The sequence below is a fragment of the Nelumbo lutea genome, chromosome 2, assembly GCF_056320005.1.
Source record: "Nelumbo lutea isolate HS-2025 chromosome 2, American lotus-T2T, whole genome shotgun sequence".
Lineage (NCBI taxonomy): Eukaryota > Viridiplantae > Streptophyta > Magnoliopsida > Proteales > Nelumbonaceae > Nelumbo > Nelumbo lutea.
The window spans coordinates 43,244,154-43,523,188 of NC_142685.1; the positions used below are offsets into that span (position 1 = coordinate 43,244,154).

General features: G+C 39.5%; 8 protein-coding genes and 3 long non-coding RNA genes across 37 annotated transcripts; 3 read left to right on the forward strand and 8 right to left on the reverse strand.

Moving 5' to 3' along the window:
• Positions 1 to 7,162: 7,162 nt before the first annotated feature.
• LOC148870215 (WRKY transcription factor 44-like) lies at positions 7,163 to 15,430 on the reverse strand. 12 transcript variants are annotated; one of them, XR_016107682.1, is made up of 8 exons: positions 14,869 to 15,410; positions 14,540 to 14,631; positions 9,952 to 10,355; positions 9,731 to 9,859; positions 8,833 to 9,551; positions 8,367 to 8,528; positions 7,857 to 8,213; positions 7,163 to 7,587 (listed from the first exon to the last, which is right to left on the reverse strand). XR_016107682.1 is itself a non-coding variant. In XM_088972026.1 (7 exons), exons 3-7 carry the CDS (start codon positions 9,964 to 9,966, stop codon positions 8,030 to 8,032), a joined length of 1,209 nt encoding a protein of 402 aa, XP_088828152.1. In that variant the 5' UTR covers positions 9,967 to 10,102; positions 14,540 to 14,631; positions 14,869 to 15,430; the 3' UTR covers positions 7,682 to 8,029. The 12 variants fall into 12 exon arrangements, 8 of the variants coding, with proteins under 8 accessions (XP_088828152.1, XP_088828146.1, XP_088828150.1 ...); XR_016107684.1 differs by having other exon boundaries at positions 8,367 to 8,525; positions 14,869 to 15,354; XR_016107683.1 differs by having other exon boundaries at positions 8,367 to 8,525; positions 14,531 to 14,631; positions 14,869 to 15,216.
• A 760-nt stretch (positions 15,431 to 16,190) lies between these two features.
• Positions 16,191 to 18,127, forward strand: LOC148870216 (uncharacterized). The gene is made up of 2 exons (XR_016107685.1): positions 16,191 to 17,155; positions 17,862 to 18,127. It is a non-coding gene; the product is annotated as an uncharacterized LOC148870216 (long non-coding RNA).
• A 6,848-nt stretch (positions 18,128 to 24,975) lies between these two features.
• On the reverse strand, positions 24,976 to 81,351 carry LOC148870217 (two-component response regulator-like PRR37). 6 transcript variants are annotated; one of them, XM_088970867.1, is made up of 10 exons: positions 81,039 to 81,351; positions 80,828 to 80,880; positions 80,122 to 80,589; positions 41,860 to 42,021; positions 41,607 to 41,740; positions 41,191 to 41,352; positions 27,996 to 28,176; positions 27,458 to 27,890; positions 26,556 to 27,366; positions 24,976 to 25,307 (listed from the first exon to the last, which is right to left on the reverse strand). In XM_088970867.1, the coding sequence occupies exons 3-10, from the start codon at positions 80,474 to 80,476 to the stop codon at positions 25,200 to 25,202; spliced, it is 2,346 nt and encodes a 781-aa protein (XP_088826993.1). In that variant the 5' UTR covers positions 80,477 to 80,589; positions 80,828 to 80,880; positions 81,039 to 81,351; the 3' UTR covers positions 24,976 to 25,199. The 6 variants fall into 6 exon arrangements, with proteins under 6 accessions (XP_088826993.1, XP_088826996.1, XP_088826995.1 ...); XM_088970870.1 differs by having other exon boundaries at positions 80,728 to 80,880; positions 81,039 to 81,159; XM_088970869.1 differs by having other exon boundaries at positions 80,828 to 80,897; positions 81,039 to 81,147.
• On the reverse strand, positions 72,534 to 73,903 carry LOC148870218 (uncharacterized). Its single transcript, XM_088970873.1, has 3 exons — positions 73,773 to 73,903; positions 73,305 to 73,699; positions 72,534 to 73,230 (listed from the first exon to the last, which is right to left on the reverse strand). The coding sequence occupies exons 2-3, from the start codon at positions 73,692 to 73,694 to the stop codon at positions 72,916 to 72,918; spliced, it is 705 nt and encodes a 234-aa protein (XP_088826999.1). The 5' UTR covers positions 73,695 to 73,699; positions 73,773 to 73,903; the 3' UTR covers positions 72,534 to 72,915.
• A 20,446-nt stretch (positions 81,352 to 101,797) lies between the features above and the next one.
• Positions 101,798 to 110,098, reverse strand: LOC148870219 (adenylate kinase 1, chloroplastic-like). Its single transcript, XM_088970874.1, has 4 exons — positions 109,525 to 110,098; positions 105,590 to 105,730; positions 103,963 to 104,235; positions 101,798 to 102,188 (listed from the first exon to the last, which is right to left on the reverse strand). Exons 1-4 carry the CDS (start codon positions 109,834 to 109,836, stop codon positions 102,045 to 102,047), a joined length of 870 nt encoding a protein of 289 aa, XP_088827000.1. The 5' UTR covers positions 109,837 to 110,098; the 3' UTR covers positions 101,798 to 102,044.
• A 2,001-nt stretch (positions 110,099 to 112,099) lies between these two features.
• On the reverse strand, positions 112,100 to 165,151 carry LOC148870220 (protein TONNEAU 1a-like). 7 transcript variants are annotated; one of them, XM_088970876.1, is made up of 8 exons: positions 164,638 to 165,151; positions 163,460 to 163,592; positions 140,136 to 140,224; positions 139,902 to 140,024; positions 120,134 to 120,270; positions 119,998 to 120,023; positions 119,759 to 119,912; positions 112,100 to 112,307 (listed from the first exon to the last, which is right to left on the reverse strand). In XM_088970876.1, the coding sequence occupies exons 1-8, from the start codon at positions 164,722 to 164,724 to the stop codon at positions 112,256 to 112,258; spliced, it is 801 nt and encodes a 266-aa protein (XP_088827002.1). In that variant the 5' UTR covers positions 164,725 to 165,151; the 3' UTR covers positions 112,100 to 112,255. The 7 variants fall into 7 exon arrangements, with proteins under 7 accessions (XP_088827002.1, XP_088827003.1, XP_088827001.1 ...); XM_088970877.1 differs by having other exon boundaries at positions 112,100 to 112,829; XM_088970875.1 differs by having other exon boundaries at positions 112,100 to 112,954.
• A 17,249-nt stretch (positions 165,152 to 182,400) lies between these two features.
• Positions 182,401 to 188,255, forward strand: LOC148870221 (peptidase M1 family protein). The gene is made up of 4 exons (XM_088969725.1): positions 182,401 to 183,578; positions 184,075 to 184,308; positions 184,395 to 184,721; positions 187,838 to 188,255. Exons 1-4 carry the CDS (start codon positions 182,598 to 182,600, stop codon positions 188,132 to 188,134), a joined length of 1,839 nt encoding a protein of 612 aa, XP_088825851.1. The 5' UTR covers positions 182,401 to 182,597; the 3' UTR covers positions 188,135 to 188,255.
• A 1,983-nt stretch (positions 188,256 to 190,238) lies between these two features.
• Positions 190,239 to 193,423, reverse strand: LOC148870222 (uncharacterized). Its single transcript, XR_016107227.1, has 2 exons — positions 193,229 to 193,423; positions 190,239 to 192,524 (listed from the first exon to the last, which is right to left on the reverse strand). It is a non-coding gene; the product is annotated as an uncharacterized LOC148870222 (long non-coding RNA).
• Positions 193,424 to 197,322: 3,899 nt separating this feature from the next.
• On the reverse strand, positions 197,323 to 227,871 carry LOC148870223 (Tetratricopeptide repeat (TPR)-like superfamily protein). 2 transcript variants are annotated; one of them, XM_088969726.1, is made up of 12 exons: positions 225,898 to 227,871; positions 225,351 to 225,438; positions 216,936 to 217,140; positions 215,554 to 215,661; positions 204,711 to 204,875; positions 203,949 to 204,536; positions 202,713 to 202,778; positions 202,452 to 202,532; positions 202,070 to 202,167; positions 199,718 to 199,937; positions 198,345 to 198,405; positions 197,323 to 197,880 (listed from the first exon to the last, which is right to left on the reverse strand). In XM_088969726.1, exons 1-12 carry the CDS (start codon positions 226,448 to 226,450, stop codon positions 197,540 to 197,542), a joined length of 2,574 nt encoding a protein of 857 aa, XP_088825852.1. In that variant the 5' UTR covers positions 226,451 to 227,871; the 3' UTR covers positions 197,323 to 197,539. The 2 variants fall into 2 exon arrangements, with proteins under 2 accessions (XP_088825852.1, XP_088825853.1); XM_088969727.1 differs by lacking the exon at positions 198,345 to 198,405.
• A 24,771-nt stretch (positions 227,872 to 252,642) lies between these two features.
• On the reverse strand, positions 252,643 to 264,608 carry LOC148870224 (protein REVEILLE 8-like). 3 transcript variants are annotated; one of them, XR_016107421.1, is made up of 9 exons: positions 264,002 to 264,608; positions 263,292 to 263,349; positions 262,467 to 262,590; positions 262,220 to 262,363; positions 259,741 to 259,850; positions 254,099 to 254,158; positions 253,581 to 253,722; positions 252,955 to 253,077; positions 252,643 to 252,781 (listed from the first exon to the last, which is right to left on the reverse strand). XR_016107421.1 is itself a non-coding variant. In XM_088970754.1 (8 exons), exons 1-7 carry the CDS (start codon positions 264,157 to 264,159, stop codon positions 252,979 to 252,981), a joined length of 750 nt encoding a protein of 249 aa, XP_088826880.1. In that variant the 5' UTR covers positions 264,160 to 264,608; the 3' UTR covers positions 252,643 to 252,781; positions 252,955 to 252,978. The 3 variants fall into 3 exon arrangements, 2 of the variants coding, with proteins under 2 accessions (XP_088826880.1, XP_088826879.1); XM_088970754.1 differs by lacking the exon at positions 253,581 to 253,722 and having other exon boundaries at positions 252,955 to 253,074; XM_088970753.1 differs by lacking the exon at positions 253,581 to 253,722.
• Positions 264,609 to 265,661: 1,053 nt separating this feature from the next.
• On the forward strand, positions 265,662 to 266,960 carry LOC148870225 (uncharacterized). 2 transcript variants are annotated; one of them, XR_016107857.1, is made up of 2 exons: positions 265,662 to 266,110; positions 266,430 to 266,960. It is a non-coding gene; the product is annotated as an uncharacterized LOC148870225 (long non-coding RNA). The 2 variants fall into 2 exon arrangements; XR_016107858.1 differs by having other exon boundaries at positions 265,662 to 265,808.
• The last annotated feature ends 12,075 nt before the right edge of the window (positions 266,961 to 279,035 follow it).

A 279,035-nucleotide genomic window follows, 5' to 3' on the forward strand; every position in this document is an offset into this window, starting at 1 on the left:
CTTCACTAGTGCCCATTTTGCAAAAGGGTAAAACGGGTATTTGAAAAAGTTTTATGCATAGATTAAACGTTTTCCGTTGGATCAATGATAATGATGAAAGGGAGGTTTTTGTTAATTTTTTAAAAATTTTAAGGAGATTTTTATTAAAATAAAACTATACGAGAGGATTTTATGATTATAAGAAATTTCAAAGGAAGATTTTGTATTCACCCTAAAATATAAAGCGAATTCCTACATATAGGTCTCACCTGAAATTCCTATATTACAGTTGTACATTAAGAAAATCTCTCTTATCATATGTAGGCCCCTCTTTTTGGTACCATATCCCAATACACCGCGGTGGTGTTCGGTGGGTAGCCGATCGAGAGTGGTCAGCTTCATATGTAGGCCCCACTTTTTGGTTCCATATGTTACCATACGTAGATCCCACATGATGGCCATCTATCATAGAGTGAATAAAATTTTTCTATTCTAAATTGAACCTAAGTGTGATGTGATTTTCAACCGTATAAACTTGCTATACAAATGAATCATTTTGGCTCAAATATAGCTTTTTATTCACTGATCTATTTTATTTGATATAATTATTAACTTAAGTGGAGCCTTTATTATTATTATTATTATTATTATTATTACAAATTATTGTAAACGTGTGGCTGATCCAAATAATTTGGCTTTCACTTTATTTATGCACGTTATTTCTGTTGGACTTTGTGTTCATCTTGTTTGTTTAAAATGCAATTTCATTTGCATTAATGAAAAAGCATGGGAGTGCATAATCAGTGGCAAAAGAGGAGGTGATACTTGAAAGTATGTAGGAATGGCAACGGGGTGGGTTTGGGGCAGGGAACCCCCTCCCCATCTCTGCCCCGTCCCCAGTGGCGGGGTGGGGCATCCATTCCTCATAAGGGACAGGGAATTCCTGAATTTTCCCCGCTCTAAGGCAATTACTTAAAAAATATCTATTTTATAGACAATTTATACATATGATATAGGAATTTTGGGGTATTTTAGAATTGAATTATAATACTTTATGAATAATTCAAAAATAAAAATATGGGATCCTAGGATTTTAAAAATTTAGAGAAAACTTAGAGATATTTTAAATATTAATATTAAACCTAGATATATTTTACTAATTTACCTTCAAGTTCGGGGCGGGTTCAGGGAATTATATACAAAACCCGCCCCCGCCCCATACCCGGTTCGGGGAAAAATTATTTTCCCCATCCCCACCCCGTCTTTGTTTAGGGTCGGGGAAAATTCGCCCCGTTCGGGGTGGGGCCCCGGTTTTATGGGGGAAATTGCCATCCCTAAAAGCATGAGAGTGCATAATAAGTGGAAAGAAGGGAGGTGAGGGGTCCTCTCACAGTCTCGCCACAAAAAGCTCACACATGCCTCGTCCTCCTCCTCTCCTTTCTCGCACATGTGCATACTTATTTTTAATGATATAATAAGGCAAAATTAAATGCCCTCAAGGGCCTTCATTGTCTCTCATAAAATTCATATTTATCACTCTCTAATAAGATCATTCTTAAATATCAAAAACAAATAAATAAACAAGACTATTCTTAAGTCTCCCCCCTGTTAATGATCAATGTTTGTAACATCTCCCCTCCCTATTAAATCTCTCTTTTCCTCTTAAATCTTTTTTAATCCCTTTTGGCTCTCTCTAATAAAATAGGAGTGTAAATTAGACGAATTTTTTAGAGGAAATAAATTAAATGGATTAGGCCAAGTTAAAGGTCCACCTTAACATGAACCTTAGCTTTGACCCAAAATAATTCTAGAACCCACCCAAATTTGCCCACCAATACATTTGGGTGAGCCTATTTTCTTCTTATATAGAAGTCTAAAAAAACCAGTGCTCCTTTCCATTGGTTATCAAGATTTTCTCTCTTTTTTATTAATTCAATGTAGATTTACTTCATAGATTGTTTTGATTCAATAATAAAATAAAATAAAAAAGAAAGCACTTAATGTGAACCTTTGGTTATTTTTATAAGTTCAAATTTGAAAGTGCTTTTTAATTTGGTTATTGATCTCATGCTAAGTACATTTTTTGCTGAGCTAGGATTTTTTATTGACGACAGCCAAAAAGTTACAAGTATGGATAGGGGGGAAGCTAGTAAACATAAGAAAATGACCAAAATCTAAGTGGGATTTAAATAGTTAATATGGAGATTTTCGGGCCATGGCTCCCCTCTGCCACCCTGACTCCATCCCTGATTTATAGGGCTACACAATCAGGGTAGCTCATTCCCCAAACCTTTGACCCCCCAACCTTAGTGGTAGCAGGATTTGATCCTAGGCCTTTGCTTTAACTAGTCATAGAACCTATCAACTAAGCCACCCTTAGTTAGTTCTCATGCTAAGAAGTTATATAAAAAGGAATAAATTTGAAGCCCAATAACTAAAAACAAAAAGAAAATTATTTTTTCTACCATTTCATGTGCAAAGAACTAGAAAATATAATCCTACAAAAAAACTAGAAAATATAAAAACTTTGGTAAATCCCCGCTACTTAGGTAAGTGACAGGTCCTAGCTCTCACCTAAATGCTCATATGAGCCTCCTTAAATAAAAAAAAAAACAAAATCTCAAGCCTTAATTCTAAGATTCCATCTAATAATTAAAATCCATCGTAACTCTTTAATGAAATTCTTCTTAACACACCTCAATTGCCAATGTTTGTAATCTCTCATCCCTTGTTAAATCCATCTTTATCTATTAAATCTCTTTGAATTCTTATTTAACTGTGTAATAAAGTAGAGGTACAAATTTGATGGGTTAGGTCAGGTTAAGGTCCAACCCTAAGACATGAACCTCATGCCTAGTACAAAAACCAAGGTTACGTTAAAACCCAAATTTACCAACCCAAGCCCACCTTAATTAGCTAAACATAACACAACTTGTAATGGGTTTGAATGTGTTCGGTTAAGCTTGGGTGGATTGTTCAAATGTGGAAGTTTTGTCACTCATGTGTTCCACTTTTTAGCTTTTATTTTGTCCTTACAGTAAATCTCTTCACCTTTTTTTGGATAGCACCACAGTTTAAAACTAAAGTTATTATATTCATGAAAAATTATGTATTTTCCTTTTGTTTTCAGGTTTTGTTTTAATAAATGTATTAATTATATATCACTTATTTTGCTTCGTATATGTCATAATTATTAATTACCTAAAAACCACAAAACTATTATTGATTGATATTTTATGACTTTTTGTTAAACATTCTAATTTCTTTAAATATATAGTTATTATTAATTGGCATGTATATAAAGTATTTTTTCAGTCTTATCAAATTTCTATTCATTTTTTTTACAAAAAAAAAACTATTCAAATAGGGGGATGAATGGGGGATAGGTTAGGGTATGCTGCAAAGTGAATGTTGCATGCGCATTGATGCATGGGGTACCCTACTTATCATCAATACTAGGGGTGTCCATGAAAAATCGAAAGACCAAAATACTGAATCGGAAAATGTGGTTAATAGAACTGATTGATTCGGTTTCAGTTTGGTATTTTTGAAAAACTGAAGTATCGGTTTGGTTTTTGGTTAACCTACAAAAAATCGGCAATTAATCAAATTGACCGATATATATATTTATATGTATATTTTATATATATTTTTAATATGTGCCACATATTTTTTATATATTTTCTATAAATATATATTCATTATATATATAAATATATACATATATTATATTTATAATAATCTATTTATAAATATATTATATATTATATATTTTTATAATATATTATATATAATTTATTATTTATAGTAAATATTATACATATATTTATATAAATATAAAAACTAAAAAATCGAAGAACTGGACAGGTCAAGAAACTGAAACCAGCAGACTGGTTAACCAGTGATGCCGGTTTGGTTTCAATTGGAGAAATAGAAAACCCAGTGGTACCGGTTCGATTTGCAAAAATTTCCCATAAACCGTCAATGGACCAGATTTGGATCGGACCCAACTCGATTGAATATGATTTAAACGGTCCAAGAAATTGCATATTGAGTCGGACCGGTCCAAACGAGATGGACCGATACAACTAGGTGCAGGTCCCTTAACTTCCAAATTCTCTCCACGCTCCAACCGCCTCTCTCTCTCTCTCTCTCTCTATCTCTCTCTCGGGGAAACTAGAAGAAGAACAAAGAATCAACTACCCAACGTCTCTCTCCTTCCAAGTTCCAACCGAATTGGAGGAATGAAAAGAAGAGGAGGGCAAAAAGGGGCTTTTGGAGGAGGATGAACACGCCATCTGTTCTTCTTATGCATACTCTCAGATGACAGATCTTAGATTGCCTCATTGATTGGATTTCACATCCGTTTTTTTTTAATCGGTGAGATTTTAGCTTTTGTTTTGCTCTGCATCTCTCGTTTCTTTGTCTCTTGATCTTCTCTCAGGAGGCAACAATGGATCTCGGAAAACTCTTCATAGGTGGAATCTCCTGTGACACAAACGAAGATCGTGTCAAGGAGTATTTCAAATTTTATGGAGAAGTAGTGGAAGCTGTGATCGTGAAGGATATGACCACATGTCGTGCCTGTTGTTTTCTGCTGATTCAGCTGTTGCGGGAAGAGTCGTTATGGAGAAACATACTATAGAGTATAGATGGTAGAACAGTGAGTAGATTGTTGGAAATCAATCGCATTTTGATATTTAAAGAAAAAAAGAAAGAATTGCAATTTGGGTTTTGATTTCAAAAGTTTAATTCTAAGAATTCGATTCCTTAAATTTCATTCTGAATTCCATAAATTTCAGTTGATGATTCATCCTCCCGCACACACATTTATGAAATGAGAACATTCCTTCTGTTTCAAGTTTTCAATGTACTACTTGGAATTAAAGCATTTGATCCTAATATTCCATTTTTTATATTCTTGTGATATTTTTAATATATTTCTGTAGTTTTTAAATCTTTTCTGAGTTTTTCATTTAATCTTTTATGTTTCATTCAATTTGGATTAATTTGGACCCTTTGGATCCATTTTTATTTTAATTGAACCTTTTGAACTGGATTAGGTCCAGTCTATTTATAAATGAACCCTTATTATTAGACAGGATCAGGGTTGCAAAATGTGGTGTGGGCATATCAAATTATATCAACTGTGGTGTGCTCATATCAAATTAAATCCGCCTGGTATGCCCAAATCATTTTTGGGTCAAAAGTAAAATCATTTATATGACATTTTGTATCTTCTTTTTGAAGCCCATATGACATTTTGTATGGATTCATAACGTTATAACCAGAAACATAACAAAAACATGGGAAAATATATAATGCAGTAAAGACATGATATTAGAAGAGTTTTGACCAATCAAAACATACCCATGAATTTTGATAAATAACACCTGATTGTCATGTTCATGATATCAGTTGATTGGTCAAAATATTTTTAGATATCATAGTCAAAAAATATTCCTATGTTTACATTGTTTGGACTGATACCAAATGCATTTTCCTTTTTAATTTTTAGCTAAGAGATTAAGATGAGTTCAAATCAGCCCCCCCCCCCCCCCCCCAACGTCCCACAGCATATCCCTGCCGTGTATTGGGAACATCTCACAATGATAATACTAAAAATGATGATGTCATCATTGGGAAATGTTAACAATACACGGAAAGCAATGTTTTATAAATTATTACATATAATTTTTAAATTAGTTACTATCTGTTGAACTGCAATTTATATAAAGGAATATAACCTCTAACATTGAAAACACGCGGCTTAGTGGGTTAGTTGATTTTTTTTTTAATTAGCGATTAGGGCTAATGCACTGGAACAAATAAAATGATTCACTATGTAAATTTATTAATTTAAAGAATTTCAAATTTCAAACGGCTCTATGGAGCAGCTGGTGTGGGTTCGGACATTGGGCGCAACAGATGATTAAAACAAGATTGGCTTCAGTCAGCGGAAGGCCATTCAAACACCTTCAAACAACCTTTTCAGCCTTGCATTAGAAATATCTCTGTACCTATATACTATATTTCATGGGGCGATATTCCCAATGCAAGGCCATAAAGGCTGTTTGAACAGACCTTGCACTAACTGAAGCCGAACTCAATTAAAGCACAACAGATGATGATGATTAAAATGAGATTGACTTCAGTCAGTGGAAGGCCATTCAAACACCGTTCAAACAACCTTTACAGCCTTGCATTGGAAATATCTCTGTACCTATATACTTTATTTCATGGGCTGATATTCCCAATGCAAGGCCATAAAGGCTGTTCGAACAAACCTTGCACTAACGGAAGCTGAGTTCGATCAAAACATGGTCACACAGATAGATGTTATGCCAAGATTTCATGATCAAAATGGTGGCCATATACATGTGAAGAAGTTCAAGGGGGCCGTTTCTGTAATAGTGGGACTACTTGGTTTGGCATCAATTGGACATGTAGAGGAGTTAACTAATCACTATGGCTGTATAGTGGGCTGTGGAATGGTAATAGGGCAAGGTGCCCCAATAGGGCTAGAAATTTCAATATCTTCCCCATTCCTCCGTGGGGTTGGGATTCTTGAATTTTCCCCACCTCACCTCAATATTCCTACATACAAATTTATATATATTTTTTGATAACTAATCTAAACTATAATATGTCAGGATCCCTGAATTTGCCCCATCCCGCTTCAATATTAATACATACAAACTAATTATTTATTTAAAAACTTATCTAAACTCTCTCTCTCTCTCTATATATATACACACTTTTAGTTGGAGTGCATTTAGGGTCTAGGCCAAGGCAGGATGGAGAAATACCATTCTCGGCCCATCCCCGGTCACCAGAGTTTCAGGGAAAACCACCCAAACCCGATCATGGTAAAAAAACCCACCCCAACCAGGGTGGGGTGGATGTCAGTGGGTCAAATACCATTCTGTGCTTACGTGTTACCATTAATGTTCCCAATGTACATCTGTAGTGTCCTGTGGGTGGTTGTTGGTAGGAGATCCAAGCTCAGATGGCTCTTGGGTGCCAGAAACTTTTTCATGTTTGTGGTTCTTTCCGCGCGAATCTATCGTTCGGATCAATATTGATAGATGCTAGATGCATTTTTAAGTACTTCAGAAGCATGATGATTTTCATTTTAGGCCGGAAGAAATTTGTTGTAACTTGTAAATCAATGGGGCTCGTCTTTTCCTTGAAAAAATCTGCCATTTTCTCTGGGTTTTCACAGGGTTTATTATGCAGGATTATTCCCAGTAATGACAGAACCATGAATAAAGTATTCATCTTCGATCTACAAACAGCAAATCATCTTAGTTGTAGCTCCAGCTTCATATGTTACAGAGCCTCTCGGTTTTGGAGACACAAACGCTTGACCATGGTATGTAGCTTGAAAAGCTATTCAGCACATCTAAACAGGATACTTGCCTGCGTTCTGATATGGGAATATGGTATATTTTTGAAAAACATGCAGCACATTGATGATGAATAGTATACGTAAGAAGAGCTTTTATCAATCAAACTATCCACATCTGAAATGCCATCCAGAAGAAAGCGAATAGTGACCCGGGTAATCACAGGAAGAATTTGATCTGCTGTACTGAAGTACTGAGCCTGAAAAAGGTAAAATGGTTGATGTAGAAAACCTCCGGTTAGAAATGCAGAATACAAAACCAGAAACCTGTATATTAAAGTGCTCCAAGGAGGGTAGTGAAAGATATTATATCACAGTAAACAATAAATCCTTGCATCAGATAAATAGTCAGGTGCCCAAAAACTAGAGAAGCAGCAAAAATACTTCATCTATTTGATGAATCTATAATTCTAATATAACCATCTTCATATAAGGAGAAAAATTAAATATAGAACAGTAAAAAGATTACGATATCGAACTAAACGGCAAGCACGATGGTCATCCGGATAGTAACATGTATTCTACATCTGTAAGAAGATGATGGATGGACAATTGTAGATTTCCGATGCCTTCAAATGCTTCCTGACATGGCTTTTCATGTCGGATTACTGATAGCTAAATTATAGCCATCATCTGTATAAGTCATGGCCTTATGTTAGGAGGCAACATATCTGGTTCAGAAGCCACTGGATTCAGGTTCCTGGCAATGGGCATCTCGTGGTTATGCTTTCCCTCGTATGTTGTGATAAAAGATTTTGGATCATCCAATGCCCTTTCAACATACTTGCGCACATTGCACTTGAGACTGGTGCATCTATAGTAACTTCTGCAAGATCAATATCTCAACAAGCGTTAGTGGAATGGATGACAGCAGAAATTGTGTTCAACTTGGAAGGAGAAATAGAAGAAAGGAAAACCTAGCAATTTTATGTCAGCACAGAATAAGCATCTTAAGAAAATCAGAAGTTTAAGTACTAACCTAGGATATGGATTTCCCTTCACAACCTTCTGGCCATATTTTCGCCAGCGAAAGCCATCACCTAGGATCTCAGAATCTGTGGAACTCTGCATCCCAACATTGGGGTCTCTTACCTTTTCACCTGGTATACCTATTTCGTTGGCTTGAGAACCATTCTTCCTGCTGGAAGGAGAGAACAATCAACACCAGTAATAGTATTCACCCACAGAAAATGGAAGGTGCAATTTTTTATCATGATCATCAATAGGAGATATAATGAGGAAATTGATTCATTGCCATAAATGAGAAAAGCAACAGATTAACTTGTGCTTATAGAGCATAATAATATAACCTTTTAACAAGACTACTGAATTTAAATTTCTCGAACTAGCAGAACCTGCTATGAGGAAGCAAGCAGTCTTGCACCATGAGAAGACACTGTATATAACTCCTATGCCAGTTTTTAAGAATTTAGTTGAAATCTTACCGTCGCTTACACCTAGGTTCATTGTCCTCTGCATCCATTCCCCTGCTTCCTTCCTCACAGTCCCCACTAAGGCCATAAGAATTATCAGGAGTCCCAACACCACTACTAAGTGGATTATTAGCGGTCACAACTTTTCCTAGACAAGTAGAATGCACTGACAATCCTACTTCATTCTGGTTCTCTGTTCTACCTTCAGATCCTTCCGTCCTTTCATTATGGGTGTTACTCCATAAATGATAGCTGGTGTCATGACCAGTCCCATCAGAAACAAATTCTTGCCCTTGCCCCCCTGATGATTGCCGTTTTGGAGGCTGAGGCTTTGGATGATTGTGTTCACTTTTGTATACAATTTCTGCAATCTGTCCATCAAATGATCTTTCAACCTTCTTTTTCACAGGGCAGTTTGGGTGTGTACACTTGTAGTAACTTCTTGGGTACTCACTACCTTTCACTTGCTTTTGCCCATACTTTCTCCAATTATAGCCGTCATAAGAAGGACGATCCCCACTAGTTGTTGCAGGCAGAGCTCTCTGATTCTCTTCTGGGTTCTGCGAAACCATCTTTGAGGGCTCAACTATCTCTCTTTCCAACTGTGATGGCAATTTCAGGTAAGGATTTGAAGTAAGATGATTTTCTGAAGGGTGATTTGCTTTCTCTCCATGCTGAGTCTGGGCCTGGATCTCTGATGGGGTTTGTTGGTGACTGACATAGAAGTTTCCCTGGCCAGGACAAACTCTAATTTATTAACAATTAATCTCTCAAACTGGGAAGCAAATTCTATTTCTGTTGTGTTTTTGGCAGGGGATTAATTAAACAAAAACACAAAGAACCTGAAGTATAGGACTAATCCAAACCAACTCTAAAGGAAAATCAGATGTCTAATAAATAGCATACTGACCAGGTTTGCCAAGAGAGAAGCAGTTGTCCTTGAAACAAACTTTGCCAAAGGTTTGTATACCACAGTAGATTTACTCTCCGGTTTTGAAACCTTTTCAGATGAACAAACCGCTGTTCCAGATATCTCACCCTGCAAAAGGTCAAAATCTAAACACATTAGTAGAGCTGATCATTTGATAGGCAACAACATCCAAAAGGAAGCCAAGAAACTAAAAAGACCACCTGGGGTGGAACCATCCCAATTGGAGCACGATTTGCCACTGGCTTGAATCTCACTGTCTTGGGCCTAATGGCAGCAACTACTGTTTCAGGATATGCACCAGAAGGTGACGCATTAATTGCACTGGTAAGCAGCTCTGAAAAGGACCTGAAACTGGAACAAGAAGGTCTTGAAGCAACAGGTTTAGCTATCACCACCCTCTCTGAATCTTTAACTTCCATTTCAGCAGACATGACAGATCAGTCTTCAAGAGTTTTTTCAGTCAAGGTATGCAACTAAACCGACGTGTTTAAGAAAACCAGTTAGATTGAGAAATTATAGGGGAGGAGGAACTTGATATAAAAAAGTACTAGAGCCCTTCAGGAAGTTGATTCTGGTTTTGTTGGCTCTGACAATTCCATCAATCCTGCCAAATAGTAACGTTAGACCCTAATAAAAAGAAGACCAGCATCGAAGGGCTAAAAAGAGCATTACCAAAAGAACAAAGTATTTACATTTTCAGGCCCAAAACTCAGGTTGGGAGTGCTGCCTCAAATACTCACATGGACTTAATTGGGCTTACCTCAGGGAACCTTTTACAGAGGTGAATGGCCAGTCTCTTAGATTAGGAATACAAGATGTTTGACATCACACTATGCAAATGGGACGCAAATAAACACATTGAAAGTTTTACATGCTTGAATTGTTGAGTGGTTGAAGCACTTCGGTACAATCCACATATGTTTGCTTTCACTTCCACATTTTCACTTCAAAACATTTGATTCGTTTTAAATTCAAGTTGTCATCTTTTTTATATATTATCATCATTATTATTGTTATTAGTATTATTATTAGTTATAATATTTTTACTATTTTGTTTTTTTATAAATTGCACCTTGCACCTTGGGTACTAGAAGGCCCTTGTGCTTTTAAAACACTACCTATGATGCAGTCACCTAAAACTAAGTGTCAACCAGGTCAACTAGACTGACTAATGACTAGTTCTATCGATATGGCAAGCCAACCAGTTAATTCCATCAATGTGGTAGGAAAGATCTAGTGAAGAAATCTAAATGGCTAGCATTTTTCTAGAAGCTTATCTTGTTTTAGCTACATGGAGAATGGTCAATCCAGGTAATCCATCAGATAGAAATGCTCATGTGCACAGACAAAGTGTTAATACAAGTTATGCACATCTCTCAATCTTGTAAAGAACCTCAACAAGGTAAAATACCAAGAAAAGTTCACAAGAAGACAGATTTTACATGGCTCAGCCTCGAGCCTACATCCACGGGAGAGATTGACATGTTTTTTGTTATGATAAAACAATGGAGGAAAATACAAGATTTTTTTGAAGGTAAATAAAAAATAAAATTTATTGAAGAAAAAGAAGATAGAGATTACAAAAGGTGATAAGTAACCACCCAGCAAAGGAAAAAACAAAACATACAGCCCACACCCTTAAACATAACCTTCCGGATCCCACAAGAAACAACACAAAGAGGCCCCAACCCACCACTAAAACCAGGGACCCAAACAATGATACACAATGAAATTGACCCCCCAAACCCCAATAAAAACACCAAATCCACCCTGAATTTGCCTCAAAACATAAAAAAAAAAAAACACAACACTTCCAATGGTTGAATCGCACGCCTCTTTTATTTTCTAGATAACTTTCTTTGTCTTCTTCACCCTCTTTTTTGGTCCGACCCCAAATAAACCTACCTTCAATCTAGCAAAACTACAAGATTCCCTTTGGATTTAAATCTCAAAATTAGCCTTAACTCTCCCTTTCTTCTCTATTAAAACTCAAAGAATGAACCTAACAAAAACTAAAAATAATTTTAACAAAACCACTCTCACTCCCTTTGTATGGTAACTATGCATATGAGGCTTCCTCACTCCATCAGTTTTACTCTTTCACCCCTTTTTATAACAGTTAAGAATATTATTTTTAGAAACCCAAAGATGATGCAATTACAAAATAAGCTTACAATTATGCAAGTCCACAGCTTATTCTCCTTTACGGAAAAGGAAACCATAGCTGACATATGAGAAACAAGAGACTAACTCCAACAATCTCCACCTTAGTTTCTTTTGTAAACACCTTGAAGATCTCCATTTACCATCCCCAGCTCTTTGTTAACACCCATTAGCCTTAAAAACACCGTTGCAGCTAAATACAACTTCAAATTACTGAGCCCTAATTTTACCTGATTCAGTAAACACAAATACACATTTAGCTGCTTTGAGTCAACTTTGTTAGTCACATCCAAAGAGAGACCTTGAACCTTTTTCTCTACCAACAGGATTTATTACCTCATCATTCTCTGACCCAACTATGAAAGATACCTTATGTAGGGTCATACAATTCCATTCACACCAGTTCCAGTCACCCATCAAGGTCTTGGGAATAACTTCATTCTCAACTAGAAAAACAAGCCCTCTAAGCCCTTCTCTCTCTTTAAGACCATACAACCGCATATGCTTTCATGGATCCCCATTTAGCTAAATATCACAATCATGGGAATTCAAAATGGTTTAGGAGTGGTTTTAAAATAAAAAATGGTTTTCACATTTTGATTGTCACATTTTTTGGATTTTGAGCGAGATAAAAGGGAGATAGGTGTACAAAGGCTTTAGGAGTGGTTTTAAAATTCAAAATCACAAGAAATCTTGTTTTGGTTTTATTCCTTCCCATAGAGAAGAATAAGTTGATCTCTCTTATGTATACAGGCACAAGGCCAAACCATGTAAAATTTGTATCCTTGTGTGGTACTGTGGTTCTATTTTCTTGGTGGCTTTCTTTGTTGAGGTCCTCTGCTCTGCAGGGTTGAGTGATATGCTATAACTAGTAGCAATACCCCGCATATGCACATCATGAATCCTCTAGTCCACATGATTCTGTGCTGTAACACTTAATTGAAGCTTTTCTCAACCAATGCCAGTTATTGAAAGCTGATTTTTTTAGTTAAAATAATACATTAAAAATGGCTCTAGTTTACCCTGGTGGCATGGGTTCACAGGTTGCTGGGATAAAACTTGTTCCATGAACAGCAAATGAACATGTAGAGCCCTTTTCTGCAACCATCATAACATGTAAGGATTCGTGGGTAATCTAGCCATATGCAAGCCCAGAAAGGATGCAGTATTCTTCTTGCACTCTGCTTTGGGACAAGACTGCCCGAGAAAAACAGCATCCCAGTCATCTAGATTTCAAATTCAGACTGCCTATCTAACTCCATGCTCAAACATCCCCATTGTCATTCATCCATCACTTCAAGACCGGACAACTTCCCATCCACAACTACAACTGACATCCAACAAGCTTCCCAAAGGTTATTAATCCACTACAACACAAAGCAACTTCATTCACAACCAGAATGGTGTCCCTTTTGTTACAAGTTCTTGCATCTCTACTTTACTTGTCTCCAATCTCTAAAAACATTGAATACCAAAAATTTGACTTGTTATTTCAACTTGCAAGTCCTTCCGAGGAGACTTGAATAGTTAAGGGTGCAATAGTAAGCATCCGACCAAACTGATTTTGAAGGATAGATGATTCTATTTCTCAACCAACAAATAGGAAAGAAATAACCAAATCCATCAACTTCCAACCTAAAAAATGTTACAGGAAATGCATTAAAGACAAAAATAGCACCTTAAATGGTTAGGGTTGAATCAACATCCTAAATGATCCTGACCAATAATAGATATAAACAAGTAAATATATCAAGCCACCAACCTAAGTTGGCATCATACGAATTGTCTGAAAGCAAGTTTCAAACCCTTGTGTCATACCACTTGTGCTCACTTGTTGGTGCAAGACTGTATAGGAAAAACAAAATCCAGCTCTTCAAATTTATTTTCCTATTTGCCCCATGTTTGCTAACAAGCATCTCGTAGGTTGTTCATTGCCTACATGAGCCAACTTTCTGTTACAACTATAGCTATCTCCTCTTTGTTGCAAACTCTTACATCCTTCTTCTAGTTCTCCTTGATACTTCTCTCGGACATCAATGAATATCAGCAATAGGAAACTTTTTCTGTCATTCAACTTCCAAGTCCCTTTCCTAGGTCACTTGAATAGTGAAGGATGCAGCAAGCTAGCAATCACCAGTCACTGAAGTTGAAGTATGTGCAGCCTCCTCAACCAAAAGAATACATTAGTTATATGCCAACCTAAACAGGGTAAACATTTCAAATCTATTAATCCCATGTTTTACGCACAAAATAATACTTCAAATTATTAGGGTCGAATAGATTTTCCAATGATTTTGCACCCATCGATGGATACAACAGAAAAATGCACTAACCTGTGTGACCTGACCACAATCCAAAAAGAAGACAAGAAAATGAAACTGAACGCTTTACTTTTCTTCTGAAAGTAAGGCTAGAAATTGATTTTAACTGCAACGGCAAGAGTAAGCACGTAACCCCAGATACAAAAACTGAAAGTTTAGCAAACTGAATCACCTAAGAGAAGTCCCTAAATTAGTTCAGCAACTAGAAATTCATCATCAGTAGATTCAGTACATTCAAATTTCAGTCAAACAGAAGATAACACGATAAGTCGCAAGAGAAGAAGTGTTCACTAACCAGACTTACAATAACTAATAATCTCTTCCATTGATTGGTTTCCATGAAACTGGATTTGCAAACTCATTTTATAGCTTCCGGGCCCTCTGCATTACCAAAACCTGCAAGAAGACAAAGAAGGTACGATAAGAGAAGATGATAAATCTGATAAAGATAGAATCTTTTTGAGCCAACCAGCTGAACATATTGAAACCAGCTAAGCTTACAACAGAGGTTTCGTCGCGTTTGTTTAAGAAAACAGTGCCTTAAAATTGAGATAGAAGGAGAAAAGTCACTGAAGTAGTACGGCTTTAGGCACAAAATTTATAAGAAAAAAGTGCATGAAATAGAAGCCATACCTCTGGTTATGTGGTTCTGGTTTCTGGCTTTCTTAATGCAAAGAGAGAAGAAAAAGGCAGCTGGAGAAGAAGAAAACAAGGTATTCCAAACGATTCTATCTTTATTTTGTTATTGTTTATCTGTAGCGGAGTTGCTCGAGAGTGGAGAAAACCTTTTAAATGAAAAAAAAAAATAAAAGAAAAGAAAGAGGAGATCAAAAGAATATAAGAATCCCAAAAAAGTTTAGAAAAAAGGGTTTGAACAGAAAAGTGATCTGGGCAATGGGCATCATTATTGAATAATTTTTTCCCCTCTTTTTGCCCTCAAAACGAGACCATGAGAGTGTGCATTTGGCTTTGTTGGACACCGGGCAACTAACTGTCTCTGCGTCTCTTTGACTGCTAGTTTTCTGAAATCAAGCTGAAATTACAATTCTAGGCTCCTTTGTCGGCCGAACAAAACGCTCACCACGCGGGATAAAGCTGTAAATTCATCCGAACCGTTCTGCCTCGACTTCTTCCACGTTCGGATAACTACTCGGTAGTTGAGCTTTGGGCTTTGCCTTGAGACTGAGCCAGCAACCTGGAGTACGGGATTTTTATGAATGTCCTAAAAAAATCAAATTAAATACTCTGTAAAAATAGCAAAAACGAATTACCCGACCCGCTTTTCGCATACGGATTTCTGCTTCAAAGTTGTTAAACCCGACCCGAACATTTTTTTGGGGTTGGGGGGAGGGGGACTGCGATTGTGTCAGGTGGATTCAATTCAGAAAAGCGGATTCGTCGCTACGGAAAGAAATGCTCTGAAATTATTATTAGAAAAAAATATAAATATAAAAATAAATAAATAAATGAGAGATGGGTGGAGGGTTTGTCATGTAGCTAAGATTGGAGAAGTAGGTAGGGAGTGGAAGGTTTGTTGGGACGTGAGGGAGTGTGATGGCAGCACGTGGGGTGGGGAGGAGGGCGTCCCTCTCCCTTTTCAACCCCCTCGCTCCCGGTGGATTGATTCAGCCAACCCCTCGAACCGATGTTCCACGCATGCAACGTGGACTGGTAGCTGCGCGTGTAGTGTCTGACTGTCGAGTGTGTGCGCTTGTTTCGTGAATGCTGCCGTGTATCTGGTCCGGTTTTTCTTGTCTCCTAGGTTGACGTTGATGTAGAATTTTAATTTTTTTTTTATAGATGATTAAAATTTAGGAAAATTTTCACTTTAATATCCTGAAATTTGGGTAGTGTCAAGTAGTAGTCACTACCGTTAACAATTCATTAGTTATCTTATCACATATGTAATTTAAAATTTTTTAAAATGTAAAAACTATTCTTGAAAACAAAACACTGTTTATTATCTTCTAACTTGAAAACAAAATACTGTTCATTGTCACCTTTTCCCATCTCCTCTATCCCTTCCCCTTCCTCCCACTACCACCACCACTACAACCATCGCAAGCGTAGCGCGTCATCTTCGGGCAGCGTTGCGACTTCCTGTGTCACTACGGCTTTGCCTCCACCTGAGCAGCCACATGTGATGTTATCGGGCCGGAAATTAAGGAGGACTTGGTGCTCTCGCTATACTGGAAGACAGTAAAGAAGCTCAAGAGTCCCAAGGCGTTTCTCAGCCTGACGCTTAGCGAGAACTAGATTGACTCCGCCTTCGGCCTCCTCGCCGACTGGCTCTACGAGTCATGCGGTGCTGTCTCCTTCTCTAGTCTCAAGCACCCCAAGTTCCGGGCTTTCCTTAACCAGGTAGGCCTGCCTCCGGTATCCAGCCGAGAGTTTGCAAGGTCCAGGCTCAATGCCAGGTTTGAAGAAGCCAAGGTCGAGTCAGGAGCGAGAATTAAGGACTCCATGTTCTTTCAGGTTACGTCTAATGGGTGGAAGCCAAAGGTTTTCGGCAGTTATGGTGGAGAAAACGTGTGGTGAATTTGATAGTAAACCTCTCAAGTCCCAATAGCCCCATTCCGTCCAAGTACGTAGAGGAGATCCTCTAGGAGACGATCACCGGCATATGTGGGAGTGTGGTGCAGCGGAGATCCTCTAGGCACAGAGAGGATATTAATCAGAGGAAGTAGCAGTCGTACCTGAGTTGGAACTCAAAGACCGTCATTCAGAAGTGCCCAGATGTATGAGTTGGAGCCACCCAGTAGAACGAGTTTGTTCCAGAGGGTGTTTCTCACCAACGGCCCCGTTCCGCACAAGTACGCAGAGCAGATCCTCTGGGAGACGATCACCGGCATATGTGGGAGTGTGGTGTGGTGCAACGGAGATCCTCTGGCGAGGCCTACCGGTGAAAATTAGATGACAGGTGAATGGTATTTTTGTCCTTTTATTTAATAATTAACGCCGGTCAACGTTTGGACAGTGATACATTTGAAAGTTTAAGTACTAACTTGACACTACCCTTAAAATTCAGAGTAATAAAGTAGAACTTTTCTTAAAATTTATCATCTAAATATCCATTAAAAATTTATCATCTAATTATCCATTAAAAACTAACCAAACCGAAGGTGACAGTTAGCCTATTGGTAAAATCAATGTTTCAAAAACTGATCCGAAACCCAATCACTTTGGTCACCAGTTTTTGGGTTCTGTTTGATTTGAACAGATGACCTATTTTAAGTTTAAAAAATTAATTAAAATAAAAAATGATCAAAAACCATCATCGGAATCAAATGGATCAACAGTTTTATCGTTTGGGTCAATGGATCATTGATCAACTCAATAATTATTGGCCAAAAACGGGTTAAGAAAAAAACAGAACCAATTGTCTAGCCCTGGGGAAAATCTCTAATTGGTTGTAGTGGATTGAATGAGGGGCCTATGGCTTTGGAGGAGATCTACCCTTTATTATGTAACCCATTTGTCTACCAAAAAAAATCTAACCCAATCAGTAACGACTTGCATAGAGGCCCATTGTCAGTGGGTGTTTGCCATGGCTGCATTCTATAGCTTCAGTAGTGTTTTGGTAAATGATAAAATACATAATAATTTATTATTTGTTTTGAATGCAGAGATGCGACCGGCCTTATTACACCCAAAGATGTCTCTATGTTGGGGAGACAACTTTTTTGAAGCTTCCTCCGAAGCCTCTATGCACATAATTCTATTGTACCACCATTTAAATAGCATAGATGGATGCACCATATATAATTTATACAATCACAAGTCTCTGTGCAAATAATTTTATGCAACTGTTTCTATATTAAAGCATATTTGTATTAGTATTCATATTCGAATTATTCGATATAATATCCGATATCGATATTTTCATCTTTAAGCTTAGGTTGGTATATACCATTAGTCTTAGCCCAACCCATTTTTATATCAAATTAACAATTTTCAGCCCAACGCCCCTCTATCTCTCTCACTGCCAAATCGGATTTGGTTCTTATAAAATTGTCCTTACACTATTTTTACGGTCTTTGCAGTCATGCATTGGGAATATTTTCGCATGAACGAAAAGATATAATTAATATAGGGCTGAAAATGGTTGTGAAAACGGTGTGAGCAATATTGAGTCCGCCCTGCTCTTTTGCCTCGGTTAAACATCTATACATGTCAAAATGAACTATGTGAGAGTTAAACATAATGCATCTATAATATTGACCCCAAACTGTTATCTTACCCAAAATCATTAAATTAGCCACTGATCTGCTGATTCAGAACCGTCGATCCGAATAATGGTTTTGGACTTTTTTTTATTTAATTAATTTTCTGATATTTTAAATTGTCATGGATCGATTCATTTGGCATTTGGACCGAACGGTCCAATCGGTGGTCAAATCGATTCAGATTTAAGTCAGTTTTTAAAACATTGATTCAAACTATATAAAGTAGGATCTACAATTCTCCATGTTGTGTATCAGTGGATCCCGTGTGTGTCCTATTACTAACCCTTGCACTTGGCCCTTCTAGGGGGCTAAAGCCGCATTATTGATACCCCCTACCGAGTATCAACCAAAAAGAAAACATAAATATACCTATTTGTGTGTATGTGCAAACAATATTCATTTATCTTCATGACTACATCCCTACTTTACATGCATTCTACGTAATTTGTGCAATGTTTTGAAATTGTCATTGATTTAGACAATTCAGGAATTATTCAGGCAATTGATTCTGTTTTATCTAAAATTTGATTTTTGGCTAAAAACCGTAAAATTGGTCAATATCAATGACCTGCTGCTCCGGGTAATTGAACCATCGGCGTGTTCAATGATTTAGGCTGTTTTTAATTTTTTGTTAGAATGGGATGTCTATTCAAACCAGATGTTTTAACTGTTGACCTAGAAGCCAAAATGGTTCCTTTCCAGATCATTTTTTAAAACCTTGACTATGTGTTTTTGCCAAAAACCCCCTGTTTTAGGGTTCAATGACACAATTGATTTTGCTTTTGAAAACAAAAACAATTGTGACATCATCAAGAGCATAGATAAAAAAAAATGTTGTTTAATTAACATGATTGGTTTTGTTTTCAAAAAACAAAGTCAACCAAACACCCCAGATAAATAAAAGGTTGTTTCATTAATCTATAAATATTTTTACATGAAAGGCCTTATTGATTACAGTTTGAATGTAATCCAAAATGCTAGGTTTGGTTCGCCAAAATAGGAGTGTTTGGTTCGCTATAAAGAAGCAACTTTTGTACTGATATCGACTAATCATCAATAGAAAACTGAAGTAAAAAAGTTCGGGTTTTTAATCTTTTGAACTGTACAGCTGAAGAGGCCCAAGCCTCTGCATTCTTAGAAGACCTCCATTTCTATGAGTGTCAATTGGATCAGATTTGGTCTAATCCGATCTGGTTTAATGTGAGTCTATTACAGATAGACCAGGTTAAATCTAATCCCATAAATACTTGGACCATTTTGGGCTGGTCCAATTCAATGTCTGGACTATTTAGTCTCTCAAATTGGTTGCAATTCAAATCTGGTCCATTGACACCCGTATTCTTATCCTCTATCAATAGATTAGATATTGGTTCAACCCGATCTAATCCAATATAAATCTATTACAAATGGGCTAGGTCCAATCCAATCCAATAAATTCTTTAGAGGATTAGTTTGGACTGGTCCAATTTAATATCTTATTGATCTAACCAATCCGTCCAAATTGATTTTGATTTTGAACAGAGTCCAACACAAAACTGGTCCATTGACACCCCTATCCATGTTGTCCTCAACGTGGGGATTAACAAACTTAGTTATTAAGAAAATAACTGATTTCTGTTGGAAGCTTCAATGGAGCCCCCTTAAGGCCTTAATTAGCGAATTAGAATGAGTGAATGACAATCGCCTATTGCATAAGCTTATTAGAGAAATTCAATCACGTCTCAGTTACGTATTCTCCTCGTTCCTGTATTGAGGTTGGTAATAAGCTAGCTCTTTATGGTGCAATCATAATCATATTATTTGGTCTAATCCTCCTAATTTTCTAATTTCTACTTTGGAGGAAGATTCTTTATACCCAATTTGATGAATTTGATTAATGATATATGAGCTTTAAAAAAGGGAAATTTATTTATGTTAATGAGTAACTTAATATGATGAGTTACTTCTCATAAATCAAGAGCACATCCATTTTCTTAAGCTTAAAAATGTGAAAATCTTTCATTTACACTCAGCATTCAATTCAAGCAGCAGCAGCCGACAAGATAAAGCAAAACGGCAAGAAGGTAAACAGAGGACTAGGAGTCTGAAATGCCAAAAATAAAGGGAAAAAAATCCTCCATTAGAGATGGAATTCAATCAGCCAAACTCCCAGATGAAAGAGAGAGATTTCCAAAACTCCATAACTAAATAGAAAGGGGGCTTTTTGAGCCATAAGCTCTGCAACCTCCCTTGTGATGATTCCCCCAATAAAATACAGAGAAGTCAGTAATGGAAATAAATTCAAAGCATCACGTGAAGTTCCTTTTAATTTCCATTGCTGGCATTCTTGTGTTTCATTTGGGGGTTGAAGTGCTGTGACAACAGTAACAACAAATGTGGACCATGTAGTTTCTGATCGATAAATCTACTGACAAATCAAACCCAGCCAAAAAGACTAGTTTTGGAAACCCACAAAGCAATCTTAATTCAGTTTTTATTGACAATAGAAAGACTATAAGATTAGGGTAGCTAAGCATTGAAAAATCAAAGCAAAATCACTTCTATGCAGCTTCCAGATAATGACCTTATCATTCATTAGTGGTGTAATTCAATAGAGGCATTTAACCTGCTCCCATTGAGGCTTTCCACCCACCCCACCTCAGTTAGGGTGCTTCTTTAACTATTGGCCGGTTTATGGTGGGTTTCGGGGGATATCTGAAACTCTGGTGATTGGTGACAAAGGTGGGGGTGTTAATTGTCTACCCCGCCCCAAACTCTGTGTATGTATTTATAATATATTTTTCTCAAAAAACAGGTCTGCACAGTTGCATGTAAGAATGGCCGGAGTGAGGCAAATTTTGGAAATCCTTTTTCCATGGGGACAAGGATGGGATTGGAAAAATAATAATATAATTCTTAATTTTTATATATCAAATAAAAAATATTTTTATATATAATTTTTTTATTTTTATAAAATATATTTTTTTCAAAATCGAGTTCAAGCCAAGCCAAATTCAAACTTATAAAGTTTTTACTCGAGCTGAGCTCGAATTCAAACTTGATTCGAGCCTTATAGAACAGTCTCGAGCCGAGCTTAAACCTTGTACTATTCAACTCAGCTTGACTCGAATCCACACCTAAACAGTTTTAATATAGCATTTTTAAGGCCATATTGTTCTGTTGGTTTCTGTTGTACATTCACTAAGATACCTCCTGAAGAAGACCTACTGCATTGTCCTTAGCGTTTTGTTGTCATATTATTTGCACCGTCATCCTTTGGCAAGTTTCGCAGTACAATAGCGACAGAACAAATTTGTAATAGGAATTTTTGTGGTGGTCACACGTAGACCAAAACCTTCTTCACAAAGGATCTTAACAGCTCAGCCTTTCCCAACCTTATATCTAATCCTCTTGTCCAAATGTGATTGTACCATTGGGCTCTAGGCTGTGTCTCATGGTCATTGGTACTGAATGTTGTTGCATCTGAGACAAAAATGGACAGCATAGAATATTACCTTGGATGAGGCCCCGAGGAAAGTACTCTCTTAAGCGCATATCCTTGAATCTTGATTATTGTTGTACTCATATTTGCTACAGCCATGGTTGCAGGATTTCCTTCCGACTCTTCAATAGAAAGAAAGACATAATCGTAATATGCTTAAATTCTGAAGACCAGGTGTGACCTGCTTTTTGATTGGATAACTAATGTGTCTTTATCTGTTTGTTTATTTATTTATTTATTTTTGAGAGCGGGGGTTCTTGGGTTTTGAGTATATGGTATTCCAGACTAGTATGTATTATAAGGAAAATACTAGTAAATAGAAATTAGATCATGATATGGGAATGAACTGTAAGTTTGGATTAGGTGGTTACGACGTTGTAATCACGTTCAATGAGTATTTAAGAAATTTTTTTACACCTATTCTTTAAAATACCTCGAACCTATCTTTCAAAAAGATTAAAAACCATTTTTAACAGTTGTCAAAATATTTATCAAGTACTCTTCCAGCATTGCTTACTGTCTTGTGCCTAGTAGATCCGGTCCCACTGTCACAACAAAACCCCCTTTGTATTGACATACATCCCACCTTATAACACTAGGTCCCACGAAGGTAGAATAGAGGCTGAGGTCTTTCACTTGTAGTACAAGAAATTGTTCATTTCACAAGGTAAGCTAGTAGGATTCTAACTTCAGAAGCTCAACTGGTTGAATTGTATAGGGGAATCCAACCAAGTAGATGCATTACCTGAGAAAAGCATGAAGCCTACTTCCATTATGATAGATGATGCAGCTGCTATGGAGGAAAGCATGAAGTAGATGCCTTTCAGTAATTCCTTGCTCTTCATTAGTTATACGAATCCAGATTAGCTAAATGCTTTGGCTGTTTAGTGGGTTGTGGAACCAATGATAAGGTTTCAGGTCAGTAATAAATTCATGGGCCCTACTGTAAAAGATGCGGGCCCTATATATTTTACTGGCATGGAATCTTATCATTGGTTCCACAACCCGCTAAACAGCTAAACCTTAAATCATGATGACATCTGTGTTCAATCATAACAGAGCCCTATACTTTAGAGATGGAATATGAGACATGGTTTTTAAAACCGAACCGGTCAGGGGTTTGGTTATCGATTCAAACGGTCCAACCGTTCAACCCAAACAATCGGCCTGTTCTGACAAAAAAATTAAAAAAATTGAAAAGTGGTCAAAACCGTTCGAACGGTTAACCGGCCGGTTCAGCAAATTTCTGACCAAAATCAATGGTTTTGAGAAAAAAAAAATGGTTCTGGGGGAAAATGGAATTGACTGATTCCCGGTTTTCCGGTCTGACCGTCCGGTCCGGTCCAGCAAGGTTTTGAAAACCATGACATGAGATATCTTGTCAAAATTGCGGTAAAGGGAGAGCTCCTAGCGACTGGCTTAGCTTCTGATGTGTAGAAGAATGGCCACTTCTGCCCGTGGACACACGAGTTTATATATAAAGCATTCTTTCTCTACGAATTTTTCAAAGGGTGCATCTTCTCTCGTGTTTCTTTTCTTCTCTTTCTTTGTTCGTTGCTTTACCTGTTAAAGTTAAAGTTGATGGATTATAATTTCATGAGCAATTTATTTAGTGCTGATCTCCACATTTTTTTTGACCAAGAAAGAATAATGTGGTAATGTCAATTAGTTATTATCTTTATTTTCATTTAAGCAGTGCCGTGATAGGCTGATGGCTCCTTTGTCAAATTAATCTATAACAGTGACAAACTCTTCCTACCATGAAGGAAAATACCAATCAAATTTTTGGAGGATTTGATGGGTTTGATAACCAGATCTTTGCCTACATCCAAAGAATGTCCCAACCGTTGGGCATATCCATAATGTGACTTGTATTTTATGGAATGCTTCCACCACTAGACAAGTTCCAGGAATCGATACTATGAACTTGGGTTACCACATTTTCTCATCCATACCCTGCAAATCGAGATCTACTTCATAAAAGTTGGCAGAATATCCAGATGCGGCAGTTAAATTCAAATACAATACCACAAAAAACTAACCGTCGCATCCCTACTTGAGTTTCATCTATTCAACTAAAAAATTGAACTAGTAAGCCCCTGTGTACGAACGTTTATTTTTGAGCACTTATTTTAAGCCGGGATCACACCAATGAGCAGTTATATGCATTTCGGAAATAAGCCCAAACTAACAGGCTATTTAAAAAAAAAAAATGAAGTGGCAGTGATTCATCAAAGTTTTTATATATTTCTAGTTCATTACATATAAAATAGTAGAACAAATAAATTTAGTTTTTTTTCCCTTTTAGCCATTAAGCTTCAAACTTACCACTTAGAATGGCAACCAACTGATGTAGCTTTAGTTTAGTTGATAGGTTCTTTGGCTAGTTGTTGAAGAGACCTGGATCAAATCCCACTGTCACCAAGGTTGGGGGTTAAGAAAATTAGTCCACCCCATGTATTGGGTGGGCAAATTTGATTTCTGACATTAGTTTGAACCAAAGCTAGGATTCATATTTAGGTTGGCCCTTAACCTAACTCAACTCATCTAATTGATACCCCTACTTTATTATATAGAGCCAAGAAAGAGTTCAAAGAAATTTAAGAAGAAAAAAGGAATTTAATGGGGGAGGGGAGAAAATACATAAAGATTTAAATTTTGCTCTGATAACATTTAATGATTTCATTTAAAAATAAACATGTACATGTGCAAGAAATGAAGAGTAGGAAAAGACACCTGATTTCTGTGGGAGAGTAGAGGACCCCTCACTTCTCTTCTTTACTCTTTCTCTTTCTATTATATATAGATAACCACTTTTTTCAGGAAACATGCCCGTTTTGAATAATTTTCAAAATTTTGGCTTTTAAGCATTTTTTAAGAAAGTGCTTATAGAATTTCTGGCCCATATTGACCCACACATAATTTTTAAAATACCCATATTACCCCATCAGAAAGAAACACTTTTTCACCAAACACTGATAAGCACTCCCAGGCGACCACTATCCGAGGTTCCATGAAATGGAAGTTATAAAGTTCCACAAACCATACGGAGCGTTTCAATATGTCTTTTAAGTTTTAGTTTTCGCATCAAAGTGTTTGATTTCTGCATATACTAAAGCAATAATAAATTAGTCCCGTCACACGCCCCCCACATCCTAAAGCACAACATCTAAAAGACCAGAACTGATCCCTACATAAACAGCTGGGTGCTAATTTCATGTACATAATTCCACATGCACCACAAGCACACAGGTAGGTTAGCAACCAACGTTTCGGTTTGTCTTTTCATGTGCTGCCTGTCGCACAAATTGCCCCCGAACACGTGGTCGCTGTTCTGCCAATCTTTTCCTACTCTGGTATCGTACCTGACAAAATACATAAGAGATAATAACAAAAAAAAAAAAACAAAAAATAAGGATAGAAACACCATGTGAAAGCATAAGTACAAATCCGCTATCCTAGAATGATTTAGCTGACTTTGATCACATCAAATTAATAAATGTATGGACTCTCAGAAGGTGGAAAAGTAAAAGAATGATTGGTTGTGTCAGTTCTTGTGGTGAGTTAATCCAGGTTGTGTTAGAAGTGTCCAACTCAAGTTCAAACTTTGTAACTGTCAAGGGTAGTTAATCCTTTTGTAAAATCGAGGTTGAGTTTTGATATTTTGATATTTTTGCTGACATGAGAAGAGGAAATTTTCCAACATGTCCCATTATGTAAAATCTCAGTACGCTTCTGCAATATGGATTGCTTTATTTCCAATTCACGAGTATCTATGCTGTATAACTTTGTTGTTTGGTATCATCTATGCTGTATGACGGTTCAAATACTTTTAGTGACTTGTAACAATTATTATTAATAGGGCATTTGGAAATGAAATGGGTCATTTTGTTTTTTCATTCTGCTTGAGTCATCATCAACTGAGCCTTCTTCCAACTGTACGGAATCTGCACATGAATCCTGTTTTGCCATTCCATTCTGTTTAGTTCTATATTTTCAAATGCATCATGCAATGGAGTCATTATGACTATGTTTGGTTTAAAGGAAAAGGTAAGGAAAGGAAGGGAAAGGTAGGAAAACCTTTACAGACCTTGTATGGGTTTCCCTGCCTTTCCTTTCCTTTCCCTATTTTTTGTTTCAAACCAAACACAACCTAAGTGAATGCTAATAAAATATGAACAGGGCCACTTGGGCTGTCTTAGACCCTAAGTTACTTCGAAAACAAGTGAAGGGAATCTTGTGGAAAAAGGCAACCAAAAACAGCGGTAAAGTTTCAAGAAAACTAATTCTTAATTTTCATCAACATTTTAGTAATAGCTCCAGTCTAGATGAGAACGGTCTTCAAACATTATGAAAATGAAATGATTTCATTTAACAAGGCTTATAAGCACCTCTGATTATCTTAAGTTATGTTGTTGAACTTCCCATGAGGATTACTAATAAGAAAGAACTTGATGGTTTAATATTTTAACAAAAAATGCCTTGGATAGAATGGAATGGAATAGGGTTGTGGAGTTGGTTCCAAATTGTTGGGATAAAACTTAGCTAACTTTGTTGCTGCCATTTTTTGCTGTGCTTTTGTAAGTGTAAATGCATGCCTGAAAGATAGTTACCTTCTTTTCAAAGCATCGCTCTTTCCTCTTCTGACGGAATTTGGTCAAGGCGGCCGCTCTCTGTGCAAAGCGGTTTTGATCCACTCCACTCCCAGTAGCACTACCACTACCATCAGCAGTTCCTTTCCTTCCAACTATTCCATTGTCACTTTCCACATTCATTCCATCTGTCTTTACAGGAGTACTGCTCCCATTCTGCCTGTTGCTACCATGGTTACTCCTTGAAGCGCTCCTATTCAGGCTGTAGTTCCCCACATTGCCTTCAGCAGGCCCACCAAACACATTGGATGACTCACATTGTGGAGTAGTTGCTGCCATATTCTTCAAGGACAAATCATCATGATCTGCTAGTGGCTGCTTTTGCTGGACATTGTGGACATGGTGGTGATGGTGATGGTAGTGGTGATGGTGGTGCTGGACTTGAATCTGATTGAATGAGCCCTTTGCTTGTTCTATATCAATGTTCCCAGCTGCATTATCAGCGCTGTTATGTATGTCTTGATGAGCTGGATAAATGCAAGAGTTCTGCACAGGTTGGAAGGCAGAGGGGTGTATATATTTGGCTGCTGATGTAGATGCCAACTTTTCAGTGAAAACCGTTGGCCTAGTGAAGACATTTTTTGTGGTTGAGCCCATATCATTGTTGTTTCTGCTTCCATTGGACCACTGGTTGGGAGGGGTTGTATTGGATTGAGATTGAATATTGTGTACTGAATTAGTTTTCACTGCATCTGAACTATTGCCGAGAGGAACAGAACAACTTCCTACATTTGCAGTTGCAGTCTGCTTAGCAGTAGAAGCAGTATTGTACCTGCACAGCAACAGACAAATCTCAAGCTTGTTCAGTATCTTGCTTACAACATTAAAAATAGGCAGTATCATATGGCATGGTTTCTCCATACTTTGAGAATGCTGAAAGATCTGAATGCCTCATATTGCGATCACCATGGAAAGTGGTCCCAATATCTCCAACTCCTCCCAACCTCTTTAGGGTCAACTCAAGTGATGGTAACCCTTTAGCATCAGAGATGGTTTTATCTTTGATTTCTGTGGTCTTGGATAGGACATTTGGAGCCTCAGAGACTCCAGTTTCCATCTGACTATCACTATGACTGGTCATCCCACCTATTAGATCAGGAGCATGGACCTTCAATTTGCCAACTTGCTTCTCGCCATTGAGTTCTAGTTGCCTACTGTCATTCTTGCAATCTTCAGATGATGTGCCCTCCTTTGGGCTTGTTAGGTTGGTGGAAACTTTTTCATGTGGACATTTAAGTTGTAACTCTGGATTTCCGGATACTCCAATCTCCAAGTCCTTGCCCATTGCCACACTATCTGAAGAATTGATTAGTGAAATAAAATAACATATATAAGAACAGTCAATCTCAATGAAAATCACAAGCAAAGAGTGATAAATCACTAAATGCAATAGAAGTTTACCAAGTTGTTTGTCCTCTTTCTGGGACTCCATTGCAGTTACATGAAACCACTCATTGTCATGTTCTTCAGGCTTTGGATGGATAACCTGGGCACAAGTAATATCAGGAGGATCAGCTACATGATCCCACGGGGACATTGGTGGTGGGCTGTCAACTTCTACCGCTCGCTTTGTCCAGGAGCTCTGCATAAAGAGAACAATATTCTCAATTCTGCCAGTTATCAAGAATGCCTTCGGTAATGGAGGGGGGGGGGGGGGGGAACAGCAATGGTGAAGTATTTTCAATCTACTCAGGACCTGTAAGAATTGGGAATTCCACTATAGTCCATCTACCCCATTTACATTTTTGGCAGGTAATTTTGCATTCCATGCCTCCTCTATTCCTTCCAACTCCCCCTGGATTATTGAATTAGAGGCTTCCAACCACATGACTAGTAAGCCCTCTCTCTTTATCTCCTATAGTCTTCTCCTTGGTAGAGATAAAGAGAAACTTGCAGATGGATCTTTCTCCACAATTGCTGGACAAGGGTTTATTTATCTCTCCCAGGGTCTTAACCTCTCATGTTTTACATGTTCCTAAATTTCCTATCAACCATTTATCTATTAGTAGCATCACTAAATCTTTGAACTGTTGTGTGACCTATTTCCCCACTTGTGTTTTTCAAGATTTGGCCTTGGGGAAGACAATTGGTAGAAGGAACATGGGCGATGGTCTATACATGTTGGAAACTAAAGCTGGTTTGGAGGCAGCTGCATCTACAAGTTTTTCAAGTTAGTCCTTGGGTTAGTGTAATGAGAGTCAAGTACATTGTGGCATAGTCACCTGGGCCATCTCTCGTTTGAAACTTCAAAGATTCTATTTTCGATTTTTGTTTAAGCCTGTCTTTATCAACATTACAATGTCAAACATGTCAATCAAATAAGTATTTAGTGCACCATTTCCTCTAATTAATAAAAGAGCATCTTTTCCTTTTCACATTGTTCACTCTAATGTGTGGGGGCATTCTTCTGTGACTTCTGAGGGTGGCTAACAATACTCAAGTACTTTATTAGTTTCATTGATGATTTCTCACGATATACATCATTATATCATCTACGTTCAAAAGAGGAAGTACGTAAAGTTGTTAAGGATTTTCATCATATGGTGCTCACACAATTTCATTTTGAAATTCAAATATTTCAATATGACAACGTGAAAGAGTACTTAAAAAACGATATAAATGAATTCTTTGTCGCTTGTGGCTTAATCCATAGAAATTCTTGTTCTAAAACTTCTTAGCAAAATGGAATTGCAGAGAGGAAGAATCACCACTTCTTAGCAAAGCTTAACAGTTTGGAGGAGCAGATTTTTTATTCGTCCCTTCCTGACCCATATCCTCTTCGTGTGTTCCTCTGTAAATGATGTTGTACGGATCAGCCACATTCAAATAGTGTGGATGGTTTGAATGCAACGAACACCTTCATCGGAGAGGCAAACCTGGAAGATAGTATGCCTCTCTCTTAATCAGGTAATCTTGTCTCTATTGACACTTCTTAACCTGTTGATATCATTCTTGTGGATGACCTTGATATTCCTATTACAAAACATAAAGGTGTCCATACTTGTACTACCAAACATCCCATAGCCAATTTTACCTCATGTGAGGATATTTATCTTCCTTTCAATGCTTTTTTCGTTGCTATTTCTAATATCTCTATTCCCAATAATGCAGCAAAAGCCTTGACTATGCTTGGATGGATAGATGCTATAAAGATGAATTCCCTTAAAAAAAACAAAACCTTGGGAACTTGTGGATCTCCTACACCAATTGGACTAGAGACATTCCAACAATACAACTTTCTTCGTTTCTAAGAACAACCCCCACTCCTGTTGGTCCAGGATTCCCCATGCTACTTCCATCAAAATTTAATTTCACAAACCTTGCTTGTGATGGTTCCCAACTCCCAACTCTTGCTTTATTTTTTTGATGAGGATGATGCTACTTCCTGCCATTGTCTTAAAATATCATCCACTAAAAAAGGAAACTCTCCGAAGATTTAATCAAGTCACCCTCATAGATATACATTCAATTATTTCCTCCTTTGTTCTGTCTTTCCCTTCAAATACCCTTAGATTCCTTCTTCTGAAGTGGTCCAAATAATCTCTGCTTTAATGCACCTCCACATTATCCTTCTCCTCTTCTTCCTCCATGCTAGCATTGTAGGAACAAATAGGCTCTGTATGCTGATTGGAGGATTCCATCTGCACCCAAAGAGAGAGAAAAAACAAGCTTTACTGAATCTTTTCCTTTCAACCTTTTCAGATTCATCTTGGTATCGACTATCGACATCCATATCAGCATTCAAAGGTTCCCCCTTATCATTATCATCTTCAGCTAGACTTTTCTCATCAGCTAAACTATCCATTCAATTTTCTAGTTGAATGGAATTTTGAGGGAAATTCAAATTTTAGTGTGCAAATCATTTAATCAAGTGGTAGAATTTCCTTGTCTACTTTGTCCAAGCTTAAAGATACCATCTTCCTTATGCAGTTTGGCAAATTTCTATTGATTGGACCTCTCCATTTTTTTGGTAGTAAAATAAAAATTTTATTAACAGAAAAAGAACAACACAAGAAAGGTGACAATAAGTCACCCGTGGGAAAAAGAAAACCAACACCTGAAACAACAACACACCATCTCTAAATATCCAGACCAATCAAAACCCAGCCAACATCTCCCAAGAAATCAAACAAATAACACCCCTGCAACAAAACTAACCCTCCATTACCTTCACTTACACGATGTTACATTCAAACTAAGCTTTGAGGTAGACAGTACCTGGTTGCATGCCTCTGTTGCTGCTTCAGATGTCGGAAAGAACAGTTGGATCCATATATACTACTTCACTTTCTGTCCAACGGACAGCTACATACTCATGCTAATCTCTTTCAAGATACTAGTGCCACTTCTTTACTACAGTAACATTCTTTTTATAGTAATTTCTGCAACCCACTGTGGTTTTCACACAACTTCTTTCTTTTCTGCATCTTTTAGTTATCTGTTTCTTTTTGTTCCATTTGTGATCCATAAACCTGTATATACCATTATCAACTTTTACACAGCAGTAGCTGCAAGTTGGTAGAAACTTCTCATAAATTACATGAAACCACTTAGTTCTAAGCATATCATATAACATAATACCTAGAAGACAAGGCTTTAGTAAGTTGAATCACAACATAGATCTCTACTCATGCCATGGGAGTAGCGTAAGGGTTGGGATATCATTCTCAAAGTACTTTGTCCACTTCCTCCATGATGGATAAAGTTCTCATTTTATAGGTTCACATGCAGATCAGGAATGCCAATCCAGACAGCAGTTCAATGTAAACCATGACCCTGAGAGCTACCACAACATTAATAGAAGAACCTCACCTGGTAACCAAACAGCAACATGAGCCTGCATCAAAAGTCAGCATGTAATCTGTCAAACCAGATTTGGGTTTTGCATGAGAATGGACCAAATGGGCCTTAGTGGTTTTATCTCTTTTAAGTTATGTTTTAAGTTAATGCTCTTTTAGTTATGGACCTCTTTTGTTTATTTTAGTCTTTAGTGCTGGCCACCCTATTAAGGGCATCTAAGAAATTGTACTCAGTTTTTCATTAAGAAATAAAAGACATCTTGAGGGGACTAGAGAGGGGATTGAACATCTTCTCTTCTCTCATCCTTCCTCTTCTCCTTCCACAAGCTTTTGCTGAAATCTTCCATTCTTTCTTTCTCTTTCCTTTTATATATTTTCTGAATTACTGCAGGTGTATTTCACAACTTGGTATCAAAGTGGGTTCTCACTTTCAACATTTTTCTTCTTTCTTAGCCCATAAACAGTGTGTATGGAGAACTCGACCGATTAATTAGCAGCTTATGTAGTCCAGTTAGGAGGGTTTTTGAAGAGGTTTTGTGGAGTTTTTCATCCTTAGTTGAAGCTCAGGGCAGGTTCTTGGAATTTTTTCCCAAAAACCCTAGATAACTGGAGAAATCTTGTTACAGGTCCTAGAGACACTTTGAAGTTGGCGCTTGAACTTTCTCTCCTCCCATCCGGTTGGTCTTGTGAAACCCTAGTTTTGGGTAATTGAAGAGCAGTTCTTTGCTTGAAACAGCAAATCTAGCCTAGTAAAACCTTATTTTGATTTTCGTTTACATGCTTCACTCAATGGAGCAAATTGGAGAAGCCAAATATCCCACAGATTCCAGGTTTGAACATAGGTAGCCTATGGAGTGTAGTGAGAATGGGTCGAATGGGCTTTAGTGGTTTTATCTCTTTTTAAGTAAAGTTTTAAGTTTAAGTTCTTTTAGTTATGGGCCTCTTTTGTTTATTTTATTAGTTCTTTAGTGTTGGCTGCCCTATTAAGGGAACCCAAGGAATTGTATTCAGTTTTAACCAATGTTTTAAAAGCAAAAGGCGCAAGGGCCATTTTGCGCCTGAGGCGCAAGGCACAAGGCGAGGTGCGTGCCTTTTTTAGGCAAGGCGCAAAAAAAAGCTAAAAAATAAAAAAATTATAAAACATAATATTAATAAAAATATAAACTTAAGTTTTAAAATAACTGTTTTAAAAAACCTATTATCTAAAATTAAAATACATAAACATAATATGCAAAGCATATTCAAATAAGAATTTAAAAATGAAATCAAACATATAAAACATTTTCAAGCATATAAAACCCACAATCTCTTTTTTTTTTCAATTGCATCAAGTAGCTAATGTGACATATTACATTCCTAATTCTACGAGCTGCCTTTATGCCACGCCCCTCGAGGCAAGCCCAAACAAGTCCATGTTAGGGTCTTAAATTCTTAGTTTTCACACATAAAATAATGATTTTATAGTTTTAATTGCTCTTAAGAAGATATTTTATTAGAACGAATGAATGGACAACATTACCAAATAGGGGGTTCTCGAAGCAATTAAAACTTCGAGAACCCCCTATTTGGTAATGTTGTCCATTCATTCATCCTAGTAAAATATCTTCTTAAATGCAATTAAAACTATAAAATAGTTGTTTTTTTGTGTGAAAACTAAGAATTTAAGACCCTAACATGGACTTGTTTGGGCTGGCCTTGAGGGACGTGGCACGGGGGTCCGAGGACGAAGTCCCCGACCCAGCCGCCAGACTCCATAAAAGGAAAAAGCGGCAATTTTTTAAAAGGCGCACCAAGCGCACCAGCCGTGCGCCTTTTGAATGGGCTACGCCTAAGACCTGGGCGAGGCGCCTACCCTAAAATGCGCCTCACCTGTGCACCTAGGTGTGCCTTTTAAATCAGTGGTTTTTACATTAAGAAATAAAAGGCATCTTTAGGGGACTAGAGAGGGGATCGAACATCTTCTCTTCTTTCTTCCTTCCTCTTCTTCTTCCACAAACTTTCGTTGAAACCTTCCATTCTTCTTTCTTTCTCTTTCCTTTTCTATATTTTCTAATTTATTGCAGGTGTGTTTCACAACTGGTTTTTTCTGTTTTATTTCCCATGTTCATTGGAGAACTCCATCACAAATTCATGAGCTGCCTACAATCATGTCTGTTCCATCACAAATTCATGAGTTGCTACAATCATGTCTACCAAAACCATTTGAATCAAAAGACAAAAAACTAATGGAAAATTACATAGCTTACCATCTTGAGAGTATCTAGAGGAAGAAAAATGGAAAATCTTCGAAGGATTCTCAAGGCCACATCACAGAATTTGTAATTGTTTTAGTTAATCCATTATGGATTGAGAATTGATAGGAATTGGAACATTGAAGTAATCTTTCATTCTTTGTCAATATTTAATGCTTTGCACTTAAATTGGAGGTTTTCTTGAATTTGTTTTTTAGCAAAGCATATTTTATAATTAATGATATCATAGAAATAAAAACATAAAGAGAAAATGAATTCAACATGACAAACAAGGGAATTAACAAAATCCTACTTGTTATAGAAATACACCAAAAAACTTCATGGATCAAGTATTAGCTTCTAGGATGAATGCTACATTATCCTGGATTCCTAGATCATTAAACTACATTGCGGATTTTTTAGCTAGAGAGGGGGTCAGTATAAGTCTTTGTATTAGGGTACATACACCCTGGGTTAGTGTTTTTAATCAGGTATGTCTGCTTTGGAGATAAGGTTCTTTTTTGGAAGGACCTTTGGCTTGGTAATTCAACCATGCCCAAAAGATAGAGTTTATGTTCACCCCTTGCCTAGCTAGACCATCTGCCAATGCATTTGCACTTCTCTCTATCCATGTACAACGAATTTCAATATCCTTGGTGAGCCACATGAACTTTTCATTGTTGTATTTCTAGAGCATAGAACTGTCCTCTTTTAGCCAATTCACTACAATTTCAGAATCACCTTTTATGATCAACTTTTTAAAGTTCATTTCTTGGCCCTTTGTATCCCTTCAAGAGCTCCTAGGATCTCAGCCCTCAAGGAATCTCCCACCCCAATTGGACCAGAATACATAGCTAACAAATTCCCTTTATCATCTCTTATCACTCCCCACTCCGGAGGGCCCTGGATTGTCCATGCTGCTGCCATCAAAATTCAGTTTGGTAAACCCATGTGGAGGTATCTAGCAGGAATTTGAGGTATTCTTGATTGAGGCAGACTCTGCAATCTCCTTCCACTTTCTAGTCACCTCATCAACTGAGAACACTACAAACAATTCCAAGGTTTTCAACCAGTGTATCACCCTAATGTGGATAGTCTCCAGGATTATTTCCAAACTTCCCTCCTTATTTGAAAATAACCTTGAATTTCTCTCCTCCCAAACAGTCCAACACACTGCAGACCTACCACATCTCCACATGATCTTGGCCCTTTTGGTTGACCAGTTAGGCATGGAAGTAAATAAGCTTTGCACATTCGAAGGGAGAGTCCACCTGCATCCAAACAAAGAAGTAAACCATTCCCAAATGACTTTAAAAAACTGACAAAAAATTAGTAAGTGACATCCAAACTCAACATTAGATTTACAGAGGACACACCAGTGAGGAGACAAACAACTATTGGGTCTTTTTCTTTGAAGTAGATCCCCTGTATTAACTCTTTCCAAGAAGGCTTCCCAACAGAAGCTCTCAACCTTTGCAGGTATAGGTCGACACTACACTTCTTTAACAAGAAAAGACAATCCAATAGGAGAGGGGGGTAAAAGGGCCTTGAAGAAAGAGGCACAGGTGTAAGAACCCGAGGGGGTGAGTGTCCATATTCTATTATCTAACTTCGATGGCTCAACGAAAACCCCTTCAAGAATGGATAGTAAGGCTGAAATGCAAGCCAACTCTATGTCCCTAACATCTCTTCTCAAGCTCAAGTTCCATCCAAACCCAGAAGGTGAATTAGAAGGTACAAGGAAAGAGGAAACTGATTCATTTTTAAAGGTAGAGATAGCAAAGAGGCCTAGAAATTGATCTTTCAAAGAGGAGTCCCCAACCCACACATGTTCCCAGAATTTAATGAGATTACCTAAATGCAAATCATACCTAACCCATGGATAAAACAAGAGCAAAATGGCTTGAATAGCTTTCCAAGGAGAAGCTCTTGTAGTCCTTGCTAGGATCCCAAAGTCCCGTCCATTGTCTGCCAGCCCATGTATACTTCCCACTATCTTAACCCACAGTCTTTCTTTCTCCAATGAAAATCTCCACAGCCATTAAGTTCCAAAACTGAAACCCTTTGGAATTCCTCCAACCATAATGTTTCGGGGGCTCTGGGGAAACTAGAGAGATGACCGCAAATGATCATAGGAGCTTGGACATAAGTTTAATGGCAGAAAAACTCGACCCTCAAGGAAATCCAACCTGGTTCGAACTTCCTTATAATAGAACAAACAGAGAGAGAGAGAGAGAGAAATACCTGGTTCGGACTTCCTTATAGCAGAACAGAGAGAGAAAGAGGAAGATAACGAGAGGAAATCTAACCTGGTTCGAACCTGGTCACTCACTAGCTGCCACTGCTAGCCTATGCTCGACATTCGTCACCGATTTGCTAGAGACTGCTCGTTCTTTGGTGGCGCTGGTGGCTGCTACTTGCTAGCTATTTTTGGTTAAGCTAGAGAGAGTGAGAAGTCAGATCGACGAAAACTGAAATGAGGGAAAGGGTTAGGGTTTAGAAATTATAGAAAATAATTATATATTTTATATTATGGGAAAAATCGGGCCAAGCTTTTTTGACAAATCCCAAGCCCGGCCCGAATAAGCGAGTTGGTCTTTTAGGCCCAAGGTCAAGCCCACGAGCTAAAAATCATGTCCAAGCCTATCTGGGGACCAGGTCAGGCCGTCAGGCTACCTAGCCCATGAACAGGTCTAATGATATGTGAAGAAAGTGGGAAGTTGTAGCTAGAAATTCTATTATTAGGGGCGAACCAGTTGTTGCTTGGAAACCCTTGGAAGAAGGTTTTATCAAACTGAATTTTGATGGCAGCAGTCTAGGGAACCCAAGTCCAGCTGGCATAGGAGTCTTTAGAAATTTTGAAGGTCATGTTGTTGTATTCTCAGGTCCGGTTGGAGTAGGGGATTTGGTCTTTGTGGAGTTCCAAGCTGTATTGCAAGGTGTATAGATTGCTAGAGAATTAAGTTATGACAGACTGTTAATTAGAGGTAACTCAAAATTGATAATAGGGTCGCTAACAATCCGTTTGGTTCGCGCGACCTGGATGTTCCTATTTTCTCATCTTTGTTTTGGGAGAGATGCTGCAATGGGATGAGAATAGCATTCTCAAAATCTGGGATGTGGGGTCTCACCAAATAGGTGTGACCCCATTGAGAAACGAAAGTCGTGTAACTGCAGTGACGAAATTTTATCGGGGGGTGGACTGTTTTCATCTCCCACCTCTGCAACGGTCCAAACTCCGACCACCTATATCCTTCATCTCCGGCGAAGGTAACGTTTCAGGCAGTTATTGTCTTCGTCTTCTCCAGCGAAGACAGCAAGGACATGTTATTGTCTTCATCTTCTCCAGCAAAGGTAATGTTTCCGGCGGTTATTGTCTTCATCTTCTCCGGCAAAGACAGCAAGGACAGGAAGGGCATGTTATGTCTTCGTTTTCGGCGGTTATTGTCTTCAGATCTCAGACATCAAGGACAGGTGATTGTCTTCGTCTTCTCCAGCGAAGGTAACGTTTCCGGTGGTTTCATTTCTCCAACGAAGGTAAAGACAGGTTATTGTCTTCATCTTCAGATCTCTGGTTTAACTTCGCCACTCTAGATCTGGCCAGAGACATGTGTTTGCTCCAGATCTGGAGTTTTTGCCAAGGATTTGTTCCAAATCTGTTCCTAGCCCCATGGATTTGTTCTAGTTCTGCAGTATTTCTTCATCCCTTCATCTCATCAACCAAATGCTAGAAGCATATTCTGTAGGATAGTAGGTCTCAGCAAACAAACACATGGACCAAAAAATGAGAAAATAAATTCTTCCTTTCTCATCTCATCCCTTCTCATCCCACTGTTTCTCAGAAACCAAACGGACCATAAAGGAACTGGAAACAGTAATAAGGAAATACATGGAAAATATGAAAGATTCAAATGGATGGTTAGAGACATGGCAATATCTGTCCAATGGGAAAGGCAATCAGCCAATGAGATGGCTGATTACTTTGCAGAACCACGGGGGGTATAAGTCTGAACTATTTTGGGCTCAGTTGTAATTCTGATTCTGTTCAGGGCTGCATCTCACGCCACTGTTGGATGCTTCTTGTAATTCTTTGATGTAACCCTTTCTCTGTTTTAATAAAATTCCATCATTTATGTATATATATATATCCAAAGGTCCAAAACCAAAGCAGCTTCCTTTCCAGATATTCTTGATCAAACAAGCATATTAAAAAAGGATTTATTCTCCTATACCCAGAGTGAAAGAAAGCAGATCTATGAAAGACCTATTACTAGGGATAACCAAATCATTTAGACATGATTGCTTTGCTTTCCACCAACCTGTCTTGGAGAATGGTATGCCAAAATCTGTGGTTTTCCATTTACTGATGTAATAAAATCTCTAAGTTTCATTAAAAGCATCCCTAATTCCTACCAAAAGACACTAAGACCAATAAAACACTGGGATGGCAAGCATGAGAAAGCAGGTTTGAATCTGGACAATCAAGTTCACTACACATGGATTGCATAGAAATTTGCATTCATAGCAAGACAAGAAAAGGGGAAAACAAAATATGCTGTATAACAACAGAGAGAAGACTTCCTCAATCAACTATGCACGAGGCAATTTAGGTGCCTAGATACTATTCTTATTGAGAGCACACCTTGCCTCAGGTAAATGGAAGCACCTTAAGACCACCTTGCCCTTTGTGCTTAGGCGCTCATCTAGGATACCTCTGAAAAGATATCCAGGGACAGACTGGCCTTGGACACACTCGATGATAATTCTCCACTAGCCATCTATGGTGAACATTGAAGGATAACAGAAGATTATCTAAAGGCATGATGAGATTCAGTTACCAAATATATAATAGATCTAAGATAATTTCCTTGTGTGATTCAATGTCCTAAAGTAACTCATTTCTCTAAGATGTAAGAAGAAATAGTGGAATTATCATTTATATTTATATGAAAAGTTTCATTTGCCCAGAAGAGCCCTCTATTGGATTCAATTACCAAATACATACCCTTAGTCCCAATCAGATTGATGTACAAATACATTTATTGTAAATGAACAAAAGAACATTATTGTTTCATGTTGATATTGGTATGTTTCTGTGTAATTACCCCTTAAAGTGGACACTTATGAGACTCGTGTTAGTTTAGAATGTTCTCAGTCGTTGGATAGACTTGGAGAATTTATCCTATCAAGGCTGACACTGATGTGCTACCAAAGAAGTTGGGGCAGCTTGTCTCAATTGCTAGGGTTAGACCCGAAGCACATGTAGTGTGTGTTTGGATGAAGAATTGAACCCGAACCATTTTTCTAATTATGCCCTAGACCTTAGAAATTGATGGGCAAAACTGGAAAGTTACACATAACCCCTAGACTTGATTACTTGATTATGGTACTACACTAGGTATTGGATTGGATTGTCTTTGATATGCCAAACAGTGAGATCCATCAAGGGTCAAAACTTGGGTATGTTGGGGTAGTTTGAGAATTCACTTGAGTGGGTGATCATAGTGATAGGATCGGCCCCTTTGTCGAACAAAGTGAATGATAGGGCTTACACTCTCTCTGATAGAAACCTAAACTACCGGCAATGGATTTTAACTGTGTCTAAGATTTGGTATTGCAAAATATATTTATATGATATATATATTGTTTTTTTATCAAAAACGATAACTTTCATTAGAGATAAATTAAACTGAAATACAGAACTCAACCCTTATTAGAAAAGGTAGATCCAATAAACATCAAACATTACAACACTGCCCAATAAACTCTCCCTTACAGTCCCTTGTTTTGCTAGGGCGTCAGCAAAACCATTTGCTATACCTTGTCACCAGGGGAGAGGTCCTTCCCTATCGAGCGATGTTGAGATCATTATGGGCCGAGAGGTAAAGTGTAAAAGACCATTACAGGGTTGATTACCTGATGGGCTTTATCTTAAGTCCATTATCCTTGGATCTTCATAAGATGGCTGAATTCAATGATCATTTAGGTGTAAATGTTGGGCCCATATTGAGCCCATAGTGATGTGCTCAAGGGTTCACTGTGTTTAGCAGTAAATTCGGCTAAGCCTTTTCATAGAGATTGCGCTGAACTCATGTGGACTTATGTGAGGTCCCAAACCATACAAATTAGGCCTAAGTTGGCCATGCAATATCTTGGGTCGCGAGCCTTTGAAGGAAATGAGCCTAAGGCCCATAATTAATAAGATTAAGTAAGTTGTCACATGACAACTTGGATCAAATCTGGATTTGGAAATGGGTATAGAGCACCCATCCTCTTAAGAGGATAAGGCTTATCTCTTAATAGAGTCTAGATCCAAATTAGATTTGGATAATCTCCTAATTTGATTAGGAGAGTGCTCCATAAGGAGATAAAAGGAGAAGATGGCGAACCAGACTGGAAGACCACTCTCTCTTGTTCTCTCTTCTTCTCTTTTGTCTTCCAAGAAACTCTATCACGACCTAGGCTTTCAAGGACTGATAGAGATCAGCCATCTAGCATGATTCGGTCATCCATATATGATGGATCCCAACCCTTCCAACAGACTTCACCTCCTTACCTGTAATGAATCCCAACTTACCTCCCCCTGTGACAGTAAGTTTAGCCGATTGGGACCACTCCAAAATGTTGATCCCAACAAGTTTTACAATGGTTATCATACCACTTTTCCAGGAAACACTTTGGAACCCATCTATACATCTTTTGGTGATTATATACCTCACAATCAACTATTTCAGGAACCAAGAAGCACCCCAACACCCAACCGAAATACAAATAAACCCAAAAGGAAGGGTCAAACTTGGTTAAAGGCTAGAGGGCCAAAAAGTTAGTTGGTGGCAAAATAGAGGGAGAAGAAAAACTCCCAAAAATTTTTAAGGTTTAGAAAAATAGGGGACCACTTCCCATCATTCCCAAAATATAAAACAACCTAGAAGAACCAAGTTTTGCATAACAAAAACCCATGAAACAAGAGAAACAAGCCTCTGAACGAGATTTGGAATTTCTGCGATTTTTCACTTGAAAATTCCACAAAAAATCATAGAAGCATCAAACATAACAAGACATACCAAATTTCATCTAAAATCAGGGCGAATCCAACCATATAATTTTTAGAGATTGTCGCCGCCACCTGTAGGGACTGCTAACATCATTCGGCGGCAGTATGATGTCAACAACTCATCCTCTGAGCAAAAACAAGTAGAGGAAGACTCTTCCACGACCTTCTAGTAGCTCTTATACCAAGTTATATCTAGGTTTTATTGAGAAAGAAAACAAGAAGAAGAAAATTAGAAGAAAAGAGAAGAGAAGAGAAAGGTTTGAATGGAGAAGAGAGAGTCACTATTCAATATTCACTCTCTCAAACTTGGAATTTTATACTATTGAGGGAAATTACAAGAAAGCCCTCATATAGGTGTCCAAATACAAAAGAACAAAAAGACAAGAATACCCTTGCGTCCAAACAATCTCAACAAAAGCCATCTAAACAAAAATGTGGGTAAATCTAGCAACAACTAAAGCATGCAAAAAACTATCCAACATCAGAAGCAGAAATTATTTAGTCCCTTATACCTGTGTGCCACTTCCATTGTCACTTCCATCCCTGGCATTCAAACCAATACTTGCATTATCATCTTCATCATTGCTGCTGGTATTATTGTCAGACTCTTCAGCACTTCTGGATTTGGTAGATTTTTTAATCTGTATACCACTTTCACTGCCACTACCACTAGGCTGAGAAAAGGATGGAATATTAATGCAAAAAAGAACGAAAGAAAAAACCTTAATTAATTCTGCACCAAAAATCAAGTAAACAGTTAGCAATTAAAGAAAAAGATGTAAGAAAATTCTGTGACATCTAAAACAATTATAATTGCAAATGAGAAGTTAAACTTCAAACAAAACAAAGGTACACCAAAGAGAAAAATATAGCTGCAAATGTTCATTCACAGAGATGCACAGCTGAAGAAAATAAATAAACAACTCACACTGTGGAATCTCCTCCAAACATGCTGCCATAGATTTTGAAGCTCATTTTTTCGGATAGGCTTGACTAAAAAGTCAACAGCACCTTTTGATAAGCACTTAAAGACTAAACCAATAGAATCATGAGATGACATCACTGCACAGAAAGCGCATCAGCAGTAGCAGCTAAAAGTAATGACTTCACAAGAGATGATGCAAACAAAACCATTTATAAATTAATAACAATAATGAAATAAATTTATGAAAAGTACTTACTAATCACAGGAATATTCTTGCAAGTCTTGTGGTTCATAATCTTACAGAGAAGACCAATGCCCGATAAACAAGGCATTACTACCTCGGTTAAGACGAGATCGATGTTATTTGTAAGATTTTCTAAGATTTTCCATGCTTGTAGACCATTTGAAGCAGCAGTAACTGCAAAGGCCAATTGAATATGAAGCACAAAATAAAAACTAGAATAAAAACAATATGTCCTACACGCATTTAACTTTATTTTTGTTTTTCAAAGATAAACAGTGTGAACCATATAACAATTTTTTAAGCCCTTAAATTTATTCTAAGAGAAGGAAGAGGACATCTTGAAATGATGTAATCATTTCCAAAGCATCATTTTTATCACTTTACAATGATGTAACTATTTAAAAAGAGTATTCTTTTACAATTTCGAAAAATATTAAATATATTTTCAAAAAATTATATTTACAATGTTGTAAAATTTTAAAAATAAATTTCCAACACTTCCAGCATATTTCTTATTTTTAAGTGGCCAACATTTCCACTAAAACTAACATTTTAAACCTTGGACACAAGTGGTATCTGTTCCTATTGGTATAAATCCTCCAATTCTTGCCACCTCTACCATAGGGTCTTCTACTTACCTTTGCCTACTTAAGTACTCAAACTACTATCGGTCTCAGTGTCTTAAAAGAGCAAGGGGCATTTTGCACCTGAGGCGCAAGGCACAAGGCAAGCTGTGCACCATTTTGAAGCAAGGCACAAAAATGAAAAATGCAAAAAATAAAAATGTTAAACATAATATTAATTAAAAATATTATTTTCCTCCAAGATTTAATAAAAAAGAAAGAAGAGGAATAAGGAAAGAGAGGAGAAGATAAGTAGAAGAAAGAATGTTTTGGGAGCCAAAAATCTAGGTTGGCAGCGCCTAGTCTTCTATTTATAATAGTGTGATAAAAAAAATAAAAAGGCAACTATAGATATACCCTTGGTGGTATATTCTAATAAAAAACAAATAGGAAATAAGTAGAAAAACATGCTGACAGTAATGATAAAGCATCAGTGATCAGTGATCTAACAACACTCCCCCTCAAGTTAGAGACGGCAATTTAGCCCATCTGCATGGGGCTCCACCCCGCCCCACCCCAATCAAGGCAGTTTTTTACCACATTGATCGGGATTCGAAACGGGTTTCAAGGAAACCCAAAACTCTAGGGACAGGGGATAGGGCCGGGATGTAACCAAGTGAAACTTTCTCCACAAGACCCCCCTTTCAACTAGTGCCATGCATTCTTCATTCTTCTTAATATAAAAGATTTTTATTAAAAATAACAAAAAATGAGATCCTCCTTCCTCTTCTTCCTCCTCACCCCCTCCTCTTAAGGAGGCTTTCGCCTCGTGCTAGGGAGGCTTATGCCTCTTACGTTCTAAACTACGCCTTACACCACTAGGTAGTGTAACACCTTGCATCATGCCTCCGCATTTTAAAACATTGATGACTAGACTTGACATTGCTTATGCCATAGGTGTCCTTAGTTCATGCATGCTCTAAGACCACTCATCTGGAGGCTACTGAGAGGATTTTGAGGTATCTCGAAAAGTTTCCAGGAGTAGGATGGTTGTTTCAGAAGCATGGACATTTAAAAGTTGAAGTGTACATAGATTTAGACTGGGTTGGATCAATAGATGATAGGAAATGTATCAATGGATATTGTACCTTTGTGGTGGGAAATCTAGTCATTTGGAGAAGTAAAAAACAAAGTGTTGTAGCTAGATTTAGTGTAGAAGATGAATACAAAGTTATGTCCCATGGAGTTTCTGAAGCTATGTGGATAAAGAACTTGTTGGGTGAACTAGGAATTTACGGTTAATAGTCCCATGTCTCTTTATTGTGACAATAAGGCTACCATCAATATTGCAGCCAATTCAGTCCTCCATGATAAAACAAAACACGTTGAAGTGGAGGAACACTTCATTAGGGAAAAACTTGTAAGTGGAGAAGTGTGTACTCCCTATGTTAGTTCTGAAAAGCAACTTGCAGATATCTTCAAAAGGACCTACACCACTTGTGGTACAATGAATTATGTGACAAGTTGGGCATGATTGGCATTTATGTCCCAACTTGAGGGGGAGTGTTAAATTCTATCAGTTTTTTATGTTTATGTTCTACAAGGGCACTATTTCTTATTGTGTGTTATGTCACCCTACCATAAATAAGGTTGGAGACGCCAGCCCAACTTTTTGACTCCCATTCTCTTCTCTTCTCTCTTCACTCCTCTCCTCTAACTTCTAACACCTTTTACCTAGAAAATAGTAATATAGAGTTTCACACCCTTAGTCCACTCCAAATAATTCAGACAATTTAATGCAGTAATTGGCATAGGAAAGGAGTTCAAATCAGCCCCACACAACATCCCACAGCACATCCCTGCCGTGTATTAGGAACATCTCCCAATGATGACATCATCATTTCTGGTGTTACCATTGGGAGATGTTCCCAATACACAGTGGGGATGTGCTGTGGGACATTGTAGGGGGGCAATCTTGTGGGGGGGCTGATTTAATCTCATAGGAAAGAGCATACTGTCAGCCCCTATACTAGTTGTCCCTCGGGTTGATGTAACCCCAGCCAAGGCAGAATCATCAGTTACCATTAAGACAGGTTCTACAAACACCAAATAGGAAAGTTGATGCAAAAAATTGTCTGCACCCCACTTCTACCACCCACAACCACAGATGGGGGCGCAAAAGACAGGTCAATCTACCTTCTAGGACACTAGAACTCAAACTCTGGTCACCATCAGGTCACACACCACAGGTGGTACTTGTACAAAAGTACCACATCCAAAACACCCCTTTTACAGCATTGACTGTTACCAAAAAAAGGTCTCCTTGGTGTTATGACCAAGGGAGAAAACAAAAAAAAAAAAGAGTAACTGAAGGATTGACCAGTCCGATCAGGTGTTCTCTTCACAGTCCAAGAAAAAAGAGTTCTGGGTGAGAAAAAAAAGATTTCTATCGCCCAGAACCTTGCTCTGGTACCATGTTTTCCTCCAAGATTTAATAAAAAAGTGAGAAGAGGAAGAAGGGAAGAGAGGAGAAGAAGAAAGAATGTTTTGGGAGCCAGAAATCTGGGCTGGCAGCTCCCAGTCTTCTATTTATAATAGTGTGATAAAAAAAATGAAAGGCAATTACAGATATGGCGGCACACACTAATAAGAAATAAATAGAAAATAACTAGAAAAACATGCTGACAGCATTGATAAAGCAACAGTAACCTAACAACAAATATAAACTTAAATTTTAAAATAAATGTTTTAAAAAAACTTACTATCTCAAATTAAAATGCATAAACATGACATGTAAAACATATTCAAGCATGTAAAATTCTCAACCTCTTAGGCAATTCTATTGGTATTCCTTGAATAATTCAACATGGTGCATCTGACCATATAACTGGTGCTTTGTCATTATTTTGTTCATATCAATTGTGTTCTGATATGGTTAAGGTGGCAATTGTTGAATGGTCCCTAAATTCATCATCATAATCATCATGACTTATCCCAACTATATGGGTTCAAGTACATGACTCTTTTTTTGCCATTTCACTCTGTTTAATGCAGTGTCTATTGTTAAGTCATGAGCACTTAAACCTTTTCTTACTACTTTGACCCATGCGCTTAGTCTGCCCTTAGCCCTTCTAGCCCCTTCGACCTGTAACACATCACTTTCTTCTTACGGGTATTGTAGGTGGTCCTCTATGTATGTTCTTAAACAATACACATGAGATCAAAAATAGTGATTGAAGTGTACTCTTATCAGAAGAAGATATTAGGGTGTGTAAGCCCTTGTGGTCGGCCCACCCCTTTGTATAATTAACATGTTTAAGAAAGAAATACTACAAAACTAACCCCTTTAGTAACATAAGGCAGCAGCACATATATTAAGTATTTCTACATTCGCCCCTCAAGTGGAGCATGGATATTTATCACTCTCAACTTGCTCAATACAAAGACTAACTTCTTAATTAACCCCTCAGTCAAAAAATCAGCTAATTGGTCTTCAGTTTTGACAAATGGAAAGCAAACTTCCTTCCTATCATTTTCTCCCTTATGAAATGTCTATCAACTTCTACATGTTTGGCTCTATCATGTTGAACAAGATTGTGAGAAATGTTTATAGCTGCTTTGTTATCACAACGCAGTCTCATGGGTTCTTGAGGCTTAACCCCAAGCATTTTCAAAAGCAATTTCAGCCACAACTCTGATACATCATTAGTTGTAGATCTAAATTCTCCTTCAACACTGGACCTAGCTACTACATTCTGCTTTTTACTCCTCCATATCACTAAATTTCCTTCTAGGAGAGCACATGTTGTGTGACATATAATATAAAATATTATACATTTAATATTTATACATAAAAATCAAGACTAGAACAGCCCAACCCATGATCACCCCTATTAAGGAGGATCTTCTAAGCTCCATGAGGAATTGGCTTGAACAACATGGTAGTGTGTGTTGCACCAATTGAGGGTGTAGATGTTCAAGACTGCTATCAGTCTTGAGCACTAATAAATTCCAGGTTCGAAAAGGAGAGAAAGTATAGAGGAAAGAGGAGAAATAGTAGTGAGAGAGCAGTAGAACACAAACTTTGAAATGAAGGACAGAATCTCAATGTTCTGCTGCCGCCACTTCTATTTAATATTTATAGGTTATGCTAGTTACATGAAAGGACACATCTGCCCTTGGTATTTACATAACACATAACAATATAAAACTGAAAAATAAATAACTAGAATAACAAATTGACCATCAGCTAACCCTAGGATGACTAGTACATTCTACCCTACGAACAGAGTGGGACCACAGCTGTGGGGCCCACATCAGTGTTCTCTACACCCCCCCTCAAGCTGGGAGTAAATGTTTATCATTCCCAACTTGGATAGATCCGCCTCTAGCTTCTTTCTTGATGCGGCTTTAGTGAGGATATCTGCTAGTTGCATTCTGGATGTGATGTAAGGGAGGCATACTTCTTGAGATGAAACTCTCTCTTGTACAAAATGTCAGTCAACTTCAATGTGTTTGGTTCTGTCAAGCTGCACTGGATTATGTGCTATATTAATAGTTGCTTGATTATCATAATACAACATCAGGGGCTTCTCATACTCAATACCCAACTCCTCAAGTAGATCTTAGCCATAGGATTTCAGCCACTCCATTAACCATGGACCTGTATTCTGCTTCAGCACTAGACCGGGAGACAACACTTTGTTTCTTACTTCTCCAAGAGACAAGGTTACCTCCCACAAGGGCACAATATCCTGAGATAGACCTTCTGTCATCAACACTCCCAGCCCTATCGACATCCGTATAGACCTCCACCATCATGTGGTTATTGTTCTTGAACAGTATACCCCTACCTGGGCATCTCTTCAAGTAGGCTAAAATTCTTTCTACCGCAAGAAGATGTGTGGTTCTAGGAGAATGCATGTGTTGGCTGACAACACTAACAGCATAAGTAATATCTGGCCGAGTGAGGCAGAGATATAGGAGCTTTCCTACCAATCGCTGGAACATAACCTTGTTTTCAAGAAGCTCCCCACTCTCTGCACTAATCATGTGGTTCTGTTCAATGGGTGTATCTGTAGGCTTGACACCTAACTTTCCAGCTTCTACCAACAAATCTAGGACATATTTCCTCTAAGAGATAAAGATCCCCTATTTGGATCTAGCAACCTCAATACCCAAAAAATACCGGAGTACACCAAGGTCTTTCACCTCAAATTCTTGATGAATGAGTTGTTTAAGGGACTCAATCTCATGGCTATCATTCCCTGTCACCACAATATCATCAACATATACTGCCAGTAGTGTCAAGGAGGACTCTACCCTCTTAATGAATAGAGTATGATCTGATTGGGCTTGTACGTAACCAAACTTCACAAGGGCTAGTCTGAATCTATCGAACCAAGCCCTACGTGACTGCTTCAAACCATACAAAGCCTTGTTGAGCCGGCAAACCTTCTTACCTGTTTCTGCATCATAGAATTCAGGAGGCAAACGCATGTAAACCTCTTCCTACAGGTCTCCATTCAGAAAAGCATTTTTCACGTCCATTTGGTATAAAGGCCAAGTGTGACTTACTACAAGGGATAATAGGACTCGAATGGTGGTCATCTTGGCTACCGGGGCAAAGGTCTCCAAGTAATCTATGCCATAAGTCTTGTGAACCCTTTTGCAACTAACCGAGCTTTATACCTCTCAATGGATCCATCTGCATTATGCCTCACAATAAATACCCACCTGCATCCAACTGGTTTTTTTCCTTTGGGCAGATCAACTACCTCCCAGGTGTTATTTTTCAACAGGGCATCCATCTCAACCTGCATTGCATCTTTCCATTCTGGAACGGATAGGGCTTCTTGTGTTGTTCTTGGAATAGGGACATTGGAAATGGAACTAAGGTAGGACCTGTAGGTAGGAGATAGGCGATCATAGGATAAAATCTGGGAAATACGGTGGGCTGTAGATGTGGTACAATGGCGTTTCCCTTTACAGACGGCAATCGGAAGGTCAAGGTCATCTGTAGGAGGTGAAATGGCAACAATAGAAGAAGTCTCTATGGGCCCTGTGACTGTAATACCTGGACTTGGAGCTACAGATGAGATTGGAGCTGGCCTGGACTGTTGATGATCGGGATCAACCTGCCTACACCGCATGTGATAGACCCTCAACTCTTGATCCCTCTGACCACCCTCACCATTGCAGCTCTCCCTCAACTCCTGATCCCTCTGACCGCCCTCACCATTGCAACTCTCATCACCCAATGGAATAGGTAAAGGAACTGCCCCACTCTCACTACTCTCCCCCTGAAGACAAGGACTCAAACCCCCACTCTCATTGCTCTCCCCCTGAGGAGAAACCCGAGGATAATAGGGTAACATCCAAGGAGACAAACTTCTTCCCTGAGACAGGATCATAGCAGCAATAACCCTTTTGAGTTTGTGCATAACCAAGGAAGATGCATTTGGAGGCCTTGGAACTTGGAGTGATAGGGTCCGAGAAGCTGAACAAAGCAGGTACAATCGAATGTTTTAAGGGGAACAGAAAACAACTCCTCACTTGGGAATAGAAGGGAAAAAGGAGATCTCATATCAAGGACTCGGGAAGGAACCCGATTAATAAGATATACCGTCGTGAGGATAGCATCACCCAAGAAGCGAATAAGAACAATGGAAGTAAACATGAGACTTCTAGCCACTTCCAAGATGTGTCTATTCTTCCTTTCTGCAACTCTATTATGTTGAGGTGTATAAGAGCAAGAGCTCTAGTGGATAACCCCATGATTAAGAAGGTAAGATGTCAATGGTTTAGCAAACTATTCCTTTGCGTTATCAAATCTAAGAACTTTGATCTTGGCATCAAATTGGGTTAGGATCATTTGGTGAAAGTTTTGGGTCAAGGCAGGTACCTCATCTCGTGAACGCATGAGATAAACCCAAGAAAAACGGATATGGTCATCAACAAATAACAAGAAATATTTGTACCCACCCATGGAAGGGATGTGATAAGGCCCCCAAACATCAGTATGCACAATATCAAAAAAATTATTACTCCTTTTATTGCTCAATAAATAAGGCTTTCTACAATGCTTAGCAAACTCACAACTTTCACACTACAACTGAGACAACTCAATAGACTCAAATAAAGCTGGAAACAGACTCTTTAGAGATCGAAAGGACAAATGACCTAATCGGTTATGCTTTGGCATAACCGGACTCACACTCTGAGAAACAAAAGACATCTTCTCTACTGACTCTTCCTGACAGAACCTCTCCCCGAGCAGATAGATCCCATTCGTCTCACGGCCAGTCCCAATCACCTTCTTCGTCTCCAAGTCCTGAAAAATACATCGGTCAAGGAAGAAGGTTACTGAGCAGTTCATATGCTTGGTAATACTACTGACTGAAAGAAGGTTAGTATCAAGCTTAGGATCATGCAAAACAGATGACAGGGAGATAGTGTCTGATAACTTGATGTCACCCTTCTCAGAAATAGGAACCAGAAAGCCATCAGCAATAGATACTTTATCCCTACCAGAAGACAAATGGTAAGTGGCAAACAGTGAAGGCAAGCTAGTCATGTGGTCGGATGCACTTGAATCTATTACCCAACAAGGTTCAGTAGTACCTAGAGCTGAGGCATGGTAGGCTGAAGCTCGAGTACCTGAACGTGCAAAGGCAAATGTGGCAGGAGCTAATGGTGACCGCGGTAGCTGAGCTGAATTTCTAACTTCCTTTTCTAACTGTATTAGGGCAGCCCGAACTGCAGCTAAGGTCTCTAAAGGTGTTCCTCTTGTGCCAGATGAGGATGCTGAATCAGTGTTCACGGCCACATGAGCAGTGCCCTTCTTGCTTCTCAACTTCGCAGGAACCAAGTGAGGATGCAGTTTCCAACATGTTTCTTTTGTATGTTTGGGTTTCTTACAATGTTCACATACCACATCCTTTTTGTCTTCCTTCCTCCTGTCCTTCTCTGAATCACCCCCTGATTTGGGCGTGACCACTACAAAGGCTGGTGTGAGGGGCTGAGGTTGCATCATAGCTTTCCTTTTTGTCTCTTCATTGTGTACGAATGAGTATGCCTAAGAGAGAGTCACATTGTCTCTAGTCAAAATCTGTTGCCGCACAATATCATACTCTGAATTTAGGCCCGCTAGAAACTCAAACACTCGATTTGTCTCGACCTGCTTTCTATATATCTATGCATCTTTGGGACTCTCCCACTCAAGAGTCTCTAAGTGATCAATCTCACGCCACAGGGACTGCAAGGTAGAGAAATATACTGAAACCGGTTTCTCTCCTTGTTTAAGATTTTTCACTTCACATTTCAATTCATATGCCCTGGCAACATTAAGGGGTTGGGAATAAGTTTCTTTCATAACATCCCATATCTCCTCAGCTGTCTTTGCCCACAAGTAATTTCGGCTAATATGAGGCTGCATAGAATTACACAGCCATGTCATAACCAAGTAGTTTTCTTGGATCCACTTAGTATACCTAGGGTCTCCCTTGGGGGGTTCTTTCACATCTCCCAAGAGGTACCCTAATTTACCTCTTCCCCCAATAGCCATCACGGCTGATTGGGCCCATTCCAAATAGTTTGATCCATCAAACTTTACGGTTGTAATTTGACCACCCGTCTCAAAAACACTACTATAACTGATGTTTCCAAAGCTGCCTTCTACCTGATTTTTAAACTCCATCTCGGTCAAGTCTCAAAAACAGCACTTGGACTACCAATCACAATCAAAACAGTGTAGGACCAATCTGTATTCACAGTGTATGTGCACAAAACTGGGATAACTCTGATCTAAAACCAACTAGCAAACACAATAACAGTTGTCCGTAGAGTTCTCACCCCTTAAGAGAGTTCGAAAACCCCAAAAGACTCTGAAAAAACAGCTTAGAAGTAGGTCTGATATGCTTGGCAGAATTAGGGTTGTAATCAGTTCTTAAAGCGAACAGTTCAGTTGCACAATTCAATCAGTACCGTATAGATAGACTTGTAGTAGGGTTAATATGAAACACTAGAATCTGATCAATGCTAACAACAAACTTGAGGACAGCTCCAGGTAGATCGCAAGGTTCAATCTAACACTAGGGCTTGTCGCAAGATCACTTTCAAACCCTAGAGCAGAGAGAAACAAAGCTAAGGTAGTTCGGCCCAACAGTAGAGTTTGTTGTAAAACCCTAGAGAATCGAAGGGAGAAAACCCTAGAATGGTTTGGCCGCCCTCTCCAGATAGGTCCAACCTATCTTCTCTGATAGAACTTCTCTTAGAAAATAAATAACTTACAAGGAAAAAATGTTCGCTGCCTTCCAAGGTTACCCGAACCCTAGTCTTCTCTAATCCTTCTGACCACCAACACTCTGCAACCGTGACAAGCCTTCAACAGTTGCTAGCCCTTCTGGCGATCTCCAAGAATCAATCTGCGAACTCCACCTTTTCAGCTTCCAGTCCTAGGAGATTCTCATGTGGTCGGCTGGTACTAGACTCACATGAGAAACCCTAACTTGGCTCTGATACCATATAGATGTTCAAGACTGCTATCAGTCTTGAGCACTAATAAATTTCAGGTTCGAAAAGGAGAGGAAGTATAGAGGAAAGAGGAGAAAGAGTAGTGATAGAGCAGTAGAACACAAACTTTCAAAGGATAGAATCTCAATGTTCTACCGCCGCCACTTCTATTTAATATTTATAGGTTATGCTAGTTACATGAAAGGACACATCTGCCCTTGGTATTTACATAACACATAACAATATAAAACTGAAAAATAAATAACTAGAATAACAGATTGACCATCAGCTAACCCTAGGATGACTAGGTACATTCTACTCTATAGACAGAGTGGGACCACAGCTGTGGACCCACATCAATGTTCTCTACAGAGGGAATATCTCTTACTCCTTCCGCATAATTTGTGTACCACAAGTATCAAGCTATCACTTTACATGTGTCCTCCATTCCTTCTAAGTCCCCTTGGGTTATTGACTCAAGAGCTTTGAAGCATGACTGATAAGTAGACTTGTTCACGGGTTGGGCTTCAAACCCAACTTTACACTGTCTCGGGCTCAGGCTTTGGGCCCGGCCCATTAGAATTTTGACAAAAGCCAAGCCTGAGCCCGACCCATGAATAGGTCTACTTATAAGACAAATCTCTTGACTTGGTCTAGTTTGTTTTCTAGTAAAGATGGAGTGTGACTAGCAAATGGATCCTACTTAACCATTCTCTTACTCAGTATTGATCACTCAATACTGTTTTGCATTGATCACTCACCTGTTTTGCCCTTAGCATTGATCACTCACATGTTTTGCATGTCCCCAAGTTACCTATCATTCTCTTACTCAGTATTAGCATTACAAAATCTTCAAATTGTTATGTAGCTTTTTAACCTCATTCTTGCATATTCTAAGATTTTCCCTTAGGAATGATGATTAGTAGAAGGTGCACGGTTGATGGTCCCTACATGTTGGAGAACAAAGCTGGTTTGGAAGCAACCGACACTATTGGTTTCATGAGTTGATGTAATAAAAAACAAGTTAATTTATTGCATAATCATCTTAGCCATTTGTCTTTTGATTCCCTAAAGTTTTATTCCTTAAGTTATTCAAGTCTCTCTCTATGTTCTTTACAATGTTTCGTCAATTAAGCAAGCATTGTAGAGCATCTTTTTCTCCAAATAATAAAACAATAGATCTCTTTCATGTTCATTCTGATTATTGGGGCCCTACATCTGTGATTTCAAAGGGTGCTTATACTTTATTAGTTTCATTGATGATTTTTCAAGATACACATGGATATACTCTCTTCATTCCAAAAAGGAAGTTCTCAAAGTTATACAAGACTTCCATCGTATGGTATTCACACATTCCTATGTGGAAGTGCAGACCTTTCGATCTAATAATGCCAAGGAATATTTCAAAGGAGATTTGAATGAGTTCTTTGTTACTTGTGGTTCTATCCATTGGAGGTCATGTTCTAGAACACCACAACAAAATAGTGTTGCAAAGAGAAAGAATTAACATTTACTTGAAATGGCTCATGGGCTAACACAATACTAACTACTGCCTACTTGATTAACTGAATTCCTTCTCGTTTGTTGCAATAAGGCCCCACACCAGTCGCTATTCCCTTAATCCCCCTTATTTTCCATTTCACTTTGTATCTTTGATTATTGCTACTTTGTTCATAGTTTGCCTCCTTTGTGTGGCAAATTGGAATCTAAATCCATCTCATGTATTTTCCTTCATTATCTGTCCTTTCAAAAGGATTATATGTGTTTTAATCCCGTGTCCTGAAAGTTTCTCGTCTCTATGAATGTGTCCTTTTTTTATGCCAGCTTTCTTCCTTAGGGGGAGCCGAGCACTAGTTTTGATGAGAGACAAGTCTAGCAAGTTCATGTCCCTATCCATATCTCGGTATTATTTTCATCTTCATCTTTGGAGTCTATTCCTCTCCATGTTTACTTGGGTTTCCATTAGGACCAATATATGTCAAAAGATATGGGGAGGCCATAAGCCGAGCAACCAATACCAATAGACTTGCTAGATGCAAACCTAAAGGGCAGTGCATGTCCATTTGAAAAAGGAACTTTGATTCCTATAGTTCCTTCTACTCCTACTAATGCTTCTATTCTTATTGATGATTTTGATATTCTTATTGCTAAGCATAAAGGTGTTCAATCATGTACTACAAAACATCCTGTTCCCCATTGTACTTCTTATAGTTTTCCCTATTTCTTCAATAGTATTGCAGGAACTATAGCTCGAACTACAGATCTTCCCATACCAGATTCAACCTCAATCTCTTCAAAAGGCACCTTCCAAACAGCCCAAATGAGCTTGGCTCCGATACCATGTCACCCTCCTTTGGGAAATGAAAACACATTTCTTCAACCTTGCAACTTCAATCCCAAGAAGGTACTTAAGGGGAAGATAGATCCTTCACTTCAAACTGGGGGGTAAAAATTTGCTTCAACTTCTTAATCTTTGTTTCCCTATCGCTTGTAATAATAATGTCATCAACAAACAATAAGAACTACTTGTTTGTTGTCTCCCCTCTTTATAAACATAGTGTAGAGAACACTGATGTGGGCCCCACTACAGTGGTCCCCACTGTGTTCATAGGACGGTAGTGTAGTTATTTGTTTCAGTTATAGTAGTGTCAGTTTGTTAATTCAGTTGTTATTTATTTCAGCTTTTATTTACTTTATTTATTATGTAAGTACCAAGGGCAGATGTGTCCTTTCCATTATGTACTAAACATAACCTATAAATATTAAGAGAGTGGCGGTGGCAGATCAGTAAGAATCTGTCCCTCCTTTCAACAACTTCTGTTCTCTTGTTTCTCTTCTATTCTCTTTCCTTTCTCCCTCTTTTTTCTTCTGTTTTGCAAACCTAAAACCTATTAGGATTCAAGACTGATTACAGTCTTGATCTTCTACTTGGTATCAGAGCCTATCTAGGGCTTCTCATGTGTGTCTAGTCCAGCCGACCACATGAGGACTAGCTAGGGCTGGAAAATTTGAAGAAGTTTTTCGGTGGCTGAATCTTGGAAATTACCAAGAGAGGTTCACAGCAGTTGAAGACTTGTCGCGGCTTGCAGAGAATTGGTAATCAGGAAGAGGCAGCGAAGGTTAGGGTTTAGGTAACCCTAGAAGACAGTAAATCGAAGTACATAAGTTTTTTTTTACTGAGTTTCATAAACTGCAATCAGTCGAGATAGGTTGGACCTATCTAGAAAGAGGGGTCGAACTGTGCTCAAGTTTGTTCTAGGGTTTGGCTTGCCAAACTGTGTTTAAGTTTGTTTCTAGGGTTTGACTGTTGGGCCGAACCCCCCTCTTCAAAGGTGATTAGTTTTTAGGGTTTCATATTGCCCTACGACAAGTCCCACTTGTGCGAACTGCTTGAAGAGTGCAGCTGAGCACTTACTTCAGACCTACAGTTGAAACCCTAATTTTGCTCTTGCAGCAATGGGCCCCACAATAGTGATTTCAGAAAATAGCATCTCAGATTGATAGGCTGCCTGGTACTGTGCATGCCGATTGATTTCAAATCAGATTTGGGTTGGTTTTAGATCAGATCAGATTTGTGTTGGTTTCGGATCAGATTTCAGACTTGCTTGTTTGACTCTGTTTTCTAGTATAGTTGCTCTAACAGTTTGTAGCCACTGAATCTTGATCAAAGATGGAGTAAGGGTCAGGGAGAAAGTAGTTTTGGAAACCACAGTTATGGTAGTGTATCTGAAACCGGGTTTTAGATTACAACTATGAGATTTGATGGGTCAAATTATTTGGAGTGGGCGCAATCAGCCATGATGGCTATTGGAAGAAGGGGAAAACTGGGTTACCTCTTGGGAGATGTGAAAGAACCTTCCAAAAAGGACCCAACATACACCAAGTGGGTTCAAGAGAACTATTTGGATATGGCATGGCTGTGTAATTCTATGCAGCCACATATCAGCCGAAATTATTTGTGGGCAAAGACAGCCAAAGAGATATGGGATGTTGTGAAAGAAACCTATTCCCAACCCCTTAATGTTGCCAAAGCCTATGAACTGAAGTGTGAGGTGAACAACCTTAAACAAGGAGAGAAGCCAGTTTCTGTCTACTTCTCTACCTTGAAATCCTTGTGGCATGAGATTGACCATCTAGAGACCCTTGAGTGGGAGAATCCCAAAGATGCACAGACTCACAGAAAGCAAGTCGAGACGAATAGGGTATTTGAGTTTCTGGCTGGTTTGAATTCAGAATATGACATTGTGCGACAACAGATATTGACAAGAGATAGTGTGACCCTCTCTCAAGCATACTCCCTGGTGCATAGTGAAGAGACCAGGAGGAAAGTCATGATGCAGCCTCAGCCCTCTTTCCCAGCCTTGACAGCTATTAAACCCAAGCCTGGGGGTGACTCAGAAAGGGACCGGAAGAAGGAAGACAAACAGGATCTGGTATGTGAACACTGCAAGAAACCCAAGCACACAAAAGATACTTGTTGGAAGCTACATCCTCACTTGGTCCCAACAAAACTAAGAAATAAGAAGGGTAATGCTCATATGGCAGTGAACACTGATTCAACATCCTCATCAGGCACATCCCTAGAGACTTTAACTGCTGTTCGGGCTGCCCTCATACAGTTGGAAAAGGAAGCTGGGAGTTCAGCTCAGCTATCTCAGTCACCATCAGCTCCTGCCACATCTGCATTTGCACATTCAGGTACTCGAGCCTCAGCTTACCATGCTTCAGCTCCAGGTAATACTGATCACTGCTGGGTAATAGATTCAGGTGCATCTGACCATATGACTAGCTTGCCATCTTTGTTCACTTCTTATCACTTGTCCTCTGGCTGAGATAGAGTATCCATTGTTGATGGCTCTCTTGTTCCCATTTCGGGCAAGGGGGACATCAAGCTATCAGATACTATCTCTTTATCTTCTGTCTTGCATGTTTCTAAGCTTGATACTAACCTGCTTTCAGTTAGTAGTATTACCAAACACATGAACTGTTCAGTAACATTTTTCCCTGACCGATGTGTTTTTCAGGATTTGGAGACGAGGAAGGTGATTGGGACTGGCCATGAGACAAACGAGATCTATTGGAGAGAGTTCTCGTCGGGAGGAGTCAGTGGATAAGAAGTCTTTTGTTTCCCAGTCTGTGAGTTCGGTTATGCTTTGGCATAACCGCTTAGGTCATTTGTCTTTTAAGTCTTTGAAGAGTCTGTTTCCTGCTTTATTTGAGTCTGTTGAGTTATCAAAGTTGAGGTATGAGAGTTGTAAGTTTGCCAAACATTGTAGAACCTCTTATTATTTAAGTAATAAAAGGAGTAATTCCTCTTTTGATATTGTGCATACTGATGTTTGGGGCCATATCATATCTCTTGTATGGGTGGGTACAGATATTTTCTACTGTTTGTTGATGACCATACCCGGTTTTCTTGGGTCTATCTTATGCGTTCTCGGGATGAGGTTCCTGCTCTAACCCAAAACTTCCATCAAATGGTTTTCACGCAGTTTGGGACCAAAATCAAAGTCCTTAGATCTGATAATGCAAAGGAATACTTTGCTCAGCCATTGAGCTCCTACCTTCTTAGCCATGGAGTTATTCACCAGAGCACTTGCCCTTATACACCACAGCAGAACGGCGTTGCCGAAAGGAAGAATAGGCATATCTTGGAGGTGGCTAGAAGAATTATGTTTACCTCCAATGTACCTATTCGCTTCTGGGGTGATGCTATCCTCGCGGCAGTTTATCTCATTAATCGAGTTCCTTCCCGGGTCCTTGATATGAGAACCCCCTTTTCCCTTCTATACCCAGACAAGGAGTTGTTCATTGTTCCCCTTAAAACCTTTGGTTGTACCTGTTTCGTTCAGCTTCTCGGGCCTCATCATTCCAAATTTGAACCTAAGGCCTTCAAATGCATTTTCCTTGGTTATGACAAACTCAAAAGGGTTATTGCTGCTATGATTCGGTTTCAGGGAAACGGTTTGTCTCCATGGATGTCACCTTCTTTGAGGAGACACCCTATTATCCTAGGGTTTCTCCTCAGGGGGAGAGCAGTGAGAGTGGGGTTGTTTTGAGTTTCTTTCCTCAAGGGGAGAGTAGTGAGAGTGGAAGTAGGGCTAGTAGAAGTGGGGCTGTTCCTTTACCTATTCCACTGGATAATGAAGGTTGTAGTGGTGAGGGTGGTCAGAGGGAGCCGGAGTTGAGAGTCTATCACAGGCGATGCAGGCAGGTTGATCCTAGTCTTCGGCAGTCCCGGCTAGCTCCAGTTCCTTCTGCGCCTCCAGATCCAGAGCCTACTGAGATACCTCTCACTGTTGCCACTTCCCCTCCTGTGGATGACCTTGATCTCCCTATTGCCATTCACAAAGGGAAACGACATTGCACCACTTCTACAGCTCACAGCATCTCACAGTTCTTATCCTATGATCGTCTATCACCATCTTACCGGTCCTATCTCACTTCCACTGCCGATTTCCCTATTCCAAGAATAGTGCAAGAAACCTTATCAGTTCCAGAATGGAAAGATGCAATGCAAGTCGAAATGGATGCCCTGTTGAAGAATAATACTTGGGCACTGGTTGACCCACCAAAAGTAAAGAAACCGGTGGGATGCAAATGGGTGTTCACTGTGAAGCATAATACTGATGGCTCTATTGAAAGGTACAAAGCCCGACTGGTTGCAAAGGGGTTCACTCAGACTTATGGTATAGACTACTTGGAGACCTTTGCCCCAGTAGCCAAGATGACCATCATTCGAGTTTTGTTATCCCTTGCAGCAAATCATTCTTGGCCTTTGTTTCAGATGGATGTTAAAAATGCCTTTCTGAATGGAGATTTACAAGAAGAGGTTTACATGCAGTTGCCTCCTGGATTCTATGATACAGAGACAGGTAAGAAGGTTTGCCGATTGAACAAGGCATTGTATGGTTTGAAGCAGTCACCTAGAGCCTGGTTTGATAGGTTCAGATTAGCCCTTGGAAGGTTTGGTTATGTACAGGCCCAGTCAGATCATACACTATTCATCAAGAGGGTGGAGTCCTCTCTGACACTACTAGCAGTATATGTTTATGATATTGTGGTGACAGGAAATGACAGTCATGAGATTGAGTCCCTCAAACAGCTCCTTCATCAAGAGTTTAAGGTGAAAGATCTTGGTGCACTACGGTATTTTTTGGGTATTGAGGTTGCTAGATCCAAGCAGGGGATTTTTATCTCTCAGAAAAAAATATGTTCTAGATCTATTGGCGGAAACTAGAAAGTTGGGTGTTAAGTCGGCTGATACACCCATCGAAAAAATCACAAAATTAGTGCAGAGGGTGGGGAGCCTCTTGAAGACAAAGTTATGCTCCAACGGTTGGTTGGAAAGCTTCTATATCTCTGCCTCACTCGGCCGGATATCAGCTATGCAGTTAGTGTTGTTAGCCAGTACATGCACTTCCCTAGAACTTCTCATCTTCTTACGGCAGAGAGAATATTAGCATACTTGAAGAGATGCCCGGGTAGAGGTATATTGCTCAAGAACAATAATCACATGAGGGTGGAAGTCTATACAGATGTCGATTGGGCTGGAAGTGTTGATGACAGAAGGTCTATCTCTGGATATTGTGCCCTGGTGGGAGGTAACCTTGTCTCTTGGAGGAGTAAGAAGCAGAGTGTTGTTCCCCGCTCCAGTGCTGAAGCAGAATACAGGTCAATGGCTAATGGAGTGGTTGAAATCTTATGGCTGAGGTCACTACTTGAAGAGTTGGGTATTGACTATGAAAAGCCCTTAATGATGTATTGTGATAATCAGGCAGCTATTAATATAGCCCACAACCCAGTGCAGCATGACAGAACTAAACATATTGAAGTTGATCGACATTTTGTGCGAGAAAGGGTCACATCACAAGAAGTGTGTCTTCCGTACATCACATCTAATATGCAGCTCGCGGATATCCTCACCAAGGTTGTACCAAGGAAGAAGTTAGAGACAGACCTATCCAAGTTGGGCATGATAGATATCTACTCCCAACTTGAGGAGGAGTGTAGAGAACACTGATGTGGGCCCCACTGTGTTCGTAGGACAGCAATGTAGTTATTTGTTTTAGTTATAGTAGTGTCAGTTTGTTAATTCAATTGTTATTTGTTTCAGCTTTTATTTACTTTATTTATTATGTAAGTACCAAGGGCAGATGTGTCCTTTCCATTATGTACTAAACATAACCTATAAATATTAAGAGAGTGGCGGTGGCAGATCAGTAAGAATCTGTCCCTCCTTTCAACAACTTGTGTTCTCTTGTTTCTCTTCTATTCTCTCTCCTTTCTCTCTCTTTTTTCTTCTATTTTGCAAACCTAAAACCTATTAGGATTCAAGACTGATTACAGTCTTGATCTTCTACTCATAGTATGATCAGATTGGCACTATTTGAACCTCATTTGTTAAACTGCCTTGTTAAAACAACCAAACCAAGCTGTTGGTGATTGCTTCAACCCATACAAAGACTTCTTAAGACAGAAAACTTCATTAAGTTGATGAAGATACCAACCTAAGTTGGACGCCAAGTACAATAGCACCCATATGAAGTTCATCTTTGCAATAGAGGCAAAGGTCTCTGTATAATCTACACCATATGTCTGTGTGAAGTCTTTAGCTAGAGGTCTTGCCTTACCTCTCAACAAAACTATTGGCTCTATGCTTCACAATGAAGACCCACTTACACCCAAAGGTTCTTTCCCTTCAGGAAAATTTGCTAGTTCTCATGTGTGGTTCTTGTGTAGGGCATCAATCTTTTCCAGCATAGCTTTTGTCCATTTAGGTGACTTCATGGCTCCTACAAGAGATTTAGGAACAAACACACAAGACACATTAGATTATAAGCACACTATGAGGGAGATAAAGAATCAAGGGAGGTACAAGAAGCAAGTGGGTGCCAAGTAGTACATGAGTGGACACCCTTACAATGGGCAATGGGAATAAAAAGACCATCAATTATAAGAGATGAAGAAACAATACCCGACTCTAAGATGGATTAGTATGTAGATCTGCCTCCTGAGAGTCCATTATGCATTGATTGTACAGATTTTGATTGCTCTACTCCTTAAAATGCATACTAGACCCACTGGCGATGAGGATCACAAGAGAAGACACGAAAAGGAGAAAAAACCTATTAAGGATGTGATGAGCCAACAGCAAGGTGGGTAGAGCTAGTAGGATCTAGAGTAGAAATATGAATGGATATGGGAAACTGAACCTGCCTCTCATCACCATAGATCTCCCCCCAAGGAAAGGCAAGGAAATAAGACTAGGATTTAAAGGTGACATCCAACAAAACATAAGACTTGGAGGTCACAAGATTATAACACTTTTGAGATGAATGATACTCAATAAAAACACAAGGAATAGACTTTGGGCCAAGCTTAACCCATGGAGACAAGTCATGGACAAAGCACTTACACCCAAAGACACAAAAAAGGAATAGAAGTAAGAGGAAATTGTGGATAAAAAAGTTGGCAAGGAACCTCAAGCTAAATAATCCTGCTAGGCATATGATTGATCAAGTTGCAATAAGAACCACATCACCTTAATTTCATCGGCATGTGCATTTGCAACAGCCAACAGTAACCCACAAGCCACTTCCAACAAATTGTTTTTACTTCCACTCAGTGACACCATTTTGTTGAGGTGTCTGAGGACAAGAACTATAACATCCCATTAGTAGTGAAGAATCCAATTAAACCAATCATAAAGTACTCATTAGCATTGTCTGACTAGAAAATTTGAACATCTACATGAAACTAAGTATACATGTTTCAATCAAATAATTGGAAATTTTGATGTTTGTTCATATTATTTGCTTGTTTATTGTTTATATATAATAAGAAGTAATAGGAAACTAGATGTAAGATTTGGACCCGACCCGCCCCACCCTTAAATGCGAGGAGGTTCCAGTAGAGTCGGGAAGGGTTTTGCATTTTCATATGAAAAGAGAAATCAACCTTATAAAACTAAGGATTTTTAATTCTAATCAAAGAGAATGGTATAATTAAAATGGTGCCCTTATAGGGTGGCCAGCTCATAAAACATAAATGAAAGCTAAAACAAGCCCATATAACTAAGGCCCAATAACACAAAAGGAAGTTGTAAACAAGAATAAGTAATAAAAGAAAGATAGGGCCCATTCGGCCCAACCTCTCTACCTCCCCCTCAAGTTGAGCATAGGTGTCAATCATGCCCATCTTGCTTACATAATCTTCTAGCTTCCCCTTGGGAACTCCCCTGGTCAAGACATCATCCAATTGTTCTTCAGAGGCAATAAATCACAAACAAACTTCCCCTTAAGCTACTCTCTCCCATATGAGATGTCTATTCACCTTGATATTCTTTGTTCTGTCACGTTGAACTAGATTGTGATCAAAGTTAATGGTAGCTTGGTTGTCACAATACAACATCATTAGCTAATCCTAGACAATGCCCAACTCTTCCAAGAGAGATCTAAGCCATTGTAACTCAAATACACCATGGGCCATAGATCTATGATACGATGTTCTCTGCCACTATAGTACAATAACCTGAAGTAGACCTTATGTCATCAATACAAATGGCCCAATCGACATCTATATATGCCTCCAACTTTAAATGCCCATGTTTGGCAAAATGAATTCCCTTCCCTTGAGTTCCCTTCAAGTAGCACAAAACCCTTTTAGCAACCCTTCCCTAGAGCATGCATGAATTGGCTAGTTACACTTAAAACATATGAAGTATCTAGATGAGTAATGCAAATATATAATAATTTCCCAAACAGTCTCTGAAGCATTCCCCTATCAGATAAGTCACCATCAATGGCTAAAAGTTTGTAATTCAAATCTAAGGTGTGGGCACAAGTTCAGCTCCACGTTTCCCAATTTCGGTAAGAAGGTCAAGGACATACTTCCTCTAAGAAATAAATACACCCTCAAACTACGCAACTTTTATCCCTAGAAAGTACCTTAACTTCCCAAACCTTTAATTTCAAGCTCAATACTAAGAAACTTCTTGAGGCTGTGAAGTTCATGTACATTGCCAATATCCACAATATCGCCGACATAAACAGTGATCCTCTTGACAAAGGGGGTGTGGTTAGATTTAATGTGTGTATAACCTAAGGTAACAAGAGCAGCCTGAAACCTTTCAAAGCAGCCCTTAAGGGACTGTTTAAGTCCATAAGTGGACTTCTTCAATTTACATACCTTCCCTTGTATTTTCTTCCCACACTTTCCTAGAGGCAGAGATGTATAGATTTCATGCAAATATTCATTCAAGAAAGCATTCTTGACATAAAACTGATAAAGAGCCCAATCAAAGTGAGAAGCCAAGGACGGGAGAACCCAAACAAAGGCAAATATACCCCTTGGCAACCAAGCAAGCCTTAAACCTCTTAATGGCATCGTCAACATGGTACTTGATAGTATACACTCACTTACAACCAACCAATTCCTTCCCCTTAGGCAAATTCACAATGTCCCAAGTGTTGTTTTTATGCAAAGCATTTATTTCAATCCTCATAGCATCCCTCCATTTTGGTTTAAAGGCCTCTAATAGAGATGTTTGGAGATATTGCGAGCTGTACACTTTTGCTTACCCTTTCTTACAGCAATAGATAGGTCCAAGTCTTAGTAAGCAGTGGGGGTAGAGGAGGTCTGGCCCTTTTTTTGGATAACTAACAAAATTTTATTAATGATAGCAAAAAGTACAATATAAGGGGTCGGACCTATCATCTCTTCGGTGATGAGAGATGCAAGAGGCTCAATAGAAGTATGGGAACAACTTGCCCATGCTTGTGCCTATGTCATTGCCACCACCTCTGAACGATAGGATGAGAAACAAAAGTGGAAGGATGAGCAAGAAGAGGAGGAAAAAGAATAGAGGAAGAAGGCAACACAATAGGAGGGGACTATGCAATAGCAAGAAACTCGGCAAAAATAGCAAGGGACTCATCAAGGATAGGAACGGGAAGAGGAAAATCAAACAACTCAACAAAATGCTCCCCTTTTGAAAGAATATTATAGAAAGGAATGGGCTCTACAAAAGTAACATACATAGAAACAAAATAGGTGACACTAATAGGATCATAACAACAATATCCCTTCTATGTGGAGGCATAACCCAAGAAGATACACTTATAAGCCTTAGGTTTAAACTCATGCCTTTAATGGCTAGGAATATGAACATAACAAGTACACCAAAAAACCCAAAGAGGAAGAGAGAAAAGGTCACCATTTGGAAAGAGGAAATTAGAAGGTGACTTGAAATCCAAAGCACAAGAAGGCAGATAATTGATTAAATAGGTAGCAGTAACAATGTCCTCCCAAAATTTTACTAGAAATGAGATGCAAGAGAAAGACTTCCGGAAACTCCAACCACATAATGATTCTTCCTTTCCACCACTCCATTTTTCTACGAAGTGTAGATACATGAGCTCTAATGAATAACCCCAAAGATGTCAAGAAATGATGAGAGATAAGAGATTCTTCTCAAAATATTTCTTAGCATTTTAAAGCGAAATATTTTGTTACGAATACTAATTTAAGGATAAATTCATGAAAACGTTACAAAATGGTTAGGACTTCATTACAAGAAGGCATTAGGTAAATCTAAGTAAATTTGGAAATGTCATCAATAAATAGAATAAAATACTTATAGCCACCCATTATAAGTAAATGGTAAATCCCCCATACATCAGAGTGAACAATATTAAAAGGAGAAACCAATCTTTTATTACTTAATGGATTTGAATTTCTACAATTCTTGGAAAGTTCACTCGACTCACAATGAAGACTAGACAAACTTATTCATTTAAACAATTCCGAGAACATATCACTCAAAGCAAAAAAAGAAAGAAAGAATGACCAAAATGCAAATGGCATAACATGACTCGACTGATAGACTAATGACATAAACTCCAAAACAACTCCTTGAGGTCATACTAGGATTTAGGCAAATCTACTAAATATATCCCATTCGCCTCATGGCCACTCCCAAACATCTTTTGAGACTTCAAGTCCTAAAAAGCACAATGGTTAGAAAAGAAGGTTATACTACAGTTTATCAACTTTGTTCAGCTACTAATAGATAAAAGATTAGTGTTAAGTCTAGAAACATGAAGAACAAAGGATAAAACAAAGGAGCCTAAGGTTCTAATGTCTCCTTTACATGAAATAGGAGCAAGGGAGCCATTAGCAAGGGATATCTTTTCACAGCTAGAAAGAAGTTGGTATTATCTAAAAAGGTTAGACATGTTGGTCATTAAAAGCATTGGAATCTATAATCCAAGGGATTCTATGACTACTTGAAATAGTGGCAAGATTTGCAAATGCACAAATACCTAAGTGAGCAAAGGAAAATGAGAAGGACATTGGGGTCGGGGATTCCCCGCTTTTTGAGGTTTTTCCTTCACTTTTTGCTCTTTCTAGACTCAAGGGAAAATCTATTAGTGATTTTATCAATCCTTCCTCTTCACAATCAAACTTGAGCTGGAATCTGGGTCTTACTAGAAATCTGAGATAATCTGAAATTTCTAGTGTCTCTGCTTTGGTTAATTTGCTGAATTCAGTGGTCTTGGGGGATAGTGGTTCGGACTCTAGAGTTTGGGTACTCAATCAGTCAGGGTCCTTGCAAATCCTTTTTGAATTCTTTTGTTGCCACCTCCTCCTCTCCTTCTTTCCCCATCAAGGAGATTTGGTTTCAGCCCATCCCTCCTAAAGTCAATGCTTTCTATTGGGAAGTGATGAAGGAAGATTTGGCCCGACCTCACAGTTATGTGACACGTGGCGAAGACAACAGCTCGGCACAAAAGCAAGCCTAAAGCGCGAACACCAAGGGGACACCAACGGACTGAACTCCCTACTGGGGGCCCAAACTCACCCTTGGCCCCAAACCAGAAAGTAATCCGAGCTGGCCTACCTTGTAACAGTTCGGGATATACCTCGCCGAACTGGCCAACCTTGTAGCAGTTCGGGATACACCTCGCCGAACTGGCCCGCCCTATACATACCTCCGAACTCAAGACTTCGCCTCGTTCACCACTCCGCATCACCGTCTGGGCACCAAAACCAAACAAGTCGTACCATGCCTGACACTGAGGAAGTTCGTACCCGAGGGCGCCGCACCCGACTGACTTGGGATCTGACACTTGACGGCCGCACTCTAAAACAGCCACCTGCCACCGCCACCTGACACCACCATCTCCAGTTAGAGAGACGGTTAGGCAGTGGCGGTTCTGTCCCAGCAGAAAAGACGACGGTCGAATTGACGAACGCAAGAGTAATCATACCCGACCTGACAAGGGCCTCGGAGCGAGTGCGCGAAGCGATTATAAGAACCCCCTACCCCCAACAAACAAGGTATGTGAACTTTGCACTATCTGGTCTACACTGCCTTTGAGAGATTACTGACTTGAGCTTCGGAGTTATCACACCGGGTTCCCCCCGGAGTCCTCTTCTTTCCCGTTTCAGGCTCCCCGACACTCCAACTCAGAGGCGAGTTCGTTGACAGCTAAGACCGGCCGGATTGCGCCCCATCAACTGGCGCCGTCTGTGGGAAATAGCTTCTAAAAGCCTCCCTCTAAATCTCTTCTACCTACCCCCTTTCAAAAACTCCAACACCCACTCCAACACTGAAATGGCCTCCTCCAGCAGTGCCGGACGTGGAACCGAAACAGCCACTACCGGAGAGCAACTTCATGCTCTGGCGGTGTGCATTGGGCAGTTCACCATCCCCCTTTCAGTGGATGGGATCCCAAGCTTGAATATGCCACACGCGGTGGCACCTCTCCCACTACCCATCGAAACGAACTTCGGGGAAAAAACTGTTGTCCCACTGGCAGCCCGCCAAAACCAGAAAGATGATCTGATGCAGTGCATGCGGGCAATGCAGGCCCAAATGCAGCAGTTCCAGCAGCACCAACTCCAGCAACACTAGGTGTTGCACCACCTCTCCCAACACCATTATCAACAACAATTCCCTCAGCTACCCTTGAACCAGCCGCTCCCCCCCCGACACCCTGTTTCAAAGCCGGTCAAGGCCTCCCCCCAAGGTGGACGACCTCGCCAAGGAGAGGCTTCCCGACCGCAAAACCCCCCTAACAGTCAGGCCTCGTCCCCGGGCCGAAAGCAAAGAAAGATCACCCCCGTCTCGCAGCCCGCGGGTGGGTCAAGAACCTCTCCAACAAAGTCACCTCGATGCTCCAAGCCCGAGTCCCCACTCACGGAGAACCACTTCAGCGCCTTAGCAGCAGGCCAGCAACCCGGGCCCATCGAGCTCGGCAACACGGAGGCAAGCAGTGCCAACACCAGGCCCACTCAAAGAAGGCGCCGGCGAAGTCGCCGAACTGCTACTCGCATGCTACCCGAGCTCAAAGGCAAGGAAGAAACGAGCTCAGGCGAGGTAAAAACCGTCCCCATTCTCTCAGTTCCTTCCCCCCTTTCAGCAGAACTTTTGGCAGTCCCCTTGCCTAGAGATTTCAAACTCCCTTCTCTGGCCAAGTATGATGGGTCCTTCGACCCCAACGACCACGTCGACGCGTTTCAGTCGCAAATGCACCTCGCTAAGGCAAGCGAGTCGTGCATGTGTGTGGTCTTCACCACCACCTTCAGAGGGGTGGTCCGCACCTGGTACCGGAACCTAGCTTCCGGGTCAATAAAAAGCTGGCCCCAGTTCGTGCAGATCTTCACTGCGCACTTTGTCACCAGTAAAAGGTGTCCCAAAACCGAGGAAAGTATCTTCGAGGTAATCCAAAGGGAGGGAGAACCCATTCGGAGCTACATCAAACCGTTCAATGAAGCATGTTTGCAGATCCCTCGGTTAGACCCCGCGGTACAGCTCGTCGCGGCCAAAAGAGGGGTGACGCACAAAGAGTTCAAATGGCACATGGTGGCCAGCCAGCCAGCAACCGTGGCCGACTTCCTCAAGCTCGCGAACAAGTTTATGAGAACAGAGGAAGAGATCAACTAGGGAATCGAAGGCGGGGTGGAAAAAAGAAAAAGGGAGGGAGAGCAACCCTCCAACCCCGGCGACAGAAGAGGCCATAACCGAGAGGCGAAGCCGAGCCAGCCGTCCCGAGATCCCAGTTCGGACGGATTACACGCCATTGAACGCAAGGCGGACCGAGATTCTGATGACGATCAAGGACGCGCCTTACGTAAAGTGGCCACCTCGCTTGAAGAGCAACCCCAACGAGAGGAACAAAAATTTATATTGTAGTTTTCATAAAGATCACGGTCATAGCACCGAGCAATGTAATAATCTCCGTGACGAGATAGAAGGACTCATCCATCGCGGGTACTTAAGAAATTTTGTACACTACGACAATAGTAATAAAGCAGGTCGGCAAGGGGAACACGGGAAGGATGTCCCTGAGCCAAGCAACAGACCGGCCGAAGTATTGCAGCGACCTCTCCTAGAAGAAAGGCCAGTCCGGGGAACCATCCACGTGATAGTGGGCGGTGCGGTGGTGGTAGGATGCACTTCGGCGGCAGCAAGGACGTCAGTTCGCGAAGCAGCCCGAGAGAAGCAGAACCCTCCCAAGAGGCCGAAGAAGGAAGAACCGATCTTTTTTACAGAAGACGATGCGCGAGGTGTTCACTACCCCCACGACGACGCGCTCGTCATAAAGCTAAGGATCAGCGACTTCGAAGTCCGGCGCATGCTGGTCGACTCAAGCAGTTCGGCGGACATACTATTCAAATCGGCGTTCGACCAATTGCAGTTGCAGAAAAGCGATTTGAAACCCGCTCACACTCCTCTGGTAGGCTTCAGCGGAGAGGAAGTCAGGCCCTTGGGAAAAATAACAGTACCTGTGGAAGTCGGCATATGGCCGTGCGCGGTAAGACTCAACCACGATTTCCTAGTGGTCGCAACCCCCTCCCCATACAACGCCATAATAGGGCGACCAATTACGCATATTCTGCGTGCAGTGGTTTCCACCTATTATCTGGCAATGAAGTTCCCCACGGACTTCGGTGTGGGGGTAGCGCGGGGCGACCAACTCGAGTCCCACAAATGCTATGTTGCCGCCCTAAAGGGAAAAAACAAGGCAGCCGAAGACCTCGAACTATAGCGACCTACAGGGCAGGGCGAGGAACGAGCTTTGCCCACTGAGGAAACAGTCGCAGTCCCGACCTCGGCTACAGATTCGACACGAACTCTACAGATCGGCGCCTCCGTCAAGGAGCCTTTGCGAACTGAACTGGTGAGTTTCTTACTCCAAAATTTAGATATTTTTTCATGGTCCACGGCAGATATGCCCGGTATTCACCCTAGCCTCATAACTCACAAGCTTAACACTGACCCTATAGTCAGACCCATTAGACAAAAGAAACGCAACTTAGCCCCGGAGCGCTAGAGGGCGGTCGACGACGAAGTCGAAAAGCTCCTCGCAGTGGACTTCACAAGGGAAGTTCATTACCCGAGCTGGGTAGCCAACCCAGTGCTGGTGAAAAAAGCCAACGGCAAGTGGCGCATATGCGTCGACTACACCGATCTGAACCGAGCTAGCCCAAAAGACTGCTTCCCCCTACCCCGAATTGACCGCCTCGTGGACGCGACCTCGGGACACGAGCTGCTAAGCTTCCTGGACGCCTACTCAGGCTACAACCAGATTAAGATGGACCAGTCCGACCAAGAAAAAACCAGCTTCATTACCGAGTTCGGCCTGTACTGTTACAAGGTCATGCCCTTCGGACTAAAGAATGTTGGCGCAACCTTTCAAAGACTTGTAAATAAACTTTTTCGGCCTTTAATTGGCACGAAAATCGAATGTTATGTAGACGACATGGTCGTCAAAACACAGTTTTCGCGAGAATTAATAAGAGACTTGGATTCTGTCTTCCAAATTCTGCGTCAGTATAACATGAGACTAAACCCAAACAAGCGTGTATTCGGTGTCACCTCGGGTAAGTTCCTAGGGTACATTATCAATCGGCGCGGCATTGAGGCCAACTCGGACAAAATAAAGGCCATCCTTGATATGAGACCACCTCGGAAAGTAGAAGAAGTTCAAAGGCTAAACGGTCGCATAGCCGCTCTGAGCCGCTTCATGTCCAAGTCGGCAGACCGCTGCCTGCCTTTCTTCAAGGCAATCAAAGGCAAAGGGTTCGAATGGACCCGAGATTGCCAGCTCGCGTTCGACGAGCTAAAGACTTACCTCGCCACCGTACCAACCTTAGCCAGACCCGAGGAGGGCGAAGTCCTAGAACTGTACCTCTCGGCAAGCGACGAAGCGATCAGTTCGATATTAGTAAAGCAAGTAGATCGGATCCAGCGGCCCGTCTATAATGTTAGTAAAATTCTGCAGGGAGCAGAAACAAGGTACCCGCAAATAGAAAAAATTGCCTACGCACTGGTGATGTCAGCTCGGAAACTCCGCCCGTACTTCCAAGCTCACACCGTCGTTGTCTTAACCGACAAACCCCTAAGACAAGTTTTGCTGAAGCCCGAGGTCTCTGGTAGGCTGACGAAATGGGCCATCGAACTCAGTGAGTACGATCTCCAATACAAACCCCGAACCGCAATTAAGGCCCAAGCTCTGGCAGATTTTATCGCCGAGTGCACTTTCAGCAACGAAGCCCTACAGGTCGAGCCCGAGGTCCCCAGTTCGGGCAAACCCAGAGCTCCCGAGCCAATAGAGTCTGAACCCCATGAAGTAGCAGCCAGTGTGGCATTTCTCCTGGTCAGGCGAAACGCGAACTGGGATGAGGAGCCCTGGATCCTTCACGTGGATGGTTCCTCGAACCAGCAAGGCAGCGGGACTGGAATAGTCTTATGCGGCCCGGGCGGCACGAAATTAGAATACGCACTACGCTTTGAGTTCGTGGCATCCAACAACGAGGCAGAGTACGAAGCACTGATAGCCGGGCTGAACTTAGCGCGAAAGGTAAAGGCAAAGCACTTGGTCATCTGCAGCGATTCCCAGCTCGTAGTCAACCAAGTTACGGGCGAGTATGAAGCACGCGAGCTCTCCATGATCGCATATTTGGCAAAAGTAAAAGAGGCCCTGCTCAACTTCCAGTCACACTTCATCAGGCAAATCCCAAGGTCAGAGAACACTGAGGTCGACGCTCTGTCCCGGTTAGCCAGCACAAGTCACAACAACGTGAGAACCGTGTACATAGAGGATTTACCTCAGCCTAGTATTCTCGGGGGGGCAGAGGAGGTCACTCCCGTCAGCGAAGCAGAGCCGAGCTGGATCGACCCACTCGCGAGCTTCTTAATAGACGGAACCCTCCCTGCAAAACGCAATACCGCCAAGAGGGTGCAGCACCAGGCAGCCAAATACGTCATAATAGACAAACGGTTATACCGACGGTCCTACACGCTCCCCTACTTGCGTTGCCTGCGACCTGCCGAAGCCGAGTTCGTACTCCGCGACACTCACGAAGGCCTGTGTGGCGGACACTTGGGGGGCAGAGCACTCGCCCAAAAAACACTTCGACAAGGATACTACTGGCCAACGATGAAAGCAGAAGCCGTCGAGCTCGTCAGAAAATGCGACAAGTGTCAGAAACACGCCAATATCCACCACCAGCCTGCTTCCGACCTAAAATACCTCGCCAGCCCGTGGCCCTTTGCACAATGAGGCATCAACCTCCTGGGACCATTCCCGCCAACAACAGGAGGAAGAAAATTCTTAAATGTTGCAGTAGATTACTTCACAAAGTGGATAGAAGCCGAACCTCTGGCAACTGTTACAGCCCGGAACATACAAAACTTCTTTTGGAAGAACATAGTATGTCGTTTCAGGTTACCTCGGGTACTAATTTCCGACAACGGCAAACAGTTCGAGGATATCAAGTTCCAAGAGTGGTGCCAAAACATGGGGATTCGGCAAAACTTCACATCAGTCGCGCACCCGCATGCAAATGGTCAGACGGAAGTAATGAACAGAGCCATCCTGCGCGGACTGAAAGCACGTCTGTATCGAGCTAAGGGGCTGTGGGCCGAAGAGCTACCAAGTATCTTATGGGCCCACCAAACTACAAAAAAAACCGCCACGGGAGAAACCCTCTTCAACCTCACCTACGACACTGAAGCAGTGATCCCGACGGAAATCGAAGTACCAACATTGCGACTAGAAACGTACGACGATCGGACAAATGGAGATGAGTTACGTACCAACCTTGACCTACTGGACGAGGTAAGGGACCTCGCTCATATCCGGACAGCGGCCTACCAGCAGCAAGTAGCTCACTACTACAATGCCAGAGTAAAGCAACGAAGCTTCCGAGTCGGCGACCTGGTCCTTCGTAAGATTATGGTGCCCGAACCCGGCGTGGGCAAACTTGGACCAAACTGGGAAGGGCCCTATAAAGTAAAGAGAGCGCTCGGGGGTGCATACGAGCTCGAAACCTTGGAAGGCAAACAAGTACATCGAGCGTGGAACATCGTGAACTTAAGGCGATACTACCTATAAACCACCAAACGAAGTGGACGAAATCAGGTCCTATGGGCCACGATGCAAAGCCAAGAGGAACATCGGCGTAAACAAGCAAAGAAAATGGCATATTATCAGCTCGGCAAAAAATCAGTTCGCTGCAAAAGACGCGCGGCAAAACAGGTCGCGGAAGTATAATAACCCGGACAAGTGGCATATTATCAGCTCGACAAAGAAACAGTTCGGGAAAAAGGAACACGGGCAAAAAGATTATCTATTCCGTTGCAAGAAACAGTACATTGGCCATCAGATGGCACTTAAAAAAAAAAATAAAAAAAAAATTGTTACATGCCCGGAGCTACTTCTTCGCCATCAGAAGGCATTTCAACAACACCCGAAGGCCCTGCCTCTCCTTCAGAGTCCGACTCGCCATCGGCAGCATTGGCCATCTCTTGAGTTATACGCGAAGTGGATATGGCACTAACATCAAGGTCGGGGTACGTGTTCCGAATCATCCACCGGCTCAGTTTGAACCCCCTCCTGTAAGAATCCACCATCAGATCGTCAAAATGCGGAGAGGCAATGTAGTCTTCAACGGCCTTCTTCTTGGCGTCTTCAATGCCTTAGGAAAAAATCTGCGTTTTCTCCCTGATGTCCTCCTGAAGATATTCGACTTGATGCTGCAAATCCAACTTCAAGTCCACCATGTGCTTGACAACGACCCCCATGGCCTCGACATCACGCTGAGACCTCGCCTGCCTGGCCATTGCGACACGAGCAGCCTCTTCGACAGCATAAGCAGCCGCCTCAGCAGCTCGGGTATTCGCCTCTGCAGCACGGAAAGCCTCTTCAGCAGCATGAGCGGCAGCCTCAACAACTCGCGCCTGTCGCGAGCTTCTCTCCACTTGGGCTGCTAAGGCATGAATTGAAGAATTCACCTACCAAAAGAAATAAGTGAGCAATGACAGCAAAAGCGACAGAAAATGAAAAAGGCAAACGAAATCTGACTTACCACCATAGCATGAGTTACGGCGCGGTAGGCGACCTGGTTCAAAGGAAGATCGGTCCACGTCGCGATCTCCTCAAGAAAAGTAGCCTCCCTACTGAACTCCCCTTGAACTCCCGAACCCGAGGGCCTAGCCTGCGTATGAGCGAACCCAGAGTGAGCAGGAGCACTTGAGTATGCAGGAGCGCCTGTATAAGTGGTCTCAGCGTAAGGCGCCCCGGCAACTTCATGCATCGATGGAGTCACCTCGGGCTCCCTGGACAGATCCTCTGGCGTGTTGTCTGGAACTTGAGGCTCCTCTTCCGGGGGCAGCTCGGTACGAGTTCGCTTGGCGACCCGCTTCCTCCTCTTCATACCTTGGAACAGATGCCCCCCACAAGTTCTCTCCGCGTCCATCACACCTGCAGAAACGAGTTCGACATCAGAAAAAATAAAGGAACAAAGCAACAAGAAACCGCAGAACTAGAAACCTACCCGAACTCAGGCCAATCGCAATGAGCTTGGCCTCCGTTAAGTAGTAATGGCACTTCAAACCTAGTCGTGCCCATTGCCGGAGGCCCTTCACCGTCTCTTTGTCGAGAGTAACACCTGAATCAGGAGCGACCTCACCCCACCCGATCTAAAAGGGCCATCCTTGTGCACTTCGCACACCGAAGTAGTCCTGCTTCCACGCCGAGACTTTATTAGGAAGATCGTGCAGAAGCTTAAAGCCCGGGCAAGGAGAAAGGTAATACGCCCGTCTTCCCCCAGTAAGAGAACCCGCCTGTCTCTTGAGCATCAAGATGGAGGAGAATATCTCTAAGTCTAAAGGGAAATTCTGCTCGCAAAAAAGGGAGACTCCCCACCAGGTTCCGAATAGAGTTTGGATGAAGTTGGCCAATGGTAACACCGAAGTGGTTTATGACTTCGACGAGAAGGGGGTGGAAAGGAAGTCGCAACCCCGCAGCGAGCTGCTCTCGAAAAATCACGATCTCATCAGGACCGTGTTCCCAAGGAAAGCTACCCGAAGGAATAAAATATGTATACCCCCGAGGCAGATTGTAAGACACAAGTATAGATTGAAGCCCCTCAAGCGTCATGGTAGAGGGACCAAACCTGTCTAGCATCCGACCTCGGCAAGAGGTAGACACCAAACTGCCTGAAGCGGCTCGGCCTACTGGTTCATAGTCCTCGGGTTCCACCTCAGGATCACTGAGGCAGTCGGGGGATATGGCTCGGTTTGTAGAACCTATGTCAGTCCTACTTGAAGAGTCGTCTGAGCTATCAAAGCTAGACATTGAGGAAAGGAGGTGGATTCAGGAAAGTACTCACCGGAAAATTTTGAAGGCTCCGGAGACGGGAACAAGCCAAAAGACCTTGGAGGCTATGTAACCAGCCTAGACGCGAGCTGAAAAAACTTGGATGCGAGCTGAAAAGTTGGACGTGAGCTCAATAGGCAAACCGCAGAAGTGACAAATCGACTGGGGTCCCTCACTATTTATAGCTACAGTAACCAAGAACCGACCGTGCAAATCAAAGACGATCCGACGGCCCACATTTGCGCTGACCGCACGTCCCCTGAGGTCGAGATGTGATTGGCGCACGTCTTTCCGAAAAAAGCGAAACGTCAGCACACGTCTTTTTGAAACTAACGTCACGTTGATGCACGTCTTTCTGAAACTGACCGCGCCGCATGTCTCCCTGACAAATGCCAGCGCACGTCCAGCAGTGGCGCGCCTTTTTCTAACCCGCTGTCACGTCCCAACGGCGCAAATTTTTGAAATTCAAAACGCGCTGTCAATTTCCCGCCTTCTCGGAAACCGAAGAACCCTCGCAAAAGCAACTTGCGCAGTCAAGATTCAAAGGACGGGACAAATCCACCTACCACCTCGCAAAACTCCCCGCACCAGGGCAAGACCCTTGGCACGAGGAGTGGGGGGCAATTGATGAAGGAAGATTTGGCCCGACCTCACAGTTATGCGACACGTGGCGAAGACAACAGCTCAGCACAAAAGCAAGCCTAAAGCGCGAACACCAAGGGAACACCAACGGACCGAACTCCCTACTGGGAGCCCGAACTCAGCCTTGGCCCCAAACCAGAAAGTAATCCGAGCTGGCCTACCTTGTAACAATTCGGGATATACCTCGTCAAACTGGCCAACCTTGTAGCAGTTCGGGATACACCTCGCCGAACTGGCCCGCCCTATACATACCTCCGAACTCAAGACTTCGCCTCGTAAACCACTCTGCATCACCGTCTGAGCACCAAAACCAAACAAGTCGTACCATGCCTGACACTGAGGAAGTCCGTACCCGAGGGCGCCGCACCCGACTGACTTGGGATCTGACGCTTGACGGCCGCACTCTAAAACAGCCACCTGCCACCGCCCCCTGACACTGCCATCTCCAGTTAGAGAGGCGGTTAGGCAGTGGCGGTTCTATCCCAGCAGAAATGACGACGGCCGAATTGACGGACGCAAGAGTAATCATACCCGACCTGACAAGGGCCTCGGAGCGAGTGCGCGAAGTGATTATAAGAACCCCCTGCCCCCAACAAACAAGGTATGTGAACTTTGCGCTATCTGGTCTACACTCTGCCTTTGAGAGATTACTGACTTGAGCTTCGGAGTTATCACACCGGGTTCCCCCCGGAGCTCTCTTCTTTCCCGTTTCAGGCTCCCTGACGCTCCAACTCAGAGGCAAGTTCGTTGACAGCTAAGACCGGCCGGATTGCGCCCCATCAGGAAGTATTCCATGGCTCCATTAATACCTATGATCTGCTTTAGAGAAAAAGACCAAATTGGTGCTGCTTATGTAAGTTGCACGGTGAGACTGCCTTTCATCTTTTAATTTATTTTCCTTTTTCTAACTATATTTGGGAGTGGTTTTCCTTTCTGTTTGGATGCAATTGGACTCTTGTTAATCTGGAAGGCTTTTTTAGTTCTCACACTTTCAGTTGATTTCAAAGACGCAGAGTTATGGGAAGATGCTCTAGGGCAACAGTGGCTTGGACAATTTGGGAAGAAAGAAATATGAAGATATTTGATGATAAGGAAAGAAGCAAAGAAGCTGTGGTTGAAGTGATAACTTTAAGGGTGGCACATTGGGTAAAGACATTAAAGCTAATTGCTGATTTTAAGACAAAAGATTTCTTCAGATCATGAGGAACAATTGCAAACACTGCATCTAGAAGATCTATTGTAAATGAATTCTGATCTCCTCCGGATGTTGGGTGCAAGAAACTAAATTTTGATGGCAGCTATTTGGGAAATCCTGGCCCATCGGATATTTGTAGGGTAATAAGGGATGAGAATGGAAATATGTTATCCATGTTCTCAAGTTATATTCAACATGGTCATGTGGTGAGCTCATAATTGATGGCAGCAATATATGGTGTTGAAAAAGATAAAGAATTGGGGATTAATAGGCTGGTTATTGAAGGGGACTCAAAAATTGTTGTAAATTGGCTGAAGAAAGGGGAAGGAGTAATATGGAAGCTATGGAACGAGCTCAAGTGTTTCAAGCAGATTTCTGAAGACATGGTGATTCAAATAAGATGGATTAGGAGATCAGCTAGCAGCATGGTTGATGATCCAGCTAAGCAAGGAGTTCAAAGACAATCTATATTTTGGGTTGTGTTGTAGTTAGTGGGATTTTTCTTTGGGCTCTGTTTGGGGTTGTGTTGTAATTAGTGGAATTTTCCTTTGGGCTATGCTTGGGGTTGTGTTGTAATTAGTGGGATTTTCTTTTGGACTTCTTGTTATACACGATTTTTAAATTTAATGAATCATTTCTGTGTTGCTGATCAAAAAAAAAAATTTTTGAGGAGGTATTGCTTGAAGGGTTCGAAGTGTCAACACCCTTGGCTGAATAGAGAAAAGAACAAAAATAATCTTAGAGGTGTCAAGAATGAATGACCCCCACCTCAAAGAGTCTCTTATATATTAAAAGATATGTACAATTGCAAGAATGCCCATATAGGGCTGAAGGAGAAAAAGAATAAAATATATAAGTAATATACAACAGGGACTATACTACTAAGATACATCAAGTCACAGAATCTCCACATAAAACAACAACTATGGTCTCTAAGTGATTAATCAATCTTTCGTACCTTTCTAACTCTGCTTTTATAGCTGCCAAGTGTTCTATAGTTGATTTCTCATCCCCACAACCTTTCTCACCCTATGTTGCAATAACCACATTTGCATTCCCAGTCTTCCTAGTCTTCTTATTACTATTGTTATTCCAGAAATCTTGTTGGCAAGAGATGTGGATGTATTTCTAGGCTTCCAGCATGTATCCTTTGTATGCTTGGGCTTCTTACAGTACTCACAAAAAACTTTCTTCTCATCAGCCCCCTTTGACTTCACCCCTATATGTGCAAAATGCTCAATATGAAGGTGGTCCCTATAACTATACTTATCGCCTACCCTGCTCAATATTGACCATGGTGTATGCTAGAGAGTGTTACTTTGTCCTTTCCCAATATATTCTGTCTAATTATGTCATACTCAAGGTTAAGTCCAATAAGAAACTCAAAGACCCTATTCCTTTCTACCATCTTCCTAATTTTTTGTGCTTTCTCACAATTGTTTTCATCACATCAATCTCCTACTAAAGAGGCTTCATAACAGAATAGTATACAGTCACAAATTTCTCCCCTATCTTAGATTATTCACATCATTCTTCAATTTATAAGCTTTGGCAACATTCAATTTTTAAGAATATGTTTTTGTAACAATATCCAAGATTTCTTTGACTGAATCCATCCGCAAATAGTGCTGACTAATGGGGGGTTGTGTAGAGCTCACTAACCAACCAATAATAGTGTAATTTTCCCATATCCATTTCTCAAAAGTGGGACAATTTCCCTCTACTGCAAATGCGAATGCACATAGATTGTGACAAAGTAAGATAACTAGTCACATCCAGCTTGATGGTAGTCACAACATTGAGTAAAAGTGTCGACAAACCCTATTGAACCAACTCCGGGGTTACTTCAAAATGCTCTATTGACAAAACGAAAACAAAGAAAAAAAAAAGCAAGCACTACTAGCCAAGAAGCACTGATCTATAACCAAATCAACACCTCAATCTAGGGTTTCACCAAACCTTGCAACCCAAGAGAAAAAGAGAAGTTATAGCTGCCACTTATAGGAACTACAAAAATCTGTCCATGTTAGATCGAAATAGTGCATGCCCTCAACTCCAATCAAACTGATGTATTCTAACATTTATTAATTAATAAAATCAAAACATTATTATTTCATGTATGTTTTGGTATGTTTCTGTATTTACCCCTTAAACTAGACATCTATGAGACTTATGTTAGTTTAGAATGTTCTTAGCCATTTGATAATTTGGGGAGTTTATCTTGCGAAGGCTAACACTATTGTATTGTCAAATTATTATAGTAGCCTATCCCAACTGTTAGGGTTAGACTTGAGGTACAATGAGTGGAGGTTTGCTAAACCACTAAATAGGGACCATTTCCAATCATGCCTTAGACCTTCGAGACAAATGGGCAAAATTGGAAACTTATACACCCCTGACTTGAAAATGGTACCACACCAAGTATATCCTGGTTTACACTCTCTCTTATTGAAACCTCAAACTATTGGTAGTGGATTTCAACATGTTTTGAAATCACTTTGCAAAATTTATTTATACATATAAATAATTTATTTTATGAAACGGTTTGCTAAAGGTTTTAATCCATGACCCATCTGAGCAGAGAGTGTGAAATTGCATTTCATAGTTAAGAAATAGGTCCTTCCCTGTGAGTAGTGTATAAATATTATGGGCTAAGAGGTTGAGAGCAAAAGTCTCTTGGGCTGAAACCTGATGGGCTTATTTCTCACAATAAACCATTGGTTTTGGGCTTCATAGGATGGCTGACACCCAAAGCCCACTTATGTTTTAAGTGTGTAGTAATACAGTGAACCAGGCCTGATAATATTTACTTGCGGTTCCATAAGTTCAGTTTTTGTTGCTTATTTTTTGCTTTATGCTTGCTTTCTTGTACTGTTATAGGTAGCAAGGCAGTCAATCATCTCAGTTCCTTCCACAAGCACCGCAACCAACTTCTGTTCCCTTATCTTCAAGTTAAGTCTTCCTTTAATCCACATTTCTTCAAAGAGAAAATCTTTAGCATCTACCTTCAGAGCTGTTCTCCATTTTGTTTACTCCACAAATCCTTTCTCCATCATTCTCCCCTTCTCACACTCTATTGTGTACAGTAGCTATTCATTTGTGTTGAATAAGCAAGGAGGAAAAAATCTTACAGTAGCTATTCATTTGTGTTGAATAGGCAAATTCCTTCTTTTTCCTTCTCCTTTTGAACTAGTTTGGGCTTTTTAAACCTCCCATGTACATCTTCAATATTTTCTCTCTTACCAGTTTATGCATCTTCAATCTTTAATAAATTTTTATTATCAATCAAAAAAGAAAGATTTTAAATGTCGGGAGATCAAATAAAAATATGCTATTGAAAAACAAATATGCACACAATAAAGAGAAGCATTCAAGAAACTTAAAGTCAAAGTGATCCTGAAGAAACCAATGAGCACTAGGTTGTACATGCATCAAGTTCACTGCATAAATCACTGTATGAACACAATAACCAGAAGCATCCAAGAGTGTCAAAGTCAAAGAAGATTCTAATATAATAAAAGGGAATGTTTCAGATGAGGAAATCATAAATCATTGTATGAACACAATAACCATCTCAACACCCATATACTGATATGTATCATCTTATGTCAAATAAAAATGTCTAATTCAAGTTACAAAACAAATAAAAGTAGCAGTTACTTCATTAGATGAAAAGCAAGGCACAAACCCTCATAACCGCAATTCTGAAGAAGAGCACAGACTACATGGCGTGTTGAATCATCATTTTCCACCAGAAGAATCTTCAGTGGCCTAAAAGGAAGAAACCTCTCCCAACGAACAACTGGCCCTTGAGACTGTTGCTGCGGTCTCTGCAGAGCAGGTTGGGCCTGGCCTGCCCCTTCGCATCCAGCATTTACATATACAGAAGCCCCATTAATCTTCAACTCATCTTCCTCCAAAAGACCCTGCCCTTCACCCACTACTCCATTCCTAACTTCCTTGTGCTCACCCCGTATATGGTGATTCATTTCCGCCAGCCCTCTGTTTCCAGCACTAACATTGTTCACAGGAACTCTCCCCATCTACCAGACTCAAAATGAGCAATTATGAGGGACCCACATTATTGAGACGTTGAGAAACTATGCTTCAATCCACAAAATAACTTGTACATTCCGCTTCCTTCAAGAACCACTCTCTGCAAAGGCAAAAACTTCAATCTACTCGCAGACCTCACAAAACGTGCAAACGCTAGATATTAAATCACACGCAAAACAGATCCGATATCAATCATCTCAAATACAGCTCCAACGGTGTTAACTCCCTAAAACCTTACTTTACCCAGTATGACCGGAGCAGTGCATCAGGCAAACTAATATATCCAAACCCTCATATATATCTACTCAAAAGAGAGAGAAACGGTTTGCAAGTAGAACCTCCAATATTGCAAGGACGCCGATCTAAAACGTTATATAGGGAAACCAGGTACCTTCACAGAACCATTAACTGAGTAATGGATTTAGAATTTTTTAACAACAGAACAAGAAGACATCGGATAGAAAAGAGTTGATTCATCATTCAAGCAAAACCATAATTCATTTTTTTTTTCTGGAAAACAATGATATAAGGTTAGATTGAACAAGATACCTTAGAAGCTCCTCTGATCATAAACAGAGCAGCCAACGTCGAGGTTAATCCTGCAGAAAAAAAAAAAAAAAAAAAAAAAAAAAAAAAAAAACGTAAAGAACAACAAGATCAGAACTAAAACAACGGCAAAACACCGAAGTGTTTCATATCATATGATTCTCAGATCGAAGAGGTTCTTAAATTGCTTAATTAGGGTTTTATTTCTCGTTTTCTTTTGTTCTTCTTCTTCTCGTCCTTCTTTCTTTAAAGCTTTTAATTTTAGTGTTGCAGAACATCTGGACTGGTCGGAAGACAGTGAAGCGGAGGCAAAGAGGAACATATCCACGGCCTTTGAGGAGATATTAGTAGGTCATTCCATGTGGATGACGTGGAACAATGGAGGTCCGTAGAGTTTGCTTAGAGCCACGTAGGATGCTGGACGGCTTACGTGGAGCACATCGAGGCCATGAGATCTTCTGAGTTGAACAAAATCTAAAGCCGGAAGCTCGAGACTTTGTACCGCATCTCAAATGATCTTCCGGATCTAACACGTGACACGTGGCCTCGTAACACTCAGATAAAGGTTTAAAGATGCCTGGAAAGCCCTCCTAAAGCGGGAAACATTGTTTTCGGTCGGTACAAAGTTATGAAATGACTGAGATCGGCTTCGGTCAGGGCATGACCGCGCTCACACCGTCCCAACAGCTTCTTGCAACCTCGCACAGTTGCATCGGGCGTAAAGGTGCTCGAACGGGTTGCCCTGACGGAAGCCGAACTCTACTTGGGAATCGAGGTCTGCTACTCGCATGTCACAAAAAAAGATGCTCATCGGCTGAATGGCATCCTATCATAAAAAAGGTAACGAACGGGATGATCATACTCTATTCACAAAGTCTAACCTATGCCACCCCTCAGTTTTTAACTATGGCTGCGGAAATGGGATTTAGTCGGTGTAAAGCCCGTTCAAATAACCATTATAATCTTGCATTGGGAATATCTCTTCATGAAATAAAGTATATTTGGAAAGTCTTTTCATGAAATATTATGGGATTTGGAATATTTAAAAGACCAAAAATCAGTCTTTTCTGTTTAGGAATCAAAAGCCCGAAAGATGAGAATGTGTGTGTAAAAAGATCCAAAAAGATCAAAGATACCAAATTACGGAAAGCTTCAAGTGAAGATTTCTCGTCATTTTGCATGATATATAGCCTCTAGACACATTTTTAAAAGCCCTTTAACCAAGCCGTTTACCAAACGGTCTTTGTCTTACAAGACTCCAAAAGCTCAATATGTCTTTTGGCCATTTGGGCTACTGGAAGATCTTTTTAAAAATACATGGCAAACGACATCTATATAAATATATAGTTCTCTCTAACCATGAATTAAAGCATGATTTGTATATTGGGGAGAATTGGAGAAGGTTGGAACAAAACTAAATGAGATTAATACAAAATCAAACTAATATTTACAGTCATGAACTCTTAACCACCATAGTATATTGTCCACGTTGTTGATAATTGCATAAGTTTTATTTATTTATTTTTCGGTGTATAATTATGATTGACAATCTTGACTCCAACCCATTTGATCCACCCACCTTGGAACCCACCCACTCTATTGGTGGGTCAATATGGGTTGAGCAACCCATTAGGGTCAGTAAAAAAGGGTTAGGGTGGGTTGGGTCGATAATTTTGCCAAGCCTCACAATAAAAAATGTGTTTGAGGAGACTCAAACTCAAACTCGAGTCCACCTAGCGTGCTAATATTCTCCACCAATTTTAAGCCACCAAGCCAAATGCGATTTTGTGATTAAAACTGATATACAAATTATTTTATTAGCTTTTGTGTTTACATGCAATTTAAAAAAAAAAAAACAAATGTTTATATTTCACAACTCTAACTAAAAATTAAAAAATATTATTTTATAAACTAATAGAATAAATAACCTATCAAATCTATATTTATATAAAAACATGATTTTTAATATCAGGGAATTTATACAAATAGAATACTAATAATAGAATAATTATTTTAAAACTTACAATTTATAAATTTACACATAATATAAATCTTAAATTTTGTATATATTTATATAAATTATTAACTAATATTTTAATTTACATTAATAAGTAATAACAAAATATTTATTATTTACAAAAAATAAAAATATCATAAACAAAAGTATTGAAGAATATAATATTAAATTGAATCTATCAAAGGCACTAATCTACATTTATTTCAAAAAATGATTTTTATTTCATAAAATTTATTTAAATAAAAATATTAATAATGAAATAATTATTTTAGTAATTAAAAACTATGAATTTTCATACTATATGTATCATAGAAATTTTAACAAAATTGATACACTCTGAGTTAAGATTATATTTTTATAAATTTTGAATCCATATTTTAATTTTAGTTGATTTTTTGTTAATTTTAAAAAATTAAAATTGTAAAATAAAACAATAATTGATATAATAATTAAAATATAATAGGTGCATTCATTTAGTGTCTTGGACTCTTGATTGATCCATTATAAATAAAATTATATGATAACTATGCATCCCAATATACTAATTGTAATATATCATTAAAATTTATATTTTCCATGTATTTATATACTATTTTATGAATATTTTGATATTTTGATATTAAATTTAGTGTTATTAATGCATTTATAAAATTTGTATGTATTTTCCTAGCGTATACATACGTTTCCATATTTTTTATCCATATCCATGCATTTTCCAATGTGTGCATGTATCTATGTTATCTAATATAATACCCAATACTCGATACTGATACTTTAATCCTTGGATTTAGTAATTTGAATGTCTCTTTTAAGGTCAAAGGTTTATGAGTAAAGGTTGAGCCTTCCTCTTACGATTTTTTGCCACGTTTTTATGGTATGTTTTCATGTTTTCTAGTGTTTCATGCATTTTCTACAATTCTTTGTTTTTTTTTTCATTTTTTTGATTTTTTCTTTAAAAGTTATACTTTTTTTGCACTTTTGCAAATTTTTTGCTATTTTCTGCATTTTTATATTATTTGGTATTTTTCTGCACAGTTTATACATTTTTTCTGGTGTTTTCATGCATTTTCTAGTATTTTCTTTTTATTTTTCTATTTTTTCTGAATTACCTACAAGTTTTCTACATGATTTCTATAATTTTTAGTGTTTTCATGCATTTTTGCAATTTTCTGGTATTTTCTACAAATTTTCTATTTTTTCTACAATTTTTTTGCATTCTTTTTTTGTTTTTATATTATTTTTTGCAAAATTTTTGCGTTTTCTACAAAATTTTGGTATTTTTATGCATACTTATTTTTCATTTTTGGGTATACAGGTTGACTCGACTTGTTTTTGCCATGTCGTAGACTTAGTGGAGATTATTCTCTCAAAAATGTTATTTTCGGGTATACAAGTTTGTCATCTCATTTTTGTCACGTAGTGGCCTTGAGAGTTGATTCTCTCGAAAAATATTATTTTCGGGTATATGGGTCAACCTAACCCGTTTATAGCACATGGTAGACTCGAGAGAGTTTGTTCTCTCAAAGTATTTTTGAGTATGAGTGACCTGACCTGTTTTTGTATTTATAGGCGAGGGTAGGTGTGTGGGATTAGTATGGGTGATGGTGTGTAAAGATCAATATGGATGGGTCAAGTAGGTCAATAAAGGTGGGTTAGGAACCTTTTAGAAGCACTAATGATGGGCCATGGTGGGTTTGTGGGTCAATATGGGTGGATTGATATTCAACCCTTACCCAAACCAACCATTTGTCACCCCAGTATAATTTCTTTTTATGGGGTGTAATTGAGCGAAGCCAAACTTTATAAAGCCTTTGTTTGGTTCAATTAAAGTACTATTAGGTTTGAGTTCTTTTTTGTTCGATTTGAGCTCAGTTTGGTATTCAATGAGTTCGAGTTCTGCTAAAAAGCTTGAAAATTAATATATTTTATATTTACATATGTTGTATTTTTATAATATATAGTATACTCATACATTATATAGAATATAATGTTTTTTTCATAATATATATCTTTATATTATAATATATGTATATAATTAATATTAATCGAGTTAGACTCGCAAACTTATGAACCAAACTTTTTATTAGTCAAGCTTGAGTTTGAATAGTTAATCGGACTTCCCTGAGATTCAAATTTGATTAGAATTGAACTCGAATTATACATAGTCAAACTCAAAACCAAACCATTCGATTAGAGCTCAACTCGATTGCACCTCTAATTTCTCCAAAACCCCCATACTCTAAGAGATTACAATATGGTTGTGCATTAAATAGTAAAGTATTCTTTTAGCATCCAAAACATCAATGCGTGACCTTCAAAACCACATTTCCTTCATGAACTTTTTTATTGGTAAAAAAAAAAAAAAAAAGAAACTTTGTAGTATGAGATCATGCTTACTCCAACATCAAACAAGGAAAATTCTTGTCAAGCTAAAAACTTCTGCTACACTTTTGGATATTTTATAATGAAAAGTTTGATTTTTTTGTCATTTATCTATAATATTTTAAAATGTACCAATATCCTCAAGAATACTTATAGATTTTTTTAGGACAAAATTTACCCATCTATATTTAAATTGATTGATAAAAAATGAGGGCAAATAGGCTAATCTAGTATTGCTATTTAATGAATTGAAAAGGGGTAATTTTAAGATATTCAATGCATTCAATTCTCTCTCATTAAATCCAACATTTAAGATATTAATTTCCATTCACCTTTATTGAATCATATATTTAAGGCATTTTTGTTTATTCTCATCATTAAATTCTATAATTAAATCCATACATAATAAATTAATAATTCCAATAACATAAAACTTAAACTTTTAAAATCTACATGAAAAAAATAGTGTTTTCATCTAGGTGGTGGTAAGAAATTTAACCATTTTGGGACAAATGGGCCAATCCATGTCGCCACAATTAAATAATAAAATTCAAAAATATGTAGAATGCAAAAATATATAAAAATTAAAAAAATATATATGAACATTTCCAACATCATATATTTGACATAATAAATAATAATAAGTATGATAAACAATGTTTTAAAAACCAGCCCGAAGGCTGACTTGCTTTTGCCTTCGAGTCATAGGTCACCAGTTGAACCGTCAAGGTCGAACAAGTCAAACCACTTTTATTTATAAAAAATATTAAAAATTACAAATTGGGTCTTTTTTTTGAAAAATAGCAATGCAAGATGCTTAGGGCCCTTAGGGCATATAGATCCCAAAAAGTTACTTAAAAAAAAAAGATCACTCCAATCGGACATCAAAGTGCAAAGTTATGGCCTCCAAAAAGTTTGCGCATAATTAGGTGTGCAACCAGTGACCTGGTGACTAGGTCAAAGGGGACAATTATTGAACTGCTCGGGTTAAACGTTTTTTGATTGAAAGGGTGAGCCTCAACATAATCAGGCCCGAAATCAAGGCCGAGTGACAGTTCGAATGATTCAATCGGTCAGATCAACGATGGGTTGAAATACATTGATGATAAATAAGAAATATTTTTATTAATGATTGAATGGAGTGTAAAATTTCAAACCAATTGGAAATAAAATTATTTTCCTATTATCTCTCATTAAATATCATATCTAAGGTATATTCTCTTATTAAATCTCATATTTAAGATATATCATTCTCATCATTAAATTCTACTAATTAAATTCATAATAATAATTTTAATAATATAACAATACATATTTTTAAAAATAATTTGAGAACAAAACCATTTTCTTCCCTTATAATGGTGGGTAAGCAATTTAACCATTTGGGGTCAAATAGGTTAATAAATAATGTCGTAATTATATAATAAATATTAAAATAAGTAAAATATATAATACAAAAAGATAAAAATAATTGAACATGTTTCTAATATTATATGTTCATTATACTAAACAAAAATAAGTATGAAATGTAAGAAGTATTTTTATTAATAGTGAAAATGGAATGCCAAATTTAAAATTCATAATATTATACATTCATATATTTTAAATGAAATACTAATGCCATAGTCAAATACTAATATTTTAAATAAAATAAAATACAAAGAATAAAAAAAATGAAAAAGTGGACACATATCTAGTGTTATATATTTATGAAAAATAAAATATTGGGTACATCTATAATATTATACATTCATATATTGAATAAAAATAAATATTATACATAAGAAATAATTTTATCAATGATGGAAATGTGATACAAAATTTAATGTGGATCTATAAATCATACAATTTTTGTTTTGGGGTGGTGGGATAGTGGTTTTGGTCAAATGGATCAATCGATAATATGATAGTTAAATAATAAATTTTTAAAAAGTAATAAAAAAGTACATGTAATCAAAAGAATATATAAAAATTGCGTTTGAATATGAGTTTGAAAATATATGGTATTTGAATTTTTTACCAATCAACTGGTATAAAAAACGTTGTAGCCAATTAGATGTTATTTATCAAAATTCATGGGTGGGTTTTGATTGGTTAAAACTCTTTGATACCATGTCTTTGCCGCATAATAGATTTTTATATATTAATTATGTCAAACAAAAATTAAGTGTGATAAGTAAAAATTATTTATATAATGTATATGAAGTACATAATTTAAAACTGATATAAAAGCAAAACTATTTTTCTTATTTAAATGGTGGGTCAATGATCCAACTTTTCAAAGAAACTCATGATGTCATAATTAAAAAAAAAGATAGAACACAAAAATTGAAAAAGTATAGAATTTTATCAAAAACATTTAGAAACATTTATAATGTTATATACTCATAATTTTAAATAAAAATATTTGTTACAAATAAAAATTATTTTTATTTATAATAGAAATGGAATACAAAATTTAATAATAATAATAGTTATTGTAATTTAAAATTTCCATTGTAATGCATATGCACATTTATTACAATTATTTAAGTTAATTTTTAATCATATTATTACTTTTGTTAATTTTCAATTCATATCTTAACTATGATATATCTAAAATTCATGTAATTAATATGAAAAAAAAAATTCTTACATGCTTAACTACTGGTATCATAAAAGATAGCATGATGCCCATACAAAAAGTTATAAAATGATCTTTTTGGTGATGGCTATTAATTATTACAAAATGAAACAATTATATGAAAACAAGGAAAACATTTGGAGGTGCTTGTCAATATGTATGATCTTTCTATGACAAAATAAAAAACAACTTCCGAAAAAAAAAAACTTTGTTGATGTGCCTAAAAAAACAAATATTGGATTATTAGGGTTTGTGTACGTTAGTGATGCAACTTTAGCCCCACAGGCAAGGTTTTAAATATCAATACTCTCAATGTGCATAAACATGTATATTAGGTGGTGGTAAGTTCTACTAATTAAATCCATACTTAATAAATTAATAATTCCATTAACATAAATGCTTATACTTTTAAAATCTACCCAGAAAAAATAGTGTTTTCATCTAGGTGGGGGTAAAAAATTAAATCATTTTGGGTCAAATGGGTTAATCCATATTGCCACGACTAAATAATAAAATTAAAAAATAGATAAAATGAAAAATTAAAAATTAAAAAAATTGAAAACATTTTTAAACAATAATAAGCATGATAAATAATAAATATTTTTATTAATGATGGAAATGGAATGTAAAATTTAAAACCAAATGGAAATAAAAATATTTTCCTATTCTCTCTCATTAAATCCTATATTTAAGATATATTTTTCTCATCATTAAATTCTTGTAATTAAATCCATAATATTGTTTTTAATAGTAAAAAAATAAATATTTTGAAAAGTAATTTGAAAACAAAACCATTTTCTTCCCCTCCCCCTAGTGGTAGGTAGCAATTCAACCATTTGGGGTCAAATGGATTAATAAATAATGCCATAATTAAATAAAAAAATTAAAATAAATAACTATGAATTGTAAAAAGTATTTCTGTCAATGATGAAAAATGGAATGCCAAATTAAAAATTTACCTAAAAATTAAATGATACCATAGTCAAATAATAAAATTTGTAATAATAGAAAATACAAAGTATCACAAAAAATAAAGATACAGAAAATTGTAGGCACATATATAGTGCTGTGTATTTATAGAAAATAAAATATTTGGTATATTTCTAATATTGTGCATTCATTATATTGAACAAAAATAAGTTTTATACATAAGAAATAATTTTATCAATAATGAAAATGTAATACAAAATTTAATGCCAACCTAGAAATCAAACAATTTTTATTTTTAGATTGTAGGTTAGTTGTTTGAGTTGAATTATACCATAGACAAACAAAAGTTAAGTGTGATAAGTAAAAAATATTGTGTAAAGTGTAAATGAAATATATAATTTAGAGGGAAAATTATATTCAAATTGGTTGTGCATTTAAAATTAGGTTGAAAGTTGCTATAGAAACCAACAAAACTCTGACAATCGGCTCTACATTTCAAATTATAAAAACCCTTGCCATGTCATCAGAAGCTTATGTGGTTGTTGCCAACATGAGACTCTTACTCCATGTTGGACACAACAAAAAACCTACACCGAAAATAGGTTTTCAGTTTCTCTCCCACTCCCTATGTCTCTCGATCTTCCTCCCTTATCTCTCTGTCAGAGTCATCTCTCAATCTCTAACTGTCCCAGCTTCAGTTTGTAGCCGAATCAAAACCTCTCTCTCTCTCTCTCTATTGTCATCCCTCAATCTTTCTCATTCTTTTCCCTCACTCTCCCTCTCGGTCAACATCTCTTTTTCCCTCAATATCTATCATTCTCCAGTTGGTGTAAATTTCATAGCCAAGAGTTTTTTGTGAATTTTTATCAAATTGGTGTAATAATTTTTTAACCATACCAATTTGGTCTCATATTCTTTTATACGATCTAATTAATACCATATAAGTGCATAAGAAAATAAAAAAAATGAGAGAGGGGGCATGAGAGAAACTGAGGGAGAACAATGGAGATTAAGAGAGAAGGAGAGATCGACCAAGAAAGAGAATAAGAGGGATTGAGGGAGAGCGGTATGTAGAAAGAGAATGAGAGAAACTGATATAGAGAACATAAATACAAAAGCAAAAAACCAATTGTATTTATTTTAAAATCATAAAGTCGTTGAGCTAATAAAGATGATCGTGAGCAAGAGAGTGTGAGGGAGATTGAGAGAGAGAGGGACTAAAAACATTTTTTTTTTAATTTTCTAATCACCCAACATTAAGGCTCAGTTTGGAAGCACTACAAATGCAAATATGTATAGCATAAAATCATATTTGCACTCTACATATTTGCATTTGTACTCCTTCCAAACTCAGCCTAAAGGGCAATTTTAGTATAAGATTTTTGTTGTGTCCAACATGGATTAAAAGTCCCATGTTGGCAACCAATCACATAAGCCTCCGATGACATGGTGAGGGTTTTTATAATTTGAAATGTAGAGTCGTTTGTTGGTTTATGGATCAACTTGTTGCCTATATTAAATGTACAATTAGCTCCGATTATAGTTTTCCTTAATTTAAAACTAATCCAAAAGCAGTGTTATTTTCTTATCTAAATAGTGGGTCAATGGTCAAACTTTTCAAAAAAACCCCATGATATCATAATTGAATAATAAATATTTAAGTTTATTTTTAATCATATTGTTACTTTTATTTTAATTTAAATATATGTGTGTTAGGCTTAGGCCTGGCCATAAAATTTATAGGCTTTATGTAGGCCCGGGCCGGGCCTAGCTGAGCTGGGCTAAAATGATTACCCCTACTAGTTGGTGGGTTAGTGGCAGAATGCATTCTAGGCCTAATGGCACACAATGTAGAGGGCATGCCTACATTTTTTTTATGGATAAATAGCTATAATATTAATAAAAAGAAAAATCATGGAAAGCATTCAACAAAAGACGAATGCGAACTATTTAACCAAATCCCATCCCCCCTAAAGGGATTGGCTTCCCAGCCAACAATGAACAATTACTATTCCTAGTAACATGACAAAAAACAATAGAATTCATACAAGAAGAGCTAAACTGAATATCATCAAATTTTACCACAAACAACATATCATCTGAAATCCCCCACAAGACCAAGGTAGACAGAATTTGGATTCAGTCCTCATAAAACCATCCTCATAGCCTTTCTACAGTCGTACATTAGGATTATCTTTGTATTTGTATGTTTTTATTAATGGTAAGTAGACTTGTTCATGCCCCTCAATATCATCAAAATTTACCACAAACAACATATCATCTGAAATCCCCCACAAGACCAAGGTAGACAGAATTTGGATTCAGTCCTCATAAAACCGTCCTCATAGCCTTTCTACAGTCGTACATTAGGATTATCTTTGTATTTGTATGTTTTTATTAATGGTAAGTAGACTTGTTCATGCCCGACCCCCAGACGGGCTTGAACATGCTTATAGGCCCGCTGGCTTAAATTTGGGCCAAAAGCTCAGCCCGCAATAAATTCAAGCCGGGCTCGGGTTTTGTCAAAATAACTCGACCCGAGCCCATCTCGGCCCGACCTAATATTAAACTTAAAATTAGTTATGTGATTATGTCCATTTGAATAAATTTTTTGATTTAAGAATGTAAAATTGTGTTTTAAAATATAAAAGAAAGGGAAAAATACCATCTTGCAGGCCCATTGTTCATTTAAATAGAAAAAAATACCATATGAATTTTTAATTCTAATTTGAATAGGAAAAATTGTTTTTTTTTTTCAATTAGGTCGGGCTTCGGGCTCGAGCTCTGGTTTCGGGCTTTTTACCAGGGCCGGGCTCGGGCACAAGTTATAGGCCCGTTGGTCAGGCCAAGCTCGGGCTCGGGCCTAATATATTTTCATTAGTGACAAGTGAAAGCCCGACCCAGCTCGGCCCGACCCATGAACATGTCTAATGGTAAGATAATCCCAATGCACAACTAAAAGGGGCTGTGAGAACGGTTTTGTGAGGACTGAATCCAAATTCAGGTAGATACCCCTGGCCTTTCTTTGGCCCACACGTCCATGATACAAGGAATGCTTTACAATTAGTTCAACATCAATGTGTATTGGCTGATTGCTCCAAGGAAAATTGAACCCATACCTCATCTATACTATACCATCATCTATTAAGTACTAAGTAGAAAAGTTGTCTCGTTGTCTAGTTCTAATATCAGCTAATATGTAGTTTGTTTACCAAAGCCTGAAACAAAACAAGGAGACCTTTTAAGGGGGTTTGGCCAATATGTGTGATTTTGTTTTTCAACACAAAAAACAAATGCCATAGCAAAAGTCATACTATTTTGCTGACATAGTAGTTGGTTTGTTTTGGAAAACAAAACCACACATGTAAAAATAAAACACTAAGGCCTTGTTCATTTTTCAGTAAGTTATTTATCTAGGTAAATTTTTTCTAGGAAATACTTACCCGGGTAAGTGCATTTATCAATATTCTTTTATTTCATAGGTAAATAAGGTAATGACCATTTTAGTCATAAAATTCCATTATTGAAAGGGATATTTTTTTTCCCATTCAATAGGTGGGAAAGTTATTTATCCACCTAGGAAATGGGTATCACTTACCCTAGGTAAACTTTCCCTGATCCCCACATAAATATGAAAAATGAACATGAGATTCGTGGTTAATGGGAACCAAAATTCCACTGACCAATTTTTCCCCCTCTTAAAATCCAAAAAAAAAAAAAAAGAATACCCCCTAATTATTATTGAGCGTGAATATGTGCAGGCTGTGGAACAAATGATAACATCCCATGCAAATTGATAAAAATACATATGATCCACAATAAGAGGTTAAATGGTGGTGAGCCCCATGTATTAAAAGACTTGTGTGGGGCATATCATTGATCCTACAACCTGAACCATGGTTTTTAAAACTGACACGGCCGGGGTCCAGTTACCAGATTGAACGGTCTGACTGTTTGAATGAATACTCGACCCATTCTGACAGAAAAATAAAAAATAAATAAAAATTTTCAAAAAAAAAAGATCAAAACCATTCGAACGGTTAACCGACCAGTTCAGCAATTTGCTGACCAAAATCAATGGTTTTGGGGGAAAATTCGTTTTTGGGGGAAAACAGAACTGATCAGGTGACCGATTCTCGATTTTCCAGTCCGGTCCGGTTTTGAAAACTATGACCTGAACAGCTATTGCATTTTGCCAATCCTATCCCAACAAATGGGACTTCAGTGTTCATATTGCATTGCCCCTTATTGCAACTCTATAAATGTAAAAGCCCTCAAGTGGGCAGCCTGCAGCCATGGAGCTTCTTAGCATTCTCCTCGTTGAGAATATTCTAAAATATTAGAAAAGTATTTGTTGCCTAAATCGAAAGATTCTAAGCTGAATCAATTGTGAATGGACCAGTGGAGAATCTAGATGAGCTACACTTGATGGCTGGCTCAAGTATAGTCCACACTTGTGAATGGGCGATATCCCCTCTCCTGGTGTTGGAATTTTTTCTTCACAAAATTGGTCTTCACATCCACCTCACACCCTTTTCAGCCATACAGTAGGAATATCTCCCTACCTGTATGTTTTTATTCATAGAAAAATGTTCCCATCACACGACGGGATTCCAAGTGGATGTGAGGACCAATTTTGTCAATTTGAGTCAGTTGTGGCTAGCACCAACTGAGGGTGGTTCAGTTGCTATATTCGCTAGTTTGTTTCAGTAGAGATGCAAATTTGTTTCTCGTTACCACAGACTTTTGAGGAGGGGGTTGTTAGTATGGTGCTGTTCTATTTAAATTGGTGATTCGGGTGTATCATCCAATATATACCCAAAAAATTCTATTAGGGTAGTATCATGTACATATAAGTAAATATAAAGAACAAAACTCAGTGTTTCCAACCTGTCATTGACCCGATCGATTGAACTATTTGAACCATCAACCAATTAAGATTTAGGGTCCGATTTGAATAAAACCTGGAAAATGTCAAAATATCATTGACTTAGTCAAAATTGTCTGACTTAGACGATTGGACTGTTGACCCATTCGACCAGTCACTGGGTCGTAGGTTGTATATTAACTATGTATGCAAACTTCAATGAGCCATAACTTTGCACTTCGATGTTTGATTGAGGTGCTTTTTTTTTAATTTTTATTTTGGTAACTTTTCGAGATCTATGTATCTTGCCCTGTTATTAAAAAAAAACCCATTTTGACTTCAAATATCATTTTTTAATTTTTTTATAAATAAAAAATAAAAAATATTTCATATATTACATATAAAACACAATTATAGTTATTTGTTAATAAAATACATATTTATACATGTCTATACACATATGATCTGACCCATCTGACATAAACAGGTAAAACTTATAAAGAAGCACTTAAATTTTGATTTTCTTTTTCAGGTTAAAAAAAAGCCCAAGTTGCACTCCTTTTTCTATTATATTTCTTTGAATGTCCCAATTCATTAATTAGACTAAACATTAAAATATTTAAACGACTCCACTTGCAACTATCTATATTATATGACATTATTAAAATATTATAATTTTTAACTTTTATGTCATAGACGTGAACATAAAAGTCAAAAGAAATGGTGTTGTTGGTAGTAGAATTATTTCATTTCCTTGGATCAATAATTAACGTCAAATCCCAACATTCTTGGCTTCACAAGGTTGCCAACGATGTTGATGATGAACAGCAACTTTTATTTCTATTTCAACCTCTCTCTCAACTATTAGTGGTAGTTAGCTGTCTGTTTCATACAGCATTTGAAAAGTAGGGGCGTTACACCTGATTTGGTTGTTAAGTCAATTAAACGCAATGATTGAGTCCAGGGCTAAAGACACCCAAGCAATCTTGTCATCACGACTCAGGAGAAGTAAAATTAAAAGGTGCTTTCATTATTATCCCCCGCCAAAAAAAAAAAAAAAATTTAAAAGGTCCATGTCAAGTCTGGGCTGGTCTATAATAATCCAAGATCAAAGTGGGCACCAGAGGTCGATAACAATGTTTTGATGACGAAGACGTTCAATTGGAGGGTTGATAGCAATTCCTCCTTCTCATAGTTGTTGCTTTAGAGCTTGTTTGGTATGTATTTTCAGGTGGGTTGTCGGTTTTTTAAAAGCTTGAAATTTTGTTTTTTTGGTCTTTCTCTGTTTGGTTAGGTTAAAGTCTTTTTATTGAAAGACTTGCCCCTTAAAAAAATGTGGAAAGTTCGATTTGAGTTTATTTCGTGAAGATATAAATGGAGTTTTTTGTCTTTTTTTCGTTTCATTTTTGCTTGAAAAGACACGCTTCCAACCAAATAATCTTTGGACTGTCAAAGTATCTTCTGGAAGATTTTTCAAAAAAGACTTGTCAAACGGCATCTTAAATAATAGTTAACAGTTATATGTTTGTATTTGCTGCACTTGTTCTATCTCATATGCATAGCTATTATACACGTGTATAAAGAGACATGTAACTTCCATTCCATTCATATATCATCATCAAAGCCTGTCTTGACTGAGTTGTGATCTCCTGCCAATAAAACATGTTCCAACCATCTCCTGCCAATAATACCGCACATCTCCTCATGAGATTGTAACACACCATAAAAGTGGGACTCACCGCCGTGTATGAGATGTGCAGTGTGAGGTCATGTTGGTAGAGGGTTGGAACATGTTTTGTTGGAAGGTGATCTAGACTTGTCTTGACTATATGTGGTCAACAACATGAATCCTTTTTGTCTTTTTTTTTTTTTTTTTTTTTCGTTTCGTTTTTGCTTGAAAAGACACCTCCAACCAAACGATTTTTGGGCTGTCAAAATCATTCTCACTACGTCTTTTGACCATTATATCTTCTAAAAGATTTTTCAAAGAAGACTTGACAAACGGTATCTTAAATAATAGTTAAACAGTTGTATGTTTGTATTTGCTGCACTTGTTCTATCTCATATGCATAGCTATTATACACATGTATAAAGAGACATGTAACTTCCATTCCATGCATATATCATCATCAAAGCTTGTCTTGACTGAGTTGTGATCTCCTGCCATTAAAATGCGTTTCAACCATCTACCAACTTTATATAATACTGCACATCTACTCATGAGATTGTAACCCACCATAAAAGTGGGACTCACTGCCGTGTATGAGATGCGCAATGTGAGATCATGTTGGCAAGGGTTGAAACATGTTTGGTTGGCAGGTCATCCAGATTTGTCCTGACTATATGTGGTCAGCAACATGAATCCTTTTTCATGATTCCATTTTATTCAGTACCGCATAAAAAGTCAAAGCATCATCCATGACAATGAGAACTCCACAAAAGTTTTAGTGCCGGCTACCAACTTAACAATTAGGTTCAAACTTCAAAGCATCCCAAAGCTTTCAACTGATTATTCTTAATTGATACGTTCAAATAAAAACAATAAAGTTGTACTATATATTAGGCCTGTTCACATTCCAGGCTTTGCCTAGTTAGGCCCGAACCTGAGTCTTGCTCAATTATTAAGCCTAAATCTTAAGCCTGAACCCAACCCTCATATAAAGCTCAAAGCTCAGTCTCGACATAAAAAGTCCTACTTACATATTATTTAATAAATTAATATTGATTAATCGGGCCTGATGCTTAAAACCCGAGCCCATTGGACTAAAACATTGTCCAAGCCAGATTAAGAACGGCCAGGCTGGGCCAGCCCATCAGGCTACGTGGCCCATGAACAGTTCTATTTCATATCTCTTAAGTTGAAGATAATGGTTGTGCCCATATAACTATAATACCGTATGACTAGAATTGCTTCAAAGAGAAACACAAAACAGAACGGAAATTGGGGCAAGGGCAATGGTATCCAGTTCTCCACTGGAGTTGGTCAAAGTTATGCATTTTGTAGCAGGTAAAACCAGGGATTTGGTATATTGTGGTGGGCCTAATATTTATTCTCTAACCAAAATTGCGATTCTATGATACCCTTGTCATTTTTTATGGTGGATATATTCAATCCAAACCCGTCATGATCAAATCCCCACGGATAAAACCCAATAAATCTATTCTAGGTAAATGGGCCCATTTAGAGCATCGTTTCATAGATCCATTAGATGGATGGATTACTGTACGAATTCTTTTGAATCCCAGTCATCAAGGTTGTTTGTATTTCTACCAACGTTTTAAAAATCAATCCGGAACGGAGTAGTTATGGGCACCGGTTTCTGGGTTGACGGTTTGATTGTATGCTTTAAAGAAATGGTCTGTTTTGGCAGAAAAAAAAAACTGTTGAATGAATCGATGACTCGACTGCCTAAGTCAATGGGTTATTGACCAATTCAACAATTTTTGGTTAAAGATCAATTTTAAGATAAAATAAAACTGATTGCCTGGATAATTTTCGAGCCAAATGGTCCGACTGTCTGAATCAATGATAATTTAAAAACATTGATTTATACTATACAAATTTGTATTTGCATTCTTGTCCAAACCGAACAAAATTTTGGATTTGCGAATACAACACAAGTTAGGATGTGTAACCGCTTCTAGACATTTCTAAAGGTATATTGTGTCTATCAATGGTTTCCACAGGAAAAATAAAAGGGATGGTGAGTGACTGAGTGGCTATTCTGGCTGTGCCAACGTCTACTTACCTTTGCATCTTTCTTTTTTATTTTTTTTACTTTTAGGGCATCGATTTCGCATCTTCTTCTCACCCAGCCTCCACAAGCTTTATTTTTCTGGCCTGAAACAAGCAAACTCGACCTGACCTTTGTGTATGTGGTTACTACGTGGAGGTTCCGTCTACCTCTTTTTTCACTCTCTCTTCGAATCTTTTCAATTATATTTATTCGTCTATATCTCTTTTCTGGGTTGTTCCACATGCTCTCACATTCACAAGTCGTCCACTAGTCATCTGGAAGCATTCATTCACATGTCGACTCAAGGTCTCTGCTACAACAAGTTAGAGACTTTACAACTTTCAGATAAAGATCATATATGTTATATATCCAGATCCTAGTTTGGGAGTCCAGGAAAATCCACTAGTATGTTGTATTTTTTTTGATAAATCTCATGCATCGCACGGGTTTCAGCTAGTATGTTATATATCTAGATCTTAATTTTGGAGTCTGGATGTAGTAGGTGAAGCATTGTAAGCACAGTGAATGAATACACAATAAATATTCTACGTCTGTATCAAAAGTTGATTTTAATCTTTTCGAGAGTAGGTTGGAGGTATTTTAAGGAACACGAGTTCAAAAAAAAACTTCCAAGTGAATTTGATTATCAGATATCATAAATAAAATGACTTGAGTGTAACCCCCGTAAGATTGAAATATATGACTTTTGTAAATATATAAGATTGATATTTGGATCAGAATGTGGTATAAATGCATGAGATTGCAAACGAAATGAATACACATTCTTATTTAATTTTGTTTTGGATTTTACCTCATTCTGCTTCAGGTCTTATTTTACTTCATTCATTTATGCTGCAATAAAACAAAATAAGATAACTTTTGTAACAAAAATAAATCAGAATTTGCACTACCATAGTTTTGCAACAGTGCAACCAAACACAACCTTAGAATTGAATTGGAATTTGAATGATTCAAATAAACAGAGAACATTTATATATATGGACAAAGGATAAGGTTTTATTTTTTTTCATTAGTGTTGTTTAAACCATAGCTCCAACAACAACCTACCATGAGGCCTGTTCGTTTCCTCTCAACTCTTATTTCTTAAGAGGAATATTTTAATTTTAAGAAAAAAATGGTTGTTCGTTTCCTTTTATTTTTTATTTCTTAAAGTACAATCATACAACTTTTTGTTTTCCATTGATACACTAAAAAAGACAAACAAAAACTTTCATATGTAAAGTCAAAATGGATATTTGATAATTTTCAGAATTAAAAATTTAGAATTCAGAAATACATTCCCTGCATTCAGAGTTCAGAGTAAAAAAAAGTTCACTAATACCAATATATCTTTTAATATAATTATTGCAATTTCAGATATCAGGCTCCAAAACAAACGAACAAACTCACTTCCATCTTTCCGAATGCTAAAATATGAAGCCACTTTGAGTAGCTTTTCCAGAACATTAATGCTCAACCATTCCAGTTCAATTAACACAAGGCACCCCAAATGCAGAAATCTTCCCAAACGGGCTCTAATGATAAAACCACACCCAGCCATAAAAACATGGGATCCACAATCACTCAATCTATGGCATTTATGGCTGATATGGGGCATTATCATTGGTTCCACAATTCACTAAATGGTAATCACGTTCAGTTAATCCAAATTGTCTGTCACATTTGTTTGTGCTTTTTGCAACAATGTAGTTACGTTGTTGTATCTTGCATTTTACGGCTCATTGTTAGGGGGCATCAACTTTGATTGAATTGCTTTTACTGAACCCTTTTGAAGAAACTATTAAAATCAGCATTATCAGAAAGTCAAATTTTCAGCTGAATGAAAGCATAAGTAGGCTTTCCAGGATTCTCACCAAATATAACTTATTGGCTTTCCATGTGAAAATCACATTGTAAAGTTGGAGACCTCTGCATGAAAAGCCCTCCCAAACGGCACTTAGGGGGTGTCCTTTTTCTTGAATTTTGAGAGGGGAGAAAGTTGGTCAATGATATTTTAATTCTTATTGACCAAAAACTTACCTAGATAACTATATTTACCTGGATAAATAACTTACCAAAGAGCGAACAAGACCTTAATTACAAAAAGAATCGGCCAGTAAGAGATACATCTGGTTATCAGATGGTCCACATTTGAGAATTGGAATTCCAGCTTCCCACCACAATCTATCAATCACGATACATATATTCTTCTTTCACTTTCAACGTCGCGAGGCCATGTATGTCTAAATCCAACGAGGGAGGAATGAATGATGCTTCATGATATATTCTCTCACTTCAAGTCCTGTGGTCACAACTAATTAGACCGTAGAGCAAGGAGCCTGAATCTCCTAAAAGTAAAAACACTAAAAGCATGACATCCAGCCTGAGAATATCTTCCTCACAATGTTAAATTCATAAGGAAATGATGTCAACTCAAGGGCTGGATGCTGAATGTGGACAAAAGTATTTATTATAGGAAAAATTTATGATGCAGAAAAGATATGGTATAGGAAGAATTTTGACCAATCAAAACCCACCTATGAATTTTGATAAATAACATCTAATTATCCATCACTTTTATGATTCCAGTTGACTGATGAAAAGTTTTTCAGATATCGTATATTTTCCATATCATAGTCGAATCCTTTATTATTCTTTTTATGCAGAAAATTCTTCATTATTGCACCACCCTAATGTTAAGATTAGATCTCTAATTCTTTTTGTCAGGTAGAATTATAGAAAATTACCAAAAAAAAAGGTATTATAATTTACCACAGTGGATCCGTTAGGCTCAGTTTGGAAGGACTATAAATACAAATATATAACTTGTGCAAAATCTTATTATTTTATATGAAAAAGTACAGACAGGTCCAATGCAGATTTTTGATTTCACTGCAGAACTATAAACATTCAAAATGTCAAAACCCCCATTCTATACGCCAATGCTTGCTGGTGAATTGGCATCAATTCCGAGCTGGCACCTACTCTAACTGTACTTTGGGCCCAGAAATTCTGACCCTGGGCACAACCTTCATTCTCCCTATTTTGTATGTATTTGTACTCTTTCAAAACTGAGCCTTTAGAAACAAAATGTGAAAATCATTTTAAAAACACCAAATTAGAAGTAAACAAATCAGTTGATAATACCTATAGAAACGGTAATAAAACCATGACTTGCAAGGATAATGTAGGATGATACTCTTTACACTATTTTATTTTTATTACAGTTTTTGCTTTATTTGGTTTATATGCATTAAAGGCATGGTTTTCAAAATTAGACCGGAAAAACCAGAAACCCGTCAAGTGATCAGTTCCATTTTCCTCCAAAACCAGATATTTGCAAAAAAACATTGATTTAATCAGCAAATCACTGACTCAAGCAGTTGAACCGTTTGAACCGTTCAACAGTTTTGACCATTTTTAAGCTTATACGATACAATATGTAAAGCACGGATGTATGAATTATATATAAGAAATAAATAGACATTCTTCACATTCCCTTCCAAGAACAGGACAGAGACCAACCTCTGCAAATCAAAAGGTTACAAGTGCTCAAAGAATCCAATCAATGACTGTGAGTGTCTCGTCTACCCACTGGATACATAGCATTTAGTCAATAAACCATTACCGAGCAGTTGAATCATTTGAACCATTCAACGGTTTTGACCATTTTTTAGACATATATTATATATTCCCAATTTGCAATTGGTGAGTCGAGTTTTTACTTGTACGATACAATATCATATCTTTTAGACTTCTTGGAGAACCCTCTTGTTTAATAAAAATTATATAAAAACTAATTAAAAAAAATAAAAGCTTAATACCAATACATAAAGATGTATCGATACTTGAACCTTACCACGCTCAAATAAAATACAATAATGTTCCCTACAAACAAGAACTCTGCACACTCAAAAAGCATAGAAATCCACATTGAGAACATCCCCCCTGAATTTGACATAAATGTGCAAGAGATATTCCCCATGTGCGTTAGAATGCTATGTGAGCATAAATTTTGCTTGTAAGAGATCTGGACATTGCTATCCAGCGAGCTTGAGGTTAGAATAAGCCATACACATCCACATTTTAATTTGCCTTGTGCACTTCAACAAGCACCAAAATAAAATTTCTTGATCAACATCCAAGAATCACATCAAACTTAAATTAGAGAACCCAGTTCCAACATTTAATACCAAACACAGATTCTTTGAAACCCGAAACAATCAACACTAAAATAAATATTGTGATATTTAATGCCGTGTTTTCCAAATAATACACCAGTAGTTCTCTTCTGCTACACATCTCAAAGAGCCGCCTGACTTGACAGGCTCCATTTCATCTATCAAAAAACAGACGGACTGCATTTCAAAGTTTTATTTCAAGGAAAAAGAATGGTTCTTTTATGTCAAAATTACTCGGCATGTTACAGCACAAACATGCGAAGGACCTCATCTCAAGCCGCTGCAGACTGTTTTTCATCATGGTCATCAAGATTCAGAGCTTGCAGCAGCTTTGGCCATGATTCTGGGATCCCTCCTGGTAGATCAAATTCCAACAACTTCCCTCTGTTGCGATAGAACTTCTCCACAGGTTGACTCTGCATGAACAAGACAATTTTGGTCCGTAAATCACCAGGTGAAACTTTCTTAATAATGACGATGATGATACCATATAATTTTCTTTAAAAAAATAGTTAATTATGAGTACATCTGAGTGTTTAAGTGCAGATAACGTCAGTATGAATTCCTCCAAGAGAATACCAAGTTGATTGTCCATTGGCTAAATCATCAGCAGATGCGATACATTTGGAATGCATGTTTCCTTTGGCTGATAATAATGTAAGAGCTGTGCGTGTGTGTGTGTGTGTGTGAGAGAGAGAGAGAGAGAGCGAGCTTTAACATGTGGAAAACTTGATAAATCAGATCATCATGAATGTCCATTCATTTAACTTTTTCAGCTCTGCTCCATTTGGAAGCTGCAAATGACAAATACATCGGCCAGATGGTGTTTATTATGTCAAACTTGTTATTTCATAGATTACTCATAAGTAAATCTAATTTTTCTACTAGGTTGCCGTTTTGGGCAACATATTCCAACCGGTCAGACTGGTCAACCCATCGCCCAGCCAGAGTTCCAGGTTTGTTTCACCCCCAAACCGCTTCCTTGCAAAATAATAATAAGAGTATAAAACTCAGTCAATGACCCAGTGATCTGACCAGATGAACTGCTAGATATTAATTCTCTTTTTCTGTTTTTTATATTTTTTGCCATTTCCATCATTAATAACAATAATTCCCATTTACAACACTAGTTTTTTAATCAGTTTTTATAACACTTGTGATAATTGATGAATATATAATATTAGAGATATGCCCAATTTTTTCTGCATTTTTTTTTGTAATATTATCTATTTTCTATGTTTGAAATATTATATTTATGATGTCACAGATCGTCTCCTTTGACCTAAATAGTTGAATCACTGACCCACCACTCTGATGGAAACGCTGTTCCATTTCTGGATCGTTTCTTAGAACACTAATTTTGGACTTTTGGGGCCTCTTTTCCACTTGAGTTACAAAACTCTTTCTGTTCCATTTTTGTTTTTCTTTAAAATAAATTTTCTTTTAATTAGGAAAAAGAATACAAACACTCCAACAGGCCTGTCTCTCGCCCTTCTCAATACCCTTCACAAGAAACATCTAGCACTTCCCCAAAAACCTATAATAAAAAGAAACTCAGTAGCGCCCCCCCCCCTCCCTGCCAAATAAAACAAAAAAGAGAATGGAAAGTATTCCAACATAAACTGGGGCTTAAATGTGCAACCCATGAGGCCATGATCATCAAAGCAATTGAAGCTACATATTTCCTTTCAACTTTAGTTATGTTCAGATGCTTTTACCCTTTAAAATGTTAAAATATTCTCAAATAAAATGTCCTTTTTTTATTAACGAAATCAAATCCAACCAGCAGGAGAAAAAAGAAGCTAAGGTATCAAAAGCTTCAGAAGTTCTGCAGTTCCAGTAAAAATAGGTTTGAAAATTTGCATAACTTTTTGACCTTTTCTTTTTCCTTTTATCTTTTCTTGTACTGTATTCTTCTTGCTTTTTGTCCCAAATATGCAGTTTCCTTTGAAAGAACAATACACTGTTAGGCTTTCTTTATGATTATTTCATATAAATGAAGTAAAGTAAAAGTTCATCCCAAGCATAACCAAATCTGAGAGTGGAGAAAAAGTTGCTCTCAATAGGAATACAAGATATCACTTTCACACACATGGATCAATTATTGAATAATACCTCAAATTTGCATCAGAGCTATCTTTCAAACTGTAGCATAAGCAGTGATAATACTAGGTTAAGATAGAATAATACCATTTCATTGTACACACGGAGTCGTTCTTTTACAACTTCTTCTGTATCATCAGATCGAGTGATGAGCTTTGAAGCACAACTTGGAGGTGGAAGAAGTGGCGCCATGTATATGCCAGGGTTCCCATTCTCACCCTTGATGTTAATGGAAGCAACATTGAAATTCCCTCCACAATGGCTGCAAATCCTTCTTCCAAGGCATTTTTCGAGCAGTACATCTTCCCGGAGCCTTAGGTTAATCACCAAGTCAATGTCAGTCACTTCCTCCAATATCTCCTACAGAAAAAACAAAGAGAAGTAAGCTAAATAGGCCAACGGAACTTTTACAGTGCATGAAAAATCTTTTTTTAATGAATGAAAGTGCATGATGAATCTTTATTAACAAATTAACAATAATAATTCAAGAATAAGATTTTCTTTTTTCTATGTGCAATTCAAGAACAAGTTCATGGGGTAAATTGTCATATTCCCAGAAAATATAACTACTAAAATTCCTGTTCTCTACAAGATGCATGCTACAAATACTCAATAACAATATAGTCAATCAATGGGTAAACTCTTTAACTAGATTGTGATGTCTATAAACACCTGATCAGTAAATACTGTTATATAAGACTGCTTATGTAAATGCACCGGACAGACAGCAGACAAGCTGATTTACTTTGTTATAGAAAATTTATTTTTTTTGGATATTAATATTGGAATAAATTTACACATAGGTCATTGCATGACTGAAAAGCAAATATCCATTTCCCATCTTCGTTGTGTCCATCTATACCAAGGTCAAAAGTACCAACACATCGTGTCGGATCTTTGTGCCCCAATACACCTGTTTACCGGTGTTTTTACAATCTCCGTTTTTTTTTTTTATATATATATAAGTTATACTTAAAACTAAAATTTGAAAAAGAAAAAACAAAAAAAAAGTGTATCAGTTAAAGTAACGATACACAGAGGTGTATCAATACTTTGAGTCATGATCTATACTAATTGGCAGACCAAATTTGGCTGAGTCCATATCCAAGGATTTTTGTGTAATACAGATCCAACTCCTTGATACCTGCACCCAAACTCATAATTGACAACAAGACAAAAGAATAACTTCTTGATCCATTCTGTTAAGGTTATTAAAAAAAGGTTTTCCTTTTCTCAGGGGAGGGGGGACTTAGAGTACACCTAGACAAGAAGCATCAAATTATGGCCCCTCACCTTCAGCCTAAACATTTACAACAGAAACAGGGACTCTGGCTTATTCACATTCTCTACAAGCCCCTATAACAAGACTTAGCCTACACATTTTACCTATGTTACATGGATATCGGTACAGGTGTCAGAACCTAACCCAGGTACGAAGTGTCAGACTTTGGCAAGTCTAAAAAGAGGGTTAGGGTTTAGGGAGTCAGCTGCTATATTTTAGCTTTAAGTTAGATCTTTTAATGGATGCTATACACAACAGGACAGTTGTTAAAAAGAAAAGTCCCATCAAGTATCATTTTGATGTTAATGTCCACAAATGTCTTATGTGGGTATGGTGTCCATTTAACATAGTGTTTTACCATATTGTGCCTTCAAAGTGGATATTTAATTTAACTTTGCAATGTATGGACTTTATCAACAAAATAGTGCTCACCGCTTGTCTAATTGTTCGTGGGAAACCATCAAGAATAAATCCCGATTCACCTTTAGCTTCCCCAGCTTCAAGCCGTTGAGACAATAACCTTATAATAATTTCATCAGAAACCAATTTCCCTTGATTTACAATCTCTGCAAGCTGCAAAAGGCAACAAAGAAAATAAATAAATACACAAAAGAGAATAACACTAACCGGTAAATCATTAGCTTAAACTAAATATACAATCCTTAATCATCAGTTGGACTAATGAACCCCACAAACCCTTATAATAGTTTAAAGAAAGTATTCCTAATCCATAAGAAGAGAATGCCAAAATTAGATGGGAGGAACAAAGAACTGTTGGCGGTTGTGAACTTGTGATACAGCTTGAAATCAACCAGCTCAGAGAATATCAGAAAAAGCAGTACATTTGTTGCAGACTTCCAACATCCCAAATGAAAGGATAGTTGTAGAGAAGATATACGTCATTCTTCAAAGAGAGTAAACTCAGACTTAACATATCTAGATCTTCTGTTAGATGGAGAACCAATTAGTGGTGGCATCCTAATCATGTGTCTTTATTTCTCACATTCAGTGACATCTATGAGAGCTAAGAACAAATTTACTTATTTTGTGGGTAATGTAACTTGACCATGCACAACCTAAACCTGACTGATCCAATTATATAGTTAGTTGCTAATATCAGTTAGACTAGAATCCAACCTAACTGAACCAGTTGACGCTACATCAATCTGGCTTCACTTCTCTTAATAGATATCTAATGACCCAAGAACAATGAAAACTATACCACTACAAGTCTCCAACTGTGAATCCATACCATCCAAATGAGATACCAAACTTCAAACCTTGGAGAATAGCAAGTAATTCAGCTTTTAAAAGCATTTAGGCCATCTTAGTTTAGAATTATTGTCTCTAGATGGAAATTCACAATTTGACTTTTAAATCTTAAGTTAGATCTATTGGTTTCCTTTTCACAGTCAAATCAAATTTATACTAAAAAGAAGAACGGGGATAGATGTGCTACCTGAGCTTTGCGGTCCAAACAAAAAATGGTAGATGTCTTTATTTGACTTTTTTTTTTTAATCAGCAACACAGAAAAGATTCATTAATTTAAAAAGTCATGTACATGCCTTTATTTGAATTTCTACTACTTTCTTAGACTATGAAAATGTATTCCAATTAATAAGAAGTCATTATTTGAAATTCTTAATTCCCATAAGAGGTCTCATGATGTTCTCTAACCCGTTATGTTAATCAAGACCCTAAATTAAAGATTGACAAGACATAAAGGGAAGTGCATACATGCAGAACTTAAAAGAATTATCTTCCCACAAAAGAGATGTATTTTTTTGTTCCACATTCCTATAGCTTCTGCATCATGGGTTACATCCTAAGTAGCATAATAAATACCTAAGACAAATAGAATTTCTTACATCCTAACCCCATTGCACATTTTCCCATTTCATGTTCCTTTGTATAACTTCCCACTACACAACTTCTGTAAACAAACTGGCCTTCAGATTTGAGAACGAACTCCATCTAAAGTCGCATGTCAAGCAAGACTCATTTTGTGGATGTCTCACCCAGTTATTTATTTATTTATTTTATCAGTACCCAGTTTGTTAATATTGATGAAATAACTTTGAATTTGATGTTTTTTTGATCAATAGCTTTGAAAAGATTTCATTAATTAAAAAACTTTAGGATACAACAGGAAGTTGTGAAAGAAATCAGCTTTAGTAAGCTGACCCGGGACAGAATTACAAATGTGCCCAAAACATATGTGTTCTTTGAACCCCTTGCTTTCCTAAACTATCTGCCAAACTGTTAGCAGATCTCCTAACCTATCCCACCTGGATTGACATGTTCCTTGACATCCATTTAAGTCTTTGGAAATCATTCTTCGACTGCCATGTCACCCCTTCCCCTTTCTGCAACCATTTTATCACAGTTTAGGATTCTCCCCTCGATGATCAGTCTATTAATACCCAACTCTTTAGCCTTCTCAACCCCATATGCTGCAGCTAGAAACTCTGCCCTTGCCACATCACCCCCTTCCACAGGACCGGAGTACAGAGAAATAACGAGTCCATTTTCATCTCTAATGCCCCCCCCCCAATGCTTGAAGGGCCTGGGTTACCCACACAACTCCCATCAAAGTTCAGCTTCTTCCAACCATTTTTTGGAGAAGACCATGCCTCAAAACTATTCTCGTAGATGAGGAGGCAACAATAAGTCCCCAAACCCTGAAAAAGTCTTCGACCTTAAAAGCTGAACACAACTTCAAGCTTTTTACACAATGTGCCACCCTCAATGTTATTGTTTCGACTAAAGCTTCCTTGCATTTTTCTTTTCCTTCAAATATTCTATCATTTCTTTCCTCCCAAACAGTCCCAAGTATTGCTGCTCTAGTACACCTCCATAGAATCCTACCCCTCCTTTTCATGCCACTAATATCATTAGGGCTGAATAAACCTTCCACCTTGTCAGGAGAAGACCACCTGCACCCAAAAAGGGAAGCAAACCAATTCCAAATAAAACTGACAAAAGGGCAAGGTATTAGAAGGTGAAAGGCAGTCTCACCACTCAACTTACACAGGACACACCAGTTGGGGGACAAGCACCAGTTTGGTCTCACCACTCAACTTTGAATTTGATGTTTAATGGGTAATTTATTATATTTCAGGTTGTTCCCATGATATTTGAACAATTTAAACAGTTTAGCATATGTAGGGCCTTAACATTCGAGGCTACAACCTTTGTGTTAGATTCTCTCATTTGTTTCAGAAGGGTGCTTCACCTTGTTTCTTATTTGGGAGGCTGGCTAGCAAGGTTTATTTTGTAGGTGTGCCTCACCTTGTTTGTTTCAGAAGTGGTGCTTCACCTCGTTTCTTATTTGGGAGGCTGACTAGCAAGGTTTATTTTGTAGGTGTGCCTCACCTTGTTTGTTTCAGAAGTGGTGCTTCACCCCAACCAATTAAGCTAACAGGCTTTTTGAAATATACTATTTGTTTCAGAATTTTGATTTTCATGTTCTTGTATATTAAGTTATTCTCTCAATGTTTTTCTCAAAGGTTGTGCTTCACCTTGTTTAGACTAGTGCCTTACCTTGCAGGCTTGCACCTTACACAAAAGCTTGTCAGAGTTGTTTTGACCAAGTTATTTTAGGATTTGCCAAGATGAACCAAGGCAAAATCTGAAGAAGGAAAAAATATATCAATCAAAACAAAAACAAGGAAGAAAAAAAAAGAACGAAAGAAGCTAATAAGGTAAGGATAAGAAACCTATGGAAATACAAAAAAAAAAAGAAAAGACTTTTATGGATATGATGACAATACAAATCCGGGTGCTATAATTATTAATTAAGTTTCCACATACTTCAATGGAAAACAAACTCCTTCCGATTTGAGAAATGACATTTATATTGGCATCCTTTCATGATGATCAAATCAATTCGGATACCATGTAGGCCCACATAGGTCAGTTCATGCCCGTTTCCAAAAAAGAATTGAGTGCGACCCACTGCCAAATGCCAACGTAGTTAGTTTGAGAAAGTGTGCAACACTAAATAGCATCCTAACTCGCAGGATATAATTCTTAAATGTTCTAGGTGATAAAAATTTTGACTCAGCAAGCTCTAGCTCTAACCTCAATTCCACGACATCATTAATTACGTCTCCAGGAAGAACAACTCAATGACCAATTAATGGGGAGATGAGCATAAATCGTTTAATCGATTGATATATGCACTCTCTTCTCTACATAGAAAGCATTTGCAGTGTGCGTTCTTTCTTACCAGCTCCAAAGAGAGCTTAGAGACGGATCCATCGATCCAAGCAAACAGATCTCATCTGCTTATGCTACCAAATTAGAAAGATGAAAAAGAAGAAAATAATAGCAATAACAAAGCGGAAAAGAAACCCTAACTAACCTGTCGTGATAGAGGTCCAGAGGAGGAGAGTTCCTCTCGAACGAGATCCCCGGTGGCGATGTGAGGGGCGCCAAGGAGGTTGGAGAGGCGACTGGCGTAAGTGCCCTTGCCAACGCCGGGGCAGCCGAGGAAGACCCACTGGACGTTCCTGTCGCCGACATCTCGACATAGAGGAAGAGACTTGTGACGGGAGATGGAAGGAGGAACGCGGGGCTGAGACTCGGAAAATACAGCCGAACATAAGCTCCTAACACAAGTCTCAGAACACGAGGGTGAGCCTCTCGCTCTAAGCAGGCGGTTCAAAGCCGCCATGGCAGAACAAATAAGAGCTGCAGACAAACTGAGAGAAGAGAGGTGCAACAGAGATTTTAAGACAGTTGGACGAAGAAAGGGTAGGGAGCGGTCGGCGGGTTTTAATGGCAAGTTAGCAAGTGTTAACCTAGCTGTGAATTTGTGAATTTCTCTGGTCTCTAGCTACCTATTCTAGAATCGGTACTCGGTAGGGTAGGCTCCGTTTGTTTCTCCGTAGAATGCGAGATCGAATCTCCTACCCACTATCTAAACTCTTCCCGCATGCCTAGGAGATGTCATCTCTGGTATAACGTGCATTTAACCGCTCGGATCTCTCAGATCACATCTCGTCCCCATAAGGACCCGCCTCACAATGTTCCACAGCAGATCCCCGCTGTACATTGGAAATATCTCCCGATGATACACCAGAACCGATGATGTAATGGAGATGTTTCCAATAACACCATTGCGTTTTTGGTCAGCAACCAATCAGCATCAGCACATTCAGCAATGCAACGGCTCCGCGTTGGTTAGAGACTGTGCTCGTCTGGCGTTTGCTTTTTCATTAAAATGACTTTTTCTACCAATAAGGCGTGAGTTGACAATTCGCAATTATTATGCTGTTTTACTTTTCACAACCCTTTACTTTATAAACATCATCAAACCCATTGCACTCCAAACACTTTTTTTTTTATTTTTTATTATATATATATATATATATATATATGTGTTTAAGTAACTTTTTGAAATCTATGTGTGCAAAGGGCGATAGGCACTTTTACCCCACTATTTTTTGTGAGAAAAAAATATTTTTTCGGTCTCATATTACAATTTTTAACATTTTTAAAATAAAATGTATAAATTAAATATGTATATATAGTGCTAACATGAAACGGTCTGACCCTCTCCGGTCTGCTTGAGATTTAGGCTTGGTATTTAAGTGGGTTGCAATGTTGCATTACAATACACGCAGTGGGTTTGGGCGTTATTAGAGTAAGAAAAACTAATTTTTTTTGTGTAAATACCATAATTTTCAAAATCAGACCAGATCGGACCAAACAGTCAGACCAGACTGGTTCAGTTCCATTTTCCCTAAAAACCGAATTTATCCCCCAAACCATTGATTTTGATCAGCGAACCATTGAACCAGACAGTTAACCGTTTAAATGATTTTGACAGTTTTTTATTTTTTATTTTTCTATCAGAAAAGACTAAGCGTTCAGTTTGAACGGTCGGACCTTTTAACCTGGTAGCCAGACCCCTGACCAGTTCAGTCACTAAACCATGATAAACACTCGGCAGTTCAAAATACTCCCCTTCTCACCCAGAATTAAACAATGTGGAAGCGGCCGTCTTGATTTTCAGTCCAGATACTTGGGCGTATTGAATTATCAGAATTCATTCCAATTGGGATTTCTAATGCCCTCAAGAAGTTGCTGTCAGGATGTGCGAGCGCCAAGGTTCAAAATATCAATACACCACCGGGCAATATGATAGTTTTTTTTTTTTCTTCCCAAATCTGGGTCAGAGGGACCAATTTAAGATCCATCCACCCTCTAAACTGATCAAAACCCCAAAACACCCCTATAGGAGCATATCAAGAAGACTCCATACGATACGAAGATTGTAAGAAACCAAGTTTGCTTCTGACCGTTCAACATAATTAAAGACTTAACACCCGGGCACTCATTCAAGATACATAGTTCATGGCTTGAAAAGGGCCTCACAATGATTTTTTTTTTTTTTTTTTTTTTTTTTAGAAATAGGAGGAACTACATAAAACGGAGGTAGCTCGGCCCCAAAAACAACTAGCATGATGAAGATTAGCCTCGCAATGATTTTTTTTTTTTTTTTATAGCAGGGAATCCCCAGTTTCAAGAATAAATGTACCTTTCCTATGACCAGGGCCAAAATGGCTAATGACCATTAAAATTTAAAAGAAAATGATAAGTCAGAAATCTAGGATTATCAGCCTATCGGGTGGTTTTCTTTCTCCTTGTTTTAACAACATAGCTCTTCCAAGAGAAGGCATTTGCAATCTTCAACAGCCAGAGTATTTTCATGTCTGGAAGCTACATTTTTTAAACAATTAATGAAACCAAAAGCAGAAGCAATTGTGATTGTGAGGTACAAAACCAAAGCACCAATTCCTCGTTGCTATGGTCTTAGTGAATATTATATGGTAAATTATCCATGGCTGATAAAGGGAGCTCATATGCTAATGCAGTAATGACCCCATAAGCCATCTTATGTCTAAAGTCAGAAAAACTAAACGAACCCACACTTTGGGAAACAGAAAAGCTCAACCAAATTACTAAAATCAAAGGATATAATCATACTTCATACATGACCCGGTTTTTCCCATTTCCATGATAATAAACAATAACGTGGAACCATGAAGATAAACATTCAGAATGCTACAAGTACAGTCACAGAGAAACTAGATATGTTCTGCTTTGCCACCATCATCTGTGATTCCATCCCCAGTATGCCTGAAATCAAGACAACCAACAGTGGGTCCTTAACGAGAAGAACATTCTTGTTCTCTTAATTTCCCTCAAAACACATGCCATATTATATGGTCCAAGAAGATCAAATCACAGTTTGACTGCAATATTCAGCTTCCAACTCACACCCAATTTCCATGCAATGTAACACGGACACTTCAAATGGGAAGAGTTTCCAATGTTGAATACTTGTTCAAATTCTGAGTACGTGTATGCACCTTGTCCTATATGTGATGTAATTTTCCATGATACTGGTAATACGGTACAATAAAATACCTCAAAATGAGATAGAAGTTCCATTTTCCACAAACATTCAAAACCCAGCCACCCCTGAATTTTAGTTGGTTCTGCAAAGCACAGCCCAGAGCAACACAAGCAATGCATTTGGATTAATCCCCCCACCCACCCAGATCTACCAGCTGAGTGTGCCACTCTTATATGATAGATAAATTCCACAGCTGGACAATTTTGAGATTTTCCCCATCAGCTCTTTCGGGATGTCTTCAGCTGCAAGGGTAAAGGAAAGCACGCCTCAAATTTGTTTTGACAAACCTTAGTAAGTGGAAGTGGGGCTCACTAAGGGTAGATAGAGTGCCTGGGTGATAGCTGCAAGTAGTGTGTCCACGGTGATCCTACGGTTCAAAGTCCAAGAACATTAACTAAAAGAAAGTCAATAGTTTCAGAAATTTAATGGTGGAAGGGGATTTGAAAGTAGTGGTGGGATGGATGAATGACAACAGTACAAGTGCTTGGACATATAGGCACATATAACGAGGAGAGTGAAGTTTCTTGCTGAGTTGACAATCTACACTTGGAGTCAAATATCGGCCAACAGTAAGGCATTAGCAAGACAAATGTTTAATAGAAATCAGATGCAGTGGAGGATAATCTATCAGTGGGAACAAAAAAAAAAAAATTAAAAAGTAGGGGGGAGGTAGCAGCTGCTAGTCTACCAAAAAATGGGTGTTCAGTACAATCTCAATCTTGTACATCATTCTTCTATTATAAACTAATAAAGTTCTGTTTGTTACTGATCAAAAAGAAAAGAAAGCCAATGGTAAACCAAGAAGATAGCTCCAAGCTCTGATTATATGGGCTAAAAACTCCCTTCTGGGACAGTAAACAAAGAAGATAACCATTTTGACCATTCAAAATGGGCTCAAGGAATCAGTGGAGATGGCGAACGGTACCAAATTCTGGTTCAGTTCAACGAAGAAAGAAATACAGTTTTTGATTGGCAAGTGTTGACTTTATTACATTATGATAAAAATGGTTAATGCAATCATGCCGAGAATCCACATTTAGGCTGACATTGACCACCTAACCCATTCTTCTTTATAGTTACACTCTATGCCTCAATGATCCCCTAAAAATGTTGCTCCTTATTTAACCCTTGTTTAGATAGTGCATTTGACAAGATGCTTGTTAATCTATGAGTCCAGGAAAAATTAATTTCTATTATCCTCTCAAAAACCAATATCTCCTTGATGATGTTCAGATAGTAAAACAATGTTATACTTTTTTTTTTTTTCTTTTAGCTACCGACTACCACTCTTTAATTGCCTTCCACTATCAGTGATCTCATATTGAAAGACCTTGCCAGCCTGCAATTCTTGTATCACCACCAATAGCTCAGCTCTTTTACTCAAAAAAGAAATGCATTAATAGACTGTGGGCACTCCTCCGAGGATTGAAACTAGATTTCTTATCTGGATGGACTAATTTTGATGGTAAAATGGAGACTGCCAAGTGGTGATTCATTAGTACTTTTCAAGTATAAAAGTAACTTGGGCCCTCAAATTTTTTATTAGACAAGCCAAAGTGATGCAAGATCAACTAGTATTGAAGGTACGGAAACGATGGCTGGGGCAACAAGAGTTTCCTGTGCTGGTGATGACTTAGATGAGAAAATATCACTCAAAGCAATGTCAACATTGATAAAAAAAATCAAGAAATCAAGCCTTGTCTGAGTCAGAGTTAGATCAATGTAGAAAAGGATTATAATCTAATGGAGGTTGTTTCTGAACCTTGTGCAGAGTTGGAATAGGATGATGGCGTTCAAGATGGGGAGATGGAGGAGGCAGTGAATCATTGTGAACTTATTGACTTGCAGGAGAGGTTGAGACAAATACCTGAGAAGATGTTACTGAGGTGGCCGTGGGCAAACTAGGGGTTGATTTGAGATCAAAAAAGTTTTGTGAAAGTAGCTGAAGGGGTTACCGCTGACAACAATTCAGTGGAGAACCTGCAAAAACCTAAAGGAACAAATAACGGAAACTTGACTCATGTCTGAAGACTTTGTTCATCAGTTGAGGGATGGCCTTCTGGGGGTGGGTCCCTGTAATAAATTTAAGAGAGTATTTAAGAAGAAGGGAGCAAAGACCAAAAACAAAAACCAGAAAGGTGATGAAAACAATAATCCCATCAATCGGAGAAAGATTAAGAATAAAATGGAAACGACTTCTGATTCTCAAAGAGAGGGAAATATAGTCTACACCTCCGGGCCTCCCCCCTCCCAAGACCCCAGATAGCTGGGACCAACATTGGGTAACGCCCTTTTTAATAAAACTGTAATTTACTATTGGCGATGAGGTGAAAAAACAAGTTGAAAGTGATGGTTGCAGCTTTGGTTAATCTGGGACCCTCAAGCATTGGTGGTGTGTTCAGGAATAAACATGGAGACATTGTGGTAAAAAAAGAGGGGAAGAATACTGTGGAGATGCACAAGGGCAGTCATGTGTTGGACAATTTAGGAGGAGAGGAATCAAAGGCTTTTCCATTAAAAATCAAGACGTATAGAAGCTATCATTGAAGCTATCACCATCAAGGTAATCCATTGGGTAAAGTCTTTGGATATTTTTAGAGATGTTCCTGGCATTGGTGATGAGTAAGTGGATGTACGTGACTGATTCTACTCCAGCTAAGTAGGTGGTCAGGCCATTGTGGTCCCGACCCTCTAGTGGTTTCATTAAACTTAACTTTGATGGTAGCAGTGAAGGCAATCCAGGTCCTTCTGGCATTGGGGGAGTTTCCAGGAAAGAAGAAGGAAATATCATTGCACTCCTCTCGGGCTCAATTGGTGAAAGGGATTCCTTAAATTGCTGCAAGAGTAGAGGTGTCTTGTAATTGGGCTAAAAGAGATGCAAATGCTGTTGCTGATACACTTGCTAAACAAGGGGTGGGAAGGAATGGGTTATTTTGGGTTGTACTGTAATATTTCTTTTGGGGAGGGTTAAGAGTGTTTATCCCTCCCCCTTCTTTGTACTAAATTTCTTCTTTTAATAAAATTGGTTCTGTTATTGATAACAAAAAAACATTTTATTTGACAAGTAACTGAAGTTTTATTAAAAATAAATAAAAGAGGAGAAAATACAACAAAGCAAGGGGAGGGGTAAAATCTCTTAACCCTCCCCAAGAGGAGAAAATACTCTCAGAACTCAGCATCCATGGCTTCCTCCAGCAATGACGGATGAAGTGCCGACCAAAATGCCTCTGAGGAGCGACCTCAGCTTCCCACTATCTGCATTGGACAGTTCACCATCCCCCTCTCTGCGGACGGAGTTCCCAGCCTGAACGTGCCTCAGATAGTGGCACCTGTGAACACTCCACTTCCTTCCACGATTGGAACAACCTTCACTGAACCCTCCATCGTTCCTCCGGTGACCAGCCAAAACCAGCTTGAAGACCTAATGCAATGCATGCGAGCTAATGCAAGTTCAAATGCAATAGTTCCAGCAGTTTCAACTCTATCAGCAGCAAGTGCTGCATCAAGTTTCCCAGTATCAGTATCAACAGCAGTTTCCTCCATTGCCTCAGGCCCAACAGCCGCTCCCTCCTCGGCATCCGGCCACGCAGCAAGCCAAGCCTCGCCATCGGAACGAACGTCCTTCTCGCCGGGGAGAAACATCGGCATCATCTCACGACAGGAAGGAGAGACCAGCTACCATTGCCTCTCAACCAGTTAGGCCTGTGTCACCTCAGCATTTGCAATTTGAGCTCCCGCTCTCCGAAAACCAGTTCGAGGTACTGGCCGCGGATTTCAGGCAAAGCCCCTCAATTTGTAGCTACCGGCAGCAGTCCGAGCCCCTCCCTGGGCCCATCGAGCTCAGTAACACAGAGGCCGATAGTACAAACGCCAAAACAGCAAAGAAGCAACGGAGGCATCATCGAGCTGCCACTCATGACCTGCCCGAGCTCGGGGGGCATGGCCGGGTCAGCCTTTCCGAGCTCCAGCAGCAGAGAGGACGGACTACACGCCCTTGAACGTGAAGCGGGCCGAGATCCTTATGGCGATCAAGGGCGCCCCGTATGTGAAGTGGCCACCTCGGCTGAAGGCGGATCCTAGTGTAAGAAATAAGAGTTTGTATTGTAATTTCCATAAAGACCACGGTCATAGCACCGAAAATTGTAAAAACCTCTGTGACGAGATAGAGGAGCTCATCTGTCGTGGATACTTAAGAAATTTTGTATAAAATAATAATAATAATAAAGCAGGTCGGCATGGGGAGCAGAGAAGAGATGCTCCCGAATCCAGCAGGCAAGCATAGCAGCCGCAGAGGCAGCCCCCTGAAGAAAGACCAGTTTGGGGAACTATTCATGTGATCGTCGGAGGTTCGATCGTCGCGGGCTGCACCTCGGACATCAGCTCGCGAGGCCGCCAGGGAAGAGCAGAATCCCCCAAAGCGGCCAAGGACGAAAGACTCGATCTTCTTCACAGAAAACGATAAGTGCGGGGTCCACTACCCCCATGATGACGCACTCGTCATAAAGATAAAGATTAATGACTTTGAAGTCAGGCGTGTCCTCGTCGTCTCGGGTGGCTCGACAGATATCCTTTTCAAAGCAGCATTTGACAACCTTTAGCTCCGGGAGAGCGATCTCAAGCCTACAAGCACTCCCTTGGTAGGTTTCAACGAAGAGGAAGTCAGGCCCTTGGGAAGAGTCACCGTACCTGTGGAGGTCGGCACCTGGCCTAGCATGGTAAGGCTCAACCGTGATTTCTTGGTGGTCACGACTCCCTCCCAGTACAATGCCATAGTAGGTCGGCCCATCACCCACGCCTTATGTGCGGTGGTCTCCACCTACTATCTGGCGATGAAGTTCCCTACGGATTTCGGAGTTGGAGTGGCGCAAGGTGATCAACTTAAGTCCTGCAAGTGCTACGTCGCCACCCTCAAAGGAAAAGCCAAGGTGGTAGACGACCTCGAGCTGGAGCGACCTGCGGAGCAGTGCGAGGAGCAAGCTGCACCCACAGAAGAGACTGTCTCCATCCCGGCATCGACAGAAGACCCAACTTGGACACTTCAGATCAACGCTTCTATTGAGGAGCCTCTGCGATCCCAACTAGTAAGTTTCTTACTTGAAAATTTAGATGTTTTTGCATGGTCCGCAGCAGAGATGCCCGACATAGACCCTAGCATCATAACTCACAAGCTTAATACTCCTATAGTTAGGCCCGTTAGACAGAAGAAACACAACTTAGCCCCAGAAAGATGGAGAGCAGTTGACGAGGAGGTTGGGAAGCTCCTCGTAGCTGACTTTATCAGAGAGGTCCATTACCCGAGCCGGGTGGCCAACCCCGTTCTAGTAAAAAAGGCTAACGGTAAATGGCGCATGTGCGTCGATTATACCGACCTGAACTGAGCTTGCCCAAAAGACTGCTTCCCACTCCCCATGATTGATTGTCTGGTGGTAGCGACCTCAGGGCATGAGTTGTTGAGTTTTTTAGACGCCTATTCGAGCTACAACCAGATCAGGATGGACCCAGTTGACGAATAAAAGACTGCCTTCATAACCGAGCTTGGCCTGTACTGTTACAAGGTCATGCCCTTTGGGTTAAAAAATGCTGGGGCAACCTTTCAGAGACTTATAAATAAATTATTTGAGCCATTGATTGGCAGAAAAATAGAATGTTATGTAGACGACATGGTCGTCAAAACCCAATTTTCACATGATTTAATACAAGACTTGCATTCAATTTTTGAAATTCTGCGTAAATTTAACATGAAATTGAACCCGAATAAGTGCGTCTTCGGTGTCACCTCGGGTAAATTCCTAGGGTACATCGTTAACCGGCACGACATTGAGGCTAACCCGAATAAAATTAAGGCTATCATAGATATGAGACCACCCCGAAAATTGAAGGAGGTTCAGAGGTTGAACGACCGCATAGCCGCTTTGAGCCACTTCATGTCCAAATCGGCAGATCGCTGCTTGCCTTTCTTTAAGGAAATTAAAAGCAAAGGCTTTGAGTGGACCGAAGAGTGCCAGTTCGCGTTCGACAAGCTCAAAAGGTACCTCGCCAGTATAGCGGTCTTAACCCGACCCGAGGGTGATGTTTTGGAGCTGTACCTCTCGGCAAGTGACGAGGTGGTTAGCTCGGTACTGATAAAAGAGGTAGATCGGGTCCAACAACCTATTTACTATGTTAGCAAAGTGTTGTAGGGAGCTGAGACGAGATACCCGGAGATCGAAAAATTGGCGTACGCACTAGTCATTGCAGCTCGGAAGCTTCGTCCGTACTTTCAAGCTCATACTGTTGTCATCCTCATCAATAAGCCTCTGAGGCAAGTCTTTCTCAAGCCTGAGGTCTCTGGTAGGTTGAAGTGGGCCATTGAGCTCAGCGAGTACGATCTCCAATACAAGCCGCGAACTACTATCAAGGCCCAAGCCTTGGCAGACTTTGTCGCGAAATGCACTTTCAACTCCGAAGTCCCCAGGCCGGTTGAACACGAGGCCCCCAGTTCGGGCGAACCCGAGGTTCCCAGGCCAGTTAAGCTCGAGCACCATGAAGTAGCAACCAGTACGACATCCCTCCTAGTTAGACTAAGCGCGAACTGGGATGAGGAGCCCTGGATCCTTCACGGAGATGGCTCGTCAAACCAGCAGGGGTGGAGATGGAATCGTTCTATACGGGCCAAGCAGTGTGAAACTGGAGTATGCACTATGTCTGGGTTCTCTTTTCTCATAACCTCCTTTATTAAGGATCTCTTCCTCACATTACCCTCTCACATTCCAGCTTACAATCTTCATTGCTTCAATCCTTTACACCCCTAGCCTCTAGCTCTAACTACCTGCTTCCCTTTCTTTCACTAAACTCCTTATCCCTTTCCTCATCCATTCTTAATAAAAAAAAAAAAAAATTATGGCTATATTTTGAGGAGCTATAGGCTTTGGAGATTCTACTAGGACTGAACCTTTTAGCAATGCTACAAGGCTCTAAAACCCTTCATTACGAAGTGTTTGAGTGAAAGGGGATTCAAAGGTAGTTGTGGACTGGCTTGGGAAGAACAGAAGTAACTTATATTGGGGGATTATTCCCCATCCAGGCTGAATGTAATTATAATAAACAAGCTACAATGGAATCTGTGTAGCTGGAGTTAGCCTTAAATTCACAAAGTTTCTGGTTAACAATAAAAAAAAGTTGGAAGACATACCGCCAAGATGTTAAATTTCGTGCTTTTCTATCCAAGTGGATGTTTTCCAAGGCATCTGAGGCTCGGATTACATCCTCTGAGATTTCATCGTTATCATATCTCCAGTTGTATTCATCCTTCCCATACCCTGGCATGGAGGAACCTGTTCTCCTATCTGGAATTCTAGAAAAGCTCAGGCAAGAAAAATTGCAACCAAGCACACAACAAAATGGAAAAATGATCAATAGTTCACTACTTACCAGATGTTTGGGAAACAGGAATTGGCCTAGCATAAAAGTGAGATGGAACATATAAATAGGAGTCAAAGAAACAATAGTGGGGAGAGTTTAATTTCATGAATTGGGTCTATAATGGCAATAGAAGCTTTTATCATACCTCCCAAGTGGTGGTAATCCTCCAGCAACAGATGATGATGATGATGGTCTTCGGATGTTCCTGAATTCTAGATTGGACAAGGACTCTGTTTCTGGACTGATTATTTTCCTACCAGTAGCCCTTGCTTGAGATAAGTTCTGTGCAACAAATAAATAATTAAGCTTTAAACAAGAATTGTGTAGCAATTTATAATGTAATATGAAGTTAAATCTCTTAAGGCAAACCAACCAGCTACATATAATATTTTTTTTGACAAGTAAATAAAAACTTTCATTAAATCAGAAAAAGGTTACAATCTGATGGGTGATGAGTCATCACCCAGATACAAAACAGATTGAAAATTCAAAGTAAATTTTCCACATTACATATTTTAAAACCCAAAACCTCCCCCAACTTATTCCCCAAGTCCTCCTTATCAATTTGCCCAACTCTGGAAGAACCAAGATCAAATCTGCCACAGATTTGCTAACAGCAGCTACTGTCCTGTCCATACTGCAAGCTTTATCCTGAAATATTCTTCTATTCCCTTATATGCAAGGAACACTTGGTGAAAGAAAAATGGCAAAAGCAGTTGGTATTTAATAATATGTTTTCCTTGGTAACCAGTATCTCATTGTGTTCATGTTTAAAAATGCATGTCAAGAAAAGGCTTTATTGGATGAGAATTTCCCATGCCATTCAAATACACCAGAGTTACACATGCCTGGACACAGATATAGGTGACACGTGTCAATAAGAAAGATTCTGTACACCAAATCTGCAAGCATGGTTTAAAATGTCCATAAAAATTACTAACATTTGAAACACTGACATTTGAAACCTTAGCCACTAGTAACTCCTCCATTAAAAATTACTAAAAGAATTCTTCCATGAATAAAACCATAAAATCAATCAAAGGAAAATATAGTATTACAGATATACCAAGGAAAGAATTTTATCAGTTAGAACAACTTCCTTTATTAATGTTGAAAAGAGAATACCTCCCACATATACATTAGTCAAGCACAAAGGCAGGCAAACAGTTTCATTTCAATACAAGGTATCAAGGGAGAATACCTCCCACACATACATTAGTATATTACCACTGTGGTTGAAACCCTGTATGATCATGTATTAATAACAGACTGAAAAGAACAAGGAATAACCTATTGGCAACCTTAAGTCTAATAAAATATTAAAATGCCACCAATCATCACAGCAAAAGCATAGTGGCAGAGGAGATGGGGCCACGTTTTGTAGTTAAATATGACAGTGAACACATTCTGGGCATCTCTTACTTGGGAAATGAGGTGATCAATAGTTGGAATTTCCTATAAATATGCAGAAATGTAATTTGGCAATAAGTAGCCTCCTGGGAATATCTCCCCCAAAATCAGTCGTTGGAGCTGAGGGATGTCTTGGGCCATAAGCTGGACAATTGACCAATCAAGTAATCTTGATATGTCTTTGGGTGGTAATCCTAAGTCCACTAGCTTTTGGGACACTGTTATAAAGAAATCCGAAAAAAAACTGGGTCAGTGGAAGAAAAACCCCATCTCTAAAGGAGGGAGACTCACCCTTATAAAGGCTTCTCTCCCTAATTGATTAATGAATGAGATCAGGGAGATCTCTTTGGACCTAGAAGAAAAACAGCCTTTTGAGAAGAAATGACTGTTTAGAAAAGTTGCAAAAGTTCAAAAGAAAGTAGCAGTAATCAGAGTTCAAGAGGAGAGAAGAAGAAGAAGAAGAAGGTGGCGGCAACTTGGGTTCAGAGAGAGAGACTTTTGAACATAATCTCTTCACTTACTCCCTTAATTCAATTTCATTAAGTTAAACTTTAGTAATTTACAGAGAAGACCCTAGTTGGGCAGAAATGTAAAAAGACATAACATAAGAAAGAATAAAGCCCAGATTAAGGCCCATTACAGCAAAAAACATAAAAGATAAAAAAGGATAAACAGCCTATAGGCCATTCAACCCATCTTCTCTACACTCCCCCTCAAGCTGAGCATAGATGTCAATCATGACAAGCTTGCCAATACCATGCTGAAGTTTAACTTCGGGAATGCCCTTGGTGAGGAAATCAGCTAATTGTCCTTCAGAGGTGATGAAAGGTACACACTTCTCCAGAAGCCATTCTTTCTCGAATGAAGTGTTTGTCAACTTCAATATGCTTAGTTTTGTCATGTTGCACTGGGTTGTGAGCAATGTTGATGGCGGCATGATTATCACAATATAACATCATTGGCTTATCATGCTTAAAACCCAATTCCTCCACCAAGGATCTAAGCCACAATAGTTCAAAAACTCCATGAGCCATGGCTCTGTATTCTGCTTCGACTGAAGATCGAGCAACAACTGATTGTTTCTTGCTTCTCCAAGAGACAATATTACCTACCACCAAGCTACAGTACCCAAAGGTAAATCTTCTGTCATCAATGTTTCCGGCCTAGTCAGCATCTGTGTAGGCTTCAAGTTTCATATGGCCATGCTTAGCAAATAGAATTCCCTTTCCAGTGGAGCCCTTCAAATAACACAGAATCCACTTTGTTGTTGCAATGTGAGCATCCGTGGGAACATGCATGAACTGACTGATGCAGCTGACAGCATATGCAATGTCTGGCCGAGTCATGCATAAATAAAGAAGTTTTCCAAGTAGTCTCTGAAAGACTCCCTTATCTTCTAACAATATTCCATTTGAAGCAGAGTTTATGGCTCATATCGATAGGAGTAGCAACTGGTCTAGCACCCATATTCCCTGTTTTAGAGAGCAAATCAAGAACATACTTTCTCTGAGAGATAAGGATCCCATCCTTGGATCTAGCAACTTCTATGCCAAGAAAGCATCTCAATTCCCCCAGATCTTTGATCTCGAACTCTATATGAAGAAAAGATTTGAGATCATTAATCCCTGAGACATCATTACTAGTCACAACAATATCATCAACATACACAATCAGGTAAACGGCCAAGGATCCTCTCCTCTTCACAAAGAGGGTTTGATCAGACCGTGTCTATACATAGCCAAAGCTAACAAGAGCAGCCCTAAACCTTTCAAACCATGATCTAGGGGATTGTTCGAGTCCATAAAAAGATTTCTTCAACCTATAGACCTTTCCTTTCATATTTGTTTCATACATCCCTAGAGGAAGAGACAAATAGACCTCCTCATGTAACTCTCCATTCAGAAATGCATTCTTTACATCCAATTGATAAAGTGGTCAGTTTGAGTGTGCAACCAAAGATAGCAAAACTCTCACAGAAGTCATCTTGGCAACATGGGCAAAGGTCTCTAGATAATCAATCCCATATGTTTGTGTACAGCCTTTTGCAACCAGCCTAGCCTTGTACCTTTCAATGGTACCATCAACATGGTATTTGATAGTAAAAAACCCACTTACAGCCCACTGGATCCTTCCCTTCAGGAAAATCAACCACTTCCCAAGTATCATTCTTGTGTAGGGCATCAATTTCTGCTCTCATAGCATCTCTCCATTCTGGAATATTAAGAGTTTCTGACACAGACCTGGGAATTGGGTTAGAAGCAACAGAAGAAAGGTAGGCAAAATATGAAGGAGAGAGCAAACTATAAGAAAGGTGTTTGGAAATAAAATGTGCAGTACACTTCTTTTTTCCTTTCCTAATAGCAATGGGGATATCAAGGTCTAAGAAGAATGGCTCCAAAGGGGCTATAACAGTACCTGTTGTCTCATCTGTAACTGGAAGTGCATGAGGCTCATGTGTTGTAGGGGAAACAATCTGTTCATTTCTAGTTCTCTATTGTTGGTACAACCTGTGATTAAAGGAGGGCGAGGACATAAAGGATGAGGAATAGGAACACTGGAATGGGAGTGAAGTGACAAATCCTTCATTGACTCATTTGAAGGAGGAAGAGACTCGGCAAAAGACTCAACTGGGACATGAAGAGGAAGAGCAAACACCTGTGAAAAATCCTCCCCCTTTGGACAATGTCTCTCTAGAGAAGAACTATAAAAGGAATAAAGCTCATCAAAGGTGACATCCATTGAGACATATCGAGGTCAAGTCTTCGGATCAAAACAACAGTAACCCTTCTGTGTGGGGGAATAACCAAGGAAGATACACTTGTGGGCTTTTGGTTCAAATTTGTCTCTGGACACTTGGGATACGTGCATAACAAATGCAGCTAAAGACACGAAGAGGAATAGGAAAAATATCATTTTCCAGATGAAGAAGACTGAAGGGAGACTTAAACCCTAAAACCCTGAATGGCATACGTTTTATAAGGTAGGTAGCAGTGAGAACAACATCACCCAAAAATTTTGTAGGGACATGTGAGGCAAATAGAACACTTCTTGCAACTTCAACAATATGTCTATTTTTTCTTTCAGCAACTCGATTCTGTTCTGGGGTCTTAGCACAGGAGCTTTGATGAATAACCCCTAAATTAGTGAGATAGCAGGTCAGGTTTTTCTCAAAATATTCTTTTGCATTGTCGAATCTGAAAATTTTAATTCTAGTATCAAACTAGGTTAGGACAAATTCATGGAATTGCCTCACAAGTCTGGGAACTTCATTACGGAACTTCATCAAAAATATCCAAGTGAACCAAGAAAAGTGATCAATGAACAAGATAAAATATTTATAGCCACCCATAGAAGGTAAGTGGTAAGGCCCCCACACATCAGAGTGCACAATATTCAAAGGAGAAGAAGATTTTTTATTACTTAGAGAATAATTGTTTCTACAATGTTTTGATAGTTGGGAAAGTGGTTGTGGAGATTCCCCTTGGAGAAGGAGAAGCTATGGGCTAGAATAGTGGCAAGTATTCATGGGCTGGAGCATAATGGATGAGACGCTGGAATCAGAGCTAGGACCACAAGCAATTCTCCTTGGAAAGCCATTCATGACTTGCTACCAGTTTTCTCCCCAAATATCAGGTATGATTTGAATTCCGGTAACTCCATAAAATTTTGGGAACAAACCTAGGTGGGGAGTGCCCCTCTAAAGGATCGGTTTCCTTCTTTGTTTGCTCTTTCTGTTTTGAAAAATGAGCCAATCTCGTCTTTTACCACCCCGTCCTCTTCCACTTCTGGGATTGAGTGGAACTTGGGTCTAAGAAGGGATTTGAGGGACTCAGACTTTGACAATATTTTGAGCCTTATTGCAATTCTTGATAACGTTGTCTTAGACCTCACTAGGGTAGATTCTAGAATTTGGACACCTCCCAACGACATTTTTTCTTATGCTTCTTTCTTCAAAGTCTTAAGTCAGTCCACCAGTCCTACCTTCCCTCCTTTTCCTGATGATGAGGTTTGGTGCAGAGCAATACCTCCTAGGGTTGGTAGTTTTTGTTGGGAAGCCTATATGGAAAGAATCAACACTGGTGATCTACTCCAAAAGAAGAGACCCAATACTTGTTTGTCACCTCAGTGGTGTGTTCTTTGTAAAGCAGATGGGGAGACTAGTTTTCACATATTGGTGTCTTGCCATTTTGCGAGGTCAATTTGAGAATGGGCTTTGTCCCTATTTGGATGTAATTGGAATACCCCATCAGACTTGCAAGGCCTTTTTTCCCCTTCTCTTTTCAAGTGGCGGATAAAAAGGGGAAGGACAATGTGGAGAGGACTAAGGGCTGCAGTAAGTTGGACACTTTGGGAAGAAAGAAACTCTAGGATATTCTCAGAAGCTCAGAGAGGAGCAGCAAATCTGAGGGCTATCATTCATATTAGAGCGGCACAGTAGCTGAAACCTTTGGAGCTTTTCACAGATTACACTGTGGATGACATGTTGAGGAGGTGGGGTAAAATTGCAAATTGCACACAGACTAAGTCAATAATGAGTGTGGCTTGCACCCCTCCACCTAGTGGATTCGTGAAACTAAACTTTGATGGGTGTAGCAGGGGAAATCCAGGACAATCGGGGATTAGGGGTGTTTTTAGGGATGAAAATGGGGTCATTTCTGCTATGTTCTCAGGCCCAAATGGAGTGGGTGACTCCCTTAGAGTTGAGATCTTTGCAGTTATGGAAGGAGTACAGAAAGCTAAGGAGTTGGACATCAGGAAACTCTTAATTGAAGGGGATTCAGAGGTGGTGATAGGGTGGCTGATTAAAGATCACAATGGCTTATGGAAGTACAATAATGAGAGGAGGAAATTCAAGTGGCTGGTGCGGGAGATGGAAGTTAAGATACTTTGGGTTAAAAGATCGGCTAATTCCCTACTTGACGGTTTAGCTGGACAAGGGGCAAAAAGGGATTCACTTTTTTGGGCTAAGTTGAAGCTATAGTGTGTTTTCTTTCTTTTTTTTCTTTTCTTGAGGTTCTTTGTTGCTCTTGGAAGATAAGCGTGTTTGCCTTCCTATTGTAAATCTTCTTTTGATGAGTTAATGAAAGTGTTATTGATCAAAAAAAAAAAAACAATGTTTTGATAGTTCACAAGACTCACAATGAAGACTGGACAAACTAATTCCCTTAAATATTTCTGGGAATAAATGACTTAGTGCAGAAAAAAAAAGATGACCCAAACGAAAATGACATAACATGACTCGACCGATGGACTCTATAGATGTAGACCCAAAAGCAACTTTTTCAGGTTGTTCATGGCACTGTCCAAGAGTATCCAACAGATATATTCCATTCACCTCACGACCACTCCCAATCGCCTTCGGAGATTCTAGATCCTGAAAAACACAGTAGGAAGGGAAGAAAGTTACACAACAATTTAACGACTTAGTTAAGCTACTTACGGATAACAAGTTTGTATTTAGTCTGGGTACATGAAGAGCAGAAGGAAGAACATAGGAGTCTGTAGCCTTGAAGGTTCCCTTGCCGGAGATAGGAGCAAGAGAGCCATCGGCTAGGGTGATTTTGTCACGTCCAGAAAGTAAATCATATGAAACAAACAAAGTAGAAAGGATAGTCATATGATCAGAAGCACCAGAATCAATAATCCAAGGGATCCTACGATTACCTGAAATGGTTGCATGATTGGTAGAAACCCGTATACCTAAATGAGCAAATGCAGAAGAGGTTACACCTTCTAGGTGACTGATCATCTTCCCAAACTTCTCATATTCTGCCTTCATAGCTACTAACTACTCACTAGCCGTTATCTCTTAAGTTTGATATCTGTCACTATCTAGACCAGCAACAACATTGGCACTCCCTACCTTTATAATATCAGACTTCTTCTGGAACCGAAGTGGTAGGAGCTCAGGATGCAATTTCTAGCACCTGGCTTTAGTGTGTTTTGGCTTTTTACAATACTCACAGATAATCTCTTTCTTCCCTAAGCTACTTGGAGTCCCTACAACCCCCTTGGGTTTCACTCCCATATTAGCAAAGTGATCATTTAGACCAGCCCCTTGGACCTGGACAAGTCTTTTGCTTTCTTCACTACTTACCAAGGCATATGCTTGAGACAATGAGACACTATCGTTGGATAAAATATTTTGCTTTGTAATGTCGTACTATGGATTTAGCCCTATAAAGAACTCAAACACCCTATTTCTCTCAACCAGTTTTCTGTAAGCCTCGACATCATTAGTGGTGTCCCAGGCTACATCTTCTATCAAATCTATTTCTTGCCAAAAAGACTTCAATGTTGAGAAGTATACAACTAATGGTTTCTCCCCCTGTCACAAATTCTTCACATCACTTCTCAACTTGTAAACCCTGGCCACATTTAATTTTTGGGAATAGGTTTTGTAAATAAACCCTATTCAATTCTAGGTTGAAGTAGAGAAGAAAAAAGGAAAGAGAAAGAAGAAGAAGAAGAAGAGTTCGGCCAGACTAGAAGAAAGTAAAAATCACCTCTCCTTAGCCGACCCACTTGTATTTATTCCAAATAATAGAGTTACAAGAAAGACCATATTGTCCCTCATAAGAGATGGGACACATAACTTAAACTTAGATAAAATAGACATTTCACTCTCAATCAGATAAACCAAAATGACCAAAATACCCCTGATTTGAGTATTCTAACACTCCCCCTCAAGATGGAGAGTATATGTCATATAGTCCCAGCTTGTTACAAATATAATCTACTCTGCCCCGAGACAATCCCTTTGTAAAGAGATCTGCCCAATGATTTCCTCAGCTCACATGAGATGTGGTTATCACTCCACTTATCACTTTCTCTCTTACGAAGTGACAATCAATCTCAATATGCTTAGTTCCCTCATGGAAGACTGGGTTTGAAGAAATGTGAACAGCAGCTTGGTTATCACAGAATAGTTTCATGGGCTTATCAACTGAGAATCCCATCTCTTGTAGCAAGTTCTTCAACCATACTAGTTCACATGTGGTATGAGCCATAGCCCTGTATTCAGCTTCTGCACTACTCCTTGCCACCACTGTTTCTTGCTCTTCCAAGTTACAAGATTGCCACCAAGGAAGGTACAATACCATGTAGTTGATCTCTTGTCTGATATAGAACCAGCCCAATCAGCATCTGTGTACCCTACTATCTCAAGGGTCCCTCCACTTCGGTATAGCAAACCACGACCTGGAGCACCCTTCAGGTACCTAACAATCCTCAGAACAGCTTCCCAATGAGGAACCCGAGGATTTTGCATAAACTGATTCACCATACTCACAACAAATGATATATCTGGTCGAGTAATGGTCAGGTAGTTCAACTTTCCCACCAACCTTATGTATCTTCCAGGATCATCAAACTCTTCACCTACATCCACACTCAACTTGGCATTGAGTTCCATAGGAGTCTCTACTGGTTTAGCACCTAACAACCTTGTTTCTTCAAGTAGATCAAGAACATATTTTCTCTGACATAAGTTAATTCCATGTTTTGACCTTGCAACTTCTATTCCCAGGAAATACTTCAGCTTACCCAAACTTTTTGTATTGAAGTGGTCCTGTAAGAATTTCTTCAACCTGTCGATTCCGTTACTGTCACTCCCAGTTATGACAATATCATCCACATACACCACTAGCAAGATTTTCCCATCTTTTGAGTCATGGCTGAACACAGAATGGTCTACCTGACATTGTTTCATCCCAAGGCTTTCACCACTTCATTGAACCTGCCAAACCAAGCACGTGGAGATTGTTTCAGTCCATAAATTGCCTTTTTGAGTCTACAAACCTTACTATCCTCCCCCTGAGCAACAAACCCTGGTGGTTGCTCCATATACACCTCCTCGATGAGATCACCATGTAGGAAGGCATTTTTTATGTCAAGTTGTACAAGAGGCCAATCATGCAATAGCAGCTACTGAAATCAACACCCAAAAAGAACCAATCTTAGCCACAGGAGAAAATGTCTCCATATAGTCCACACCATACAGCTGAGAATATCCCTTGGCCACTAACCTGGCCTTCAATCGCTCCACACTGCCATCAGGAAGATACTTCACTGTGTAGACTCACTTACACCCAACAGCATGCTTACCAGGAGGAAGAGCAGTGAGTTCCCGCATGTGATTGTGTCGTAGAGCAGTGAGTTCCTCTTCCATGGCTTGCCGCCACCCTGGAGAGATAAGGGCTTCCTGGACAGTCTTGGGAATGGAAACAGATGAGATTAATGATATAAAATTGCAATGAGAAGCAGAAAGGTGAGCAATTGAAACATAGTTGGAAATAGGATGAGAAGTACAAGTACATTTACCTTTTCGCAAAGCAATAGGAAAATCAAGATCTAAGGGAGAAGAAGCAGTAGCAGGATCTGTCAACGAGGGTTGAATTGGAGGAGGGTCTGATGCACTTTTGCGGGTATACACTTGTGTGATTGGCGGCCTCTCAGTAGTAACCGGCATGGGATGTGAATTTGCAGCAGGAATAGGAGCCACGGGAAGGGGATCCGCAACAGGGACAAAAAAAGGAACTACGGAGGAAGGAGAAGAACCCACATCATCTGAGAAAAACGGGACTGATTCAAAGAATGTGACATCAAAGCACACAAATGACTTGTGAAATTTAGGGTTATAGCACTTATACCCTTTCTGAGTCCTCAAGTAGCCAAGGAAGATACATTTAGTGGCTCATGCATCTAACTTGTCTAAACCAGGCCCCAAGTGTTGAACAAAACAAACACAGCCAAAGACTCTTTGGGTGAGAGGAAATGGAGACAAGGTGGGAAACAACACCAAAAAGGGGGATTGACTTCCAATGATGAACATGGGCATCCGATTGATCAGAAAACAGGATGTGAAGACAACATCACTCCAAAAATGCTTTGGGGCATTCATATTGATCATCAAGGACAGAGCAGTTTCAATGAAATGTCGACTTTTTCATTCAGCTACATCGTTCTGTTGTGGTGATGAGTTATACTCTTTGGCATTAATATGAACACCAAATTGAGTGCGTATTTCAGCATAAAATTTTTGAAAAATAGAGAACAATTCACTACGGTCTTTCATAAGATAAATCCATGTCATCCTTGAAAAGTCATCAACAAAAATTACAAAATACTTATAGCCATTGTATGACATCACTTTGATTGGACCCCATACATCAGAATGAACTAAAGAAAAAGGACTTGAAACACGGCTATCAACTCTTGGACTAAATGAAACTCTATGATGTTTTCCCAATTGACATGACTCACAATCTAAAGATGAGAGACGACTCAAGGAAGGGACCAGCAACACCAGAGCCTTGAGAGAAGGATGACCAAGTCTGCAGTGCCATTGAAGAGGAGTAAGAGACAACTAAAAAGCTACCAGAGGGCCACCACCATCAAGGTAATACAATCCACCTACTTCATGCCCTCCACCAATCTTCCTCCCTGTCTTGAAATCCTGAAACATACAAGAAGAAGGATAAAAGGTTACAGAACAATTAAGAGCATGGTTAATCTACTAACAAACATAAGGTTAAAGGGGAACTTGGAAACATATAAAACAGATGATAAAGACAAGGAGGAGAGATCAATATCACCAACACCACAGATGGGAGATGTAGAACCATTAGCAAGAGTAACTATTTGAGATGTGGAGGAACGAGAAAGGGAAGAAAATACATCAGGAGTCCCAGACATATGGTCCGAGGCTCCGGAGTCAATGATCCAGTATGAGGCTTTGGAATCTAAGCAAGCCATACACCTGAATGGGCAAGGGTAGCGATATTCTGCTAAGATGTCTCAAGGAACTGCCCATGTACTGCATGTGGTACACTCACCATTTCCTTCCCAGAAGCACCAGTAGATGTGGAGGGGGGGGGGGCAGTTTGCTGGCTTTCAGTAATTGTACCACTACCCTTAGTCATAGCATGGTTAGCCCAAGTGTTGGGTGGACCACGTAAATCATAGCAGAAATTAACTGTGTGTCCCTCTAAACCACAGTGTGTACACTTTCTCCGGGCATTACTTCTTCCTTTACCATGACCTCCCCCGAGTCTCGGCCTCCACTCCAGCCACAAGCGCGGTTAAACATGTGACCATCACGGTTGCCTGGAAGTCCACTACTACCGCCACCACTTCTATTTCCACGGCCACCCCCTTTAGTCACCACCAGACCAGATCTGTCCGAGAGAGAAGAATGCTCTACAGATTCAATATTTGTGCTCTGACAGGCTCATACTCAGCCTTCAAACCCACAAGAAACCTTGTCACATCAAGTTGTTCATGTTGCTGGTGTTGGATCTGAACATCCAATGTTAGAGGATGATACACATTGAGCACATTTCGGATGTTCCTCAAGCTTGCATAGTATTCCTCCAAGATTTGACTTCCTTGTTTCAGATTAAAGTATTCTTGACACAAGTGATACACCCTAGTTGTATTGTCTTGTCCGAAGTATAGCTTCTTAGCATGATCCCAAATTTCTTTAGTTGTATCTAGGAACATAAAGTTCACACTAATCTTTGATTCCATGTTGTTCCATAGCCATGTCATTATTTGTGCATCTTCCTGTTCCCAGCCACTGAACCCCGGAGAATCAGATGAAGGTTTCTCCTTTCTCACATGTTTTACCTTCCTCTTGGCCTTTAAGAACACCTCCACAGATTTTGCCCATGGTACATAATTCTCACCATTCAACTTGACGGATGTCATTTGAACACTTGAGTAGTCTGGAGAAAGCATGACACCTGTTTTATTGTCATTCCCATCTCCAATCAAAGCCATCTTAATTATTTCACCTTCAAATATGCAACACAACCTCACATACTTTCACAAGACTTATCTTACTTACAACACCACCAACTCCAACTTCTTCAAATGCACATTGCACATCAAATACTAAGACTGAAATCACTCAGTCATCACATCAAATACTAAGACTGAAATCACTCAGTCATCACATCAAACACATGTTCTACACACTGCAGAACTGTTTACACACAAGGTCTAAGAGTTCACTTTTAAATATTCAGAATCATAGATACACCAATCAACACGACACAACCACCACCACACCACTGCTGTCGTGAACTTCAGCAGTCGACAACTCTTCTTTCAGCACACATATGAGGTAAAATGAAGGACACGAGTGATATGCATATCAGTCACTCCAAACCTCCACAACAAACAAATTTTGAAGCAAAACACAGCATTCACAGCCCCTTACTTGGGCAAAAGACAGCAGTGTTCATACCTGTCCACATACAGCCCTCTTCGTACACTGAATAGAGGCTGTTTAGTACACCACTTCAACGACCAGAGGCATTCTCACCTCCAGGACCACAAAACGACAGCTCCTTTTCAGCCCCTTGTCGAATTTCCACTCAGGTCAGCCGAAGAATGAAGATGGCTATAATAGTTGGCGGCGAACCCAGAAAAAAAAAACAGCAGCAAGAAAAAATGAGAAAAAAAAGAGAGCAAGATTTTACTGCTCTGATACCATAAAAATAAACCATATTCGATTCTAGGTTGAAGTAGAGAAGAAAGGAAAGAGAAAGAAGAAGAAGAAGAGTTCGGCCAGACTAGAAGAGAGTAAAAATCACCTCTCCCTAGCCGACCCACTTGTATTTATTCCAAATAATAAAGTTATAAGAAAGACCATATTGTCCCTCATAAGAGATGGGACACATAACTTAAACTTAGATAAAATAGACCTTTTACTCTCGACCAGATAAACTAAAATGACCAAAATACCCCTGATTCGAGTATTCTAACAGGTTTCAGCAACACTATCCCAAATTACCTTTGCTGACTAATCTTTGGTTGCATTGAGTTCACAAGCCATCCAATAACAGTATAATTTTCTTGCATCCACTTTTCATATGATGGATCATCTTCCGGATATGCCTTTTTGCTCCCGGAGATAAAACCCCATTTGCCTCTACTACAAATATGAATTTTTACTGATTGTGACCAAGCCAGATAATTAGCTCCATCCAGCTTGACTATGGTCACAACCAGTAGAGAGTCTACAGAGGTTCCCAGAACCTATTCGGATTCAACAACATGCTTGTTTTCAAAGTCTGAGGAGTTCATCTTCTTAAATACTCAAAAAAATGACTTCAAACAACTTCAAATAACAACAAATGAAGACAGAACAAAAACTGTGTTGTGAGCCAACCTCTATGCAGCTGTACCAGTAACCTGCGTCACACCCGAAAGCTAGGAGAAATAGAGAAAACTCAGTCGCTCCTTTTCGTAGAACACCAATCCACTTGATTCGATTTTCAAGAAGAAGAATGAGAAGGCCTTCAGTCACTGAGAAAATTAGGGCATCAAGCAACACACTTGAATCTGCCAAGAGGACGACAAAACCAGTCCCCTTTTCTCCAGAAACCACTAACAACTGGGCTGAAATAGGTTTCTTTAACTATTCATACGATTCGGTTCTCCATACACACTATGTATGGGAAAAAAAAAGGTGAAAAAAGGGAAAAACGAGTCTACTCTGATACCAAGAAGAAGAACAACCTTTTGAGAAGAAATGACTATTTAGAAAATTGCAAAAATTCAAAAGAAAGTGGCAAAAGTCAGAGTTCAAGATGAGAGAAGAAGAAGAAGGTGGCGGCAACTTGGGTTCAGAGAGAGGGATTTTTGAAAATAATCTCTTCTCTTACTCCCTATTCTATTTAATTAAGTTAAACTTTAGTAATTTATAGAGAAGCCCCTAGTGGGGCAGAAAATTAAAAAAACATAACATAAAAAAGCATAAAGCCCATATTAAGGCCCATTACAGCAAAGAACATAAAAGATAAAAAAAGGATAAACAACCTATGGGCCATTCGGCCCATCTTCTCTACATACCCCTCTGGTTCTTTTAGATGGATTCTGTTAGTAAAGGGGTATTTCGGTCTTTGTACCTATTGAGATTGCTGAGTTGTTTTATTATGTTAGTTCGAGTGTCTCTTACTTAAATAAGGGCACTGATGTCTTTTCCTATCATATTAATAATATAATAACAAGTCTGGTCGAAAGTAGGTTTTGAAATTTTTCCTAATTTCGAACCAGACCTTTTCTCTCTTTCTTCCTTCTTCTTGCTTGCTTGCTTTACTTGACTGCTAACAGACAAACAGACTTCTAGGGCAGGCCAAACTTCAACATGGTATTAGAGCCAAATTAAACAAATCGAACTTGACTAGAATTCTGTCTTCTGCACATTCGACCTAGGTTTTTCTTTGATTTCTCAGCCATCGATTGGAGATTGGAAAAAGGGCTGAAAAGGAGTGATCGCCCTCTTCCCTTGGAGGCATCTATGCCTCCGGTTGTGTCGTGTGTGGTCGGTTGCTGGGTTTTCTCAGCCCTCCCCTAATTAATGTAGGGCTGGTACGTGTGGTGTAGTGGGTGTTTTCTTTCTTCGTGTGGTTGTCCTTCAGGCAATGAGGTAAGGAGTTTCTTTTATGCATAATTTCTATTATGAAGCACATAAGAGGTATGGTACAGATCGTATGGAGAGGTTTCAGGTTGTAGTGTGCTAGGGTTTATGCTGGTTTGTGTGTGATTCAAAGGGCAGTGGTGTTCACATAGTGGTGAAACTTCAGGTAGCTGTAGAGTAGGATCTGTGGTGTTGCAAGTGCAACTTTCAGCACTTATTATTGCCGAAATCAGTGTGCAAAATTCGGTGAAGTGTCTGTGTGCAGTGTGCAGAATTCGGTGATAAAAGAATTCAGCAATGGGAGATAACAGTGATAGTAAACCTAATGTGATGATATCTACGAACAACCTAAATGTCCAAATGACCTCCATTAAACTGAATGGAGAGAATTATGTCCCTTGGGCTAGGTCTGTAGAGGTTTATCTGAAGGCAAAGAAGGTGAAGCACATAAGAGAGGAGAAACCATCCACTGCTTTTCATGAATACGAAGATTGGGAACAAGAAGATGCACATATCATCACGTGGTTATGGAAAAGTATGGAACCCAGACATAGTGTGAACATGTTTCTTGACACGGCCAAAGAGGTGTGGGATCATGCTAAGAAATTGTATTCTGGTCAGGACAATACAACCAGGGTATATCAACTGTATCTGGAATACTTCCATCTGCAACAAGGCAATCAGAGTCTTGAGGAGTACTATGCCAGTATGAGAAACATCCGTAATGAGTTGAATGTCTATCACCCTCTCACTCCTGATGTCAAGATTCAACAACAACAGAGGGAGCAGCTTGATGTGACTCGGTTTCTGGTGGGGCTGAAATCCGAGTATGAACCAGTACGAGCCCAGATACTAAGAGGATCATCCCTTCCATCCTTAGAGGAGGTGTTTGCTCGACTTCAGAGGACTTCCATTGGATCTATGGAAAACCCTAATGTCTCAGACAGATCAGCATTTGCAGTGTCGAGAGGTTGAGGTGTTAGAAGTGGGGCTTGAGGAGCCCGTCTGGCCGTGGTGGCAGTAGTGGCTCAGTATATGGCCGGAGTAGTAGTAGTGGATCTACACATACCCCTGGTGGTGGTCGTACTAGAGGCAGAGATTCAAGGGGAGCTCGTGGTAGAGGACGTGGCTCAGGTCCACAGAGTTGTACTCATTGTGGTTTGGATGGACATACTATTAATTACTGCTATGACTTGCATGGTCCACCCTCGACCTAGGCCAATCATGCCATGACTAGCGACACCAGTTCCAGTTTTAGACAGCAGAACCATCCAGCTGATCAGATGCCTCCTACCTCTTCAGATGGTCCAAGCAAGGAGATGGTGAGTGTTCCTCGTGATGAGTATGAAAGGTTTGTTCAATCCATGTCGCAGCAGAACACAACTACTTTTGCACACCCAGGTATGGCTTGTTTGGCATCCACACCCAACCCCTGGATTATTGACTCTGGAGCCTCCAATCACATGACTGAAACTCCAGGTGTGTTTTTTTCTCTCACTCATTGCTCAACATCACAATCTGTTACACTTGCTAATGGCTCCACATCATCTATTTGTGGTGTTGGGAATGTTGACCTGGACCCTATATCCCTATCCTCAGTTTTGTATGTACCTAAGCTTCCATTTAATCTTATGTAAGTTAGTAAGCTGACCAAGTCACTTAATTGCTCCATTACATTTTACCCCTCTATGTGTGTTTTTTAGGATCTCAAGACGGGGATGAAGATTGGTGGAGGGCATGAAGCCGATGGACTGTATTATCTTGATGGTGGTGGAAAAATGTCAACAACCCTTTAGTCATCTATCTCTCCTCTCTAGTGGCATTGTAGATTTGGTCATCCTTAGCTACAAGTGTTAAAGTCTTTGGTCCCTTCGTTGAGTCAACTTTCTGTTCTAGATTGTGAGTCGTGTCAATTTGAGAAACACCATCGTGTTCCTATGGTTGATAATCGTGCATTGAGTCCTTTTTCTTTAATTCACTCAGATGTTTGGGGTCCTTATAAAGTGATGTCATATAATGGGTACAGATATTTTGTTATTTTTGTTGATGATTTTTCAAAGATGACGGGGCTCTATTTAATGAAAGAAAGAAGTGAATTATTTACCATCTTCCAGAAATTTTATGTTGAGATTCGCAATCAGTTTGGTGTTCACATTAAAATTTTCCGTTCTGATAATGGCCATGAATATGTCTTCATCTTTTCAAGAATACTTGGACCAACATGGCATTATACACCAAACTTCATGTACTTACACCCCACAACAAAATGGGGTGACTAAGAGAAAAAACGGGCATCTTTTAGAAATGGCACGCTCCCTCATGCACCACATGAATGTTCCCAAACCCTTTTGGAGTGATGCAACGCTCACCTCTTGTTTCTTAATTAATCGGATGCCCACGTCTATCCTTGATGGTTGTTCTCCATTTAATGTCTTATTTCCCACCATGTCTCAGTTTCCGCTTTCTCCTCGGGTATTTGGGTGTGTATGCTTCGTCCATAATCTAGGTCCCAGGAACGACAAGCTAAATGCACGATCTCTTAAGTGCATATTCCTTGGCTATTCCCGGACTCAAAAAGGGTACAAGTGTTACCATCCCAGTTCTCGTCGTTCCTTGGTATGTGCTGATGTTACCTTCTTTGAGTCTACTACGTTCTTCGTGGGGTCCGGTGATGCTTCTTCCTCCACATCACCTCCTCCTCTTCCCCTTCCTGTGGCTGATCCTCTTCCTCTTGTTCCAGTCGTGCCTACGTCCTTGCCTCCGGTGCCACCGTTCGTTGACCGTCCACCTATCCGTCACGTGTATACACATCGCCCACATGTACCGGATGCGACTCCTCCGACTTCATCACCGTCGACAGATCCAGCTCCAAACCCGCCACTACCACCACCAACCTCCGACTTTGATCTTCCTATTGCCTTACGAAAAGGTAAACGCACTTGTACCCTTCATCCTATTTCCAATCATGTTTCCCTTACCTTTCCGCCTCCTATCGCCAGTTCATCTCTTTGTTATCCTCTGTGGTTGTCCCTAAGAATGCCCAAGAAGCCCTTACTTCTCCAGAGTGGTGTCGTGCTATGGAAGACGAGCTCTATGCTCTCCATCATAATCACACTTGGGACCTCACCGCTCTTCCTCCTGGGAAACAAGCTATCGGTTGTAAGTGGGTTTATACCGTTAAGTACTTGCTTGATGGTCGTGTTGAGCGCCTGAAGATGCGATTGGTAGCAAAAGGGTACCAAACCTATGCTATTGACTACACAGAGACTTTCTCCCCGGTTGCTAAGATAGGGTCAGTTCGCGTTATCATCTCTCTTGCAGCTATGTATGATTGACCCCTATATTAGTTGGATATCAAAAATGCATTTTTGCATGGTGATTTGCTCAAGGAGGTCTACATGGAGCAACCACCAGGGTTTGTTGCTCGGGGAGGATGGTAAGGTATGCAGACTTAAGAAGGCTATATATGGACTTAAACAGTCCCCTCGAGCATGGTTTGGTAGGTTCAGTGAGGTGGTCAAGAAGTTTGGTATGAAACAGTGCCAAGTTAATCATTTTGTCTTCCGTCATGACTCCCCGACAGAAAAAATACTACTAGTGGTATATGTAGATGATATCGTTGTTACTGGGAATGATAAAATGAGCATTGACAGGTTGAAGGCCTTTCTATAGGAACAATTTCAGACAAAAGACCTTGGCAAATTGAAGTACTTCTTGGGCATAGAGGTAGCAAGATCTAAGCACAATATTAATCTGTATCAGAGGAAATATGTGCTTGATTTGTTGAAAGAAACAAGTTTGTTAGGTACGAAACCAACTGAGACACCTATGGAAACAAATATGAGGCTAAGTAGTGATATGGGTGAAGTATTTGAAGACCCTGGCAGATACCGACGACTTGTAGGCAAACTAAACTATCTAACCAGTACTCGACCAGATATTACATTTGCGGTTAGTGTGGTGAGTCAGTTCATGCAGAAACCTTCGGTCCCTCATAGGAATGCAGTGCTAAGGATTGTGAGGTATTTGAAAGGAACTCTTGGTCGTGGTTTGCTATACAAAAGTGGCGGAAAACTGGAAATAAATGATACACCGATGCTAACTGAGCCGGTTCTATGTCTGATAGGCGGTCTACCACAGGCTATTGCACTTTTTTGGGGGGTAACCTGGTGACGTGGAAAAGTAAGAAGCAAACAGTTGTGGCAAGAAGCAATGCAGAAGCAGAATATAGGGCTATGGCACATACTACTTGTGAATTAGTGTGGCTAAGGAACATTCTACAGGAGGTAGGGTATGACATTAGTACTCCAATGAAGCTCTATTGTGACAATCAGGCTATAGTTCATATCTCTTCTAATCCGGTGTTTCATGAAAGAACCAAGCACATTGAGGTTGATTGTTATTTTGTGAGAGAGAAGGTGCTGAATGGAGTAATAGAGACTGCATATGTAAATACGGGAAACCAATGGGCAGACTTGTTTACAAAAGGTTTGAGTCGGAGGAGAGTGGACTACATATGTAACAAGCTAGGATTATATGATATATACTCACCAGCTTGAGGGGGAGTGTTAGTGAAGGGTATTTCGGTCTTTGTACCTGTTGAGATTGCTGAGTTGTTTTATTATATTAGTTCGAGTGCCTCTTACTTAAATAAGGGCACTGATGTCTTTTCCTATCATATTAATAATATAATAACAGGTCTGACCGAAAGTAGGTTTTGAATTTTTTTCCTAATTTCGAACCAGACCTGCTCTCTTTCTTCCTTCTTCTTGCTTGCTTGCTTTACTTGACTGCTAACAGACAAACAAACTTCTAGGGCAGGCCGAACTTCAACGGATTCCAAGAAAGACGAACTCTTTAGCTGATAGTATTTCAAAGTCAAGCGTGGACAAAAGCTTTTTGTATAGTGCTAATACTTTACCTTTGCAAATGATTAGGGCCTTTTGTTTCCTCTATACACCCTTCATGTACATCACCCTCCCAATCCCATTTGAATACAAAGTTGCCCTCAAAAATATATTTCTGAATTATAGTACTAGACTAGATATTGAGGATGGTATTTAGGGCATCAGACCTCAAATTTCAAGTATCCTTCAAGAACATCTAGAAGCAAAGGACCACTTTCTCCATTCCTGTTCAAATCATATTCATTCTTGCCAGAGAAATCCTTCAACTCAGCTTTCCAAAAATCCTTTTGCTGCAAAAGAAAAGTAATTTATAAGCAAACAAGAAAATGTAGCAAAAAAGCATTTTAAGTAAAATCTGAAAATCAATATGCTATCTGAAACAGAAAGAATTACATGATTACCAAATTACATTCAGGCAGAAAAACTTTTAGGGTGTGACCCAGTTGTGCCCAGTCCAGGTATTCACATATCAGTGCTGTTAGTAGCCTTCCTGCACGTAGACATCCCAATCAAAGAAATGAAGAGGTCAGTGGAGGAAATTAACAAAAAGAAACTGAAATTCTTTCAGTATCATATGCAGAGAGATACATGTGTATATATACTCATACATAAAGGAGTGAAGAACTTCTCTTCCATCTTCAACCGTTTACTTCTCTAGCTCAATAGCATACTTGAGAATTGTATGGAAGTTGAAAACAGTGAGAACCTATGCAACCATCCAGAATATGATCCTCTAACTCTTCACAGATGACACTGGGCACCAACTTGGAAGACATCTTTTAAGTTCTTTCAATGATTCTCAATTTACTATTATCTTGTTATCACCTCTAAGCTTACCAGGAGATCTTACCCCTTTATTAGGGAATGGTGGTGTTTGACATGTAAAACTCCTCTAGTTTTTTTTTCTAAACAAAATTTTTAAGTTAATGAAAAAAGACAGGTTATGGATATTCAGTAGAAGTTGTGTGAAGGCACAAACATGAAGAGGATGTTCAGTTCTATACTTCTACTATGGAACATGAAGGATGGAATTAGCCTTTCAAATATCTTGATCTCCTTTTGAGAGGAACTCATAGAAGAAAGGAAATTTAGCCATTTAGGGCTCACTTATCAAAAGATTTATTATGAAAGCATATTGCTTTTGGGGTAAAATCACTCTCACTCTTTTTTTTTATGAAAGAAAATAATTTATTAATTCAGAATATAAGGCAATACAAGAAACCCATGAAGAGGCACGAACTGTTACCTCTTCTAACAAAGTATTACATCATTTAAGAACCGGATAAGCAAAAATAAACAGAAATAAAATTACATAGCAGCCCAAAACAGATGATCCCTTGAAACCCCTTGCTTAGCTAGTCCATCCGCTAAGGAATTTGCTAATCTTTCTACCCAAAGAGAGGTAACTGTCATATTTCTTGTGAGCCAATTGACTTTCCTCAATAAGTCTCTATATCGCCACATAGCTGAAGCTGGCTTTGTCAGCCATCCCACAACAATTTTAGAGTCTCTTTCTACTATCAAGTGTTGAACTCCTAACTGTTCAACAATCTGGATGCCTTGTACAGCCGCTAAGATCTCTGCTCTATTTGAGTCTCCTATTCCCACGGGGCCTGAAAACAAAGCTAAAATGTTGCTCTTTCTATCTCTCAGCACCCCTCCTATCCCTGAAGGGCCTGGGTTTCCTTGGCTACTACCAACAAAATTCAGCTTTGCCCAACCTTCAGGCAGAGGCTTCCACACTGCAGCTGCCTTGTCCCTCCTCGTATGACTAGTAGCTACCGCCTTCCAGTTACTCCAAATGTCATCAAAGGAAAACGTATGAAAGAAGTCCAAAGTTCTTAGCCAATGAATGGCTCTAGTCATTATACAATCCTCAACAGTTTGTAAGCTTCTTTCCTTTTCTTTGAACACCCTAGAATTCCTTTCTTCCCAAATTGTCCACAAGGCTGCTGCTTTAATACATCTCCACATCGTTTTTCCATTTTTTGTAGGCCACACAAAAAAAGAAGGATCGAACAGCTGACTTAAATCTGATGACAGATTCCACCTGCATCCAAACAAAGAACAAATCCAACTCCAAATAGCACTAGAAAAGGAACAAGATACAAATAGGTAGGAGCAATCCTCACCACTAGCCCTGCAAAGTACACACCAGTTAGGGGACAAACACATGAAAGGCCTTTTCTTCTGCAAGCAATCCAAAGTATTGATCTTTCTATAAAACACCTCCTAGCAGAATATTATAAATTTAGGAGGAACAGGTCTGAACCAAATCTCCTTAGAAGGGAAACCCAACTGTCCCATGGAGGGGTAAAGGGTCTTAAAAAAGGAAGCACAAGGGAAAAAACCTTTTGGATGAGGGGACCATAGTCTCACATCCAACCAAAGAGGGTCCAGAAAGACACTGCCAAAAAGAGAGAACAATTCTGAAGCACTACTAAGTTCAACATCCCTCCAACCTCTCCTAAAACCAAAGTCCCAGCTTAAGGAAGAGGGTGAAGTAATAGAAGGAAGAAAATGAGAAACAGTTTTTTCCTTGTAAAGGAAAAGAGAATGAGCCAGGAATCTGTCCTTAAAAGCAACAGTACCCACCAAAGTATCTTCCCAAAATAAAATAGTCACCAGAGTTAACATCATACCTGACCAAGTTGAAAAACTGAGGGACACTTTGAATTGCTTTCCAAGGAGATGCCAACGTAGCTCGGCGTGATACACCCGCATCCCAACCATTTTCCCATCTGCCATGTATACTAGCTATCACTTCATGCCACAATCTCTCCCTTTCTCTAGGCCACCTCCACAACCACTTCCCTAAGAGAGCTTTATTCCTTAGAGCTAACTTTCCTACTCCCAATCCACCCTCCTCTTTACTCCTACAAACTATTTCCCAATTGATTAGATGATCTTTCTTTTCCTCCCCAGGCTCCCACAGAAAAGATCTCATTATCCTCCCCAACTTCTTAGCTTCCCTAATAGAAATCCTAAAGATAGAGAGAAAATAGATCGGTAAATTTGCTAGGATAGCTCTCAATAACGTCACTCGACCCCCTATGGAAATGTAGTTCTTTTTCCAAGAAGCTAATCTTTTCTCAAACTTTTCCAGAATTGGGGTCCAAAATCTACTCTCCTTTGGGTTAGCCAATAGAGGGAGACCTAGATACTGCAAGGGCCAAGAAGAAATGGGACAACCTAAACAATCTGCCACAGACTGAAGAGTCCTCTCATTCAAATTAACCCCTACCACACAACTCTTATCCAGGTTTATCTTCACATTGGAGACATTCTCAAAGTGTTGTAACAATGCTTTGAGGATCCTCACTTCCCGCCTATCACCCCCTTCACAAAAAAGTATGATATCATCGGCAAACTGTAGGTGGGTAAGTTGGACATTGTTCCTTCCAATCCTCTAGCCTCTAACTTCCTCTTCCCTATCTGCTTTAGAGATTAATCTACTGAAGACATCTGCAACCAGGGTGAAAAGAAAAGGAGAGAGAGGGTCACCTTGTCTAAGGCCTCTACAAGCTAGGAAAAAGTCTTTCACCACCCCATTAACCAAAACGGAGTAATGGCAGGAACTAATACAGCCCTTTACCCAATTGCACCATCTAGCTCCAAACCCACAGCTCCCTAGGACCTCTAGTAAAAAACTCCAATCCACAAGATCATAAGCCTTCTCCAAATCTAGTTTACAAACGAAACCTTGAGTTCCTGACTTTCTCATGTCCTCCACGCACTCATTTGCTATTACGATCTGATCTGTTATTTGCCTTCCCTGCATGAAAGCACCTTGTTCTTGACTGATGATGGAGGGTAGTACTACTCGAATTCCCAATGACAACACTTTAGTGGCTTAGTGGATCAAAGTAGTTTTAAGCGATTTGGTGCTAAGGGAAGGTGATAAGGAATAATCCGATTATCACTTGAAAGAGAAAAAGAAACACCCTACACCAAAATCAACACACTCACAACCTACGCAAGGCCCAAACAGAAACAAATGCCTCGCAAGAACAACACAACCCCAACAAAAAAATTAAAATAAAATGCAACTCCAACAGACTCCACTTGAGAACAAAATTAGTCCTCCCCATCAAAATCCTCATCCAAATCTCCCTCAATCGGCGCCTTCCCTCGTTCCATAAATAAGGACTTCTTGCACCTCTCCTCCTTTACTCCTCTTTTTTCAAATTCCTCAAAAGCTCTTCTAGTGAAAGCCTCTCCACCCAAGAAAAACAATCCTAAAGCTTTACCAACCATAACATCTCTATCAGAAGCATCTTCAACTCCATACCACCTTCAAAAATTTCCTCTGGAACAGCGCTTCTCATCTCTCTTGATACTTGACACTCCTTTTCATTGCCTTTTTCCTTAAACCTCTAGTCAATGGCTTTCTTGCTTGCCCCTCTTCTGCTATATACCCTCTTATATTTACTGAAAGGACCAGCACCGTCTAGCCCCTCTTTCAAACGGGAGAAGACCTTCGTAGCATGCACCAGGTGACTAGGACCCTTATGTTTCTTCAAATTCACCACTTCTTCAATAGAGACCACGGAGTTAGATCCTTTCTTCTACCCAAATCAACTCCAATCTTACCCACTATCACTTCTCAACAGCTAAATTCTCCAAGCTCCTCTGAGAAAATGCAGGGCTCCACTTCACACCACTAAGACCAAGCTCAAATGCATAAACAAAGACTTCCAAAACTTGTGGTACCACTACTTGAGGAGACAATCTTGTTTCAATACATGAGGTCATGGGAACCAACGAACTATCCTCTGGACCAATTGAATATTGATCATGATCAGCATTTGAATCTGCTTCACTTGAAGCTTGCTAAGAATCCCCATTTGACCTTTCACCAAACCTTCACCAATAACCATCATCTTCTCCTACAACATCTTCCACAATATGATCATGACTGCTCATTAATACCAACATCAACCCGCTCAACCTTCTCCGAATCAGTCCTCGAAAACTCCTCAGACTCCTCTCCTATTGTTTTTGCTTGGACATAAGCATTAGTTTTTTTTATTTCTTTTGAAGGGCTACACAAAGAGGGGTAGCCCATCCCCCAACCCAAGTGCAAGTGGGATTCGATCCCAAGTCTCCACTACGACCAGCAAGAGACCTTAAAAATCAAATCCAGTCCCCAAACCACCATCGAGACATCCACCCACCACAGCATCATTAATACCAATATTTTCTAAAATACCCTTACCTTCAACCTCTAATCCCCACCTTCCTAACCTTTTGACTTTCCCCAAATCAAATTGATATCTTTCGTCTAGGGGTGGCAAATGGGTGGGTTGGGTTGGGTAAGGGTTGAATACCAGCCAACCCATCTTGACCCACCAACCCACCATGACCCATCATCAGTGCTTGTTAAAGGGTCATAACCTACCCTAACCCTGACCCACCCATATTGACCTACTTGACCCATTCATATATGACCATTGCCCACCCTCACCCATACTAACCCACCTACAATCGTATATAAATACATAAACGGGTCGACCAGAACCATTTACCTTAAACAACATTTTTTGAGAGATTCAACTCTCTCGAGACTGTCAAATGGTATACACGGGTTGGATCGACCCTTGTACCCGAAAATAACATTTTTTATGAAACACCTCTCAATGATCCACATGGCATAAACGAGTCGTGTCAGCCCATATACCCGAAAAATAATAACTTTTTGAGAGAAACAACTCTCCCGATATTGCCGTGTTGTATAAACGGGTCGGGTTGACCCATATACCCGAAATAAAAGAAAATACCAGAAAACACATAAATTAATCAGAAAAAATGCAGAAAAATAAAAAAAAAAGCAGAAATTTGCAAAAAAAAAACAAGAAAATGCAAAAATAGAAGAAATTGCAGAAAAATTTAGAAATTACAGAAAAATAGTAGAAATTTGAAAAAAATAGCAAAAAAAACAGAAAATAGTAGAAAATTGAAGAAATTTCTCAAAAATTGCAGAAAATTGCGAAGAATGCAGAAAATTGCAAAAAAAGCAAAAAAATGCAGAAAAATAATAGAAAATGCAAAAATGTGAAGAAATGTGAAGAAAATAGTAAAACATAGCAGAAAATTCAAAAACATTGCAGAAAATTGCAAAACAAATACCAGAAAATAGCAGAAAATACAGAAAAAATGCAGAAAAACAGCAGAAATTTCAGAAAATACCAGTAAACTGAAAAACTGCCTAGCCTAAACGCCTAGGAGTCCTTGACAACTAATGAGACCCCAGCTACCCATCTCCAGTTTGCGGATGACATATTAATCTTTTGTGAGGGGGCTAAGATTGAGAGGGTGAGAAGTTTAAAGGTGCTGATTAGAAACTTCAAAAGTATTTCCAATTTGAAAATCAATTTTTAAAAGAGTTGCATTGCAGGGGTTAATTTGTAGTCAAGAGAAGTGGAGGCTATTGCTGAGTGCTTAGAGTGTTCTATCTCTACTTGGCCTTTGACCTATTTGGGGCTTCCTTTAGGAGCAAATCCTCGGGAGAGTAGGTTTTGGTGCCCAATTGTAGAGAAGTTTGAGAAGAGATTGGCTTCATGGAAAAAGAACTACATCACTCTAGGGGGAATAATCACCTTAATAAGAGCTATACTTGCAAACCTTCCAGCTTACTATCTCTCTGTCTTTAGGATCCCAACTAGGGAAGCTAAGAAGTTGGAAAAATTAATGAGAAACTTTCTTTGGGAACCAGGGGAAAATAGGAAAGACCAGTTAAATAAGTGGGAGGTGATGTGTAGGAGTAAAGAGTAAGGGGGCTTGGGACTAGGGAACTTAATTCAGAAAAATACAGCCTTACTGGGGAAGTGGCTGTGGAGGTGGCTGTTAGAGAGAGTCAGGTTGTGGCAAGAGGTGATCGGAAGCATACATGGATGCTCAAGGAATAGATGGGATGCTGGTGTATCAAGGCAAGCAACTTCGGCAACCCCTTGGAAGGCAGTGCACAATATTCTTCCTCAGTTCCTCAATCATATCAGGTATGATGTGTGTGATGGCAACTCTGTCCTCTTTTGGGAGGACATTTGGGTTGGAGATGTTCCCCTAAAAACCCTTTTCCCCTCCCTGTTCTCAGTTTCTCGATACAAAAAAAAAGGTGGTTTCCAAATTTTGCTCCTCATTGGAAACCCCTTGGGCTCGTACTTGGGATTTTGGGTTCCGTAGAGGCTTAAGGGATGAGGAGATTGAGTGCTTAGTCAGTTTACTCTGCCTTCTTGAGAAAGTTTGTCTGAACCCCTTTGAACCTGACAAAAGAATTTGGATACCTCAATCGGAAGGATCTTTCTCTTGTGCTTCTTTTTTCAAATCCCTTTGCTGTTCTAACCCTCAACAGGCCTTCCCTGTTAAGGAAGTTTGGTGCAGACCTGTTCCCCCTAAGATTTTGGCATTCTGTTGAGAAGTGTACTATGGGAAAGTAAGTACGATGGATAATCTACAAAAGAGAGGACCCTTTCTTTGTATTTCCCCCAACTGGTGAATCCTGTGCAGATCTCAGAGTGAGGACTGTTATCATTTGTTAATTTCTTGTTCCTTCACTGCAGTGTTATGGGATTGGCTTATCTCTTTGTTTGGGAGTAGTTGGAACGTGCCAGCAGATTTAAGACTGCTTTTTGATCCCCTCTACTTTTGTTTGGCAACAGAAAGAGGTAAAATCGTGTGGAGGTGTGCAAGAGCTGCATTGATATGGACAATCGGGGAAGAAAGGAATGCTAGAACTTTTTTGGAGAAGGAAAGGAACCTTCAAGAGATAAGGGACTGCGTTTTGGTTAGGGTGATTCATTGGCTGAAATCTTTTACTTGTTTCACCAATTCTCCTATAATGACATTTGGAGGGATTAGGCAGCAGTGGCAAGCTGTTCCTCTTCCAAGACTAAAGTGAGAACAAGCTGGTCAGCTCCTCCTGCAGGCTTCTTGAAGTTGAATCTTGACAGAAGCAGTCTAGGAAACCCAGGTCCTTCTGGGTTAGGTGGGGTATTGAGGAATGAAGTCGGGAATGTGATACTTATCTTCTCAGGTCCTTTAGGACTGGGAGACTCTACAATAGCAGAACTGTTTGCTGCCTTGCAAGGTGTACAGTTTGCAGCTCAATTAGGGGTGAACCAGCTAATAGTTGAAGGTGACTCAAAGGTTGTAATAAGCTGGTTGCAGGACCCAGAGTCAGTAGTTTGGTGCTTCAGGAATGAAATTAAAAAGTTCAAGGTGCTGACAAGGAAAATGGACCTAAGAATACAATGGGTGGAGAGATCAGCAAATGCTATGGCGGACTGTCTAGCCAAGCAAGAGGCAGCTAGGGAAGTTCTGTATTGGGCACAACTGTAACTTATTACTTCTGTTTTCTTCTTTAGTGGAGAGATCGCAGCTCATGCCTCTCCAAGGGCTGCTTGTATGTGCTAATATTTCCAAATTAATAAAAAGTTTATTTATTTATCAAAAAAAAATGTTTGGTGTCAGGTAGTCCCCCCTCCCACAAAAAAAAATAAAAAATCACCCTTTTTGTTGGGAAGTAGCTTATGGAAGATTAACACTCTAGACTACTTGCAAAAGAAAAGGCCTTTCTAGTGTATTTCCCTGAACTGGTACACTCTTTGCAAATCCGATGGTCAATCTTGTTATCACTTTCTAATTTCTTGTTCCTTTGCTGCAGACATTTGGGATTGATATTTTCTCTCTATTTGGGTGCAGGTGGAACATGCCAAGGGAGATTAAGTTATTGTTTGACCCTGCTAACTTCGCTTGGCCAGAAAGAAAGGGAAGAATAATGTGGAGGTGTGCTAGAGCAGAAGTGATTTGGACCCTATGGGAAGAATGAAACACAAGAATCTTTCAAGAGAAGGAGAGAAGCAAACAACAGACTTTGGAATGTGTAATGACCAAGGTTATACATTGGCTACTAACTCTGGATTTTTTTAGACAGTTCTCCTTTGGTGATATATAGAGGAATTGGTTATTAGTGGCATCTAGTTCAATGCAAAAGATCAGACCAAAGCCGGCGTGGACACCTCTTTAAGGGTTTCTGAAATTAAACTTTGATGGGAGCAGTCAAGGTAATCCAGGTCCTTCAGGAATTGGAGGAGTCATAAGGAACACAAAAGGGATCACGCTAGTACTTTATTCAGGACCGGTGGGGATTGGAGACTCTTTAAAGGCTAAACTGTTTACAGTGTTACAAGGTGTTCAGATTGCAGAAGACTTAAATTTGGAGAACCCGGTAATTGAAGGAGACTCACAAGGTGGTGGTAGGTTGGTTGAAAGATCCGGACTCGGTGATTTTTTTTTTTATCAGCACCCGGACTCAGTGATTCATTTCTATAACACCAAATCATCCGGACTCAGTGATTTGGTGTTATAGAAATGAAATGAAGAAGTTTTAGTGGTTAATGCAGTAGATGAATCTAAGTATACAGTGGGTGGGGAGAGAGGCTAATGCTTTGGCTGATTCATTAGCTAAGCAAGGGGTGATTAGGGATCAGTTGTATTGGGCACAATTGTAATTCTGTTCTAGCTCTGTTCTAACAGTGAGGCTGCATCTCGCACCTCCCTGTGGGATGCTTGTAACAATGCATATCTTCATGGTTTTCAATAAATTTTAAAGATCTGTTACTTATCAAAAAAAAAAAAAAAACAGCGCTCAGATAACCAACTGCCAACCGCAAATCTCTCACAAAAAAACCCATCTAAATGGGCTTTTACAGAGATAGGCACTAGAAGAAAAAACTTCTGACTTAGACTTAGGCCTGGCAACTGCACCAGAACTTTGTCTTCCACAATAAAGTTCTTGGAATTGGACTCAGGAGACCACCTGGACACAGTAACTGTACCTGAGATCAACTTTAAGCACACAGAATCTAACCCAACCTCTTTTCCTTCCAATTCCAACAGAGCCTTACCGTCTCCAAAGGGTGTTAAAATAATGGTACAGTTCAGTTTCAGCTCCTTTAAGACCTCAGCTACTATCCAATCTATGGGTGGTGCATTAACAGTCAGTATTAAATTCTTCTCCCAATCTTTCTTTGAGGCACATGTGAAAATTTTACCATCACTTGCAGCCTGTCCTACTATCAAGGCTTCCACTTCCTCGCAATGCCTCTGCTCCAATTCGACTGTCTCTTTACCTTTCTCCCGTATTACCTCTGCGCCTCTCCAGGTCTCTTGCACTTGCTTTTGCTAACCAGTGAAGTCCTCCAACAGGCCTGAAACTTCTTTCCAGCCAGCAGCTGACTTTCCTTCTGAGATACATACCATTTATTTTTTCCCAGCTCCGAAAAATTCCACAAGCGCCAGGAATCTTCCCTTCTCATTCTATCTTCTCTCTGCCACATACTTTCTGTCACCTTCTTCTAGTATCCCCTTGCACTCCTGCTTCAACTCACCTGACCTCTTCCCCAACCAAAAGCACCATCGCCCTTTTCATCTCCCTGATCTTGAGTGTCGGTTTCCTTTTCACCCCGATGCTCTCGAGAAGGAACTGCTTTGCTTCAATCTTTACAAGCCTTTTCCAAGTACCATGCTTCACAAACTTACCTTCCTCCATCATTTTAGAAGATGCCTACACTTGGCACCATGAAAACTTCTTTTTATAGTAACATAAAAGAAAATTTTATTAAAAAAATCACAAATTACATCAAGGAGTAGAGATTACACCGTCAGACGTTACAAAAAGCTAATCCAGATTACATTATTGGATCTCAAGAGCATTCCAAAAGGACCCAAAATCTGATTTAGAGGTTTGAAATTTTGAAAGGATGAGCACCCAGCCAGAAATAGCCCTTCCAATAGACTCCACCACCTTCTCTAACTCTCGTTTTTTTATGAGTAATAGTAAAATTTTATAAATTCATAACCTGATTTAGAAATGTAATTTCATACAACAACCCATGCAGAGGCACAAGCTGCAGCCCCTCCTAGAAGCTTACAAGTACACACAAACAAATTACAGAAATCACAGTTGAGCCCAAAACATTTCTTCCCTATTTACCCCTTGTTTGGCTAACACATCAGCCATAGCATTTGCTGATCTCCCCACCCACTGTATAGAAACCAACATATTCCTTCTCAGCCACATAACTTTCTTAATTTCATTCTTGTATCACCAGATGATATCCTCAGGGTTTTTCAGCCAAACCATCACCACCTTGGGATCCCCTTCAGTTATTAACTGCTCTGCCCCCAATTGGTTTGCAAATTGTACCCCTTGTACAGCAGCTAATAGTTCTGCCCTAATAGTCTCTCTTGAGTCCTAAAGCTAAAGGACCCAAATAAAGCAGAACAACCTCTTCACTCTCATTCCTTAGAACACCCCCCATTCCAGAAGGCCCTGGGTTAGCCAAGCTACTTCCATCAAAGTTCAGCTTCAGTAACTCCTGATGACTATCCTCGAATACTCTTCTGTTTCTTTCTCTCCAAATTGACCAACACACAGCAAAAGGAATACAGCTCCACACAATTACAGCTTTTTTGCTGCCCTTATAGGAAGGCCATTTGGAAAAGATTTTTGCCAGGGACTCAGGGAGGAACAGCTGCATGCCAAACAAATCTGAATAACAACTCCAGAAAGTCTCAGCCACTGAACACAAGAAGAACAAATGAAGTACTGTTTCCTCAATTTCTTTGCACATATGGCAAATGTTTGCCATGTGAAAGCCTCTTGACTTCATTATCCATAACCACCAACCACGCAAATGCCTCCACCCTAGGTGGAACAGGACTACCCCACACACCCTTACAACTCTCTTCCCCCAGCTGGTTTTTAATCAGAACTAGATAGAATGACTTTTTTTTATCAGCAACACAGAAAAGATTCATTGATTTAAAAAGTCATGTACAACAAGAAGCTGAGGGCAGACAAGCAGTCCATAGTGTCCCACTAAATACACCGTTGCCACAAACAACCCTAGTGCCAATCCCTTTAATAGATTAATTACAACACAGCCAAAAGGGTAACCCAACATAAACCTCCGCTAACTAAAATATAGCCCAAAACATAGATTGTCTTTGAACTCCTTGTTTAGCTAGTCCATCAGCCATGCTATTAGCTGATCTTCTAATCCACCTTAGTTGAATCACCATGTCTTTAGAAGCCTGTTTGAAGCGCCTGAGCTCGTTCCTTAGTTGCCAACTAATTCCTTCCCCTGTCTTCAACCAGTTCACCACAGTTTTTGAGTCCCCTTCAACAATCAGCCTCTCAATCCCCATTTCTTTAGCTTTCTCAACTCCAAACACTGCAGTCTCACCGTGCAGCTTACATAAGGAGCACCGATTTGGGGGCAAGCACCAAATTGGTCTTTTTCTCTGAAGCAGGTCACAGGTATTGATGGAATCATGGAACACTTCCCAACGGAATGCGCTGACTTTAGGAGGGATGGGGTGAGTCCAAATCTCCTTGACAGGGAAAGAAGGGGAGGAATCAGAAGCAACTTGAGAGTTAAAGAAGGATTTGCAAAAGAAAGACCTTGACTGATTGAGTGCCAAACTCTAGAGTCTAAACCACTGTCCCCCCCAGATTACAGAGTTCAGCAAATTAACCAAAGCAGAGACACTAGACAATTCAGATTCTCTCAAATTTCTAACAAAACCCAGATTTCAATTCAGATTTGAAAGTGAGCAGGAAGAGATAATAAAGTCACTAATGGGTTTTCCTTTGAAGCTGGAGAGAGCAAAAAGGGAAGGGAACACCTCGGACAAGGGGGAATCCCCAATCCAAATGAAAGTATTTCATGGATGGCCTTCCAAGGAGCAGCCAAAGTAGCTCTATGCAAGCAGCCTGCATCCCAGTCATTGCTTGACGACCCATGGATACTTGAAATAACTTTAGTCCATAATTTATCATTTTCTTTAGGGAACCTCCAAAGCCATTTACTTAACAGAGCCACATTTTTCATCTTCACATTTCCTATTTCTAAACCCCCTCCCTCTTTCAACTATCTCACCTTTTCCTACCTAACCAAATGATCTTTTTCCCCTCCCCAAGCTCCCACAAGAAATCCCTCATGATTTTCTCAATTCTTTTAATCACAACTTGTGGCATCCTAAGATCGACATGTAATAGACTGGAAGATTAAAAAAGGCACAAGGGCCATTTTGCACCTGAGGCGCAAGGCACAAGGCAAGGTGCACTATTTAAAAAAAGGCTAAAAAATTAAAAAAAATAACAAAAAAATCAAAAAATTATAAAACATAATATTAATAAAACTATAAACTTAAATTTTAAAATAAATGTTTTAAAAAACCTATTATCTAAAATTAAAATACATAAACATAATATGTAAAGCATATTCAAATGAGAATTTAAAAATGAAATCAAACAGATAAAACCCACAATCTCTTTTTTCTCAATTAAATCAAGTAGCTAATGTAACATTTTGCATTCCTAATTCTACGAGCCACCTCTGTGCCACGCCCCTCGAGGTAAGCCCAAACAAGTCCATGTTAGGGTGTTAAACTCTGAGTTTTCACACAAAAAATAATGATTTTATAGTTTTAATTGCTTTTAAGAAGATACTTTATTAGGATGAATGAATGAACAGCATTACTAAAACAAGTCCATGGACTTGTTCGGGTTGGCATCGAGGGGCGTGGCACGGGGGCCTGAGGGCGGAGCCCCCGTCTCAGCCGCTAGACTCAAAAAAAGAAAAAAGCGTCAAATTTTCAAAAGGTGCACGCCTGGGCTAAGGTGCAAGGCGCACCAGGCATGCACCTTTTGAATGGGTTGTGCCTAGGACCTGGGCAAGGCGCCTACCCTAAAATGCGCCTCACCTGTGCGCCTAGGCATGCCTTTTAAATCACTATAGAGAATCCTTCTCCTTTTCTAATCCAAATCTCCACAACCACTTACCCAGCAAGGCCATATTAAACACTTTCAGCCTTCTAATTCCCAAACCCCCATTCTTCTTTGGTCTACAAACCAAGTCCCAACTCACCAAGTGAAGTTTCTTAGGACCTCCCACCCCTTCACAAAGAAACTCCCTCTGCAGCCTTTCAATTTTCTTAGCCACCTCAGCTGGTATTCTCAAGAGAGAAATATAATACATTGGCAAGCTAGACAAAATGCTTCTAACCAAGGCAATTCTACCCCCCAAGGATAAGTACTTAGCCTTCCACCTATCTAGCTTCTTCTCCACTCTCTCAATGATTGGCCTCCAAATAGATTAAGCGAAGGATTTGGCACCAACCAGCATCCCCAGATACTAAATTGGAAGCTCCCCAACTTGACATTCGAACACTGCAGCACAATTCAACAGCACTTCTCTCTCCACTTCCCCTACCCCAATGATAGTGCTCTTTGTTAGATTCACTTTTAAACCTGTCAACATCTCAGAGTTAGCTAGAATTGCTCTCAGGCTAAGGAATTGGTCAATAGCAGCATCCAAGAAAATCAGCGTGTCATCAGCATATTGCAAGTGTGATATACATGGGCCACCAGACCCAGCTTTGAATCCCTCAACAAATCCATAATAAACGAATTTAGCAAGCAACAAGTTAAGAACCTCCATTACTAATACAAAGAGAAGAGGGGACAAGGGATCTCCCTGCCGCAGTGTCACGGGGCTAATCGACGGGGCCCCGTGCGGCGCTCGATGGGGTCGAGAAAGCCTACAAATGCAAGCAACAACGCACAAAAAGAAACAAGAATGCACACAAATTAGACAAAAGGCAACTTGTATTGCATTAATCAGTGGTAAGCACAAGCACACAGTACAGTGTCAAGGGGATCTCGTGCTTAACCTTTACATGCTTATGAGCTCACTCGACTACCTACCTCCCCTCAAAGAGTATGTTAAGCTTTTGGGGGAGTGACAGAATGATACATCAAAATACTGAATATTCATACTACTATTTACATAATTGACATTGGCATACCCCCCTTTACAAAAAGAGTACAAGGACCCAACCCAAGACATTTAGATGGCATGCTGATGATGTGCTGATGGCGTGTTGATGGCGATGATGGTGGTTGATCCATCACAGTCTCCCCCACTCAATTCAATCTTCGTCCTCGAAGATTCTTCCTCAGGTACTCGTCCAGCTTCACTGCGAACGGAAGGAGGTCTTCTGCAAGCTTCCAGGTGACTTCTTCTGCAAATCCCTTCCACTTCACCAGGTACTCCCATTCTAATGTTTGGGAGGATTGGGACAACCTATGGTTGAGGATGGAGTCAAGGGATCGGTTCTTGGATGGTTGGTAGGATGGATGTGGGCGTTGGCTTTGGTTTCGGAAGGTATCTTGGCTGTCAACATGGTAGGGTTTAAGTTGGCTTACATGAAAGACAGGGTGTATTTTTAGCCAAGGAGGTAGTTTGAGTATGTAGGCTGATGCTCCAACTTTGGCTAGGATTTCACAGGGTCCCTTATATTTTCTCACAAGCCCGGGGTGTACTCTTCGAAAGAACCTGAGGCAATGGGTATGGAGTTTTACTAAGGCCAGATCACCTACTTGGAAGTTCTCGGGTCGTCTACCCAAATCGGCCCATTTCTTCATTCTTTTGGAGGCTTTCTCTAGTGAGGCTCGTGTGATGTCAAGGCATTCTTTCCATTCCCTGGTGAAAGTGAAGGCTCGAGGGCTTCTCCCTTGATGGTCGTTGACGATGCAGTGTGGACATCTTGGTAGTTGGCCGGTGATGACTTCAAAAAAACTCTTATTGATGGAGGACCTCTTCTGGTGTTGACAGAGAACTGTGCAATGTCCTACAATCGAACCCAATTCTTTTGTGTAGCTGATACAAAATGGTGGAGGTACTCTTCAAGGAGGGAGTTCATTCTCTCTATCTGCCCATCTGACTCTGGATGGCTGCTGCTAGAGAAGTTCAAGTTCGAACCAAGAAGCTTGAATAACTCTGTTCAGAAAGCACTAGTAAATCGGGGATCCCGATCACTAACAATGTTCTATGGGACTCCCCAATATTTCACCACGTGCTTGAAGAAAAGGTATGTCGTGTCTTCAGCTGAAAGGTGCTTTTGTGCTGGGATGAAAGTGGCATACTTGGAAAATCTATCAACAACAACAATAATGGATGGCATAGTCTCCCACCTTAGAAAGACCACTGATGAAGTTCATGGAAACACTCTCCCAAAGTTGTGAGGGCGTTGGAAAAAGTTGTAAGAGTCCAAGAAGCTTGGCACGCTCAGGCTTGTCTTGCTGGCAAATCAGGCATGTCCTTGTGTATTCTCGAACATCTTGCTCCATATGAGGCCAATAGTAGGCATGTTGTAGAAGTGCCAAGGTACGCTACCACCCAGGGTGTCCTGCCCATAAGCTGTCATGACATTCACGTAGGAGAGTCTTCCTCAAGTCTTCAACTCTCGGTATAAATATCCGCCTTCCCTTTGTCAAAAGAAGGCCTTCTTCAACCCAAAATCACCTAGTATTCCCTTCACGAGCAACTGTCAATAAGCTCTGAGCAATGGGGTCCTTCTGGAGTCCTTCCTTGATGCGCTCAATGAGGTCCAGTCTAATCTGGCTTTTAGAGGGACCTTCACCTGTGGATAATGCTGCAAGCTCGGCCTTCCTGCTAGTGCATCAGCAACCTTGTTCATCGGCCCTGGCTTGTATTCTAGAGTCATGTCAAACTCCGCTAAGAAATCTTGCTATCGAGCTTGCTCAGGGCTCAGCTTCTTCTGTGACTGAAAGTAACTAGTAGCTATGTTGTCAGTCTTGACCACGAACTTAGAACCAAGCAGGTAGTGTCGCCATGTGTGGAGGCAGTGGACGATGGATGTCATCTCCTTCTCTTGCACAATGTACATCCTCTCTGTATCATTAAATTTGCGGCTCTCATAGGTGATGGGATGTCCTTCTTGCATCAAGACCCCACCAATGGCAAAGTCAAAAGCATCTGTGTGTAGCTCATATGGCTTGCTTGGGTCAGGCAAGTCGATGACAGGTTCTGCCGAGACAACTCTCTTCAAATCCTCAAAAGTTGTTTGGCAACATTCATTCCAGGTCCACGTGCTAGTCTTCTTCAGTAAGTTAGTGAGGAAAGTGGCTCATGCTGAGAATCTATAGATGAATCTTCGATTGTAGTTCACCAGGCCAAGGAAGGAGCGAAGTTCGGTGACCCTGGTGGGAGGTGCCCAATCTTGAATGGCCTTGACTTTAGCTGGATCCATGCTGATTGTTCCTGCTTGAATTATATGGCCGAAGAAAGCCACCTCTTCTATGGCGAAAGAGCATTTCTCCTTCTTAACAAACAGGTCGTTGTCTCGCAAAACCTGGAAAACAGTATGGAGGTGGTCAATATGTTCCTCCAACGTTCTACTGTAAATTACAATATCATCAATATACACAACAACAAATTGGTCCAGGTAGAGATGAAATATTCTATTCATCAATGTACAAAAGGTGGTTGGAGCATTAGTGAGCCCAAAAAGCATGACAAGAAACTCAAATGACCCATATCGGGTAACACAAGTTGTTTTGTGTTCATCCCCTTCGGCTATACACACTTGATAGTACCCCGACCTCAGGTCTAGCTTGGTGAAGTACTTGACCCTGCTGAGCTGGTCAAAGAGGTCGGCCACCAAAGGTATGGGATATTTGTTCTTGATGGTGAGCTTGTTGAGAGCTCGGTAGTCAATACAGAGCTGAAGAGATCCATCATGCTTCTTTTGAAACAGGACTGGTGCTCCAAAAGAGGCCTTAGAAGGCTGAATCAACCCAACATCCAACAACTCACTCAATTGCTTTCGTAGCTCGGCCAGCTCGGGAGGAGACATTCTGCATGGTGGGCATGCTGGTGGTTTGGTTCCAGGCTCCAAATCAATCTTGTGATTAACTTCTCTCCTTGGGGGAATTCTTCTAGCGCCATTGTAATTGCTGGCGAGATATGCTCGGTCGATGGGTCAGGCAGGTCGGAGTCCACCAATGTGGCTAGGTAAGTGGTCTCTCCTTTCCGCACTCCATCCTTGAGTTGCAATGCTGAGAGCATCTTGAAGGTGGACTTGGTCTCTGGCACAACTGGAACCATGCAAGGAGCCTGATCTTCGAATATGCACACTGAGTTGAGGAAGGGCATGGGCACCGCCTTTACTTGAGTCGAAATCCATGCCGACAACAACCTGAAAATCATCCATGGGCACAACTGAGAAGTCTATCATCCATTCCCAATCACCAAGTTGCAAGACCACCCCACGAGCTACACCTTGTATGGGTTTGGCATTAGAGTTCACCGCCTTCAACCATCCGACTTCCTTGGTAGGTGCAAGTTCTACTCGGGATGCCTCCTCCATAGAGATAAAGTTGTGTGCAGCACATGTATCCACCATGGCTCTTGTGGGCTTACCATTCAAGCGAATGTCTACATACATCAGTCCCTTCGGCTTGAACTTCGGTGCTTCTTGCGGGCTCGCCTTCTTCTTCATTGCATTGAGTCTTCATAGAGCCCCCATTCTTGTCTCCTCTATTTCCTTCTCCTCCTCGTTGTGCTCATCATCACTAAGCTTTGCAAGTAAGGCATTGAGCTTCCCCCGACTAGGACAATCCTTGGTCCAATGTTTTCCTTCACAGATGAAGCATGGTGAGGGAGGTGTTCTCTTCACAAATTGGCCACCCCTGTATCCAGAGTCCCCTTCAGGTCTCCTGTAGAACATGAAAGTGTTGGGTTTACTTGGCCCAGAGTCTCCCTTGGGCCCGTAGTAAGATTTCTTATCACCTCCTATCTTCCCTTGGCCCTGATATGAGTTGGATTTGGGGTCGTCTTTGCTTGGTCGCCTGTTGTCTACCAGTTGTTCAGCAACGGCCATGGCTGTGGCGAGGTCCTTCACACCTCGCCTCTGGAGTTCAAGCTCGGCCCATTGTTGCAGGCCGTCCATAAAGTTGAAGAGCAAATCCTTGTCTAACATGTCCGTGATCTCGAGCGATAGTGCGGAGAACTCCTTCACGTACTCATGCAATGAGACCGTGTGCTTTAGGTTCTTGAGCTTCCGACGGGCTTGGTACTCCACGTTCTCTGGATAGAACTGGCGCTTTATCTCGCTCTTGAACACGGACCAGGTATCAATGGAGCATAATCCTTGCTCCGCATCGGCACATCTCCAACGCCACCATAACATAGCAAAACCAGTAAGATACATAACAACAGTACGCACCTTGGCCGCCTCATCAACTAGTTCGGCGGCAGTGAAATATTGTTCCATTTGCCACAGGAAGTTGTCAAGTTCTCGGGCATCACGGGTCCCTGCATATGAGGTACGCTCGCGGACTTTGATCTTTGGAGGGGCTGGAGCAGCAAGTGCACTGGCTGTACTGGCCATCAGCCTCTTCAGAAGGGTCACATCGCCCTTCAAGTCATCGAGTTGAATCTGTAGGCACTTCACCAGGTCTTCTAGTGGGTTGTCTGGCCTATTGGAGCTGTCACTGGACTGGTCCTCCAATCTTCCCACAACCGCTGCCAAGGTCTCAAGGTTGAGTTGAAGCTCGTCCACACGGTCACGAGTTTCACCAACCACTGCTTTACAGCGCATGATGCGCTTGTCCATGGTCGCAAGCTTGTCAACTGACTTGTCACGCTTGCTAGGCTTTGAGTTGACGCCTTTGTCTTTGGGAGAGCTACCTCTAGGCTCGTCCTCATCATAAACCCGTGAGATCCCTTCCTGGATCTCCTCTAGCATATCATGCTTCTTCATCGGGCTGGTGTTGTTGCGGGGCACGACAGGGGCTCGTTGGGCTTGGCAACCGCTAGTGTCAACGAGGCTCTAATACCAACTATGACGTGGGTAGTTCTACAATGGAAGAAACCCGTGCGGCGTTCAGGCCAAGGTAGGCCAGAACAATCCTTTATGTGCTTGGAGGCTAGGAGTTGCCCGATGAGATGGCTCCACTAAGCTCAGTAGCACTGGATCATGACCTCAAGTCGCATGGCCGGGGCACTCGACTGGCTCTGGCCAGTCCATGGGAGGCGCCACTTACGTGCTGAAGGGGGACGACCATAATGCAAGGCGACGGTGCGCCGAATAGGTGACTTGGCACCGATATGAAGGTTCTCTTGTATGCCGATGATGATGGGCACCTGTGTGCCATGTTGATAGGCAACCGCTTGGGCCAGAACACACCCGTGCGCTAGAGGCAACGGAGTAGCTCACTCAGCTTGAGCAAGGGGCTGGCATGGTGAAGGGTCATGCTTGAGCCAGGCCCGCATGCCAAGCCTCCTTGAGTGTCGGTCCATTCACTGTCCCCATGAGCATGTGTGTGCTCATGAGGAACCCTGGTAGCCATACTGGCCATTAACCAGGGCCGCCCGACAAGGGGATGATGGTCTAGGAGTGCCAAGGTTAGGCACCCAAGGAGGTCAACCACCCTTCCTCAAAGAGTGCGTTAAGCTTTTGGTGGTTTGCCTGAACATAACATCAATTCTCCCAAAAATCTTACAGACGAAAATGATAGTGATGTCCCTTAACGTAAGCCTGCCAAGCATAGACAAGGCTAAGCCTGTGTCAGACCATAACAAGCTCCCCCACTCAATCCATTGTCAACCTCGACAATGGTCTTCACGTGAATGAGCGTCTCTGTCCCGCGCCATCCACTTCTCTGCCAATTCCAGGGATCATCTGGCTAGCGCAGGTCTTGCCTATATTGGTGTCCATTTATGGGGACGGAACCACTTCACTGTGCCGGCCTGCCTTGAGTTCACCCCCAATGTTGAGGTTACTCAAACCGCGTAATGGCTATGCTGTTGAACTATGAATGAAGGGCCCTCAAAGAAATTGTGTGTGGTGCTTCGCGGAGGTCCACCCCATGTATCATCTTACCTCAAGGCTTAACCATCTTCTTGGTAGCTTTTCAGTGGTGCTACCGAACACACTGATAGGTCTACTCCTCATGTTGGCGATGTGTCATGGGTACCCTTTCACCATGTTGGCCTGCAGACTTCACCTCATCGGTTCGAGTTACTCAAACCTAGCCATGGCTTATGCTCTCTTGGCCCTTGAAACTACACTTCGCCTCGCCGACTCAGGCTACCTCTTCACTCTAAGGGGGCCCCATTGTTGTTGCCTCAAGGAGACCTGACCGCAATGTGTGCGAGTGTGGCAACTTTTACGCATGATGTTGTCGAACATGCACTCACCTTGTGATGCGCTTTCCCTGTTGCAAGTGATCCACCTGTTTGAACTGAACATGTCCACCTGATACTTTGCCGGTGTAGGGCCGCCATGCTCCAACGGCTAGTGTACCCACATTCCTATCAAGGCCCACGCGTCTGCCCCGCATGAGTACAACAACCAATGTGTCTGCCCCTGCAAAGGAAGCTGTTTTAGGGTCATTGGAATGGGGACACAAACAATGAATGGCCTCTTGCCATGCCTGATCTGAAATTTGCTCGATCCTGGGTGGAAGTGCCTAGGGACCGCACCCCACAAAGTGCTGCTTGTCAAGATGACCGCTTCAACTAGCTCTGGGCTAATCTGCTTGACACCAACTATGGCAGTAATTGGCTCGCTTGCTCTGAAACCAACTGTCACGGGGCTAATCGATAGGGCTCCGTACGGCATTAGATGGGGTCGAGAAAGCCTACAAATGCAAGCAACAACGCACAAAAGGAAACAAGAATGCACACAAATTAGACAAAAGGCAACTTGTATTGCATTAATCAATTGTAAGCACAAGCACACAGTACAGTGTCGAGGGGATCTCGTGCTTAACCTTTACACGCTTATGAGCTCACTCGACTACCTACCTCCCCTCAAAGAGTACGTTAAGCTTTTGGGGGAGTGACAGAATGATACATCAAAATACTGAATATTCATACTACTATTTACATAATTGACATTGGCATACCCCCCTTTACAAAAAGAGTACAAGGATCCAACCCAAGACACTTAGATGGCGTGCTGATGGCGATGATGGTGGCTGATCCGTCACAGCAGACCCCTGGATGCTTGAAAAAAATCTAAAGAAACTATGTTCAATAAAATTGAGAAAGAAACCAAAGAGACACAAGCATAAATCCAACTCCACCATTTTTCCCCGAAACCCATCAATCTTTGAATTTCCTCCAAGAAACCCCATTCCACATTATCATATGCCTTCTCAATATTGATTTTACACACCAGACCTGGCCTACCAGACCTGATCCTAGAGTCAATACATCCGCTTGCTACAAGAACTCCATCCAAAATTTGTCTTCCCTCCACAAAAGCCATTTGAGACTCTCCCACCACTATGAATGAAGGGAATAAGATTTCCAAAGCATGTTGTCTAACATGGTTCATGTTACAAAGGTGTTTCTGAGAGATGGTCTAGTAGGTGTTAAGCCAACCAACAGATACAAAAGCATAATTGTCAAGGCAACGTCTAGGCAACAAGACGCCCTTTGAGGCTCACCCCGCCTAGTCGCCAAGCAGTTTGTATATTTTGTTATAAAATACGTTTATATTCTTACTTTTTTGAGATTATAATTATAAAATAGACAATATTAAACTAAAATATTCATTTTGTGAGTTGAAACCTCAAAGAGTTTAAAACCTAAACCAATAAGTAAGGAAGAACTTAAAATTTCTTCAGCCCCTATATTTTTTTAATTTTATTTTCTTTCTTCTTTTTCTTCCCATGAATATGTTGAATTTTTATACTTTAACATTGTGTATACTTTTTTAAAAAAAATTATGGATAATTTTTAAGGAAATATGGTTATAGAACCTTGAAAACTATGTACAAAAGAATCTATCAAAGAAGAAAACTAAAATCTAGATTTTCTCGTTTTGAAAACCCCCAAGTGGAGAAGTGACCTTTGCAGATTGGACAATGGGAACGAGATTCATTCAGCATTCTCCCAAGATGATGATCTGAGAAAGGTTGGCTTGGGAGAAAGTTTGGTTTGTTCAAATGAAAATAAGAGCTTTGAGTCCTCTTCCAATGTGGATCCGGAGAAGAAGAAAAGGAAAGTGTGGATTTGAAGAGTTCAGTTGATAGAAGGGTGGAAATTGGAAAGTCCCTAGGCTTATTCTTTTTGGGAAGGGAGAGTCTTGTTAGGAAGCCTTTGAAAGAAAGAGGAAGGAAGAAAGTTTGAGGAAGGCAGTTGGTGATCTTGAAAGAGAAAGTTGAGATAAGGAGGGGGGCAGTGAAGAGTTTGGAGAGATTGAAGATTAATTGCGCTTCATGGGTGCAGAATTGCTTATGAAGCACCAGTGCAAATTTGTTTTTCTTTTGAGCTGTTTGGTTGTAGGTTTTGTCTCGGTATGGTTTAGGAGTCTTTCCAAGGTGCTTGTGCAAGTATTTTCTCAACACTTGTTTTGGATGTATCCGGTTTGTTTCTTTAGGTGCCGTTTGGTGCGTCTTTTTTGCATGGTCTTTCGGCTGTTTACAAGCCGGGAAGACCCAAAATCGATCTATTCCTGTTTGGCACGCGAAAGATCTAGCTGCCAAAAGACGCGAGAAGCCCATTTCGGGCTGATTTTCGGAAGCTTCAAATGAAGCTTCTCGCATCTTTCACATTTTAATCTCGTGCAGAAAGACCCGAAAAGATGCATAGAAAGATGCGCACTTGCCAAACGGTCTTCGGGCTGCCCAGATCTTATGTCAAAAGCCCAATGTGTCTATTGGTTGTCAAAGCTACAAGAAGATCGTCTCAAAAAGACTTGCCAAACGGGCCCTTAATAAAATTTTCCTTTTACTTATCAAAAAAAGGCAGTTTTCCAAAATCAAGATCCAACAACCTAGACACGTTAAAGGTAAATCAGCAGTTGGTTTTGTCTTGAGAACAAGGACTTGAAAAGGAACCTGAAGGAGAAACATGAAGTTGTTTTGCACGGTCATTGCAGCTACCCAGTAATGCAGAAGGCACACTATCTTCATTTTCCATTTCCCGATCTTCCGCTTCAATGGCCTCAAAAACACTTGCCCTAAGCTCAGCCTAGCAAAGAAAAAAGTTAATAAAAAAGACTCAGATGCAGAATTAAGGAGGGGGGCTAGGAGTTCTTTTCATTATAAATTTGTGAAACATGACTTTTTGGGGGGATAATTAACAGAATTTTATTAATGATAAAATGAAAGCATAAAGTAGAATAGAAAGGAGGGAGGGGTCAAATCTCTTAACCCTTCCTGAGAGTGAAATACAACAGATCCTGAGGGAATCAAAACAAAAAAGTCAATTTATACCAAGTTAAAACAATACCCTTGTAGTTTATGTAAGAGAATGGGAAAAAAGCACATCCCCTGGGGGCCATGATAAAGGGGGAAATTTGAGTATCTCTATCCTCCTTAGAATATAACCATAAATCTGAGCATGTGCTCGGTCATAAATTATCTAAGAACAATATAAGGGAATCCAAAATATTATAATAAATGAAATAAAAAACAAATCCAATAAAATATAGATTCACGTGTTATCAATCATGAATATGTCCTATAGGACCATTTCAAGTTCTCTCGTGTACAATCTTCCTCTGAATTCCAACCCTGCAAATATTTGAGGCATAAATCTCGTCATTCCAATACATTCTTCCTTTTGGTTTTGCAAGCGGGAGCTCTTGGTTTTGAGGTTACGACTGAACTTTTCTTCCTATAAGTACTCACATCTTATTGTTTGTTTTCAGTCAGCAGAAACATGATCTAGAAACAAATTTAGTAGGCTCACAAATAAAACCGCTCGTTAGCCAGCAAACAGTTACCCGCATAAGTTCATTCTCCAACGACAATTCCGAAAATGTGCTAAGGTTTCGACCAAAACGCAATCAGACTCCTAGATGTAAGGGAAACCCTAGACCAACTACATCGCATAACTCAGCCAACTGAAGCTTCCTAGTACTTTTCCCCATCCAAAAGCAAGCACCCCCGCCCGGTAAATTCCACACGTCACCTATCAAGCTTCCAATTTCCCGCCGAATGCAGCCGGAAGAAAAAAAAGAAACAAAATATGTAAATAGTGACAGATAACAGAAAAGGAATTCAGTAGTTACTCTGATCTTAGCGAGAACACCTTTCTTCTCGAGAGTTCGAGTCACTAGGGTTTTGAGGTCCATCATCTCCCTCGTGTAGTCGTCCATTTCTTTCCTTCTTTTCCTTGCTTGCCGGCTCGCTTCTTTTCAGTTTTCACGCTTCAAAATCCCTGGCCTGGAACCGAAGAAGTGAAGAAGCGGAACAGCGACAGAAAGGAGATTTGAAAAAGATTTTTATTTTACCGGGCGGGGGTTTAGTAAAGTGATTTGATTTGGGAAATATTAATGGGAGACCGGATATGCTCTTCTTCCTAGGCGCTCGCACGCACCTAACATCTCTCATTCTTATTGAGGTAGATGTGTTTGTGAGGCGCCCAGTTGTAAGGAAGAGATCCCGATAGGAAGATGCAAAAATGACGATCAGATGAATGTTATGTTGATTTTTGTTATCCAACCTGTGAATGATTTGGTAATCCTCTTAAATGGCATGTCAAATAATGTAAACTAGCTGAGGGGGCTGTATCAGAGGTGTTGCATTGGAATTCTAACATTATTAATGATATATTAAGATAATGGTTTCTTAATAAAAAACTTGTAATTATAAGTATTTAAGTTTTGAAAATACGTACTCCTTAATTTTTTTTTCTTTTAATGAATATATTCAGTTTATATTACAAAAAAAAAAGTCTTGAAACTCACATAAAACTTAAAAAAAATATCATCATATGCTCGTTTTTTAAATATTGTTTCAACAAAGCATCTCATATAAAAAAAACATGATCATAGAGTGAAAGTTCTAAGTTTTACTTCATATCTGCCGTTTGCTTCACATCTAGAATTCCCAATTGACCAAATGGTAGGCCTATTTGGCCTAGAAACCATCCAAGCAACTGGTTATGTTTTACCCCAAACCTAATCCATGCCCAAAAATCATTGAATCAATCAATGACCAGTTGACTTGGGCAGTCGAATTATCAATCCGTTCAATGGTTTTTTGCCATTTTTTATTTTTAATTTTTGTGTCAGAATGGGCCATCTATTCGAACCGGGCGATCGAACCGTCGACTTGAAAACTGATGACCAATATGGTTCCATTTCTATGTCATTTTTTCTATATGTCAATAATTAGATGAAATAACTTTGTAGTTATATTCATTGAATGGTGGACATTGTAAGGGATTCCCAAACCCTGAAAAATATATCCAAAGTGACCTTAAACACTGAACAAAAAAATTGGTAGTAAATCCATGAAATTGGAAAAAACAAGGAAAAAATCAAAAAAATTGAGTCAAAAGTTCCGCTTTGAGATTGAGATAAACATACATGCAATCAAAAACAGGTCGCCCTGCAAGGAAAAAAAACATTGGACAAGAAAACCCAAAAGAAAAAAACATAAGGGAATAAATAAAATGTAATAAACCCTAAACCGTTTTGGAAGATAAATCCAAACGCATATAAAACCATGGTTTTTGAACCAACGTTGACTAGGATGGATAGACATATCTACCCGGGAACCATCTAGGCAACTAGTTATGTTTTACCCTAATCCAAGTCCTTGGCCAAAAACCATTGAATTGGTCAACTACCCTTTGACCAATGTGGTCAAGCTGTTGACCCATTGACCCATTCAATGTTTTTTGGTCCTTTGTTTTTAATTGGGAACCATCAAGGCAACCGGTTTTGCTTTATCCCAATCCTGATCCATAGCAAAAAACTGTTGAATTAGCCAACGACCCATTGACCCGTTCAATGTTTTTGGCCATTTTTTATATTTTTTAATTTTTGTTGTCAAAACGGGTTGTCTATTTGAACCAAACGATCAAAACTGTTGACTTGAAAACCGGTGGCCATAACGGTTTCGTTTTCGAGTTGTGTAAGTCATACGCTCGAATGACATAACACGTATGATACTACTTAATGGACCTCACACAACTTTTTGCTAGTAATTTTTGTTGTCAGAAAAAGGTCATCTGTTCGAACCGGATGGTCAAACCACTGTTTTATTTTTTTTATTTTTTAATTGATAAACCGTCCAGGCAACCATTGTTATATATATATATATATATATATATATATATATATAATATGCCTTTTGAGTATCCTCTACTTTTCTTTATTAACTAGCCAAATACCTAAATCCAAATGTTTTTAAGGTTCTTCACCATTTGCATTGGTTCAATAAAGGTTTAAAATTTACATACGATATGCATGATACGGAGGATACCGTATCGTATCTTTGAAAAACATATACGAAATACACATGAAAATTGGACATTTTGTCTTTTTCCATGCATATCGGGGGGCATATCGATAGTGTACCGACAAAAAAGATACGACCAAAAACTAAAAAAAAAGGGGAAAAGCAAGTTTCTTTCCCCAAAATAAGCCTTCTTTCACCCCCCTTAAATGACTATAAAACTCAAAACTTCATTTCTAGAGTGTTGTATTTGCAAAAGTTTGCAAGAAACAAGTGTATATCGTTAATTTTTTTTAATAGTTTTCAAAATTTGAAAAAATATGGCAAAAATAGTTAAAGATTTTCAATTTCTATAATATATTGTGATTTCCTTTTTTCCTTAATGTTTAAATTTATGTTGGTCTACATTTCTTACATTCAAAATCATTTTTTTTTTTGTGTTTCAATATATTTATGGAAATTTCATGAAAAAAATTGGGAAAATATAAATTAACTGGAAATTTGAAAATGTAATTTTTTCTCAATATCGGGGTATCTGTTCTGGTTGAATGCTAAAGTCAGTATTCTGTTGTGGTTGCGAGCTAAATTTTGAATTTTAGAGAGCTTGAATGTAAAGTGATTGTGCGTACCTGGGTCCTTGAGGGGTTGATGCCCTTATATAGTTGAGCTGCCGTGGGTCTCACGAAATGGTTATGAGATCTTCGGCCTGAGTAGATGAGGTTCGTTTATGCTTTAGTCAGGGAGTAACGTATCAGTTAATGAAGTCTATCATCTCCGCCTGATCCGAGCGGGGAGAGGACGAGGCTTGCTGTTACGCAGTGTGATCCCGTGAGGTTCAGAGTCCGCTGGGAAGCTTTTGGAGTCGATTACGTGTCACTTCGGTTCCAAGGCCCCGAAGTGTTTGTCTTCATTATGGGCCAATAGTGCCCTTCTCATAAACCTTCGTGGATATCGCAGAGTACAAGTTCAACTTTTGAGGGTCGCAGGCAACGCAGGTAGTGGAGCGTGAAGGATCTCCGGTACAGTTGTCCATCTATGAGGACGTACCAAGGCTGATTGCGCTCTACCCTCCGAACTACATTACGTTCTACAAATAGGGTCCCATGGAGCAGATAATCAACAAGCGGATCAACCCAGCTCAGTTTCGCTTGCAACACAGGAGCAACCTCTTTTGCCCCCTGAGAATGCTAGGCCAAGACAGGTCCTCTATGTTCACTGTTTGCATTGTGTTATTGCTTGTACTTGCTAGTTGTGATAAGGCATCGGCCTCAGCATTCTCGGACCTCTGAATTTTTCTAATGAAACAAGAGCTGAAGCTTGGTAGGATCTCTTTGACTTTGGTCAAACAGGTTGCCATGGCGGAGTCGCGTGCTTCATAGCCACTATTGACTTGGTTAACCACCAGTTGAGAATTGCTGCACATGGTGAGGTGTTTTGTTCTCATTTCCCTTGCTAAGTTCAGCCTAGCAATTAGCGCTTCATACTCCGCCTAGTTGTTTGACGCCTCGAATCCAAACGAGAAAGCGAACTCCAACTTCACCTCGCTTAAGCCATACAACATTAGTCCCGCACCTACTTGGGCTTTGATTGCTGGGCATGGCTCGAATTGGATGTTGTACTCGCTAAGCTCGATGGACCACTTCGTTAATCTTCCTAACACCTCGAGCTTAAGTAGGATGTGCCTCAGAGGTCTATCAGTAAAAACAACAATGGTATGGGCTTGGAAGTATGAAAGTAGTTTCCAAGCTGCCACCACTAGCGCATACGCTAGCTTCTCAATATCGGGGTATCTGGTTTCTGCATCTAACAACAGTTTATTTGCATATAGATGGGTTGTTGAACCTGATATACCTCTATAATTAGTACCGAACTGACCACCCATCACTCGTGGAGAGGTACAACTTCGACTAATCTCCTTCCTCAGATTAGGTTAAAATCGGGGTGGTGCTTAGGTACCTTTTCAACTCATCAAATGCGAGCTGACACTCTTCAGTCCATTTGAAAGTCTCAATCTTTTTAATTGCTTTAAAAAAGGGAAGGCAGCGACTCGCCGATTTAGACATAAATCGGTTTAAGGCAGCTACTCGGCCAGTTAGTCATTGTACTTCCTTGAAATTATGGGGTGGTCGCATTTCTAAGATGGCCTTGATTTTGTCTAGGTTTGCTTCGATGCCAAGTCAGTTCACTATGTAACCGATGAATTTGCTCGACGTGACTCTGAAGACACACATATTTGGGTTTAACTTCATGTTGTATTTCTTTAGAATTTGAAAAACAACATTTAAATCATCAATTAAAGATCTAGAAATTTGGGTCTTCACGACCATATCATCAACATAACATTATACTTTATTGCCAATCAAAGGTTCGAAAATATTGTTTACAAGTCGTTGGAAAGTTGCTCTAGTGTTTTTCAAAACAAAGGGCATAACTTTATAATAGTACAACCTGAATTCAATTACAAAAGCAGTTTTATCTTGGTCAATTGTTTTCATCCTAATTTGATTATAGCTAGAGTAGGCATCCATGAAACTCAACAACTCATGCCCTGAGGTCACGTCTACCAGGCGGTCAATTCTAGGTAGGGGGAAGCAATCATTTAGGCAGGCTCTGTTCAGGTCAGTGTAGTCGATGCACATGCACCACTTGCCATTGGTTTTCTTCACAAGCACGGTATGTGGACCGTCTCTTCTGTCGGGGCAACTCGCTCCTTGGTGTAGTTTGCAGGTCGCTCTAGCTCGACACCTTCTGCCAGTTTTGCCTTTCCCTTGAGGACTGCCACATAACACTTATGAGACTCAAGCTAATTGTCCCGTATCACCCCTACTATGTAGTTCGTCGGGAACTTCATCGCGAGATAGTAAGTTGACACTATCGCGCATAAAACATATGTAATAGGTCGACCTATGATCGCGTTATAGGGGAATGGAGTCGTGACCACCAAAAACGTGTGCTCGAACCGGACAATATTCGGCCACGTGCCTGCCTCCACTGGAATTGTGAGGCGACCTATAGGCCTGACTTCCTCTCTGCTAAACACTACTAGTGGGGGCATCTGCTGGTTTTAGATCGCTCTGTTGTAGTTACAACATATCAAAAGTTTCTTTGAAGAGGATATCAGCCGAACTGCCTGAGTCCACCAAGATCCGCTTCACTTCAAAGTCATTGATGATCATCTTCATGACCAGGGCGTCGTCATAAGGATATTGAATCCCACGACCATCGTCCTTGATAAAGTATATTGGTTCTTTAACCCAAGGTTGCTTGGTTAGGTTCTCTGCTTCATGCTCCAGTTCTCAGACTGACTTTTTCTTGATTGCTGCTGTGCACCTGCTATGATAGATCCTCCAGTAATCATATTATTCACTCTGTGGATCAGCCTTTCTTCTAGTAGCGGGTGAGGTGGCTGCTCGTTCTATCTGCTGCTTTCTGGGGCATCTTTCTTCTGATCTCCCTATTGTTCCCCCTGTCCATTTTCCTCATGCAATATGTACTTCTTCAAATACCTACAGCATATTAGCTCTTTGATCTCATCACAGAGGTTTTGTACAGTTTTTTGTGCTGTGACCATTGTCCCAATGAAAGTGACAATACACGTTCGAATTCCTGGTCAATGGGTCTCCCCGTAGCCTGGGTGGCCATCTCACGATGGAAGAGTCTTTGATGGCCATTAAGATCTCTCCCCGCTTCTTATTAAGGGGAGTATAGTTGGTTCTCTCTACTGGTAGTGGCGGGGTCCTGGAACTCCGACCCGACCTATAACTTCGCGAGGGGGACTTACTCCTTGAGTTCAGGGACTTGCTTCTTCGCTTAGGGGATTTGCTCTTTTTTCTTTTCTTGTTGCTCGTTCCTTCTTCCTCTCTCTTGCTCTTCTCTCCTTGGTTATCCGTTTTTTGGTTTATCTCTTCTTATATAATGATAAACTGATCGTCCGACTTGAGGAACTCGGTGAAACTCTTTGTGAGTGATTCCTTTTCGCACTGCGGTGAGACGTACTGCTTGGTCAAGGTCTGGTATCTGCAGGCATGTCTAGTTGAAGCGCTTGATGTAGCTTCGAATTGACTCTCCTTCCCTCTGCACCACGTTCAAAAAGCTCTCTTGTGACTTCAGGCACTTCTTATTGGTGATAAAGTGAGACGTAAACATATTTGCGAATTGCGCCCAACTTCTAATGGAACCCGGCGTGAGGTTTCTATACAAGGTTTGAACTACTCCTCTGAATGTGGTGGAGAAAGCCACGCACATACAAGCATCATCGGCCCTGGCGAGATGCATCTGGGATTGGAATGCATCTACGTGATCGTTGGGATAAAAGGACTCGTCATACTTGTCTAGCAGCGGTACCTTGAAATCCTTCAGCATTGGGGTCGCTCGGGTGATAGGGGCGATGGCTGGCTCAAGAGAGCAAGCGTTATTCTTGTGGCCACCGAGCTCACCTCCTCTCTTTCCCAACCTTGATCTATTGGATGGTTGGACTTCATGGGTGGATTGTTCCTTGCTGATGAATGGCGAGTCTTGCGGCGGCGCCGCCGCTGCTTCTTTAGTGGTATGACGTTTGTACTAATGGCCTCTGTGTTGTCTGGTACCTCGATCTTACTCCGAATGGTGGGGTGAGGTAGTTTAGGGGTTCTCCTTGCTGCTGCTTCTTCGTTGCTTGTTCGAGGCTAGTTGTCATGGTGAACCAAGGGGTCTCCTCTCGAGCCCGCACCTCGGGCCCCGAGCTAGCGATTTGCGTTACCTTGATGTGGAACTTGCTGCCTGCGCCTTTTGGGTTGGCTGGGTTCGGGCCTACCCCTCGAGCTTTCCCTTCGGGAAGTAGGGGGAGTACATCGGTCGCCTACTGTACCTCATAGCGGGGTTCATCCCGAGGAATAAATTGGTACCCGCGAGGTTCTCTCACCGCAGGGAGGAGACTGGCGGACGTTCTGGTGAGCCCCGTGTTGATTATGGGTATGGGTTTGCCCTTGATGATGGTTCGTCGACTGGTTTGATTATAGTGGTGGAAACTATTGTTGATATCATTGATTGAAGTAGTACTACTGAAACTACTAGAACTGATGGATCTACATCGTTCGGATGCTTTGTACGAGGTCGTTGAACTGGGAGTGCCCGACCCCCGGGGGATCACTGAAGGCTCCGAGAAGGTGGCACTCACTTGGGGGAACGGGACACTCACCTGTTTGATAGTTTGCGACACAGACAATGATGGGACCCCGAAGACAGTCAAGAGAATGGTGAACTGGTCGATTGTCACCGAGGAAACTTGGGGAGTAACCGTTTGCTACTCTTGCCCCCCAATGATGTTCATGTCGCTCTTTCCGTTGTGGCTAGATGATGCCATTAAGGATGAGGTTGAGACTGAGACTGTAGCTAGAACTGGGATGACCTTTCAATCGTATCCCACAGACGGCGTCAATTGATGATGCACGATCTAGAAGCTCCTAACTGGAAGGTTGCTTGGGCGTACTCACGTGGCAAGCTAGATGAAGCTGCAAAACAAGGATCAGAGAGACCGAGGTGGATGACCAGGTGAGGTCGCTCCAATGCTTAAGTTAGTATTCTGTTGTGGTTGCGAGCTAAAGTTTGAATGCTAGAGTGCTTGAATGTAAGTAATCGCATGTACCTTGGTCTCACAAAACGGTTCCAGGATCTTCGGCCTAAGTAGATGAGGTTTGTTTCCGCTTTAGTTGGGGAGTAGCGTATCGGTTAATGAAGTCTATCATGTCCGCCTGATCCGGGCAGGGAGAGGATAATGCCTGTCGTTATGCAGCGTGATCCCGTGAGGTTCGAAGTCCGCTAGGAAGCTTCTGGAATCGATTACGTGTCACTTCAGTTCTAAGGATCCAAACTGGATTAGGTACCTAGATGCCTCTATGCCGAAGTGGCTTTGTACCAAGGTGATCAAACACCCAAGCTCTGAAAACTGTTGACTATGTTCCTTTTGCTAAGTTGTCATCCTTCGGGTATATAGTGTCCACATGACCTTTACTTACTAGGTCGTCCCACCCTTATCAACAACCAAGGCATGAACAATGTATTCATATTGTATAAGCTAATATCATTATTTGAAGTTTAAATAGGTCCATTGTGAGACATTGAAAGTTGTTTTGAACCTTGTTCATACTGTTGAATATTAGTTCCAATAAACTATGGGCATGCCTAGATGCTTGTTTCTTGTGGGATAATTTTTATTGCCTCTTGACATGCAAGGTGAATAATCCATGGATTTTTCAACTTTCCATATGGAATTTGCAAACGTTATTGTATGATTTGATGCTTCGATGTGTAAATTCTTAGATTTGTGCCTTTTAAACATTATTTGACTTTGTTTTCAAGGTGTTTAAATACAAATATGTTACTTGTGATTGCAAGGTTTGTTCATGGCATTTTTCTCGCTAAACATCCATTCCCACGACAAGCTCTTTCATTGATAAGTTGGGTTTTGTTTTCCATGATAATTTGTCCTACTTCATCTAAGGCTAACTTATAGATATAATAGATAGATAGATATAGATATAGATTATGACGAAAAACAAAGGCTAACATATCAATGAAAAAGTCTATCAAGACGCTTGGTATAGAGTCTTCCTGTTACAGAATTCCATCTTTAGACATTCATGATTCATACACTTCTTCAAATATTTTCAAGGCCCATACTCTGACTGGACATATGTTTGGTGGACCTCTTGGGGAGGTTTTGATGATATTTTCCCTCGCCAAGAGCTCATGGACAAATATAGAGCCTTTGGTAAATGATAGCTTATCTAGAATTTGATCATGTAAAATAGTTCGAGTTCTTCAAGACATTTTGTCTCCCTTGGATTCTAGAATGGGGTTATCACTTATATACTTCTTGGTTGCCTCCAACTATTGAAAGAAAAATTGAAATAAAATGATGGGATAAATTTGATCTCACAAATGTCCTCAAACCGACATTGGAAGAAGATGACATTTTTCAGTCCATTTTTGAATCCTACATGGACAAGATTCGAAGTAAGTTCCCAAACTTGGACCCACTAGATCTCGAAAAAATGTCCCTTCGTATGGCCAAAAAGATGAAAGAGAAAAGCAAATGCATCTCAAAGGATCTCAAAACGGAAAGTTTTCGCTCTCTCAGCCCATACTAAGGTCGTGACATTATTTGAAGATTCCATCTTATCAGGAATAGTAAAAGTCTCGACAGTTGTTCCTAATATGACAAAAAGATGATAAGGAGTTATCTCGATAATTAAGATGCACACTAAGAAAATGACAAAAGGCATAAAAGCCTTAAAAATAAGATCGAATAAAGTGGCTTTAAAGTGTTTTGCTCTGGAAGCCTCTGCCAACTCTATATAAATATCTCTTATCTCTTTGAAGAAAAAAATCTTTACAAGTATTGTAATAAGTTTTATTTCAGAGTGAGTGCTTTGTAATAATTTGAGTGTTTTTATTTCTGAGTGATTTTAAATGTGTGCTATTGGTGAACTTTGTAATTTTGTAAGATTGAGTGCTATTAAGAATCTACATGTTTGTTCTAAATCCTTGTAAGTATCAATATTAAAGAATATTTCAAATTCTATTTTCATTATAATTTTTAATCGTTATTTTCAATGTTTTTCTGCATAATATACTCATGTGCATGTTCCCATTTTCATCGACTCCATATCCATCATTTACTATTCATGTTGTTCATCATTTCCGACAAACTTGTCCATCTTTGAATCCTACATGGACAAGATTCGAAGTAAGTTCCCAAACTTAGACCCACTAGATCTCGAAGAAATGTCCCTTCGTATGGCAAAAAAGATGAATGAGAAAAGCAAATGCATCTCAAAGGATCTTGAAATGGAAAGTGTTCGCTCTCTTAGCCCACACCAAGGTCGTACACTATTTGAAGATTCTATATGATCAGAAACAGTAAAAGTCTCAACAACTATTCCTAATATGACAAAAAGGTGATAACGAAGCATTTCAATAATTAAGATGCACACTAAGAAAATGAAAAAATGCATAAAAGCCTTAAAGATAAGATCGAATAAAGTAATTTTAAGGTGTTTTGCTCTTGAAGCCTCCGCCACCTCTATATAATTATCTCTTATCTATTTGAAGAAAAAAATCTTTACAAGTATTGTAATAAGTTTTCTTTCAGAGTGCCTTGAGTGCTTTGTAATAGTTTAAGTGTTTTTCTTTTCGAGTGATCTTAAAAGTGTGCTATTGGTGAGCTTTGTAATTTTGTAAGATTGAGTGGTGTTAAGAATCTACTTGTTTGTTCTAAATCCTTGTAAGTATCAATATTAAAGAATATTTCAATTTTTTTTTCATTATAATTTTTTATCGTTATTTTCAATGTTTTTTGCATAATATACTCATGTGCATGTTCCTATTTTTCATTGACTCCATATCCATCTTTTACTATTCATATTGTTCATCTAACCTATCCATCATAACCCCCTTTAGCACTATTCACTATTATTCATATCACTGACCTATATTTTTTTATCTAATTAGTCTATAAAAAATATAGGTCCACTATGAGACATTGAAAGTTGTTTTGAACCTTGTTCATAAAGTTGAATATTAGTTCCAATAAACCATGGGCATACCTAGATGCTTGTTTCTTGTGGGATAAATTTTCTTGCCTCTTGACATGTAAGGTGAATAATCCATGGCTTTTTCAACTTTCCATATGAATTTGCAAACATTATTGTATGATTTTATGCTTGGAGGTGTAAATTATTGGATTTGTGCCTTTTAAACATTATTTGCCTATGTCTTCAAGGTATTCAAATACAAAAATATGTTACTTGTGATTACAAGGTTTTTTCATGGCATTTTATCGCTGAGCATCCATTCCCACAACCCTATATATGTACGAATAGGGTTTAAGATTTCTAGAATTTTTTAGACAAATATCCCTTTTTTGAAATAGGGTCCTTATCTATTATGAGGGCATAAAATGTAATGTGAATACTATCATTCATTGTATTCAATTACCTCTCATTAAATTTCATTCAAGATATTAATTCTCATTCACCCTCATTTAACCATACATTTAAGGCATTTTTGTTTCTTTTAGTTAATAAATTATACCAATTAAATCCATACATAAATAACTCTAATAACATAAAAATATAAATAATTTTGGGTTAAATAGGCCAACTCGTGTTGCATTGTTGCCACAATTAAATAATAAAAAAGTAAAACTTGATAAAATGCAAAAAATATTGAATTTAAAGAAAATTTTGGGAACATCTTTAATATCATATATTCATCATATTAGACAATAATATGTATGATAAATAAGAAATACTTATATTAATGATGGAATACAAAATTTAAAACCAATTGGAAATAAAATTATTTTCTTATTCTCTCTCAGTAAGTTTCATATCTAAGGTATATTCTCTCATTAAATCCAATATTTAAGATATATTTTTGCTCATCATTAAATACATAATATTGATTTTAAAAGTATAAAAATAATATATTTTGAAAATAAAACCATTTTCTTCCCTCCTGGTGATGGCTAAGCAATTTAACCATTTGGGTCATACGAGTTAACCAATAATGTCATGATTAAATAATAAAAAATCAAAATAAATAATATATAAAAATGCAAAAAAAAAAATTGATCATATCTCTAATATTATATATTCATTATACTAAATAATATTAAGTATGAAATGAAATAAAATTTTTTATTAACAATGATAATGGAGTTACAAATCTAAAATAAACCTTGAAATTAAATTAAATGATGTCATAGTCGAATAATAAAATGTTTAAAATAAAAATACAAAAATAAAGAAAAAATTAGAGAACAATTTGAGCACATATTTGATGTTATATATTTATAAAAAATAAAATATTGGGCCGTCTGTAATATTATACATTCACCATATTGAACAATTATACATAATTTTATAAATGGTGGAAATGCAATAATAAATGGTTTAGGTGATGGGTTGGTGGTTTGGGTTAAATGGATTGATATTATAGTAAATAATAAAATTTTAAAAAATAAAAAAAGGCATAAGGAATATAAAATATAAAGATTATAAAAAAATTGGACACATATCTAATATTATATATTAATTATACTAAATAATAATTATTTAGTATGATAAATAAACATTATTTATATAATGTAGATGAAATATATAATTTAAAATAGATTTGAAAGCAATGCTATTTTTCCTATCTAGATGGTGGGTTAATGATCAAACTTTTCAAATAAACTCATGGTGATGTCATAATTGAATAATATATATTTAAAAAAGATAGAACAAAAAATTGAAAAATATACAATTTTATCGAAAACATTTGGAGACATTTCTAATGTTATATATTCATCGTATTAAATACAAAATTATTAAAATAAAAATTATTTTTATCTATGACGGGAATATAATACAATAATAATAACAATGATAATAATAATAATAATAATGGTGATGATAATTGATGAAGGAAGATTTGGCCCGACCTCTCTATTACGTGACACGTGGCAGAAACAACAGTTCGGCAAAAGGGGCCATGCCTAGGCGGGAACAAGGGGACACGAGCGGACTGAACTCCCTACCGGGGGCCCGAACTGACCCACCTTGTAACAGCTCGGGATACCCTTCGCCGAACTGACCTTGTAACAGCTCGGGATACACTCCGCCGAACTGACCCACCTTGTAACAGCTCGGGATACACTTCGCCGAACTGACCCACCTTGTAACAGCTCGGGATACACTTCGCCGAACTGCCACCTTGTAACAGCTCGGGATACACTTCGCCGAACTGACCCACCTTGTAACAGCTCGGGATACACTTCGCCGAACTGACTTGCCCTATAGATACCTCCGAGCTCAAGACCGCCTCGCTCAGCACTTCGCATCACTTGGCACCGAAACCAAACAAGTCGTACCACGCCTGACACTAAGGAAGTTTGTGCCCAAGGGCGCCGCGCCTGACTAACTTGGGATCTGACGTTTGGCGGTAGCACCCTAAACGGCCACCTGCCACCGCCACTGACACCGCCATCTCCAGTTAGATGACGGTTAGGCAGTGACGGCTCTGTCTCAGCAGAAAGGACGACGGCCGAATTGACAAGCACAAGGGTAATCATACTTGACCTGACAAGGGCCCCGGGACGAGTGCACGAAGTGACTATAAGAGCCACCTGCCCCCCGACAACGGAGGTATGCAAACTTTGCGCTATCTGGTATTACCTTGCTTTTGAAGGATTCTAACTTAAGCTTTGGAGCCTCTACACCGGGTTCCCCCCGGAGCTTCTCCATCTCCTCCGTTTCAGGTTCCCTGCTACCCCGTTCGGAAGCAAGGCAGCGGACAGCTAATACCGGCCGGATCGCGCTCCATTAATAATAATTGTCATTGTAATTTAAATTTTCAACGTGTAATGCACGTCAACATTTACTAGTTTGTCCTAGTCTGTCTAAAGCTCTTTCATAGATAAGTTGGGTTTTCTTTTGAAAGTCTAAATAACAATGAATGGCAAAATCGACTGCAAAATGGTAGTTTTTAAATTAAGAAATTTTATATAAGTCGTGTGACACCACATGCGAACAGATTGAAACGGCATACTAATGGTAGGGAAAATTTTTGTCCTTTGTTAGAAAATTTAAGCATGTACTTTTTCAAACATAGAGTAAATTTGTGTCCATTTTCTAAACCATAAAGGTACTTTAAGTATTTAACCCTTTTATTTTTGAGGGTCCGTTTGGTTTGTTGGAATAGGGGTATGGAACTGGAATCAGAATGGGCTATTTCGATTCCAACTGTTTGGTTGAGCATAATCGAAATACCATTCTCATTCCTGCTGGAATGGCATTCCCCCATTCGAGGGAATTGCCATTCCCTACCCCTCCCTTGGGAATGAAATCCCATTCCTGTTGATTTTAATTCACATTCCCATTCCTGTTTTAGCCAAATAGACAGTGGGAATGGATCATTCCGATTTCGATTACGGTGGATTTCGATTCCGATTCCGACTACAAACCAAACGGACCCTTAGTTACTTTCATTTTTTTATTGGAAAATATTACTTTTATTATGTTATATTCACTATAGTATTTTAGTGAAAAAAAATCCCTTTATAGTTCTTGTCTTTTTTTTTAAATGTTTTCATAAAACATCTCTTATTTTATTGTTTTCTTGTATATTAACAAACATATTAATAATTTTTTTTATTATCTTAGTCTTTTTTAGTGGAAATTTCCCTTAATTGCTCTGTTTGTTCTCAAATTTTTAAAATTGAGATGAATTGATCAAACCAAATCGGCGCAATTTAGTATGGATTGGAAATTGAACCTAGCAGGTAAGTGGATGGTTTTAAAGTATTCAAATTACCTACATTGCTCTTGTTTTTGTCTTGAAAGCTGGGTCGAAACAACCAAACTAGTTTGGTACATATGAATTTGTAATTAAAGCTAGCATTATGGATGACAAATTTCCCCATCCCCGACGAGGACCCAACTTACTTGACTTGGGTTGAGGATGGGATTACTTTGGTGGGGCATGGATAGGAATTAATAGGGATCTCCAATTAGGGTCATGGTTAGGGGGATTGAGGTCCCTACCCCGACCTGACCCTACTTATACATATATTAAATATATTTTGTAATATATGATATTATTTACATTATTTGTATATATTGAAACACATTTAAAATATTGTTTGAATTTAAAAAATTGTATTTATTTTAAGTAAATTTATTTTTTCAAAAAATGTTGTTAACTAAAAACAATTTGAGGATTTGGGTCCCCGTGGGGAACCCGTCCTTGTCAGGGATCGGGGGTGGAGGACAACTTTTATTGCCGACGGGGATTAGGGATGAAGACAGTGATTGATTTCATAATCGGGGTTAGGGTGGGGAATATGGTCCCTGTCCCGTTGCCATTCCTAGCTAGCATGTTGTACAATTTTCGAGTATTCAAATAACCCAACCCAAAAACTTCATATTCTTGATGCTAGTGATTTTTAGGCACCTACAATATTTTATGCCTTTATTTCTTCTAATGGGAAACTAACAAAGGTGGAAAAAAGCACGACTCGATGCTTAAAAAAAGGAGAATGATGGTTCAGCCAAGGGTAGAATTTTTAGGCCCAAAGTACAATTGGGGTAGGTGCCAGCTCATAATTGATGCCAATTCACGGGCAAACATTGGTGTATAGAGTGGGGTTTTTGACATTTTGAATGTTTATAGGTATGTAGTGGAATTCAGAAATCTGCATTGGGCCTGAACGTACTTTTCCATCAAAAATCAAGTTGATCACAATGGAAGAAAATGACAAGGGACAATTCATGTTCATAAATTTTTTGTTTTAGAAGATTATAAATTAAATTTTCACATACTTTATAGGAAAAAAGTTAAGTAAATTACAAAGACTTATTGTACATAAGAGTGTCAATTGGATTGGATTTGATCCAATACGACATGGTTCAATGTTTGTCTATTACAAATGGACTAGGTCCAATCCAGTCCAATCCAACGAATAATTTGGACCATTATGGACCGCTCCAATTCAATGTATGGACTGCCCAATATGCACAATTTGCTTTTAATTTATATTGGTTCTAACCCAAACCTGGTCTATTGACACCTATATTCTCATCTTCTGTAAATGGATTGAATTCTGGATCAATCAAGCCCAATCCAATATAGATTCATTATAGATGGACGAGGTCTGATCCAATCAAATAAATACTTTGGACCATTAAGTAAATGGTCCAATACTTTGGACTGGTCTAATTCAACATCTCTCATTGATATTTCCAATCCGTCTAAATTGATTTTGATTTGAAATGGACCCAATCTAAAGCCCATCGACACCCTACTTATAAATTGTACTATTTAGGGTAAATCTCTTAAACTAGCTTTATGATTTAGCTAATTAACTAAGTGTGCCCTTACTATTTATAACAATTGGCTAAGTGTAACCTTAGTCACTAAACATGGACGGAAAGGTCAATACCTGTTTTACCCCTATGCAAAGTTACATTTTTGTCCTTGATTTTAACTAAACTCATAATCCCTCTCACACACTTGCCCCATCCGTCAAAAGAGAAGAGGGAGGAGCGCCATCGCCATTGCCATTGCCAACGACTGCAGTTGCTACAAATACTTAACGGCGGAAGTCCAACGGAGGTTGGTGAGTTTTTTTTTTTTTTGTTTTTTTTCACCAAGAATAGATCCATGCCTCTTATCTTGCCGATGCAAGTTAAGTTGAGTCCCGAGATTCTGAGGAATGTAGCGGGAACCTGTGATTACATTTCTGATATGCCCGATGAATGCTTGATCTGCATTTTTTAGTCCCTTGGCTCTGACAACCATAAAAGCTGTTTTATAGTCCATCGGCGATGGTTTCGAGTTGAAAGACAAAACCGACACCGTCTATCGCTCAAGGCGGAATCCGATCAACAACTTCTAATTCCCTTTATTTTCTCTCGATTTGATACTATAACCAAACTGGCATTGAAACTTTGTATAACCAAACCGACACCGTCCAAATCTCTTCATGTTGTTGAAACTTTGTATGACTCAAACTTCGCGCTTGCTGTGAATTGACCGGCGCATGCATGGAGGCATTCACTAAGAATTGCAAGGGTTTGAAGAAGCTTTCCTATGACTCTTGCATGTTTGGTTATAAGGGCAGGAATGCCATCGTAAATCACAGTTCTGCTCTTGAAGATATGTCTATGAAGTGCCTCCGTGGCATCATGGATGGGACCGCTGTCAAGCCTATTGGGCCAGGTGCCGCGGCCTCGTTCCTCAGAACTATTTGCTTCAAGGAGCTTTACAGGGGCCAATGCTTTGGACTGCTTATCGTATGTGCCAAGAATCTGATTAGACGACTGTCACTCGTAATAGGTACGTGTGTGGGAGAGTTCATGTCAAATGGCATTTTCGACCTATGAAGGATAAAACGGGTATTATGTAACATTAGTCATATGTATATAGATTTTGGCAGAGAGTTAACGATAAGAATATATTTGGTCTATTGCTAGAAACAGTATAGATATAATTAATCGATTAGCTAAACGGTAAGGGTAATTTAAGAAATTTATATTTGCAATCAGCCATGCTTTACCATGTTGTTTGTGTTCATCTTACTCTTATTCAGACAGTCTTTACACCTTTGTCCCATCCGAGTATGACAATATCAGGTGAATTTTTATTACAATCTGTTGAATTTTGATGAAGTGGCCATACTATTGTAAGCTGTATTGAGCTGTACTACTATTTAGTACATATAAAAGTATTGTTGCATGCAAAGCATAATTTATCATTTATATCAATGGTTCAAAGTACAATTTTTCAAAGTGGAGGGTAAATTAAAGTAATTTTACCTACCACATTTCCCTCCATCAATCCCAAATTTGAAGGAAGAATGCCGGGTACACGGTTTGAGTGGCCGTATATCATACCGTTGCATTAAACACCTTAACTTCGACATGATGGGGTCCCATTTTGTTATGTTTTCAAACATTGGGCCCCATAGAATATACGGTCACGGTGGCCACGGCAACCGTATTCCGTACGGGTTGGTGCAAACGTGTATGATCAACGTTGCAGCATAGAAAGTACGCAAAGCGGGGGGTTCAGTTGGGTCCCACCTCTTTCACCCCCTGATTTTCAGAGAAGTACTCCCGGCAGAGCCTTCTCAGCTGTTCGTCTTGTTTCCGACTTCCTCGATCTCATTCGCTCATCGGCGGTTTCATATACATTGCTTCCCGTCTCAATCCTTCCTTATCATCTACATCTCTTCTCCTGCGTCAGAAACCCAGCTCCAATGGCGCCCGTTGATCCTCATTCCTTCACCGATTCCTCCCACCCTTTCGCCACCCATGTCTCCCTCTCTATGTACTTTGATTTCGCCTCTTCCACCATTCACGCTTCCTCTCTGCTTACCCTCCCAACCCCTTACTCGGGCCCCATCTCCCTCGACGTCCGTTTGCTCTCTATCACCTCTGTCGTTGACCCGCAAACCCTAACCCCTCTCCCATTCTCGCTCTCTACCGTCCCAGAACCGATCAAAGGCCAACACCTCACCGTCTCCCTCTCCAACCAATCGTCATTCCTTGTTGCATTCTCGACAAGCCCGTCTTCATCCGCTCTTCAATGGCTATCGCCGCCTCAGACCTTCAAAAAGACCTTCCCCTTTGTGTACACTCAGTGCCAAGCGATCCACGCTCGTTCCGTGTTCCCATGTCAGGATACTCCGGCCGCACGCCTTCGTTACTCGGCCCGCCTCAATGTACCCCGTCAATTGTCGGCCGTGATGGCAGCACGGCACATCGAACGCCGGTCACCGGTGTCCGGCGAGGCTGCAATGGCATGTGATGATGCATTGTGGTGTGCTGACGGTAGGGTGGTGGAGGAATTTGTGATGGAGCAGCCTGTGCCGCCATATTTGTTTGCCTTCGCGGTGGGGGAGATTGGATTCAGGGAAGTTGGGCCTAGGACGAGGGTTTACTCTGAGTCGGTTCCAGGACTTCTGGATGCTGCGGAAAGGGAGTTTGCGGGGACCGAGGAGATGATTAGGCAGGGAGAGCGACTGTTTGGGCCTTACGAGTGGGAGAGGTTCGACTTGCTTGTGTTGCCACCGAGCTTTCCCTATGGTGGTATGGAGAATCCGAAGATGGTTTTCTTGACACCGACTGTGATTAAGGGTGATGCTAGTGGCGCACAAGTGGTAGCCCATGAGCTTGCTCATAGCTGGACTGGGAATCTGATCACTAACAAAACTAACGAGGATTTCTGGTTGAATGAGGTAAGCTGATTTTTCTCTGGCAGTCTTTATCCATACCGAATCCATTTAGTCGGGTTGCTTGGTTGTTTGTTTGCTTTTCTGTAAGAAGAAGAATTTAGTCGGGTTGCTTGGTTGTTTGTGTTGACTGTGGAAACAAATCCTTTCCAGAAAGTTACGAAAACGACATTTCTTCTGATAATCCGATTTTCCGTAATCACTTTAGGAATAGATTTTTGGTCCTACGGATATATGCTTCTCTACCATTGTTAATTTTCCAAGTTAATCCAAACACCGGGAAAATTAGGAAAATGGTTCCCAATCGTATTGTATAATTTCCGTGGGAATCATTATTTTTCCATTAATTTACATGCAATCTAGCGAAGCACTCCTATAAGGAGTTATCGAAGTGAATTTGAGTTCCCCAGTTATTCCTGGTTAACAAAGTTATCTTGAGGAGCTTTTGTTTCTATTCGGATGCTATGTATAGGTTCTTTTTATGTTTTTGCTCTGATCCTAGGGTTTCACAACATATGCGGAACGGAGAATCGTTGAAGTCGTACAGGGAGAGGAGAGAGCTGCTTTGAGTATTGGAATTGGCTGGAGGGGTTTAAATGAAGAAATGGAGAGGTTCAAGGATAACATGGAGTTTACAAAGCTAAAAACCAAACAGGAAGGGGTGGATCCAGATGATATCTACTCCAGAGTTCCATACGAGAAAGGTTTCCAGTTTCTTTGGCGCATTGAACGTCAGGTAGGTCATGGTTCATAAAGTCATTCAGATGTTATAGAAGGAAGCATGATAGAGTCATATTTATTTATCTATCTTTACTAATTCAGATTGGGCGGCCTGCATTTGATGAATTCATTAAGAAATATATTGCCACATTTAAGTTCCAGTCGATTGATACCGAAACATTTCTCAATTTCCTGAAAGCAAATATTCCTGGAATAGAGACACAGATAGATTTGGTTCTTTGGACTGAGGGTACAAGTATCCCTTCAGATGCCTTTGAGCCTGTGTCCAACATCTATATTAAGATTGTATCACTGGCAAAGGAGTTTAAACTTGGGAGGATGCCAAGAGAGGATGAAGTTGCAGATTGGCAAGGGCAGGAATGGGAACTTTATTTGGAGAATTTGCCCAAGTCTGTTGAAGCTTCGCAGGTACTTCTCCCCTGAAGAATTGTTTGATGTATTTTCTCTATCTGCATTTAACCTTGACTATATGTTATACTGATTGCTCAGCTGAATATTTTCCTTTTTCCCCACCACTCCGTTGTTAATTACATATAATTTTCTCGTTGGCATCTTTAATCCATCTTTTGAATTGTTATGGCTATAAGGCTTTTATTTCCTACTTAGGTTAATATGTTTCAATGTACCAATAACCCCTAAATGTGATGAAAATCCTGCTCATCTTTTTTACCTTTGGTTCCAGATTCTTGAAACGTTTGAGGGATGCTTGAGCTAGAAAAGGTTGTTATTTGGTTGGGAGATGGTGCTTAGAGGAACTAGAGCCTTGGTTTCTGGGGTGAGCATCTTGTTCAGGTGGACCAGCAACTCCATGGTGGTTTGACCCTTATGGTCCGTTTGGTTGCCGGGAAACAGTGGGGTGAGAAGGGATGGGATGGGAAGGAAAAATTTTATTTTCTCATGTTTGGTCACTGTGTTTGTTTGCTGATACCCACCATCCTACAGAATCTGCTTCTAGCATTTGGTTGATGAGAAAATAGATTTATTTGCATTAACAAGATAAGGATCACCATGAAAAAAATAAATACAGATACATGCTTAGAGTAAGATAATAATCAACAGAAAAAAAAAACTAAAAAAAAAAAACTGTTGAAACCTTGGCCTTAGTGTTTTAAAAGTGAAAGGCACAAGGGCCATTTTGCGCCTGAGGCACGTGCCTTTTTGAGGCAAGGTGCACAATTAAAAAAAAGCTAAAAAATAAAAAAATGTAAAAAAATAAAAAAATATTAAACATAATATTAATAAAAATATAAACTTAAATTTTAAAATGAATATTTAAAAAAATATATTATATTAAATTAAAATACATAAGCATAATATGTAAAGCATATTCGAATGAGAATTTAAAAATGAAATCAAACATATAAAACATTTTCAAGCATATAAAACCCACAATCTCTTTTTTCTCAATTAAATCAAGTAGCTAATGTGACATATTACATTCCTAATTCTACAAACCGCCTTTGTGCCACACCCCTCGAGGCAAGCCCAAACAAGTCCATGTTGGGGTCTTAAATTTTGAGTTTTCACACAAAATAATGATTTTATAGTTTTAATTGCTTTTAAGAAGATATTTTGTTAGGATGAATGAATGGACGATATTACCAAATAGGGGGTTCTCAAAGTTTTGGTGAGCGAGCGAAGGTGGGGCCCCCGGCCCAGTTGCTTGATTCAGAAAAAGGAAAACGCGTCAAATTTTCAAAAGGCGCATGCCTGGGCTAAGGCGCACCAGGCGCATGCCTTTTGAATGGGCTGCGCCTAGGACCTGGGCGAGGCGCCTACCCTAAAATGCGCCTTGCCTGTGTGCCTTGGCATGCCTGAGGCGCTCCTTTTAGATCACTGCTCGGCCTAGAAATCAATAGATATCAGGGTGATACCTAATATCAGGGTATGTGATACCTCGGCCTAGAAATCCCCTTTGTTTGCCCTGAGATGACCTGAAACGGAGCAAGAATAAAATAAATACAAATAAATGCAGTTCAATATAACAAAATGCCGAAATCTATCAAAATTACAACACAAAATGGTAGATATTGGTCTCTAAACACAAAGATACGGAAGCTGGAATCGAAATAACAAAATGTTGGCAGCCAGAAGCCAGAAAAGTGGTACCAATAACAGCAGACGCCATACCAGAACAAGTTGGTAGATATTGGAACATTTTGGTACAATGAAAGGAAAACACTAGATCTGGATGGGGCAAATGCCGGAAGCCAGATCTGGAGCTCTGCCATTCAAATGAACACCTTGAACAGCAGTTCAGGTGTTTTCTGGCAATGGAGATTCATCCGGACGAACAGGGATAGAGGTAGAAGACGGTGAGATTCAAATGGAAACTCACTCAATGAAAGGAGATAAAATGGTACCAAAACAAACGGAAATCACGAGAGGAAGCCAGATCTGAGATTACCTTCGAAAGAAGTCGCTGGAGATGGTGCCGGCTAGAAGACTATTGGACAGCGTGAGAGGTAGGTGATGCTTGGAGTTGCTGCTCTTGACAAAGTTTTCTCACCAACTTTCCCTTCTCAGTGGGGTTGCACCATTTTGGTGTGACCCTGCACAAAGAATTTTGAGAATCCGTGTCACATTTCTTTCTCGTCCCATTCCAGCGTTTTCCTCAAAACAAACACAAGAAAACTAGAATATTCCCTAAAGATTCTTCCCATCCTATCCCCTTCTCGGCAACCAAATGGATTGTTAGGTTGGCTAGAATCGGATGTCTCTGTTGCATTGTGGTTTCTCTATCCTGGGATAGTCTTATACTCCTGTTCCTTTTTGGATCCTCAATTTGGATATGGTTCACCTCTTTTTTGTGAGGTGAGCTCAATTGTTTTTAAAACTTAAGTGCTTTTTTCTTAGTTAAACTCAATAACATTTCTTTTGGATTCATTAATCATTACTAATAAAAAAAGAAAGAAATAACACTTCAATGAAAAAAATTGATTGGCTTGATACTTGATCCGTTTTATCACTTGAGAATAAATTAGTTTAACATACCCTTGATGGATGTGCTCAATCCGTTTTATCACTTGTGTATTTAGTTGACTACTTGTGTGATAATTTGGGATGAAAATTGGACAGTGACACGTGGGATGGTTGATAGATGAGAGAAACTTGGGTGTAGTGTAACTTTTACAGTCATTTAAGAGTTCTCTAATAATTTCTACAACTTTTAATTATAAATTTTATGTTTAGTACTGACAAGGATGATATATGAAAACTATGCCAAATTGGTGGCACTTTTCCAGTAAAAAGATCAGTCCTTTTCCTTTGTGTGCTGTACTGGATTATTGGTTACCCGTATCCAATTCGACCCATAGGCTCAGTTTGGAAAGAGTACAAATACAAATGTGTACAGTGCAAATACATACAAAATGCAAGGTTTTGCACTCTACATATTTGTATTTGTATTCCTTCCAAACTGAGCCATAGGAAAAAAACATCTAAATCAGTAGGCTCATTCCAGTTTGTGTGGGGAAGTAAACTTGATCTCATATTCTCAGTACACAATTTGGTTGTTGTTGCAGGTTGTGTCATTGGATGCACGCTACAGCTTGGCAGAATCAAAGGATTATGAGGTGAAGGTGGCATTTCTCCAACTGGCCATTTCGTCTGGCTGCAGAGAATACTATAGTGAAGTGGAGAAAACTTTGAAGGAAGTTGGGAGGATGAAGTACCTTCGCCCCCTATATACTGCACTGGTACAAGGCAGTGGAAAGGAAGAAGAAAAGATATTGGCTAAAAGAGTTTTTGCAGAGGCTCGTGATTGTTATCATCCCATAGCTCAAGGTGTTGTCGAGTCCATCCTTTCCAAGCATCTGTAGCTTGATATACAAATATACTTTAATCATACTAATGAATCTAAACCTAATTTTCTGTTTTTTTGTGAATCTTGCCTTTTCTGATACAATCTTGTTAGAAAGAATATTAATGTTTGCTACTAAATTTTTTGCTTCCCCTATTATTACCACCACAACATCACCTGTAATTACTAGCAACCCTCGCACACTTGCCAGTGACTTCCCACATTGCATGTTATTGGAATTGGCAAGAAAAGCCATTGTTTTGTAATGCTTTTCTGAACTTATTTCCATGTAAAAGGGTTGCAAAACAAATGTTGGCCAGAAAAAAGGAAGAAATACAACAGTGTTTTACAGGTTGAAAAGTTTTAACCTTAAGACTTTACCTTGTTAGATCATGAATACAACGTTTAGCAGCAATTGCCTTGGAGCCTGTAAATTAAAAGACGTGTATAAGTAAGGTCTTTCTGTGCACCAAATTGGAGAGTGGATTTTTTTTTTTAAAGGTCAATTTTTTGGTTTGATAGAAAATAAGATTCTGCAATGGTTAAAAATTCTGTAAAATACGGACAGGCCTAATGCAAATTTTTAAATTTTACTGCAGACTTATAAACATTCAAAATGTCAAAACCCCCCATTCTATACACGGCCAGTGAGCTATGACTTACCCCAACTGTAATTTGGGCTTAAAAATTCTGACCTGGGCTGAACTGCTATTCTCCCTAAATATTTTGGGAATCTTCATTTACCCCACATAGGGGTGGCAAATAAGTGGGTCGGGTTGGGTGTGGCTTGTAAGTACCAAATTACAGGAAAATTCAGAAAAATGCAACAAATTATAGAAAAAATACAAATTTTGCAAAAATAGAAAATGCATAAAAAGCAAGAAAATACAGAAAAAAGCAAAACTTGCAAATAAATAACCAAAAAAATACAAGAAAGTGTAAAAATTGCAAAGAAAAGAATAAAAGGTATAAAAATGTAGGAAAGTTACATAAATAAATAGAAATTATGAAAAAATGCAGAAAACATAGCACAGAACATTATATAAAACTAACAAAACAGAGCATAGAGACACGGAAGATGGTAATATATATATATTGTATATTAGTAGAAATTGTAGAAAAGAGAAAATTATTCAAAAATTAAATAAAACTATATTTAGAAATCATAAAAAATAGAAAATGATAAAAATTTCGTAAGAAATTACGGCTAACAAAACAACAGAAATCGCAAACAATAGAGAAATTATTCAAAATAAATACACATGTTTTATCCAAAAACTAGAAATTGCATAAAATATAAAGATGATTAAAAAATAAAAAATATATTTCAACAAAAAACTGACACAAAATGTTAAAAAGTATATATTTCATCTAAAACGGAAATTGGGAAAGAAAAGTGCTTGATGTAGAAGCTGTAGGCTTCAATGGTTGTATAGGGTGTTCGTTGAAATTTCTTTGCAAGAGGGAGAGATCTTCATCGATGAATACCGTTCGCTGAAAGTTGAAACTTGAGCTCAGGGATTTTGGAGTAGCCGAGTCGACGATTTGGGGGGTTTTGCTTCAGATTGAAAGGGAAAAGCCTTAGATATTGATTATCTTTGTGGTTTGTCTCAAAAGCAGATATATTCCACTGAGGGATTTTGGGTTGAGGTCAAAATTGCTAACCCAACCACCAACTATCCCATTTCTGGTGGTAACAGAGTTCGAGAGAAGCAAAAGCCATGAGATACTTCATTTATGACAAACACTGAAAGAGGAGAAGAAAGTTGAGAAAATTATCAGAGGTGGACAAGATGGGGATGTGTGGATGAAATTCAAGGTGGATAGTGTAGGTAGAGAGTAGTTGGCAGGAAATTCGGCTTTTTATTAGAGAAGAGATGGATTTCGAGAGAATTTTCTCCCAAAATTTGATGGAACGAGGAATTGGGTTCTGCACAGTGGTTATCTACATACAAGAAAAAAAAAATTAATTGAATTAATTTATCCACCAGCTGAAGCCTGAACCTGAGGGCTGATTATAAGTTTTTAGCTTTTTTTAATCCTTTTACATTGTAAACGCCATTTGGATTTTGATTTTTTAAAGAGTGGTTATGAAAATTAATAATTACTATAAGAACACATTTCTTAAATTATCCTTATGATTTAGTTTATTATCGTCTAACACTATTTTTGCAGTTTCAGAAAATTAATATTGTAATTAAAATATTAACTGAATGGCTGAAATGTCTGTTTTGCCTTTCATCATCTTCGGTCTGTCTTCACCGCCGCCCAGGTCCTTTCCCTACTCTTACATTGGAGAAATTGTCGATTACCAAAAGCGGTGGCCATGTTTAAACAAATCGTCTTTTGGTTTTGTATAACGAACAGAATCTAAAGCATCATCTTCTTTGTTTCTGTATAATGAACAGATACCAGAGACGAAGCCTCATTGAATGTAACCGACTGTCATGCGACAATGATTATTAATGATTCCAAGGGGAAGAAAAAGAGGGATCGGAGATTAGCAAGGGAGGACAATGGATTTGGGGAGACGAAGAGCGTGGCGACCGCTTCTGTTGAAAATAGTAGGCCTAGTAGGAAATCGAAGCGGAAGAAACTACAGAGGCGTTTAGAGTGGCGGACGCCGTTAAACAGTAGTGTAGACCGCCAAGGGAGTGGTTGCGGGCAAGTGGGTAGCGAGGTTGTAGATCTTGTTGGGAAGTTGGAGGAGCGGTGAATGAGTCCATGGACCTCATAGTCTGTGAGGTAAGAACCATCCTGACTGGTGATGCCAGCAACCAGGCTATCTTGCGCCCCCGTGGCTGTGAACGGGTTTTCAGCGTAGTGTCTTCGCCATTGATTATTGCAGCGACAGATCCGGATCTGGAGGAGGTGTGGTTTTCGGATGTTCGAGCGGCACTTAGAATCGGTGGTCTCTGACATCCAAATCCGGTTCCGCTCAGAGCTTATTGCTAGGCCAAATAAGAGGGAACGGGATCTGCTCCTCACACGGGGAAGAAGAGTTCGGCTTCAGTGCAGGCACGCTGCGTTCAGGCAAGATTCGTGCATTTGGAGGACGAACCACGTCTCTTCCGAATCGTGTGAAGAGCTGAAGCATGCGAGAAATCTTCAGCCCCGTTAGTTATCACTACCGTCAGTCTGGGTTGAGCAAAACGCGCTCTTCTCTCCCCTTCCCTCCTGTGACGAACCTCACGCTCTCTCTCCTCATCTGCCCGGTGGCGACTGCACAACCATCACCGCCTGGATTGAAGCCGAATCCAAACGTGAGTTTTGCTCCTCTCCTCTCTTCTTCTCTTTTCTCGCAGACGAGACATCTCTCCTCCCTCTCTCTCTCTCTCTCTCTTTATCCGACCGACAGCGAATTAACAACCATCACCGCCGGCGACAAATAACCATAACCTGCGGTGAGATAAACCTCAGAGTATCTCATGATTCTTTGGAGTAGAATCCCGTTTGGGTTTGCCAACTCCTCACAATCCATTCTTTTTCATACAGAATTTCTCATTCGAAAGCGCAGTCCCAAGAAATGAAAAATATCACTTAGATGAGAAGTACTGCAGTTCTGCAAACTCTCTTCCGAAAGGCCACCAGAAAAATTGTTTTTGATAAATCCGGAATCTGAACAGAACTGGAGGAACTGCATATCTTATTGTCGACCTGCCCAGTAAGAGAATTATTGCTCACATTGAAGACAAGAAGATTTCGTAAGTCCCCAAGTTCAACTATATTGCCATCAAAAGAATTGCTAGCTAGAGATATTAATCAAATGGATAGACTTTAAACAACTTAGTGATCCTAAGATAGGGCCCATTAGCATGTTAAAGCTGAGATCAAGAAACTCCAGATGATGCAAATTTGATAGTTCTGTGGGTATTCCTTCTTCCAGAAAATTGTGAGAGAGATCAAGCCATTTTAACTGATCTAGATTACCCAATGATCTTGTTATCATCCCTTTCAGACCTCTGCTTGGCAGCATCAACATAATTACCCTCCTGGCAGCTGAACCATTAATCCAATTCCCACATTTAACACCAACCCATTGACAACAAATCGACTCATTTGCCCATGCCGAGATAATCGACCCATCTGTGAGGTTTCCTGCTAATTCTTTGAGTACCAATAAATCATTTGGATCATAGGTAGCAAACAAGACAGACCGTGAAAACCCATTGTACGAAAATCATCGGAATGAACTCCAACACCGCCATGACCGAAACCGAATGGAGTCCCTACTTCAGATTATAAGGCAACCACCCCATGAACTAAATTCAATCTGATATTATGCTATACACTGCTCCTCATAGAAAGAAGCTCAAATGGACAAAACACCTTCGCAACAACACTTCCAAATGAAGCAACAGTTCGCAACAGTCACCTAAAAAATGAGATTCCTACCTCAAGACAAATCCCTGAATCAGAAACCAACAAATCCATCAGTCTAGTATTGTTTTGTCCTATAGATTGAACCACAGAAAAATATTAGAATTTCAAATGTATGGAATTTCTTCGAACCCATATCCTAAAACACCTCAAAATTAAACCACAAACAAAAACCTTACCAACATTCAATCACTTGCAACAGAAGTAACACCGAGTTGCTGGCCCGTAAACCCAATAACAACTCTTACTACAGTTTTTTTTTTATTTTTTTTCTGTAAATGGTCCTGCTCTATATAAAACAGTATGCCTCGAATTCTTTATTTTTTAAGTATAGAATGCAGGGCAATAAAGAGCAAGAAGAACAAAAAGAAAGATATTTCTAATTAAAGCACATAAACTCATAACACCAGTAACATAGCAAGAAGAACATATGCAAAAAAAAACAATATCTGAGGTTGATCCCGCCGCCGGTGATGGTTGTTAAGTCGCCTCGAATGGGGAGAGAGAGGGAGGAGAGATGTCTCGTCAGCCACAGAAGAGGAGAGGAGCAAAACACTTGTTTTGCTTAAACTTAAAACTAACGGTTAGTCTCGCTTACGGGGTGAAGCATCTTTGCATGCGTCAGCCCTTTACACGATTCGGACTCCCAATGTGCGAACGGTGCCTTGACTAAGGGTGTTGGACTGAAGCCGAACTCAAAGAGAGGGAAAAATATATATATTATTGACGTTACCTTTACACGATTCGGACTCCGAATGCGCGAACGATGCCTGGATTGAAGCCGAACTCAGAGAGGGAAAAATATATATTATTGACGCTACGGCCTGATTGTTTAAATCTGTGATCCAGTTGATTTCTGGTATCCATCGGACAATTCAGCTTTTCCTCGCTGTTGAAAGGAAGAATACAGTGAAAGAGGAGAAAGAAGAAGGGAGAAGGATGAAGGGTAAAATTGGGTTTTAAAACGTATTGCACCGATACAGATGTGTATCGGCATGCAATCGGTCAATACGCACTGGTATGGGGTGATACGTGCAAAATGTTGCATCTTTATATATGTGGCATTTTTTGCTACTCTAAACCATCAAGCTAGGCTTTATCATATGTTATTAGATAGGGTAAAATAAATTATATTATGTTTTTGTATTGACATACAATTTAAATAAAAAATATGTGTTTATATTTAACAATACTAATTATTCCAAGCAATAATATTTACAAATAGTATTTTATAAATTAATATAATAAATAATTTATCAATTCCATATTTATATAAAAAGATAAATTTTAATATCAATAAAATTATACAAATAAAATATTAATAATAAAATAATTATTTTAATATTTAAGTTGCACATGATATGCATTTTAAAATTTTATATATTTTTAAAAATTATTAATTAATATTTTAATTTACATTAATAAGTAATAATGACATATTTATTGTTTAAAAAATATTATTTACAAAATCTTGAAGAATATAATATTAAATTGAATCTATCAAATTTTTTATTTTGAATTATTTATAGAAATAAAAATATTAACAATGGAATAGTTATTTTAGTAAATAAAAATTATGAATTCGTATAGGATATATATCTTATAAATTTTAACAAATTTGATATACTTTAAGTTAAAAAATAAGTTATATAATAATTAAAATATAATATTCACATGTGTTTAGTGTCTTGGGCTCTTGATTGATACATTATAAATAAAATTATATGATATCTAGGCTTCCCTATATATTAATTGTAATATATTTTTTTATATGCATCATTAAAATATATACTATTTGTGACTAATTTGGTTTTAAATTTAGTATTATTGTATTTTGTGGAATTTGTATGTATTTCTCTAACATATCCGTCTATTTTCATATTTTTTGTTTGTATCAATGCATTTCCAAAGCGTATCCGTATCCATATCTGAATTTTCTGATACAATACCTGATACCAATACTTTAATCATTGCCTTGGGGAAAACGGGATTCAATCCCAAGTTTCCTCTTCAACCACTCAAAGAACTTAGTCCTTTACCAACTAAATTGGTACCTTCCAACCTCCACAAGATATGCCAATATAGTTAACAAAACATTCTTTATATTCTTTATACACAATTAGACCTAGCAAAAAGTTCACCCAACCCGCAAACCCGAAAAAACATCATTAGGGTCTCATATTTAGCTACCTGAATTTCAAAATGACTCAACCTGAAATAAAAACTAGGTTTGGTTGGATTGGGCCATGGATCAACCTGCTAACCTGATTGTTGGGTCTAATTGGGACCATTTATATATTGTTAAAAATGTCCACTCTTTAATCATCACTATTTAGTGTTTACTCTTTGAATTGTTAAATATTCAAGTTTTTTTATTTTATCTTTGGAGTTTTAAGGTTAATTCCTTTAATTTTGGCATTTTCCTTGTATTTCTTTTTTATTTTTTAAAAAGTCATTTTTTTTGGATAAACCGAATTGACCCATGGGTCAAACCTAACCCAAACATTTAGGGTTAGAGTTTCGCATTTTCCGACCCAACCTGAAACTCAATCCAATCCGAAACCAACCCAAAGTGTCTTGACCCAACCCACCCAACCCAATTGCCAAGCCTACACACAACTATTCGAGGTAAGGTTCAAAATATCGATATGCTCGATATGTCGATAGGGGCATATCGGGCAAATATATACTGCTTTTTGATGCTTTTTTATTATTTTTTTCACAATTGGTATAGGGGGCCCGGTTTATGGCTCCTCCACCCCCTGAATCGGTTAGACCCCCGATACATCCACTATAGGGGCATATCAGAAGGGTCCCAGAATGATACGTATCAGCTCTGATATGGGCCGATATGTATCAATACTTTGAACCTTGATTCGAGGTTGGTTGCATTTCCCCCATAAACCTATACCAATTAATCTAATATACAAAATTGCCCTTGAGAGATCAGAACATTGTTAGCTGCCTTGCTGGTAAAGTCTCTGGGTGGTTGCAGTGGGGACCCGGGATCAAGTCTTTTCTTCACCCTTACTAGTTGACCCAGGAACTGGTAATGGCTCCAGGTCCAGTTTAAGACCCCAAAACCGTCCGATTGGAATTCAGACCGACAGTCGGACCATTTGACATGGGAACCTGTGGTCTCAGCGGTTTTGTTTCTGACCCAATTTTCAAAACCATGTAGCTGCATTTTGCCAGCATATATTGATCTGAAACTTGATAAATAGAAAAGAATGCTGAATATACCAAAAAGATGATCATTTTTATGCTGCTAAGTAGTAAACAAAACAGTTATATACAACATTTTAATCTTGAGCCATCCTTGCTTGATGCATCGACCTCAATAATGCGATCTAATGGAGAATGCAACCAAAATTCGGAGTTTATTTGAGATGCTTCCATGAAGGATCCTCACACCTTTTTTCTGTTCATGAGGTAAACAAGAGTAGCCCATCTCAAGCCCATTACCTCCCCAACCCTGGTGAAGGTGGTATTTGATCCCAAGTCTCCATCACAAATTTACAACCAGCCAGACGATCTTATCAACTGAGCCAATTGGCACCCTCTCCAAACACCCTGACAGACATGCATCCAATGTTGTATCAAGGCTTGACTTTTTTTTTTTTTAAACTGAAAACTGAACTGTAAAGCTTAAGGCAGTACTGGAGCCATCATAAAAGCTAACTTGCTGCCGATGGCAAAAAATAGATGGAATAAATACGAGATCAAATGCACACTAACACCCCAAAGTTAATTATTGGCAAATTTGTATAAATGGAGGAAAACATGGTTCAAAATATCAATAATCTGGATACACCCAAATCACGTATTCAGAGGTTTCAACAATCGATACTCAGTTTTTTTTTAACCAAACTATATGCACAGATAGATATATTTTAATGTTCATTAATGGTTAAACCTATTAAAAATTTCTAGCTCTCTGCATTTAGAATTTCAGTAATCCTGAAAACCAATTTCTGTCATACGTTATGGTACCATATATATTGATACTTTGAACCATGGAACCAAATCCAGTCTATGACATGGTGCCCAGTGCTGAAATTTCAGGGTCTTCCTGCCCCCAGTTCTAAGATATTTGAGACCAATCTTTACAAGTTATGCCATACTACCTGCAATGGGGCTCCCATAGGATAAAAAACAGGATAGGTTTTCCCCAGGCCATTATATGCTACAAACATCACAGAATTAAGTATTAACTGCATTTTGCACCAAGAACAGTTAAAACATGTTAAAAAATTAAGATAAAAAGCAGGCATTACATAGATAGAGTTTTTTCTCTTTTTTTTTCTCTAGTTTCTCCATGTGAAAAAGATATTATCCAGCTATGTATCCATAGTTGCACAAGCACTTTCCACAAAAACATTGCTGTCAGATGATACTAAATTAGGCAATTAATTTTCATCTGCTAATGATGAATGCTGTCAAGAACATGAATTAGCAATGCACAGGGTCTGCAATCGGTTGATATGCCATTCAATGTCTTTCTCTTTATCCTTTTGGCATTTGTCTTGATTAATCTCTTAGAAATATTTTGTGGTTATTCTTAGGAACCCTACTGATGGGTGTGCCCCCTTTGCAAAAAATGTGATGTGCCTAATCATTCCACCCCACCACACACAGAAGAATAAATAATTAATACTGTTGGAATAATGTTTTCACTTGATATTCAAGTATAGAAAGGTAATAATAAGCAAATTTTTAATGATCGTGTTATATTCACACCAGTTGCCCCATTTATGAAAAGCCAACCAAGTAAAACCAATTTCATATTTACTAAATCTAAATTGAAAGAACAGAACAAAGAAGGAATAAAAAGAAGGGGAAGACTTATTCCATTTTCAGAACTTGCATTTTACACTTTCTAATAGGCTCACACTTTGACTGTATTACAATGTTGATTATTGTGCTTGTATTGACAGCTGCAAAGTGTTCTGCTTTGAAATGAAAAAAAATATATTAAATAAATACATGCATAAGCAATCATGACAGAAAACAAACAAAATTGGGTTGATAAGTTGTGTGATTCTTATCTTCTAGTGGCACCAATGCTTCTCTGTAGCCAATAATACAATGACTTTTTTGTGACTTTCAACCTTTGCAAAACCACAGGTCTTCTGGCCAAAGATTCACATTCCACCAGTAGCCCGTTTTTTCCCAAATTTCCATGGTCTAGATCTATTCTGACAGAGCTTCCAACATCATGTTTAACATGTGGAATTCTAGATCCTGCACCAACAACTTCAAGCCCTAATTCATCTCGAAGAAGTTTGATTATCACATTGCGCACCTCAGCCTCATGGTTGGCAGCACCAACACCTTCCTTCCTGACTCCTAAGATGATAACCATGTCATCCTTGATTGCATGTCCTGCAAACATGCACAATATATAAAACTCTGTGTTTAGACACAAAACAGATACCAAGTCCAACAGCCCCAAAAAACGCCTAAATACAACTTCTCTTGATGAACTTCATCAAAATATCAAAAACATCCAGAAATCACCCAAACTGTTTCTTTTTCCAGTTAAATCAGATGATAAACTGCTCATTATACCATGTGAAAGGTTTCAATCCTATATACCTTCCAGAACTCTGCAATGTACAAAGGTCATCAACATCTATCTATAGCAAGGTTAAAAGACTTATAGATCAAGAAAACCTGTCTAAGTTGAGGAACATCAAATTAATTCTGAGGTAGAGGTAAATCTATTGTATTATCAGTGTTTGGCCTTGGATGTATGTTATTGTTTCTTTTTTCCTACTTTGTGTATATCCATGTGCACATATCAACATATAAGGAACATATTTCTATTACATCTTATAAATGCTGACCTAGGGTGCATCTCTCTTTCATCATCTGCAAAACTGCAAGAATAACAATCCGAGCTTCAACCTGTTGAAACAGAACATGGAAAGACCTGAGGAAGTAGATCGAAAAATAAGAACAATGACAGAAATAGCTGGTTCACTTGGAGGCATGGAAAAGACCAACTGACTGAGTACTGATTTTCAGCAAACCCACCAGCATAGCTTTAAATAGATGTGTTTGTCTGACTTTCTCTCTATATGGAAATAAACACAACATTATGCTTTTCCATTCAAAGGCATTGGAAATGCTATATCTAGCATTTTAAATATTGGGTCCGTACTGTATGTCATACCTATGATGCACCCCTATTTCAATATTCAAATGTTTAAGCCAAGTAGGGCATTCCGTGTTGACATAACACAACATGGATGTTGCTAAGATGTACCTAGATATTTTACAATCAAGAATCTTTATAATCTGACAAATAGAATTTGGAATAAATTAAAGAATTAGGGTAAAACCATATCAATGTGCTCTAAATTATATATCTCCATGTATTTATACCAATGTTTTAAAAACCAACCAAGAGGCTGAACCGTTTTTGGCTCCGGGTCGCGGGTTGACCGTTTGGGTCAAGTGGGTCAGACTGCCCCACATGTATTTAAGGTATATGTGTGTGTGTGTGTGTATAAATATATATTTTATCAATAAATAATGTATAATTCTGTTTTAGATATATATAATTGCAATTTGAGGCCAAAAAAGAGCTTTATTTTTTTTGCGAAAATAGTGGGGCAAGGCACTGTAAGCATAGATCTCGAAAAGTTACCCAAAATAAAAAAAAGGATCACCCCAATTGGACATTGGAGTGCAAAGTTACGGCCTCCGAAAGTTTGCATGCATTGAGTGTGCAACCCACAACCCGGTGACAGGGTCGAATGGGCCAATGGTTGAATCGAATGGGTTATACAGTTCTTGACCAAGTCAACAGTTTTGACCACATAATAGGTTTTGACTGAACTGGACCCGGGATCCTGGCCGGATGACAGTTCGACTGGTTCAACCAGCCGGGTCAATGATGGGTTGAAAAAACTGATTTATACCATGAGATCCTGTAGTCAAGTCCAATACCTTAACCAACATGTGAAACTTACACCATAAAAAACAGTAGATAAATAGTGTCTGCAACCACCAACCCATGTCCAACACTCATATCAAATGTAGTTATGATGTCAGCAACATTACATGCTATTCTACCAGAATTTGCTAGATCAATATATAAATCATGATAGTGTTGTTCCTAATTTAGTTATGAAAACCTTCATTGGCTCTAGTAGTATCTTGTTTCAATTGGTATCAAGCATTGAGTTGGATGTTCTTTATATATGAATTCTACCTTTGTAAGTCCCCGAAGATCAACCACCAGGTTGTCTGCCATGTCCTTTTGTAGGTGTGCTGCAACCACTTCAAGAAGCAGACTTTGGGGTTTCTCTATGCCAGATTTGTTACAAGAACTTCCCAGCCTCAAAAGACTTTGATCTTGATTGTTGTCCTGTATTACTCCTTCACACCATTCCTCAATTAGCTCCTTGAGAAAATAATCATTGGCACTATACCTGCAGTATACATGCTTGTTTTATTAGAAAAGGAAAGAGCAGATCCAACTACACCCCTAACTGTTTGAAATTGTGTCCTACATAGACTTCTTTGAGTACAAATAAGGAACACCATACATCACTAACATTCTGGATACCTTGTAGGTATTGTTGGCAATTTATTGCAATACATCTCACTTGGAAAACAACAAGATTTTAAGTGGCAGAAGCACTTGCACATGTGTCTGTAACAAGTCACAGTTACATGGGTGTGTATGTGTGCATGTGCATGTCAGGAAGCCCTGGAAGCAGTCTTTTCACCTAGGCTATTGATGGGAAAGTACAGAGATGAAGGGCATATCCGTTCGCTAGAAAAACTGCTAAAATTACAAAAACTAGATTTTAGATGGAGTTGCAGGATGAAACTTGGTAGGATGAAACAATGCAAATTGGATACAATGGGAAACTTGTAGGTTTTGATGTAAATCAAAGAAAATTGAACTTGGATCAATTCCAGTTCTTTAAGGATGCTAAAAGAACTCTTTGACAAAAAAATCTGTGGACTGTTGATTGCTATAATGGCTACTTTCCAAGGGGGGTAGAATCACTCTAGGGTGTGGGAATCAGTCACCATTCTTAACATATGCTATAAGAACTCAAGTAAACTCAATTTATTGACATTAAAACATTCTATACACATTTATAGATTGTAGGTTAATAAAACTTCTAAAAGAATTAAGAAATAGAAAATTACAACTAAAATCCTACAATTTAAACAAAACAATAACTCCTACACTACTTATGCAATGACTTTGGAACTTTAAACATATGTTGACTATTACTAAAGTAACTAAGCAAATCTCTCTCTCTCTCTCTCTCTCTCTCTCTCTGGTTCTCTAAAATAGAAAGGTGCTACACAAGAGCCAAGGGGTAGACCATCCTCAATAATCTTCTAATGCAATTCTATCAATGGTTGTGGGAATGTCTTCCCCCTTTTCACCTCTATTTTAATGACCTCTTTTGGCTATTAAGTCTGTTACCTGGTTGTCTTGATGGTAGATGTGGCATGCTTCAACCTCAATTGCTGCAATCCCTGCCACCCTCTGAGTGTCAACTATTGTTGTTTTGATGTGCTATGGGATGTTTTTTGTGCCCATATGACATCCTATAACCAATCGAGAGTCTCCTATCCATTTTTTTTTCATCCCTTGTTCCTATCCATGTTTATTGCTTCTCTAGCTGCCCTTGCTTTTGTTCTGTTATGCCAATGGTTGACAGTATAATCCTAGATATTTCATAGTTTGTACTAAGATCCTTCCTTGATAATCTCTAGCTACATATCCAGTTGTAGTTTCTCTTTGGTTTCCCAAATATGCATCCAAATTGGTTTTTATTATCAGAATGGGTAGGGTTGCCACCTTATTATGATGGTCTCCTTATTTGTTACTTGAAATGCCATCCCATCCAGAGATGGTTCTTGATTAGCATGCTCTACAAATTGTGGTTGGGCCTAGCCTAAGACATTATCTGGTATAGGTTATTTGTTAATTGCTATTTTTACTAGGTTATTCCTACCCGGTCACAATTCAGATGAGGAAAGCTAATTTCTCCCAAATGGGTCCTTCCTATGCAGATTTTGAATCCTGATCCACCAATCAAGAATGGTTCCATCATTTCCATTCAGCCCTAGGCATGTTCTATCTCTGGCATTCCAAATTAGATTAGCTAGATTGCAATTGTGGAAAGTATGTTGTTCATCTTCCCTCCTTTGGCCACAAATCACAAGTTGGGTTGTTTCTTATTCCTCTCTCAACCTGTGAAATAAGGAAAAAAAACTGGTGTCAAATTTAGCTCAAATTACAAGTATCATCATCATCCAATTACAATTTGGGTTGTAATTCTAGAAGCAAGGCTTTCTCACTTCTAGGATAAGTTTTCATGAGTGCTGATTGATCCCTATCACCGTCTCTAAAACATGATATTTCATGTTGGTTCTAAAAAATCTGGCAAATTAATACAAGAGGAAAAATGAAAAAAAAAGCACTTGATTTTCATAAAGGTAATGAAAACCTTTCAAGTTCATAAATACATGCTATAAAGTTCAGTTTACATGGAAGAAGCATCTAAAAAATTGAACCATGCATTTAACACACCCTGCTTTCCGCATGTCTTGATATATAGCTAGGCATTGTTGCACTTCATGCAAGGACCCATATCTTCTACGAGCTCGTAAGAGTGTATTATATGTCACCTGAAATAACAACAATGCAGCATATTTTGATCTTATATTGAAATGGAGATGCGTCAAATACTTATCCATGGATATCTGTGGAAGGGAAACCATTTGTCTAGTAGCATAAGTATCTAAACTATACTAAGAGAGAGACTTTGTACATTAAATTCCCGATAGATGCTTTACAAATATTGAGCATGTCTTCTAATGCATTAAACCAAGTAAATCCTTATCCATGTGATGGGCAAATAGGAGAAGGAAAGGTTTGTACTTTGTAGAGGCCAAGGAAATTTTTAACTCACCAAATTTGGTTTTAATCCATATCTTTTCATTTCTTCAAATAATGAAAATGCTACCTTCAAATTGTTATTCTTTACACAAGCCTGTGGAGAAAAGAGAGAAAACAACAAAAATAACCCTTGCATCAGGTTATGAGGTTGAATATAGTGACAGGCAGGCAGCAACTAAGAAACAACATATGGGCATCTCAGAAATGCAAACATTAAGGATATAGAGGAATACTGAAAAATGACAAAATTTCATGAACTGAGTTATCTGCAAACCTTGATGGCCGTTGTATATGCAATAACATCGGGTTCAGGTCCAGCTTCACGCATAATCTTCAGTGCCTAAATAAGAAGAATGAGAAGTCATGTGAGATTCCTTTTTCAACAGAAAACATCTAAGAATTCAGATCCCACTGTAAACATTTGCTAGATAACAGAAAACTACATAATGCATCAAATCAACCAAGAAGACTTAGTCACAACTATCTTGGGGCACTAAATCAAATACAATGGTGAAACAGGATTCATGTAGCCAACTCCGAATAGACTGGCGAACCACAACTATCTTGGGTTTTCTATGCATAACCGATCAAAAAGAAAAGGAATTTTGGGGAATATAACCAGCAATATACAGTGAACAAGAAGCCACAACTTTGAAAAAAAAAACATGATTTTTATTGGAAACCGTGGAAAAAAAATGATTACACTTCACCAACTAACAAGATTGGTTAAGCTTCCAGAACACAACAACTAATTAGCCACAAATGGGAACTAATATAAAAAAAGGTGTTATTACTAGCACAACATAGTAGATCTATTGTTTTTTAAGAGAAAAATCCAACCTCAAGTTATGGTTCTCACTTCTCGAAACATGTATTCAGTTCAAAATCAATAAAATTGACCTTCTATTCTTGGGAAGAAAGTACATGTTTGACTTCTCCAATGACTCTTTTGAATGGCTAGATATTTTTTTACAAAAAAAAAAGAAGAAAAGAAAAAAGATGGAGGAAGACTAAATAGCATACATCTCTTTTGATGAATCTAAACTTAAAAACCAAGATTCCACCGCAGGAGAGAAGCAATAGAGTAGAATAGTAAATTTCAAATGAGTCTCATTCGTTTCAACAAAACCTGGTACTTGTAGGAATTATTCCATATAAAGTGAAAAATTGAAAAGAAAGAAATAAAGGAGGACCAGAGGGCAAATATGATTCAACTACCTAACACTTCTAGGAATATGTCAGCATACTAATTGACATCTTGGTTGTTCCACAGTATTCAATGGTCCTAATTCACCGAGAACTAAATCTAGTCTATAACAGCTCCAGCCTTGGATCACATATCAGTCACTTTAACTTTGCCAATGTTGTCATCAGCCCCTTACTAACAGAAAGTAACGGTAAATACAGAGTATATTGAAGGTTGACGGTATGAAGAGGTATACATCCAACTGCACAATTTCATGGTACCATTAATTGCAAGTTAAAAGAACACATCTAATTTATATTTTACCTGAAGAGCACCTCCTACATCTCCTGACCTTCCACAAACATCAATCAAAATTGACCAGCTTATGTGATTGGGAGAAAGACCTGCTAACTTCATTTCATCCATCAAATCTTTTGCACGACAATAGTCAGTACCACAAGCCTTCATCAATACATTATATGTAGCAGTTGTGGGTGTAAAAGGAACCACCTTATCTATGCATAAGTGTTCCGTATCAGAGATGTCACTAGGCATATTATAGTTTTCACCTGCACCTTCAGTGACTAGGTTGCCTGTACTCGCACTACTCTCTTTAGACTGGAAAATCTTCTGGATTCCACTTTCCTTCCAGAGCTGGAACATTCGAAAAGCTCTGTCATACTGGTAGGCCTCAACACAGGCATGAAGAAGGATATTGCAACTTTGCGAATTAGGTTCACAACCAGCCTGAAGCATCTCTTCAAATACTTGAACTGCTTTCTCTACAAGACCCACATTGGCACATGCACTTAACAATGATGACCATGTAAACATATTAGGAGTAACACCAGAGCTAAGCATGTCTTCTTTGATTTTCAGTGCCATTTGCCACATTTTTGCATCTGCGAAGGCCTAAAAATTTAATAGTAATTAGTCAATGAGAAAAAAAAAGAGTAAATGGACCCCCACTTTCAATAGCCAGATAAGGAATTACAGGATCTAGAATTCCAGATAATATATGTAGGAGCATTAAGGCTGTTAAAAGATACAAAGAGTCATTGAGAGGCAATCAATACTCAATTTCACCTTAATAATAGTGCTGTATGTGAAGACATCCAACTTCAGTTCCCCTGTTGATGCCTTATGCTCCATTTCAATATAGATTTTTTGTGCCAAGTCAACTCTTTCAGCAAGGCAACATGCTTTCAAGAGAATGTTATAAGATGTCACATCTGCAGAGACACCTAAATTCTGCAAATATTGGTGGAGAGGGTCAGTGATGTTTGATGACACTTGAGCATACATTACCATGTTTAATTTAATACTCAATCAGCAAAACAGGATTCATGTAGCCGACCCCATATGAGACTGGGATAAGGCATGGATGATGATGATGATGATGATGCATTAGATAATTCTTTCTAATATAGTAATTGAAGAGTTATATTATAGAAACGGAGAATAAAAATCACTACAATGGTCAACACCAAATACTTAGAGATAGCAAGATATCAGCAATACCGATTGTAGATACCCTTGGATAGGTGCGTAGCAGCACCACTCAAGAATAAATACTTCCATTAATAGCAGGTATAGGGCCAGGAATCAAGACTCACTTACCATCTATGATATGACCAATCAATTGGGCCCACAGATGGGCCCCAAGTCCATCTGAGCCAAGCAATCAGACATGACCCATAGCAAGTCCAAGCCCACAATGCCAGGCACATATCCACTTGTGTTGTAGAGACTGTAATCAGTCCTACTGTAGATGAGGATTCAACAAGAGAAAGTTCAGAAAATAGAAAGAAATCGTGGAGAGGAGATTTCAGAAAAAAGAGTGTGGGTCAGTTAATGATTGCCACCCCACTCAGTTGCTATTTATATTAATACTTAAAACATAGTATACTTACAATATCGCCCTTACTGTTAACACAAATAAACAGCAGCTAAAATAACTGAAATAACTAACTTTCTAACACTACTAACAGACTAACAGCAACATAAATAACATGCTAACTAACTCTACACTTCCCCTCAAGTTGGGAGTAGATATTAATCATTCCCAACTTGCATATATCTGTCTCCAACTTGGTCTTTGGCACTACTTTAGTGAAAAGATCAGCAAGCTGCAAGTCAAAGGCACTATATGAAAGACACACTTCTTGAGAGGCAATTCTCTTCGATAAAGTGTTGATCCACTTCAATATGCTTAGTTCTGTCATGCTGAATTGAATTATGGGCGATGTTAATAGCGGCCTGATTATCACAGTATAGAATAGGGGCCTCTCATAAGGAATGCCCAATTCCTCAAATAGGGATCTCAACCATAATATTTCTGCCACCCCATTCGCCATAGCCATGTATTCAGATTCAACACTGGAACGGGCAACAACATTTTGCCTCTTGCTTCTCCAAGAGACAAGATTTCCTATCATCAACACTCCCAACCCAATCAGCATCTATATAGACTTCTATTTTCATGTAACCATTATCTTTGAAGAGTATGCCTCTGCCTGGAATCTCTTTAGATAAGCAAGGATCTTCTCAACTACAAGAAGATGAGTGGTTCTGGGGCATATATTGACTAATAATACTAACTGCATAAGAAATGTCTGGTTGTGTGAGGCAAAGATAAAGGAGTTTCCCAACCAATCGTTGAAACTTAACATTGTCTTCAAGGGGTTCTCCCCCTTCTGCACTTATCTTATGATTTTGTTCAATAGGTGTGTCAATAGGCTTAACACCTAGATTCCCAGTTTCTTGCAAAAGGTCGAGAACATATTTCATTTGAGAAACAAAAATCCCATATTTAGACCGTGCTACCTCAATAACATAGCCAAAATTTTCAAGGGCTTGTCTAAATTTGCCAAACCATGCTCTTGGAGATTGTTTCAATCCATATAAGGTTTTATTCAGCTGGCAGACCTTCTTCCTTGCTTCTGTACTATAGAATCCAGGAGGTAACTTCATATATACCTCCTCTTGCAAGTCACCATTAAGGAAGGCATTTTTGGCATCCATTTGAAACAATGGCCATGAGAAATTTTTTGCAAGGGACAGGAAAACTTTGATAGTATTCATCTTGGCCACTGGTGCAAAAGTCTCCAAATAGTTTATGCCATATGTCTGTGTAAGCCCCTTGGCAACTAATCTAGCTTTATATCTTTCAATAGAGCCATTAGCATTATGTTTCACTGTAAACACCCATTTGCACCCAATCAGTTTCTTTCCTTTAGGTTGCTTAACTAACTCCCATGTATTGTTCTTTAGAAGAGCATTCACCTCTACCTTTATTGCATCTTTCCACTTAGGTGCTTAACAAGGCTTCCTGCACTGTTCTGGGAATGGGAATAACAACAATAGAGGCCAAAAAAGACTTGTAAGATGGGGACAAATGATCATAAGATAGAAACTAAGAAATACAATGGGTTGTAGATGAGGTACAACGACGCTTTCCTTTACAGGCTATAATTAGAATATCAAGATCATTGAAAGGAGGAAGAGAAGGCTCAACAATGGAAGGTATGGGAGGTATCTCATTTGTAGTGGAAGATAAAGGAACTGTGGTACTTGGATTTGGAGCCGTAAAGGAAATCGGAGTTGGCCTGGACTGCTAATGATCAAAATCAACCTGCCTCCACCACTTGTGATACACCCTCAAATCCCGACATCTTTGACAACTCTCCTCACTACACTCCCCTTCAGTGGTTGGGACAAATAATGGAATTTTTTATGAACATGACCCCATTTCACTACTCTTCCCCTTAGAAGAAACTCTACGGTAATAGGGTACATTCTCGAAGAACGTAACATCCATAGACACAAATTGTTTCCTATAAATATGTTCATAGCAGCAATATCCTTTTTGATTTTGTGCATACCTAAGAAAAATACATTCTAAGGCTTTAGGATCAAATTTAGAGAGATGAGGCCCAAGAATCTAAACAAAGCAAGTACATCCAAAGGTCTTAAGGGGAATAGTAAACATGTCCTTATCGAGATATAATAGGTTAAATGGAATTTTCATGTCCATGGCCTGTGAAGGAACTTGGTTGATGAGGTACGCAGTAGTGTGGATAGAATCCCCCCATAAACGTGTGGAACATTGAAGTTTAGCATAATACTTATGGCCATCTCCAATATATGCCTATTTTTCCTCTCAGCAACCCCATTTTGTTGAGGTGTACAAGGACAAGTTCTCTGATGGATAACCACATGGTCAAGGAAGTATGAAGTCAATGGTTTTGCAAAGTATTCTTTGGCATTATCAGATCTGAAGACTTTGATTTTGACTCCAAATTGGGTCAAAACCATCTGATGGAAAATTTGAGCCAGGGTAAGGACCTCATCTCGAAAGCACATAAAATAAACCCATGAGAAACAAATGTAGTCATCAACAAATAGCAGGAAATATTTGTACCCCCCATGGCAGTGATGTGATATGGTCCTCAAACATAAGTATGCACAATTTCAAAAAGAATACTACTTCTTTTATTGCTCAAAGAATAGGTTGTTCTACAATGCTTTGCAAGTTCACAACTTTCACACTTTAAACTAGACACTTGGACTGACTCAAACAAACTGGGAAATAAGCTCTTCAAAGACCTGAATGTCAAATGACCTAACCAATTATGCTAGAGCATAACCTGACTCACAGACTAAGAAACTAATGACCTCCCCACTTCTTTATCTTCCCCATGTGAATGCCCTCCAAGCAGATAGATTCCATTCGTCTCACGACCAATCCCAATCACCTTCCTTGTCTCTAGATCTTGAAAAACACACCGATTAGGAAATAAAATCATTGAGCAATTTTGATTTTTAGTAATGCTACTAACTAAAAGTAGGCTAGTACTAAGTTTAGGAACATGCAAAACTAAGGACAAGGAGATGGCATTAGACAGTCTAATGTCTCTCTTGCCAGAGATGGGAACAAGGGATCCATTGGCAATAGACACTTTGTCTCTACCAAAGGATAAGCAATAAGTAGTAAATAATGAGAATAATCCAATCATATGGTTAGATGCACCTGAATCTATAACCCAACACGGTCCATTGTTACCTGGGGCTGAAGCATGATATGTGAAGCTCTTGTACCTGAGTGAGCGGATGCGGAAGTGGTAATAGCTGATGTTGTAGCAGGTAACTGGGATGAGGAGGCTGAAGTGCCAACTTCACCTTCCAGCTGAGTTAGAGCAGCTCGAACAACGGCTAAAGTGTTTAGAGATGTGGCTCTTGTGCTCGAGGATGATACACCATTAGTAGTAATTGCCACATTAGCATTCCCCTTTTTGTTTCGGAGCTTTGCTGGAATTAGATGTGGATACAACTTCCAACAAGTGTCCCTTGTGTGCTTCGGTTTCTTGCAATGATCACAAATTACTTCCCTCTTGTCTTCTTTTCTCATATCCCTCTCCTTGTCACACCCAAACTTTGGTTTCATTACCTGCTAGGGCTGATTCCATAGGCTGATATTGTAGCATAACTTTTCTCCTACTTTCTTCACCGTGCACTAAGGAATAGGCACAAGACAAGGTCACACTCTCCCTAGTAAGAAGTTGTTGCCTCACAATATCATATTCCGGATTCAAACTAGCTAGGAATTCAAAAACTCTATTGGTTTCAACCTGCTTTCTGTATGTTTGTGCATCCTCCTAACTTTCCCACTCAATTGTCTCTAGGTGATCAATTTCATGCCACAAAGACTTCAAAGTAGGAAAATAAACTAAGACCGGTTTTTCTCCCTGCTTAAGATTATTGACTTCACACTTCAGCTCACAGGCCCTAACAACATTAAGTGGCTAGGAATAAGTTTCTCTCATGATGTCCCAAATTTCCTTTGCAGTTTTGGCCCACAAATAATTTTGGTTGATATGAGGCTGCATGGAACTGCACAGCCAAGTCATGACCAAATAGTTCTCCAGAACCCATTTGGCATATAATGGGTCTTCCTTGGCTGGTTTTTTTACATCCCCCATCACATAGCCTAATTTTCCTCTTCCCCCAATAGCCATCATAGCTGATTGAGCCCATTCCAAGTAATTGATCCATCAAATTTGACAGTGGTAATCTGAAAATTATTTTCAGTCATGTTTCCAATCCCCAACACACCTTCCCCTTGGGTCTTTAACTCAGTGTTTGTCATCTCTATCAAGGAATTTATCAAAAAATAAAAAAAACTTCCTCTTATGCTGAAATAAAGGTAATTATCACCCAGAAATTGCTAACAGCAAACTTAGACTGCTGAAAAAGGTCTAGCAAACACCCAAAAATCTTGAAACAGATCTAACAATTTCTCAAAAGTAATTATCAGTCAACCTGAATGCTAAAACAGACCTAACTGTTACCCAGAAATCAATAACAGTCAGGATGTTAGGGTTTAACCAACTAGAACTGACCGTAGGTTTGAGAAAAACCTAAAGAAAGTCCAGAGAAATTAAGAGAAAAACCAGCTGCACCTTCCAGATCACTCTAACCACCTTCTGGTGGCTGTTGATCTCAAAAAGAAACTGAGACTTACCCAAAACAGCCTGGCCGCCACTTCCAATCCTTGGCTGAACCCAAATCTTGAAAATCTTTCCTTCCCTCTGATTCTTCCTGATCATCAAACCCTTTCCAAGGCTCTACAACTTCTTGAAAAGCTGTTGCACTCAATCAATGATCTCCAAGAACCAGCCGATGAACTATTCTTGCTAAAGCTTCCAACCCTAGCAAGTTCTCATTCAGTCAACCTGATCATACTCATATGAGAAACCCCAGGTTGGCTCTATTACCAACTTGTGCTGTAGAGACTGTAATCAGTCCTACTGTAGATGAGGATTCAACAAGAGAAAGTTCAGAAAATAGAAGGGAAAGAAGTGAGAGAGAGAGAGAGAGAGAGAGAGAGAGAGTGTTATGGACGCATTTGTGGGGAAGAAGTACCACCGCCGGCAGTAGCAGTAACTTGGGACCCTCATCAGATTATCTAGGTAGCCACAGTTCATCTTACCTTATCTTATCTGCTTTCTTACTCTTATCTTATCTGTTCCAATAAAGATTAGTATAGAGTCTGATTTATCTTAGGGAGTTTTTATCCTTCTTGAGTAGGGAGTCTTATCTAGGACTCTTATCTATCTTATCTGTAAGCAATTTAGTTAGTCTTATCTAGGAGTCTTATCCATCTTATCTGTAAGCAATTTAGTTATCAAGGAGTCTTCCTACAAGGACGACTCTTACTTCTTGTAATCTCCTATTTAAGGAGCTGAAATTATTGAATAAAGATATCAAATTTCCAGTCAAGAAAGAGAGTAAAAGGAGAGTTCAGTGATCTCTTGGACAAATCACCCTCTAGGACGCCAAGATAGGTTCAGCTAGGAAGGGGAGGAACAAGGGAAAACATGAGCTTTTCCCCGTGGACCGACCCGTGACGAGATCCTATTCCCGGGCCCATAACAACTTGGTATCAGAGCCAACCGTCATGGGAGATCTAGAGCAGCTATCATCCAGGGTCCACGAACTGGAGCATAGGCTTGTGGAAACCAGCGTGGAGGTTCGTGAGGTCAAAGACGATGTCCGGGAGCTGTGACGCTTGCTGAAATCGCATTTCTCTAACAAGGAGAGGAAGCCAGAAGGGGCTGAAACCACAAACAGCCGCCGACCAGACTTGACGGAGTCGTCCAGCGAATAGCAGGTCGTCGCCCCAGTAGCCGCGGTTGTTCCCAAGTACAGCAAGCTGGAGTTCCCTTCATACAACGGCGTCGGAAGATCCTTTGGGATGGCTGTACAGATGCGAGCAGTTCTTTCGCAACCAACGGACAGGGGACAACGACAAGGTAAGCTTGGCCGCATTCCACATGACGGAGGAGGCGCAGCTTTGGTTTTATAAATTGGAGCAGGAGGAACCCGGGCTCAGTTGGACCCAATTCAAATCCTACTGCCTCCTCAGGTTTGGGCTCCCATTGACGAGCAACAAGTTAGGTGAACTGATCAACCTCAAACAGACGGGAATGGTGGCTGAATACCAGCGCCAATTCCAGACCCTCCTTGCCAGAGAAGCTTCGGTACGACCAGACCAGCAGGTAGACATGTTCACCGTAGGGTTAGCAGAACCCTTGAGGGTGGATGTGGAGATGCAACACCCCCCCCCCAACCTGGTTACAACCATGAATCTAGCTCGCGCCTTCGAACGAAAGATGAAGCTCAGCCGCGGAACCTTCAGTATGGGGCGGCCTCCATCCGCATGGGCATCCCCGGAACCACTCGGAATGACTCCATCTTCAGCAGCCAGCCAAGAACGGAAATCACAGACGAGCCACAATTCCAGATCAGCATCCAGTGAGGGAAGCAGCGTTGTTGCACCCCCTATTAAGCACTTGTCCAGGGCTGAGATGGCGGAACGTAGGGCGAGGGGACAGTGTTTTAATTGTGATGAACTATACTCAGCAGGGCACAAGTGCAAGAGATTTTTCTGCCTCCTGGTGGAACAAGAGGACGAAGAGGATGAACCCCCTTCATTGGAACCCGATCCAGGGGGGCTAAATCATTCCACCTATCCTGGATTCCCTTGACTGAACTCCAAGACACATATCCAGATTTCGAGCTTGAGGACAAGCTCGTAGTCCAGGAGGGGAGTAATGTTATGGATGCATTCGTGGGGAAGAAGTACCGCCGCCGGCAGCAGCAGTAACGTGGGACCCTCATCAGATTATCTAGCTACCCACAATGCATCTTACCTTATCCTTATCTTATCTGCTTTCTTACTCTTATCTTATCTGTTCCAATAAGGATTAGTATAGTCTGATTTATCTTAGGGAGTTTTTATCCTTCTTGAGTAGGGAGTCTTATCTATCTTATCTGTAAGCAGTTTAGTTAGTCTTATCTATCTTATCTGTAAGCAGTTTAGTTATCAAGGAGTCTTCCTACAAGGAGGACTCTTACCTCTTGTAATCTCCTATTTAATGAGCTGAAATTATTGAATAAAGATATCAAATTTCCAGTCAAGAAAGAGAGTAAAAGGAGAGTTCGGTGATCTCTTGGACAAATCACCCTCTAGGACGCCAAGATAGGTTCAGCTAGGAAGGGGAGGAACAAGGGAAAACAGAAGCTTTTCCCCGTGGACCGACCCGTGACGAGATCCTATTCGTGGAGAGGGTATTTCAGAAAAAAGAGTGTGGATCAGTTAATGATTGTTGCCCCACTCAGTTGCTATTTATATTAATATTTAAGCATAGTAAACTTACAATATTGCCCCTACTGTTAACACAAATAAACAGCAGCTAACATAACTGAAATAACTAACTTTCTAACACTACTAACATGCTAACAGCAACATAAATAACATGCTAACTAACTCTACATATCCAAACCCAAGCCTAGCCCCAGGCGGGCCTAAGCCAAATTCTACACCCAAACCTTGTATCCAAACTCATTTCCAGAGCAAATTGCTGGCCAATGTATCTAGAAAGTAACCTTCACTAGTAGGGTTGTGAAGTGGCCAAGACAACCAAAAAAATAAAATAAAATAAAGAACTTGCAGAATGTAAGGTTGTTTAAGGTACAACATCAAGAATCATGGAAACATCTAGTTCATGGTTTGAGAAAATGCAAGAATGAACGACAAACTTAAAGTTTTTTCCTATGTTGATTAGCATAGCATTTAGTGGTACAAGTTCTTCCAGGATATTATATGGTGGTATGTCAATGATCTTGCATTAAAGTATTAAGATGAGACCTTCAAAACTGAAAAATCCAGGCTGGGTGACTCAGCTATAACAAGCCTTGACCTTGTGCATTCAAAACAGTTTTATGCTACCCCCTTCATTCGACTTCACTGCATCAACTCATTCTATTAAGGGCTTTTTTCGAAAAGACAATGTGATTGTGCAGGTCTATATGTGTTTGTGTATGTACGAGATAGATAAGACTCCTAGATAAGACCACGGAGGAAAAGTGTTAAAAAATAAAAAGAAAATATGCAAGGAAAGAAGAAAAACAGAATCTGAATGAATGACGAAAACATAACTAACAATGAAGAGAAACAAAATTGGGCCTAAAAATATCTAACTGAAATTAATTAGACACTAATTCAAATGGAATCCAAAGACCAAAACAATGGCAACAAAAGAAGTACAAACCTTAGAAAAAAATCAGAATCCCAAAATAGTGGCCAAAGAAATAACAAGCATTCGAATCTATATTCAATGTTTTAGCATCCTATTCTAAGGGAACCCAGAGTACATATACTATTAGAAAGAGTGTCTAATGTTTTGTGACTTGTGAACATGGGCATGTATGTGTATATAGAAAAAATATGGGAAATACAAGCATGAGCTGCTGCTCAAGTTTAGAACCAGAGGGTAGGTGTTTTCGTGGCATGGACTCTAATTCCATGTGCAAGGATGGTTTTCCCTATATCCATTAGAAATATATTCCCTCCGATCATGAATTAACTTCAAGGTTCAATCCCCACTTTAGTTTTCATTCGGGGAAAGCTTCAAACCCTAGCTGTTATTAGACCCTCTGGAGAAAGTACCTTTTCAGTTTTCAATCATCTTTGATGATCTTAGGTTATCTTTAATCAGCCATACAACTGAATACGACCTATGGGTGCAACTTGGGTGGAGTCAGGTTGAGGACGTGTCACAATTTGAATGGGCTTCTTCAAACCAGGTACCCAACTTGTACCCCTAGTAGAAGATCAAAACTGTAATCAGTCTTGAATCCTAAAAGGTTTTAGGTTTGCAAAACAAAAGAGAAAGTGAGAGAAAGGAGAGAGAATAGAAGAGAAGCAAGATAACAAAAGTCGTTGAAAGGAGGGACAGATTCTAACAGATCTGCCGCTGCCACTCTCTTAATATTTATAGGTTTATGTTTAGTACATAATGGAAAGGACACATCTGCCCTTGGTACTTACATAATAAATAAAGTAAATAAAAACTGAAATAAATAACAACTGAAATAACAAACTGACTCAAACTGACACTACTATAACTGAAACAAATAACTACACTGCTGTCCTACGAACACAGTGGGGACCACTGCAGTGGGGCCCACATCAGTGTTCTCTACACCCCTAATACAACCTGATCAGTCCCAGAGGTTGGGGTAACAAATCTTTCACTCTTGGACAAAGCCTGTAATGTAGTTAAATGGAGATATGAAAAAATTAAAAGCCTGATATTTATCAAGTACAACTGGAATATTTGCAACATACTTCTCTCTCTTTTTTTTTTCAACTAATTTTGTCATTATTTTCTTTTTATAATAACCCTTTTTTCTCCTGATTTCTGTTAACTTGTTGCTTTCATGATTATCACTATAAGTTTGATGAAAAGGTGCCAAGGAGTATTCAATCAACAAAATGACTTCCACAAAGATTCCAAGATTAGTAAGAACAACGAATTATTCTATTTCTTGAGTAAAAGGTGGTTTAGAACTTGGCACCTAAGTCTGCCTAAGACAGAAGTACATGCCTACCTTTATGCCATGAATGCTGGTCCAGGCCAGCTTTTTCTTTTACAGTGTAAAAATCCTGATCTTTCTGAGGTTTAAAACTCAAAATGTTGGTGGAGACCCTGTATTTTATACAAATTCACAACTTCCATTACCAAATCTACTACTTTACTTAAAATTCATAGAGGGTTAAAGGAATCAAGGTTGCATGTCAATCAATGATGAATTATTTATGTGGGAAAGAAACTAATAAGAGCATGACTGGAGAGTAACTTTTTTTTTAAACTGGGAGAGATTCTCAACATAATATATGGCACAGTATCTGTTAACAGTTCTATCATGTTTTTGTTTTAATCAAGTAAATGATATGAAGATCATTTCAGTGAACAACTTTGTGCAAAAAGAAAATATTCTAGTAAGAACAAATATAAAATACATTAACTACAAGGAACAAAGAGTAAACATCAATAAAACATTAAAAAGGAGATAGCATTACTTGCATTTGCTTGTAGACATGCAAGGTGAAACTCAAGTCCTTGGCATTCACATTCATGATACTATTGAAAACGTATATATTTGGGGTGACCTTCTGAGTGAGCAACTCCTGCAATAAAATCCAGATGAAGAGAAAGGGAAAGATCTTATTGCAGCTTGAATGCGTAGGAACTTACAATTAAGAAAGTTTTAACACAAAAAGATTTTTGGAGGGGAAACAAATTGTATCCAAAAGTATCCTGTGTATAATTTGAATGATCAAGAAGTATATGTTTAATAAATTTCAAGAAAGATAGAACATAAACTCTAAATACCTGATTACAATGGTCTTTTGAAAATCAAGGACCAAATGAATGAATAAAGAGCTTTTCATTAATATTGTGTTTGGTGATGACTCCAAGCACATAAAGGTACTGACTCCTAGAGAAAACTATGTTGCCAACTCCAAATACCCTTATTTTTCCATTGCTCTGTTTCTAATTCTGTTACATCTTTATTGCTGTTACAGAATTCTGCTGACATAGTTTCTCATTCTAGTCAATCAATTCCATATTTTCAACCTTAAATCTCTTAGGAACTTTATTGTTTCCCTATTCTGAAGTGAACCTTTTTTCCCATATGAACGATTCAACAAGATCCAATAACCTGGTTTTGACACTTTGTAGACTACTGTAACAATTCTTTGTTCCTGTAGCAGTCCAATCTCAACCCATTATATTTCTCCTTTCATTTTAACTCCTACTTTTTGCTTCCACAGGAACAATTTGTTTACAGCAATCTGCTGTTGCAATTTCAGCCTCTAAAGCTAATATAAACCTGGAGACAGCACCTGGTTCACTACCAGTCCAGCAACAACTTTTTTCCTATTAACCCACAATATTGCAACAAACATGCAAGAAGAAGAAGAATCACTTGTCACATTTTTTTTCTTTACAATTATATATACAATGATAAACACATACATTTATAGCTTGCAAAACACAAGATCACACCTAGGTCTTACTGCCCAGAAGGGAAACCTTTATCATGCCAATTTCATATAGACCTACCTCAGCTTTAATTTTCAAGCATCCCAACATAAATGCATGCAGAAGTGCAGAGGCAAAAGTTTAATGTTACAAGTTGCATAAAGCATCAAATTTGATAAGAATATTTATATAATACTTTGTACAAACAATGTTTATGCAAGGTTGAAAACCATCTGGAAAAAGTGTTAATACTTCATTAACAGTGTACGTGAGAAACAAAGTAAATAACCTTTAGGCCCTCCAAAATTTTATTCTGAAGAAAGTAATCAATTTCATTAAGAAAAGAAACAGGGTGCATGAGAGGATGTACAACTGCAAACAAGAACTCTCTGAAGAGATTTTTGAAGATCATTACCTCATAAATGTATCTAGATTTCAAGTAGTCACCACAATGACCGCAAGCATCAATCATAGCACGCCAAGTATACATGTTTGGACCATTTGAGTTGCACTTGGATGCATCAAACACATTCAAAGCAGACATCAAGTCCCGTTTCTTCCCAAATTCATGAATTGCATAACTGAATATAACATGTGCATGTGGAACAATACATGCATACCTACAGAACCAGAAGAAGCATTAAGGCCATTTAATAACAGCTGAAGTCACAAAAGATCTGTGTATGCTGTACAGACTCACAGTATAGAAAATCACAGAGATTGATCCATGCTTTTTGGGCTGTTTTTGCCAGGAAAGCTTGGCTGTTTGGAAAAAACAGACTGGACTGTTTGAAAGCTTCCTGCACATTTTTTTTTGGGTAACATGATCAATCCAATTTACCCATGACACGTTACCATGGGTTAGTGGTAAAAGAATATTTCCCCCCAATACAAGCAAGGGACTGAGTGGGGTAACGTGCCATACACAAATGCTCCAAACAGCCAAGCTTTCCCCATTTTTGCCTAACAGTAATAAATTTTTACCTTACCATTCTCAAAAGAAAGAAAGAATGAAAGTAACTGAAGTGGATGAACTGAATGATCTGAATGATTTCTTGTTTTATGGCTGAAATTGGATTGATCACTGTACTGTCAAATATTTTATTATTTAATTATTTTATACAGTAAAAGATACGATGTCATTCAGTTCAACCATGTCAGCCATTACCAAACACCCCCTCTAGTTATTCCTTTTTTGCTCATAAAGGCAGCCTGGTCTCTCACTGTGTTTCATTTTCTGCTCATGGGTTGGCTTGGAATATGACGTTAAGGAGATACTTAAGGAACTTCAAGACTCCGGATGTTCTAGCACTACTTGACTCTTTGGATGGTGTTTCCACAGAACCTACTAACCCTAACACCAGGATTTGTACCCTAAATTCCTCGTGATCATTCTATTGTGACTCTTTCTTTGCTTCTCCAGCCAGAAACCCTATCCCTACCCTTGTGCATCCTGTGAGTGCCATATGGAAAGGATCAGTGCAGCCAAATGTTATAGCTTTCAGCTAGGAGAATTTTTTATAATAAAATTAATACCGGTGATAATCTTCAAAGGAGAAGACTCTTCTAGTATTTCACCCAACATTCAAAATACCGATACACCCCAATAACTGGAAGGAGTGTATTTATACTTTTTACCTCAAATTTTTATTTTTTTAGTTTTGCTTTTCAAAATATCAGTTTTTCTATTGTTTAGTCAATAAATAGAACAGGTTCCTGAAAACACCTTTAAATAGGTGTAGAGAACACTGATGTGGGCCCCACAGCTACGGTCCCACTGTGTTCGTAGGGTGGAAGGTGTTCTAGTCTTCCTAGGGTTAGCTATTGGTCATTTAGTTGTTTCAGTTGTTATTTATTTCAGTCTTATTTCTGCTCTATTTGTTATGTAAAGACTAAGGGCAGATCTGTCATTTCCATGCAATGAGCATAACCTATAAATATTAATTAAAGTGGCGGCGGCAGAACATGAAGCTTCTGCTCCTCCTTTTCAGCTCTTGTGTTCTACTGCTTCTCCTCCCTCTTCCTCCTCTTTTCTCTTTATCTTTCTTCTTATTTTCGAACCTGAAATCAATTAGGGTTCAAGACTGATAACAGTCCTGAACTTCTACTATAGGTATATTGGAATCCCAAAGATACAATACAATACACCCTGTATCGGGCAAATTGTATCAAGATTTCAAACCTTGCTTTTACCCTATCTTTGCCTCTTGTGCAAAGCAAATGATAAAAATACTTTCAACCTGTTAACCTCCCATAACTTTGTTTTTTCTATCTGAAAGTTTTCTTTTCTCTATTTTGGTGCAGGTGGACTCCTCCAAGTGATTTGGAAAGTCTGTTTAGTTCCTATAACTTTGTGTTTCCTCTTTCTTCTCCCCTTTAAGGAAGAAGTACAAGGTTTTGTAGATGCATGAATTGAAGTGTTGTGGTGTGTATGGAAAGAAAGATGTGCAAGGATTTTCAAAGACAAGTCCAGGTATATAGAGGACATCATTGAAAGTGTATCTACCAAATTTGCACACCATGTTACTTATCAAGAAAAAAGGTTGCACATAGGGTCAAGACTACGGAGATGTTTAACCCATTTACAACTGATGACATCATTAGAAGTTGGAAACAGGTGATGATTCATCATTATTTAGAGTGCCTCCAACAGTAACTTGGGACCTCCAAGACTTATGTTGAAATGCTGTTATTTTGTATGTTTAGTACCACAGGGGTACTTTAGTCCTTTCAGCCTGTCTTATTTTAAGTTGTGTCACCCTAGTATAAATAACAACAAAGCTGGTGCCGCCAGCAGCTTTCTGAGACTCCAAACTTTTGTCTCTCTTCTCTCTTCTCTCTCTCTCTCTCTCTCTCTCTCTCTCTCTTCCTTCTCCTCTGGATAACATGGTATCAGAGTGGGACTGTTAGGTCCGAAAGAAGAGATCGAGCACACCTTCCCTGTCTTCTCCATTCGCCAGATCCAGATCCAGATCTAGATTCAGATCGGACTGAAGTACTCTCTCTCCCTTCTCTTTTTTTTTTAATTTTTTCTGGACGTGTGCCAGAACAGAACCTGTAATAGGTTCAAACTGTTAATGTGAGGCGAGCAGTCCCTCTACTTTCCTTTTTTGTGGGATCGGCCGATCCCTGTAACAGACTGTAGGTCAGTAATGACCTTTACATGCTGAGACAACAGCTTTTTGGTGAACTTGTAGGTCAGGGGATGACCTGTATATGCTGCAACAGCAGCCAGAATTGACTTGTAGGTCAAGAGAGGACCTGTATATGCTGCTACAGCAGCCATACCTGATTTATGGTAGGCCAGTGATGACCTGTGAGTTCGGTAACATCAGCTAATTTTGGTTGAAGAACTGAGTTTTAAAAGAAGGGAAAGGAGGGGAGTGGTTGTCTCTAATTCTCTAGTGCAAAATATCTTTTTTTGGGTGTTTGGCTGCTTCTTTTTGGCCTTCCTTGTGTTCAGTTGAAGTGTAACCTGAAGTTGTGATTATGAGTGGTGAAGACTCTGCCATATCTAGAGTCTCCTCAATGCAGAATGGAACAAGTGGGGGAACAGATTTACCCTTCCCTATGGCTGTTATACCCCAAAATTATCCAAGATTTCCACCAAGTGATCTTCCCAATTTCAAACTGAGATCCAAATTTTCCAATCCGATAACGTAAAAGAATATTTTCATAATGATCTCATGGAATTCTTTGCTTTGCATGGATCACTTCACCGTAGCTCCTATGCTCAAACACCACAACAAAATGGTGTTGCTGAAAGAAAGAACTGACACCTTCTTGAAGTGGCTAGGGGTTTACTCATGCATATGAATGTCCCAAAACGTTTTTGGCTTGAGGCAGTCCTTTGTGCTACATATCTCATTAACCATATGCCCTCTCGCTGGTTAGAGTGTAAAGCCCCATATCAGCTTCTTTTTCCCAAAGCTCCTCTTCTATCATTTCCTCCTCGTGTGTTTGGTTGTCGTTGCTTTGTTCAAAATCTGGCTCCCACCCATGGAAAATAAGATCCCCGTGCTATTCCTTGCATCTTCTTGTGGTATTCCCTCACTCAAAAGGGGTACCAATGTTTTGATCCCGTCTCCCAGAGATATTATGTTTTTATGGATGTTCTTTCTTTGAGAGTGAGCTTTTCTTCCCTGTTTCTCCTCAGGGAGAGTATAGAAATGAGTAGAAACTAGTTCAACTGCCCCCTATTCCTGATCCTCCTCCCTTTCGTGTTTTCTTTCGATGCCACAAAGGCTAGCCAAGTTCAAGAGTTGTGGAGCATTTAGAAGCTGTAGCACCAATACCATCAAACTCTTCGGGGGTGGATCCTTCCCAACCAGGTACCTTGGTTCCCATTAATGTTCCTGACTCTAATACCTCTATTGCTGATGGCCTTAACCTTCCTATTGCTCATCGGAAAGGTGTTAGGTCTTGTACCACTAAACACCCCATGTCCCACTTTGTTTCCTATGAGAACATTTCATCGTCCTTTCAGGCCTTTCTCTCTTCCATTGATAGTGTTCCTATTCCTAAGAATGTGGCAAAAGTTCTTTTGACACCTGAATGGACAGATGCTATGGAGGAGATTAATGCTTTACATAAGAATAGTACATGGGAATTTGTAGATCTTCTTGAGGGGAAGGAACCAGTTGGGTGTAAATGGGTTTTCACAGTAAAACATAAGGCTGATAGCACAGTGGAATAGTATAAAGCTCGTCTAGTAGCAAAGGGGTTTACACAAGTGTATAGAGTGGATTATGCAGAAACTTTTGCACTTGTTGCTAAGATGAACTCCATTAGAGTTTTTTTCTCCTTAATTGCTAATCTTGACTGGGAGCTTCATCAACTTGATATCAAGAATGCATTCTTGAATGGTGACCTTGAAGAGGAAGTATACATGGTGCAACCTCCTGGTTTCCGAGCTCAAGATAAGGAACAAAAAGCGTGCAAGTTAAAAAAAATCATTATATGGCCTAAAACAATCACCGAGAGCCTGGTTCAATAGATTCCATGTAGCAGTTCAGCAAAAAGGATACAAGCAGTGTCAATTTGATCATACACTATTTGTAAAAAGAGGGGAAGGAAGGATTGCAGCACTGATAGTATATGTTGATGATATAGTTATCACTAGTGATTGGAATGATGAAATTCAAAAGTTGAAAAGCTTCCTTGCTACCCGGTTTGAAGTGAAGGATCTAGGTCCCCTAAGGTACTTCCTTGGGATTGAAGTGGCCCGCTCAAAAAAGGGTATCTTCATTTCCCAAAGAAAGTAGGTCCTAGATCTACTCCAGGATACATGAAAATTGGGAGTGAAGCTCGTTGATTCCCCTATTGATCCTAACCACAAGTTAGGAGACTGTCAAGGTGAACCCGTCGAAGATGTGAAACAGTTTCAGAGACTTGTAGGAAGACTGCTATATTTTTCTATGACTCAACTAGACATTACTTATGCAAAGAGAGTTCTTATCCAGTTCATGCATGCCCCTAAGACTACCCACCTTGAAGCAGCAGAAAGAGTTCTCAAATATCTTAAGAAGTTCCCAGGTGCAGGTTTGTTGTTTCAAAAGCACGGGCATTTGAAAGTTGAAGTGTATACTGATGCTGATTGGGCAGGATCCTTGAATGACCGGAAGTCAACTAGTGGCTATTGTACCTTTATAGGAGGGAACCTAGTTACCTGGAGAAGCAAAAAGCAGAATGTGGTAGCTAGGTCTAGTGCTGAAGCTGAATATCGGGCAATGTCTCATGGAGTGGCAAAAATTATCTGGTTAAAGAATTTGTTGAGTGAGTTGGGCTTTCCAGTTGATGGGCCTATGACTCTTTATTGTGATAACAAAGCAGCCATAAACATCGTTGCTAATCCTGTGCTGCATGATAGAGCTAAGCATATCGAAATTGACAAACATTTCATCAAAGAAAATGTTGTCATAGGGGAAGTGTGTACTCCCTATGTCAGTTCTGAAGACCAACATGCAAACATCTTCACAAAGGGGTTACATCACTTGCGACATTATGATTTATGTGACAAGTTGGGCATGATTGATATCTATGTCCCAACTTGAGGGGGAGTGCTGAAATGCTGTTATTTTGTATGTTTAGTACCGCAGGGGTACTTTGGTCCTTTCAGCCTGTTTTATTTTAAGTTGTCGCCCTAGTATAAATAACAACAAATCTCGCGCCGCCAACAACTTTCTAAGACTCCATACTTTTGCTCTCTCTCTCTCTCTCTCTCTCTCTCTCTCTCTCTCTCTCTCTCTCTCTTCCTTCTTCTCCTCTAGATAACAACTTACAAAGAACTTTGATGGTTGCAGCCTAGGGAATCCAGGCCCTTCTGATATTTGAGAGTTCTTAGATAATTGGAAGGAAATATACTAACTTTATGTTCTGATGGTGTTGGGATTGGTGACTCAACCAAGGCATGGGTTGTGTTGCAAGGACTAAGAAGGATAGAGTCCCCAAACCATACGAACCTTATTATTAAAGGAGATTCATGTGCTACAACAGGGTAGCTGAAGAAAAATCAGGCGGGTTCTTGGAACTTGGGAAGTAAGTACAAACATCCAATCAGGGAGACAAAAGAGCTAATGAAGGAATTGAGAACAAGTGTTGAATGGATACTAGTGTTTTAAAATGTGGAAATGTGACATGAGGTGTTCCACTACCTGGAAGCGTGAGGTGTAGTTCAAAACGTAAGAGGCATAAGCGTCCTAAAGAGGAGGAAGAGGAAGGGGATCTCTTTTTTTTTTTTCATTTCTATGGAAAATGTTTTATATTAATTAGAATGAAAATGCATAACACTAGCTGAAGGGGGGTCTTCCCTTTCTTCCTTTCCTTTCCTTTTTTTCTTTTCTTTTCTTTTCTTTCTTTCTTTACATATGAGGCATGCATGAGGCATATGACTCTTGCACACCTCATGCAAAAGGCATTTGAGATGTACGCCTCAGGTTATTACTCCTCATGCACCTAAGGTGTACACCTCATCAGTGCCCCTGGCATGTGCCTCAAGGCATTTTGGAGCACCTCAAGGCCCTCACCTGGAGGTGTGCCCCCCCCACACCTTTAAATTATTGATAGGTACCTCAATCTGCTTAAATGGTCTGGAAAAATAAGGAGGAGCATTGAGAAATCAGATGTGAGGTAATTGAATATCCTAGAGGTAGTTAATTGAGGCTAGATGCCTCTTTGGGGTGCCGATACTGTACTGATGCACACTGCATAATTCATATTAATAAAACTCATAACAGCTATTGATAAAAAACATATGGAAAACATGACCATAAATGTATGGTGACCCTTTTCTACTCATGCTATTGTTGAGGAATCTCTCCAAGTGCATATTTTTAAAGAGAAAGGGAAAATAAAATAGCATTCTTAAAATGTTGACAGCTCAAAACAGTGACTCTGAATACAGAAACTCACTTTTCTAGAAATGGACACAGAAGAGAAATTCCTCTTACTTAGCATATCAATGGCAAGTTCAGGAAGCATGCCAAAAAGAAAAGGTTGTTGAGCTACGTATTGTTGCATGAAAGAAATCACACCACCATCATCATCCACATTGTCCCACTTAAGTGAGCTCAACTGCATGAATATTTCTCATTCTGCTCTAAAAATGCATATCATCTGCTAGAGAACAAATTATCAAGTCATTTTTCCAGATCTGTACCTAGGTTCCTTTTCTGCCTTTCCCTTTCATTTTAGCACCTTCAACTTGCAAATTGTTGTTCATCCTGACTAGCCTCTTTGTTGATCTTCATTTCACATCACCAAACCATCTTAAACAATGATACTCATGTTCTACCAAATTGGTGCAACTTCTAAGTTTCCTCAGGTACTCATTCCAAATGTTATGCCTCCTAATACTGCTTCTTATCCACTCAACCAAAGTTCAAAATGTTGGTCTGTACTAGTTTTCAACAAGGCTTAAAAACAAAGCTTTGGTGAGATTCAGGGATTTTGGTTAACAAACGAGAAAAAAAGTTAAAGACTAAAAAATCAAATTAGAAAAAAAATGCCTCTCCAAAATTCCTATTTTCTTTAGCTTTTCCTTTTTCTGCATCCTTTGCATATTCCTATTTATTCTTTATTTCTACACATATCCTATGTCATGTCTTCTCCACATGAGATGCAAATTATCTAATATTTTAAGTCACAGCTACTTGGATGGTCTCACTCTAAAGGGAAAAAAAACTATTTGAAGTCCATCACTATGGGCATAAAGATGATGTGTCAAAAGTTGGTTTGTTCAAAGCCAGTATAATTAGAAAGATTGTTCAATTATCTATCTGGTTAAGCCCAAGATCACATGATTCAGACATAACTCAAGTAAGTTATTGCCAATTTACGTAAAAGATCATTGAGATCATTCAAAAAAAATCCACTTAAATTAGATAAACTATTAAGTGAGTTTTTGCCTTGTTTCCTCTTAAAACTCTTGGAGTTGCTTGGTTTAGCATGTAGGAAGTTTTCCTTTGGTTTCCCTTGAAGAGACTAGGCTTTGAGAATGATGATGATCAAAGTAATTCTACATTATCATCCAGCTTTATATCATCACCTTCTCCATGCCCTGCCCTCTCTAGCCAGTAATTGAAAATGATAAGGAATTAACTGAATTGATGAATAAGTTGTTGATCATGGTCATGGCCATTTGTTATAAATTGATAAATACTAAAAGACCTCCAAAAAGGAAAGAAAAGGAAATAGTAATAAAATACACTAAGCAATGTAAACAAAATTTAAAAAACTAAAAAAGAGATAAACAGATGCTCTTAGAGGAAAGATATTACAAGAAAATTTTCCAAAGACTGATTTAAGGAGAGGTACAAAGTATGGATCATACCTTATGGCCATGTCTGGGTCATGCCTCTCAACACACATATTTACAATTCTAAATGGGTCCACAAATTCTTTAATAGAAAATCCAAAACCTATATCAGTAGAAGAATATCCATCACCCATCACAAAATATGTAGAACCAAATAATGTCCAATTTTTAACATTTAAAAAAAATCACATCTTATATATACACAGCATAGTAAAACAAATTGTAAGTTTATACTTAAAGCATCAGCTACTTGGAGCCTGGGCAACACTGATTACCTACTCTAGAAATGTGAAGTTGAATGTATCATCTCTGTTCTCTATATACTATTATTGTTTAGAACTATTTGGAAGAACAAAGTCCAACCTATTGTACTTTAATTTGTACTTAAAGTATTGGTGAAAGAAATAACACAATGTAAAACTATCCATATTTATCGCACACTAAGCACTACTTACAAAAAACTTAACTATAAAATGACCTCAGAAACTACCGCCACGGAACTGACCTTGTTAATAATTTCCAACCAGAAAAACATCGGTAGGAACTCATCTTAGTTTATTACCTGAAAGAATTTCCATCAAACCAACAACATCCTCCAATTTACCATCATCTGCAAGCCGGCGACATTCTCGTGCAAGAAGCTTCCTTCCCGAACCGTCGATCAGAGCCGATGGGCGAAGCCCTAGCTTATCGACCCTATAGAAAAAATCAATGAAAGTCTGTCTCTTGCCATCACGAAGAAAACCTGAAACCCCCGCAGATACAAGTTTCACACTCAGTGAAGCAACAAACTGCCAATGTGGTGTTCCAGAAACCAAAACGGTCTCGGCGATCATCAAGAAATCTTCGAGCTTGCCATCCTCGGCGAGCTTCGAGGCGAGGTTGGCATAGTATTTCAAGCGGTTCCGATGGCGTGGCGTCAGATCCTGACGGACATTCGTGAGCAGAGGTGGACGAGGGGCGGCGGTGGAGTCGACGGATGAGCATGATAATTTGGCGGGAGATGGTCTGGTGGGACTCAGTGACGAGTGCTTTTGCTTGGTGGAATGGTGGGGAGTTGGGCTTGGACTTGGAGGGAGAAGCATGGAAGAGCCAATGATAACCAGCTCTTTCATTCTTGGCCAACCGTTTCTTCTGGTGAGAATTCTGGCTTTTTATACAGCTTTCGAGTTTCGGGTAAAGAACTCGGGATTGAATTTGAAAGGCGGGTCTTTTTTTGTTGAGGTTTGGGTTAGGTTGGTTTCGACGGTTGGACTGTTAAACTGTCGATGTTGAATTACTTTGCCACGCAATCAACGAAAAAAAAAAAAAGTAAATTACAAAGACCCCATGTACTATGGAGTCTGTGATAAAGACCTCCTGTATTTTGTTTTGCGACAAAGGGCCCTCGTACTATAACCGTGATAAAGACCTCCTGTATTCTGTCATTGCAATCCCCGTACCACCGTAGACAATTGGGAAAAACACATTAATCTTCCCCAACTCACGATACACGAACAGCAAATCCACATTTCTCTCTTTCTCCCTCTCTCTCCCCCGATGTCTCTTCTTCCTCTATAGGGAGTGCTCCAAAACCCAAATGCTGCAGATTCTACAGAGTCCTGTTCTATTGTCCATTGGACTGATGAAAGAATGGGCAAAGATGATGGAGATGAACTGGGCTGGGGGTAGCGACTGATTCGGCGGAAGTACAGAGGGGGGCAACAACTGGTTCGGCAGTGACATAGGGCGCGGCAACTGTGGGAAGGAGCATAAATATAAAAAGAAAATGAATAGTAAAAGATGGAGAGAGATGGAGAGAGGCTGGTGGTGGATTCGCTGCCGCTGAGTTCGAATCCGCCGCTGCAATCAATTGCTGCGGTGGAAGTCGGTGATAGGTTTGAAGACGGAGGCGGCGGTGGAAGTGGAGGAGGAGGGGTTGCTCTTCTGGCGGCTATAAGGGAGGAGAGAAAGGGGAGAGAAAGGGAGATCGGCAAGTTCTCTATACCACCGCTTTGCATCGTCACTGAGATATCTTTTCACGACAGGAGGTCCAACCTCGCGGCTGTCCCAGTAGCTGTTAGAACCCAAATCAAACACCAACCCAGTAGAAGATGAAGAGGAAGTAGGTGTTTGGATTTGTGTGGTCAAGGGTTGTTGGATAGTCGAAGTGGAACCTGTATCGACAGTTGGGTTCCTGTCAGTTGTGTTATCGCTGCCAATGTCTGGTTTTGTTGACCAACGAGTGAGAGAGGAAAAACCATTTCTAGATATAGGACTTGGGCACTTGTGGCGAAGAAACACAATACCAGTGTCGGTGATGCCGCATGCATAGAGAGCGAGCATACCTGGTCTGGTGGAGGCCCCTGGAGGAATCAAAGTTGCTGGCTTCGCTGTTTGTCGAGTGGTAGAAGAAGCAAGGACCCTAACGATTTTGAACGTTGCTACTGTTGCCGCTGCAGATGTTGTGTCCATTGTAGAAACAGGGCCACGCAACTGGAGACACTGTTAAAAAGGACGGCCTGCGTCGTCGGAGGCAGCAGTTTCGTTGCCTCTCTTCTTGTCAAATGCAATTTTCCATTCGATAAAAAGTTAAAAAATAGAAAATTAATTTAATTGCAATTTACTTTGAAATGGCCCCATCCCAAAAGTACTTCAACTTACAACTTCAATACTATAGTACATAAAATTTCAACTGAATTCAAGCAAAGGACTAAACAATTGTTTGAAATAATTGGAATTTTTTTTTTCTTTTTTTTGGAGTTTCTCACACCAACCATTTGCTCCCCTTTCATCATCATTATTTTTTTTATGGCCCCACACGGTGGGGCGAATCCATCATCGTCGCTATCCCTAGCCCATACCCAGAGTTGGGTCAAGTCAAATCCCCACCGACAAGGTTCCACATACCCCGATCCTACAATCTTAGGGTTCCTAACGAAGGTTACCCGAACCTACGATCTTAGGGTTTCTGACGAAGGTGACTAGCCATGGACCCTTGATGAGGGGAAAATCTGCGTTTACTAGCATTTTTTAGAGTTTGACTTTAGGTTTTTTCTCTCTTCTTTAGTCTCTAAGATACTAAAGTGGTACGGTATCACTATCAATTAGCTCGTCCCCAACGCCCTTAATACCATAATAGTGATGTTGGTGTGGGCTCGGCTTCGGGATGTGAAACTGATGTCGAAGATGTTCCGTGCCATGTTCACACCGAGGAAGCATGCTTCCAAAGCCAACATGTACTACTTCTCTCCCCGAAGAGGGAATCCGATGCACAACCTTTCATCCGTCCATGGGTGGAAGGATAAATTTTTTTTATGTCTCCTGCCTCGAAGGCTGGAGGTTCAGGTCGAAGTGGGGGGAGGCCTGTGTAGTTGTTAAGAGATGTCCCCCTCTGCTTCGAGATGAGGAGGCCGTTGTCGTGGCTCATTTGCTTGTGATGAGGACAGTCTAGGTGAAGCCGTTTGTGGAGGAGGAGATTTCCCTAGTGTTCGCTGGGATTAGCCCTGCCCCCCTCGGTAGGAGAGGTTTTGTAGTTACTTCAAACGCTTTCTACGTCTTTGGCTGGTTGTGCTGACCATTTTCCTTTGTGTTCGCAAAGATACCAATGGATGCCAGGCAGCAATTGCTCGAGAAGTCTTGCGCGAAGCAGGCTGGGAAGAAAGCAGGGGCACAGACGCTGAAGTGGCCCAGCGAAGAGGTTGCCCCCCTGTCTCAGTAAAGGGGGAAATCAGCACGTTTCCACCAAGGGGAAACGACTAGTGGTGGCACCCCAGGAGCTCGCCGAGGGGGCCGAGGTGCCGAGCCCAAAAAGGGGGGCAGAGATGGGTCGGAAGAGGCCCGCCGAAGACACGTCGAGGGAGGAGCTGCCGCAGAAGGTGGCCAACGCTGAATGCCCGGCCGAAAGATGTGGCGAAGAGACCTGTGTTCGGGGAGCGTCCATCTGGAACTTCTTCGGCTCCGCCATTACTATAGGGGCTCCCCGAGAGAGCCGAGGGGGCCGACAAGGTGTTCCATCCGCAATGGCAGCTTCACGAAGGGGACTCCATTCAAGACGAAGGGGTCAGCCTGGTCTTGGTGAGCGGGGCAACCCTCCCGAGGGATCGTTACCGCTTGTTGCAGAGCAACCCCAAGGACATCTATGACGAGAACTTGTCCATCTGGCAGAGGTAAGATTTTTGGTTTTTTACTTTGTATCTTGTGTATTTCTTTCTCTTCATCCTATTTTTGTTCGCTAACTAGTTCTATTGCAAGCTTGCCAAAACTTCATCGGTTTGGGGGATCGGACGAGGCTGGCAATGTTTCACCTTGACAAGCTGGAGGAGGAGAGGCTCCAGAAGTCTGCCGAGGAGAAGCTTCAAAAGGAGAGGGAGAAGCTTCAGAAGACTATTGTTGCTGCCTAGGAGAAGTACTAAAAATTTAGGAATGCATTCCTCAACGAGCAGTCAGTTCGGGAACGCCTCGAGATACAACTGAAAGAGGCGCGATAGGGTCTCTCCAAGGAGCAAATGGAGAGAGTTCTCCTGGAGAGCATTGTCTCTGAGGCGGAGAAGCGGGCATCCGATGCTGAAGGAAGGGTTGCCAAGGCGGAGAAGAAGGCTATCAAGGCCGCGACATCTGTGGAGCAGGTGAAGAAGGCAGCAGCCAAAGTAGTGGAGGCATTCAAGAAGTCCTCTGAGTATCTAGATGCGCTCGTAGAGTACGCGTTGGCATCCTACCTTGACGGGATTGATGATACGAAGAAGGTGCTCCTATAGGTGATGTTGGACTTTGACGTCAAGGGGATACAGGTGATTCCAGATGCCCCTGACGAAGCCCTGACTGTTGATGACTTCGCTCCTCCTCTTGCCGACAACGAGGCCTAGGCGTGGATTTCCCCCCTTTTATTTTTTTGTTTTGTTTTTTTTTTTTGTGAATGTACATGTGTTCGGCCCAAGAGGCCTTAAATTTTTTTTTTTCTTTTGTAATGGCAGTATAGAAATACAATGATGGATGAAGCCATTTTCTGTATATGATGTGTGTCTTTTGTATGTTGTGTTCTTCTCCTTCTTCTTTATTCTCTTCTTCTTCTTTTTATTTTTTGAGAGGTCCCTGCCCCTCCAAACGACGAGACCACAACACACAAAAACACGTATAGCTCGCTCATAGTTCGTAGTTAGTTTGCTGCAAGCTCACTTTAAGTAGTTAGGGCATTGAGGTTCGAGGCGGGGCCATACGTCCAAAGTGAGGCTCGCTTGGCTCTAGAATTCCTTTAAGTGTTTACTTAGGCAAGGCCAAAGTGACTTGGCACCATAGCCGAGGTCATGGGTTGAGGTACCTAGGGGAATGAGGGGCCGAGATGGAGCGGCACTATTGGGGTGCAACTCACCTGTCTTGTTTTCGCACCAAGTGTTTCCTCGGGGGAGGCCGAGGCGTCACACTAGAAAAGTCGGGGGCTCAAGCCAAGGTAAACCTCTGAGTCAATCGAGGTTGTCATTTTTATTGCACTGAGTATAGGTAGCCGAGGAGGTCACCGTCCACTGAGGAGGTGATGAGGCATGTAGGTCCTCGTCCACCCTGGCGCGCTGAAGGGGTTGCCATCCACTAAGGAGGTGATGAGGCGTGAAGCGCCTAGTTCACCTTGGCGTGCATGTTTCTGACGAGGTGCTCGTCCGAGGGTCATCACAGTCTTCTGCATCGGTCCGTACTGAGCGCTCATCCCTCGGAAGAGGGTTTCACACGTCGGCGGCAAGTAGCAAAGCCGAGGGTTTTTTAGTACTTAGGACACACATTCATTCAACATTTGAGCCAAAGAGGAACTTTTGCTTCCTTCATTCATCACTTAGCCACAGGCAGTTACATTTATTGAAAATACATTCGAAGGTTCTCCAAGTTCCACGTTCGAGGGGGGTCTTCCATCCAAGTATTCCAAGTGAAAGGTTCTGGGGCCGAGGGATGTGTTTGACTCTGTAGGGGCCTTCCCAGTTGGGGCCTAACTTTCCTACTCCGGGTTTGGGGACCATGACCTTTCTGAGGACAAGGTCTCCTTCTTAGAAGTGTGTTTCTTTTACTTTTGAATTGTAGCGAGCCACGCATTGCTGGTAGGCAACTACCTTGATCTGCGCCTGCTCCCGGGCTTCTTCGAATCGGAAAGTTGGCTGGCCAATTTCTACTAGGATTATCGCTTCCGCACCGTAGGTCAAGCCGAAGGGAGTTTCTCCCGTGGTTGTCCGAGGTGTGGTTCAATATGCCTAGAGTACATTGTTCAGCTCGTCGGCCCATAAGCCTTTAGCTCGGTCTAACTTCGTCTTCAGTCCATCTATGATGGTTCTGTTGGTGACCTCGGCTAGGCCATTTGTCTGGGGGTAGCCCACCAAGGTGTACTACTGTTTGATGTCGAAGGAGGCACACCACTCCTGAAATCTGGCATCATCGAACTGATTCCCATTGTCAGTGACTAGCATGTGAGGGAGGCCAAAGCAACAAATGATGTTTTTCCAAAAGAAGCTCTGGATTGCCTAAGCTGTGATAGTGGCTAAGGGCTCGACCTCAACCTACTTGGTGAAGTAGTCCACGGCGATGGCGAGGTAATTCCTGCCCCCCGTTGCTTGTGAGAAAGGGCCGAGGAGGTTCATTCCCCATTTAGTGAAGGGCCAAGGGCTGTTGAGGGCTGAGAGGGTTGTCACAAGTTGATGACATATGTTGGCGTGCCTCTAACACTGATCACATCTTCGCACGAGTTCAGTTGCGTCTTTGTGAAGTGTTTGCTAGAAATATCCCTGTCCCAATGTCTTCTAGGCGAGGACCCTGCCGCCGAGGTGGTTTCCGCATATGCCTTCGTGAATTTCTCTGAGTGCGTACTCCCCTTCTTTGGGGCGGAGGCATCGGAGGTAAGGCAAGGTGAAAGATCTTCTATACAATTTTCCTTCAAGCAAGGTGTAGTGGGCCGCCTGACGTCGGAGTCGTTTGGCATCGTTTCTGTCATCGGACAGTTGTTCCGTCAGAAGGAAATTGATGATGGGGTTCATCCATGATGGCTTGGCCTCTATTGGTAGTACTTGAGCCTCTTAAGTGGACGACCGAGGTAGCTTCTCCATGAGAACTGTGTGGCCGAGGGCCATGCCCGAGGTGCTTGCCAGCTTGGAAAGGGCATCGGCCCTCACGTTGTTAGCTCGTGAGACTTGCTGTAGGGTAAAGCGTTGGAAATGGCTTTGGTGAGGTACTTGGACATGCTTTGTTCTCTGGCTTTGTACTCGTCGTTCACCACCAACTAAGAGTCGCTAAAGGCTTCAACATGTGAGGAGCCAAGGTCCTTGGCCAATTGCAGTCCAGCAAGGAGGGCCTCGTACTCGGCTTCATTATTGGATACTGGGAAGTCGAATCTCAGTGCATATTCGATGGTTGAGTTGTCTGGGGTGAGGAGGATAAGGCTAGCGTCGCTTCCTTTGGCATTGGATGATCCATCCACAAAAAGCTTCCAAGCAGGGGGAGCATCTCCAACTAGATGCTCTTCTGCTGATTCTTGTTCTAGGGCCCGAGGGAGAGCTTGAAGGTGCACTCCATCACAAAATCTGCAAGGGCTTGGGTTTTAATGGTGGACTCGGCTAGTACTATATGTCAAATTTGTAAAGCTCGACGACCCATTTGATCAAACACCTCGAGGTCTCGGGATTGGTGAGGACTGCTTTGATGGGCTGATTTGTCAACACTATGATGGCGTGAGCTTGGAAATACGGCCTAAGCTTCTTGGCTAAAACCATGAGAGCAAAGGCCAACTTCTCCACTTCGGGGCAACTGGTTTTGGTGTCGTACAATACCTTGCCGATGTAGTATATCGATTTCTATGCTCCGTCTTCTTTGATTAGGACTGAGCTGAATGCTTCATCCTTGGTTGACAAGTACAAGTATATAGTTTCTCCTAGGACCGGGCAAGCCAAGAGGGGAGGTGAGGCGAGGTACTCCTTGAGTTTGCCAAAAGCTTGCTGACATTCCTCCATCCAGTGGAAGTGTTTCAGTTTCTTGATGGCTCAGAAGAAGGGAAGACACCAGTCGACTGACTTTGACATGAAGCGGTTGAGTGCCGCCACTTGGCCAGTGAGCTTCTTGGTTTCCTTCACCGATCGAGGAGGTGCCATGTTCAGTATGGCTTGTATCTTCTCAAGGTTGGCCTCTATGTCTCGTTGAGTGATGATGAAGCCTAGAAACTTGCCCGAGGTGACGGTGAAGGCATACTTGTTGGGATTTAGCTTCATATTGAACCTTCGCAAAGTGTTGAAGGTTTCAGTCAGGTCCGAGGTGTGTGCTTCGGCTTTCAGGCTTTTCACCACCATATCATCTACATAGGCTTCAACGTTCCGCCCCATTTGATTCTTGAATACTTTATTAACAAGACGTTGGTAGGTAGCTCCTACGTTTTTAAGCCCAAAGGGCATTACCTTGTAGCAGTATGTACCATGCTCGGTGATGAATGAGGTCTTCTCTTCGTCTTCGGAGTGCATCTTTATTTGATTGTATCCGGAGAAAGAATCCATGAAGCTGAGCAATTCATATCCTGTAATGGTGTTGACAATGTGGTATATTCTTGGCAAAGGAAAACTGTTCTTAGGGCAGGCTAGGTTAAGGTCTGCGAAGTCAATACAGATTTGCCATTTTCCATTAGCTTTCTTAACCAAAACCACATTCGACAGCCAATTAGGATAATATACCTCTTGGATGAATCTGACATCGAGTAGTTTGTCAACTTCCTCTCCTATGGCCTTTCATCGCTCTGGTGCAAAGTTCATATTCTTTCGTCGAATCGGCCTAGAGCTCGGATCCACGCTTAGCTTGTGAGTAACGACCGAAGGGTCAATTCCATGCATGTCAGTGGAGGACCAAGCAAAGACGTCAGCATTAGTTTTAAGGAAACTTACCAGTTCGGATAAGCTCTCCGGGTGAAGGTTGGACCCGATGCGGATTGTCTTCTCGGGCTCGTCCTCGTCCAAGGGAACCGAGATGAGGTCCTCGGCCCGCTGGCTCCTCCCTGAGGTCGAGGCTCAAGTGGCAATGCCTCTTTATTCTTGCCCCTCAGTGCTGCCACATAGCACTGACGAGCGATATGTTGATCCCCCCGAACAACTCTGATGCCATGCTTGGTTGGGAATTTGAGGGCAAGGTGGTGGTGGCTTGCAGTGATGAAGGGTCGGTTTCCCCATGATTGCGTTGTAAGGGGAGCCGATCCTCACGACAAGGAACTCTGTCATCCTCGTCACCTACCAAGGTTCAGTTACCGTGATTGGTAGGGTGATCTTTCCTTTCGGCCTAATGACATTGCCGGAGAAGCCGACCAGTGGGACGTCGGTGGGCTGGAGGTGCTCTGGTGCTATCTTCATCTTTTCAAAAGCTTCATATAAGAAAATGCCTGCCGAGGAGCCACTATCAACGAGAATCCTCTTAATTAGGAAGTTTGTTACTACAACCGAAATCACTAGCGCATCGTCATGGGGGACTGTGATCCCATTAAGGTCCTCACCCCTAAAGGAGAGGTCCTTCTATTGCTTTGGCCTCTTGGGGGCTGGCCCTTGGATGTTTAACTGCCTGGTGTAGGTCTTGCGGGCCGAGGCTGAGTCTCCACCCGAGACCAAGCCCCCGAAAATGACGTCAATGACTCCGGTGACCTGCTGGTGTTGTTGATGCTGTTGGGAGGACGAACCGCCGGCTTCGCCCCCGATGAATTGCTTCAAATGCCCGTGGCGGACACCGCAGTGAAACTTGCAGTACTTTCTGGGGTTCCTCTTCATCTTCTTTGGCCACTTCACGAACTTCTCCTCGCCTGTCTGCATTAGGATTTGGGTCCGAGAGGAGTTGAGTGGCGTTTATTGGCTATAAACCGTGGTCGGGGCTGACGACTTCCTCTTATCTTTGCCACCATCACCTCGGTGGTCTTCATTCTTCCTTTTCTTCCTCGAGGGCCTGCCACTGCGCTCGGCCTCCTTCTCTTGGTGGTCCCTAGCCGAAGCCTCTTTGGCCGCAATGTACTTTGGGGCCTTTTTGAGGAACTCTAGCTTTATCTTCGGTGGGGTTATAGCGATCGAGCACTTGAGGGCAGAGCTAGCTTGGAGCCCGTTGATGGCAGCGTGCATTGAGACTATGGAGTCGAGGTCCCTGACCTTGAGCTCTTCTTTTTTGAAGCAATCGATGTAAGACTACAAGCTTTTGCCCGGTTTCTGCTTAATGCACATGAGTGAGATGACGCTCTTTTGGCACCATCTGCTACTGATGAAGCGGGCGAGGAACATATTGGTGAACTGTTCCCATGAACTGATTGACCTCGGGGGGAGGCTGGAGAACCAGCGGCATGCTGCCCCCTTGAAGGTGGTCTAGAAAGTTGGGCACGTCAAGGTGTCGGAATACCCGTAAGGTATCATGAGAACTCTGAAACTTTCCAGGTGGTCTTCGGGGTCCGAGGAGCCGTCTTACCATCTACTTAGTTTGACATTTGGGGATCTAACCCTTTTCAGTTGGGGCTACATCTCTCTATTGTTGAGTTGTAGTACCCGCCATTTTACCATCTGCTTGGTTTGACAGGACATTGTTGATTATGGATCAGTTCTGAATTAATGATGTAAGTCCTGTTTTGCATGTCATAAGTGGGTGTTACTGGACATTACTGTGTTTATTATGTGTTTAATGGTGAAGTTGTTGTTTACCACTTCACTGTGGTTAGTTTGCTGCTAATAACTGATTAATTGTATTATAAGCAATTACGTGATAGCATTTAATTTCCTATGGAATTGATTAATTGAATTTAAAGATTGAACATGGAGTGAACTAAAACTTTATTTTATCGAGAATAGAACATCTTACTAATAAAATAAAGAATAGAACATCTTTAGTCATTGACCATTCAGCTTTTGGTTTTGTTTCCTTGTGGCAGGATTATATTAAGGAGAACCTCTTGAATAATGAATGGTCCCTCCCAGTTTGGCTGAATTTCTTAGCTAGTTTGCCCTGTCTGACATGTAAAACAGCTTCTAGGACCATATCACCAACTTTAATTGTCTGGCCTGGTTTGTTCCCTTTTTTATCAAGGACATCTAATTGACTGTATATATCTCTATTCATGAGGTTAGTTCGATGTTCCTTGCCTATGTTGCAAGCTATTCTTGTGGACACTAATTGAATTTCTACAGGCAAGGTTTGTTTCCATTGCCCTAATGATAATTAGTGGTAGAAGTGCCTGGTCTTGCTCCATCTTGGCCAAGTAATTCCCTGACTTTACTACTATTAAAGGATAGGGAATTGTCTGTTAAAAATCCTCATTGATATTCCACACTTGTGTATCATGTTCTGTCTGATAAAATTAGCCACATTTGAAGCTGTCATTGAGAGGTAATGTTTCCACCCATTTGGAAAAGTAAACTATGGCTACTAGGAACTAACATTATTCTTTATATTGGTGGTGTGACTTTGCCTATGAGGTCCATCCATCTACCAAGTATGAAAAGGCCATGTGCTGATTATCAGTGGAGTTCCTCGGTATGTCTATGAATCAATGGACCATGGATTTGACATGGTGGGCTAGCAAAACCCTTGTTGAATGGGCTACACTAGCAAAACATTTATTGTGGGATGAAGACCATCAAAAGTAATGCTGAAAAAGCTGTACTAAGTAGGTTACTCGAAAATATCCCTAGATTGTCACTATGGGAATTGAGTACAAGAAGTTGCCTCCATGGGCTGTTGTTCAGTAGAAGTAGACACATCTTTAAGAAATATAACATCTCGGCCATTGTATTGCTCTGCAGGGACAAGTGTGTAGGACTCCCTGGAGGGTCTGATCACTTCACATTTCTGTTTTGTCTTTCTCCTCTTATACTCTGACTTTGCAACAGTTGTTGAGCTCTTGGGTGCATATTGGTTGAGCTGTAGCCTCTACAGTTTGGCCAATTGTGCTTCTCCTTCTGCTGCTACTTCTATGTAGTAAATGGTTGTTATACATGCAAGCCTCTAATTGTTCAAATGGGGCCTAGGTTGCAAGGATGCACACTTGGTTCCCTCTATGGATACAGGATACCCTTGATGTGCTGATGGTATGTAGAAGGTATGAACCTGAATTGATGTATGAAGGGTCAGCTAAGCAGAGCATAATAGATCATCTTTCTTGTCACCACATGAAACTCTTTGTGGCTATGAAATGGGCCAACCTTGACGTGCACCTTTTTTTTCGTTAAGTACCTCAACTTGTACACCTTTTGTGATTGACATATTAGCATTGAAATCTGACTCCCATTGCCTTTATTGTATGGGCGGAGATGACATTCACCAATCTGCCTGGGTCAATCTATACTCATAGGCGTTCATCTTGTCCAGAATATACAATAGGGTGGTTGTGCTGAATTATCTCAACAAACATATCTTCTAGGCTGAACTAGATTTCATGTTGTTTAACGCACAATGATGCCCCAATATTACTGTCTCTTACCTCCACCAAAGCCTGGATCATTGCTTGTTGAGTGTTGTCTTCAATTGCTTATGATTGGAATTTTTTTAGGTGGTTGTTCTGTGTGAAACATGCCACCATGGTATGACACATGCATGGTTGTAGAGGACTAATCAATTCCATGAATGCTTGTTTGTGGTGAGTGGGCTACGAGTGAGTTAACATTTTTTTTATCAATAACAGAAATCAATTTATTAAAGAAAAAGGTAATTACAACATTCTGGGAAGAGATAAAGTGGTTTAACTCTCCCGAAAAGAACATAAATGAAAATTACAATAAAGCCCAAAACATCTATTCCCATCCCACCCCCTGTTTTGCCAAAGTATCTGCAAAAGCATTTGTAGTTCTCTTCACCCACTAAAACTGAACCTCCAACTCCCTAGTTAGCCACTTAGCCTCCCTCCTCTCAGTTGCATATTTCCAAAGTCCATTGTCCTGTAATCAATTTTGAGTCTCCTTCAACAATTAGCCTCTGGATGTTCATCTCCTTTATCTTCCTTAAACCTTACATTAAAGCACACACCTCAGCTCTGAGAGAGTCACCACTCCCAATGGGGCCTGAATACAATGCAATCACCTGCCCATTCTCCTCATCTCTGAACACACCATCAGCACCAGAGGGCTCTCGATTGCCCTCACTGCTGCCATCAAAATTTAGTCTTATAAACCCTGGGGCTGGTAGAGACCACAGAGGATAGGTAATTGATGAAGGGGCAGAATTTGCCACTTTCTGCCAGCAATTCAGTGGCACATCTGTAGAGACATCAGCAAACCAATCTAAGGACTTCAACTAATGCACCACCCTAACCGTTATTACCTCCATGATACGTTCTTTGTTCTTTTCCTTATTAGAAAAGGTCCTTGAGTTCCTTTCTTCCCATAGAGTCCAGAAAATGGCAGCCCTCACACACCTCCACATAGTGCTACCCCTTTTCTTAGGCCATCTAAGGAAAAAAGTAGCAAACAAGCTTTGTATATCCGGTGGAGGGATCCACCTGCAACCAAATAAAGAGAGAAACCAGTCCCATATATCAGAAGCAAAGGGGCAAGAAATTAGTAATTGGTAGGAGCTGTCACCATTAGCCTTGTAGAGGGTGCACCAACTTGGGGATAAGCACTAGGCCTTTTCCTCTGGAGTAAGTCACATATATTACATCTTTTCAGGAAGGCTTCCCAACAAAAAGCTCCAATCCTTGGAGGGATCAGCTCACCCTAGACTTCCTTGACTGGAAAAGATTGTATGAAGCTGTTGGTTTGTTGTGCCTAGGACTTAAAGAAAGAAGCACAATAGCAAGCCCCAAAGGGGGATAAAGTCCAAATTCTACTATCCCTTTTTGAAGGATCCAAAACCACCCCATTCAATATTTGAATTAGGTCACAACAGTTCCAAATTCTGACTCCCTAAGGCCTCTTCTAAAACCCAAATCCCAATTATACCCAAAGTTTGACTCAGAGGGGACCAAAAAATCAGACACACACTTCCCTTTGAAACAGGAGAGGAAAAATAAAGAGGGGAATTGGTCTTTTAGAGGTTCATCCCCCACCCAAAGGTGTTCCTAAAATTTTAACTGATTCCCAGAGCAAAGATCATACCTGATGTACTATAGAAAGGATGGAAGAATGGCATGTGTGGATTTCCAATGAGAGACTAAATTAGTCCTTGCCACAAGCCCAGAATCCTAGCCATCATCTGCCTGTCCATAATTACTCAGGATAACCTTAGTCTACAACTTATCCCTATCCCCTCCAAACCTCCACAACTGTTGGGTGGGGCTGGGCACTTGATCTTGTCATCACTTAATATCTTCATTATTGTTAGTGGTGTTAGTGAAGGGGTATTTCGATCTTTGTACTTGTTGAGAAGGTTGATGTGTATTGTTATGTTAGTTCGAGTGCTTCTTACTTAAAGAAGGGCGCTTAAGTCTTTTTCATTTTAGTTAATAATATAATAACAGGTCTGGCCGAATCTAGGGAGAATAATCTTTTCTAATTCGAACCAGCCTTTCTCTCTTTCCTCATCTTTCTCTCTTCTTCTTTCTTCTCTTACTTTACTTTACTTTACTTTACAGTCAACGAACAAGACAAAATTCTAGGGCAGGTCAAACTTTAACATGGTATCGGAGCGAGGTTCAACAAATCAGACTTGCTAAAATTCTGTCTTTTGCGCATTTGAATTAGGGTTTCTCTTGGGTTTCTCAGCTGTGAGTTGGAGACTGGGAAAAGGGCTGAAAAGGAGTGATTGCCCTCTTCCCTAGGAGGTTCCTATGCCTCCGATTGTGTCGTTGGTGATTGGTTGCTGTGGTTTCTAAACCCTAGTTAGGGCTGATACGTGTGGTGCAGTGGTGTTTCAGCCCTTCGTGTGGTTGGCCTTCAGGCAATGAGGTAAAGTTTTTTATTAATTGTTATGGAATACATGAGAGGTGTAGTATAGTTCGCATGATGAGTTTTCAGATTGCAGTATGCTAGGGTTTATGCTAGGGTTTATTCTGGTTTGTGTGTGAATCGAAGGGCAATAGTGTCTACTTAATGGTGAAACTCTCTATAACTGTGGATTAGGGTTTGTGGTGTTACAAGTGTGGTTTTCAGCATTTGATATCACTGAAACTAGTGTGTAGACTTCGGTGAGTAGGGGTTGTGGTGTTGCAGTTTTTAGCATTTAATACTGCTGAAACCAGTGTGCAGATTTCGGTGAATAGGGTTTGTGGTGTTGCAAGTCTCAGCAGTTATTACTGTTGAAATCAGTGTGCAGATTTCTTGACACAGCCAAAGAGGTGAGGGATCATGCTAAGAAACTGTATTTAGGTCAGGATAATACCACTAGGGTATATCAACTGTATCGGGAATACTTCAATCTGCAACAAGGAAGTCAGAGCCTTGAGGAGTACTATGCCAGTGTAAGGAATATCCGTAATGAGTTAAATGTCTATCATCCTCTCACTTTTGATGTCAAAGTTCAACAGCAACAGTGAGAGTAGCTCGATGTGACACGGTTTCTGGTGGGGTTGAAGTCTGAGTATGAACCAGTACGAGCTCAGATACTAGGGGGATCTGCTCTTCCGTCTTTAGAGGAGGTGTTTGCCCGTCTTTGGAAGGCTTCCATTGGATCTATGGATTCTAATGTCTCCGATAAATCAGCATTTGCAATGTCGAGAGGTCGAGGTGGCAGAAGTGGGGCTCGAGGAGCCCAGCCTGGCAGAAGTGGTAGTGGTGGATCTACACATACCCGTGGTGGTGGTCGTACTAGAGGCATAGATTCAGGGGGAGCTCGTGGTAGAGGACGTGGCTCGGGTCCACAGAAGTGTACTCATTGTGGATTGGATGGACATACCATTAACTACTGCTACGACTTACATGGTCCTCCCTCGATGTGGGCCAATCATGCCATGACTAGTGACACCAGTTTCAGCTCTAGACAGGAGAACCGGTCAGCTGACCCGTTGCCTTATACTCCCTCAGATGGCCCAGGCAAGGAGATGGTGAGTGTTCCTCGGGATGAGTATGAGAGGTTTGTTCAATCCAAGTCGCAGCAGACCACAGCTTCCTTTGCACACTCAGGCATGGCTTGTTTGGCATCCACACCCAACCCCTGGATTATTGATTCTGGAGCCTCTGATCACATGATGGGAACTCCAGGTGTGTTTTCATCTCTCACTCATTGCTCAACATCACAATCTGTTACCCTTGCTAATGGCTCCACATCATCTATCTGTGGTGTTGGTAATGTTGACTTAGACCTTGTATCCCTATCATCTGTTTTATATGTACCTAAGTTTCCATTTAATCTTATGTCTGTTAGTAAGCTGACCAAGTCCCTTAAGTGCTCCATCACATTTTACCATTCTATGTGTGTTTTTCAGGATCTCAAGACGGGGATGAAGATTGGTGGAGGGCATGAAGCCGGTGGACTGTATTATCTTGATGGTGGTGGACGAACGTCGACGGCCCTTCAATCATCCATCTCTCATCTCCAGTGGCATTGTAGATTTGGTCACCCTTCGTTGAAAGTGTTGCAGTCCTTAGTCCCTTTATTGAGTCAGCTTTCTGTTTTAGATTGTGAGTCGTGTCAATTTGGGAAACACCATCGTGCTCCCTTTCGTTCTAGGGTTGATAATCGTGTGTCGAGTTTTTTTTCTTTAATTCATTCAGATGTTTGGGGTCCTTATAAAGTGATGTCATATAATGGATACCGATATTTTGTTATTTTTGTTGATGATTGTTCAAGAATGACGTGACTCTATTTAATGAAAGAAAGAAGTGAATTATTTGCCATATTCTAGAAATTTTATGCTGAGATCCGCAATCAATTTGACGTTCATATCAAAATTTTTCGTTCTGATAATGGACGTGAATACTTGTCTTCATCTTTTCAAGAATACTTGGACCACCATGGCATTATACACCAAACTTCATGTACTTACACTCCGCAACAAAATGGGGTGGCTGAGAGAAAGAACCGTCATCTTGTAGAAATGACACGCTCCCTCATGCACCACATGAATGTTCCCAAAACCTTTTGGAGCGATGCAATGCTCACCTCTTGTTTCTTAATTAATCGGATGCCCACGTCTATCCTTGATGGTCGTTCTCCTTTTGGTGTCTTATTCCCCAACATGTCTCCGTTTCCGCTTCCTCCTCGGGTATTTGGGTGTGTCTGCTTCGTTCATAATCTGGGTCCCGGGACTGACAAGTTAGATGCATGTTCCTTGAAATGTATCTTCTTTGGCTATTCCCGAACTCAGAAAGGGTACAAGTGTTATCATCCCAATTCTCGTCGTTCCTTGGTATGTGCTGATGTTACATTCTTCGAGTCTACTCCGTTCTTCGTCGGGTCCGGTTCTGCTGTTTCCTCCTCATCACCACCTCCTCTTCCTCTTCCCGTGGCTGATCCACCTCCTCTGGTTCCAGTCATGCCTACGTCCTTGCCTCCGGTGCCACCGTCGGTTGACCGTCCACCCATCCGTCACGTGTATACACATCACCCACGTGTACCGGCTGCAGCTCCTCCAGCTTCATCACCGTCGACAGATCCAGCTCCAGCTCCGACACCAGCCTCCGACCTAGATCTCCCTATTGCCTTCCGAAAAGGTAAACGTACTTGCACCCTTCACCCTATTTCCAATTTTGTTTCACTTACCCACCTCTCCGCCTCCCATCGCCAGTTCATCTCTTTGTTATCCTCCGTGGTTGTTCCTAAGGATGTCCAAGAAACCCTTACCTCTCCAGAGTGGTGCCGTGCTATGGAAGAAGAGCTCTCTGCTCTGCATCATAATCACACTTGGGATCTCACCGCTCTTCCTCCTGTGAAGCAGGCTGTCGGCTGTAAGTGGGTGTATAGTGTTAAGTACTTGCCAGATGGTCGTGTTGAGCGCCTGAAGGCGCGACTGGTTGCCAAAGGGTACTCCCAAATCTATGGCATTGACTACACAGAGACATTCTCCCCAGTTGCTAAGATAGGATAAGTTTGGGTCATCATCTCTCTTGCAACTATGTATGATTGGCCTCTCCATCAGCTAGATATCAAAAATGCCTTTTTGCATGGTGATTTGCTCGAGGAGGTCTACATGGAGCAACCACCAGGGTTTATTGCTCAAGGGGAGGATGGTAAGGTATGCAGACTTAAGAAGGCTATTTATGGACTTAAACAGTCCCCTCGAGCATAGTTTGGTAGGTTCAGTGAGGTGGTCAAGAAGTTTGGTATGAAACAGTGCCAAGTCGATCACTTTGTCTTCAGTTTTGACTCTTCAGCAGGCAAAATAATATTGGTGGTGTATGTGGATGATATCATTCTGACTGGGAATGACAAAATGGGCATTGACAGATTGAAGGCATTCCTACAGGAACACTTTCAGACAAAGGACCTTGGCAAGTTGAAATACTTTTTGGGCATAGAGGTAGCAAGATCTAAGCATGGCATTAATTTGTGTCAGAGGAAATATGTGCTTGATTTATTGGAAGAAACATGGTTGTTGGGTACTAAACCGACTGAGACACCTATGGAAACAAATACGAGACTGAGCAGTGATATAAGTGAAGTATTTGAAGACCCTGGCAGATATCGACGACTTGTAGGCAAACTAAACTATCTAACCATTACTCGGCCAGATATTTCATTTGCGGTTAGTGTGGTGAGTCAGTTCATGCAGAAACCTTTGGTCCCACATTGGAATGCAGTGCTAAGGATTGTGAGGTATCTGAAAGGAGCTCCTGGTCATGGTTTGCTGTACAGGAGTGGTGGAAAACTAGTAGTAGAAGGATACACCGATGCTAATTGGGCAGGTTCTATGTCTGACAGACGATCCACCACAGGCTATTGCACCTTTCTGGGGGGTAACCTGGTAATGTGGAAAAGTAAGAAGCAAACAGTTGTGGCAAGAAGCAGTGCAGAAGCAGAATATAGGGCCATGGCACATACTGCTTGTGAATTAGTGTGGCTGAGGAACCTTCTACAGGAGATAGGATATGGCATCAGTAATCCAATGAAGCTCTATTGTGACAATCAGACAGCAGTTCATATCTCTTCCAATCCAGTGTTTCATGAAAGAACCAAGCACATCGAAGTTGACTGTCATTTTGTGAGAGAGAAGGTGCTGAATGGGGTGATAGAAACTGCATATGTTAGTATGGGAAACCAGTGGACAGACTTGTTTACAAAAGGTTTGAGTCGGGAGAGAGTGGACTTCATATGTAACAAGTTGGAATTATATGATATATACTCACCAGCTTGAGGGGGAGTGTTAGTGGTGTTAGTGAAGGGGTATTTCGGTCTTTGTACTTGTTGAGAAGGTTGATGTGTACTGTTATGTTAGTTCGAGTGCTTCTTACTTAAAGAATGGCACTTAGGTCTTTTCCATTTTAGTTAATAATATAATAACAGGTCTAGCCGAATCTAGGGAGAATAATCTTTTCTAATTCGAACCAACCTTTCTCTCTTTCCTCATCTTTCTCTCTTCTTATTTCTTCTCCTACTTTACTTTATAGTCAACGAACAAGACAGAATTCTAGGGCAGGTCAAACTTTAACAATTATTATTAGTACCTCGGACTTTCCACATGGGAATGGTGGGGGGTTGTGGCAGGGTACCTTTTCCACTTCGTGCCATGGGGTGTCTTTGCTTCTTCTCTACCAAGTAAGATTCTGGCCTGGCTTCTGTTGGTGAGCCTTCTGCATCATTTGCCACCTTCTGAGCTTGGCTTGCGAATTGATTTGGCAGTGTGTTCTACACACTCCCACAATCTTGAAAAGTCTTGAATGTTTAAGTTCTCTAGTACTGACCTGTATCTGGGGACTGGGATGCATCCCTTTGATGTATTCATCTACAAAATCTCTTCCCTTAAAATATCCTCATATATTGTCAACGTTGTTTGTTGGAATCTAATCACATAATCTACCAAGTCTTTAGTGCTGTCCTGCCTGACATTTTGCAAGTCTTCCATCGTTGTGCACCTTTCCACCATTTCCCTAGGAACTTATCTAGAAATTCATCCCATGACTAAATATTGTTTTGGAGCTATGTTAACAAACCAAGTATAAGCTCTGCTTGTAAAAGTCTTGCAAAATTCCCTTACATTCAGGTCTCCTTGTGGCACACAGGTCCCAAAGCATCCTTGAACTTGCTCACATGCTCGTGAGTGCTTCCATGCTGTCTATCACAAAGTTGCCAATACTGTGGCGGAACATACCCTTTTGGATGGGGTTTCTAAGCAATATCGAGTGGAAAAGGCTTCTGATGCAGTCCGGTCTTGGGTTTGCCAGCAATTGTATCCCCTAAAACAGAATATAAGTACTCAAAGAGTTCTTCTTTACTCATACTTTGCAACTTCTGTAGCTTTGCTAATTGTCCAATATCTCTAGTTCCAGGGCTTGGCACTAATGTTGAGTGGAAAAGGCTTTTGATACAGTCCGGTCTTGGGTTTTCTGGCAATTGTATCCTCTAAAATAGAATATAAGTACTCAAGGAGTTCTTACTCATACTTTGCAACAGCTCTAGCAATTGTATCCCCTAAAACAATATTGACCGGAAAAGGTTGATACAGTCTGGTCTTTGGTTTGCTGGCAACTGTATCCCCTAAAACAGAAATAAGTACTCAAAGAGTTCTTCCTTACTCATACCTTGCAACTGCTCCCATAGCTGCTCTAGCTTTGCTACTTGTCCAACATCTCTTGCACCATGTCTTGGCGCTAATCTTGGTGCTAAGTGTGGAGTTGTTAGGGATTTGACAATGAGGTGATTCTTGCTCTGTTCCAACCGGCAGTGGTGCAGCAGATCTACCTTTCTACTGCTGCATCCTGTCTTGCTTCACATCTAACCTATCTAACTTTTCATTTCATCCTGTCTAGTTGATCTTTGAGTCTATACACTTTATGCATCAGGATTTCTACGTCCCCACCATCTTCATGGTGGAGATTTTTTTTTTTTTTTTGTTAGCAGTTCTGCTGCCTCCACTGGGACTTCAGTGGCGGTGTTTTCTTTTGCTCCAACTGATGTTGTTTTTCTTGGCAGCATCTCACAACCAGACCAAAGGACAAACCAGAAATTCTTTATTGTAAGGTGATGGGGTTGGTTTCTACCAAAAAAAATGGTGATAGGGTTAGTTAAGGTGTCTTAAGCCTTGGAAAGTGGTTAGATGAGGAATTTGCTGGATCTTCCCGAGTCTGGGGGAGCTAAGCTTCCCTTGGTAATGGTAGTCTGAGAAGGGACCTGAGCAACTGAAGTTGATTAGGGTTTCGGGGAGGAAGAGGCTTGGTTTGGACTGTCTTAGAAGTCTTTATTTTCCTTTAATAAGTGGTGGCTGTATTTACTTTTTATTTCCTTTGGTTCTGTGTCTCTACTTAATGAGGCTCAATAATGTAATTTAACATTTCATTATAATATCGATAAAAGAAGGGCAGCAGTTAAAGAAAAAACTTTTCAGCCACAACTTTGGGAGTCTTGAATGTTATTGTACTATTATTGGTTAAATCTTTATTTTGATTTAATTACATTTTTTTGTAAACAAAAGAAAAAAAGCATTTTATTTACAGTGAACCGCTTATAAGGTGGTGAGCAGCCCCCCTCCATTATCAGCCATTATCAGCCAATACTATTTGCCTCAGTTCCTTAGAGGAGCAACTGACCATACTTTCAGTACCATATTGTTAGCTGCCGATCTAACCAAAATGTCAGTTACATTAGCTCATGGTAAGCATATCCATATGTAACCAGGTTAAAGAAACTAGCAAATCAGAAATTCTCCTTAAATGATAATCTCAGGTTCCAAGGAGCTGGAGCTATGCCTTGACAGCCTGGTGAAGTCATGTCCAATTGGAGCCTTATGATTCCTTGTTGCCTTGCCAGTCTTAAGGTCACATATAATAGACCAGAACCTTGTCGCATTGGTATATCCAAGATGTTTGATGGTTACAACAAGGTTTCCTTATCTTTCTCTGTGACTCTGTCCCTGATTATTCCTCCTGCATCTATAAACCTAATGTTTGGTCATATGAGATCTATCTGTATAATGTACACACTCCTGGTGGTGGTGTCCAAACTATATATTGCTAATCTTCCCCTGTAAGTTGCTTGCCATTGTGTAAGAGTCATTTCATGGGCTTCTGCTAAACCAAAAATTCCTGTTAACCGCAATTTTGCTACGTGCACTGACTACTGTTGAAAGGCTACCATATCCATATGTCTACTCAAGTTTATTGCACTTTTTTGGCTTTAGGACTGAAGCTGTCGACTCATTTTAATTGGAACTTATTCCAGGTCAAGGATGAACCTACAACAGAGGCGGCAAGCACCTCAACTGCCCCAGTTGCTGATGCTGAAGAAATGCTTCCTGATGAGGAGGATGATGATGATGACCTGGACATGGATGAGCTAAATGAGCTAGAAGCGAGCTTGTCAAGAACTTCAATTAAGATCAGTGAACCGGGCATTGAAGCATCATCTTGAGAATGAGAAGTTGATAACCGCCCACACCCAATTATGTCTGCCCATCTTGCCCCTGTTGCATGCCACCGGGAACTATTCTCCCTGCCTAACAAGGATCTTGGAGAAAGAGTACCTGATGATCTTACTATTTACAACAATCCTGTCAAAGAAGTGGAAATGTTTTATAATGCTGTCCGGGTTTGTTTTTGGTTCATGTTGCACTTGAAATGCCATAATACCTGTGAGAAGAGTTTCTGCACTTTCCTGGAGTAACTGAGAAGAGTTTTTCTTCCCTGGAAAAACTTTGTCCATATTTTTCAACCTATCACATGGCAAAAAACAAATTAAAGAAAGCAAGTCAATATCCATTTCGGGCACTATCATTCACAAAAGAAAACGAGAAAACATGGATTCTTGCTGCCCATCTGAAAATTTTCCATGGAGTTGCTAATTAGGAAAGAAAATGCAGATTAAAATGTACTAAGAATTTGCGCTGGAGCTCATTTCCATTGTGCTGCTGGCAGGGACCTCCCTCGCTGGTGCTGATTCTCTCCATGTATTAAAAAAAAAAAAAGGCCATACAGAGGTTTGGCGGTCAGTAGCCTAATAGCTTTACAACTGCAGAGTTTTTCGATTCTCGTTTCTCCAGTGAAACAACATCCAAGGGCATATGGTTGTTCCAGAATCTCATCTCATGGCAACAACAAAATCTCTTTGGTAATGTTTTGGCATGTCGGAGCTAAAAATTCTCCGGTTATAATCGCTTACTGAAGTTGGTCCACAAAATACCGAAATGTTTCCAGCTATATTGAGCTTCCAGTCATTAACATCTTTGCTGATCCATTGGAAACCGGATTCAGTCGGTGCAAACAATCATTATAGTCTTGCATTGGGTAGGGGTGTCCACGGTTCGGTTAACCGAAGCACCGCACTTTTTTTTTAAACCGAACCGGTGGTACCGGTTTTTCCAGTTCTCCAAACGAAACCGAATCGATATTACTGGTTAACCGGTCCACTGGTTTCGGTTTTTAATCAGTTTAGTTTTTCGGTTTTTCAGTTTTTTATATTAATAATATATATTACACAAATATATATATAGTATTATATTATAAATAATAAATGATATATAATATATTATAAATATTTCAAAAATATAATATAAGTATATATTTATATATGTAATGAATATATATTTATATATAATACATAGAAAATATGTGACATATATTAAAAAAATATATAAAATATACATACATACATATATAAATATATATATATATATATATATATATATATATATATATATATATTGGTCGGTTCGGTTAACCATCGATTTTTTTGTAGGTTAATTGAAAATCAAACCGATCCTTCGATTTTTCAAAAATCCTGAACCAAAATCAAACCGATCGGTTTGGTTAACTACATTTTGCGATTTGGTTCGGTTTTTTGGTTTTTCGGTTTTTCATGGATACCCATAGCATTGGGAATATCTCCCCAACACAAAAGTATGGAGATGATCCGTATGCAAGACTGTGAAAGTTGTTCGAACAAGCCTTTGCATTGGTTGAAGCCGATTTCGATCCATTAGCCCATCATTTTATAGGATTGGAACGTATACAAAATTCAATTACACATTGGGTGTGATAACCCAACCTTCTAACCAATGTTTTAAAAACCGACCCAGAGGCTGAACCGTTTTTGCCTCCGGGTCATAGGTCACCAGTTCAACCGACTGGGTTGAACGGTTTGAACCATGCCACATCAGCACATATATATATATATATATATATATATATATATATATATATATTAGATATGCTATATGTATCATTTCATATTTAATTGATCCACACGGTCACCAAGTCAAATGGGTCAACGGTCGAACTAGCCAGGTTGAATGGTTCTTGACCAAGTCAACGATTTTAACTGTCTGATGGGTCTTGAATGAACCAGACCCAAAGTCCTGACCAAATAACGATTCAAACGGTTCAATTGGCTGAATCAACGGCGGGTTGAAAACATTGCTTCTAACCCATGACGACATCACTTGAGGTTGCAGTTTGGGCCATATAGACCGTTGGAACAAGCAGAGGGTCAAAAAGGCAGCAGCCGCAGCACATGAATAATGTTATATGTACTCTTCTGCACTCTGCAGTAGAGAAAAAAATGTGATATGTACTCTAAAAGTGGCAGTTTTTCTGTGCAAGGGCAAAATATGCCACTGCAATAAGAATTCTTCTAATTCTGCAATTAGAATAGACAGGAGATCTTCTTATTAGAGCTTTAATATCACAATTCATGCTACCTCCTTGAGGGAGAACCAGAGAATTAAAAAAAGAAAATGCAACTAAAGATTATGCAGATAAATCCCAGTGGGCAGTGAGTATGAATTCAGTTCTCACAACCGTCTCACAGCCTTTTTGCACCTGTGCATTGGAAACATCTCCGTATTTGTACATAGGGGTGGCAATGAGCTGAATTTTTCATGAATTGCTTGAGCTCGGTTCGGCTCAGTTTCAATCAAACTCAAGCTCAAGCTCAATTTAGTGGCTCGATTATTAAACCAGCTCAAACTCGAGCCCAATTCAGTAGCTCGATTATTAAATGAGCCGAACCAAGCACCAATCATATTCAAGGACCTCATATAGAGATGCCAATGGGTTAGGTTTGGCATGAGTTTGCCTCAACCCTAACCTGACCCAAGTACCCAACCCAGCTTAAAAATGTGACCTAAAATACATTAATTTAAGTTAGAAATTTGTTTTTTATTAAAAGAAAAATGAGGTTGGAAATGTAACCAGCATTGTATTTGAAGCTTGCAATTTTTCTTCAGGCTGACATTCAACTTGATTACTTATCTGTCAGTGGCATGGAAGAAACGAAATTGAAATATGCAATATCTTAATTATTGCCTAAGAGTATATATTTATACCTGTCATGAGTTTCAGATGAAGAAAGGGAAAGGTACAGGAACATGAGCACAATTGGAAAAAACTTGTAAACAACATGAAAGGATGGTGAAGAATGGAAATGCTTAAAATAGTGCAATTGTTCCATCTCTTTTTGGGCAGGAATGTACCATCACAGAACAAGATTACTGAGTAAAGGAAACAGACTTGGTAACTATGGATATATGAAAAAAGACGCATCCTTCTACAGCTGGAAGTGGAACTAGGCTAACCATTTGGAGCTTGCCAATAAAATCCTGCAAATTTGTTTAACCCTTTTCTTTGTTCTGTGGGAGACAGGGACTACTTCAGAAAAACTTGGATCAAAAAGGGATTCTTCGACCAAGTGGTAAGGAGGAAATACAATTAACTGCCACTTCACAGAAGCAGAAAACCAAAATCCCACCATCAGATCCATCACCCACTTTACAGATGGCTTCCAATTCCCCAAGCACATTAGATTTCAGGCCTGTAAAAGAAAATTTCATTTAATTTCTTGATTATTTATACCAATTGATCTTTTAATGCCAATAATCTGTTGCATTTTTAGTTTTCCTTTTACCATATTTTGATTCTAAGCAAAACAGGATAAAACAATATCAGAGGGAGACTGTTATTCTTCTTTGGTAACATTAGGTTCATGCATTCACAATTCTGTGAAAACTCCCTGAAACTGCTGGATTAGTTTCAGAGGAGACTTGATGCCAAGACTAGGGTATGTGTTAGGCAGATTCCAATCTGACGAGAGAATTAGTGGCCTTGTTTTATTTATAGTTTGATACGTGTTCTTCTCCAACGCGTTATGGATCCATAGGGAAAAACTTTGGGTTGTTTGGGAAAACTTTTTATTGATACTTGTCATTCACAGGAAGCTCTCAAACAGCTCAGTGCCTCAGATTGTTTTCTCAGTTTTTCATTGCCTTGTAAGCCTCCAGTTTAATTTCATGATCTTTGCATATTCTATCTCTTTTACAAACAACAATATGAACACAAAATTTGTAGAGATCTCAATTTGTACTCTGAAATTTCCATAGTTTTTAATTATTCAGATACGTCAATAATCTTTGCAGAGAATGAGGAACGAAGATTTTGCAAAGTCATCCACCTCAAATTCTACAATCGCCTGTCAGGCTTGGCCTCATGAACCCTAATTCACCCTCCCTCCGCAACCCAAGCACCCCCTAAGCTTTCTTCAAAAATCCCTCAACACAACACTCTTCACCTCCATCAACAGCAGCAGCAGCAACCACAGTAGGTTCCATCATTGATTACCACGATGTCATCGATACTACTCTCTCCCCTGAGCACAACCCCTCCTTCAAATGGCCTCCCTCACCACCCTAATATTCAAAGTCTCACCTAATTGATCCTTCTGGTTCTCATTCTGCGGCTCCCTCCTAACCAACCTTGTTTCCCAAGCATCCCTCGGTTCCTCTCCTTCCTCCATTAAAGAAATCCCCTCCATTTTCACTTCCTTCCAGACTCAACTTTTCAAAGCTGTCGCTGAACTCTAAACAATTCTCGATCTTCAGAATGACAAACAGAAAATTTCCCATGAATTTCACAACTGCAAGAAAATAGGCATCTCACAACGAGTGCTGTTGATAACTTCTATCAAGCTCTAGATAACTTTCCATATTGAAGGACTATTCCTTGACATGGACTCTCAGCTCTGGAGTCTAACCCAGAAGAATACATGTCCCGATCAAGAACCCCATCTTTCTGAAAATCTATATGCTGGGTGTTGGCCTCCAATATCCATGACAGAAGCGGATTCTTCAAATGCTATGGATCTGATTCATGTTATAAACAGACTGAATTTGGATCGCCTTGATGGAATTCAGACAAATGGATAGTGTTTGCACCAAGGACTGTACATCTTTGTAAACCCATACCGTGAATGCTATTCACCCATCACCCATAAAGAAAAAGCAAGGAAACTATAAATATATAAGCCACAGAAAGCATCAAAAAGGTCCTTTAGGTTAGAGATCAAAACCAGTAAATTATTAGGCAAACATAATTCATTAAGCCACTGGCATCTATGTCCTTATTCTTGGGCTACAAGCTAAGAAATTCTTTCATTAAGTGATCCTTTATAATCACACCCTGGCCGCAGCAATACCGCTGGAGTGAAGATTTGAGCTGCCAAGACAAACAACTGTGTGAGACCCATGAGACCCCATGAATCATCTGCCTTGGTAGATAATGCAGAATAAAGTTAGGCATGTAACCATTACAGAATTTTGAAAAATTGGTATCCCACAGCCTATAAATGATATTCTAGTAAGAAGAACAGGAAAATGTTTCAAGAGAACCTCCGCATCACAATTTGTCGCAGTTCAACATGGGTGAAGATCATTATCCTGGTTTGTAGCAGCACCTCCTGATGCACGTCCTACCATTTTCATATTCACATCGTATGATGACAGAATTTTCTTCTGTACCAACAAGAAGAACCAACTAATAAGCAATACTGAAGTACCACGTTCAGACTTCTAACCATGTAAACAGAGATGACTATGGATTGAACCTGACTTCTGGATTTTGTTTTTTCTTCTTTTTTTCTTGGCGATATTACACATTTTTTACTCAAGTTTTATCAAGAAAGAATTTAAAAAAATAAAAATACATGATAGAACATTTTATACAGTGCAACAAAAAAGAGTGATAGTTTATGTTTTATCTCTCTCATGAATTTTACAGTTCCTCGTAAGAAAGATGGTCGAATCTAAAAATCTCATATGATTAACATGCAAGCAAAGAATGAAGTTCTATTTCTGGGGGTTATGATTAGGATGTTGATAGTGTTTGGTCTAGTTCTGTACCATATGAAAGATTTTCACTGATAGAATTTAAAAACAAGACCCCTCCCCCATTTGTAAATCCTTTAAGCTCAGAAACTATGTACCATATGAAGCATTTTCACTGTCAGAAACTGTACCAGTCCTTTAAAAAGCAGCTTATTGTACATGAGCCAATATTTTGAGACTCAGACCGGAGCAGATATTTGGGCCATTTCAAACTGTCACCTATGCCTCTTACTGAATTGAATGATTTATGAACTATTAGCCCCTTGCACAAAACTATTCAGAGAACAAAAAAAACATCTGATTAGAACAGCCATGGATCAGTTTGAGAACATGGTTAAGTGTAGTGGTGCAAATTATGTGCACAAAGAATGAAAATGTAACAATAGTATGTTATTTATCCCAATTTCTTTTCTTGAATGCACATCTAAATCATTTTCTAGCTTTTTAAAATCTTCATTGCAAGTTTTAACAATGATTCCCCCCAGTAAGTTCACTGATGTATGACGTGAAATGCAGATTTGCTCAACCAAACTGCTGAGATGACTGATTCAGCCAATACCAAAAGGTTTCGAAATTGAATTACTAAGTAAACTTGCCATAGAGGATAGAAGAAACTTGTAGACATGCATTATCAGAACAAAATACTTACAATTGGCTCAAAATCAGGACTAGATAAATTGACTGTAAGGTTCCTCATTAACAATAGGACCTGCAAAAGGTTATTTATGAGAAAACCAAAAGAAACCATGCAATGCTCTAATGGATAATGATTTCATATTGATCAAATTAGAATGCACATGTTGAAAAATGCAATAAAGCAATAACCATGCATTAATAAGTCTGCAACCGAGTCATGTTTTTAAATAGGTACTTAGTTAGCTTTGTATTAAAATGGAGGGAGAGCTACAAAAAAGAAATCATTACATCTGGCAGGGAAACATACTATACCCCTCTAATTACTGTGTGATATATTTATATCAAAATTTACTTGTATTACAAACCTCCCTTATAATCCACTGCCGTTGATTACAAAAATGAAGATAAAAGAAGTCTTCAAATTCCTTATGGTTGTTCGTCCAAAAGATGAGAAGCTTTTCCATCTTCCCAATTACTGCTTTCTTGGAGATACTTCAATTGAAAGATCTGTTGTTGTGTTCAAACCAAACTGACAAGTATAATGCCAAAGGTACGAATTTCTATAAACCTTTGGAAAGCCAATGGGAAATGAGAGTATTGAGATCCCCTGGAACCACCCAAAGCTTTCCAAAATGCTGTAGAAAATGTGTCCACATTCCTCTTGACCATATAAACAACACTGTTTAAACAGCACCATTCCTTTGGATAGAAAATGATTGAAAGTAAATAATTTGTCCAAAAAAAGCAGTCCAAAGGAAGGAAGGAATCCTCAAGGGGGCCTTGGTTTCATGGAATTAGCATGTGGCATCAACACCTCTCAGTTTCAATCAATTGCTTGAAGAAAGGACTGACTGAAAACAAACCAGATTTTTCAACATTCCACCATATCTGATCTTCAGAACTTGGGTGAAGGTGAATCAGAATTTGACTAATTTCCTGGAGCAAAGATACTAATTCTTGAGTCTCGCAATCCTGGGTATTCCTCTTTAATCTCAAGGAACATACAATTTGACCAGAAACAATGCCATAGCATTCTTTGGTCAAGGTATCTATGTTTTGTGTCACATTGTAGATGTGAGGATGAGATTGACACAAGGGTCTCTACCCATAGTGGATATCTTTCCAGAATTGCATGTGTTCACCATTTCCTGGCTTGAAAACAATAAGTTGAGAGTACTCCTCTTTGATTTTCATGATTTCTTTTCTTATGCTCAACCTACAGGATTCTTGAGGCATTGTGGCTTCCCAATCAAGAGTGTTGCTTGCATACTGTGGATCAGATGCCTCCAAAATTACTCCTGATTGGTATTACATCCAGAGCCACTTCCCTGGCCGCTTCTTGTTCAGAACATTTTAAGGGTAGAATGCCAATGCCTACTATGCAACCTAGTTGTTTCGTTTTGTATCTGTCGTTGATACCAATTAGTGTGGCAATGTTCAATTTATAAATGTATACATCACAGTTTATGACAGAGGATCAGCCTTTAATTCGAGCATGCTGCTAGTAGACAGTTTATAACAAAGGATCAGCTTTCATTCAAGCATCTTGCTAGTAGACAGAGTCCTCCAGCTAACCCTGCCTACTGGCCTAGAAACAACCTGGTATAACACCAGGAGAATAGTGCCATGAAGCATGCTCCACTATCCCTGCAATCCTGTCCTATAGCAGACCAAGGCCACTGATTTGGGTGCCTCTGTCTAGAGGAAGCTAATGGTAAGACAACATAAATATTGCCAACATCCCTTCTAATTTCATTCCCACTATTAGTAAACCTTCAAAGAACAAGTACTGTATGCAGGCTTTTTGGAATAAGGCATGGATGATGGTGCAGGCTTTTTTTTTGGTGGGGGCGTATTTAAACATGTATAATTGAAAAATCGGCAAAATTGGGCAAAATTTTCAATTGTATGTTCAACATGTGAACAACAAGAATTGGAACATATGAGCTAAAAAATTATCTATTTATTTTTTAATACATGCATCATAATAAATATAAATACACATATATATGCATATATTCAATACATCATACACATATACATATATAAAAGCAAAAATTTCATCAAAACACATTAAACACAGACATCTATCTGGATGATCTTTGGTCGTAATGCATTAATTTGGCCAAACCTCCTACTGGGATTTGTATTCAAAGAACCCAAACTATGCAGATACTTTTTGAGAGAAAGATTAACTTGTTTAGAAAGAAAAAGAGTACCTGAGATGATGTACAATGGAAACAGGCTACACACAAGTTACAAAGGCATAATTCTGTCTCTGTACAAGTTACCCCTGTGTACACCAGATTTAGCAAAACTATCTGCTACAGAGTTCAACTCCCTAGGAATCCAGCTCATGTTTGCAGTCAAGGATTTCAACAGATCTCAAGCCTCATCCAAATGGTGAGCCAATCTCCAAGGCCGGTCTTCCTTCTCCCCAAGCCACTTTATCGTGTTTCTGGAGTCACCTTTGACTACTAGATCGGTGAAGCCTAGATTCCTTGTGATACAGAGACCTGTTAAAAAGTTAAAACAGCTAGAATTTCAGCCTTTGTGGGGTCTGCAGTTCCAATTGTTCCACCAAAAGCCCACATAGGGCTTCCACCCCTCCTAAACACACTGCCAATTCCTGCTCTTACTGGGTTTCCGATTGCACTTCCATCAAAGTACAGAGTCACCTCCTCCTCTCTTGGTTGGGGGAGACTTTTGACTCTTGAAGGATTGGGTGAAGAAAATAACAATTCCACCATGTTCTGCTGAAGCATATTCATAGTAATTCCTTTGAAACTCTCTTAATTTGGCATCCACAGATTGCACAAGTATATTATATGAGAAATCCGGTCTCCAAAGGTTATAGCTTTGTTGTAAAAAATGCGACTATTTTGTTCTTCCCAAACACCCCACATTACTGCTTGAGCCACTGTGTGCTAGTAGATTCCCCCCCCCCCCCACCCCCCCAACCTTACCTAAACCTCTTCCTTGCCATTGTCTTAAGAAATCTTCAATGTGTTCCAGAAAAACCCAGCTGTAACCAACAAGGTCAATAAAATGAAGCCAGATCTTCCTTGTTTCTGAACAATGTAAAAGAATGTTCATCTGATTCACCACTACTGAGACAAAGGGTGCAGACATGGGGAGAGATTCACAACCTTCCTTTGTGCTTCTTCTGTAATAAATCACAAGTGTTTATTCTTTTCAAGCAAGCCTCCAACACAAAAAAAAAAAAAGAAAAAAAAAAGAAAAAAAGAAACTCTAGGGGGATTTGAGAAATACAAACTCTACAAGGGAACCCTGAGATTGTATCACCCACCACTAAGTCCCTGAAAAAGGATTTAGTTGAGAACTTACTGGCAGGGTGAAGCTTCCAGATTCGTTGGTCTTGGTTTGAGGGGGAAACATAGACCTATCTTAAGGCATGTAATAGATCTTCAAGTTCATCAATCTCTACATCCCTTAAGGGTTTTCTTAAGTTTAGGCTCCAGCTTGATACAGGGGGTGAATCTGATATGCAAGAGAATAAGGCAGCTTTTTGGTTTTGGAACAGGTTAAATAAGTACCGGTAATTGTTAGCCCCAGTGTTTTCTCCCCACCAAAGGTTAGTCCAGACTTTGATTCTACTAGTAATATATCTTTCCGTTTAACATACCTAATGATGATACCATCTATGTGTTGTTGGCTACACAACTCCTATTCCCCTACTCATTAACAGGGCTCTGCATTAGTGCTATAGAAAAGAAGGGTTACAATTTGAAGCTTCTGGAATCAATCCTCTCTAGCATACCTAGGAGAGTGAGTATTAATTGATGGACTATTTATGGAACAAAAGGAAGGGTTACTTCCAAATTCCCTGGTTTGACGGAAGATATGGCCTCAAATAGAGTTGTGCTATAGAAAAAGGATTCATGTAGTTAACCCAAAATAATTGGGATTATAGTAAATACAGTACAGGAAGCATTTTTATACAATTGGGAACCAAGAACAATTAATACAACAAAAAAATTCTGACCCAACTAATATTCACACCCTAACAAAATCACATCCATACTTCATCCCTAATACATGACACCAAATTCAGGCGTCTAGAGTTCTTAACCAAGACTGAAACTCATAAAAACTCCACAAATATACTTTTGTTGTTCGAATTCCTTTCAAATTCTCAAACTCTGTTTCTTTCATCCAATTCCAGAAACACCTTTCTAACAAATTCTTCAACCCCTAGAAGGATTTAACCCAAACTTTTACCTATTTTAACTTCTTTATCATTCAACACACTAATGCCCATATTTTTATCAACCTGAAACAATTTCATTAATTAAAATATCACCTTCAGTATGTTGCTGCTCCACTAGTCCCTTCAACTCTACACCTTTGATATCTTCAGCCTCCTTATCAGTGTCTTTTGAGTTCTCACTAACTGGCTGAGCTCTATATATTTTGATTTTGGAGGTGCTATCCACTTCTGAATTCTACAGAAGCTGACACCAATTCATTCTTCCTAAGCTGGTCATGAGCATTGTCCTTTTCAACGGAACAAATCTCTAAAACCCTTTACACAGATGGATGCCCAAAATGTAATCTATCCATCAATGACCCATCACAACAGAGTTCTACTTTATCTTTACATGAATGTCTGTTTGGCAAGGCAGGAAGAATAAGCTCTTCTCTTATAGATCTCTTTGAACTTTTTACAAGGACCACACCCACACAGGACATTTTTCAAATGTGAATATGTTGGTAAACGTGGCACAAGGGCAATGATGGTAACAATTGACTATGATTGTGAATATTCATCTGAGAAAATCATTTGACAGAGCTTAATTTCCAAAAGGAACAGTTAAAATACATCCCAAAAATTAGAAGGGAAATTGCCAAAGTTGCATTAATAGAAATGGTTGAAGTCTGGATGCAGATCTTTAGAAATATCAGAATAAGAGAGAGCATGTTGATCTAGGACAAAACAAAGAAGTAATCATACTAGTACTAGATGGAAGTTCTTTCATCTTTTTGTTAATATCATTACAAAGATCCCCCAAAGGTTCTAGTCTGGTATGTAAATTGCATAAGTGCATGCATATGTTACACTTGAAGGGAAGTGACAATTCTTGCATGCTACATAAAGATCCTTTTACCAACTTAAGTTCACTACTTATTTGCCAATAACCACTTAAGGACAAGGCAACTCATTCCCTTTGTGTTATTTCATTATAATGGCAGCTATTTTCACATACAAGTCAAGTAAAATTAGTTATCACTACTAGCCACCAAGGACAAACCATTCATGCCCCTTTTGTTATTTGATCATCATATCATATATTTTCACATGCTTTGGAATTATTTATCATTCATGTTTGACCTATTTGCCCTTAAAAAATTAATTTGTTGATAACAAGACATGAGATAAGGTTCATGACTCAATGTTGCCCCTGCCCATCTAACAGGTGGAGTGGTGGACTAGATACAGACCAAACGTTTGGCATTTTTTGCACAATGTGAGTGACCACTCTCAGACTTGAACTTGAATTCTCACGCTAGTCAGCATGAGGTGTTACCATTGCATCAATCAATGGCCCCTAATTTTCTGATAACATGAGATAATCCATTCTAATTCATGGCAGTGCAGATTATAAATCTTGATATAATTTGGAGAGAGCATACAGTTTCAAAATTAATGGGATCCATCTCCTTGAGCTTTTGTAAATGGCCTTTAGTATCTGGATCAAAGACACTCCCAATGAAGCTATACACTTCAGCAAAGTCTGGTATACCTGCAAAATGTAAGCAAAATAGGAGACAGTAAAAAAGACAATACCAGCAACACCAATAGGAGAGAAACTGGAAACTTAATGTCTCTGACTCTCTATGATATAGGTATGATGAACAGATAGGAAGAACAGAAAATGTCACACAAGTGAACAAGAACACAGTACATTATCTTTGACTACTTAATGGTTTTAAGATCTTCTTTTAGTTATTTCTGATGAATACATCTTGAAGGCCAAGGATAGCATAGACATTGAATAATTGATTTGAAGTTTGCAATTCATGTCACAATTCAGAGCAACCACAACTTCCTTTATAGCTCTTATACATAATGCAAATTGTATGAATTATCACAAGTAGAAATTAGGAAAAAATACAGAGCCCAAGGATTGGGGCAGGGGCACCAGATGCAGCTCCAGCCCATTTAGGGGATATTCAATAGTTGGTTGTTTTGTGTACCATCTAGTTTTGGAACACAAACAAAAATTTAGCACTCTCTGACATGGGTTTATGGCTCTGGAACTACAAACACCATGTCTCAGCAATCAGAAATATAGGGTTATTTTGAACACTAGGAATTCAAGTATTCACAACCAGGAAAGAGTTTTGCTGATGTAAGCATGACATCATAGGTAATCTGGTTTGTATCTCAAACACTGGATGATTGTGTATCTCCCCTACTCTATAGTATTAACAAGTGTATTTTTTGCACATATTATATAATAAAGCACATATGGCAAGTTACTTCGTCCCCAACCAAACTCATGCAAGTATCTCTGTTTGATTAAAACCAACCATGATGATTGAGATTTATATCCACATATAACTTACACACAATCATTATAAATATGGTTTTTAAAGAAGTGGAACCTTGTATAGAAACCCTTATTTGGGTTGCATGGTTTAAAACGTCAGTTTTCACTTTGAGAACAGTGGAGCCCAACTTTTTTCAGGCATAGCACAGGTTTTCAACCACCACCCCAGCACCTTCTTAGTTGGGATTTTATTGTACAAAATATACACAAGTGAGAACCCTGTCCCATCAGAAAAGGTCCCCAAAAAGATCGCTTCTTAATGCTCCTACCCTATAAAATGAAGCAATTGTGTAGTTAGTAAATCTACAATCTCAAATTATAAGGAGTTCAGCCTGGAGTTCAAAGGCCTCACTTCTGTAATTGGACTTAGATCTATTCCTCAATCAATTTATTATAGTTTGTGAATCCTTTCTCCATGACAATGGTGAGTCTCTTGAGCTTCATAAACCTTAGACCCACTAATCCTTTTATTTAAAACTTTTACCTATGCCCATATCCACCAGTTGGAAAACTGAGGCAAAAACATTGAATTTTTGAAAAATAAATATTCCCCAAGGACTTTCTTTATCAATAAATAATCGGAGTATGTTTACTAAGAAAAGTAGTAACTAGTAAGTGCCTAGGCTAAGCCGCATGGCTCATCCATAGTCATAACACATATAATAGCCCCACAACTTACTCTGGAAAGGGCAGTGCCCCTAATATAAAAAAACCTTTTTTGGTAATCAATACAAAAAATACCAACTCACCCATTTCTATTGAGAAAATCTGCTAGCTCATTTTCTGATCTTCTAATGCATCTGAATCAGGTGTTCATCCTGGTGGCATGAAAAATGATATTGAGATATTGAAGGATGGGTCCAGTGCATTTTTCTTATTCTCCTTATTCCATGAAAACTAATATATTTTCAACATGATACTATATGATATACTTGATAATACAAGAATTCTCAGTACTTCATCCTGAATAACCTACCTAAAGTTTAAATATAGTCCCTATGCAATTGCAATCCATAACGATGCAATCACAGAGGGAATTCAGCCGAGATTTATGGAAGCTCTTAGTCAACTCAGTGCTCTGTCAGATAGGCACCTAACGACCTTAGAGATCTGGGGCTTTGCTTTGGATACAGAAAAACATAACTGGTATCCATCCTGATAGATGAAAATTCATCCAATGCCACCAATGGTCAAGGACTTCCGGAAAATGCCATCAAAGCTATCTTGCATGCTAAATGATATTAGATAGCTTTTATGTTACTGCATATTGTTGTGTGATGGATCTCTGAGGAGTTGAATGCAGAGAGTAACTCAGCAAGAACATTGTTAATTGGGAAAGAATGTCTAGGGTGTTCTCTTTGTCATAGAAAGCTTGTATACTAAGCTGCTTGCACAATTTTCTTATGGACTATTTTGGGTAGGGATCTATCTTGTGTAACAATTACATGCTTTCTCCACACATCTAATATAAATCTTTTTCACTGTTACCATTCAAAGATATTTGATCTTCAATGAATTGTGAGAAAGGAAGAGAAATTTACAGTCATTAAGAATTGTACCATGAAGAAGAGAACCTTGGGAGGGAGCAGTTCTATTTGATGGAGTACTTGTAAGCACAGATTTGTCATCCCATGGGGAATACCCAGGTGCAACACAATTCGAAGTAGAAGGATAAGCCATGGAGGCCTGCAGTGGCAGTAAAGCTGAAAATTGAACCAAAAGTTTCAAGAGCAGAAGTTAATAGATGAGTGTTTTTATTTCAAATTTCTCCAGAAAAATATCTTGACGTTATTGGGAAAAACAAACCATTTTTAGATGCCTTCTGTGGATAAGGGTAAGCAGCTTTGCGTTTGGGGCGAGGAGGGGGTACATGTGCCACTGTACCAGTTTTTTGGACCTTCAGAAAGTACTTCTGGGCATGACTTCTTATCTGCAAATGGAAAGAAGAGGATCACATGGGAGCACTTTTGAAAAAAAAAATTAAAAGCTAAGCATGAGAAGAATAAGATATGTATATTTTATGGACAAATCATTTACAATGAATTTTTTGAAGCAGTGTTGGCAAAGAACATTTGGACCCAGACCTTGATTAGACAGATGAAAGCTAGGGCATGAAGCTCCAATATAAATATTTAAAGCATTTGGGAAACAAATTGCTCTAGAAGAATGAATAATATGCTAAAGACTAAATCACGGTTCTTCATTAATTCAGTATTAAATGAAATAGATTGGCAATGACATAATCAACAAGAAATACATACAATGATAAGATATGCATTACATAAACATTTTGATAGAATATTTTTGGCACAATAAAGATGCTGGCTTAGATCTGGGTTAATGTGACAACGATCTAAGCTTCAAGAATCATTGGTGTCATATAAAAAACAGTATGTTATTATGTTGTCCAGACAAACTTGATGACCTAGAAAATATTTACAAATATCCATGCACAGCTACCAATTTGTACCCATGTCTATTGCCATTGGCAATAAATTCTATAGTTTCATGGCCCAAGTGACCAAACCGTAAACAGGCAAAAAAGATTGTATTTCCATGACTCAAAGAAAGATAGAAAACCAGTTTACTAGTAATTTTCACGAGACAGGAAAACTATGACAGAACAAGTACCTGAATTACAGTTTTTGAACCAACAAAATCTTCAATTTTCTTCCAATCACGATCAAATCTGTATTAGCCACAAAATAGAACATACGAATCAGATGTCGACATGCATAGGAATTCTGATAAAGAGAACCACTGCCCAAAGGAAATTTTGGCTCCAAGTTAATGGTACGAGTGGCTGAAAGGCTCACAAGGCAGCACCTAATAGAACAAACACTATCTCATTGTGACAAGTTAAATGAATTGATGCACAAACGATTGGCCGAGTTGAAGCTAGTCAAGTAAATTGAGTTTGCACCGGTTAGCAAATACTATCAGAATTCGTCAAAGGATGCACGTTTCTCCAACTATATCTGAACATAGTTCACTGACATGGGACTAGAGATCCCTATGTACACCAAACTCAAAAACCACTCATTCGGTAATCTAACTATCTAAGCTCCAAAGCTAACTGAAACCGTCAAAACAAGGCAAGGCAACAGTTGAGTTTATTTATTTCGTCTGAAATACCAATCCATCTAAGCAAAATAATCAAGAATCAAACCAACAAACACACACACACACACACACAATGAAGAATCAAACACGGCTAACAAAATAAAACCGCAATCCCACAAAAAAATATGTGATGCAGAGAACAATTCATGAAAATGAAAACTCCTCAGAACCAGAATTCAACTGAAATGACCATAAAAGACAAAAGTAAAGGAACTCACAGTTGCAGAGCTTCAAGGAACTTATCATGCTCTTCTTCGGTCCAGCTCTCCCTGGACTTGGTAATGGTATAAGGTTTCCGCACCTTCTTGCCCGAGGCATCTAGAGGCGTCGATGCCGCCATAGATTGAGAATTCGAAGAGGTCGAATTAACATTCATGGCCTAAACACCAACACTCAAAAAGCATTTGAACACAACCAAGCCAGACTAGTCACTAGACTATACAAGACTATATTAGAGAGGGAACATTCTTGAATTTGAGGGGTTGATTTTCTGCTTCATTCAAATTTCGAAGAGAATCGGAGACCGGAGAGACGGAGAACGGAGGACAGCCAGACAGGACAACTCTCGGCTCTGTGTCTGTAACATGCAGAGTGCCTCTACGGTCAATTTCAGCCGTTCAATTTCCTCGCCACCGGAACGTCGATTTTAATCTGCTTTTCTACGAGAGAAAAAATTCCTATATGACTCGCATACTATTTTAGATAAATAAATCCATCAATCAGGCATCAGAAGATAGATAACTTGAATGGGTTGATGTATATTATATATATGCCTTTAAGAATAGGGTAGTAGCTCGCGAAGTTGGGGATCGAAGCTTTCTCGGCAATCCGCCGCCGATGTTTTGGCGAGTTTCTAGGAGGGGGAAATCCACTGTGGCATGGGTCCCACAGAGGATTTAGCTGTGGCACCGAAGTGAAAAGTCGAAAAGGAGACTTGGAATTCAGTTGTCCCACGGTGTCCCAGCTGCTTCTTCATTTGTGGCTGGTATGAGATTTTTCGATTCAATTGATACCTTGTTTATGGTCGGCCAATCTGAGGCCCCTAACTTTCGAGCTCCACCAACCACTAGATTCTGTACGATACTAACCGTCAGATTAATGCGATATAGACCATCTCTAAATTGGAAAGGTGGGATCTTCTCTGGCTGTCCTATATTTGATTGTAGCCAATATAACATGTGGCCTGAAATCCTTGATGATGTTTTCCAACTTTTACCGACGGTGTTTGTCTTTCACGCGGAGGCTTTTGGCTTTACGAAATGGGCCCACTCGAACAGAGTTCATTCGCAATTTTTTGAGAAAATTCCAGGCCAGTTTCTACAGAACCTAACATGGCATTTAAATTCAATTTTTACAATTTAAGACGATTCCCACGTCAACTCGGATTTCCCTTATTTTTTGTAATTTTAAAGTTATTAATTAACCTGTGAAGATTAAAATGACTCTGATGGAGCCCATTCTTTAGATCTTTCTCCCGCTCTCTCCTCTTTCGTTGTCTCTCCCACTCTCAACTCCCCTGTTCATGCAACTTTCTTCCTCCGAAACCCAGAACTCCTCTTTCGTTGTCTCTTCCTCTCTCCCTCTACTGTAACCACTTTCGTTTCTACCGTTGCTCTCACCCGCTTCGACGATACAGGAGAAGACAGAGATGTTTGTGTCATTACCCTTTTTAGGTGGACGTCCAACCATTGTAGATAAATGAAGAAACGATTCAAACATAATATTATACGTGTATCTAACCGTTTTGATCCTTGGGCTCAATCCCAAATGTGTTAGGATTTAACCATGGTTGGAATGGTTTCGGAGCATTGGGCTGGAGTTGGGTTAAACTTGGGTTAGTAGATGGCTTTAAAAGGGAGTGCTCACTACTCTATTTTCGCACCCTTCCCGTCTGCTTTATTCGAAGCCTACCCTCTACTGAAATTGGATGGTGGACACCTCCATTTCCCCTTCCGTTTTTCATTTGTTTTAGGGTTTCATTTTGTTCTTCTTTCTTGTTTCCAGCTTCCAGTTTCTGCCTTTCTAGTGAGCTCCCTCCCTGTTGATCCTATTCCTATGCTTTCGTTTCTGTTTGATGAGCTCTGTGAATCACCCCCCTCCTGTATCTTTAGGGGCATAATCATCTGTCTCAATTTCAACATGTTGCACTGTCAAGCCGCTGGATTTGTTCCTCTGGTTTTTGGTGGTTTTATTGTTTTAAATTTTATTTGCCTTGAACTTAAAGAAGAATTCTACGTGAACTCAGAGACCTCCGACAGAAATAACAATGCCATCGATCGAGAACATTTTCACAGGGAAATTAATATGAGTAAACTATCTAGATCCTTGTATATGGCCCAAACCTTTAAAACTTCAACGCTCATATGCGAGAAGTTCATACACAACTATTTTATAATGTCTGACAAGTACTGGATAGTGTTGTGTTGCATATGAAACAAAAAAATTACATGAAAAACTTATCTCTAAATTATATTAGCTTTTAAAAAATCTGAATTTTCTGAGATTTTTTAAGTCATTTGTCTAGATTTTTTTTTCTATACTTTTGTGATGCTCTATTTGAATCTTCCTATGTATATATTCTTTGAGGATGTTCTTTGCTTGTTCGAGTATCTGAGATTTTATATTTGTTGATCAACCAACAACAAGGTTGCTGAGAGGAGATGGCGGCGAACGGAACCGGAAACGGGAACGAAGAATTCAGCTTCAAGAACGTTGCAGTTGCTGGCAATGGGCTCGTGAGGATCCACAGTTCCCCTCCGGTTAAAGCTCAGACGATCGATGAACTACACGTATAATATTATGTTTGAATTGTTTATTCATTTATCTATAATGGTTGGACTAAGGAGACAAACATCTCTGCCTCCTCCCGTATCGTCGAAGCGGGTGAGAGAAACGGTAGAAACGAAAGCGGTTACAAGAGAGGGAAAGCGGGAGAGCAAAAGCGAAAGAGGAGTTCTGGATTTGGGAGGAAGAAAGTAACAGGAGAGTTGAGAGTGGGAGAGACAACGAAAGAGGAGGGAGAGCGGGTACCATCAGGGTCGTTTTATTCTTCACAAGTTAATTAATAACTTTGAAATTACAAAAGTAAGAGTAATCTGAATTGGCATGGGAATTTGTCTTAAGATTGAAAAAGTTGAATTTGAATGGCATTTTGGGTTCCGTATGGGTTGGCCTGGATTTCAGAATTCTATTTTTTCCTTTTTTTACGTCGGGAGATGTTCTCAATACACGGTTGGGATATGTTGTGGACATTGTAGGTACCCCTTGTGCGGGGCTGAAGTGAACTCCATTTTTTCGTTGGTAAATAAGTGGCAAGTGGTAACAAAGTGGCCACGAGTCGAGCCCTCCACAAGTTATTTGAGCTCGATTAGGTTCGATTTAAACCAAGCTTCGAGTTGAATTCAAACCTAATATATAGTTCATTTGCTAATTGAACCGAGCTCGAGTCAAGTATTAAATAAATAATTTTTATTTTATATAATAATACGCACATATATACATATATACATACGTATAATAAATAATTTTATCATAAATATAATAATATTTTTATTTTTATATATAATAGTAAATTATTTTTATAAATATTTTTGTATATATAATATTAAAAAAAATATAATTCTTAATTTTTTGTCTAAATTTTATAAAATAATAATTTTATTAAACTTAGTATCACTCACCAACAAAACTTCTCAAAGTATCCATTTGAGGAGTCCAAATCACCCACCAACAAAATATGTTCTAACCCTCTATCAACATAATCTCACACCGTACATCTCATGTATGGCGGAACCCAATTTTTATAGTTGGTCGTAGTCCGATTGAGATGATTTTCATACAGGACAAAGCCAGAAAAGCCCTCCCAACATAATTTTGGTAGTTTTTTTTAAGTGCTCAACCAACTCTAAAAGCCTTCTCAAATGGACTTATTGACCTTAAAAGTTAAAACAAACTCAGAGAAAGCGACTAAAGCAAGCACTCCCAAATGGATACTCAAACAATACTACTGTTGAGTGTTGAGAGTAGGGATGATCATACGATGACATTGGCAAAAGCTCAAACCAAGCTCAACGTCCATCAAGGTTTTGATCCCAACGGTTGAATTGTTTGGCCCGGAAATCTTTTAGGCAACCGATTTTGTTTTACCCCAATCCAATCCCTAGCAAAAAAGCTATTAAATTGGTCAATGATCTCTTGACCTGAGTGGTTGAATCGTCAGATCGTTTAATGATTTTTAGCCACTTTATTTTATTTTTTTTTGTCAAAACGAGTAATCTATTCAAACTAAACAATCGAACCATCAACTTAAAAACCAGCGGCTAAAATGATTCCAATTCCGGATCAACTTTTAAAACATTGGGTCCATGATAAAGACTATAGCTTGCGCCCATGCCAGGTTATGGGGCCTATGACTTCAAAATTCAATATATGAAATACTAAATATATATATTTTATATATATTATATCTTATACAATATAAAATATCATATAATATGTATTATATTAGAGATGGTCCATCCACTCGTAACAATTCGAATCAGACAGCTTAAGGTAGGTGGGATAATCTATCTTAGGCTGAGTTTGGTTTGATAGGAAACAGAATTAGTCTATCAAGCCCAAACCTTCTGTCTTTTAACAAAAATGTTAACCTTTTTGCATCAAATATTTCATGTAGTTCCTACTTTTATTTCGATATTGTATATTATACACACTAGGCATGTCAGCGGTACCCGCAAACCGCAACCCGATTAGAATGAGGTAAATGTCATATTGGATTCGGATTTGGATGGCAGAAGTAGAATTCAATTAAAAATCGGATCGAACTTAATTAGATTCACCCGATCCGATTTGATAAAAATCAGAATCAGATATTATATAGATTTATATAATAATGGAATAGATAAAATTTCTTACTTGCAAATGAGGAAATCTGTTACTCAAACCCCTAGTCGGCCAGCCCTAAAATCCTAAACCCTCATTCCATACTTTAACAGTCAACATTTTCTTTTCATTTCTCCTCTCTTGTCATTGCCTAACTCGCCTTGTCATTTGTCAAGTTGCTATCGTTATCTTCTCTGTCAGTCTCACTCTCTGCAACAACCAAGTTGTCGTCGCCGTTCTTTTCTCGCCTAGGTTTTCTTCTTGGCCATAGAACTCTCATGTACTGTTTGCTTCTTAACCATAGGTATTTATTTGTTCTGAATAAATTATAGGTTATTTCAAAATTGTTGAAATAAGAATTTAAATTTTACATATATTATAGAATTGTTTCAAAACTTTTGAATAAAAATTTATTGATTTATAGATTTTGTTTTAATGACTCAGCAATTGTGACCAATTCAACTGTCGAAATAGGTAGCTTCAGTCGGAGTTGGATTAAAATCCGAATTTCGAAAAATCTGATCGGATTCAAACTCGGATTCCCTACACATAATGTGATTGAATTTCAGATTGGAATTCGATGCAACCAACAGCATATCGAATCGAACTCAAATTTAGATGAATCCGATCTGAGTCCGATCCCATGATAAGCCTATTACTTAAGGGGTAGGGATAGAATAGATCCATTTACCTTACTACAGAGAGCCTACAGTAATAGAAGTTTGATCCTGCACCTCCATATATATTGAAGGACACCAAGCGACTATCTTAGCTATTGCCTATTGGGTCATGGATTCATGTGGCTCTTACTAAAAGCCAATAAAATCATGTGACTTTAACGTGTTCCTAATGTTTCAAGGAGGACTTGAGATGCCTTGGCCTTGGAGACCTTCAATCACGATTCTTGAATCCCCCTTCTATGATAATCCTTCTCCCGTAGAACTTGGCTGATACTAAATGGGTTCATAACCTGCCAAAGCTATTCCACCTCGTTAATAGAACAAATATACATGCTCATACTTAGACGATCAGAACTCTCCCCATCTTATCCTTTGCCAAGAAGACAACAATTGCGCAATGGCCATCTGTCTTCATCGAAGCATCAGAGTTGATTTTGAAAGCTTCCGACTAATGTAGGTGCACCCTTCTTGTCTACTGGGCTGCCTTTTTATGATGACAGTGACACGGACGTAGTTTCTAATATATGCTTCGCCTTTTCTCTACGCATGTTGGGGGGAAGGCATTTGTTTTCAAGAATTTTTGAATTTCTTTTTTTCCGGATGCGCCATAAGGTCGCACTAATCTATATATGCATGGAAAAATCTGAAAGATTTAATAATTTTATTTATTATTAATTAATAATTAAAATTTATTGTGAATTAACTCAATGTATTCAAAGTTATTGTTAATATTTAAAATTTTAATAATTGTATTTTTATTTAATGTTGATTTACAGAAAATAATTATTGTTAATTTAATATGAACAACTATTTTTTAATAAATTTAGTTTTATTAATAAATTATAGTAATTTTAATAATTGTTAATATTTTTAAATGAAATTTTGATTAACTTTAAATAAATAAAAATTATTATAAAAATTAATTTTTTTTATTAATTTCACTAATAATTAACAATTATATAGGAATGACAACGAGGTGGGTTCATTCAGGGTGGGGCACCCCATCCCTGTCCCTGCCTCATAGTCAAGACACTCTACCACATCCCCACCCTATCCCCAGTGTCAAGCGGGTTCAAGGCAAGACAACCACTCCTCAATGTTAGGCAAGTTCAGAGGCAAGGCACCCCACTCTGCATCAAGGATGGGGAATCCTCGAATTTCCCCGCCTTGCCCCCAATATTGGGTGGGTTCAAGTAGAGGTGTAAATCAGGTCATGTTGGGCCAAGCCTTGGGCCAGGCCAGGTTGCAGGCTGAGCCAAGCTATGAGATGTCCATTTTTAAAAAAAAATGAAAAAGATGTTTAAATTTTTATTTCATATGATTTTTTATGTATATAATTGTTTATATATACAATTAAACCTATTCATGGGCCAGGTAGCTCAACAGCCTGACCCATTTTTTTTAAGGCTTGAATAAAATTTCAGGCTCGTGGGCTCGAGCTTGGGTTTCTCAAATAAGCCTGGCCTGATACTATTACATATATAAAAAAAAAATACTTATGTTATATATAATAAATATAATATAATATATATTCTTCTTAAATTATTAATAAATATCAATTTACTATTAGAAAATATAAATTAGTTTATTAATTTATTAAATTATTATTAAATTAATATAATATTAGTTTATAAAAGTATACTGAAAATAAGACATTTTGTGTACAGATCAAGGTTCGGGTTCGGGCTCGAGCTTCGAGCTTTATATAAGGGCTGGACTCAGGCTCAAGATCTAGGCCCGATGGTTGGGCTGGGCTCGGGCTTGCACATTTTCTGTTGATAAAGAGGCCCATGTTAATTATAAAACTATGCTTTTTTTATTTAATTCTAGCTTAGTATAAAAATAAATATAGCATCTCTATATATATTAATATAAAATTTGTTATTTAAATATTATATAATAATATTTACCATATATGCATATATCTTTCAAATTGAGCTTATTAGGGGTTCAGGGGTTATTTAGCTTGGGCCCTATCCGCTAAAGCCATCATTGGACTCCAAAAGTTTGATACCCAATTAGACTTCAGATCTGATTATCCCGGATAATGTGTGGGCATGGTGCATATTTCAGCTAGACCTAACTCAAAAGAAAATAGTTGTTTGAACTTGAAAATTTATAGATCTAATCAGGTTAGGTTAAGTTATAAATGCTTTGTTACTTTTTATTATTAATTATTATAATTTTGTTAGCTATTAAATATTATAATTATTAAATTATTACATTTATTTAAAATACAATAATTTATATAAATTATCAAATTCTTATAAATATTGATAATTTCTTGGCTAAAAGTAACTAAATGTAATTTTTTGGTAATTAAATATAACTTTTTGGTAATTAAATGTAATTTTCTACTATTTATAGATTAAATTACAATTACTGTTAATTATATTACTCTCAATCATTAAAATACATTATTTTTTTCATTATTATTCAGTGTTTTTTTTTTGCAATAAAATACAATTAATTTAAATTTTTTTATTATTTTTAGTATTCTAGTTAAGCTTAAGGCTTTTCATAATTTTTGGGTTTTTAATTAATTTTTTGTGTTTTTTCATTATTATTTAGTAATTTTTGCATATGAGTATTTTTTCAATAGTTTTCATTATTTTCATCATTTATTTTTGCATATTAGTCACTACAAAATTAATTGCATTTGCTTTCAGTAAAAATAAATTAAATAACTAAATAAATACCATAGTTAATAAAAAAGATACAACTATTTTTCAATATTTTTCAATAATTTCCGGCTTGGGTATTTTTTTAATAATTTTGTTATTTTTAATAATAAAATTCTATTACTTTACTTTTTAATTATTTTCAATAAATACCCTTATTAATATAAAATATTGTTAATTTTCAATATTTTTAATTATTTTTAGTATTTTAATTATGTTTAGATTTTTCAGAATTTTTTGGATTTTTAATTAATTGTTGGTATTTTAAAACTATCAATTAATATTTTTATATTTAAATTTATTATTTTTATTATCATTTATTAAGTTGGATTTTTAAGTGGAATTGAAACACATTTTTAATATTTACTAAGCTTTGTTACTATTTATTTTTAGTAAAACTTTAGTGGATTTTTAAATTAATAATTTTTTGATTGTTTAACCTCAACCTGTTTATATTATTTGATTTATATCATGGTTTTCAAAATCAGACTAGACCAAAAAAACCGAGAACCAGTCAAGTGGCTGGTTTTGTTTTACCCCAAAACCATTATTTTGCCAAAAACCATTGATTTAGTCAACAAACCATTGATCTGAGTGGTAAAATGGTTTGAACCGTCCAACAATTTTAGTTATTTTTATTTATTTATTTTTTGTCAGAACGGGTCGTTCATTTGGTTCAAATGGTGAAACCGTTTGACCTGGGAATCGGACCTCTCTCTCTCTCTCTTAAATGTAATAATAATATGCGTAAAAATAAGAGGCCTTGGAAAATCCAAAGGTCTCTCTCTAATAGTGTGCAACTTTATTAATCTAATCAAGATAAGCAATGATTATTGTTTTATATTTTTAAAACAAAAGAAAATAAAAAAAAATGCAAAAAATGGAGAAAATAGATAAATAGCATCTCTCAAAGGAGAGACATGTTGACATGGACCATCCAATTTAAATATAACAATAATAATAATAATAATAATAATAATAATAATAATAATAATAATAATATTGTTATTATTATTATTATGCAACTCGTGTAGTACATGGTTTTCTCAACCTACACTGTTATCCGAATAGTATTTTCGAAAGCAGGTGGAAGACAACCCGATTAGATCGTCTTCTTCACTCGCATGCTAAAATGAGTCATGTGATAACCCGATTTTGGTTTTTTTACTTTTTTTTTGCTTTTTTTTCCAGATTTTTGACATCTAGTGAGTTGGTTTGGGTGTCATTTGCAATATGAAATGACAAAACTGACCTAAAGGAAGTTTAATCATACCTGCTTATTGATGTTGTTTCTTCAAGTTTTCAAAGGTCAGAACTGGCTTGAACGAAGAAGTACTATAAAAGGCGCAGCTAAAAATCAAAAGAAAACCTTTCCAAAACTTATCTAAACTAAAAAAAATACCAACCTGAAATGGAAAACCGATGCATTTCAAAAATAGAAGAAGTACTATAAAAAGAAAAACACATGAAAAAAATATACCAACCTAAAACTTATCCCCAATATTCTCAAACTACTGATCTATAAACCTCTCCAAAACTTATCTCTAATGTTCTCAGCCTACTAATCTATAAACCTCTCCAAAACATATCTCCAATGTTCGCAGCCTACTGAAGAAGCTAGAAAGACATTCAAAATATCTCAAACTACTGAAGAAGTTGGAAAGACATTCGAAATACATGTTCTTTGAAAAAAAATCTTATGGCGGGTGTAAGTGGTGTGGTAAGGCTAAGTGTGATGGTTTCCTTGAAGGATGAAGGAAGGTTGGAAGCAAAGGGTAGGCTTAAGGGCTTCTATTGACAGAGTCATATGTTCGTTATGATTCATGCTTCCTTTTATAGGGAGAGATCCCAAGGTCCTGAAAGGAAGGAGTCAAAAGAATTTGATTCCCATCTGGAAAGAGAATCTTTGGTTCCATGTCAGTTGTCAGGGGAACACTGCTAGGAGTTCACCACGTGTCTTATGAGATCTCTCCACAACAAAGTTTCCTTTCGTCTGAGGATTCTCATAATACACATGTGCTACTTCATTTTGCGGGTCTCCTATGCTGATACGACATGGATGATGTCAGGACTGGTCTGACGTGTCCAACTTAATCCTATTGGATGTCCTACTATGAACATTTTTGGCTAACCGTTATTTTTTCATTCATCACCAACCTGCGATGGCTTTGAGCTCATCGCAAGCTCATGATAGCTTTAAGCTCATCGCAAGTCTGTGGTAACCTTGAACCCATCACAGGTATGTCGTGGCTTTAAGCTCGTCATAGGTTCGCAAGTTCGTGTCAAGTTGTGAACTAGTCGCGGGTGTCTCTATTGTATTGGTTTAGTACCTTGTTGCCGTTGTGGTCATGGTGAACAACATGTACCTACAATAGGAGATGCATCAGAATGGTAACCGTTTCCTACAAAAACTTCTATTGCAAACTCATTTGATTGGTTTAGATGCTATTATGCAGAATTAAAAAAAAAATGAGAAATTAGGAAAGGGTGGGGGAGGAAGGAGAGACATGCTAACATGGCATGTTCAAATTTATTTTATATATACATATATATATAATAAAATTAACATTAACGGCAAATTACCCTTCATAGTTGGATATAACTTATAAGTCTTGGGTCTACATTCGATCGTCTGGTGAGTGTTTCTTCTCCTTCCCTAAAAACCAATAGCAATGGTGTTTCCATTCTATTTCCTTACATTCCTGGTTTTCTTACTGTATTTCTCTTCCGGTGCTAAACAAGATCTCGTTCATTCATCATGTATGCATGCTAGTTACCCAAACCTTTGCTTTTGAACTCTCTCCTACACTGGCTCCGCTAACACCCCAACCCCCAATGATCTCGCCTAACCATCATCCTCGGCCCTCAGTCGTGCTTGAAGCGTCTCCTAGTGTCTTGATTGATTCCAAAAGCTTCACAATGGGGACAAAAGGTAGAAAGGTGCAATCAATGATTGCGTTGAGCAGTTATCCGACTCGGTAGATGAGTTGTAGAAAATGCTTTCAGAGCTTCATCCAACACCTTCACCGTAGGAGTGATCATTTCAGCCCGGCCCAGCCCGACCTGGCAATTCCAGACTTGGGCCTGGGTTTTGTGTTCAGGCCGGTGAGAGCTCGATTAGCTTCATCAAGAAGGGTTTGAGCTGATGGTTCATCATATTGGAACTGAGACACTAGATTGGCTACTTGTTTCGGGTCCGACACCACGAGCTCAAATAATTTTTTATTTCTAGCTTTCCAAATATGGTAGCTTAGGATGCTAAAGCAGGCTAAGCTATTTATAGATTGTTGTTTACCAAAGTGGATAGTTAACTCAAGGAACCATTCCTTTATGACCTGATGTATAGGTTTCATGGGCAAAAGTGATGGATTTAACCCAATTTGAGCTTCACACCAGATTGCCCTAGCAAAAGGGCATTGAAAGAAAAGGTGATGGGCTGTCTCAACTTGAGTCTTGTAGAGAACACATATTTGATCCCCTTCCCGCAACCAAGCATGGCATTTATTCTTAGTTGATATGCCTTCCCACACTAGCTTTCATAGGAATAGTTGGAACCTAAATGGAATTTTGAGTTTTCATATGAGCTTCCACTCGAAAAAAGTTGTTGATGAGAATCCCTCTTCAAAGACCAAGAGTCTGTAACCTGATTTCACCGAATAGATCCCCGAGGAGTTACCTTTCCAGATCAGGTTGTCATTCGAGGAGCTAAGGTCTGGAGTGGTGTTTGTGATGTGTATTATAGAAGGATCTTGAAAAATATGCTGTGACTTATGGATGTCCCAGGAACCATCTGGGTTTAGAAGATCAGAGAATAATAGATTGGTAGATGTCAGCTATAACAATGGATCTTTCAAAAGTGGTATATTCCTAGCAAGGGTGGGGACCCATGGGTCTGAAATTGCATGAATGGAGTTCCCATTGTACATTACCCAGAGTAGGTTTTTCCGAAGTTGTTGTAGTAATTTGAAAGCATGTTGCCACCATTTAGAGCTCCGATGACCTTTCTTGGCTGCAAATAACGAACTGTAAGGGAAGTATTTGGCTTTAATTTGGCAACTCCAAATGCTTGAGGTGGTTGTTAGCAGTCTCCATATTTGCTTCGAAAACATGGCTTTGTTCATGGCTTTTATTAATCTGAAGCCTAGACCTCCCAACTTCTTAGGCCGACATATTTTATTCCATGAGATTGTATGAGTAGATGCTTTATTGGAGTTCCACCACCAAAATGATCTTATGACTTTTTCCAGCTTCACCAAAGTTGATTGAGGGATTAATTCTATAGTCATGGTGTACGCTGGTATAGCCTGCAAAACTGAATGAACTAGAGTAGTTCTCCCTGCTTGAGAAAGAAGTTGTGAACTCCAAGATGAGGCTCTTGAAGAAACCTTCTCTATGATATCTTTGTGTGAGGAGCATTGGTTTGAATCAATGTGGGTACCGAGGTACTTAGAACCAATCATGGATCGAGATATGTGGAGCATGTGGGAGAGGATTCTTCGGTGATGTCTAGGGACATTGTGGCTGAAAAATAGGCTTGACTTAGAGTAGTGTATTTTCTGACATGACATTTCTTCAAATTCTTGTAGAACTGAAACCAAAGATCTTGCTTGCCCTACTTCTACTTTACAAAAGATGATACAGTCATCTGCAAAGAAAAGGTGAGTGATTAGAGACCCGGATCTACTTATTTTCACTCCTTCAAGCTGATTCAATGACATTGCTTTGTTTAATAGATGAGTGAGAGCCACCATCCCTAGTATGAACAAATACGAAGATATTGGATCGCCTTGTCTTAATCCTCTTTTTAAAGAAAATTGGCAATGGGATTCACCAGCTATTTTTATAGAGAATGAGGTTGTAGATATACACTAGTGAATTAAATTGCACCATTTGTCTAGAAATTCCATCTTGTAGAGCAGATGGGATAAGAAAGACCAACCCATACGATCAAAAGTTTTTGACATGTCTAATTTAATAACCATGTATTTCTTACCTTTGGACTGAGATTTCATCGTTTGCAGAATCTCTTTCACTAGCAAGACATTGTCTGAGATTTGTCTTCCCTTCAGGAAACCCGATTGATTTGGTGATATTAAGTCTTATAGAATCGGCTACATGCGTTGCACCATCCATTTTGTGATAATCTTGTAGAGGACATTACATATGTTGATTAGCCTGAAACTGGAGACATCCATAGGCTTGTTGTTTTTTGGTACAAAGACAACATTTGTGTTGTTCATTGCTTTAGGCAGAAAATCTGTGTTAAAAAGTCTTTGCGCCATGGAGTAAATGTCCTGACCAATTATATTCCAGAAATACTAGAAGAAGAAAGGAGCGAAGCCATCAGGTCCTGGTGCCTTATGAGGGTTAAATTGTTTAACCACTGATGAAATTTCCTCAAAGGTAGGGGAACTAAGAGTGAGTCCTTTTATTGAGGGGATAGAGTTGGGAGATTCATGCCATTTAGTTGAGCTGGATTAAAGACTTCTGGAAGGCCTCCCACTTGAAGAAGTGATTCTTTGAAATTATTAATTATAGAATCCCTATTAGAGGTCCAGGAGCCATCCAAACATTTTAGCCAATCAATGGTGTTCTTGGAGTTCTTGAAATTGGCCATGTGGTGAAAGAATTTTGTGTTTCAATTTCTCTAAACCATAACTCCCTTGATTTCACTCTCCACAATTGCTCTTCTTTAGCCAGCCAATAGTTATATTGGTTTTTAAGAGAGTGCAGTTCTTGCTGCTCTTCCCTTGATAGAGCCCTCAGTTGTAAATTTGTTATTTTCTCAGAGACTCTCCGGATGTGGTTTTATATCTACCCGAACTGGGTTTTATTCCAAAACTTGAGAGCATTTATGCAGGTTCTTAGTTTGCTGACAATTTGGTGGCCTGGTGAACCTTGCATGGGTTGACTCCACAAGTCAACAATTAATTCTTTGCACCCAGGGTGGTCAACCCAGAATGCCATGAAATGGAAATGGGGTTTTTTTGTGGTGGGGGGGGAGGTGGGGGGGGGGGGACTAGGCAAGGGTCCACTGATAGGGGACCATGGTCTGAGTTAATAATTGGGTAGTGGCGAAGAATGGTGTTGGAGAATAACTAACACCAATAAGGGGTAGCTAGGGCTCAGTTAAGTCTTTCAAGCACTTTAGAAGCACCATTTTGACCATTCGTCCAAGTAAATTGTGGCCCCACCAGATCAAAGTCAATTAAGTTAAAAAATTGTATGAAGGTTTGGAGATGCTTGGATAGGTGCGGAGGCTTGCCCCTGTAGGACTTGTGGTCCTCTGATTTATAGATGTCATTTAAATCACCCAGGGTGATTGAGATGGTGCCTGAAGGTGATAAATGTCTTCCCATAGTTTACCCCGGTAACTCCTGATGGGATGGCCATAGAAGAGAATGATCTGCCAGAGAAATTGATTAGGGTAGTTTAAAATGTCTAAATGAATTAGGTGAGGGCTTTTGTGGTTAACACTGATTTGAATCGAATTTGACCAGCAACAAAGAAGGCCCCCGGATTGACCGGTAGCCTCATAAAAGGTAAAATTTGTAAATGTCAAGTTGCTAGCCAGTCAAGAACTCTTTTCAGGAGTAAGCTTTGTTTTTGAGAGGAATAAGATGTCAGGTTTTTATGTTTTAACAAAATTTATGAGATCCCCTGCAATGATTTTCATGGTGATACACCATTAGGTTAGGAAACAAGGAGACCGCAATCGAATGAAAAAACTTGCAAAACGTACCTACAAATGCTGACACAGGGATGGCAGTTAAGGGAGGATGTTAGAAGAGTCTACTGGGATAAAAAATAATTGGTCTGTAACACAGTGATCCACTGAAACCATAGGGTCTGCCATCTCTATCTGAATAGTTGCGGAAGGTTGGTGTTGCTGGCTCTGCAAAAGGGAGTGCTCCAAGGGGTGGTCATTTGATGCCGAGGAGGGAAGCTGAGGCAATGTGACTACTGTTTGGGACAACACCCTTTTTGGTGGGATGGCTTGGCCTGTGAAA

Bases quoted from the DNA above. Each gene is read 5' to 3' on its own strand.
- LOC148870218 (XM_088970873.1), bottom strand. From the start codon at position 73,694: ATGGACGCGGAGAGAACTTGTGGGGGGCATCTGTTCCAAGGTATGAAG. The intron at 73,231-73,304 runs GTAAGTCAGATT...TTCTTTTGGTAG, and splicing joins CCGTAACTCATGCTATGGTG to GTGAATTCTTCAATTCATGC.
- LOC148870220 (XM_088970875.1), bottom strand. From the start codon at position 164,724: ATGGACGACTACACGAGGGAGATGATGGACCTCAAAACCCTAGTGACT. The intron at 163,593-164,637 runs GTAACTACTGAA...TTTCTTTGCTAG, and splicing joins GTGTTCTCGCTAAGATCAGA to GCTGAGCTTAGGGCAAGTGT. The intron at 112,955-119,758 runs GTATGTCTTCCA...TTTGAACCGTAG, and splicing joins CGAAATTTAACATCTTGGCG to GATCACCGTGGACACACTAC.
- LOC148870217 (XM_088970867.1), bottom strand. From the start codon at position 80,476: ATGGGGAGAGTTCCTGTGAACAATGTTAGTGCTGGAAACAGAGGGCTG. The intron at 42,022-80,121 runs GTTTGTGCCTTG...TGGCCTTTGCAG, and splicing joins TCAGAATTGCGGTTATGAGG to TTACTGCTGCTTCAAATGGT. The intron at 28,177-41,190 runs GTATAAGGGACT...CTCTTTATGCAG, and splicing joins ACAATGGAAGTGGCACACAG to AGCTCCTGGACAAAGCGAGC.
- LOC148870223 (XM_088969726.1), bottom strand. From the start codon at position 226,450: ATGAAAGAGCTGGTTATCATTGGCTCTTCCATGCTTCTCCCTCCAAGT. The intron at 225,439-225,897 runs GTAATAAACTAA...CTACTGATATAG, and splicing joins TTTGATGGAAATTCTTTCAG to GTTTTGGATTTTCTATTAAA. The intron at 217,141-225,350 runs GTATGATCCATA...CTGGTTCTGTAG, and splicing joins GACCCAGACATGGCCATAAG to GTATGCATGTATTGTTCCAC.
- LOC148870215 (XM_088972020.1), bottom strand. From the start codon at position 10,182: ATGTCTGCTGAAATGGAAGTTAAAGATTCAGAGAGGGTGGTGATAGCT. The intron at 8,529-8,832 runs GTAAGATTTCAA...CTCTCCTTCCAG, and splicing joins GAACCTAGGTGTAAGCGACG to CAGGAAGAATGGTTCTCAAG. The intron at 8,214-8,366 runs GTTAGTACTTAA...TTGATCTTGCAG, and splicing joins AAGGGAAATCCATATCCTAG to AAGTTACTATAGATGCACCA.
- LOC148870219 (XM_088970874.1), bottom strand. From the start codon at position 109,836: ATGGCGGCTTTGAACCGCCTGCTTAGAGCGAGAGGCTCACCCTCGTGT. The intron at 104,236-105,589 runs GTGAGCACTATT...TTTTTTCTGTAG, and splicing joins CACGAACAATTAGACAAGCG to GAGATATTGGAGGAAGTGAC. The intron at 102,189-103,962 runs GTATTATTCTAT...TTGTTCATGCAG, and splicing joins TCCGTGTGTACAATGAAATG to AGTCAACCTGTGGAGAAGTT.
- LOC148870221 (XM_088969725.1), top strand. From the start codon at position 182,598: ATGGCGCCCGTTGATCCTCATTCCTTCACCGATTCCTCCCACCCTTTC. The intron at 183,579-184,074 runs GTAAGCTGATTT...CTCTGATCCTAG, and splicing joins AGGATTTCTGGTTGAATGAG to GGTTTCACAACATATGCGGA. The intron at 184,309-184,394 runs GTAGGTCATGGT...TTACTAATTCAG, and splicing joins TTTGGCGCATTGAACGTCAG to ATTGGGCGGCCTGCATTTGA.
- LOC148870224 (XM_088970753.1), bottom strand. From the start codon at position 264,159: ATGAATGTTAATTCGACCTCTTCGAATTCTCAATCTATGGCGGCATCG. The intron at 263,350-264,001 runs GTGAGTTCCTTT...TGGCTAATACAG, and splicing joins TTCCTTGAAGCTCTGCAACT to ATTTGATCGTGATTGGAAGA. The intron at 253,078-254,098 runs GTAAGTATTTTG...TTGTTGGTACAG, and splicing joins GTCCTGATTTTGAGCCAATT to AAGAAAATTCTGTCATCATA.